General features: G+C 40.5%; 1 protein-coding gene across 1 annotated transcript; it reads right to left on the bottom strand.

Annotated features, from left to right (window-relative positions):
* Nucleotides 1-49,582: 49,582 nt before the first annotated feature.
* On the bottom strand, nucleotides 49,583-267,804 carry LOC126182244 (uncharacterized). Its single transcript, XM_049924834.1, has 10 exons — nucleotides 265,960-267,804; nucleotides 246,094-246,321; nucleotides 209,548-209,742; nucleotides 208,837-208,963; nucleotides 189,660-189,914; nucleotides 154,993-155,146; nucleotides 123,833-123,957; nucleotides 117,418-117,520; nucleotides 88,439-88,647; nucleotides 49,583-54,472 (listed from the first exon to the last, which is right to left on the bottom strand). The coding sequence occupies exons 1-10, from the start codon at nucleotides 267,467-267,469 to the stop codon at nucleotides 54,355-54,357; spliced, it is 3,024 nt and encodes a 1,007-aa protein (XP_049780791.1). The 5' UTR covers nucleotides 267,470-267,804; the 3' UTR covers nucleotides 49,583-54,354.
* Between the last annotated feature and the right edge of the window lie 20,554 nt (nucleotides 267,805-288,358).

Below are 288,358 nucleotides of genomic sequence, written 5' to 3'. Positions count from 1 at the left end.
GCTGCCTTCAGTGCTGCACGCACGTCATGTTGCGTACCGATGCAGTACAGCCACCTCTCTGACAGCCCTACAGTGGACCACACTTTGTGATCGCCCGAGGAGACAAAACGCTGGTCATCGAGTGCAACGGGAAGCCGTCGATAGTGTCAGTCGACCGTGTCAAACCAGCCTACGTCTTGCCCGCTCCATCAGCCACGCATTTCCTTGGCCCGGCAGAAGATCTGATCACGGACGACACTCCCTCTGCCAGCGGTCAGACGGAACCCGCACCTGTAGCCGCCGGTGATGCACAGCTGCAACCTGCTGTCATCGCGCCGCCACGTGCGCCTCCTACCCCATGCGGACTACGTCACGCACGCCGGACGCCGCGTCCGATTCAAACAGCCGTGCTGCGTCGCCAGCGCGCCACGACACCCATACCGGCAATCACGTGCCCTAGCCGCCAAACGCCATCAGAATCCAGCGCCCACGATCCGCCGTTCACTGTAGAGACCCGGCCTCCAGCTGCAATTGCCTTCGGCCGGTAACTGCAGTCGAGCCCCGGACACCGTCTCCTGCATTCGTCACAGCTCCTGGACCCGCGTTCGTGTCGCTTTGCCTCTGCCGCGTCGGGCGTTGAGGCTGGATCGGCATCCGCGCCAGTTTACCGAATTCACTTTGCTGTCGAGCTCCAGACATCATGCTCCACACCGCCCTGCTTGTCGTAGCAGCTGCTGGACCCATGTTCGAGTTCCGATGGTACCGCACTTGCGCAAGTGCCTTCGAGACGTCACCACCAATGACCTGGAATTCCCCCCCTTACGCGCATTGCTACGGACAGTTGCAGCCAGTGCCTGCTGCCGCTGTCACTAGCCGACAGCGCGAGGACACGCCCGCTGCACGCTCGCCGGTCCGGCGCACTGACGTCATGGGCCGCCGCCCTTCCAACGCCGCACTGCCATCACGCAGCGTGCGAACTTTAAACACACGTGCGCCACCGAATGATCGCCGCGTTTTCACAGCTATGGAGCTCCGCTCTCCAAGGGGGTATCTGTGTGGCAGCAGCACCGTCCAACGCACGAAGGGCTGAACTACGGCACTGTACCGTTACGCCGAATTTCGGCAACGGTGCATCGCACACCGGACCGCACAGGGACAAAGCAGGCAGACAGTGCGAGCTAGTCGATGCGACACGAGTCTCTCAGTTCTCCCGCCACGGACCATGTGCGTCGAGTCAACGTGACTCCGCCGTAAATGCATACGCGCGGTTGTAAAAGCAGTTGCCGTTCTGCAGTGTGCACCATACTGTTAAAGTGTCTTTCGCTCCTTCGCGGACATTACGGCGCCTCCAGTTGCGCCAGGAGCAGAACGTTCAGTGACGCGGCCTTTTGTCTCGCTCGGTCCATGCGGTCATGCCACGGCTCATCACTGGAGCGTATACCCTCCGGGATCGTTGATCGAGCCGTGCCGCCAGTGCAATGCACCTGTACGGACAGACATTAGCGACGAATGGTATTTGTCATTTATTGTAATGCTAGGAAGAATAAATGTGTCCTGACCCGAAACTGCTTTAGTCATTTTTTTGTCACCAAGCCTCTCCCTTGAGCATAGTGCGTGGGCGCGGCGATAAAGCTGGTTCACTGCACGTGAGTGACTGTAAGCGGAGATACCATACGTTCCCGCTTCACTCTAACCATCCCTGCTTAGCCATTTTGCACTTCCTGTCGATCTCATTTTTGAGATGTTTCTATTCCTTTTTGCCTGCTTCATTTACTGCATTGTTATATTTTCTCCTTTCATCAATTAAATTCAATATCTCAGTGTTACCCAAGGATTTCTACTAGACCTCATCTTTTTACCTACTTGATCCTCTGCTGCCTTCACTATTTCATCTCTGAAAGCTACCCATTCTTCTTCTATGATTTTTCTTCCCCCCCCCCCCCCCCCCCCCCCTCCCCTTTCTTGTCAGTCATTCCTTAATGGTGTCTCTGAAACTCTCTACAACCTCTGCTTCTTTCAGTCTGACCAGGTCCCATCTCCATAAATTCTCTTCTTTTTATGGTTTCTTCAGTTTTAATCTACAGTTCATAACCAGTAGATTGTCGTTAGAGTCCACATCTGCCCCTGGAAATGTCTTACAATTTAAAACCTGGTTCCTAAATCTTTGTCTTACCATTATATAATCTATCTGAAACCTTCCAGTGTCTCCAGGCCTTTTCCATGTATACAACCTTCTTTCATGATTCTTGAACCAAGTGTTAGCTATGATTAAGTTATGCTCTGTGCAAAATTCTACCAGGCAGCTTCCTCTTTCATTCCTTACCCCCATTCCATATTCACCTAGCCTACTACTTTTCCTTCTCTTCTTTTCCTACTATCGAATTCCAGTCACCGACGATTAAATTTTCGTCTCCCTTTACTATCTGAATAATTTCTTGTAGCTCATCATACATTTCTTCAATCTCTTCATCTGCAGAGCTAGTTGGCATATAAATTTTTACTATTGAGGTGGGCATGGACTTTACATCTATCTTTGCTACAATAATACATTCACTATGCTGTTTGTAGTAGCTTAACTGAGCTCCTGTTTTTTTATTCATTATTAAACCTACTCCTGCATTACCCCTATTTTTATTTTGTATTTATAACCCTGTATTCACCTGACCAGAAGTCTTGTTCCTCCTGCCACTGAACGTCACTAATTCCCACTATATCTAGCTTTAACCTATCAATTTCCCATTTTAAATTTTCTAACCTACCTGCCTGATTAAGGGATCTGATATTCCATGCTCTGATCCTTAGAACTCCAGTTTCTTTCTCCTGATAACAACATCTTCCTGAGTAGTCCTCGCCCGGAGATCCGAATGGGGGACTATTTTACCTCTGGAATATTTTACCCAAGAGGACACCATCATCACTTAACCATACAGAAAAGCTGCATGCCCTCCGAAAAAATTATGGCTGTAATTTCCCCTTGCTTTCAGCTGTTCACATTACCAGCACAGCAAGGCCATTTTGGTTAATGTTACAAGACCAGATCAGTCAATCATCCAGACTGTTGCCCCTGCAACTACTGAAAGGCTACTGCCCCTCTTCAGGAACCATGTATTTGTCTGGTCTCTCAACAGACACCCCTCTATTGTGGCTGTGGTTTCACCTACAGTATGGCTATCTGTATCACTGAGGCACACAAGCCTCCCCACCAACAGCAAGGTCCATGGTTCATGGGAGGATCCCATAAACACCTGACTCACCCTTCTTCGGCCCCTGTCCTCCACCTACCTATCTGTCACCTTCCTTGCTCTGACTCTTAACACTACACAGCCTTCTTTTCCACCAATGCAGCCACTAGTCTTTTTTCCCCTTTTCTACTTCTCTCCTCTTTCATTCCCTCTCCCTCACATTTCCATTGTGAGGTCATCACTTGTGTCTCCACAACAAATAAATAATCATAAAATATCATTTGAAAGAAAATTGATGGTCATAAATACTTTTTAGAATGAATCTTTACTGATGCATTAACACAGACAAGTTACGTGGACAACTACAGCCAGACCGACCAAAAAAGTAATAATCATCAGAGTGTGAATCAGCTGTGAGGCATGCCAATACAGTACATACAGTTGCGATAATGCTGTGTACTGGATGGCACAGTGGTTAACACATCTACGTAGTAAGCAGGAGAACCCTGGTTCGAATTCTGATCTGGCACACATTTTCACTCATCACCGCTGATTCAGCATCACATCCCGATGTAGCTGACAGCAGTGATCCCTTCCCTTCCCTTTCCTTTCCTTTCCTTTCTTCCCCACTCCATCTTCAGTTTACATAGAAGTTCATAAAACACTCAGATCTGTACACTTTATTTCTTTTGACATTGAAATGTAGATTGGATGACAGCAAACTGTGAAGTTTTACCTTATGAAATAACAAGAAAATTGCTAATCATGGACTCTGTCATGCAGACTGTCTCAAGGAAGTTCATGGAGATATTAATTCACAACCCAAATGACTACTAATACTACTGAAGTTAATGTCTCTCGCAGCCTGTCAGAAGCTATTGTCTAGTGGTTTACAAATAGACAATTAGGCAAGAGTATGAATATTTAGTGAAATGAGTAAACATATTTTAGTTTGAAACTTCCTGGCAGATTAAAACTGTGTGCCCGACCGAGTTTATAATGATACAAAGGTCAAAATCAGTGCTAATGTCATTCTAGTGAATGAAATAGTAATTTAGTTTAACTATGTGTTAGGTAATTGTAAAATTGAGAAAATTAGATGAACTTTTCAGTCCTACCATGTGCACTACTGAGGGGATCTACCAAACTTCATGTAAATTTTACAGCATTGTAATTTTCATAATTTGCTTAACTTCTCAATTAACATATTATTATGATAACTATATGTATTTTCTAGTCCAAGAAAATCAGGACAACAAAATTATAATATCAGTTCTCAGAATTTAATATGCTTAAATGTCCAAACAAAGAAAGCAATTTTTTGAATGGTGGAACATAAATTACGAATAAAATTTTAGTTAATGACTTTCCAGAAATAGTAAAATTTTTGCTGAAAAGAAAGAAACAGGACTTTCAATTAAGTTATGTTACTTTGGAAATAAACAACTGTTAGCTCACAATATTTTTTTGAGCGCATGGTTAGATTGTGAGGGGGAATGACACTGGAGATCTGTTTGCAGACTAGGTCTGGGTGATAAAGCCTGTCTCTGAAGGCCTTGGTGAGATCCTCATCATATTGACAAAGAGAGTTCTTGTCATTGCAGGTATGCCGTCCCTGGGTAGCCAGGCTATATAGGAGCGATTTTCTGGTGTTAAAGGGATGACAGCTGTCAAAATGCAGGTAATGTTGGTGGTTGGTGTGTTTAATGTGGACAGAGGTGGGAGCTATCAGAGAGGAGGAGGTCAACATCTAGGAAAGTGGCATGCTCAGTTGAGGAAGATCATGTGAAGTGGATGAGAGAGAAGGCGTTGAGGTTGTGAAGGAACAAAGATGGGGTGTCATGAAGATATCATAAATGAACCTGAATCAGACTAGGCATTTGGTGTTTCGGGATCTAGCAGATCTCCTCTAGATGGTCCATAAAAAGGTTGGCATAGGAGGGTCCCATACGAATGCCCATGACTGTTCCACGGATTTGTTTATATACCTTCCCTTCAAATGAGAAGTAGTTGTAGGTTAGGACAAATTTAGTAAGATGTATGAGGAATGAGGTAGTGGGTTTGCAGCCTGAAGGACATTGGGAAAGGTAGCGTTTGATAGAAGTAACACAATGGGCATGAGGGATGTTGGTGTATAGGGAGGTGGCACCAACAGTGATGATCAGGAGGTAAAAGGGAAGGGGGGGGGGGGGGGATGGTGGAGAGTCAGTGAAGGCAGTGGTGGTGTCTTTGATGTGGGAGGCTAGATTATGAGCAATTGATTGGAGGTGTTAGTCAATGAGTGCTGAAATTCTTTCAGTGGGGCAATAACCAGCCACAATGGGGCATCCAAGAGTGTTGAGTTTGTGGATTTTGGGGAGCATGTGGAAGGTGGTTATGTGGTGTGTCATGGGGTGAGGAGTGAAATAGATTCAGGGGAGATGTTCTGGGAAGAGCCTAAGGACATACACAGGGATTAGAATTGTTGTTGGACTTCTGGGATGGGATCACTCTGGGAAAGTTCATAGGTGGAGGAGTCAGACAATTGGTGGAGGCCTTTTGCCAGGTGGTCACTGCAATTCATCACAACAGTGGTGGAACCTTTGTCTGCAGTAGGATGATTAGGTGAGGATTTGTTTTGAGGTTGTGTGTGGCTGTTCTTTCCTCTACTGAAATGATAGTGTTCTGAGGAAAGGACCAGTGGAAGGTAGGATGATTAGGTGAGGATTTGTTTTGAGGTTGTGTGTGGCTGTTCTTTCCTCTACTGAAATGATAGTGTTCTGAGGAAAGGACCAGTGGAAGGATGGTGATACTAAGTTGGAAGTAAGGTATTACTGGAAGGTGACCAGCAAGTGGTTTGGTGGAATGGGGGAGGATCATGGTTGGACAGTGGCATGAACTGGAAGAGGCAGGGTTCAATGGTGGAATTAGGGTAGTTTTGGTTGGTGGGACTGGCAGCGAAGAACTGCTTCCATTGTAGAGATCGGGAGAAGGAGAGTAGGTCTTTGACAAGTCCAGCACTGTTAAATTTGTGTGTAGGGCTAAAGGTGAGGCCTTTGGATAGGAGTGAAACTTCTATGGAGCTGAGGGTTTTGGTGACAGGTTACCTACAATGTTATAAGAATGTTATGACTCTGGATTTGGAGGAGAGTTGGTAGGAACTTTTGGGGGATGTGGCAAGTTAAAAAAGTCAGCTAGGGAGGGTTTAGCTGCTATGAGGGCTGGACAGGGAGGAACACTGTAGGTATGATAAGGGTTAGATAGTGGTGCCCCAAGATGGCAGTAACATGTCAGCAGGTTGGATAATTTATGAAGGTAGTGCCTGGAATGGAATGGAGATTACGGAATTCAATGTCAGAGATGTGATGTGTGAGGTAGGGTTTGCAGTGTAATAGGAGGGAGCAGAGGTGGTTTTGGGATGCCAGTGCCATGGACGTCTGTTTTTGCAGCACCAGGTTTGTGAGGGCCAGGGATCAGTGGAATCTAAGAAGGTGTAGGTCACTGTGAAAGGAGGGGTGGGATCCAGAGAAAGGAATCTTTACAGTTAGGCCATTTGGACGGATTCCATGGTTTGGAGAGCATTTGAGAAAGAGGATGTGGGTCTGGGTTTAGTCAGGGAAATGGATACTTTTCTAAACTGGTACAGAAAGAAGAGCAGAGATCCATTGTGGCATGATGGGTGTAAAGGAAACAGGAATGACGCAGAAATGGGAAAAACAGGTGTTGATGGTTCTGAGAGGAGCTGGATGCACAAAAATAAGCATAACGATGTGTAAAGAATACGTAAAGACAAGCAGAAACACACACAGATACGCAAAAATACGCACAGACACATAAAAATATGACCAAACACTTAAAAATGCACTTGCAACCAGGTTTGGCTTGTCTAAAAGAGGGGGGGGGGGGGGGAACAGACTGATAGGTCATCAATCCCTTGTTCCGAATAAAACAATGCCACAAGGGTGAGAATAAAACAAGTGAGACTCGCAACACAAAATGGAGAGAAAGCAAAAACCACAAGAACGACAGAAGGGCAACAAACACTTAAATGGACAAAAGGGATTAAGAAACTCACAGAAACGTAAGAAGCAGGTAGAAGAGATTAAAACGGCAAAACAGATTACCATGGCTGGCTAATCATGAGGATAAATTTTGTGAAGCCAGGCACTCTGCAACACATTAAAACCTCCACCCTAAAAGCACTAGGGTGGACGACACAAAGGGACAAAGGAAATGCACTAAAACTTAGATCAAATGATAAAACCCACCCTCATAAATAAAACGTAAAATTAAATCAGCTGCTGAGGTCTTGTCAGATAAAACTAGTGGCAATGAGTCCGATAACCAGAGATTTTGTCGCAGGGCAGTCACAGTGGGACAGTGCACCAGAATATGGGCCACTGTCAACTGGGCGCCGTATCGACACTGAGGCAGGTCTTCACGGCACAGCAGGTAGACATGGGTCGCCCAAGTGTGGCCAATGTGGAGCCAGCAGAGAACCACAGAGTCCCTGTGAGAGACCCGCATGGATGACTGCCACACATTCGTAGTCTACTTAATGGCACACAGTTTGTTGCACATACTGAGACTACGCCATTCTGTCTCATAAAGCCGTAAAACCTAGAGGCAAAAAACGAATGCAGGTCAGTTATTGGGATGTTGATCTCCAAAATCAGTTTCCGTGTAGCCTGTTTGGCCAGCCTGTCAGTCAGTTCGTTGCCTGGGATTCCGACGTGTCCTGGGGTCCACTCAAAGACCACTGAACAACCGGACCATTCCAGGGCATAGATGGACTCCTGGATGGTCGCTACCAAAGGATGATGAGAGTAGCACTGGTCGATAGCTTGTAAGCTGCTCAAGGAGTCAGTACACAGAAGAAACAACTCCCAAGGGCATGAACGGATGCACTCAAGAGCAGGAGATATAGCCACCAGCTCGGCAGTGAAAACACAGCAGTCATCAAGCAATGAACGCTGTTAAACATGTCCTCCACAGACATATGCAAAGCCGACGTGACCACCAGCCATCAAGCCATCGGTGTAAATCACTTCATGGCCTCGGTACATGTCAAGAATCGAGATGAAGTGACAGCAGAGAGCTGCGGGGTGAACTGAGTCCTTTGGGCCATGTGAAAGTTCCAGACGAAGCTGTGGCCTAGGTGTACACCATGGAGGCGTACGCGAATGGACCTCAAGTACAGGTGATAAAGGCAAGGACTCCAGTTCAGATAGAAGGGATCGGACATGAACTGCAATTGTAAGCCCTGACCTGGGCTGCCGATGCAGGAGATGAATCGCCATGGGTGGGAAAAAGAGATGGTAATTTAGATACGCAGGGGAACTATGAACATGTGCAACGTAACTGGTGAGTAGTTGCACATGCCTGACCTGACTCATCCTACAAGCTCCTGTTGCTAGTCTAAGTGGGACACTGGATCGAGTAAACACAACACTGAGGGAGCCGCCAAACCATAAACCAGACTCCTGTAGTCAAGGTGGGATTGAACAAGGGCTCTGTAGTGCTGCAGCAGTGTAGAGCGATCTGCACCCTAGTTGGTGTTGCTTGGGCAGCGGAGGGCATTGAGGCGCTGCCAGCACTTCTGCTTAAGCTGACGAAGGTGAGGAAGCCAAGTCGATTGGGCATCAAAAACGAGTCCTAAAAATCGATATGTCTCCACTACAGTGAGGGGTTCATCAGTAAGGTAAAGTTCTGGTTCCGGGTGAATGGTACAACGCTGACAGAAGTGCATAGCACACGACTTTGTGGACAAAAACTGGAAGCCATGGGCTAGAGCCCAGCACTGCACCTTGTGGATGGGCCACTTAACAACACCAGTACTGATGGAGCAGTACGAAATGCAGCAGTCATCTGCATACAGAGAGGGTGAGACCGACGGCCCTACAGCTGCTGCTAGACCATTAATGGCCACTAAAAATAGAGATACACTCAATACAGAGCCCTGCGGGACCCCATTCTCCTTGATATGGGGGGAACTATGGGAGGCACCAACTTGGACATGGAAAGTATGAAGCGACAGGAAATTCTGGATAAAAATCGGGAGCGGGCCTTGGAGACCACACTCGTATAATGTGGCAAGGATATGATATCGCCAGGTGGTGGCATACACTTTTCATAAATAAAAAAAGGTGGCAAGAAGGTTTTGGCATCTTGGAAACGCTGTTAGGATGGCAGACTCAAGGGGCACAAGATTATCAGAAGTAGAGCGAGCCAGGCAGAAACCACCCTGGCACGGAGCCAGTAGGCCATGTGACTCCAGGACCCAACCCAAATGCCGACACACCATATGTCCCAGCAGCTTACAAAGAACTTTGGTGGGGCGGATGGGCTGTTAGTTATCCACATCAAGTGGGCTTTTGCCGGGTTTGAGCACTGGTATGATGGCGCTCTCCCACCAGTGCATTGGAAAGATGCCATTGCACCAGATCCAGTTGAAGAAGACAAGGAGATGTCGCTTGTAGTCAGACGAGAGATGTTTAATGATCTGACTGTGGATCTGATCTGGCCCAGGAGCTGTGTCGGGGCAATGTGCAGGGGCACTGAGGATCTCCTACTCTGTAAATGGGGCATTATAGGGTTCACCGTGACGTGTAGTGAACGAGACAACTTTCCTTTCCATGTGCCATTTGAGAGTGCAAAAGGCTGCGGGATAATTCTCCGATGAAGAGGCGTGAGCACAGTGCTCAGCAAAGTACTTGGCAATAGCGTTTGTGTCGATGGATAACACGCCATTTATGTTAGCACCGAGAACATCTGGTGGGGTCTGGTACCCAAAGAACTCGTTTGATCTTTGCCAAGACTTGGGAAGGTGACATATGGCATCCAATAAGCGAGACGTATCTCTCACAACACTCCTGTTTCTGTCTTTCGATAAGCTGCCGAACCTCGACACGGAGTCATTTAAAGGCTGAGGTGTTCCAAGTAAGGGTGCCACTTATACCACTCTAGAGCTCGCCAACGCTCCTTAATTGCCTCAGTGACTTCTGGCGACCACCAAAGGACTGTCTTTTACCGGGGGCACCCTAAAGAACGAGGGATCGCGTTTTCCGCTGCCGAAATGATCGTTGTAGTTACCTGCTCAACCACTACATCGATGTTACCATGTGGGGGAGATTCAACGGTGACATCAGAGGTGAAAGCGTCCCAGTCTGTCTGGTTTAAAGCCCATCTGTGCAAGTGTCTGTGCACCTGACGCCAGGGCAATGACAGGAAGATGGGGAAGTGGTCACTATCACACAGGTTGTCATGTGCTCTCCAGTGGATAGATGGGAGGAGGCCAGGACTGCAAACTGAGAGATCAATGGCCGAACGTGTGCCATGTGCCATACTGAAATGTGTGGGGGGCATCTGTATTTAAGAGGCAGAGGTCGAGTTGTGACAGTAAATTTCTGACATCTCTGCCTTGGCCAGTAAGCACAGTGTCACCGCACAAGGGGTTAAGAGCGTTAAAATCTCCCAAAAGTAGGAATGGTTTAGGGAGTTCATCAATCAGTGCAGCCAATGTGTTCAGGAGTACTGCACCATCTGGAGGAAGGTATACATTGCAGACAGTTATTTCCTGTGTCGTCCTTATCCTGAGAGCCACAGCTTCAAGAGGGTTTGAATGGGCACAGGTTCATTGCATACTGAGTTCAGGACATAGACACAAACTCCACCTGACACTCTATTATAGTCACTATGGTTCTTGTAATATCCCCTATAGCCGAGAAGGCAGGGGTCCACATTTACGGGAACCAGGTTTCTTAAAGGGCAATGCAGAAAGCAGGTGTAAACTTTAAGAGTTGCTGTAGTTCAGCCAGGTGGTGGAAAAAACCGCTGCAATTCCACAGGAGTATGACGTTATCATGAGGCTGGGAAGGCATGAAGCGTGCAAGGAGGCAGGTTGTGCCTCAGGGTCACCTGCTGCCACTGATTGAGTATTTGTAGCCATTTCTATGGTGGATGAGGCATCAGTGAGATCCAGATCTGCAGGGGACACTAAGATATCCACCGCATCCTGCAATGCAGAATTAATAGGGAGTGGTTGTGTTGGGGCCACCAGAGGGTCCTGTTTCTTAGGAAACTTCTTCTTAGTTTGCTTGCTCTCTCGCTTCTATTTAGGGGCTGGCTGGGAAGATTTCTCTGAAGCAGCTTCAGACACAGAGGAAGACAGTGAAGCTCTTAGTCCAGCAGCTCTGGCTCCTTAACCCACTGGTGAGTGTCCACCATGGCATTAGTGGAGACCTTGGGAGAGAGAGCCCCAAGGGACCCCTTCCACATGAGGGGAGCTTGTCTGGCAGGGGGGAGGGGACTGATGTCCCCTGCATTTGGGGGGGGGGGGGTCTTGCTCCTGAAGTAGGTGCTTTGGGAGCAATGGAGGAAGATTTGCCCCCTACTATCAAGGGGGCGGATGTATTCTGGTGAGGAACCACTGGCCCTTGGGATGGCGATGGCGGTGTTAGCTGCAGCGTATGTTGACATCAACTGAAGGGGTGTAATCTTTCAAATTTATGTTTAGCCTCTGTGTAAATCAACCGGTCCAGGGTCTCGTACTGCATGATTTTTCGCTACTTTTGGATTACTGGGCAGTCTGGTGAGCAGGGGGAGTTGCTGCTCTCCACAGTTGACGCAAGTGGGAGGAGGCACACATGCAGTATCTGGGTGCAGTGGACATCCTCAGTCTTGACATATGGCGCTGGAAGTGCAGTGGGAAGACATGTGCCCAAACTTCCAGCACTTAAAGCACCGCATAGGGGGAGGGACGTATGGTTTAACATCACAGTGGTAAACCGTCACCTTGGCCTTTTCAGGCAATGAATCATGCTCAAAGGCCAAGACGAAGGTACCAGTAGCAATCCTGTTGTCTTTGGGTACACTGTAAACACGCTGCATTAAATGAACAGCCTGCCATTCTAAATTGGTGCGGAGCTCATTGTCGGACTGCATGAGGAGGTCGTGATGGAAAATGATCCCTTGGACCATATTGAGGCTTTTATGGGGAGTGACAGAAACAGGAATATCACCCAGCTTGTCACAGATGAGTAACGCTCGTGATTGGGCTTAATCAAGACTGTGCTGTTTCACATCCTGGACAGCACTGTCACTTCTCCAAACTTATCCTTAAGGTGTTCAATGAAAAATTGAGGCTTCATAGGTAGAAAGGAGTCCCCATCAGTTCTGCTACAGACTAAAAACCGAGGCAAATATGGCTCTCTCCATTCTGTAGCCCTACGTTCCTCCCATGGTGTAGCGAGGGAGGGAAACGATTTAGGGTCATATCTGTCAGCATTGTATTTTATCTTGCCCTTCTTAGAGACTGCTGGTGCCATACGGTCACCAGCAAGAGATGACTTAGTCTGCTTCATTGCGGGTCATCTGCCCTGACGCCACCCACTTCAATCAGGGGCTCTCCCCATGGGCGCCACCCAGCCACAGCAAAGGCCAACTGGCATGATGGCCATTGCCGGGAGTCCTGATGCCCGATGAAGACAGGCATATACTCCTTGGCATACGTGGGGAGTTTACAGCTCAGGTATCAGCAGTGTGATCCGTGTGTTGTCAGCGGGCTACCACGAAATGGGTACATGAGAGAGTCCCACCATAACGGACTGGCTACCTTGCTGGATATTAGGTGCAGAGAAATCAAATATTGTCATAGGAGCGAAAGAGGACAGGAGATAACAGAAGAAGCTGACATACACCAGAAAGTGTCCTTGCCCAAATAGTTGAATCGCAGGTGGAGATGCAAAGCCATGACAAGTGATTCAGGAGATCGAATCTAAGGGCACTATGGATAACTTGTGCACCACATAATGTGTCCTTCCCCACATGGCCTGCACTTCTGTAGAATTTTGAAAGTGGCAGGTCAAACCATAGAAAGGGACCTGAACTCACAGGGCCAAAAAGTGTGAGACTTCTTTTAGTCATCTCTTACGACAGGCAGGAATACCTTGGGCCTGTTCTAACCCTTGGACCCGCAGGGGGTGCAACCACATAAAACTATGCACAAATACGTTAAAAATGTACAGAAACACGGGTGAAAAGGAATGATAAGCTACAGGGAGTGTGTGTGTGTTGCGATAATAGAAGAGAGAGGGAGGCGTGATGGGTTAGGTCGAGGATCAAAAGTTCATGTGGCATGGGCAAATGTGGAAAACAAAACTCTAAAGTATATCAAGATGACGGATGAAGTGGGATCAATAGGACTAAATGTAACCATTGGAGGAAAGAATCTAGGTTCTTAGATGTTGCATCAACAATCCGCGTGGTCACAAAGTCTGTGTTGTGCGCGAATGGTTGTTGATGCAGTGTGGCTCGGAAGTAGATGCAATTTGGAAGGTGGTGAATAAACACAGGAAAGAAGAGACAGAATGGACACTAAGAAGAGTAATGCTATAAAGAAGAGTAACAAAGGAAAATGTCACAGGATTGTAGGGTGAAAGGAAGCTGTTCGGCAAAAATCAAACAATCGAAACTCCAGGTATGAATGTCAACAACGTAGGAAACTTTTTATGGGCCATCCAGAGGAGAGCTTCCTAGCCTCCTAAAACACCAAACGCCTAGTCTGGTTCAGGTTCATTGATGATATCTCTGTGATCTGGACCCAGGACCAAGACACCCTACCTGCGCTCGTTCACAACCTCAACATCTGCTCTCCCATCTCCTTCACGTGGTCCACCTCACCCTAAGAGTGTCAACTTCCAGATGTTGATCTCTTCCTCTCTGATGGATTCATCTACAACTCTGTCCACATTAAACCCACCAATCACCAACAGTATCTGCATTTTGTCATCTGTCGTCCCTTTCACACCAAAAAATCCTTTCCATATATCGGGACGGCATATCTGCAGTGACAAAAACTCTCTTGCTCAGTATGCTAAGGGTCTCACCAAGGCCCCCACAGACAGGCACTATCCTGCAGACCAGATCTCCCATGCCATTTCCTCTGACAACCCCAATCCTCCCACCAGCCCCAAGAAACAGCCACAAAGGAGTGTCCCCTTCATCAGCCAGTACCATCCTGTACTGGAACAACTGAACCACATCCTTCACCAGAGCTTTCATTAGCTATCATCATGCCCTGAAATGAGGGACATCCTACCCAAGATACTTCCCACCCATCCTAAAGTGGTGCTCCATCACCCATCCAACATCCACAACATCCTAGTCCATCCCTATGCCACTCCCAGTCTCAACCCCTTGCCAGAAGATCATATCCCTGTGGAAGACCCAGATGCAAAACCTGCCAAATCCTCCCCCCCCCCCCCCTCCCCCCGCACTTCTTATTCCAGTCCTGTCACAGGTTTATCCTACCCCATCAGGGGACAGGCCACCTGTGAAAGCAGCCCTGTCATTTACCAGCTCTGCTGCAATCATTGCACAGCTTTTTATATTGCTAAGAGTATCAAGCAGCTGTCAACCAGAATGAAAGGCCACCGCCAAACTGTGACCTAAAACAAAGTAGACCACCCTGTGGCACAACATGCAGCTGAACATACCACACTTGATTTCAGTGGTTGCTTCACTACCCAAGCCATCTGGACCCTGCCCTTCACCATCAGCTTCTCTGAACTGTGCAGATGGGAGATATCCTTACAACACAAACTCTGTCAACGCATCCATCTGCCTTCCCCTGCTCCTCTCATTTTTTGTTCCTTTTTTCCCCACCTCCCTACCCCATAACCTCCTGACACTAAACCTGTTGGAGTCTAGTCCTTGCAGAGTTCACCAGACAGCGTTCGTCTCTCCCCACCTGTACATTACTATCCCTTCCTGCTCCATATCCCCTCCAGATTGCTGCTTGCAGCCCACATGATGTTGTATTCCGGCGCAAGATTCTGGAGTTGGCAGTCGTGTGTGTGTGTGTGTGTGTGTGTAGGATGCACTTGTTTGCTTGATTGCATGCGCTTTTTTTTTTGTGTGGGGGGGGGGGGGGGGCTGGGCTTTTTACTGACAAAGACTGTGGCCAAAAGCTACATGTGAGTGTCTTTTAATCATACCTATCTGCAACTTGACGTGTCTTCTTTACAGTAAGTAGCACTCTATCTTTTCCTACATTGTTGATATTCATACCTGGAGTTTCCATTGTTTGTTTCTTGCCGAATGATTACAGCTGACTTCCATCCTACAAACCTCTAAAGTTTTCCTTTGTTACTCTTCTCTAGAGCATTACTCTTCTCGGTGTCCATTCTTTCTCTCCTTTCCTGTGTTTATTCACTGCCTTCCAGACTGCATCTATTTCTGAGCCACACTGTATCAACGACCTTCCGTGCACATCCCAGACTTCGTGACCGCGTGGATTGTTGATGCAGCCTCTGATGACCCACATTCTTTCCTCTGATAGTTAATTACATTTATTCCTATTGATCCCACTTCATCTCTCATCCTGACGTACTTTAGAGTTTTGTTATCCTCACCTGCCCACGTCACTTTTGATCCTTGGCCTAACCAATCCCACCTCCCTCTCTCTTTGCTTATCGCAACACACACACTTCTTCCGTAGCTCATCGTACCCTTTTCACCCATGTTTCTGTACGTTTTTAACGTACTTGTGCGTAGTTTTATGTGGTTGCACGTGGTTTCATGTAGCTTTGCATATTTTTATGTATGTGTTTCCGTTGGTTAATTTTGTGACTGGAATTAAGGAAAAATTTTGCTAAAATCAATTTTATTTAAAAGAGGTCGATTGTAGTAACGTCACTTGCTTCTAATAATTAATTTTGTTCAAAAATAATTTTTTCACAAAAATAAATAAGGCGAAATAAGCATTGTATCATTTACGAGATACAGAGGCAAGCAAGTGTGGCGGGACTTACCCGAGTTCACTTAGCCACTCCACCATAATGCCCGTGTGCGTAGCATACAAAGTATTGCACCGTAATTTAAAGATAATATTAGACTCAGAAAGATGAAAATTCGTGTGAAGCATCAGTCTGATATAAAAACATTAACTATGTGACCCGATTAATCTACCCCTAATAGTTTTCAAGTAATTTTCTAAAAACTAAATTTGGAACAAAAACGTCCTTATTTGTAATAGATTAAGTATCATTTATACTAATGATAGAAAGTTCTGATTACAGTACTTGATTACAAGCATTACATAATAAAGCTGTAACAAGTTTCAAGACTTTAATGCAAAAAACAATCAATACAATGTCTCTTAAGATGTAGTTCAGAGGTCATACTCTACTGTCAGTTCCATTCTAAAAAGTCTAGCCGGCAAAGTTTAAATGCAGTTGAGCTAAAACTTTTTTTGTAATTAAAGCGAACTTATACAGAGTTATTAAATACGTGTCTGAGAAAGTGGCGTTAAAAGTTGTGTTACTCCCGTGGTCATATATTTCGGCAAAGTTCAAGATGGCTGACAACAACAACTTGTTCGACGACACGATAGAAGCATTCAAAAAAACTTGTTACGTGAGCTTATTGTGAAGGACGTCAAGTCGTACATCAGTTACTTACGAATGGATGAGCATACATTTCAGTATGTGCTCAGTGAAGTGTATCCTCTTATCACAACACACATTACTCACTTAAGAACTGCTGCATCTGCAGAAGACAGGCTCACCCTGTAACACTCCGATTCCTTGCTACAGGAGAGTTAGTTTAGGTTAGGTTATGATAGGTCTCGAATCTTCTTAATCTATTTTTGTATTCAGGGTTCCTCACGTTGTAAAGCGCCTCATCAGCTTCATACATCTCTATTAATTTTGTAGTTGTCGGTACACACCAATTGTGTTTACTGGCAATGTTCATAAAAACACTACAGATGAAAGAACGCTCCAGCGATGCTAGCGCTCCACGTGGTAGCATAACACATTGCTGATTGCAGAGTGAACAGAAGACAAGCGACTTCTTTGATCAAATCTACAGCGAGGCCCTAGATTTGATCAAATTGATTTGACGGCAGACGAGATTTGACAAAGTTCCCTATTACACCAACTTTTATTTACTTGTGGGAAAAAATATTTTTTCGTGTATTTGCCTACATAATAATTGGAATGATATATATTCATAAGAAATTTTGTTATTTTTTTGTTTTTGGAGGGAAATTTGGGATGGCTCCATATGGAATCATTGGGCAGGATTTGTTTACTTCAGTCAGGTGGTTGGGATGTCACAGTGCTTTGTAACGGAACATGAATGAATATTTTAATTACACAATTTGATGCAGTTTATTAAAGAAAAATTAGTACATACTATAATGCAACTTGCATTTCAGGACAATTTTATGTTTTTTTACAGCATGATTGTTACTTTACATCAAAATTTAAGAAACAGTTCCAGTCTTTGGTAAAGCAAAGAGGTTTATTACATTTGATGCATTTCATTCAAGAATATGCTGTAATGCACAATTTACATCTCTGTTTATTTTCTACTTGCTGTGGCCAGTGTCCAGTGTTGTCATACCTTATGTCATCAACTGGGTTGGGAACCAATGGGGCTCGTTTCTTCACAACTGTAGGCGATGGACTGTCATCTGATGGCCGTCCTCATCTTCTTACCAAAATGTCTCCTCCTTTTAGTAGTCCATGAAAAATCAACAGAGACATGTGTTTGGTAATTCCTCTTTGTCTGCAATGTCGGCGGTATAGGAGCCACGCATTCACAACACACATGTCAAGGAGGTGGAATACGATCCTTAGATAAAATCTTTTCACACCAATGTTACTCCTATACAAAGCAACCAGCATGTCATGCAGATCTACTCCTCCCATCGAACGGTTATATTCTCTAACAATGTCTGGCCTTGGAACATCAATATATTTTCGTTCTCCCACTGACCAACGTTTCACTGGTTCTATTGGACTTATTCCTTTGTATGATGATGCAAGAACGACAGACTTGTTACCATACCACTTCAGCGCTATGATGTTCCTTTGTGTTTCAGTTCGATAATCGTATGATCCTCGTCCCTGCTTTTTCAGCTCACTGTCTGCTTTTAGATTGCAGCCTCGAAGTCTTGTGGGTCTAACAATTCCATCAGCCAAAATGCTTTAGTTTTTCAGGGCAGAAATAAGATTGTAAGAGGTGAACCAATTGTCTGTAAACACTTTAAAATTTTTATATTTTGGCAGTCCTTCCACAAGCCTTATCACAATATCACCACTTATACCAAGACCAGTATCATTATGTACAGTTCCTTTCCCTCGGTATATTTCAAAATCGTACACAATTCCACTAGAACCAGCACGGGCAAAAACTTTTATACTCCACTTGTGTGGTTTGCTTTTTACATACTGTTTCAGGGGATGAATGACCTTTGAAAGGAATGATTAATTCATCCACTAAATGATATTCCTCAGGTTCAATAATTGAAAAACCTTGTTTGATTTTTCCAACAAATGGTCTCACCTTGAACAGCTTGTCATAATCAGGGCCCTCTCTTTGTTTCATTTTAGTGTTGTCATTCACATGTAAATAATTTCTTAGCTTATCAAACCTATTTCTAGGCATTGAGTCAGCTATTGGAGAACATATTGTAGCCTCTGCCCAGTACATTCTGTAACTAGGCATTTTCACAACACTTGCTAGGATGTTTATCCCTATGTACTTTTCTATTTCACGAACATTTGTATCTAAAAATGCACCTGTTTTCTGTGTGCAGTATAGATTAGATTGCTCGACTAGGTTCTGGATAATGTCATCACTACACATTGTTCTGAAATACTGCAAAGGTGTCAGTTCATCTCCTGGAGGGTCAGAAAAAACTGCATTACATGATGTGTCCACTTCTTCAATGTCCTTCATTCTCCACCGAAGATCCCGGTGTGTATCACACTGAATTTTGTGAGCAGAATGACTTGGTGCAAGGTTTGGCTCAGCAAGTAATCTTGAAGCTAAGGGAACATCATCTTCATCATTGGTTTGAGGGTCCAGAATTTCAACCATATCAAGGTCCATTTCTTGAAGAAACTGTATATCCAGTGTAGTAGGGTCCTGCTGCCGAGCATTTTCAATCTCTTCCTCCACATCAGACTATTGAGGTCCAAATCAGATAAATCACCTTCGATAAGCAGCAATATTTTTTCTTCTCACAATGATTTATGATTGCGAATCATCTGGTAAACAAACCAGGAATTTTTTACTAAAGCAGCAAAAAAAAAAAAAAACTGGTAAATTACATCAATAAAAATTTTAACATATTAATATTAGTTAGTATAACAAAGTTTCAAAAGAAACTTGAAAATAATAGAGTTATACATTATGGTAAACTTCAGTCGAAGTTATTGCATGTGCTACATTTGGTAACATAGCAAATGCCCAATGATGCCAAATGGAATCACACATATTTGTGACTTCCAAGCAGAAAATTGCCGTAACTAGCATTATTTTCAAAGTGTTAGTTAATGTACATTTTCAACAATAATTTATTACTGCAACTTTTATATTAGTTTGCTTCCTTTACCTTGATATAATATTTTGAAAGTCCAGCTGGGTGCACTGTACCGTAGACACCATGCAACAATACTTTTGTCAAGGCATTGTAGCCAGGTTCTCTCTGTTTTAGCGAATTCACGGTAGTCAACCTAAGAACAATGAACTTTAGAACGGCCTGCACACTTGTTTATAATCTTTGGACAAATAGTTTGGCATCACATGATGATGCCATATGGCATCACTGGGCTGGAAAGGGTTAATGCGGTTGACAGCAGATGTTTCGTTTAGCCATCCGTTGCACCCATACTTCGCACCTAGCTATCAATTGGCCCGTATCAGTCATATGCCGGCTTCTAGCACTGTCAATCTGTGCATGCGCAGTAGGCAGCGATAACTCGCGCGTGTGCTTTCTGCTAATTCCAAATTTTCGAGTTGGGGATTTTTCGCGTTGGGGATCTTCTTCATTTTTTGTTCATTAAGCAGGTTTCATAAATGCAGAAAAGAAACTTTTTTTTTTGTAGTAGACTCTTTTATACTAGCTGTTTTGTGAAAGGATTTTTTTCTGTAGATAGCTTCGTATTCTAGAAATGAAATGGAGCAAAAAGGCGTAAAGCGTCTTAATTCAGGCATACAGCGAGGAAATGTGTACATGTGACGGTAATCGTTTCTTTCTGAGTAACATGCCTATAACTCCACGTGGTGATTTTTGATTTGTATCGTAATGCCTTAGATTATGGAAGTTCATGTTTGTTTTGATTGCATCTCTTGTTTATTTCAGCATGCCAGAAAAGAAAAACTGGCAGCAAAGTCCGTGCAGTTTCACACAGTGCGTTAGACGAGGACTGAAAAACTCTGAGTAGCATTTATATACAGTGTATTCAAAACTTGTAAAAATAACACAAGTACACCTTTAAGTATTGGTCTTTTCAAGTGCTGCAAATTTCAGTGCATACGTCCACAACAACTTTTGAAATGGTGGGCTGTGCTATTCTGTGGCTAAAAGCCCATCTCTTACAAGATTCCCCATTCGCCAGGAAACGTAATGTTAGAACCAGCCTGCAACATAACAGGGCGTTTACCGGTATTTTATCAGTGACCTTGGCTGATATGCTCACAAAACGTATAAACATATAATTCTTACCTTCTAGAAGGTGTCACACTTTCTGATTCCAACTTCTATCACAGACAGCATCTTCTCGAAACAGCCCATGTCCATCCTAACAAAGTTCCGAAAGTCTTGCGGATCTTCAGGCCTCAGTTCTTTCATTAACAGTGAATATATTTCCCTGCCTTCGTCCCTTCTTCCCAGTCAGGGTCGAACCCAACAATGTCTGACTTTTCGTTTTCATCTCCGTTCTGCCCTAATCCCGAAGATTTAGTCACTACCGAGGCAATAGCTCCAAAAATAAGTGGATCCTTCATGCGCAATATGCTGTATGTATGTGTCGTAATATAAAACTGTTGAGTCTGTAATTTAGAACAGTATTAATCTACATAAGAGAAAAACAATTACTTAATAAATAATGGTAAAAAACAATTTCTTATTAAATAGGAACCTTGAGCTCACAGAAATAATTTGAACGTATGAGGTTCCAGTATATCATGTAGTCGCCCTTGAGTTGTGCGCGGTAGAACGAACGACTTTACAAGACATCAGACAGCGCTATTTTCTTTTTGCACGTATTGTCTGCTGCTCGCGCGTATCACTTGCTGATCCCACTGAGTAAATGAGAAGTAGAAGCGCTTCTTTCTGTGAGTACAAGAAAAATATGTACTTGCACCCACTGGAAACTGTGGTCAATATGTTCTCCATCGCTTTATGACTGACCGCAAAAATAGTTTTTCAGGCTCTTGTAAAAAGAAGGCAAATAAATAAACTACATTAATTATCCACCCATCGTCCAATGAAAAGTATTTACAGTTTTACATCTCCTTGGATCAAATTTGTCACAGAATGAGATACCGCCTATATTTTCATTACATGCTATAATCATCATTAATTCTGGAGGTGTCTCAAGTTTTCTTCGAATTCCAGAATGTTGTAGGTTGTATTCAGAATCAGCCAATTTTTTAGTTTCTTCCCTAGTTGCTGTACTGGCATTAAGTCTTGCCCAAACAATGTCACATGCAGCTTAAACTTCTGTCTCAATGGATTTGAATTACTTTTGTACTGTAACAAATACACTACTCCCATTTCCGTAACCAGTTTCTATGTGCTTAAATTTTCCTCAAAGATTTCACTACTGTTAGCTTCAGGTTTTAACCAATCCTCAGTGTGTAATATAATACGAGCTTCAGCACTTTTTAGGAGCACTTTGAACTCTGGCACTGTTTTTACGAATATTTCGGCAGCTATCCACTAGGATTTTGATTCCCTCATCTGCAGGAGGCATCTCTTTGGATCTTACACTGACACTTCTGGGTTTCCCATAGACATTGTTATCTGGACTGGAGAGTAAATTAATCTAAAAAACTCTTGTGTCCACTCCACACAGAGTCAGCTACTTGGGTACCTCTGAGCTGCAGTGCATACCTGACCTACTTAAGGGAACCCTAAAACTCTCAACCCTAATATGCAAGTCTATAAGATCCCAGCCTAGCTTGTCACAGAACCCCCAGAGTCTTTGGTTCAAGTGTTCCACTCGGCTAAGAAACAGGAGGCCACAATCTGTTGTGGGGACAATCCTGCAAACTGTGAGCTTCAAATCAAATCAAATTTTATTGTCATTAAACAACTCAGTGTTGTAATAGACAACGTCAAAAAATATAAGGAAAGGTACCAAAACACAATACAATACATACATACAGGTTTTTTTAAAGGTACCAATTAGTTTTTAAAAAATATACAGAAAAGAAAAGTATTTACAGTTATACATCTCCTTGGATCAAATTTGTCACAGAATGAGATACCACCTATATTTTCACTACATGCTACAATCATCATTAATTCTGGAGGCATATCAAGTTTTCTTCGAATTCCAGAATGTTGTAGGTTGTATTCAGAATCAGCCAATTTTTTAGTTTCATCCCTAGATGCTGTACTGGCATTTCCCTCAGTGTTATAGGCAGTTTGCTGAATAGCAAGTCCTAAGTTTGCGCAATAAAAAAATTACTCTGGACAGTTTCTTGCATAGTTGTTGCGTATGTTCGCCCCAGTTCAAATTCGGGTCTAAATAAATTCCTAGCAGTTTTGACAGAGGTGTTTACCGTCCCTTCTGGTTTCAACTTACTCAAATGAAAATATATTGTCTCTGTTTCATTGCCATTTAAGACCAATTTATTGCTTTGCAACCATGTGGTGGAGTTTTCTACCATGTCTGTATTTTTGTCCTGTGAAGTTTCCAGATTTCCGTCTGATGTTATTAAGGTGATGTCGTCAGCATATAGAACTGATTTGTATGGGAAGTTATGTGGGAGGTCATTGATATACAACAGAAAGAGAAATGGGCCAGTTACTGATCCTTGAATAACTCCGGTTTCAATTTAGAGTATGTCTAATAGTTGGTTCTCAATTACGACCATTTGTTGTCTGTTATCAAGGTACGATTCTATTAGCGATACCTGTGAGCCCTTTATTCCGTGTAGTTTTAACTTAGAACTGAAACTATGAGCAAGGCTGGTATTCTCAATCCTCTCTGTTTGTCACAGGAACGATCCAAGTATGATCTTCAATCCTAGATGACAAGCATTGTTTATTCCAAAGTTTACCACCATCTGTTGTCGGTTGCAACTTGTTCTCTCCATGGCTGCTGGAATAGCCTCTTCAACATGTTGAATGAGGCCACCAGGCATACACAATGAGTGTAGCTTATGTTCCTTCCCATTGCTGTAACTACCAATTTTCTGTGTGTGCTACTTTACAGTTCGCGCTGGAAGTTCATTCTCGATTCGGCCGCTGGCGTGCTAATATGACAGCAGAGGTATGCACAGCCTGCCAGCTGCACCCCCTATTGGAATTAATGAATACGTAGGTTGGAGCGCAAGGCTCCGCCAACCACTTGGGTATTGCCAAGTGTATTCTACCTTGCCTTCCACATGTGTGTACTCTTGTGTTATAACACTTTTTGGTGATGAGTACAGTGTTGAACTCTACATGTTCCACTTCAGTGATTAAATCTCTTCTCGAGCAACAGCAAGTACTGGCAGTTGCTCTTTGCAGTTTAACGTCTACATTGGCACAACTTGTGGCCCCGCCAACAACATACCCCTATTCCCTGAGTAGGACAATGCAGGAATCTCGGATGCTTACAAAAAATGCCTGCGGCATAATTTCCATGCATTTCAGGTAACAGATGTAAACTTGTGCAAGGCATTTTTTCCCAATGGATTTTACATTGCAGGTATCAGTTGTTGTGTCAGATCACACGGACGGTAAACACATCTGTCAAACTGCTAGGAATTTATTTAGACCCGAATTTGAACTGGGGCGAACATACGCAACAACTATGCAAGAAACTGTCCAGAGTAATTTTTTTATTGCGCAAACTTAGGATATGTGAGTTACTTTCTACCCATCTGTAAATGTAGTCACATTATTGCTGCTCATATGTAGTTCTACCCCTGCCAAAACAATCATACAATGCATGGGCAGCAGAGCTACATGGAATTAGCAGCTGTTGTAATTTTGTGACAAATATCCTTAAGGAGTCCCATACAGATCAAATGTTTTATGATGCAATCATACATTTTACTCCACTAGGGAAGTACAAAAAGCTTCACAGTGTGCAGGTTAGATAGGAGTGTGGTCTGAAGTTTCAGAAATCAGTTCCTCTCGACACTCCCAGCCTCCAGTTAGTTCACAAGGGAATGTTGATGCTATTGCAGCAGTCTGGGTCATCTCAGCATTGTACAGGTAACTGTCATTCGCAACAACAGCCTGTGTCACAACAGTGACAGCCTTGCGCTTCGCTGCCTTCATGCCCACACTGGTTCATTCAACACGAGTCGGCCACATACCGCAACCACTGTGCAATGTGTAATAGGTCACATTAGAAAGGACATGTTGCTTCAGTATGTAACTCCTTTCCAAACCTGAGTGAGGGTGAAACAAACGTGGATGTGAATAGTGTGTCAACAATGAAGTGTCTTAAAGCAAGTTATACATTGAAGAGTGTGTGTGTGTTTAACAAATCATTGAGAATGCAGGTGGTCATGGGTGCAGCAGCAATGTTGTGAATTCTCGATCTCATGTGAGTCTGGCTTCTCCTCCTCTGACTCCAGTGCCACACACGCCTGTTAATTATAACAACAACACATTCCCATTCATGGGCAATTTTCTGTGCCTGTGACTTATGAGGCAGCAGTTCGCTCATTAACATTCCTAGTTGTGGACAATACTTACTCTGAAAATCTGTTTGGTTTGGATGCTTTTAACCTGTTCAGATTCCCAATCAGTGATGAAGTACATTTGGTTTCTGATCAAGTTCCATATCAACTGTTACATGCTCCCTGTGCCAAATTTTTGTCTCTATTTACTCCAGAACCGGGTTGTGCGACAGAATATCAGGCCCACAGTACAATGAAGCAGTCTGACTGACCCCATTTTTTCAGGGCCCATCCGATACCACTGACCTTATGTGATCAAGTAAAAGCACAGTTAGATCATCTTCAGGCCATTGATGCTATTCAGCCCCTTTCTTCCAGTGAATGGTCAGCACCGGGCTGGTGATAGTAAAAAAATCTATATGCCTTCTGGGGTTTATCTACACTCCTGGAAATGGAAAAAAGAACACATTGACACCGGTGTGTCAGACCCACCATACTTGCTCCGGACACTGCTTGAGGGCTGTACAAGCAATGATCACACGCACGGCACAGCGGACACACCAGGAACAGCGGTGTTGGCAGTCGAATGGCGCTAGCTGCGCAGCATTTGTGCACCGCCGCCGTCAGTGTCAGCCAGTTTGCCGTGGCATACGGAGCTCCATCGCAGTCTTTAACACTGGTAGCATGCCGCGACAGCGTGGACGTGAACCGTATGTGCAGTTGACGGACTTTGAGCGAGGGCGTATAGTGGGCATGCGGGAGGCCGGGTGGACGTACCGCCGAATTGCTCAACACGTGGGGCGTGAGGTCTCCACAGTACATCGATGTAGTCGCCAGTGGTCGGCGGAAGGTGCACGTGCCCGTCGACCTGGGACCGGACCGCAGCAACGCACGGATGCACGCCAAGACCGTAGGATCCTACGCAGTGCCATAGGGGACCGCACCGCCACTTCCCAGCAAATTAGGGACACTGTTGCTCCTGGGGTATCGGCGAGGACCATTCGCAACCGTCTCCATGAAGCTGGGCTACGGTCCCGCACACCGTTAGGCCGTCTTCCGCTCATGCCCCAACATCGTGCAGCCCGCCTCCAGTGGTGTCGCGACAGGCGTGAATGGAGGGACGAATGGAGACGTGTCGTCTTCAGCGATGAGAGTCGCTTCTGCCTTGGTGCCAATGATGGTCGTATGCGTGTTTGGCGCCGTGCAGGTGAGCGCCACAATCAGGACTGCCTACGACCGAGGCACACAGGGCCAACACCCGGCATCATGGTGTGGGGAGCGATCTCGTACACTGGCCGTACACCACTGGTGATCGTCGAGGGGACACTGAATAGTGCACGGTACATCCAAACCGTCATCGAACCCATCGTTCTACCATTCCTAGACCGGCAAGGGAACTTGCTGTTCCAACAGGACAATGCACGTCCGCATGTATCCCGTGCCACCCAACGTGCTCTAGAAGGTGTAAGTCAACTACCCTGGCCAGCAAGATCTCCGGATCTGTCCCCCATTGAGCATGTTTGGGACTGGATGAAGCGTCGTCTCACGCGGTCTGCACGTCCAGCACGAACGCTGGTCCAACTGAGGCGCCAGGTGGAAATGGCATGGCAAGCCGTTCCACAGGACTACATCCAGCATCTCTACGATCGTCTCCATGGGAGAATAGCAGCCTGCATTGCTGCGAAAGGTGGATATACACTGTACTAGTGCTGACATTGTGCATGCTCTGTTGCCTGTGTCTATGTGCCTGTGGTTCTGTCAGTGTGATCATGTGATGTATCTGACCCCAGGAATGTGTCAATAAAGTTTCCCCTTCCTGGGACAATGAATTCACGGTGTTCTTATTTCAATTTCCAGGAGTGTATATCAGTATTTGCCTTTTCGTATGCACCAGCTATTTTTCAATGCTTTTTAGAGCAACTTCTTGCATCGATTCCATGTTGCATCAGCTATTAAGATGACAAAGTTGTGTCTGGTGCCTCTACAGAGAAACATTTGCAGAACCTACATGCTCTCTTTTTTATTTTGCAGTTGTAGACGTAAACTGCAAATTGGAGAAGACACAGGTTTTTCAAACATCCATTATTTATTTGGATTTTGAAGTGTCACATGCTGGTTTTAAACCAGCGTACTAGCATATTGATGCTGTTGCTGTGTTGGCCATACTCCCACATCTGTCAAGGAACAACAAGCATTTTTAGGCAAAATCATGCACTACCACAGATTCATATAGTCTGTCTGTAACACTTTTGTTGGGGGAAATGGCCTTTCCCGGAAGAACGCCGGCATACAGGGGCACCCAAAATCTGTTGCCCATTACCTGTCTGGCGGTGTAGATCGGCGTGCAGTGATTACGTCGTTTCTGTTCGTGGGATCTTAGTTGCCAGTGTCAGTTAAACTTTGTATACTGTCTGATATGCTTCGATATCCGGAGGTGATGGATATCATCTAGCATTGCAAGAAAATGAGTAGAATACGAAGCAGAGGAGGTATTTGCAGAGTAACGAGCGTTCAATCGTCTCTAATGTTATTACAGCGTGTATTAAAGAGGCGACCGAAAAAGAACTATAATAATATTACCAGTCCCAATCAAAGGGCAGCAGTTTATGCTAACATCAGCCTCACGCAATAGCACGCATAAGGAAGGAACATGAAAATAAGCCGCATGGTTTACTGGAATCGCCACGAAGGAAAACTAATAATTTTGGGAGAAAACCCATCGTTATAGACAGTTTCAAAATCATGTGAAAGCTTTGATGCTTATAGAACACTAAATCTCTATCTCGTTCACTATTCACCTGATTCTAAGGCAAATTGCTTAAAACATGTGCCTAATAGCTATTCCAAACACTGCTGAAATTTTCTTCGAAATATGTACACTGATTCTGGACTTCTGAGCAAAAATCTTGACCTATGAGGTGCGTTCACATATTAATTTTTATTTTTTCGTAAGAACTTTATTTGTTAATCTACAGCAATGTTATCCTCTTCAAAATATTCCTCATCACATACTGTACACTTACACCAGTGCTTTTTCCAATCCCCGAAACACTCTACGAACTGTTTCTTTGGGATAGTTTATAGGTCTCTTAACTGTGCATTTTTAATCTCATTCATGCTTGTAAAACCGCTGACCTTTAAGGCCTGCTTTGAAATTTTTGTACCACTTGTATGCCCTTGGTTTACTCGTAACAGTTTCACCAAAAGCAATATTTAACATTTCTAAAAATTTCATACACTTTATTCCATTCTTATAACAAAATTTAATGCAGGTTCTCTAATCTATTTTTATACATAACAAATATTCGTTGTTGCTACCACGACACATGTAACCTTTTTGACAGCTGACAACAGAGTAAATACCCAATACGCATAACACTATACACATACTTTTGAGATATGTTCACAAAGACAGTGATAAAAAAGTAGTGCAAATCGGACTAATACAACACACAAAATTATAAATTTCTGCTTACTTTTTAAACATTCTTCGTGTTAGAATTGTTAAGTTTTAATGCAGTTGGGTTGGGGTTGGGGTTGGGTTGTTTGGGGGAGGAGGCCAGACAGCGAGGTCATTGGTCTCATCTGATTAGGGAAGGACGGGGAAGGAAGTCAGCCGTGCCCTGTCAAAGGAACCATTCCGGCATTTGCCTGGAGAGATTTAGGGAAATCCTGGAAAACCTAAATCAGGATGGCCGGACACGGGATTGAACCGTCGTCCTCCCGAATGCGAGTCCACTATGCTAGCCACTGCGCCACCTCGCTCCGTTTCAATGCAGTCCTTCAAAGAAAACTTCTACCTTTTAGTAGAAACACAAAGTAGGAACAAGCCTTAAATTCTACATATTGATTGCATTATATGGGATTCATTTTACGAATAGCAATAGAGGAACATACATTCACATGAACAGCCATTCGGTCCTATGTTTGTAGTAGAATCCTGACTTCTGTTTTTATGTTACTATTATTTACTCTATAATGTTGTGTTACGGAAGAAGCTATAGTTTTTTTGTATTCCTTATGGTCTTAATGCATTTGTCTAAAAATAAATGCAGCCGCGATGTATCTGTACACGGCTTCGCCACAGATTTAAGTGCTTGCCGCGGCAGCGCCAGTACTACATTGTGAAACAGCGTGTAGAAGCGCCTTGTGACATAGCTGGGTTGGCAGAGTGGGGACTCGCTCGCTCGCTCTTCAGTTTACCGACAGATTATATCGGACATTCTGTGGCACAACCACGCCATGCATTATTATTTAAAGATATTCCTTTCCACTGGTCCCCTTCATGTGACTGGGCATTCAAGTTGTTGAAATCTAAGCTGCAGTCAGCTCGTTGTTTGGTCACTTTTCAGACCAGCACCTTGTGTTAGTGACGGACGCATTGCAGTTTGGCCTTGGTGCCATCCTTGCTCATAAGAATGTGGCAGAGTGTGAACGCCTTATTCACATGCCTCCAAATCCCCAAATTCAGTGTAGTGTCGTTGTTCTCAGATAGAGAAAGTCTTTAGTGATGGTGTATGCCCTAAAAAAATGTCATGTTTTTCTATACAGGTCTAAGTTTCACGTTATTAACCTTCTGGCGTCTTTGCCAGACAGAGGAGCACATATTGCTTACAGTGGTGGACTCTTTTTTCCTGTCACAATATAATCGTGAAATACATTTTTTACCTACGGTGCAACATGTCAATGCTAAAGCTTCATTGTGTTTGCCAATTGGTATGGATCCAGGGTTTGATAAAGAGGAATTACTTTGTTTTCATTTAGACGTGGAAGCCCAAAATGTTGTTGATGGTTTTCCTATTAGTAGCACTAAAATTGCAGCCGCCTTAGCTCTGGATCCTGTTTTATGTAAAGTTATTAGTTTTGTGCAACACAGCTGGCCAGACAAACCTCCTGGTCATGCTTCTGACCCTTTGAGAAATTAATTTGCATTACAAAATCGTCTTTCTGTTTGAGACGGAGTGCTGTCATTAGCTACAGAGGACACCACTCCTTGAGTTGTAAGTCTGTCCGCCCTTTGGCATGAGGTTATGTGTTTATTACAGGTCGACCACTGGAGTGTGCTACATACAAAAGCGTTAGCACACACACATATTTTCTGGCCAGGCATTGATGGGGAAATAGCACGAGTTGTTGCAGACTGCCCACTGTGTGCCACCTATCAAGTGCCTCCCCATGCTTCTTTGTCACCATGACTGGACCAATACAAGCCTTGGCAACGAATTCATGTAGATTTTGCAGGACCTTTTTTGAATTTCTACTGGCTTGTTGCAATCGATGCTTCTTCTAAGTTTCCATGTGAGATGCGTGGTCTATCTACTTCAGTGGCAGGTACAATGTCCACTTTGTCAAACTTTTTGCAATGTAAGGTCATCTGTATATGTTAATTACTGACAATGGCCCCCAGTCCATACCTCAGAAAATTGAAGATTTTGGCAAAAAAAAAGTGTTATCCATGTCAGTGTTCCTCCTTTCCACCCTCAACCAAACGGGGAAACATAACAACTAGTACAAACATTTAATATTCAGATGAAGAAATACGTTTTGGATGTGTCACAAGAAGTGGCTCTTGACAGTTTCCTCAGTTATTACAGTTCACTCCTGTTGGCGATAAAGAATCTGGCAAAGTTGCTGCACGGTCATCAGCCCTGGTCTCTGCTACACAAGCTTTGGTGGATGCTAGGCCATCCGTCGGCACCAGCGCCACAATGCTTCTGGCACAACTGTTTGGGCTCTTGGGTTTGGCCGCCAGTAGAAATGGGTGACGCTGGTACTCAAAAGTACCCCTGGTCAACACATCTGCTTTATCCACAGAACTGAGGAGAGAGTGTCATGACACACTGACCAGCTACCCACCGTGTGCGCCTCCGCCTGGCTGGTTGTCTCCTACATTACAGCTGGTGCCTTCTCCGCTGCCAATGTTTTCATAACTGTCTCCACTGCTATGGGTGTCTCCTTCATTTGTTGGGAGCCATGGAGCTCCCACACTGTCACCACCGATGCCGCCATCACAGTTGGTGCCACTTGTTCTGCAGCAACCTCATTGCCTGGTGTTAGACTTGGATGTGGAAATGGAACTGCACTAGCATCACCTGTCCTACTATATGGCCTCTCACAAGGGGACGAGCACAGCTCCTGTCCACGCTCACGCCACTTTCGACCCCACTTGCCAGTGGTACCACATTGCGTCACTCAACAACCTATGTTGACCACAGAAGAAATGGACATGAGCACAGTGCTCACTTCTTTGCAAGGTAAGTGAAGTGCTGTAATTAGCAATTTTGTGTTTGTGGCATTTCACAGTTCACACTTGAAGTTTGTGCTTGATTTGGCCACTAGAGGCCACCCAGCCTCCTAATATGACAGCTGATATAAGTGCAGCCTGCCGGTTGTGGCCCCTCTGGGGGTTAATGAAGCCAGAGTGCAATGCTCTGCTGGCCACTTGTATACTGCTAATTGTGTTGTACCTTTTCTTCCATGTGTATGTACTATTCGAGCAATACATTACAGTGTTCTTGGGTTAGAACACAAGTGTTCATAATAGCTGGGTTCAGTCAGTATGCTTTGGAGAAACTTTAGCAGGTAAAGTTATAAGAATTAGAGCATTAAGCAGTGCATACAGTTTCAAAGATTTAAGATGGGGTGGACCTAATTTCATATATAAAGGATACGCAAATCCGCAGAAAGGCGATGGTCTAATCCGTGGTGAGGTGCATCCATGGAAGGAATGCCCTATACTGTATTAAAATTGTGGGGGAGTGAAAGGATATGTGAACCTAGAGGAATACATGACCTACACTGAGGTCTGGTGCATCCAAGTATCTACATCTACACTCTGCAAACCACTGTGAGGTGCATGACAGAGGGTACTAGGATTTCTTCCTGTTCCATTCACGTATGGAGTGTGGGAAGAGTGGTTGTCTGAATGCCTCTATGGGTGCAGTAAACATTCCAATCTTATCCTCACGATTCTTATGTAACTGATACATCTATCTTCAAGTATCTCTCTGATACTCTCCCATGGGGTAACCAAACCTGTGACCATTTGTACTGCCCTTCTCTGTAGATGTTAATCCTAGCAGGTACAGGCCCAACATACTTGAGCAATATTCTAGGATGGGTAACACGAGTGATTTGTGAGTAATCTCCTTTGTAGACTGAGTGCACATCCTCAGTATTCTACCAACGAACTGAAGTCTACCACCTACTTTACCTGCGGCTGAGTCCATGTGATCATTCCATTTCATGAGCATGACGTCACAACTGTTAACATTAGAATTGTTTTAACAGTTACGAGTGGGATCATGTGCATGTGCAGTTGAGTAGTATCTTCTTCCGCTTCTGCGTACACAAACGTGGCTGTTGGCTGTGTAAGCAGTCACAGTAAAAAAAAAGCAGCTAGGTGCTACCTGGAAAAATTCTGCTGGCGCACTCAAGCTGCCAGATTGGGCAGCAGCCCTGGATCTAGGAGTGCGGGAAGAGGGGGGGGTGGCAAATTCATATAAAACTTGTTTCACAAAGCTCCTAGCATCCAGCGCGCGTTGGTCTATCGATTATTCATATGACTTTGAAACGTGTCCCTGTCGGTTTTTGAACATTGTTGAACACATTCTAAGTTGATTTCTGAATGAATCATAAGTTGATTTGTGAATGCGTGCATAGTGTACGTGATGTCTCTGTCAGTGGAATCCTCGTCACATCTAGAAATAAACTTTCCTGCAGGCAAAAGGGGCTATATGAGCTGAGCAGAGTATAACCGAACGAAAGAAAGCCAACCACTGTCTGATTATGTGGTTGATAGGGTTTGCGAATGATGAGCGTTGTTATGATTACCAGCAAAATCCATAGATTCAGACTGCCAGAGTGCGAATAAATGACTAACAGGAATAACAGGTAAGAAAGATTATGTATTATCTTCTCGGTGTATCCAAGAAAATGAAATTTTGAGAGAAAATTTTTGGCCAGATCGCTATACTAGCAAGGGTCAGTTGTACATTCTCCGGCTAGCAGCCGCTTTAAGGTCTATTCTGGAAGTAGCACGGAAAACATGTTGTACAAACACGTAACAATGCCTAACCGGAGAATAATCGCGGTATAACTAAATTGGTGATTCTAGCAGAGTCAGTGAACTTACCGACGAATAACCTTGGCAGGAATAGATACAGAATTAGTGATGACAACATTGTTTGTTAGTATGAGGAAGGAGAAGAAACGGGGACATCACACAAATTATGGAAGAATAAGACGATTCCAAATTTCTATAAAAATTTCGCACTACTACTAATCGATCTCATGCTTGAGAAACCGGAGCGTATGAATGATGTGTAAAACTATTTCCTAACGTAAAGCTTTTTGCTTGTAGTAGGCCTAATAGGCATTTGATATTGGTACTTCATGAATTATATTCTGCCGTGTTATAAAAATGACAATTTCTACCAAAACAGTCTCGATTATTTGGCGTGTGTTACAATTGCTGCAGTATTATAAAGGCCTATTTTGTTTTATCTCGCAGACATTGACAAAATATAGGTAATCAGGTCGAGAAACCACACCAGTCTTGGGCCTATTTGTGATTACAGCTTCAGTATTAGACAACGACATTTCGATTTTTCAAGTAGCAAAACGTTTGACGAACTTTGATGAGGTAACAGATCCTTTCGCAGAAAGGAAAGCACGCCATGTAAGGCTGTAGCAAGGTTAGAGAGAAAAAAATTATAGGAGCTAAGGATTGAAGAAATGTGTACTATCTTGCTTCACTCTTCTCTTTACTGGCTTTATGTATCCTTAATTTTATGTCACGCAAATCAGCAAGTTGTTAGCTAATAGGGAATAAAGAGTGTAAATTTTCTGAAGAGAGTTTTTTCTTTTTTTTTTAAAAAAAAAACAAAAAAAAAAAAAGAAAGAAAGAAAGAAGAGGGGCAGGATGTCACACCGGCCGACTGGAAGCAGGAGAGGCACCATAGGACATTTTAGTTTCCGCTGTCCTGAATATAGTTTGATGGCATCCAGTACAAAATATGCACGTTTCAATTCCACAGACCGAAATACAGTGACGTGCGATAGAAGAATGCTGTGTGAAGAGGTGTGGCGCTGCACTTTGGCACACTTAAGATCAGATAACATGTCTTACAACTCCTCAGACACGTATGTTGTATGTATCAGAGTCTTCAGAAAGATGTGTGCTACAAAATGAACGTATTTTTGAAAATTCGATTTTTCTAAATTTTTGACGTCCTATCTCAAATGCTCGAGGGATACCACTATCTACTATTGCCCCAGTTCGGAAATATCGTAGATACGGGTCTGATGCGCAGATCAGTCTGAGTTATAATAGGAAAGCGGGTAGTCTCCATGTGACCCGTGTTTACATTTAGTGATTTTGCTGTTTCCTCTTTGTCTACTGCACTTACGTCAAATGAAAACAAAATTGATTTCTTTGGCCGGGAGCTATCATGTGAATTGAAATACATTTACATAATTACGGAAGGCTAAAATACGTTATTAGTTTCAGATTTTATTTTATTTCCACCTTTCTGACAGTCAAGCATTAATTGCCATGCAGAACAATGAAGTTATTTTTATCGGTTTGCTGAAGAAATTTTCTTTTATTAACCTTTTCCGCTGAGGCAGTCCATGGATTTGAAACAAAGGGTTTAATTTCAAACTATTGGCTAGTTTCAACTGTTCGGTGCATTTCAAGTGTACGTTTTCATCTTCTAGCACGTACGGCATTATGCCATGACAAAGAACCAGACATGAGATAACAAAGTACTGGTACCCAAGGAAATTTACATCCCGAAACGACATTGAAAAGCTTAATATCAGGTCGATGCGTACTTCACTGAGAATCTGGGACTCATTTAAAAATCAGCTCTTTGATGACGAGCCACTTGGAAGAATTTATATCCCAGAAGATTATGTCGTTATTAAAAAAAATTTACTGGCACATTTGTGTGATATATCTTAAAATGTAATACATGCATAAAAGACCAACATTATATGTGAAAGCTTAGCTTCTCTTGCAGTGTATTGCCCTTGGAAACCAATATTATATGTGAAAGCTTTGTTTTTCTTGTAGTAACATTATATATATTAATTTAAACCATTAACTTTTCCTGTTCGTGTGTTCGCATTACTTAACAGTGATGTTGCTATTGCCTGACTACACCACGTATCCAAAGCTCTGAATATCCGCTGTCATTGGCTGGCGAGATCATGTGACATGAGCTATGACTGGCCTACAAATATGCATCGCAATCTCGATTTCAATGCTTCGGAAAGTAACATGTGGTGTTTGGTGGAATTCGAATTTATACTTTCGTAATACGAAAATATGCACCGTACATGTTACTGCACATCAAAGTTGTACAGTTCCGGGAGAAAATATACTGTCAATTAACAGGGAAAAACTATGTTTCCACCCGGGAGAAAGTGTATGTTTAACCGGGAAATCCGGGAGAAATCCAGGTTTTTTTTTTCCTTGTCCATGTATACACCCTGGAACAGCAAGAGTCCCAACACACTTCCCTGGGGTACACCCGAAATTACTTCTATATCCGATGATGACTCTCTGTCCAAGATAACATGCTGTGTCCTCCGCGTCAAAAAGTCCTCAATCCAGTCACAAAGTTCACTTGATACCTACACTATGTGATCAGAAGTATCCAGACACCACCAAAAACATACATTTATCATATTAGGTGCATTGTGCTGCCTCCTACTGCCAGGTACTCTGTATCAGCGACATCAGCAGTCATTAGACATCATGAGAGAGCAGAATGTGGTGTTCTGCAGATCTCACGGACTTCGAACATGGTCAGGTGACTGGATGTCATTTGCGTAATACATCTGTATGCGAGATTTCCACACTCCTAAACATCCCTAGGTCCACTGTTTTCGATGTGATAGTGAAGTGGAAACGTGAAGGGACACATATAGCACTAAAGCATACAGGCCGACCTTGTCTATTGCTGACAGAGACCACCGACAGTTGAAGAGGGTCGTAATGTGTAATAGGCAGACATCTATCCACATCATCACATGGGATTTCCAAACTGCATCAGGATCCACTGCAAGTACTATAAAAGTTAGGCGGTATGTGAGAAAACTTGGGTTTCCATGGCCAAGTGGCTGCTCATAAGCCACATATCACGCTGGTAAATGCCAAATGATGCCTCGCATGGGGTAAGGAGTGTAAACATTGGACGACTGAACAGTGGAAAAATGTACAAATCATGTTACACTATGTGGCGATCGGATGGCAGGGTTTGTGTATGGCGAATGGCCAGTGAATGTCATCTGCCAGTGTGTGTAGTGTCACAGAAAAATTTCGAGGCAGTGGTGTTATGGTGTGGTCATGGGTTTCTTGGAGGGGACTGCACCCCTTGTTGTTTTGTGTGGCACTATCACAGCACAGGCCTCCATTGATGTTTTAAGCACCTCCTTGCTTCCCACTGTTTAAGAGCAATTCGGGGATGGTGGTTGTATCTTTGAACACAATCAAGCACCTGTTCATAATGCAGGGCCTGTGCCGACGTGGTTACATGACAATAAAATTCCTGTAATGGACTAACCTGCACAGAGTCCTGACCTGAATCCTACAGAACACCTTTGGGATGTTTCGGAATGCCTACTTCATGCTAGGCCTCACCGACCAGCATTGATACATCTCCTCAATGCAGCACTCTGTGAAGAATGGGCTGCCATTCCCCAAGAAACCTTCCAGCACCTGAATGAACATATGCCTGCAAGAGTGGAAGCTGTCAGCAAGGCTAAGGGTGGGCCAACACCATATTGAATCCCAGAACTTCTGATGGAGGGCGCCACGAACTTGTAAGTCATTTTCAGCCAGGTGTTCGGATACTTTTGATCACACAGTGTATGATCAAACTTTTATCAATAAGCATAGATGTGATACTGAGACAAATGCTTATTGGAAATCAAGAAATAATTCATCTACCAGATTGCCTTGATCTAGAGCTTTCAGTATGATGCGTGAGAATAGTGCAAGTTGGATTTCACATGATCAGTGTTTTTGGAATCCATGCTGATGGCACTGAGGAGGTCATTCTTCTCAAGATATCTCACTGTGTTTGAGCTCAGAAAATGTTCAAAGACTCTACAACAAACTGATGTCAAGGAGATTGGATGGTAGTTTTGTGGATCACTTCTATTACTCTTCTTGTAGACGCATGTGACCTGTCCTTTTTTTCCCAAGAATTGGGAATTTATATATATATATATATATATATATATATATATATATATATATATATATATATATATATATATTCCAAAGGATCTACTATAGATTATGGTTAGACTAGGGGCTAACTCAGCCACAAATTCAGTATAGAATCTGACACGGATTCCATCAGGCCTAAGGACTTTCTTCAACTTTAATGATTTCACATGTTTCACACCACCACTGACACTAATACTTATTTTACCTATCTATTCAGTGGTATAAGGATTAAACTGGGGCAATTCTCTTGGGTTTTCCTTTGCAAAGGAACATTTTAAAACAGAGTTAAACATTTCAACTTCTGCTTTGCTACCCACAATTTCAATCTCTGTCTGATTTGCTAAGGACTGGACACTAACTTTGGTGCCACTAACAGTCTTTATATACACCCACAATTTTTTTTAGGTTCTGTGAAAGATCATTTGACAATATTCTACTATGGTAGTCATTGAAGACGTCACACATTGCCCTCTTGCCAGCCAAATGTGTTTCAGTCAGCATCTCTTTATCTCTAGCTCTACACTTTCTTTTACACCTGTTATGCAGTAATCTCCATTTTACAGTGGCTGTATACCATCCAGGTTCCCTCCAACTGTGGACTGTTCTACTGGGTACATATCGATCCAGTGCATGAACAACTATGCTTTTTAACTTCAGCTACAGTTCCTCTATATGCTCCTGCACTATGCTGAAAGTTTCAAGCTCCTCATCGAGATATGGTACTACTGATTCTGTATCTAGTTTACTGAACATATATCGCTCTCTGTCTGTTGTAGTTGTACTATATGCTTTGGTAATCATTGTTGCCACAACCACATCATGGTCACCGATACCAGTGTCGATGTGGACATCCTCAAAGAGGTCGGTCTGTTCACTGCCATTACAGCCAATATGTTTACATCACGGGTGGGGTTCCCAACTGTCTATTCTAGGTAGTCTTCAGGGAAGCCACTCAGTACTGTTTCACAGAATGTCTTACCACACCCACTATTAAAAAAAGCTGTAATTTTCCCAGTTGATTGTTGAATAATGAAGTCTCCGCTGATGATTACAGAATGATTGGGGAACTTATGTACAACTGAACTGACGTTATCCCTAAAGTTTTTGGTTACATCAGGAGACGAGTCTGGTGGGTGATACGAGGATACAATTATTTCATACCCATCCGATAGTCTTGCCTAAACAATCTCACACAGCTTCACTTTATATCTCAGTGGATTAAGTTTCTTGTCTACTACACCAAGATACATTACCTTCATTTCCCATTTGCCTACCCTTTTTGGTATACATTTAAATTTTCCCCCAAAATCTCGCTACTATCAATTTCAGGTTTCAACCAGCTTTCTGTATCTAGTATCACGTGAGCTTCACTGTTTTTCATGAGTGCTTCAAGCTCTGGGACTTTGTTGCAAATGCTTCAGCAGTTTATCATTAGGATACGCTCACCTGTGGTAGGCATTTGTATTGATCTCACACAGATTCTTCTGGGTTTCCTACAGCTGTCATTATCTAAATTGGATGGACAGTTGCCTAATTAAAAAAAAATAATAATAAAAAAAACCTCTTGTGTGCACCTCCCACACAGTCAGCTAACTGAGTAGCAGCCACTGATGTGTAGTGAATACCTGACCTATTTAGGGAGACCCTACAATTCTCAAATGTATGGTGCAAGTCCGGGAAGTCACTGCCTAGCTTGTCACAGAATCTTCAAAGTCTCTGGTTCAGTCCTCCCACTCAACTCAGAACCAAAGGGACACAATCATTTCTGGGGACAATGCTGCACAATTGTGAGCTTCGTTGAAACTCAACGCACAAGGCTGGTCTTCTCAACTTTCTCCAAAAGTCACTCACTGGAATATCCAACAATGACCTTGGAGTCCAGACAACAAGTCATCATTTGTTCCAACATGCACCAAAATCTGCAGTTGGTTGCACCCTGTTCCCTCAACGGCTGCCAGAACGGGCTCTTCAGCATACTGAATTAGGCCCCCAAGCATACATGCTAACTACATCTGGTTATCCTTTCCTGTCCCTTGCTGCCATTTCCCTAAGGAGTACCATAATTTGCTGTATGTTTGAACTGGCGGTGATTAATAGACGCCTACCCTTGTGTGTTTGCCTCCAGTCGACATTGGACAAAATTGATGAAGTGAGTCCCACTGGCTCACTTTCTAGACCTGGACCGTTTATTTCATGTAAAGGAGAATTCAAGGAACAGCTGCATTGCAAAGACGGCAATGCACATGTGCAGTATTTGTCCAAATATAAGGTGTAAGCATGGCTACTACAAGGATAGTACACTGCAATATGACAATGAGTTACAAAAAACAATTGCTCTTCAAAATAGTTGAAAGCAGATAGACTTACCTTGGCTACTCATCGATCCTTGAATCTTGTTTCTGTACCAGTTGGAATAACCACATCTATGAAAATGAAACTATAATGTAATTGGATAGATAAAAAATCTACTCACCAAGTGGCGGCAGAACACACACACATAAGAGAAGGTTATAACCAGGAGAGCTTTCAGAGCCAGTGGCTCCTTCAGCCAGAAGTGTTGAAGGGGAAGGAAGAGGGGAGAATGAAAGGGACTGGAGAAGTCTAGGAAAACGAATTGATTTGGGAAACGTCACCCAGAACCTTGGGACATGGAAGGCTTACCAAATGGGATGTGAAGGGAGGATTGATTGTTGGTCTTTCCTTCTCATCCTGTCTGGTAAGTCTCACTCGATCTGTGGTCCTGGGTGACTTTTCCAAAATCCACCCCTTTTACTAGACCTCGGCAGTCCTTTTCCTTCACCCCTCTTCCTTCCCTTCAAACCTTCGGTCTGAAGAAGGAACCACTGGCTCTGAAAGCTCACCTGATTATAATCTTCTTTTATGTGTGTGTCCTGCTGCCTCTTGGTGAGTAGATTTTTTATCTATCCAGTTACATTATATTATCAAAAATTGTTTTTGTTATTGTAAACAATAAACTATGATACACTTGATATATTAAAAGACTAAGGATTGAAGTCAGCTGACTTTTTTTGCTGAGTGGGAGAAAAAAAAAAAAAAGTGCTAGTCTCACGAGGTTAGTAAGGATAATATTTTATCAGAGCTAGTAGTTTATAAAAGAACTGTTATTAGTTGTGTAAGTTGAGTTTCATGGTGTCTTACGTCTAAGCAGGGGAACCTGCAGCAAAACGTGAGATTTTCTGGAATAACATGTTCCACTATTATCATCTTAGGCTGACAAAAGATGATCATGGAAGTCGAAAATAAATTTTTGTAGCTACTAAGAAGAGGACTGCATATTGTGTATGCATTTTGTGGATTTATGTGCAGAAATGAAGGGGAAAATGTCAGCACAGTGGATTACCGAGATGTGATGATGAGAAAGTGGTTTTATTTGAAACGCATGGCTTGGGGATACTGTGGACTTCAGAGAAGAAGGGGTGCGGATGACAAAGATTTCACAATGGAAAAAAATAAGATTGTTAAGTAAACTCTGACTGACTAATTTACTCACCATCTATATGCCATGCAAAGAAGTACTATGGAGAGACTAGCTACAAGCACATTGTAATAAGTGATCAGTTCACTCTATATTGTACAGAGTTTTGAGAATAGTTCTTTAAATCGTGGTCATGTGATTTCATAGCAAGTTACTAGGAAGTATGAAGGCTCTTACAGCCCTCAACCTTCTGCAGATCAATATGAAGTTCAGCAGTCAAATTATTGGCACTGCTTAGCAGGACCACAGCATTAAGAAAATACATGAAGACAACTATCAAGACTGAATATGATAACTCTTATTGCATACAGTATCAAGGTGATCGATCAGTACATGTTGTTTGGAGCAGTTCTACTAGTAGAATCCTCTATTAAAACACTTCATTCGGCATCCAAAGTGAAAGACATGTATGAGAGGTACTAAAATAAGACCGCTTCAACAGAAAATTTTATAAAATAATGGAAAAATATACAACATTGCCTGTGGCAGCTGATATAAACAACAGAGAAGATAAAGGCAAACACATGCCTTAGTGTCATCTAATATAAGTATTATACTCGAGAAGAAGTTATTTGGTGATTTAATGAAAACCACGTAAATTTGAATTATCACAACATCCTAAATGAAGAAAATTAGTTGGCCATTGCAACCCCATCAACAACCAGGATTATTTACATTCCTGAATAACTTCTCAGCTTCTAAGTTAGAAGAAACATTACAGCAACAAAATGAAAGATTGCTGCATGCTGTTTTCGAGCCTATAAGTGCAGCCACTGCTTCGGACAGGAGTCAAGCTATGCAACGGCAGTGCAGTTATGCATTGCGATGCTGCAGCTGGTTATCTGACTACACAATGGCTACACAGCATGTCATTGAGACATCGTTGCAAACAATGACGATATTGGCAGAGCTTTGCAGCTGCTGGTACAACAAATCAGGTGAGCTGTACTATGCACTGCCTCTAGAACTTGTCTAGTGAATCATTTTAAAATGATTTGTCAAAACTCTTTTGAAGAGTCTGTCGAGGAGTTAATATATTTGTACTAGCAGGGAAGAGCTATCAAGTGAAATTATTGTAAATTAGATTGTATACCAGTCCCTACCCACAGCATGAATTGTGATATGTCAGAAATCTTAAAGCAGATAGAATAAATGTTCAACAGTTTGAAGCCCCAAGAAGAATTGTCTAACAGAATTAAAACACAAGGGGAAGAATTAAAATGTAGTATCAGGATCCAGGAACAGATGTTATAAGAGGTATACACAGAAGCAGATTAGATTTATGGTTGGGAAGCTACTTTAGAAGTTACCAAAGGATTTACAGATGGAAATAAATAACCAGTGTCAACTAGTTAGAATAGAAATGATTGAACAATTTAGTGAAGTAGAGAATAAAGTACGAAATACCAAGGTGGTAGTCACGAAGAATTGGAAGATATATACAACCAAATCTCAGAAATACAAGGCTCAGTAACTGCACTAGGACAAAATAGAGACCTGATTAACATTAGTAGTGATACAAAGGCTTAGATCAGTTTGGAGGAAAGACCATAGGAATTTGTACAAGTAAAAGTACAAGAGAAGCTAGAATCTGCTGGCACTACACCTAATTCCAAGGGTGATAAAACAGATAGCTAAATGGAAATCCATAAGCTGAGAGAAGATTTTTTTTTTAAAAAAAGAAAAGACTCAAATCAAACTAGGAAAAAGGTCAAAAAGAAGTAATATGGGGAGAGCACATGACTGGTAAGAAGATTTTCAATTAGGAGCAGGAATGAAGTCACCGTAACAGTTACCTAAGTTCAAGCCTGACAGGGAACTGCATCCTACATATTTTATAAGGGTGTTCTCCAGATCATTACCAAAGAAATGGGATGACTTTAAGAAAATATATTTTGCACTCATTTATATGGTAGGGGTCTGCCCCGACAGCTGAGTAGTCAGCGTGGCGGTCGGTCACGCAAAGGGGCCATTGTTCGATTCCCAGCTGGGTTGGAGATTTTCTCCACTCAGGGACTGTGTGTTGTATTGTCCACATTATTACTTCATCATCAGCAGTGAAAGACAATGGGAAACCACCACTGGAATCACTTCCATAGACGCTCATGCGGTGGACCTCTCTGACGAGGCTTCCCCCACGACAAGACCTGGGGAAGCCAGAACACGAAGTTCAGTTATACGGTAGGGGTTTCTGCAACATAGGAACAGCCCATTCACAAGAATTCATGTATTGGGATGATTTAAGAAAAACTTAAAAGGAAATACTGATCAACTGGTATGCGAGAGAAACTAATGTTACAATAATTATATCCTATACATTATAATAGCTTGTGGGGTCATTATAAGATAGATACTGAAGGGCATTTAACTAGATTTAAATATTTAGACAATACCAAGCTGTGGAAAATCCAGGATGGTATGTAACAGTACTATGAAAAGGATGGTAGTTACTCACCATACACAGAAGATGCTAAGTCACAGATAGGCACAACAAAAAGACTGTCAGAAAGTGAGCTTTTGGCCAACAAGGCCTTCGTTAGAAATAGTCCCCCCCCCTCCCCCCCCCCCCCCCCCCCCCCCCCCACACACACACATACACGCAAATGCAATTCACACACATGACCACAGTCTCTTGCTGCTGAGGAAGGTGAAGAGAGGGTAGGGCAGGTAGGTGCAGTCAGGACGTTAGACAGAGGGCAGGGGGGTAAAGGAGAGAAGACCAAGGGTGCATTGGTGGAATAGAGGGTTGTATAGTGCTAGAATTGAAAAAGAAAGGGAGCTAGATGGTTAAGATCAATGACTAACCAAGGTTGAGGCCAGGAGGGTTACGGAAATGTATGATGTATTGCGAGTAGAGTTCCCACCTGCGCAATCAAGAAAAGCTGATTTTAATGGGAAGGATCCATATGGCACAGGCTGTGAAGCACTCAATGAAATGAAGAACGTCATGTTGGGCAGCGTGCTCAGCAACGGGGTGGTCCAGTTGTTTCTTGGCCAAAGTTTGTCGGTGGCCATTCATTCATGTGTATAGACAGCTTGTTGGCTGTCATGCCCACATAGAATGCAGCACAGTGGTTGCAGCTCAGCTTCTAGATCACACGAATGGTTTCACAGGTAGCCGTGCCTTTGATGGGATAGGTGATGCTTGTGACCGAACTGGAGTAGGTGGCTGTGGGAAGATGTATGGGACAGGTCTTGCATCTATGTATACTTTAGGGATATGAACCATGAGACAAGGGGTTGAGAGCAGGGGTTGTATAGGGATGGACAAGGATACTGTGTAGGTTCGATGGGCGGTGGAAACCACTGTGGGAGGTTGGTTGGTTGGTTTGGGGAAGGAGACCAGACAGCGTGGTCATCGGTCTCATCGGATTATGGAAGGATGGGGAAGGAAGTCGGCCGTGCCCTTTCAGAGGAACCATCCCGGCATTTGCCTGGAGTGATTTAGGGAAATCACGGAAAACCTAAGCCAGGATGGCCGGACGCGGGATTGAACCGTCGTCCTTCCGAATGACTGTGGGAGGGATGGGTAGGATAGTGGGTAGGAGATTTCCCATTTCAGTGCAAGACGAGAGGCATCTGGAACTCCCATAAGCAGCACTTTATCATCTCCCCCCCCCCCCCCCTCCTTGTATCCTTCCCCTTCCCACCCCACCACTGGTTGCCTCTTCCATCATGCACTGCTACTCGCAGTCTGGCCTCAGCTGCCATAGACTGTGTTTTGTGTGTGTGTAATTCCGAAGAAGGCCCTGTTGGCCAAAAGCTCATTTTCTTATAGTCTTTATGTTGTACTTATCTGCGACTCAGTATCTCCGCTATATGGTGAGTAGCGACTATTCTTTTCAGAATATTTAGAATTTTGCCTTGCTAAGATATCAGTGCCAGTACATATGTTGCCACATAATACAAGAAAGGAAATCTAGTGCAGCAGAGGATGGATGACAGTTAGTGATGTATTGGCCTGCATGGAAGCATTAGACACTTTTTATAAGGAATGTAATGGAGACATTCAGGAGATAATCGTGGAAATACAAATTCACAAAATAAATGTTTCCCCAATAATTTTGCAAGAAAGCAGAAAACTAATTCATTTTGAGTAAGGAACTGAGGTAACAACCAAAATAACTGATATAGGAGAAAATGAAGTAATACATAGTATCAAGAGTAGATAATAATAACACTAATAATGCAATACCTGTAGATACACTCATGGCTAATAATGTGGTAAGAAATGGAAACTATTCTGCTACATAATGCAAAACATAGAATGCCTTGGGACAGGGGACAGGATCAAGGACATGACAATATAGTAGTATGCCCATATATAGAAAGATTCATAACCTTTATTCATAAAATACCTACACAGGAATGACTGTTAGATGATGAGGAAAGTGTTGGACACAAACCAAAACTTATAATAGTTGGGGGAATTACACTCCTGGAAATTGAAATAAGAACACCGTGAATTCATTGTCCCAGGAAGGGGAAACTTTATTGACACATTCCTGGGGTCAGATACATCACATGATCACACTGACAGAACCACAGGCACATAGACACAGGCAACAGAGCATGCACAATGTCGGCACTAGTACAGTGTATATCCACCTTTCGCAGCAATGCAGGCTGCTATTCTCCCATGGAGACGATCGTAGAGATGCTGGATGTAGTCCTGTGGAACGGCTTGCCATGCCATTTCCACCTGGCGCCTCAGTTGGACCAGCGTTCGTGCTGGACGTGCAGACCGCGTGAGACGACGCTTCATCCAGTCCCAAACATGCTCAATGGGGGACAGATCTGGAGATCTTGCTGGCCAGGGTAGTTGACTTACACCTTCTAGAGCACGTTGGGTGGCACAGGATACATGCGGACGTGCATTGTCCTGTTGGAACAGCAAGTTCCCTTGCCGGTCTAGGAATGGTAGAATGATGGGTTCGATGACGGTTTGGATGTACCGTGCACTATTCAGTGTCCCCTCGACGATCACCAGTGGTGTGCGGCCAGTGTAGGAGATCGCTCCCCACACCATGATGCCGGGTGTTGGCCCTGTGTGCCTCGGTCGTAGGCAGTCCTGATTGTGGCGCTCACCTGCACGGCGCCAAACACGCATACGACCATCATTAGCACCAAGGCAGAAGCGACTCTCATCGCTGAAGACGACACGTCTCCATTCGTCCCTCCATTCACGCCTGTCGCGACACCACTGGAGGCGGGCAGCACGATGTTGGGGCGTGAGCGGAAGACGGCCTAACGGTGTGCGGGACCGTAGCCCAGCTTCATGGATAAGGTTGCGAATGGTCCTCGCCGATACCCCAGGAGCAACAGTGTCCCTAATTTGCTGGGAAGTGGCGGTGCGGTCCCCTACGGCACTGCGTAGGATCCTACGGTCTTGGCGTGCATCCGTGCGTCGCTGCGGTCCGGTCCCAGGTCGACGGGCACGTGCACCTTCCGCCGACCACTGGCGACAACATCGATGTACTGTGGAGACTTCACGCCCCACGTGTTGAGCAATTCGGCGGTACGTCCACCCGGCCTCCCGCATGCCCACTATACGCCCTTGCTCAAAGTCCGTCAACTGCACATACGGTTCACGTCCACGCTGTCGCGGCATGCTACCAGTGTTAAAGACTGCGATGGAGCTCCGTATGCCACGGCAAACTGGCTGACACTGACAGCGGCGGTGCACAAATGCTGCGCAGCTAGCGCCATTCGACGGCCAACACCGCGGTTCCTGGTGTGTCCGCTGTGCCGTGCGTGTGATCATTGCTTGAACAGCCCTCTCGCAGTGTCCGGAGCAAGTATGGTGGGTCTGACACACCGGTGTCAATGTGTTCTTTTTTCCATTTCCAGGAGTGTATATGGAAAGAAAGTAGATATTTATATAGACTCTGGCAGTGACATTTCCCTGATATCAACACATACACGCTACAGAAAGACCTGTGCCCTATACTAGCAGTTATTGGTGTGTATATTGTGGGTATTATTGGCAATACAAGTACATTAATTAAACAGGAAACAAGTGTTCCAATAAGTATCAGATATTTTCAGTTTATGCAAACTATTCTCACAGCGCCTAATACTAATCTACAGGTATTATTTGGTGTAGTACAGGTATTATTTGGTGTAGACAGGTTAGTGAGATATAAGGTAACTTTATATTTTGACACAGAATTATTGGTTTTTAAAATTAATAATAATGGAACAATAGTACAAGGTGTAAAAATTTGCTTCTGCCACTTTTTCCCCAACATTTGAGGCTCTAATGAAACAAATTGGTTACACTAGTTTCATTCACAGTATTTTCCATCGCTGGCCACTACTTTCTCCCACCTTTCGGGCATTGTATGAATCCCGTGTCGAAAAAATTGTTCATCTTTTGAAGCAACCCATGACTTGATCCAATTTGTAACTTCTTCATGAGATCGGAAGTGTTGGTCTGCCAAGCCATGCGCCATTGATCTAAACAGGTGATAGTCAGAGGGAGAAATGTCTGGAGAATACGGTGAGTGGGGTAGGACTTACAATTTTAATGTTTCCAAGTATGTTTTGACCTATTTTGCAATGTGGAGTCAAGTGCTGTCATGCTGCAAATTCATTTTATCGTGGCTCTCACTGTATTGCGGATGCTTGTCTCTTAATACTCTCTCAAATGCATTAATTGCATTCGATAACGGGCACCTGTGATTGCTTTACTTGGTTTTAACACCTCATAGTACATGACACTGAGCTGGTCCCACCAAATGCAGAGCATGATCTTGGAGCTGTGAATATTTGGTTTGGCCATCGACGTGGAAGCATGGCTGGGATATTCCCATGATTTTTTACGTTTAGGGTTATCGTAATGAGCCCATTTTTTGTCCCTGGTCATAATGCGATGCAGAAATCCCTTCCGTTTTTGCCCCTAAATAAATGTTCATAAACACACAAATGCCGTTTAACGTCCCTTGATTTCAGCTCACATGGGACTCAAGTTCTTTCTTTCTGAATCATGCCCATAGCCTTGAGACGTTTTGAAATGGCTTGCTGTGTCACTCCCACTAATCATGCCAGTTCTTCTTGAGTTTGACGTGAGTCTTCACTCAGCAGAGTATCCAATTCTGCATCGTTGAAAACATTCTCTCTTTCACCACTATGCCTGTCTATGATGTTAAAATCACTATTCTTGAAGCGTAGAAACCACTCAGGACACGTTCTTTCACTAGCAGCATCCTTACCATATGTACGTGAGAGCATTCAACGAGACTCAGCTGCTGTTTTCTTCATACTGAAACAAAACTGTAACACTTCCCGAAAATGAAGAGAATTAGGCTCGTAAACTTACATTTTCAATCAAGAACAAGATTGGGGCTGTACGGAGGATGATCTAGAGTTTCCCATCGAACAGATGTGATGAGATCTTTGGTCTGTGCACATCCGTCAACATTTTTGGTACCCAACGAGTACACAATTTTCGGTAATTCAAGTGTTAGGTCACAATGCCATACAAAACACTACGAGAAACATTAGGAAAGTCATACTGCAAGGAGTAAATTGTTAAGCGTCTGTTTTCTCTCACCTTATTGCCCACTTCCTGCACCAAAATTTCATTAACGATCGAAGGACACCCACTCTTTTGTTCATCATGCACATTTGTGCGGCCATCTTTAAATGCTCTCACCCACTTTCTTACCATTTGACCACTCATAATGTTTCCTCCGTTAACTGCACAGATCTTACAATGAATATCTATCGCTTTTAGGGCTTTAGCACTAATAAATCTTATAACAGCTTGTACTTCACAGTCGGCGGGACTCACAATTATCGGAGGCATCTTAAATACTCGGTACACAACATAAACAAGGAAGAATCAGACAGTAATGGCGTCAGTGTGTAGACAACAGATGTAGGTACCCAGTCGAGCATGCGCAGAACGCCGACCACAGCACTGCGGCCGCGGTGTGGCAAAATGGTACTTACTTAAAAAACACGCCTCATACATGAAAACAGTCATCAAGATTGAATAAGATAACTTTTATTACCGACAGCAGCAGAATGATGGATCCATACATGAAGTTGGAGGAGTTCTATCACAAGAACCCACTATTAACACACCTCAGCAACCATAAGAATAACACCTTTTTCTGCCAGTTTGTGTACTGGATGGTATGAAGCGCACTCAGATAGTAAATACATATGAAGCAAAGCCAACAAATATCTCCAAACAAATTTGTAGTATTTGGTAAGTTTGATCTTAATCGAGTCACTTGATTTAGCAATAATTTTACTATAATATTCTGCAGATTTAAACTTCATTAATTGTCTGTGCTACAATGGAATCAGTTTTAAGTTCACTTGTCGTTTCACCCATCAAAAACGAACAACTGATATCATGAACACTGCATTACACTTGGTGGTACACTATTGTTGACGCAGAATGAGACACGACATTGTATACTCTCACATTGTGTTCCATTCCTAAGACAGGAAGCTATTTCCACAATTGTCTGTTTAGACTACAGCAATTTCCCTACATAAATTGATTAGTATTAATTATCACTATTTAAAGTTTAAGCAATTTCTGAATGCTGCTGCCAAAGCCAAGAATAAGGTAACGTATGCCAATTATATGAATATAAAAAAAGTAATTAAAGGTCTTGGGTATGTCGTGTAATGATACTGGTATTTATGCGTTCAATGACTTAGTGTCCACAGAGTTGAGATACATATTGCATACAATTATATCCCCTGCATTTATTCCTAGTTGAAACACAGTGTTCATGTCATAGCAAGAAAATTCAATTACATTGCAATTATTTAATTAAGTAAGAGCAGTGCTTTTTTTCTAAAAAAAAGTTTGAGGGTACTCCGACATTGGATATAATGCAGCAAAAATTACTTATAACTGAAGCATGGGATACCACCCGTCTGCTTTTAACCATAACGTCATCAGCATGTCGAGCTAAAAAAAAAAAAGGTATCGGACCCTTCAGTTGACTTACAGCTCAAATGAAGCAGGCCACACCAAGAAACACCCGGTGGTATCGAACACTTCAGTTTACATCACCTCGAATGAAGCATGCGATTCCCATCAACCCCTGAACAATAAAAGAAAATGGTATCGTGCACTTCAATTGACCTATAATACACCTCAAATGAAACAGGTGAGTCCAATCAACCCTCAACAGTCAATGACATCGCTTTTTCCACCAAAAACTGCACTGGTATCGTTCGTATTGCAATTACCAACACTAAAAGATGAAATACAAAATTTACGTCTGTGAAAAAAATCTTTGGCACTCTTCCAAGTTCTCAACATCATAAAAAAATTACTTTGTCGATGAAAAAGTTTAGAGGTGTGCATCCCCCAGTGTTCCCCCAGAAAAACAGCACCGAGTAAGAGTATGACAACACCATTGCAGTGGTAGACATACTGTAATTAACTTGAAAGGCAGCTTCCATTCAAAAAATTATCAACAGGAAAACATTTTTAAGATTATATGTCACTCACTTTTTCCATCTTGCACAGACTGCAAAGGAAAACACTGTAGGTGGAATTCAATTTGCTCAGCAGAAAAGGAAGGGGTAGTGGGGATATTTCTCTGCATTACTTTAATGTTATATTTATTAATATTAAATTAACACAGTCTGTATTACAAAATAAAAATTGCTGAACAGATAGAGGAACTAATCACATACATCCTTGCTGCTTATGTGTGTTTTGGTTCTCATTGTGGGCTGTAACAAACTACATACTGGAGTTATTGTAACAAAACAGTTACCAAATGAATTACTTACAGCTTACAACTGTATTATTATTGTTTGCATCCAGGGAGTTGCATGTAAATGCTTGTAAAATGTTTTTACCTGTCTCCCATAGTTCTGTTCTTGAGCTGATTGTGGAAGAAACATTGATGACATTTGCTTTTTCAAGCACACTAAAATAAACTAAATAAGAGTCTTATTACAGTTAACTGCAGTCCTATAAGTTTTGCTTTCTCATTCCACAATTGTGTATAAGAATAAATGTTTACCAGCTTTTTTTTTACATGTCATTTCTTTACATATTAAAACTATTCTCATCACTTGACAAATCAGCAGTACTATAAACAAACAAAAAAATATAACTGTTCCAATGGTACAATTTGTAGTGATGTTTGGAGAGTATTTCAATAATATTATTCAACTGAATATCTATCTACCATTAACAAGCTGTCATGAAAGTGAAAAAAAAAAAGCAGTGTACAACTTGAATCCGCAAAGGACTGAGTACATAAAACTTATGACACTTGAAGAATTAATACTGTAATAAAGTTGCATTATGAATTTATAAGAACTCTTGACATGTAAGTTTTGTTATATCTTGATTGTCACAATTCTATGTTCACTGATATCACAATTAGCTTCAGTCCACAGAATAAGGTAAATAAAAAAAGTAGTTATTTAAAAATTATCATTCCCCTATGGGAGATGAACTGCACAAAAATAATTTTTTTTACATGCGTCTCACTAATTTAACAACTAATTCCATGCAATTTTGTAAGGTTTTATGTAAGAATAATTCACAGCCATTGCATAAAATAATACTACAATGTAGATGTGTTTCTGAACAAATATGAGATTACAAACCTTTAAATCAGACACAAGCTGTGCCGGCACGCAAGCAAGAGCACGCATGATCTCTCTCTCTCTCTCTCTCTCTCTCTCTCTCTCTCTCTCTCACACACACACACACACAAACACACACACACACAAAATCAATTTATAAGTTAATTTGTAACAAAGAACATGAAGGCAGTATTTACTATATATGATATAGCAATGTTGACAACAAAGCATGCTCCTCACATGTGACCAGTCCACACATTCACAGGCCAATGGGTGTACAAATTATCAAACAGTATTTTGAAAAATAAGTTTCAGATAAAATGTGTGCATGGACTGCATGTGTTCCCATGAGTCACACAGATGCACAGTAGAAAATAAAATATTTTAAAACAAGTAATTACAAAGTAAAGCAGTCAAAATCTAAAAAATAAATGAGCAAGCCACTTCTGGCTGCAATTCCAGTCATGAAGTTGACAGAGGAAAGTGTACCAATGGAGTAAGACAAAAGGAGTATGTGAAACGACAGACCCCTTTTTTGTTACTTCATTTGGTGTAAAAGAATCATTTAGTGCAACAAATTTCATTTGGGTTGATTATAGTTTCATTTTCTGATAGCTGATGCATTGAATATTCTACTCCAGTAGGTGTTGATTGATTTAAAAATATCTGACATGATACTGAGCAATGTAACCAAACTTGCTCCAAAGCAACCAAGTCAGGAAAATTTTTCTTATCTCTGTTCATCCAGCCATACTTCATCGAAAACAATACTTGCTGCTTGGATACGCCCTTGAAGAAAGAGATACCATATGTTCTTAACTTCTCTGCATAATGATCCTGAGGCAGCAGTTTAATAAATCTAATACCAAGAAGTGTGGTGATTTCGACTCTATAATTTTCTTGGAAAACACCAAAAAATTATTTATTGTAGAACTCTGTTATATGATGTCCAATTAAACTGAATGATTAGTAACACATAACTTTAGGATTAAAAAGTAAGCAGTGTGTTTAGTTGTTAATTTAGACACGTGTGATTTAAGGTATACCTCTGTCCATTTCCCTACTAATTCGTAGGTACAAAAGAGAAAAAATATCTGTAAAAGTGCGAAACTCACTTATACACAGGCGATATTCCTCCATTCTGTTACAAAAACTTCTAAGTAATACCACTAATTTTTCGATGTAACACTGAAATATAACTGTCTGGATACTTTTTTTTTTATCAAAGAAATGAAACAAATAGGATTTTTAAGGAATGAAATACATTAGTCACCACCACAGAAACACAGCCCGTCCTCAGTACTCAAGGTTTTACTCCTTGCTGGGTGCCAGGGATTACAATATGTGAACATACAAACTAAACCACTTTCGTTACACCTAATCTTCACAACCTCAAAAGTGCACAACATTGCAAATTTCAGCACTAGGGCTGTATGGTACTTAAAACTCACTCTCATCTACTTCAGGAGAGTAAATAAAGTTAAATACTGTTAAATAATTCATTCATTTCACAAATTTGTATGATAAAACTCAGCAAGGGTCAGGCTAGACTAGAGAAAGAATCCCTCAATCTCCTTTCAATAAGATAAATGGCACCACACACAACTAAGCAGAATGTCTTTATTAAATAAAGGATGCTCCTATAAAATTCTGCTTTATTGGGTAAATATATAGCTTTACAAAGGCAATTATATCTGCTTCACATGTGTAAGCCTCTTGATTTTTCACCATATTACACTGCTGATGCAGGATTTAAGAACAGAAAACGTACACTTAAATGTAATGAGGAAATGGTAAATTGCCTGCCATTACATCAGTTATGTGGATATCTTTCATAGCTCCTCAGCTAGGTATGGCGATGAACTTAATATGTCGATTGATAGAAGTGATACTTTTCATTACTAAAACAAGAGAAAATAAGCTAAATACCTTGGGCTCTAAGTCATGCCAAAATCTACAATACTGCAAAAATTGTTTGGTTTCTTGTAAAAATTTTCTGCTCCTTTAATATCAGTGTATCCACTTTTTGAAAAAATTGCATCACAAATATAACCAACACAAAAACAAATTTAAACTGACTTTTTTAGAAAAGTTTGTATCACCAACTCCTCTTTCTTAACATAATATAACCGAAAGATTAAATTTGCATCTGAAATCCTGAAGTACAAGCCAAAGCTAGTGAATGTACAAGAAAGCAAAATAAGAGTGTACAAAATCATACAATATCCAAGTTGAAGAGGAAATCTCATTATGCCACAGAAAAATGAACATTTCCACTCTTAATTATGTTACTTGGCAAATATAGTTTAATTAAGAAGAACTAGCAGATAGACTGAAAGTGTTTGTTGTTCCCTCCTGTTGATGGATCTTTTACAGTAATAAAACTCCTTATGACAAAATGTTAATGTAACACACGTCTAGGAAGCTTTAAAATCATTATTAGCAAGAAATGAAACTTCTGCAGTCATATACAAACATGATAAATTATCAGGAACACACAAACATTATCTCATATCTCTCAGTTTCATTTCAATAAAGAAAATTATTACTGTCACTACATAAGTGAGAAAAATATACACTTAAACACAGGTATGTTGACTCAGATGTTGGAAAACAAAAGAAAAAAAGACCCTTACAAGATTTTGAATAGAGATATGGGTATTCAATACCAAGGCACATGAAAGACAGACTGAGTCAAAAGGAAAATGGATTAGGTACACAGTTGCAAATGCAACATCAGTATCTGAAGTATGTTATCCCCTACATAAAACAAGCGGGAACAAAGGAACAAAATAAACCGCTTACAAAGAATGAAAAAAATATTTTCTACAGCATGTTTCATTGTGCTAAAGGTAGGGTAGTGTGTATGTTCTTGCACTTTTACCCTTCATAGTAAAGCTATTGTCACTGTTCCTTATTTCTCATCAGGGAGGATGCTTAAGCTGTAGAACCTTGAACAAATATCAAATTTAGGCTTTTGAATGTTTTTGTTAGCTACAGTGCTTCAGTCAGAGCGCAAGTGGAATTTATTTTCAATTCCTATTTATATAAAAACAAGAACACTGTCTGAAGTCATTCATGTGAGGCGTATGCAATGGCAAATAGTGAAACTATTATCACTACTTTAGTGTGTGTTATTTTTCTAATAAATTCAAAGCTGAATAAATCCACATTAAAGTGGTCTCACAATTGTAAAGCACATAAGTCATACACAATAAAAAAATCACATTTTGTTAGCTAAAGATTCACTTCTTTTTTCTTCCTTTGCGACGGCTGCGACCTTGATCAGAACGGTTGCCACCTACTTCGCCATTGCTTGAATGACTGTAAAGATTGTTCAGAAAATTCTCCAAGTCAGCTTCACTGAAAAATTTTAAGATGAACACAACTGAAAAGTTTATTCACTTTTTAATTTTTGTGTACATTAACAAATTGAAAATACAGTTACAAATAGACAAATTTTTTCCCCATGCATTAAGATAAAGCTATCATCAACCCAAAGATTGGTCTGTACACCACAATGCTTTACTAGTCATGACCCTATTGCAGGTGGTGTGTTTATGACCTATGAACCAACACAGCCAGCCAGTTATAGGCAGGCCCACAGTTTAATGTGGACTCCAAACCACAGCGCAACTTGGCATTTTTTACTTTAATCAGTCACTGACAGATGTGAAATAAATGATAAATGATGAATAAAAAGCCTTGAACCTTCATATTTGCAGTCTGGCATGTATCAACTGAGTAACATCCCCAGGCACTACAAGTAAGATTCTCAACACTGAGATAAAATGACAAGCTATTTTTTGTCAACAGACCAGTGATACAAAAGCACAGTTCCATTCTTTAACACTAGCAGCACTTTACAGTTGTCTATTATGTACTCCAGAGTCTGGTGTCTATCCACATGTGTAAAAATTATTTCTTTAAACCAAATATAGAAAAAATGGAGTTGGCACGATAGTTCACCAACTGTTGAAAAGACAGATATCTACAAAATCTATAAACTTTAGCAATACATAGATACATTATGAGAACAAGGTGAAATTTCTCAATTTGTTTATGAGAAAGGGTGTTCTTTTAGTTTAAAAACTCACTGATTATTTTATGTAATCCTTTTATGTCAAGGTACTTTTTCTACAGTTTATCCCTGAAGTGCAATTCTGAAAGAGCACAAAAATGCCTTCACTGAAATCAAAACTTTTTGTAGCCATAAATTTCTTCACATGTGACAGTATCTGGAAGTAAGAGGACACAAATCTGCAGCATAGAGTGGATGTTCCAACAATTTGCACTTCTAATTTCTCAGTATTTTCCCCCAATGTCAAGGGCTTTTGTAGGAGATGCAAATGGAAGGGACTAGTAATTTGTGGTGATTTTAATGTAAATTTTTTGAAGAAATCTGACAGAAAAAGTGATCTAAAGGTGCTTTTAGCCACTTATAATTTAATATCACACACAAATTTCCCTACAAGAGTTCCTCAAGACAATTCACACAATAAGCAGAAGTTAAACCTATTCATGCCTACCCTACAGTAAATGGATTTCAGATCCTGATGCACTATAACATCATGTAACTTAGATCCATATATAGTTTAGAAACACTCTAAGAAAATAATGAGGCTGAGTAATGACAGAACTAAGTATACTTTATTAAAGTTTAAAAATGCTCACTGAGGTGGAGTTTAATCAATAGGTTTGTATCCATTGTTAAAATAGTTTTCCTAAAAATATAATTAAATGTCATAGTGGGAAGCCTTTAAAGAAACTTTGGATCACGTATCAGCTTCTCATAAGGAAAAAAAGGACTTATACAAAAGAACAAGTAAAAAGCCAGAAATACTCATATTATAAATAATGTAGTACTTTGACATATCAAGAAATGTAAAAAAGCCACAATTATATCCAACTTGTCAGAAACTGACAGATCAGACAGTAAAATCAATCAAAATGGAATGATTTTAAGAGAGATACAGAAAGAAGTCATAGAAGATGATTTTATTGTTACTAAAGAAAACAGAAGAATTGTAAAAGACAGTTCATGTGTAGCAGATATTTTTTATGATTTAGTTTTTAACAGTATACTGAAGGAGCAATGCAGAGGACATTTAGTGAAACAAAAATTAATCTCACACCCATATCCAAAATACTTAAGTTCATATAGGGTGGATAATGTGTCTAATAAGGTACTAAATAGTTGTGGCCCCGTGATATACAACATTCTTTGTCACTTATGTGTTTTCCAAGATAAATTACTATATGGCATTGTTAGGCTTCCCTACAAGAAGGTTGACATCCAATATGTCAATCAGTACCGCCCAGTGTCTCTCCTTACATTATTTTCCAAATTTTTTAAAAAGATAACATACTCCAGAGTTGTCGCCCACCTACGTATTAATATGATTCTTAGACAGTCACATTTCAAATTTCAAAGTGGCCACTCTAGTGAGTTGGCTGTTTATACATTTACTGAGCACATAATAAAATCCAAATCACAAATCTGGGATCTTCTGTGACTTACTGAAGGCATCTGATTGTATCAATCATAATATCTTATAAAAGAAATTAAGTTTTTTAATGAAATATGTAGTTCCACATATGCCTGGTTTTGTTCTTATGGAAAAAAAGAAAACAGACTGTGAGAAGTTAACCTATGCTTTTCTAGTAATACAAAAGAGGATGCCATATCACCTGCTTGGGGAGAAATTACAATGGCAGTCCTCCACATTTGCTCATTGGGCCACTACTGCTGCTTTAGGTTAATAATCTGCCATCTTTATTTGAATCAGGAGCCACAATTATTCCAGTTTGCAGATGACACAAGCACCGTTCTGAATCCAAGAAAAGGCATATCAACAGAGAAAATAGAAAAATAAGTTCTTGTAAAAGTTACTGAATGGTTTTTGCATAAATGGGGGGCGGGGGGAGTAAAAGCTTAAGTTCCACATTCTGCATTCTGGCCCTAGACAGACTGCTGTGTCATCCTCTGCCAATGGTGTCATCAGAAGCAGTATAGAGGGGACTGTGGTCAGCACACTGCTCCATTTCTTGATCTGGGAACCACTACTAATTGATCGAGCAGGTCCTCAGTTGACCTCACAGTCCTCTCACCAAGGAAAAACTTACGACAGTACCCCCAATGGATGTCAGCCATGCTGGCCACTTAGCTACAGAGGCAGACATTATGCTACACATCAACAATATGTAATAAACAGGGTAGAAAATAGTTAGTCATTCGACTGCATATTGATGAAAACTTAAAGAGGAAAAATCATATACTAAACCTGCTAAAATATTTGTTCTGCTACTTTTGTCATAAGTATGAGGTGTGTTTTTTAAGTAAGGTCTGTTTTGTTGTAGACACTAGTAGTTTGCATGCATACTGCAATGAGTGTGTGTGTCGTATACTGGCATGCCTCGGGAACAACTGTGCTCAGTTTCAGCTCTGTAGCCAACCTATACAGTTCTGTTCTGTGCTTTCAAAATGTCTAAGACTATCAACTCGCCCGCCGTGTGTGAAGTTCGCTTAGCGATATGGTTTTTGTCAGCAAAGAAACTGCCTGCATCAGAAATTCATCGACAGATTTGCAAAGTATATTGTGATACTGTTATGAGTGAAAGCAAAGTGTGTAAGTGGGTACGAGAATTCAAAGATGGCTGTGACAACAGCCATGATAAGGACTGCTCCAGTCGCCCTTCTTTGATTACAGACGATTTGGTGGCTTCAGTTGAAGCGAGGATTCGTGAGAACAGGCGCTTCACAATAACAGGTCTCTCAAACAAGTTTCCTGACGTGTCAAGATCACTGCTTTACAACATTGTTTCTGAACACCTAAAGTTTAGGAAACTGTGCTCCTGTTGGGTCCTGAAACTCCTAACAGAGGACCACAAAAACCAAAGATTTGAGTGTGCAATGAAGTTCTTGACTTGCTATCATGAAGAAGGTGACGGCTTCTTGAGTCAGATCGTAACTGGAGACGAAACAGGGGTTTCGCATATCACGCCCCAATCGAAGCAACAGAGCATGGAATGGAGACACACACACACTCTTGTAAAGGTGAAGGCCAAACAGATTCTGTCCCAGTGCAAGTTCATGGCATCGGTGTTTTGGGATAGGCATGATTTTTTGTTGGTCGACTTCATGCAACGAGGAACCACTATCAATGCAGAAGCATACTGCCAAACTCTGAGAAAGCTACTCAGGGCGATTCAAAACAAAAGACACGGCATGCTGACAAAGGGAATAGTCCTTATCCGTGACAATGCAAGACTTCACACTGCAGGTCAGGTCCACGATTTATTGGACAGTTTTGGCTGGGAAGTTTTAGACCACCCACACTACAGTCCTCATCTTGCGCTGACCAATTGCCATGTGTTCCTCCATCTCAAACAACACCTCAGTGGCAACCATTACAATGACGACGACATGAAAACGGCAGTGAACTCTTGGTTACTGGAGCAGGCGGCAAGTTTTTATGAAGAGGGCATTTTAAAATTAGTTGAGAGGTATGATACGTGTTTGAACAAACTTGGCAACTATGTCAAAAATAGTGTGAAATATGTACTTCTGAAAATAAATTTACTTTTTTGAATAACCTTTTATTGTGACTTATGTTCAAAAGGACCTTACTTAAAAAACACGCCTCATATAATTGCCAACTTTGGGGATTCAGAAGTCAGGAAGTTAATACACTTTGCACATTCTCATTCACTGAAGCCTCATAGGATAGTATTCTGGAGAAACCACTAACTTAGCTAAAAAGTATTCATTGTACAACAGAAATTAATTAGACAGTGGCAAATCCAGGATGGAATGTAACAATATTTAGAAAAGGATAGTTGCTACTCACCATATAGTGGACATTCTGAGTCACAGGTAGATACAACAAAAATACTGATGGAAACGAGCTTTTGGTCAACAACGCCTTCTTTGAAATTAGACCGACCACACACACACACACACACACACACACACACACACACAAAAGACCACGGTCTCCGTCAGCTGAAGCCAGATTGTGACCAGCAGTGCATGATGAGAGGCAACCGGGTGGGGGGGGATAAGGAGTAGCATGGGGGGGGGGGGGGGTAGCAGGAATGGGAACAGGGAGGCCTAGATGGGTAAGGACAATGATTAATGAAGGTTGAGGCCAGGAGGGTTATGGGAACGTATGATACATTGCAGGGAGAGTTCCCACGTGCACAAATCACAAAAGGTGGTGTTGTTGAGAAGGATCCAGAAGGCACAGGCTGTGAAGCACTCACTGAAATAAAGAACATCACGTCTGGTGATGAGCTCAGCAACAGGTTAATCTAACTGTTTCTTGGCCACAGTTTGTTGGTGGCCATTCATGGGGACAGACAGCTTGGTTGTCATGCCCATGTAGAATGCAGCACTGTATTTACAGCTTAGCTTGCAGATCTCATGACTGGTTTCACACGTAGCCTTGCCTTAGATGGGATAGGTGACGGTTGGTTAGTTGGTTGATTTGGGGGAGGGGACCAAACAGTGAGGTCAACAGTCCAATCAGAATATGTAAGGATGAGGAAGGAAGTCGGCTGTGCCCTTTCAAAGGAACCATCTCAGCATTTGCCTGGAGTGATTTAGGGAAATCATGGAAAACCTAAATCGGATGGCCAGATGCGGATTTGAACCGTCATCCTCTTGAATGTTAGTCCTGTGTGCTAATTGCTGTGCCACCTCGCTTGGTTCATCAGGTGTTGGGAAAGGTAGTGTTCAATACCCATAAGACCATGGGCATTAGGGATGTTTGTGTAACAGGAGGTGTCGTCAGTAATGACGAGCAGGTCACCATGTGGTAAAGGAAGAGAAACTGTGGAGAGTCGGTGGAGGAAATGGTTGGTATGTTTTATATAGGAGGATGGGTTGCAGGTAATAGGCTGAAGGTGCTGGTCTACAACAGCAGACATTCTCTCATTGGGGGCCAGTAACTGCCAGAAAGGGGCAGCTGGGTGGTTGAGTTTATGGACTTTAAGAAGCATATAGAAGTGTGGGGAGTAGCAGGGATGAGGAGAGAGATGGACACCAGGGAGAGGTTCTGGGATGGGCTTAAGGATTTGAGGAGACACTGGAGATCCTGCTGGATTTTTGGAATAGGGTCATTGTGGCAGGATTTGTAGGTGGATGAGTCTGACGGCTGGTGGAGTCATCCTACCGGTTAATTCTGGTGGTTCAAAACAGCAGTGGTGGAGCCTTTGTCAGCAGATAGGATTATAAGGTCAGAATCAGTTTTTAGATGGTGGATTGTGGTTCTTTCTGTGGAAGTAAGGTTAGTTTGCATGTTGAGGGATTTAGGGAATGATGAAGAGGCAAGGTCTGAAGTTAAGAAATTCTGGAACATTAACAGGGATGGTTTGGTGACAGTGGGGGTGGATCATGGTGTTGGATGGAGAACTGAACTGAGTCAGGCAAGGTTCAACACTGATATGTGTGTATGTGTGTGTAATTTTTTAGAAGGCTTTGGTGGCTTAAAGCTTAGTTTCCTACAGTCTTTTTGTTGTGCCTATCTGTGACTCTGCAACTATGGTACGTAGCAACTAATATTGTTACTTTTTATATAGGATTTTCCATTGTTTGTTTTTGTCTGGCAGCTTTTCTTCCATCCTAACCCAATGCTGTTTTCCTTTGTTGCTACTTTCTAATGCGTTACTATACTCAGTGTCCATCCTGCTTTCTCTTCTTTCCTGTGTTTCTCTTGTCACCTTACAAATTGAACTGCACTCTTTAATTATGAGGCAAACTTATAAACTACCTCGGCAGTGCACAACAGACGGCTGTAAGACCATGCTAATTGTTGGTACAGCATCTCAAGTCCCACATTATTCCCACAGATAGCATTAATCCTATATCTGCAAACTGATCACGCTTCCTGTGTCACTCTCACATATTTCTGCATGTTATTTCCCGTACCCTTCCTGAGCTACATGAATTTGTATCTCATCCTACCAACCCCGCCCCATCCCCCCACTCCTTCTCTTCTCTATTCCAGTTCTCACCTACTAACTTCACCCAATGTAGTCACATTTGCCATCCCTCTTCTTCACTTATTCACCCACAGACCTGCAGCCCACATTAAAATCTTTGTATTTATTTTTGTCTCACTGTACCTTTGCGCCAATTTTATTTGATTTTTGCCTTACACTATCGGCCTAATCCCTTGATTTAATCTAGTGTTCGGGTGTATTTTTATAGGTCTTTTTTAAAAAAAAATTTCGCACATAATTTTATGTTATTTATGTTTTCTTATACCTTTTTATCCACCACCATGGATCCCTGCTCCTTCCATCTGCGACAATACACAAAAGTTTTGTTATTCCTGGCCAGAACCCAACCCCACATACGGTTTGTAAGTCATTACTCGGTTTATGGAATCTCTTACCATCTCCGGCTGCCACCCTTCCTTCCAAGATGACTTCATCTGTTCAGATTCTGCTGATTCTTAATCCTCACCAACATAGTCCTGCAAAACCACATCAGTCAGTCCCAAACCTCCATGCAATACCTTCTCTCCACCCACAAAATTCTTCTGCTGTGCAATTTCAAGTTCCTGGAACCCAAACAGACAAACTCTTGTCCTCCAGGAACTAGAGCAACATGCACAGCACCACCTCAAAAAACCCTCCACCCTGTTCACTTCCTACTCCCACCTTGGACTACCTATATTCACCACCTTTACAATGACCGCTAAACCTCTCTCACTTTCCCTCATAGCTGACAAATACCGTCTCACAGACCTACTACATTTACCCCACCCTCAAAAACTCCCTCCCACCACCACACAGAAACCAGAACCTAAACAGACCTTGAAACACAGTCATGAACCTTTCTTCCAAGTGCCGTAGCCCCACAGAAGTATCAGTCCTTTCCAAAGGGTTCACCTTTTGCCTCACTTCCGAATTGTATCATGCAGGAATTCTTAAAGACCTTCTCTCCTTCTCCCGGTTCCTACAGTGCAAAACATTCGCCACAAACCCTACCAATCAGACTCAATCAGAAACCAATATTAAACCCTATCTGACTCATTTCACTCCTCCATACAAGTGTGATCACTCCCACTGCCCCCTAATCAACTCCTGTTAACTTCCCAGAATTTTCTTAACCTTCTTCCTTGCCTCACCATCATTCTCCAAATCCCTCAACATGAAAACTAACCTTACATCTGCAAAAACTGATCCTGACCTTATAATCCTACCTGCTAACAAAGACATCACTGCTGTTGCTGTTTTGAAGTATGAGGATTACCTGACAGAAGGATTCTGCCAAATGTCAGATTCGTCCACCTATGAACCCTTCCACAGAGAACCCATTACAGAAATCCAGAAGGATCTCTAGTCTCTCATCAAATCCTTAGGCCCGTCTCAGAACTTCTCTGAGTAATCCATTTCTCTCCTCACCCCTGCCACTACCCACACTCATACCTCCTACATGCTTCCTAAAGTCCACAAACTCAACCACCCAGGATGCCCCATTGTGGCAGTTACTGGGCTTCCACTGAGTGGATCTCCGCTCTTGTAGACCAACACCTTTAGCCTATTACCCACAACCTATCCTCCTATATAAAAGATACCAACCATTTCCTCCACAGACTCTCCACAATTCCTGTTACTTTATCACATGGTGCCCTGCTTGTGACTCTTGATGAAATCTCCCACTGCACTAACATCCCTAATGCTCATGGTCTTACTGTTATTGACCACTACCTTTCCCTATGCCTAACGATTTCAAAACCAACCACCTCCTTCCCAGTCAGCATGACAAACTATATCCTCCCCCACAAGTACTTCTCCTTTGAAGGAATTACCTACAAACAAAGCTGGGATACGGCTATGGCCACCATCCTGTACCAACCTAGTCATGGGCCATCTAGAGGAATCCTTCCTGAACACCCCTCACCTGGTTCTGATTCACTGATGACATCTCTGTGATCTGGATCGAGGGTGAGGACACCCTATCCAAATTCCTCCAGAACCTCAACACCTTCTCTCTCATTTGCTTCACCTGGTTCTACTCATGCCAGCATGCCACTTTCCTTGATGTTGACCTCCACCTCAAGTACCTCTGTCCATATCAAACCTACCAACCACCAGCAATACCTCCACTTTGACAGGTACCACCCATTCCATACCAAGAAGTCCCTTTCATACAGCCTAGCCACCTGCTGTCGTCACATCTGCAGTGAAGAGCAGTCCCTCTCACTGAGGTCTTCACAGATTAATAGATCTACCATGCCTTATCGTTCCAATCACCCACTACCTCCCAAAGTCCCACTGTCTGGCCACAGAGGAGCATTTCCCTCACGAGTCAGTACCACCCAGGACTGGAGCAACTGAATTACATTCTCCACCTGGGTTTCAGCTACCTTTAATCTTGCCCTCAAATGAGAAATGTCCTACCCAAGACACTTCCCACCCATTCCCCAGCGGTATTCGGCCACCCACCAAACCTACACAATATCCTTGTCCATCCTTAAACAATCCATGCTTACAACTCCTTGCCTCATGGTTCATATCCCTATAATAGATCCAGATGCAAGACCTGTTCCGAACATCCTACCACCATTACCTACACCAGTCTGATTACAAACATCACCTACCCCATCAAAGGCAAGGCTACCTGTGAAACCAGTCATGTGGTCTACAAGCTAAGCTACAACCAATGTGCTGCTTTCTATGTGGACATGACAAACAACAGGTTATCTGTCTGCATCAATGGCCACTAACAAGGTGTGGCCAAGAAACAGCTGGATCACACCGTTGCTGAGCAAGCCACCGAGCACGACATTCTTCATTTCAATGAGTGCTTTACAGCCTATGTCATCAGTTTCCTCCCCACCAACACCAGCTTTTCTTAATTGAGCAGGTGGGAACTCTCCTTGCAATATGCTGTAAATTCCCATACCAGTCATGGGATGCACACCTGCTTGTTTGTGCGTGTATGCTGCCAAATTTCAAAGTAGCCTTTGTTGGCCGAAAGCTCACTTTCTGACAGTATTTTTGCTGTACCTATCTGCGACTCAGCATCTCTGATATGTGGCGAGTAACAACTATCCTTTTGACAGGAAAGGGATTACATTTGTGTGTGTGATTCACACACACGTCTTGCAGGTAGCTCTATAAGCACATAGAACATTAACCCAAGCCGTACAGAACATTAACTCACTTATGAAATTTGTTTTCAAGAATCCATCTGAGTTTCAGAGTAACAGATATATTCACAAGCACAACAATAGAAGGAGAAGTGATCTGCATTACCCTTTAATGAATCTCAATTTGGAATTGCTTTATATCCAATAGTACCAAAGACATTTCGGATCTTGTGACTGTGAATTTGTTTGGTCCACTGCCTCACAGCCGCAGAGGAAAGGCATACATTTTTGTGATGGTTGAACGTTTAGTTGGCATTGGTGAAACTATTATAGCATTATTTTAGAATGCAGGGAAAACCAACAAGTTGTATTTCAGTTTTAGACCTAAGCTCACTGCACAGATATTCACACCATTCCAGCTTGGCAAAATGTACACCATATATTGATTTCTTCATACAATCTGCAAGAAAATCCAGAGGAATTATGCATGAACTAGGTTGACTTTGCAGAACCTATTCTGCAAAAAGGCTTTCAAAGTGCATGAAGTTAATTGAGAAATATGAAATTGGCCCCCTCAGAGGTAGTAGGACATAAACCCAAAGGAAAACCACTCCCAAAATGGGTAAGCTGGCCTCCGTATTGACCTGACACACAAATACAAACAACAAATACAAAAGAATGTTTGGTCAAGGAAGGAGCAAAATGGAAGAAATGATGGGAACACGGGAACAGCCATAGGAATAGCATTAAAAGTCAGGAAGTAGTAGAACAATTATGTCCACTATATGAAGGACCCTTTGCAGTTATCTACACGCTACACTCCAAAGCAATGGTGCTAGCCAATCCCACTACTGGAAAGATCAAAGGAATGTTTAGCACACAACATGCACAATTATTTGTAGGTCAGAAAACAAAAGTAGAAGGACTACAAAAACAATACCAAAATGTTGGGCACTGAAGCATCCTTGTGATCTTCAAACCACAGTTGCACACTTGGGAATTTACTTTTGGTGATGTAATAATTTGAAAGGATATTTTTCAAGCAAGTCTCGCAAATACCCACATTAATTTTATTTATTGAGAGGTACAATATTTTCCTTGATTTTGTAAGTAATAATTCTGATGGCTGTAGTGGACTGGTGGGAAATCATGTACTGTAGTAGCATATAAATGAACAAGCATAATGAATTTCACTTTAGTGTGAAGAGTGATATCACTACCTTCTTGAGAATTGAAGTCATGCCTGGCTGGGATCCTAGTTTCTTTACCTTATATTTTGTTGTGATTTGTCTGTCATAGATATTCCTTTTGAAGTTTGTAGGGCATCAAGTTTGATCAACCTGTGCTTAACGTCATCCCAAAGTGCAGCAGACACCTGTGCCGTATACTGCTCCAAGGAATAACAATGACTCAAATGTCCTGCAGACAAGTATGTCAATGACATTAAGGCTTCTCTGTAAGTAGTGGACTGGTGGGAAAAATCACGTGCTGTAGTAGCATATAAATGAACAAGCATGATGAATGTGTGTTAATGAGAAGTTAAATACTTATATGTAAAACACAATGAGAGTGGAGTAGTTGTACGAAGAGTGAAGATTAAATAGAGTTTTGTTCACAAGTGATTTGAGTTACTCCTTCAGTAGGCTTGCTAATAATTAGCTCAACAAATACCTGAGGAGAATCTGTCATGAGTCCATCAACTTTTACTGCATCAGAAGAGTTTGACAGAAATGGATTATTGCGCTAATAATATAAGAGGGTGTTAGAGAAAGGAAATGGAAAATGTAATTATAGAGTGAAGAACAGTAAAGCTGATTAGTGGATAGTGAAGTTGAGTTTAGTGTGCGCGTGCATATGTGTGTGTATGTGTGTGTGTGTGTGTGTGTGTGTGTGTGTATGTGTGTGTGTGTGTGTGAGAGAGAGAGAGAGAGAGAGAGAGAGAGAGAGAGAGAGAGAGAGAGTTGTAGCATTATTTAATGTTGTGGTTGTTCACTATACTATACCCTTTAATGTGTGAACAGCAATAGTGGTGCATACTGGTGAAGTGTAAAGGAGTGGAGACCTGTGGAAAGTCTGCAAATAATTACTGACGGCTTAATACCCGTTTCTTTCTTTGCAGAAAAGTGCACTTTTTCTTTGTACCAATTTACTGGTTGAAATGCAGCTCATATAGAACAGTTTACCAGAAAAGGTAATGCTAATATTAGCGGTGTTGGAGGAAGGAGGACATCCTATGAGAGTCTTTTGCTATGAGAGATATGTTCTAAATTAAAGATTGCGTCAATCCTCTGACAAGTTTCTATATTATGATTACTAGTATATAATTTTATTCATATTTATGGTTGGATTTCATAGGTTTAATTTATTGAGCAGTGACAACTGATAAGAGTTTGTGCTGTTTTCTACGGAGTGGTAACATCAAAATAGTACAGGTTTTGTGCACATGGAATATGTACTGTTTGGAATTTTCTCAACGACAATATGGTTGGTATTTTTCTAAGGATGGTTAGGTTAGTTGTAGTATGAGTACTCAAGCTTATTCTCATTTTTTCAATACCTAACAAATTTAAGAAAGGGCTGCATATGTAGTTAGTCAGTCAGTCCACTTTGTAGTCTAGTCAAGACATTTTAAATGATATTGCACCAGAAAGAACTTAACATTAACATTTTCCTAAATAGAAAATAACACTAATATTTATAATGAAACATGCGGTATCTCATGAATGTGAAGGGAATTTTCTTTGTATAACAGCGTAAAAGAAGTGGGTTACCAAAATAAGACTACGGGAATTAATCAAAGAAAGGGCAACAGAACCTTTGTTGTAGTAAGTGGAAGATTTGGTATTGTCACTGTAAGACCAAGAGTACATCTCCATTGTAGTAAATGGAAGACCACGGTAGGTTAGAAGTGACAGGTTCCTTAAAGTAGAACTTAACTGCACATGGTGACTCAGTTTCAGTTTAAAATACAGGCTGTACATAAAGTCTGGGAACACTTTCAATTACTATTGCACAAGAATTGAACACTGTACAGATGTCATACATATTGCATTTTGAAGAGAAACTCTGGAAGTTTTTTTCACAAACATTCAATATGCAAACCATGAGTGACCTGACAGACATCAATAAGGTAATCGAATTCTTGCCATACCCGTCCCAGCATGGCATCATCGACTGTGGCAGTCGCTTCCCATATTCTCTCTCGGAGCTCTGCTACATCACGTGGTAGAGGCGATACATACACCATATCTTTAATGTGTCCCCACAGAAAAAAGTCACACAGAGTGAGATTTGGTGATAGGGGAGGCCATTTCATGAAACATGCTGTCCCCTTCTATAGCATGGCTGATCCATCGATGCAGCACCTCCATGTTCAGGTACCCACGAACTTCACGATGAAAATGGGACGGCGCCCTATCCTGCTGAAGGAGTCCAATTGCATTTGAGGCATCAGCCATTGCTGCAACATGTCCAAGTAAGAATATCCAGTGAAAGTGTTCTTGGTGAAGAAGAATGGCCCATACAGTTTCCGATGTGACAAGGCACAAAAAACATTTACCTTTGCGGAATCATGTTCAAATTTAATGCATTCATGTGGATGCTTTGTACCCCAGATTCAACAATTATGCCTGTTCACTTTCCCATTAGTGTGAAAAGTGGCTTCGTCGCTAAAAATTAAGCAATCAACGATGCCATCCCCACCCTCATTCAGTTGTTGCAAACTGTGAACAAAACTCAAAACGCTTGTCTTTGTTGTCATCTAAGAGCTTTTGCACTAGCTCCAATCTGAATGGTTTCACAGACAGCTTCTGCCGCAGGACTTTCCATACTGTCACTGGAGTCATTTCGAGTTCACAGGATGCACAACACACCGATTTCTTTGGACTCTTTATGAATGTCTCTCGTATGCGCTCCACATTCACTTCACTCACACTGGGTCGTCCGCTTCTCTTTGCCAGGCACAAGCAACCTGTCATAACAAATTTGTTGTGCCAGTAGTAAATGGCTTTCCTTATTGGTGGTTTCTTGCCATACTTGGTTCTAAACATCCGTTGAATAGCTGTAGCACACTTGTTTTTGTCCAACTCCAACACACAGAAAGCTCGCTCTGCACCTGAACTCACCACATTTGTGACTAGCTCCGACTATCGGCAAATTACCAGACATATACATAAAGAAGGGGGGGGGGGGGGGGGGGGGAACTTTCAGGGTTTCTCTTCAAAATAACATATGTATGATATCTGTACAATGTTTGGTTCTTGTGCAATAAATAACTGAAAGTGTTCCCAGACTTTACGTACACCCTGTATGTATTACGGCATTAGTGTAACTGATAGCATTGGCTAAAAAATAGCCAGACAGATTTTTTAACAGAAGGAAAAACACTACACTGCTGAATCATGTGACACCTCTCTCTCCACTCCTGCTATTCATCCACACGCCAACCCATCAGTCGAGCTGTGTGCCTGTGTGTGTCCATAGCCTGGCAAAAATTTTGAAAGAGCATCAGATTAATGTGAAATTTTGAGTGAAACTTGGAAAGACAGACAGAGACATCCATTCTTTATTGAAACAATGGTTTGGTGATGACAATCTTTCACACACTCAGATTTCTGAGTGGTTTAAGTAGTTGAAAAAGGGATGAGAAGAGATTGAAAATGATTCGCATTTAGGGCATTAGGGAAATCATCAACAATAAAAATGGGTGAAAACATTGAAAGGAATGGAGATTTAATCTGAAAAGACTAGCAGTTGAGTATTCATGTGATTGCTGGTACTATAAGAATTGACAAAGAAACAATCCTACAGATTTTCACATAAGAAAAGTTTGTTCAGAAATGGTTCCGAAGAACCTGTTGTCTGTCAAGTCGTTTCTCGCTAAGCATGGGATCTCTGTGTTGTAACATCCATTCTACTCACCAAATTTGCTCCATGTGATAGTCTTCTGTTTTTGAAAGTGAAATCTGCATTGAGAGGAACCAAATTTGAGACAGCTGAAGCCATGGAATAAAAATCGAACATGTTTTCAGATAACTTCAAACATTGCTTTGAGCACCAGAAAATTCATGTGGAGCAATGTAAAGATTATGGAGGGGAATATTTTGAAGAAGATACAATAAAAGTTTTGAAGAAGTAAAAATAAAGAATGTTACATCCCAAATCCGGTATTTTTTTAAGCCAAACCTCGTAGATACTTACCTGATATAATTCACAAGCTAATAGCTTGCAAAAGCAAACCCGGAATGGTACAGATATTTTGAATGTATTAATAGTTAATAAATGAGAAAGTAAGGTAAACATAATTAATATTCAAGGATTTGTTGTTTAACTAAAATAAATGATTCTTATTATAATATTTCATATTTGAATTAGATGGTTTAGAAAACAAACACAAATTTACTAATATGGGGCTGCATGTGGGAGGATACAGAATTACGCTGAATTAAATTTGCAAATTTTCTCATAGGCATTAAAGGTGCAAATATTTCTGTACCATTGTTTTCTATGAACGAGTAAGCATGTGTGAAACTTATTTTATTAGAATGACAACGATATGGAAAGGATAGATTGCTACTCACTATAGAGGAGATGTTAAGTCACAGACAGGCACAACAAAAAGACTGCTATACATGACAGCTTTCAGCCAAATGTTCTTCTTTTAATGATGGAGAAACACACGTTCATATAAGCAGAACTCACACACACATGACCACTGAGTTTGTGGCGGGAGAAATGTTATGTCGTAAGAATCCAATGAAAGTGTTAGCACACAGGTCACTACCTTATAGGGAACAGCTTCCTAACTCCTCCACTGAGCGTCTCAAAGATATCTGAATATAATTGCACCGAGCACCCAATAAGGCGATGTGAAGCCTCTGACACTGGTGGGGGTTGAAGGATAAGCGAACAAAACAACCGGACTAGGTGTCCACAGGGGAGTCAGAAACATGTAGCCAGTCATCGGTGAAACAAGTAGAAGAGCTGTATGGAAATACAGTCAGTCAGAGTTCTTGCAGAGTAGAAAGTACAGGTTAGACAAGAAGCAGTCACAGATGGAGGCAACCATTGTTTGGCTGAAGTCGCTGAGAACAAGTTGGATAGTTGCAAGGGTTCTTGTGGTCTCAAAATTCATATCAGAGTTTCAGTGAATGTTTTTTGTTTGCTTTAATGTGGAGGCACTTCAGCAAGGGAAGTCATTCTGTAACTTGAGATTCGGAAATAAACTTAGAGGTAAATTGTATTCTGAGTTGCTTATCAACCCCATCATCTATCCACCTAAGTGCATTTCCATCAGACGACCAAGTCTCCCTCTTCTCTCACTTTCATCAACCAACTGAATTCCCTGTGGCTAGAGCCCCTATTGCTCAATCCCTTGCCATACCCACCTTGGGATGTGACAATCCCATCCTGGATCCGTGCTTCACACATGTCTGTTCAGAAAAGAATCCCTATGTACCTAAAACTTAGCTCTACATCATGTTCTTTAAATGTTGTGTAATTCAGGTTTGTGAGCAACTGACCAGCTAACAACAATTAATGGCAGGTGAATGGGCGGGGAGGGGAAGGAGGAATCAGAGCAAGGTGGCTCCACTACTAGTGTTAGTTCTGATGTGCTTCGCAGTGTCTAACTAATACCTTTTGTGACACATTTATTTTCTTAGATTGTTACATTGACAAGAATTGACAATGAAATGAAACTTACATTTCTGTAATTGTTTAAGCAAAGAACACGGTGTACTTAAGCATGGAACCTGATATTTCTTATGATTCATAGTGTCTTATGACGAATGCCATTATCAGATTACGTTTAAATTGATGTACACTTGTATTTCACTACTATTTTATTCAAATGTCAGACATAAAAACACTGGATGTCAATGAATAGTACTTATTCTGCTTTTCACCAAAGCATCAACGTCTGATACCATTTCTGAACACTGCTAATTTGAAGGCAAGATTTTAAACTGAAGTCTGCATGTAAGTTTCTGAGGGTAGATTTCATTTTCCAAATTGTAGAGAAAAGTTGCTCACATAAGTACGTAGGCCAAACGTCAACGTAATTGTAGCTGAAAACCTGTAAAGCCATGGATAGGCATGCTGAGTAAAATTTTTATACAAGTCTACTACAATTATTTTATTACAAAACTTATCATGCAACTACCTGTCATGCCTTAGGTCTATAAGTTCTAACTATAGGTAGGCATCCTACACTGAAGTGTTGTAAATTGATGTTGGTGTGCTTGAACTCCATTTTAAAGTTCCGAGCCAGGCCATCTTGCTGCTTTCGACTGAATTAAAATGAGCTACTTCCACTTTAAGCACTGCACTGCTTGTATATACACTCATGTCAAGGCTATGGGGAACCTAATACATAGTTATTCCTCTGAAGACAGCACACAGTTTCCACTTCCCCTGCACTACATGATGACATCTGATCGTCCCATTTTACCATTAGTGCAATTCTCTGGGGGCGAGCAACTACAACTACTCATACAGACATAGCTGCTCTGTGAACATGTCTGCTCTAATCCATGGAAAACCCTTTTTAAAGGACCATACATACAAATCCTTCTCTCTGGAAGTCATACCACCTTCCATAATGACCTTCGAATCTTCAGAATCTATCAATGTCTAACCCTCTTTAAACCAATAATAGAAAAGCAGAAAATCTCTGTCACAGGCATCCCTGAACCATCTCTGCTCCCTCTGTAAGATACAGCTACTCTGAAACCACAAGCATTTAAATGTCATCAAGTTACTGGAAACCCTTGATTTCCAATATGAGGAAGAGCACTTCAGACACCACTTCGTGAAGTCTTTCAATTTTTTAACATCCTACTCCCACATTGGAGTACCAATGCCCACCGATATCTACCAGACATACCCCCCCCCCCCCGTGAATGCCATAATCAATATTACACAGTGGCCACAACCTGTCTAGATGACATTCCACATGTGAAACATTCACCAAAACTTCCTCCTGACATTCCAAAAAACCCAGAACACCATCAATGTTGACAATCTGTTGTCAAAATTTCTATGATCCCTAGAATGGAAACGCTTTTCTGCTGTCAACCCCTCCAAGCAATTCCTTAGCTTCAAATTAGCCTCTTCTTCCTTTCGTAAGTCCCTTCCCAATTCCCGCAAACCTCTTGAAATAGAAAAGAACAGGCTTTCATGACCTTAAAACATACCCCAGTTTAATTATTCTCTTTGCAAACAAATGTTTCAACATTATCACAATGAAACACTGTGATTACCTGACATAATTATCCATTAGTCGCCTGACTCTTCTACCCACAAGCCCTGTCACTGTGATCCCATCCCAGAGGTCCAACATAACTTTAAATCCCTAATGATATATTTGGAGCCATATTGTAATCTCTCCCCTGAATCAATTACTGTCCTCACTCCAACTATCCAATGCCCATCCACCTTCTACACTCTTCCCAAAATCTCTTATCATGGACTGTAGCTGGTTACTGTGCTCTCATGGAAAGAATTTTGGCTCTTGTTGATAACATCTCCAGCCTGTTGCTCATAGCCTATCTTCCCAGACCAAAGATGCACATCACTTCATTCTCCATCTCTCAGCTAACCTATCCCATTATTACCTGGACCTTTACGTGCCACTGTTTCATCACCTCTCTCTATATAAACACTACTCATGTCCATGGCCTCACCACTACCTCTCCCAATTTCCCACCAACTTCAAGCTCACTACTTCATTTCCTTTACACCCGACAAATGACAAACATGAGCACAGGTGCTATTCTTCTGAGGGGGAGAAATATACAAACAAACCCAGGCACGGCCATGGTCACCCACAAGGAACCCTCCACTTCAAATCTGTTGCAAAAGACTTGCTGTAGCTGTAAGTGAACTCTTGGCTGTGGAAAAATAAACCATGAAGAACATTAATAAATGTTTGTATGTAATGTGAGGTAATGGTGAAGTTCAGAGGAGTACTTTTGGATTATAGACAAAGAGAGTTCAAGCACCAAGAAGCACAGAAACCGAGCTCCATGATTCGTCACGTCTCATCACAGCCTCTGCTCGCAACATTGTGGATTACATAGATGCCATTAATCATGCAGACTGGCACATTACAACTCGACAACTGGCTCTACAGCTATTAGTGAGCATTGGAAGTGCAGCTACAATGATTGAGACTCTTCAGTATTCAAAGCTCTCCTAAAAATTGGTTCCACAAATGCTTACGAAGGACCACAAGATTAGAAGAAAAGTCATTTCATCTGAATTGCTCGAGCAGCTTGAAGCCAATGGAGAGGTCTTTCAGTCAAGGACCATTACAGGTAGCGAAAGCAGGGAGTATCACTTTGAGCAGGAAACGGAAAAGCAGTTACTGGAGTGGCACCGCCTGCAACCATCGAAAAAGAGAAAATTCAAGGCAGCTCCCTCAGTGGGCAAAGTTTTGATGACAACACTATGTTGTCACTGTCATGGATGTATTGCCAAAATGGTCAACCATTAATGCAAATCCACATCTGATGACTGAACAAACTCAAGATCTGTTTCCGAAGTGTCCAGGCAGACAAGAATTCAAAACAACTATTGCTCCCAACACAACACTGCACACTTACACACTTGTCTCAGCATCCACAAACACATCGCTTTATTAGGCTGGACACTACTGCCTCAGCCCAGACCGGGTACCCTCGGACTTCCATCTGTTTGAACCGCTTAAGGGTTGTCTACATGAAAAACAATTTGAAGGTGATGAAAACGTAATTGATTCAGTGAAAACAAACCTATGAAAACAGGAAAAAGGCATTTACCAACAGGGAATATGTGCTGTTGCATGAAACACCACAGAATGTGATGGGCACCATGTAGAAAAATAGTACATGTAAAATTAATGTTGAGTGATACTGTGAGTAAATTCTAACTCTTAAGAATAAACATGTTCTCAGCAAAAAACTGTGTGGCATTGTTTACTGAATGACACTCAAACATCTACAACCTCAACATCTCCTCTCCCAGCCATTTCATGTGACCCCCATCAGCCCAATGTTCCACCTTCTTGGACACCGAGCTCCACTTCTCGAATTGCTCCACTGGAACCACTGTCCATATTATGCCAATTAATTATCAACAATACCTCCATTTTGAAAGCTGTCATCCCTCCCGCACTCTAAAGTCTCCTCTATGTGGTCTGGCACAAGATGTTGAGGTTCTTACTAAGGCCTTCACAAGCAACCATTACCCGTCTAACACAACCGACAAACATATTTTCTGTTCCATATCGACACATGCCCCTAATCTTCCACTCACCCCCAGAAACCAACTGCAAATGAGTTCCCCCCTCATCGCTCAATATCATCCCGGACTTAAACTACCTAATCATCTCCTTTGCCAAGGCTGTGACAACTTATTGTCATGCCTGGAAATGAGAAAAACCCAATCCACAATCCTTCCCACACTTCCCAAAGTAGTATCCCACTGCCCTCCTAATCTCTGTAATATCCTAATCTCTCCTTATGCCGTACCTACTCCAAACTCCTTGCTATATGGGTCATACCTCTGTGGAAGTCAAAGGTCCAGACCGTGCTCTATTGCCCACCCAGCACATTCACCTTCGGTCCCATTATATGCATATCCTATCCCAGGCCTGTTCAGGAAGTGGCAAGGTGAGCACGAATGCTCATGCTTGCTCGCCACCTGGGTACTGAGTGCTCTTGGTAAAATGCATCTGAAAGATGTGATTATGCAGCACAGAGGAAGTGCAAACTTTGTTTTGTCTTCAGATGAATGACAATATGTTAAGTTTGCTGCAGTTTTAAAAGCAAACATTTATACTTAAAGACACAGTGCTTAAAGTGGAGAGTAGCTCTCTTTAAATTGATGAAAAGCAGCACTATGGCCAGGTCAGCAACTTCAAAGTGAAGGTCAGACACAACAGTCAGTATCAATTTATAACATGTCAGTACAGGATGCCTAGCTACAGTCAGAAATGTAGACAGTTAGACAGGCAGCTGAGTGATACGTTTCATAATAAAATAAGTCTTGTAGACTCGCATAAAAATTTTCTTAAACATAATTTTCCAAAACTTCAAATGTTTCAGCTATGATTATGTCGATATTTGGATCTGCCTATTGGAGTGAGCAATTCTGTTCCACAATGAAGAGAATGAAATCTACACACATGAGCTCACTGACAGACTTCAATTTAAAAGCTTGTCTTCGAATTATCACTGCTCAGAAAGTGTTACCAGACATTGATGCATTAGCAAAATCAATAGTATTCATTGATATGCAGTGTTTTAATGTGCGAATAAAATAATCACAAAATACATGTTGATATTAGTTTAAACTTCATCCAAAAACAACATTATCACAAGGCTGCATCAATTGTAACAAATATCATGTTTCATACTTAGCTGCACCACATTGTTTGCCTCACCAATTAAAACAAATGTAAGTTTCATTTCATTGACATTTTTTATCAATGCAACATTTTTAGGAAATAAATTTGCCACCATGAGGCAATACATGTCTGTAGAACTATTAGCAGCTGTAAAATAGATTTGTTAATAATAGTTTATCATGCTGAGCTGCCTTGTTCTGATTCCTCCTTCCCTTCCTTCCTCTTCCCTTTCCATTACTCATCGTGACCTGGCCAGATGTTCACTACTGAGGCTTGAGTGCAAGCCAGCTTACACAAGTAGATAGTAGACCAGTCATGTCCTGTCCTATCACAGCAAGGCCACTTGTGGAAGCAGCCGTGTCTCATACCATCTCTTTTGTAATTTCTACACAGCAGTTTATGTGGGCATGAAAACCATCCAGATGTCGAATAGAATGAATGGCCTCTGCCAAACCAGTAAAAACAACCTTCGGTGAAATTAAAAGAAAGGGTTGTAACATCAAGAATGCAATGGAAAGCTATCTAGATCCTTCTCCCAACACAAGCTTATTTGAATTATGTAGACAGTAATTTTCCTCGTAACACATCCTTTGATCTTGTAATCCTCCTGGCCTCAATCTCTGCTAATCCCTGCCCACAACTACCTCCATCTCTGCTCCTTGACCCATCCTGCACTCACACTTACCTTTCTGCATCCTCCCTCTTCCTCTGTTTTTATTCCCCACCCCCATCCAATCCATTCCCCCACATTCCATTCGACACAACCCCTCACCCCAGTTGTGCCACAGGGCCAGCATAATTTAGTTGGCTGCAGCTATAGAGGCCAATTTGTCCAAAAGATAGCAACATTCTCATCTCCTTTACATGACTATCTATAAGGCGCCACCTCAACTATTTGATTAATGTCACCTTTACTGCTAAAATTGTTTACACTCCACCAAGACTTTCCATTACCACAAGAATTGTTCAAGTCAGTATAGTTTAACTCCTGAAATACATGGGAATGCACGGAAAAAATACACTACAATCACATTTGAAAACACCAAAAGTAATTTTCTGTCCCTACAAGAAAAATTATGGCAATTCGCAGACCTGTCAACATTGATTTACTGTTGTGTGAAGCTGAAGTTCCACAGTAAATTGACACATCTCAATTACATGTTCCATCCAAAATCATTGCACAAAACATCACCAGTATAACATCTTGTGCAACACAGATATTTAGTGAAAGCAACTTACCAACTATTCACACATCACATCACAAAATTGACATGGTATCATAAAAACTGATCCCCGCTTTCTGTAAAATAATCACAGATGAAGTACAGCAAATTTTTCTCATATAATACAGAGATCGTTGCTAACTATTCGATAAAATGAAATAGTTGATACGCTTAATAAATACTGCAATGAGTATCTGATGATGCAAGTGACTGGGATTTAGTTATCACTCAATTCAATCCATTTCAGGTTGAGAGAGAATATGTGCAGTCTATGTATTCAGAGAGAAAAGAAAAGTTTGAAGTACAAATATCATCCTTTATTGCATTCATTTTACTATTAATTGCTATTATAAGCCATTTTCAAGCGGCATATGTAAAGGAAGCATTTAGCATATACATTGTACCTGCTGCATCTGTCAGCAATGGCGACAAGGATTCTCATTATCACACCACCAGCAACACACTGTTTTGCTAGCTTAGACTTGTAGTACTTGTGGCAAAGAACATTCTCCCTGCCGCCACGTAGGGTAACGTGGTTGGAACTAGTGGCATATAGGGTCATGTGGCGAGAACCAGTGGTCTCCAGAGCAGTGTAAGTGTAAATAGGCCTGTATAGTGAACGACAGGCAGACTCCTGTGTTTGCTTGCTCGATATTATCAAGTTATATTCTGACTGCACCAGCTACAACTATGGATCTGAAAATGTAGCATCTCCTTTTGGTAAAAATCTGCAAAAATTTTTTGGCAAAATTGCATCTTTTTTTTAAATGATCAGACAGACCAATTAAAAGATCACACTAAGTGCTTGTATATGGAGCCTTAGTGCTTTAGAACTGACCGTAAAAAGAAAAAGAAAAGTGGTGATATACAATCTTTTTCACTGGAATGCACAGTTTTGCAGTAACTTCAACAGTTTCTTTTTCTGAAATGGCCTATGTTCGTTTTCTTTTTCTGAGTCTATACAAACTTTCAACAAATGATTGTTTTTGTTCTGAAGCTGTAGCATTTTCCCAACAGTGAACAGAGTGCTTCTCTAATTTGAAGTGTTCCTCAATATTAAGTTTTCTAATCCCACTTAATCTTCACCTAAATTTGATGATTACAAAACTTGCAGAATATTGTTTTCAATTCTTTGTGGGCATTTGTAGCCATGTTAGCCATGGACCCACTGTCGACAATGCTAAAAATAAAACTGACAAGGTATTTAGCACAGAAATTGAACCAAAAACAATGCATTTCCAGATCAATGGAAGACTTTTGATGTGAATTCATACCTCAGCATTCCTCCACAATTTCTACTCCCGCATCTTCCTCCAATACCAAAATGACAATTCCTTGATGCTTCATCATGTGTTCAACCAATTGATCTCTTCTTTTAGTCAAGTTATGCATAAATTTCTTTTCTCTCCAATCTGATTCAGTACCTCTTCAACAGTCATACGAGCTACCCATCTAATCTTCAGCATTCTCCTTTAGCACCAAATTTCAAAACCTACTATTCTTTTCTTGTCTAAACTGCTTATCATCCATGCTACAAACTAGATGGAAAATTCAGAAAAAGTCTTCCTAATACTTAAATTTATAATCGATGCTAGTAAATTCTTCTTTTTCATATTGCTTTCCTTGCTATAGCCAGACCACATTTCATATCCCCTCTAATACCAGCAGTTCTTTTGCTGCCCACCCAAAAAGCAAAAGACTTCTTATATCTTAATCTAATTCCCTCACTGTCCCCGATTTAATTCGGCTACATTCCATCACCCTTGTTTCACTTCTGTTGATGATCATCTTAAAACCTCTTTTTAATAAGCTACCCATTCCATTCAACTGCTCTTCCAAGTCCTTTGCCGATTCTGAAAATTACAATCACTGCCATTATACCTTGGATTTTTTATTTCTTCTCCTTGAACTTTAATTCTGTCTCCACTTTTTACTTTCATTTCCTTTACTGCTCATTTAATGCACAGATTGAATAAGCTTGAGGATGAGCTATAACCCTTTCTCACTCTCTGCTCTATTACTACTTCACTTTCATGTGCTTTTTACTCTTATAGCTGCAGTGGTTTCTGTACTAGACTTATACCAACTTCTGCTTCTTGTATTTTATCCCTGCTTTCTTCAGAATTTCAGGGAATGTATTTAAGTCAGTACTGCCAAAACCTTTCTCTAAGTCTACAAATTCTACAAACATAAGTAAAGACTCTCTATAAGGTCAGTGTCTACCACTTTTTTCATTCTTCTGCAAATAATTTGTACCAGCGTTTTCCAGCCATGACTTATTAAACTGATAGTTTGGTAATATTCACATGCGCTGTCTACAGAATTGGTATTACTACATTTTCTTGAAGTCTAAGGGTATTTTGCCTGTCTCACATATCTTGCACACCTCGTAAAACAGTTCTGTCGTAGCTGGCTCTCCCAAGGATCTCGATAATTCTGAGGGAAACTAGTCAACTCCAGGGGCTTTGTTTTCAGTTAGATCTTTCAGTACTCTATCAAATCCTTCTCACAGTCATCATATCTTCCATCTCTTCTTCATCTACTTCCTTTTCCCTTCCTATGATATTCTCTTCAAGTTCATTTCCCTTGCAGGGCCCATGTATATTGCCGTGAGCTATTGTGCATGCAGCTTACTGTAATGGGTGTAGTGGTAAGTATCGCTGCCTGGAGTGCTGCGGGCCACCATTCGTACACGACAACCAGCAGTTATTTGTTATTTAGTACCAATCATCTCTGTATCAATCTTGAAATTTCCTATGTTTGTATATTCTAGAATATTTGATGTTTGTATGAAGAGCTGCACACTCTGTCCAGGAGATCAGTCCTGCTCTGGCTGTAGGTTGGTGTCAGTAATAAATGTGCTTTAATGCTAAGTGCTATCTTTCATCGATGACCCCGCTTTTGGATTTTGACACCTTTCAGCTATCAACTCCTTGCTTAGTATTGGCTTGCTGTTGAACTCTTAGCATTCACACAGCTGCTTCTCTTCTGTTTAATCTCCCTGCAGGTGGTATCTATCTATCTACCCTTGTTACACATACTTCAACAACCTTGCATTTGTCCTCTGGCCATTTCTGATAAGCCATTTTGCACTTTCCGCTAACATTATTTCTTAGACATCTTTATTCCATTTCAGCTGCTTTACTTGCTGTATGTTTATGTTTTCTCCTTTTGTCAATGAAATTCAAACTCTCTTGTGTTATCCAAGGATTTCTACTGGACCTTGCATTTTTATCTATCTGCTATCTTAACTTTTCATCCCTCAAAGCTACCCATTTGTCTTCTACTGTAATCCCTTCCCCTGTTTCAGCTGTAAGTTGTCTAATGTTCCCTCTGAAACTCTCAAAAATATCTGGTTCTTTTAAGTTATTCAGGTCCCATGTCTTTAATTTATTTCCTTTTGGCTATTTCTTAAGTTTTAAGTTACAACAACAATTCATAACCAACAAATTATAGTCATAGTCCACATCTGCCCCTGGAGAAGTTTCTCAGTTTACAACCTGTTTAACCATTATACAATCAAGATGAAACCTTCCAGTGCTCTTGGGTCTTCTCCATGTACACAACCTTCTTTCATAATTCTTAAACCAGGTGTTAGCCATGACTAAACTATGCTCTGTGGAAAATTCTGCCGGACAGCTTCCTCTTTTGTCCCTTTCTCCCAGTCTTAAGTATCCTATTATTTTTCCTTCTCTTCCTTAATTATGTGAACCATTTCTTTCATCTCAATCATCATATATTCTTTCAATTGTTCATAATCTGCAGAGCTAGTTGGCATGAAAATTTGTACTACTGTGGTCGGTACTTGATTTGTGTTTATTCTGTTATGATAACGCAGTCAATACGCTGTTCATAGTAACATATACACAGTCATATGTTCTTCTTCATTATTAACTTACTGCTGAATTATCACTATGTGGTTTTGTATTTATATCCTATACTTTCTCAACCAGAAATCCTATTCTTCCTGCAACTGCACTTCACTAATTCCCATTACATCTAATCTCAACCGATTCATTTTCTTTTTCACATTCTCTACCTTCTGTACCTAATTACAGGACCTAACATTCCACCTTCTGAGCCACAGAATGACAGTTTTGTTGTCCTGCTGACAATTTCGTCCTGCGCAGCCCCCGCTCACAGATCCAGTCGTGAGACTTCCTTACCTCTGTAATATTTTACCCAAGAGGTTGCCATCATCATTTAACCGGACAGAAGAGCTGTACGCTCTCGGGAACAATCAAGGCTGTAGTTTCCCATAGCTTTTAGTCGTTCACATTACCTGTACAGCAAGCCCATGTTGGCTATAGCAACAAGGGAAGATCGGTCACCACCTATACTGTTGCCCCTGCATCAACTGAAAAGGCTGCCACCTCTCTTCAGGAACCGTATGTTTGTCTGACCTCTCCACAGATACCTTTCCATCGTGGTTGCACTTATGGTTGACTATCTGCATTGTTGAGGCACTCAAGATACCCCACCATGGCAAGGTCCATGGAGGGCGAATGAAAGTACTACATCTCAATGGTTGCAATGAGGCTATATGGAATCCACAGTGTTATGAGATGAATGCAACAATACAAGAACTTCTGAAATCCTAAGAGGAGTGACCGAAATCACAAAAGCAATACCACTACTAGCAGATAGCCATGAAGCATCTAAAAATGGCCTTGCTGCAACAACAATGAGCAGCTATATTCACAGTGACACTTACAGTTTCACCACAACTATCATTTTAGAATGGTACTGGTGACTAGGACCTGTAGTGCATCATATGTATCACCAATCTGCCACTTCTGATCTTCAAAAATATTTTGGTCCCCTTGGTAATCTCAGGAAACAGTATGCCATCTTAGAAAATTAACCTCCTTCACAACCCTGATAGATAAATTGTCCTCCAGTGTCTGAGAAGGGCTTTCAGAATGTTATAGTTGCAGAATGTTTTCCAAATTAGAATTCCACCACCATCAGATATTACAGTCTGAATTGACTGTGGCTGGGTATCAAAACTTATAAGGATTGAGTCATCAATGTAATTTTGCGTGTGAAAATTAACTATGTAAACAACTGGACATTGCTTCTCTAATCAGAGACTGGTTTCTTTGCTAAGCATCTGGTAAAGAAGTGCATACTCAGATGTTAATTCTTACAAATCCATCTTTGGAAAAAGTCCTCAGGTTTCTGAATTGTGCACAAGTATAAGGGCCAAACCAACAGGCAGCAGGTACAGCTAAGGACAGAAATAGCAAAAAATTGAGTGAAAATTATCAAACAACATACTCACAGCATTGTTTGGATTTCGAGTCTTCTTCCTCAGGTGACACTAATCATAGTTTAGCCTCAAATACTCATCGAGCGAATGTTATCTTCTTGTCCTGAGTGTTTGGTGTGGCACTCATGTCATCACTGTCTTAGGTAGCGTGTAATATGCTTCTATTATGAGATATCTACATCTACATCTACACTCTGCAAACCACCAAGAGGTGCATGGCAGAGGGTATGTACCATTGAATCAGTTATTAGTGTTTCTTCCTGTTCCATTCACTTATGAAGCACGGGAAGAATGATTCTTTGAATGCCTCTGCATGTGTGTGCAGTAATTATTGTAATCTTATCCTCACGATCCCTATGTGAGCAATATTTAGGGGCTTGTAGAATATTCCTAGAGTAATTGCTTAAAGTAGTTTATTGAAACTTTGTTAGCAGACTTTCTGGGGATAGTTTACTTCTATCTTCAAGAGGCTTCCAGTTCAGTTCCTTCAGTATTTCTGAGACACTCTCCCATGGATTAAACAAACCTGTGACCATTCGTGCTACCCTTCTTTGTATACGTTCAATATCCTCTGTTAGTCCTATTTACCTCACACTTAAGCAATATTCTAGAACCGGTTGCACGAGTGATTTGTAAGCAATTTCTTTTGTAGGTTGATTGCACTTCCTCAGTATTCTACCAGTAAACCAAAGTCTACCACTGCTTTACCCATGACTGGTCCTATGAGAGCATTCCATTTCATATACCTACAAACCATTACAACCAGGTATTTGTATCAGTTGGCCAATTCCAACAGTGACTCATTGATATTATAGTCAGAGGATACTACACTTTTTTGTTTTGTGAAGTGCAAAATTGTACATTTCTGAGCATATAGAGCAAGTTGCCAATCTCTGCACTATGTTGAAATCTTATCAAGATATGACTGAATAGTTACGCAGCTTCTTTCAGATAGTACTTATTTATACAGAACTGCATGATCTGCTAAAAGCCTGATTTTACTATTAATATTGACTGCAGTGTCATTAATGTACAATACAAACAGCAAGGGTCCCATCACATTTCCCTGGGGCACATTCAAAGTTAATTCTACATCTGATGATCACCCTCCATCCAAGATAACATACTGTGTTCTCCCTATCAAAAAGTCTTCAAGCTAGTCACAAATTTCACTTGATACCCCATATGACTGTACTTTTGATAATATGTGTAGATCCACTACTGAGTCAAATGCTTTTCGAAAATCAAGAAATACTGCATCTACCTGGCTGCCTTGATCCAAAGCTGTCAGTATGTCATGTAAGAAAAGTGCAAGTTGGGTTTCACATGATCTATGTTTTCAAAATTCATGCTGGCTGGTATTGAGGAGGTCATTCTGTTCAAGATACCTCATTATGTCTGAACTCAGAATATGTTCTAAGACTCAACAAAAAATCGATATCAAGGATACTGTTTGGGAGTTTTGTGGATCATTTCTACTACCCTTCTTGTACACGGGTATGAATATTGCTTTTTCCAAGAACTAGGCACAGGTTTGGCTTTGACGAATCTATGATATAGTTAGAAGAGGGGCCAACACAGCTGCAAATTCAGTATAGAATCTGACAGGGATTCCATTGGGCCATGGAATTGTTCAATTTTAATGATTTCAGCTGTTTCTCAACACCGCTGACATTAATACTTGTTTCATTCATCTTTTCAGTAGTATGAGGATTAAATTGGAGCATTTCACCTGGGTTTTCCATTGTAAAGGAACATTTGAAAACAGAGTTAAGCATTTTAGCATTTGCTTGGCTACCCTCAATTTCAGTTCCTGTCTCATTCAGTAGGGAGACTAATAGCCTTTACATATGACCAGAAATTCTCTGGGTTCTGTGAAACATCATTTGATAATATTCTGCTACAGTAGTCACTGAACGCTTCAAACAATGCTCTCTTGACAGCCAAACACGTTTCATTCATCATCTCTCTATCTATAGCTCTACATCTTGTTTTACACACATTATGCAGTAATCGCCAAAATGGCTCTGAGCACTATGGGACTTAACTCCTGAGGTCATCAGTCCCCTAGAACTTAGAACTACTTAAACCTAACTAACCTAAGGACATCACACACATCCATGCCCGAGGCAGGCTTCGAACCTGCGACCGTAGCAGTCGCGCCGTTCCGGACTGTAGCGTCTAGAACCGCTCGTCCACTCCGGCTGGCCAGTAATCTCCATTTCTTTACAGTGACTGCATACCATGGAGGTTCCCTACCATTATGAACTGTTCTACTGGATACATATCTATCCACTGTGTGGTCACCTATTCTTTGAAACTTGAGCCAGAGTTCCTCCACATGCTCCTGCCCTCTGATGAATGTTTCAAGTCCCTAAATGAGATATGACACTACTGGTTTTTTATGTAGTTTACTGAACATATGTATCTTTCTGCTTGTTTTAATTGTCCTTTGTACTTGGGTAATCATTGCTGCAACAACTGTGTCATGGTCACTGATACGAGTTTCAATATAGACATCCGCAAAGAGGACAGGTCTATTTGTTGCCATTAGATCCAATATATTTATATCATGAGTGAGGTTCCTAACTATCTGTTCTAGGTAGTTTTCACGGAAGGCATTCGGTAAAGTTTCACAGGATGTCTTATCACCACTAACAAAGCTGTAATTTTTCCAATTAATTGTTGGATGATTATAATCTCCACCAATAATGATTGGGGAACTTACGTATAAGCGAACTAATGTTTTCTCTAAAGTTTTCAGTTAAATTGGTGATGAAGATGATATGTGGTCATATTAGCAGTGCTTCCAATTATTGTGCTCCATGTAAGGCCAAAAAGCAATCAGTGAATAAAATTCAAACTTACTAAATATGGAAACAGGCAATCCACAAAAATTGTTAATAGACTTACAAATCTCAGGTAAAACAAAACGGATAAAGAAGCTTCTGTGTCACTTAACAACTGAGATGCATATATAGTTCCTGGATCTCCTCCATTACAGTATCATGTAAGTGTGTAGCCAGAAAAATTTACTTTTTGATTACTATTTCATTGAATACTGACATAATTTTTTTGCTTAGACACTTTCAATCAGTTTGGATTCTTAAGTAAAGTGAAAATCCACTGAGTATCCACTGAGCTTCTGTTCCAAGTTCACAGGCCTTTTTTTCTTTTGGGTCACTCTGTGCAGCTCACACACACATCAAGCCACCTGCATGTACTTGGTTTGCCCAAGTCCAACCTACACCAAATCCTCCATGATGGAGTTAAGCCTACAGCCTACATAAATGAAACACATTATGCCCATCTCATCTACCTGCTGGGCATGTCTGATGTTAGTAGTTGTCTGGAATGCAAATGGCACCCAGACTGGGGGGAGGGAGGGGCTTAAGGGCACTAAATTCTCAAGTTGTAGCACACACATTTCTGATGCCTTACACAGAAGATTTATTCTCCAAACTACAAGTAGGCGAGTGCTACACCAAAGACAATCTGACTGATGCATGTTTACAATTTCCACTTGGAATTTTCCATGCCCCCGTCATCTTTCAATGCTGTTGAAAATGGCTGATAATCAATTTTCCTGCGTGTTGCAATTATCCTGGTTCACAATTGTCAAGGGGCTAATACATGTGAAGATATGGGGAACATTTACACAATAGTAACTATATTGTAGAATGTGAACCAGAGAAGCAATCTAAAGAAATGTCACTTTTCCAACAATCTATGGAATACCTAAATGGCAATAATCACCAAAAAGGATATTCTTCCCATCTGATAGAATGTAAAAGCCATCAAGAGTATGCTTCCACCCCGCAACATGACTACAATCCTTGATGGAAAAAGTAAAATATTAGAACAGATTCACTGCCAATTTATCAATGGAAAACTGACCAGACTATCAACTTGAAACCATTTTCTTGAGGGTGGGGGTGGGGGTGAGGGGGGGGGGGGAGAGAAAAAAGAAAAAGACTGAAGCAGGAAGTTCATATAAAATGAAAACAGTGTGCAAGGCACTTTGAGAGAGGACGGGAAATGAAATGATTGGAAAATGAGTCAAAAGGACACAAGCTACCAGTGTAATGAGCATTAAGTCACAATGAGTAAACAACAATGCTTCAAAATATGAAAGGCCCCTAAATATGATTTCTGTGCATAAAATAAACACTACATTTCATTGTTAAATATTTTTGTGTAAAAGTCCATCTTTGCTTCTAAAAATTCTGTGCATGCACCATGGGCCAGTTTTTTTTTCCCTCAAAAACAATGGTAATAAGAGTAGAACATAGCACACCACTTTCAACTAGAAAGTATGACTTTATGATTAATGTAAATGTCACTTCCATACTATGAACTTTCTAAGACTTACTGTAGCTTAAGATACGGTAAAAAATGGTAAGGCTTTTCAGCACAGCTTTGCAGGACCTAATATTTTAAGCAAAGAAAAATGGTTTCATAACTCTAGAATGGAAGAAACAATAGAAAGTACATGAAATAATTCTAAACTGACAACAGGTGACTAGAAAACACAAACTCCTGACAACTGCTGATAATTAATTGTTTGAAATTTTTACAGCAAGGATGATAACTGAACCCAAGGAGAAAAAGGTGTAATTAAAAAAGAAATACGAAAAGCTACAATGGAGAAACAAATTGTGCAAATGGAGGGAAAAGATAGAAATTATTGAAAAATGAGATCACACAGCGAAAGAATACAACATGAATACAACTGTCAAAACAATCAGAGGCTCACACAAGGTCTCATAAATGGTATGGTATACTGTCAGTCTGTCAACACTTACAAATGTAGAGGTGACCCTTTACATAAAAGTTTCCAGACATTTTATCTTGCATATTTAATATCTTATCACTTTGTCAAGGTCAGATGCAATCAATTTGCATTCTGCCATCATTATGATGGAGTGTGAACTAAAGCAAATCCCGATCTTTGGCAGTTGTTAGTTGCCACAGATGACATGCCCCTGGCTCATTTGAACAATCCTATTGTATGAGGGTATGGTTACATTCACAAAACTGCAGTTTGAAACATACCAATGACATCTACTGTTTTATTTTGTGACTGAGGACATTGCTATTCCCCTTACAGTTTATCATTCCACAGATTCGCTAAATCAATTGCCAAGGTATCGTATATAAATTATTACACCACTTTAAACTCAAACGTATGATACCTGCAACTCCTGGAACCCAATATTCGAATTGTGTTGCAGTTAAAAGTCATGTATATAGAAGAGTGGAATGGGCATCATTAACTGCCTGTGGCAATCTCATGTGGTTGTACATCAAGTTTTCCTGGACACAACATATTAACCTTTCTCCCTGGAAGTGTCACAAATATTAAATGATGCCCTAATTGTTTCAGTCACTGTGGAAAAGGGGAACAAGGGAAGACTATGAATGAGAATGTAGATCAAAACTGAAGATTCTTACATAAAATTGCTATTATGGGAGATGCAACAATAGCAGACTTTCAATTTTAGTACTGCTGGTGCAAGCTACCACTGCCGCCCCTCCCCCTTCCCCCTCCCACACACACACCATTCAAACATACAAGAAAAACTACATAACTTTTGGAATTGTTACTTCCCTTCTCAGGAAAGAAAGAGGAACAAATTGGAGAATTTTGAAAAAGGAGGGGCAGGTCATTAAGAGGGTTCCCTCTGTTCTGAAGACAAGGATAAAGGAGGAGGTGTTCAGAGACACAAGGATGAAGGAAGAGGTGTTAGAGAGAGAAGGTAGTCCCTCTCATTCTCAGGTTTTAGGGATCTGCTCCTCCTCTTGAAGTTTCCCTAATGTATCCCTCCTTCCTCCTGTGGAAGGAACTAACATTTCCACAAGCTAGACTGTTTCTTGTACAGTTAGGTTTGTGTATAGTTAATACTAAAAATTTCGACTCCTAAATGTTAGTGCTGGCCAGCCTTTCCGTCTTGTAATTTTATAGTTTCCTCAAGTTAACTTTCCTTCTGATACAGTATTACTTTTTCTTTACTTTTGGAACATTAAATGTGTTCCACATAATGATCTGCACAACAGATCATCCTAGTTAGTTACCCTAGCATCCATCCTAAAATGCTCTCTTACATATAGTCTCTCTCATTAATCTCTGGATTCTTGTTTTTAATCAAAGAAAGGTTTGTCAGATACAGCTACAAGTTCGATAGATGGCTCTGCCGCGAAGTGGAAGGGATACAGAAAGGAGAGTTTGAAGGCAAGTGGTACAGCAAATGCAATCAAGTCCCATCTGTAGAGAGTTTACAATGTTGATATTGCACTAATAATCTACGAGGCAGGAGCCTGAAAATAAAAGAAGTTTACCTGTGTGGTTCTGGCCCACGATGTCGAGGTGGAGGCTGATGGCGGCCCAGCACTATACGGTATTGGACCGTATGTGTATTGGCACGTAAATGACGCAAATTATCAGCTTGACAGGCAGCCCACTCTGTTATGTCATATATTGCACCATCCATGCATGCATAGTAATGCCACAGGAAACCAAGCATAGAACTCTCTGCCCAAATGTCTCCCTAAAATCAAGAATGAAGTACGGTTATCATAGAAAGCGATTTCTCAACATCACATCAGCTTACATTTTTACAAACATGCCTGTGACAACTTGGAAACACAGTCCATTAAACAAATGGATTTGATGATTTCACTTCAAATATCTGGCTGGTCTTCATGCATTATGTTACAATAATGAGGCCAGGAAAAAAATGATTTTTGAGTATCAAACAACAGAAAATCCAGAATGAGATAACAACATTATGAAAAGGATCCATTGCTACTTATTAAACACACACATACACGGTTGTCTCGGTGTGCTAAGGTCTGACTGTAACTGCGTCCAAAGTGAGCAGCAGTCTATGGCGGGGTGGGCAGTGGGGCTAAAGGAGATGCTTGGGTTGGGAAGGGGAAGGGATAGCAGGTTAGGGGTGGGGGAAGATGCTAGTGCTGCCTGTGGAAGGGTGCACAGACATGGTGGGGACAGGATAGTGGGTTGCTAAATGTGGCATCACGAAGCTACACTTGGGAGGGTGGTGACAAATGGGAGGGAATAGAAGTAGAGAAGGGCAACGACCACACACGTGGGCTGGCGGGATAGAAGGGTTGATGAATTTAAAACATTTGGGTGCTAACCAGTGCGTACATCAACGTCCTTTCTCAAGATCATTGTACTGGTGTATGAGTAGTTACCCTTGTTAAAACAAAAGGCAAAGGCCAAAAAATTACAGCTATTCATATACAATCTGCGGTGTTTCTATTCATACTGCTTCATACATTAACAACATAAATAAAACAGTGAATGCCTTTAAAGTGGCTGGTTGAACATGGATATGACAGAATGAGCCATTCATTCAAAAAAACATTATAGCCATTATCCAATTAAACTGGGTCGGAATCCTGATGCAATACAAAATGTCAACAATTTCCTTATTATTATTTTCCTCCTCATCCTTTCATCATCATCACCGACATGGAAGTCACCCAATGTGGCGTCACCTGAAATAAGACTAGCAACCCGGCAACCGAACTTCTCTGGATGGTCCTTTCGGTCAACAATGCCACAGAATCATTTTTCAGTTTTGTCAATGTGTGAGTTTCGCATCAAAATTCAGACCAATGTACTTCCCCACCACACTGCTTCCCAGGTATTGTTTCATGTAACTTTTTCCTGTTCCCAAAATTAGAATCAATGATGAAAGAATATATTTTGATGACGTCAAGGAGAACTCGTCAATGGTACTGAAGGATATTCCAACAAAAGCTTTCTGAGATTACATCTCAAAATGTAACCACAACTATTGCAACTGAGTGAATAGAGGAGGTATATACTTTGAAATAAGAAGGGACTTAACACCTGTAATAAACTAAAAATATAATTAACAATAAATTTGGTTATTGTTTAACAGATCAGTTACAATATTTATAAATGATCTGAAGGATAATGTCAAAAGTTCCAAGAGGTTGTTCGCAGACAAAGCTCTTCCTAAAGTCAAAATGCTAGAAAATTACAGTGAAATTATGGATGATACAGCACTCTCATAAACTGATAGCTCATAAAAGATCATAGCACGTGTTGCTATACTGATTTGACATTCAAGAGAGACCAAGCGAGAATGACAGTTCTCATTTATTCTTCATGTATTCTTACATTTACATTATTGCTAGCACCCTTTCATTCACGACTTCCAAGGCACTGCCAAGCCACAACATCAAACTATAAGAGAGTCTCACAGCAGATGGAGGCATGCATTCACCATCGTGCCTTGTCGATATGCTGAGGTGACTTAGTTTTCATCAGTTTGACTTCCTTTTCATCAGTCTGCACATACAGCAAACCAGAGCACACAGTGGGATGTCCCACACTTAATATCAACCTAAACAACATTTTCGTTTTCCATGAACATCTTTTGTTGGCCTAAGTGGTTAGAAGTGGAATATGTTATTTGGCAGAATCACCATGTAACACCACACAACACACAACTGAAACTGTAAATGCACAATGGCAAGTTGTAACAACACAAGTCACAGCACCACTTAATGATAACAGATAGTTACAGAGACGTTCCAAGATATATTCTACACCGTATTTGTGTAGTGAACGTGCCCTCTGTGGATGGTGGATGTGACATCAGGCGAGTGCTGCAGGAACAGGCTCTGAAAGCAAGAAGCAGGCATTCTGTTGCTGGCAGCCACGAGGACAACACATTTGTACAATGTGGAACTAGACAATGTGTTTTAACAAAAGTGTTCAATGTACGTGAAACTTTTATTTCAATCCATCATCACTTAAATTCAAATATTTAAGTTATTATTTTAAAAATCTGAATAGAACTTTGTAACATGTGGGTTTGATGTGGACATGTCTGAAAAAATCACAGGCAAACCCTGAGTCGTGATTAAGGTAATATGAGTGAAACCAGAACAGTATGCAGGCAAAGAGAAATTTGAGACAAATGATATGATTTCTAAAAGACATCATATATCTACAAAGACAGCACAAGCAATGGCAGGTTTGGCGACAATAAGCTGCCAATGTAACCTCATGGCACTACTGATCACCATCATCATCATCATCATCAGCAGCAGCAGCAGCAGCAGCAGCAGCTACAGGACAGTGGGGAGTCCAGCAAGCAAGTGCTGCAGCCACACAGCAGCTGCAACTGCAACAGCAACCTACCAGCTTTGTGTGTGTTGTGGGAAACAGAAGGACACCTAAAGACAAGTATAAATGGTGAAAAGTGAACTATCTAGCATAGAGATGTTTTTTCAAAACTTGTACTGCGATTAGTGAGAATATAAAAGTTAATAAATCAACTGGAAATTGTGTTAACAAAGTCCCCAGTGTCTGTAAATCTTCAGAGAACGAAAGCAGTGTAGAGACCCTAAACAGCATTGAAATGAAAGTAGATCCTGTAAATTTAACACTGTAATCTCTAGCAAATACCATTTAGGTGAAATTAAACAGAGTATAAAAGATCAAGCAGCTGATTTTAAGAAAAGCATCCAGTCCATGGGAAATATTTTGTGGAAGGGAGAAACTGACACTAAGAACAAGCTGAAGTCTGAGATAAAAAGTAGCTCAAGCAATTACATAAGATTTAACGGCAAGGTATGGGGGTGCGATAGATAGGGTAGATGATAAGACAGAAGCTGAATGTTCCCTATTAGAGCTGGATAAAGGAGAACATTTGCAGCAGCGAAATAAATTAAATGTATTTGTGAGAGTGACTACAACAGAGAGTAACATGTACATTGACGTAGATCAAAACTCTGTAGTTTCACCCGTAAAAACTATTTATTTTAAGTGCAATGCTGATTATGGCAGAGCTGATAGTGATTCAGATAAAGATGTATCTGTTTTTTTTTTTAATCATGTCAGAAAATGTTGATGTTGCAGAAATGTTTCTAGTAGTGAAATTTGATACAACAGCTGCAGAAATTTTTCTAGTAGTGAAACTCAATACAGCAGCCGAGATAAAAGTAGATGATACTGTGGAACCAAAGGTGTTAATATCAAATGTGGGGGCACCATTGGAAACTGTTACACAATGTCAAATAGGGAAAGCTATTAATGCTACTGAATTGACGGGAACGAATGATTTTTATGAACTGATTAAGAGGTTGCAGGGAGGAAATGATATTGAAAAGCTAATGAATTCAAGTTTTCCAATGATTTGTTGTGTAAAGTAAATCAGAAAAGGTCACAGAAGGAGACATAAGAAATATATGGAAGTGAATTGGAAATAGGGCTTTTGGAAACGTGATGCGGACAAATTATTGTTGTTCTTGAAAAGACAGCTTGGATGGATGCAATTTAGTCCATCAAAATGCAGAAGATTCAGAATCAAATTTTACGAACTCTGTGAAAGCAGCAGTGGGTATGCACGGGACTTTGTTGTTTACACTGGAAAGGACACTAATCAGGGTAACCACAACTCAGAAGAAACAATAATGATTCAAATTGTTTTGGAGCTTGCAGAATATCTACTTAAAAAAGGCACTGCATTTATCTTGACAACCGACATGCAAGTCCAGATTTGATGGACAAACTAATTGCCAATAATACTGCTGTTGTTGTTGTTGACACAATGTGGCAAGACAGGAAGGGATCCCCTGGCTTCGTACAAAAGGAAAAACTGAAGAAAAGACAGTACATAACAGGGTACAAAGGCAGGCAGATGGTACTGAAATGGAAAGACAAAAGAGATATTGTAATGTCAGCATCTTCCATGACGCCACATTTTTTAAATGTACACTTGAAGAAGGGAAACATTCACAGGCCACATGTTGTTGCTGATTATGACAAGAATATGGAAGGCACGGATAGGTGCAATTCTCACACCCAAACCTCCAGACGTCAGACACTCAGATCGGTACCAGATGTTGTATGCCGATAGAAGTACCAACCAAAACTCTGATTCAGTTTGTACTGTGTGCTGTCGTCCAGCATAATGGGCATAAACATTAGTTAAAAGGAACACCAGAACTACAAAGCACAGGAAAAGCATAACTGTGAGTAACCAATATGTGTAGTTTCCATGGGGAAATTTGTAGAGCATTAGAGCCTCATACCAAGGGTTCTGGTTTCTAATCCCAATGATGACAATTTTTTACTGTATTATGCTTGAAAGTGTTACATATGTCTATTAATACTTCCACAAGTGTGATGCAGTTGTTTCTTTATTCTACTGTTCCAACTCTTTATGTTTCTTCTGTGAAACTACAAATGCACTATCTGCTTCATCATGAGTGGTGTCTGTTCTGTTGCACATGCCTGGCAGAACACCACACTTATCTATACAAATGGAATCCATAGGTTTGCTACTTTCAACAAATGGGGTGAAAGCAGACTGCCAAAAGAACATTGCTGCAAATTCCAAAAAGTGCTTTCATGCTTTCACATGTCAAGAAAATGTTCTCCCTTATAACAGTTTCACATGTAAAAAAAGTGGGGTTCAAATGCAAGACCTTCGGTATGACAACCTCATGCTCTACCAACTCACCCATCTGAGATCTACAGTACAATCATTCTCAGATATGCTTTTCCTGTATATAGTTCTGTGTTACTTTTAATTAACATTTACGCATGTTCTACTGGACAACAGCACATAGCACGAACTAAATGGGTGTTTTGATTGACACTTTATCAGTGTACAACATTTGGTACCAATCTGACTGTCAGGCATCTGGAGGTTTGCATGTCAGTTGCAGAAGAAATTTTTTAATCATTGTTTTAAATAGAACTTTTCTTGTAAAACTTATGTTTTTGGGATAGAATATTTATCCCACATTAAACTGTTTTGAAGACTAAACAGTAAGTTACACATACTTAAATGCAAATGTACAGGAAAAACAAACAATGGAAACTTCAGCTTGCAATAACAACAATATAAGGAATGTGACAGATTGCCAATCACTGTAAAGATGACCCGCACTGAGTTACAGACAGGCACAATGAAAAGACTGTTACACGTGCAGCTACTGGCAAAGCCTTCCTCAGCAAACACACATTCACACAAGCAAGCACACCTCACACACACTTGGCCGCCACCAATGGTAGCTCCAACTGGAATGTGAATGTCACATGAATAGCCATCTGGAGTGTGGTGGGGAAGGGGAAGAGATAGCAGGATACAGATGGGGGGAGAGAAGAACTCTGTCTGGCATGGTATGCAGGGACTAGACATTGCCAGATACAGTGTCAGGAAGTCCCTGATGGGTGGGGGAGGGGGGGGGGGGGTTGGCTGGTTGGTTGGTTTGTGGGATTAAAGGGACCAGACTGCTACGGTCATCGGTCCCTTTTTCCAAAACTTAAAAACACCTACACAGAATAAAAATGAACAACAGAAAAGATGAATGATGACACAGGACAAGAAAGACTTAGACAGAGACCAGACAAAAGGAATTAAAATCACACTGAGTGTGACAGTGGTTGGCCGACCATAGACACAAAAAAGGAAAAGCCAACCATCGAGAAACACACTAAAAACTCAGACTAAAATCGTAGGCCAAAGGCCAGAATCAATACAAAAAGGACAAACACTTAGATTAAGTGATAAAAGCCCCTGCCCAAATAAAACGCAAAACTAAGCCTGCCATAGCAATGTCATCTTTTAAAAGGGCAGGGAACATATCAGGCAGCGCAAATGTCTGCCTGAGCACAGTTAAAAGGGGACAGGGCAACAAAATGTGGACCACTGTCAAAGCCAACCCGCAGAGACATAGAGGCGGGTCCTCATGGCGCAGTAAATGGCTGTGTGTCAAGCGGGTGTGGCCAATGCAGAGCCGACAAAGGACTACGGAGTCCCTGCGAGTGGCTTGCATGGATGACCGCCACACATCCATCATCTCCTCGATAGGACGGAGTATTTTTGGTCTGGTCAGGTTGCGCCATTCAGTGTCCCAAAGTTCAAATACTTTACGACGTAAGATCACTCGCAAATCAGTCTCCGAGAGGCCAATGTCCATAGATGGATTATTGGTGGCCTGTTTGGCCAGGTGGTCAACATGTTCATTGGCGGGTATCCCAATATGGCCTGCGGTCCACACAAAGACCACAGAGTGGCCGCAACGGGCAAGAGTATGGAGGGACTCCTGGGTAGCCATCACCAGACGAGAGCGAGGGAAACACTGGTCGATAGCTCGTAAACCGCTCAGGGAGTCGCTACAGATAATGGACTCACCTGAGCAGAAGCGGATATACTCTAGCGCACGAGAGATGGCGACCAGCTCAGCAGTGAAAACGCTGCACCCAGCTGGCAATGAATATTGTTCGTAAAGGTCCCCTAGTCAGAGCATAACCGACACGACCATCGAACCGTCAGTGTAAACAACGCCAGAGCCCTGATACGTGGCAAGCATGGAAAGAAAGCAGTGGTGGAAGGCCTTCGGAGGGACTGAGTCCTTCGGGCCCTGTGCCAATTCAAGCTGAAGGCAAGGGCGGGGCACGCACCACGCGGATGTATGCGGAGGGGCCCGGAGGAAGAGGGAAAACCCCAAGCCCGGAGAGAAGCTCTCTGATGTGGACCGCGATCGAACAACCCGAGCGGGGCCAACGGTCTGGGAGATGGACGACCGACTGAGGGAACAGGAGACGATAATTAGAATGCCCGGGCGAGCTACACACATGCGTAGCATAAGCAGCCAGTAAACGTTGGCGCCGTAACCGCAGTGGAGGGACACCTGCCTCCACAAGTGTGCTGTCCACAGGGCTGGTCCGGAAAGCACCAGTGGCAAGTCGGATTCTGCTGTGAAGGATTGGGTCCAGCACCTGCAACGCAGAAGGGGATGCTGAACCATAAGCCAGGCTCCCATAATCAAGACGGGACTGGATTAATGCCTGGTAGAGCTGTAAAAGGGTAGATCGGTTCGCGCCCCAGCTGGTGTGGCTCAAGCATCACAGAGCTTTAAGATGCCGCCAACACATCTGTTTAAGCTGCCGAATATGTGGGAGCCAAGTCAACCGGGAATCAAAAACCACACCCAGAAATCGATGTGTCTCCACCACAGCAAGAGGTTCACCATCAAGATAAAGCTGCGGCTCAGGGTGAACAGTGCGTCGCTGCAGAAATGCATAACACAGGTCTTGGCAGCCGAAAATTGGAAGCCATGCGCTACAGCCCAAGACTGCGTGTTGCGGATAGCGCCCTGCAGCTGACGTTCAGCAGTTGCAATGCCAATGGAGCTATAGTAGAGGCAGAAGTTGTCAGCATACAAGGAAGCCGAGACAGACATTCCCATCACCGCAGAGAGCCCGTTAATTGCAATTAAAAACAGGCAGACACTCAGGGGGGGGCATTGCGACGGAAACTCACCCTCAACCCAGATACGGTTGTAAAGGTCGAGGAGGCATCGCTGGCAGTCCCACCGAGAGGTGTTTCAGCATCTGCAGTGGATGTGATTTTGCCCGGGAGCTGTATCAGGGCAAGCAGCTAGGGCACTGGGGAGTTTCCACTCAGTGAATGGGACATTGTAGGATTCAGGATGGCGGGTGTGAAATGAAAGGTTCTGATGTCCCAACCACTCTTTAATGGAGCGGAAGGCCAGTGGGTAATTCACAGATGCGGAACTGAGAGCAAAATGGTCTGCTAAGCGGTTTGCGATTATGTCGGAGTCAGTACAAATTGCCCCATTCAGTGACAGTGCAGGGATGCTGACAGGGGTCCGATAACCATAGAGGTATCTAATCTTGGCCCAGACCTGCGATGGAGAGATATGGGGTCCAATGGCAGAGACATACCATTCCCAGCACTCCTGCTTGTGTTGGCGAATGATGCAGCGGGCCCGCGCACGGAGCCGTTTAAAAGCGATGAGGTTTTCTAAGGACGGATGCCGCTTGTGACGCTGGAGCGCCCGCCTGCGATCTTTAATTGGCTCGGAGATCACAGGCAACCACCAAGGCACAGTCCTCCGCCGAGGAGACCCAGAAGAACAGGGAATGGCAGATTCTGCGGCAGTAACGATGCCGGTGGTGACCGAGTGAACCACCGCATCAATGGCTTCATTAGAAAGAGGCGCAATAGCGGCCATGGAGGAGAACAAGTCCCAGTCAGCCTTATTCATAGCCCATCTGCAAGGGCGCCCAAAACAGTGATGCTGTGGCAGTGACAGAAAGATCGGAAAGCGGTCACTACCACACAAGTCGTCATGCACCCTCCTTTGGACAGATGGTAAGAGGCTAGGGCTGCAGATCGAAAGGTCGATGGCTGAGTACGTGCCATGCGCCACACTGAAATGTGTGAAGGTACCATCATTTAAAAGGGAAAGGTCGAGCTGTGTCAATACATGCTCAATGGTGGCGCCTCGACCTGTTGCCACTGACCCACCCCACAGAGGGTGATGGGCGTTGAAGTTGCCCAATAACAGGAAAGGTGGTGGCAATTGGGTTAGCAGCGCAGCCAAGACATGCTGTGGGACATCACCATCTGGTGGAAGATAGAGACTGCAGACAGTAACAGCCTGTGGTGTCCACACCCGAACAGCGGCAGCCTCTAAAGGTGTTTGTAGAGGGACAGACTCGCTGTGAAGGGAGTGAAGGACGTAGATGCAGACGCCACCAGATACCATTTCATAAGCCGCCCGGTTCCTATAATAATCCCGATAGCCACTGAGGGCGGAGGTTCGCATTGCCGGAAACCAAGTTTCTTGAAGAGCAATGCAGAGGAAAGGGTGAAGGCTGATAAGTTGTTGGAGCTCAGCATTGTGGTGGAAGAAACCACTGCAGCTCCACTGGAGGATAATATTGTCCATGGTTGAGAAAGGCGTGAAGGGACTGGGGAGGCAAATTACGCCACTGGGTCACCTGCTGCTTCCAATGGAGCACCTGTGCAAGTGCTATCCATCGCGTCCGAGGGACCAGTGAGATCGAGGTCCTCAGTGGACGCAAGGATCTCCACCTCATCCTCAGACGAGGAGTTCGAAGGGTGCGGTGGGGTGGGTGCCACCGCAAGTTCTTTGGCCTTAGAGGTCTTTCTCTTGGACTTCTCTTGCTGAACTTGGGTTTCACCGGCTGGGAGGGCTTCACCAATTCAGTCTCCGGGATGGAGGAGGATCGCGAAGCCCTACGACCTTCCATTGATGGGAACTTATGAAACTGTTGGGCATCATCCTTTCCGCTGGTGGAAACTTGGGAAGGGAGGGACCCAATGGACCCCTTCCGAGTGAGAGTAGCCGCAGAAGTTGGATGCTTCTCCGGCTGAGAAGCGGGGATGGACTTCCCTGATGGGTGGGAGGGTGTGGCTCCCGAGGTAGGTGGCGCAGGAGCAACGGTGTTGGGAGAGCCCTCTACGGGCAAGGGGGCATGGGGCGTTGTATGGCTCTGTGATTTTGCTGGAATATGCTGAACTGATGGGGCTAACACGGTTGTCATTGCAGCAGCATAGGAGGAAGTCATTTGCACAGGATGGAGGCGCTCATGTTTCCTCTTAGCCTCAGTATAAGTCAGTCGGTCCAGGGTCTTATATTCCATGATTTTGCGCTCTTTCTGTAAGATCCTGCAGTCTGGCGAGCAAGGTGAATAAGGCTCCCCACAGTTGACACAGATGGGAGGCGGGGCACATGGAGCATTGGGATGTGATGGGTGTCCGCAATCTTGACATGTGAGGCTGGAAGTACAGCGGGAGGACATATGGCCGAACTTCCAGCACTAAAAGCACCACATTGGGTGAGGTACATAGGGCTTCACGTCACAATGGTAGACCATCACCTTGACCTTCTCCGGTAAGGTATCACCCTTGAAGGCCAAGATGAAGGCACCGATAGCAACCTGATTGTCCCTCGGACCCCGATGAACACGCCGAACGAAATGAACACCTCGACGCTCTAAGTTGGCACACAGCTCGTCATCAGACTGCAAAAGTAGGTCCCAATGGAAAATAATACCCTGGACCATATTTAAACTCTTGTGTGGTGTGATGGTAACGTTAACATCCCCCAACTTGTCACAAGGAAGTAACCTGCATGACTGGGTAGAGGATGCCATTTTTATCAAAACTGACCCAGAGCGCATTTTGGACAAGCCCTCCACCTCCCCGAACTTGTCCTCTAAATGCTCTACAAAGAACTGAGGCTTCACGGATACAAAGGATTCCCCATCAGCTCTGGTACAGACGAGATACCGGGGCGAGTACGTTTCACTGTCATTCATAGCCTTTCGTTCCTCGCATGGTGTGGCCAGGGAGGGGAACGATTTGGGGACATACACATTAGCTTTAAAATGAGCCCTCGAACACTTAGAGACTGCTGGCAAGAGATGATATACCACGCTTCATTGCCCTGACGCCACCCACTCCGACCAAGGGGCCTCCCCACGGGCACCACCCAGCCTCAGCAAGGGCCACCTGGCAGGATGGCCATTGCCGGGAGTCCCGATGCTCCAGGAAAATAGGCCTCTACCCCTTGGCATACGTGGGGAGTTAACGGCGCAGGCATCAGCAGAGCGATCCCTGTGTTGTCAGGGGGCTACAACCAACAGGGTACATGGCAGCCCCACCACAACGGACTGGCTACCGTGCTGGATCTGAGGTGCAAAAATGTCCAAGGTCGTCGTCGCAGCAAAAAGCAACACTGCAAAGTGCAGCGTGGTAATCGCACCCAGGGACGTATCCTCGCCCAAGAGATGGAAAATGAGCGGCACAGCATTGCAACGACGAGAAAGCCGGCTAAAGGTCTCAACGCACAACGGATATAGTGCACCATGTAAGGCGTCCCTCCCCAATTGGCTCGATCTTCAGAAGAATTTGGAAAGAGAAACATGTGAGACTTCTTTTAGTCGCCTCTTACGTCATGTAGGAATATCGCAGGCCTGGGGCGAGGGGGGGGGGGGGGGGGTTGATAATGGGGAGTGAAAAAGCATGAGGGAAGAGAAAGAGGAGAGCAGAAAAGGAATGGAGGGGAAAAGGAGGAGAGTGGAAAAGGAGGGGAGCAGGGAAGGGGAAAGGATGGACAGAGGGTGGCACACAACAAGGATGTGGGAACACGAGAGGGGAAGCACGAGGGGGCAGAAACTGTTTGGTGGAGTGTTTGCGGGCAGCAGGTTACCGTAGGGTAAGGCTGGGATGATTTACTGACAATACTAGTTTGACAAACCTTCCATGTTCTCTAGCGAACTCTCACTATCAGTAACACTGACAAAAATTGTGAGTTGACACAGGGTGTATACGGGGACAAGGAAAAAAAATTCCCGGATTTCTCCTGGATATCCCGTTTAAAAAAATATGCCTTTTCCCGGGCGAAAATACACCTTTTCCGTGCTAAATGACAGTACGTTTTCCGTAGATTTTCCCTCGGAACTGTAAAACTTATCAATCCTTGGAATGGTTAATGTTTTATACAATCGCGTAGAACTTCCCGGAAAAAAAAGAAAAGACAGGGCAGAGAAGTTTTGGAAAGACCTTTGTTTTGCAGCAACATATACGCTGCATATTTTCGTATTACAAAGTATAAATTCGAATTACACTAAACACAGCGCGTTAGTTTCCGGAGCGTTGAAACCGAGGTTGCGATGTCCTTTTGTAAGCGAGTCATGTCTCAAGCCACGAGATCTCGCCAGACGACGACAGCAGCTATTCAGAGCACAGGACACGTGTTTTAGTCAGCCAATAGCACCATCACTTGTTACATAGCGCGAACACACAAGAGGAAAAGTTAATGGTTTACATTAATGTATACAGTACCGTATATCTACAAGAAAAGCTAAGCTTTCACATACAATATTGGTCTCTAAGATTAACACGCTACAACAGAAGCTAAGCTTTCACATGTAATATTGATATTTTTTTGCGTGTGTTATACTTTAAGATACATCACACAAATATGCCAGTAAATTTAAAAGCATGACATAAACGTCTCGCGGCTCGAAATTTTTGTAAGTGGCTGGTCCTCAAACTGTTCAGTTTGGAACGCTCTGTGATTTAGATATCCATCCCTCTTTCTCACACGTAACATAATTCATCTTGGGTAAAAAGAAATTTACTTTGAAAGTAACGCTTTTCTAACCACCGTTCGCAATATTACCCGGAGACTGTTAGAAATAGGTTTATTTTACCAGTTGCCAGAGAGCGCCAGAAAACAGACATTATTGTGCGTGTGCAACTGCAGTGGTGTAGGAAGTCCGCATGTTCGTGTGTATAAAGCACTAAGAGAGCTTAGATTACACCATCAAAGAAACAGGGCATCAGACGGTACTCCAAAGAGCATCGGAATTTTGTAAACCATACTAAAATGCATAATTCAGCTCGAAGTGCAAATTGGCTTTTTCCAGATTCACGATGAAGCAGGTCCCATCTGATATTAAGCTTTTCATTGTGGTTTTTGGGATGTAAATTTTCTTGGAGTACCAGTACTATGCGATCTCATTTTTGGTTCTTTATTATGGCATAATGCCATACATGGCAAAAGATGATAACGTGCACTTGAAATTCAGCGAACAGTTGGAACTAGCCAATACTGTAGAATGAAACACTTCGTTTCAAATAAAATGATCGCTTCAGCGGAAAGATTAATCAAGCCAAATTTCTTTAGCGAACTTGCAAAAATATTGTTCTGCAAGGCCATTAATGCTTGACTGCTACTAACTTGGAAATAAAATAATAATATATTTTTGCCCTCCGTAATCATGTGAATGTATTTTAATTCACTTGATAGCTCACGGCCACAGAAATCCGTTTTGTTTTCATGTGACGTGGGAGCTGTAAACGAAAAGAAGCAGCGAAATCACTTAACGTAAACATGGGTCACGTGCAGGTTAACCCCCTCCCCACTACACCTCAAACAGCCAAACTACAAGTAGCGCCGTAGCGTGGAGCGGGAGAAGGTACTGCTTATACGCGAGTCAAATGCGCATGCGCAACACACCGCTGGCAATTGGTCAAACGAACCTAATGTAAACAGTTGTGACGTCATGCTCATAGGAAGCAGTTCATTGTTACGAAGAATTACAGTCTGCGCCCTACGGCCTTTTTCATATTTTTGCTATTTGCAGACGCTTGTGCGTGCACGGGGTTTCGTTGTAAATTGCACATTTCCTTGCCACTAAAATTTTTTTCCCTCTCGTTTATATTTTATTGCTGCAGTATCATTCTCCAGTAGCAGGATACAATAACGATCTTTGCTAGAAAATCAACTCTGCAGTCAAAATTACAAAAATTTAACCGAAAGTTAAAACAATGAAAAATTCCCAGAATTCCGAAAAATTCCCGGGTTTTTCCCGGTTTTCTCCCGGATGAAAAAATTCCCGGGTTTTTCCCGGATTTCCCGGTTGTCCCGGGTCGTATACACCCTGTGACAATGAGTTTTTACATGGTTAAGACATTGAACAACCAAAAAGAAAGCTTGCATAGCAATTATATTAGCTACAGCCTGCAAGCAACAGAAAACAATAAGAAACAGAAATGGGTCCAAGACTGGTTGAAAAAAGCAGCAACTGGTCACATGTTAATTTACTAATAATTTACTAACTGAAATCAGAATTATGGATCCAAAAGATTTCATAAATTATTTTCCAATGAGTTCTGTATCATACGACAAGTTATTAGTGTTGATATGAGATATAAAGGAGAAGCAAAATGTGTTAATGAAAAAGGTAATCACATTCAGCAAGAAATTAGGAGTAACTTTTCAGATGTCTGGCAACAGACAGGTCATTCCAATGTTCAAAATTTAGTTCTCTAATATCAGCAAGCACAATTAGTAAAATTCTATGGAAACCTGTGAAACAATTATATCTGCCTGGCACTGACAAGTTCAAGCAATTAAAGTAAATCTTTTTTATGCAAGCGCTGTGATAGTTTGGTGAAACTGACTTGTATTTTGCATATCTCTTACTAGTCATTACAGATATATGATGTATTTCTCAAAATGGGATCATTTTGCAAAACTGCTATGTAACACACACAATCTATACTATATGTTCAAATTAATGAAGTAAGCAACGTCATAGAGAATCCTCCGTCAACCACCCTAAAGTGGCATATACAATAATTACCTTTGCAAAGGCCTACTAATATTTTTCTCTGTTAAAGGCTCCTTAATAATCGAATCTGTGATATGATATACACTATGGTAAATTGAAAATAAATAAACAGAGCACAATAACACCACGTGGCTGATTCCTGAAGCTCTGTCAACATCTGAATGGAGAATACTGTCAAATTGTCAATATTTGAGCTTTCTCACAAATTCAGTATGTATTGATAATACTGAGAATATTTTGATTTCCATCAATATTGCTCATCAATACATTTAATATTGACAATATGTCAGTAAGTGCCCCCAGATGGTCAATATTTTTACAGTTTTATAATATTATTGAATGTATGAGAGTCCCTTGAGGATAACTTCCATTTTCGCCGTTCAAAAAAATTGGTGGTGGAGGGGAGGATCCAGATGGTCTGGGTTGTGAGCCAGTCGCTGAAATCAAGCATTTATGTTCTGCAGTATGTTGTGCCACAGGGCTGTCTACTTTGCTTTCGTCCACAGTTTGGCAGTGGCTGCTCAGCCTTGTTGGTTTTGGTTTTGCTTTGCTTTAGGGTGCAAAAAACAGCTAGGGTCATACAGGCCCAAGTGAAAACTACAGAACACAAAGACAGAGAGGAGTTAAAAAACAACTATATGTCAGTCCCAACTGGCATAAGAGAAGACAGCTAAACACACGCATGTGGAGAAATTTATAAAAGAAACACCATACAGGAACTGAGGTCCAAAACTAAAAGTTAAATCACCTTTGCCATATTGCTTTGGTGGATACAAAGTAAAATGCAGTCGACAGCCCACACATCGTTTGCTAAAAAAGCCGATAACACAGACAGCAAATCCAAGCGGGAATGCAAATGGTTAAAAAAACTGGCATTCCGTCAAGAAATGCCGGACAGTTAAAACTTGGCCGCAATGTCTACAAAGTGGTGGGGTAGCGCCACTTACCAAATGACGATGGCTAAAAAGCCAGTGCCCAATATGCAGCCAAGTTAAAATTACCTCCACACAGTGGGAGGGCCCAGAGGAGGTTGTCCGAGCCGCTGGGAGAGGCTTAATAAGCTGGAGATTATTCCCATGAAGGGAGGAGCATTGACGATGCCAAAGGGACACCACTTCCTGACAGACGGCAACACAGAGATTGTCGGAGGGAATATAGGAACTGGCAGGCTGAGGTACGAGGACTGAAGCCTTGACAGCAGTCTTGTTTCCTGGCAGACCGTCATGACCAGGAACCCACAAAAACATCACACTGGCTGCACCAAGACTGAGCAAGTGATAGTTGTCCTGGACCCACTGCACTAAGGGATGGGAGGAGTACAGCGCACATAGACTTTGAAGGGTGCTGAGTGAGTCTGAGCAGAGGACACAACTGAAAAGGCCGTGTCACCGGATGTACTCCGTGGACCGATACAGGGCAAAGAGCTCAGCTGTAAATGCTGAGCAGTGTGCAGGAAGCTGATATCAAAAGAAACAGGTGCCAATGACAAAGGCACAGCCAATCCCATCATCCGTCCGAGAGCCATCAGTGTATACAAAGGTACTATTGAAAGGTTCCATGCGAAGATCGTGAAACTTAAGGTGATAGAGCGAGGCTGGAGTAGTGTCCTTGGGAAGTGAATGAAGGCCATGGTTAACATGGGCTGCTACACGAAGCCAAGGTGGTGAAGGATTCACACCCACCGCGAAAGTTGCAGTTAGTGTGAAGTTAAGCTGCCATAGCAAGTGCCCAAAGCGGACTCCAGGAGGTAACAGGGAAGAGGGACGTAACCCATACTGGCGATCAAAGGAATCATTGAAGAAGGAGGCATAGGATGGGTGACCACGCATGGCAGACAAACGGCATGCATACCTGCTGTGGAGAAAGTCACGGCGGTAGGACAGTGGTAATTCAGAAGCTTCAGCATACAGACTCTCAATTGGGCTAGTGTAAAAGGCACCAACGGCCAAATGGGTGCCCCGATAGTGGACAGTGTTGAGATGTCGTAAGAGGGATGGATGGGCAGATGCATAAACAAAGCACCCATAGTCGAGTTTCGAACAGACACGGGACCGGTACAAATAGAGGCGGGTGGTTCAATCGGCACCCCACGAAGTACCACTGAGGAACCATGTACAGCGGGCTGCCAGGTAAGACACATGGGAGGACCAAGAGAGTTTCCTATCGAGCATGAGCCCAAGGAATTTCGTAGTTTCAACAAATGGAAGGGCAACAGGCCCAAGATGTAAAGATTGTGGGAGAAACCATATGTGCCGCCAGAAATTCATACAGACAGTTTTGTCAGTGGAAAAACCAAAGCCATTGTCAATGCTCCAGAGTAAAGACAATCAAGACATTGCTGAAGACGCTGCTCACTGAGACAGGTCCATGGAGAACTGCAATAGATGGCAAAATCATCAACAAAAAGGGAGCCGGAGATGCCTGGCAGGAGACAGGCCATTATAGGGTTAATGGCGATAGCAAAGAGGACGACTTTCAGGACAGAACCCTGAGGCACACCATTTTCCTGGATAAAAGTATCCAACGAGGCAGGACCCACACGCACATTGAAAACTTGGTCTTTTAAAAATTCCTGATGGAAACAGGGCAGGTGGCCACGGAAGCCCCATGTGTAAAGAGTACGGAGGATACCAGTTCTCCAGCAAGTGTCATAGGCTTCCACAAATCGAAAAACACGGCCAGTCTGGGATTTCTGCAGAAAACCATTCATGACATGGGTGGACAAAGTAATGAGATGGTCAGCTGCAGAACGGGCACTCGAAATCCACGCTGTACATTCGTCAGTAAACTGCGAGACTCGAGCCACCATACCAGCCGGGCATGAATCATACGTTCCATCACCTTGCAAATGCAGCTGGTAAGAGAGATGGGGTGGTAGCTAGAAGGAAGGTTTTTGTCCTTACTGGTCTTAGGTATGGTTATGATGGTGGCTTCATGATAATGTCCAGGAAATGTGCCCTCTGCCCAGATGCGGTTGTACGTGTTAGGCAGAAAGTGCTTGCCTGCAAGAGAAAGGTGCTGCAACATCTGAATGTGGACAGCATCTGGCCCTGGCGTGGAGGATCAGGATGAATTAAAGAGCATGATCTAGCTCTCTTACAGTAAAGGCAGCATTGTGGCACTCATGATTCGGACTAGAGAAGGGTATCGCCCAGACATCCTCCACTCATTTCTGATGGACGAAGGCAGGGTGACAGTGGGAAGAGCTCAAAAATTCTGCAAAATGGTGGCCCAAGATGTTGGAGATAACAATAGTGCCAGATTTCGTCTGCTACTGTCAGGCTGGAAATTGGGGAATGGATCTTGGTCCCAGAGAGCCGTCGGAGGTTGGCCCACACAACAGAGGAAGGGGCACAACTGTTAAAAGAACTAGTGAATGAAATCCAGTTAGCTCTTTTGCTATCCAGAAGAACAAGATGACACCTTGCACGCATCTGTTTGTAATTAATGCAGTTTGCCATTGTAGGACGATGTTTAAACCATGGAGAGCTCGTCTCTGTGCACGAATTGCGTTGCGGCATGCCTCAGTCCATCAAAAGACTGGGACACGACGTGGTGGGGAATGGAACGTTCTGCAGCAGAAAGGATAACGCTTGTGAGATATTCCACCTGGTCATCACAACTGGGTAAATCTTGTGCTTCGAAGTTCGCCAGGGAGGAGTAAAGCTACCAGTCTGCCTTCGTAAGCTACCATTTTGGCGAGCATGCAGATAGGATAGGAGTCAGCAAACGGATAACACACAGGAAATGGTCGCTTGAATATGTGTAAGAAAGAATGGACCACTCAACACGATGGGCGAGCTGAGCAGTGCAGAAGGATAGGTCCAAATGGGAATAGGTGTGTGAGGAGTCGGTAAAGAAAGTGGGTGCTCCAGTATTAAGGCAGTAGAGGTTAAGTTGGTTAAGGTCAGCCAAGAGGGCACCTCTCCGACAGGTCCTGGTAGAACCCCAAAGGGGAAGACGCACATTTAAGTCACCAAGTAGCAAAAATTGGGGAGGTAGCTGTCCAATATGCTGAAGGAAGTCTGCCCTGGTGACATTGAATGATGGAGGGACACAAATGGTACAGACGGTACAAGTCAGATGGGGAAGAAAAAGGCAAACTGCAACAGCTTGAAGATGGATACTCAGGGAGATGGGTTGACTATAAATCTCATCCCATATGAGCAGCACGACGCCCACATGAGATGGAACGCCAACCTCAGTGGGAAGGTCAAAACAAACCAGCAAGAAATGTGAAAGCTCAAAGCGGTCGTGAGGTCGCAATTTCGTTTCCTGAAGGCAGAGTACAAGGGGACACTGCAATGCTTAAAGCAGCCATGAATCCTCTTTGTGGGACTGAAGGCCATGAATGTTCCATTGGAGGAGAGTCATGATGAGGAAGAGATGTAGGGGTGTCATCTCATCGTGGGAAAATCCCCCGATTGCCAGTGTCTCCGATGGCACGCTCTTTCCAACAGGGGGCCCCTTCACAAGAACATCTACATCTACATCTACATCCATACTCCGCAAGCCACCTGACGGTGTGTGGCGGAGGGTACCTTCAGTACCTCTATCGGTTCTCCCTTCTATTCCAGTCTCGTATTGTTCGTGGAAAGAAGGATTGTCGGTATGCCTCTGTGTGGGCTCTAATCTCTCTGATTTTATACTCATGGTCTCTTCGCGAGATATACGTAGGAGGGAGCAATATACTGCTTGACTCTTCGGTGAAGGTATGTTCTCGAAACTTTGACAAAAGCCCGTACCGAGCTACTGAGCGTCTCTCCTGCAGAGTCTTCCACTGGAGTTTATCTATCATCTCCGTAACGCTTTCGCGATTACTAAATGATCCTGTAACGAAGCACGCTGCTCTTCGAACAAGCGTACTGTAACCTACTTCCTTTGTTTTCGGATTGCATTTCCTTAGGATTCTTCCAATGAATCTCAGTCTGGCATCTGCTTTACCGACAATCAACATTATATGATCATTCCATTTTAAATCACTCCTAATGCGTACTCCCAGATAATTTATGGTATTACCTGCTTCCAGTTGCTGACCTGCTATTTTGTAGCTAAATGATAAAGGATCTATCTTTCTGTGTATTCGCAGCACATTACACTTGTCTACATTGAGATTCAATTGCCATTCCCTGCACCATGCGTCAATTCGCTGCAGATCCTCCTGCATTTCAGTACAATTTTCCATTGTTACAACCTCTCGATACACCACAGCATCATCTGCAAAAAGCCTCAGTGAACTTCCGATTTCATCCACCAGGTCATTTATGTATATTGTGAATAGCAACGGTCCTATGACACTCCCCTGCGGCACACCTGAAATCACTCTTACTTCGTAAGACTTCTCTCCATTGAGAATAACATGCTGCGTCCTGTTATCTAGGAACTCTTCAATCCAATCACACAATTGGTCTGATAGTCCATATGCTCTTACTTTGTTCATTAAACGACTGTGGGGAACTGTATCGGACGCCTTGCAGAAGTCAAGAAACACGGCATCTACCTGTGAACCCGTGTCTATGGCCCTCTGAGTCTCGTGGACGGATAGCGCGAGCTGGGTTTCACATGACCGTCTTTTTCGAAACCCATGCTGATTCCTACAGAGTAGATTTCTCGTCTCCAGAAAAGTCATTATATTCGAACACAATACGTGTTCCATAATTCTACATCTGATCGACGTTAGAGATATAGGTCTATAGTTCTGCACATCTGTTCGACGTCCCTTCTTGAAAACAGGGATGACCTGTGCCCTTTTCCAATCTTTTGGAACGCTACGCTCTTCTAGAGACCTACGGTACACCGCTGCAAGAAGGGGGGCAAGTTCCTTCGCGTACTCTGTGTAAAATTGAACTGGTATCCCATCAGGCCCAGAGGCCTTTCCTCTTTTGAGCGATTTTAATTGTTTCTCTATCCCTCTGTCGTCTATTTCGATATCTACCATTTTGTCATTTGTGCGACAATCTAGAGAAGGAACTACAGTGCAATCTTCCTCTGTGAAACAACTTTGGAAAAAGACATTTAGTATTTCGGCCTTTAGTCTGTCATCCTCTGTTTCAGTACCATTTTGGTCACAGAGTGTCTGGACATTTTGTTTTGCTCCACCTACCACTTTGACATAAGACCAAAATTTCTTAGGATTTTCTGCCAAGTCAGTACATAGAAGAAGGTGCATTCGCCTTACGTGATTGTTCACATCTCAGGTCACACTTCCCAAACACCTGACAGAGGAACCAATGGGCAATTTGGGAAGGTTGCAGCTCAGGCAATCACTCTCCCCCCCTCGAGCCTGTCCTGTACCAGGGGATACGTGCAATCCCTACCTGTTGATCAGGGGCTGGAAATTATGCTTTACCCAGTCACCTGTTAAATGTCAGACACGTGGGCCAGCCTTCAGGAGTGAGGAGCACACAGGGAAGGAGAAAAAGAGGAACCTCAAACTCCAAAGCAGAGAAATGACAGGAGAAGGGAAACAAAGAAAGGAAACGGGAGCAAAAAAACAAAGTTGAGACTGTTCTTATGTCAGGGAAAGACATTACAGAACATTCCCAAGAACACCCAGACATGTTCCCGAAGGGAGGGGAAAAAGAATAGCAAGAGGATAGACATGCAACATCGAAGAGTACAAATGCTGCAAAGGCTGGGGCCTCATGGTAGCCAAGCACGAACCCACCAAAAGGTGGCGAGCCCCCTGGGGCTCAGCCTTGTGGACAGCTGGTTGGTAGTCATACCAATATAAAAAGCTGTGCAATAGTTGCAACAGAACAGGTACACAACACGGCTCCTTTCACAGGCGGCCCAGTCTTTGATGGGGTAAGAAAAGCCTGTGACAGGACTGAAATAGAAAGCGGTGGGTGGGTGGATTGGACATGTCTTGCACCCATGTCTTCCACAGGGATACGATCTGTGTGGCAAGGGGTTGGGAGTGCGAGTGACACATGGATGTCCTAGGATGTTGTGGAGGTTGGGTGGATGACAGAACACCACTTAAGGAGGGGTGGGTAGGATCTTGGGTAGGCTGTCCTTCATTTCAGTTCATGAAGAAAGATAATCAAGGCCCTGACAAACGATATGGTTCAGTTGTTCCAATTCTGGGTGGTACTAGCTGATGAAGGGCACACTCCTTTGTAGCTGGCTATTGGAGGTGGTGAGAGGATTTGGGATTTGTGGGGAAATAGCATGGGAAATCTGATTGCGGACTTGATCTGAGGGGTGGTGCCTCTCTGTGAAGGCCCTAGTGAGACCTTCAGTATACTGGGAAAGTGAGTTCTTGTCACCATAGATATGCTGTCCCTGGGTAGCAAGCCTGTATGGGAGGGACTTTTTGATGTCGAAGGAATGGCAGATGTCAATATGTAGGTACTGTTATTTGTTGATGGCTTTAATGTTGGCAGGGGTGTGGATGTAGCCATCAGAGAGGAGGAGACGAACATCTAGGAAGGTGGCATGTTGGGTAGAGGGGGACCAGACGAAGTGTATGGGAGAGAAGGTGTTGAGGTTGTGAAGGAATGAAGATAGGGTGTCTTGGCCTTGAGTCCTGATCGTGAACATATCATCAATGAACCTGAACCAGGCCAGAGATTTGGGGTTGTGGGAAACTAGGATGATTTTCTCTAGATAGCCCATAAACAGGTTGCCATAGGAGGGTGCCATGAGGCTGTGCTGTGGATTTGGTTGTATACCTTCCCTTCAAATGAGAAGTAGTTGCATGTTAGGCTTAAGTTAATTAGGTGAATGAGAAATGAGGTGGTGGATTTAGAGTCTGAAGGACGTTGGGAGAGGTAGTGTTCAATTTGGCAGGACAATGAGCATGAGGACTGTTGGTGTAAAGGGAAGTGGTGTGAACAGTGACCAGTAGAGGACCAGGAGGTATAGGGGTGGGGAAGGCGGAGAGCTGGTGAAGGAAAGGGCTGATATCTTTGTCGCGGGAAGCTAGATTGCTGGCAAATGATTGGAGGTGTTAGTCAATGATGGACGAAAACCAGCTACAAAGGGGCGTCCAGGGTTGTTGGGTTTGTGAATTTTGGGGAGCATGTAGAACACAGGTGTGCAGGGTGTCGCAAAGGTGATGAGGACAATGGATTCAGGGGAGAGGTTCTCGGAAGGGCATAAAGCTTTAAGCAGGTGTTGGAGGTTATGCTGGACTTGTAGAATGGGATCACTCTGGCAGAACTCATAGGTGGCCAAGTCAGACAATTGGTGGAGCCTTTGTTAGCAGGGAGGATGATTTACTTCAGGATCTGTTTTGAAACTGTGTAGGGCTGTCCTTTAATCTGCTGAAAGGCTGGTGTTCTTAGGAAGGGATCTGGGGAAGGATGGTGAGGCAGGGTTCACTATTGGAATTAGGTTGGCTTTGGTTGGAGGTTGGAGTGTATCCACAGGAGAAGGAGAGTAGGTCTTTGACTAGTCCAACATGGTGAGATTTGGTTGTAGGGCTAAAGGTGAGGCCTTTGGATAGGACTGAAACTTCTGTGGGGCTGAGGATTTTGGTAGAAAGTTTGACAACAGTATTCCGAGATTTTTTGGGCTCTGGATTTGGAGTGCTGATAGGGAGTTTCAGAGGATGTGGCAAGTTAAATAGGTCCAGATGCTATGAGGGAGAATAGGCATTGGATAGTGGTGCCCCATGATAGCAGTAGGATGCCAGCAAGTTGGATAACTAATGAAGGTGGTGTCTGGAATGCTCTTTCACGTGCTGGAGAGCAAGGGAGAAGCACTTTGTATAGGACAGGCATTGGATAGTGGTGCCCCAGAGAGTGGCACCCCATAGAAGCAGTAGGATGGCAGCAAGTTGGATAACTAATGAAGGTGGTGTCTAGAATGGTCTTCCACGTGCTGGAGAGCAAGGGATTCAGTTTCAGAAATGTGATGTATGTAGTAGGGATTGCACAGTAGCAGTTTCTTGTGGAGGGGTCAATGATGGTTCTGTGATGCTTGTGCCATGGAATGAATTTTTGCAGTACCAGGTTTGTGAAGGATAGGGACTGTTGGAATGTGGAAAGGTGGAGGTCATTGTGAAAGGAAGGCTGGGATTCGGTGAAAGGATTCCCCATATGTTTTTGTTTTGTTTTGTTTTGTTTTTTTTTTTCTGAGGGAGACTTTGGTTGGTAACTGCATGTGTAACAGTCTTTTCATTGTGTCTGTCTGCAACTCAATGGGTCATCTTAACAGTGAGTAGCAATCTATACAATTCCTTGTATTGTTATCTATGTATAGGAAAAATGTGACTTATTTTATATTCTATAGAAACCATACATACTTTTCATTAAAATTGATTTTAGGTGATTTTCACTAACAAGAGTCTTTAAGTGTTAAGCTTTATTGGACAGCATACTTCAGGCACATATTACTGACATGATAACAGGCTGACTGCTGCACGAGGAGTGTTTTGGTGTCACTATGAGGTCCCGTCCTGCAGTTTAATTCTTCTTCATATGTATCCAAATATGAGTTCATAACTTTAAAGAAAATTGTTTGGCTCATATTGTGCACATATTGTGTAAGGTGCAGTGATAAGGTGTCATGATCATTCAGAGCGAAAAGCTGCCTCATCATTGGAGCTCAAATATCAATGCGTGCAAAGAATACCCCATCGTTTTCAATTCCATTGTTACAAGTTTCAGATTATTCAAGGACTGAAACTTAATGATTCTGTGTTTCACACACAGGTTTGTGAAAACCTGTTAGCTATAATCAATGACGATGCTAATTTCACTGAAAATTTTTGGATGACAGATGAAGCCCAGTTTTCACCAACGTGAATACTCAAATAAAAACAACTTGCGTTATTGGCTACATACGAATCCTGCTACACTTCACCAGCATCAGTTCCACAGGGCTCAAGTTATCGTATGAGTATTGTTGTGTTGGGGCATCATACAACTTCATTGAAAATGAAGGTGACTCCAGTGTCAGATGACTTCTCAATGTCGTGTCAACATGACAGAGACATTGTCACTTCAAGATTCTGTTCCCAATCTTCGCATTAAGCACACTTGTTTTAAATAGGATAGAGCTACTTCACACACTGCCTGTCTGTCTATGGTTACAGTAAAGTATCTGTTTTGGAAGTGAATAATTTCAAGGAAAGTTGACATTGCTTGGCTGCCACTATGTCCAGACCTCTCAGTCTGTGACTACTTTTTGTGGGTACATCTGAAGAGTGTTAGTTACCTGATAAACCTTGCCAAGCACAAGATTCAGACTGAAGAACATAAACTGTGTTGCACTGTGCAAAATCTTCAGAATCGTCTAACTGAATGTGCACAGCAAAATGGACAGCACTTAAATGACATAATTCTTAATAAGTTACACCTTGCAAAATTTCCACTCAGCACCAAATAAAATTATATAATATTATAAACAGGAGAGGCTGCTGCTTACCACATACAGGAGATGTTGAGTCACAGATAGACACAACAAAATGACGGCTTCCCAACCTTGTACAGAAACATGTATCTCGTGCCTTGTCTCTCCAGTCACCTACCTTTTCCCACATCCCCACAGTCTGGCCAGAAAGGAGCACACCCCTCATGACTCAGTACCACACAGGACTAGAGGAACTGAATCACATTCTACAACAGGGTTTGAGCTATCTCTCATCATGGCCATAAACGAGGAATATCCTGCCCACTATCCTTCACACATCATCAACAGTGGTATTCTGCTACACTGCAACTACTGTAATTGTTCTACGTGGGCACGACAACCAGTAAGCTATCTGTCTGCATGAATGGCCACTGACAAACTGCGGCCAAGAGACAGCTGGACCAGTCAGTTGCTGAACATCCCGCCAAACACTATGTTTTTCACCACAATTAGTGCTTCACAGCATGTGCCATCTGGATCCTTCCTACCAACACCAGTTTTTATGAACTACACAGGTATGAACTATCCCTGCAATATATTGTACATTCCCGTAACCTTCCTGGCCTCAACCTTCAGTAGGCTGTCCTTCACTCACATATCCCCTTTCCTGCTACCACTCCAGCACTACACAGTCTTCTATTCCACCACTGTATCCACTAGTGTCTTTCTCTCTGTACCTAGAAGCCCTACCATGTACCCACTACATGCCTGCATGTACCCCCCTCCCCCTCCCGCTACACCTCCCCCTACTCACCCCAGCCTCTTCCTTCCTTCACAATACAGATTGCTTCTCCTATCATGTGCAGCTGCTCAAAGTTGGGCCTTAGTGGCCACAGGCAATGATCATGTGTGTATGTATGTGAGTTGTGCTTGATTGAATATGTGTGTGTGTGTTTTTTCTACTCTAAGAAGAACTTTTGGCTGAAAGCTCATATGCGTAGCAGTCTTTTATCTGTGACTCACCATTTCCTCCATATGGTGAATAGCAAACTATCCTTTTCATAATATTAAACAACCAGGATGGAATGTAACAATATTATGAAGAAGATAGCTGCTACTCACCATATAGCGGAGATGCTGAACAACAACAAAAAGACTGCTGGGAAGTGAGCTTTTGGACAACAAGGCTTTTGTCAAAAATAGACAACAGCTGTCGGAGACTGTGGTCACATGTATGAGAGTTGCGTTTGGGTGTGTGTGTGTGTGTGTGTGTGTGTGTGTGTGTGTGTGTGTGTAATTTTTCAACAAAGGCCTTCCTTGTTGGCCGAAAGCTCACTTTCCAACAGTCTGTCTGTTGTGCCTGTCTGCAACTCAGCATCTCCTCTATGTTGTTAGTAGCCACTATCCTTTTCATAATGTTGTTCTTTTTTTATAATATTATTGATATTCCATCCTGGATCTTTCAAATACAAGTTATGTCAGTTTACTTAAATTTTTTCTAATTATTCAAATATTCTTGTTTCTCTACACTTCACTGTATAATAAATAGTTACATACGTGTCTGCCAATAGATATTTTATATTGTATTCATGTAGCGAATGCACCCCATATCACTGGCAGATGTGGTGACAGGCACGAGATGCGGGAGGGGGCTCTGAGAGTAAAGAGCAGGCATTCTGTTGCAAGCAGCCATGAGGGCAACATGTTTGTATTGTGTGGTACTACCAGTATGTTTTAATAAATGTGTTTAGTGCAAGCGAAACATTTACCTTAATCTGTCATGACTTAAATTCAAAAATTTTACAGTTATTTCTTTAAAAACTGAAGCAGAATATCATAAAGTAAGGAACACATCCAGTATAATTCTGTTGTCAATGGAAAACACACATCATCATATAACTTAGAAAAAATACCCCTACTGGCTCTGGAAAAAAAGCAAAGAAAAAGAATCAAGTTCAATAGCTACGATATATTCATCTTGTTTGTGTTCTGTGTTCATGCATGCTTCCCATACTGAAGGGCTGTCTTTAGACAAACCATTGTTTGGATTCCAATGGATTTGTTATTGTTATATGTTTTTAAATACTAATGTTACATTAATATATCGGAAAACACTATTTTGTTTTATGTAAACAGATAACAATATGATAAATAATAATAACCAATTATTACTGACATAACAATTTTATAAATATTGCAACCTATACGACAAAGTACAAACGCTTTATAGCTATAAATTTCTCATATGCAGGGTGAAGAAGAAAGTGCTGCATGTGGTTGTTGGTGTGTGATTCCTCATCCCAATTCAAGACAAAAATGTATCTAGCAAAACCTAGTCCCACCAACTGTTTTAACAGAAACGTGATTAGAAAAAATTCGATTCTGGCAACTTCGTATTCATGGGTGACATGTGGGCAATAATGGTTGTTGTGGAGGTTGAAAATACTTTCATGAGTGAAGCCAAATTCATCAGTCCATATCACTTTATTTATAAAATGTTTGTTATCTTCCACTTGGGGCAAAAGCCATTTATAAAACTGTACTTCTTGAATGAAGTCTTCTGGCTGCTGGTGTTGAGTTAATGTGTAATGATATGGGTACAGTTCTTCACCAATCTTTCAGATATCGGGAACTGCCTTGCAATATCCTGGGTACTTCACCGAGGTGATTGATGAGAGGTTTCAAGAATCAGTTTTTCTGTTTGAGGAGTACATCTAGTCCTTGGAGAACTTGAGTCCATTTCTTGTGGACGAAGTTTATTGGTTTCTCGAAGGCCTTGCTCCAGGCAATGAAAAACATTTTCATCAGTAAGGCACTTTTGAGGATACCAGGCAGCATATGCACGAGCAGCAGCTCGGTTATTGGATGTACCCGGCCCCAAAAGCAAATCGACATATTCATTGCCTGTGTACTACTTTGGGAAGTGAACCTACATGAACTTGACACAACCAGTTATGGTAGTGTACTATGGGGTTGGTAGATACTTGCATGAAGTTTAATGGATCCCACTGTCAAATGACAATATGATGTTCTGCTTATGAACAACAAGAACAATGGATGGAAGTCTAAAAAATAAAAAAAGGATCCCAATGAAGATTCGAACCATTGCTCCATGTGGCAGAAGTGGGTTTGATGTCCCAGCAGGCTACCCAGTGACTATGATGGTTGGTATGGTATTGTGGGATGACATGTGTTCCTCTGTAGACTCCAACACACTGCATGGTATGACAATGGTGCCAGCTCCTAATTTTCAGACATGTGTTTTCAAAATGCATCCAATCTGATTTTGCTAGATAAACTTTAGTCCTGAATTTGGATGAGGAATCGAATGCTGACCTCCAAGTGCTGCATTTTTTCTTCACCGTATAAAGCAAGCATGTTTACATTGTTTCTCTGAAGGTATCTGATACTGGCGTAATTTGTTTCACAATGTATCTCAAGTAACTGACTTTCCACCAAACTTTACATGGCCATACATGTAAGAAGAAATACAACCAAATGCATACAGAAAATTTAGTCTGTAACATGAGGATAAATTTTATGCTGGGTAGTAAATGCTTCCTCTATTATTTAGACATTTATTTCTTGGGGTGAAATATGAAAATTAATAAGAAATCCTAACAGATTACTTTAACAGTACCCATCATCCAGGATGACTCTTGCTCTTTGAGAAAAGCAATTTTGAGATTAGGTGATTTCGAAACAAAATGACATTGTTTTACTAAATTTCAAGAGTTTTTACAACTTTTAAGAGCAACAGCACAGTTATGGCAGCATTAACAGTACTCAGTAGAACAAATGCTACTGTTGGGAAGAGTTCCTCTTTGTGCCTGCTTTTCATTTCTTGACTTTTTGCCACCCCTCTCCCCTGTATTGTCATACCTTCTAAGTACAGTATAATAAATATAGGGGAACAGTACTGGTGATCAGAGACAACATTGGGAAATGGTCAACACTCATTTTCATGAATAATCCTGAGAACATTCATTTAGGTCAGTGAATGCAGATTAAATCTTACCTCCCTGGCTGCATGATGTATCTTGCACTGTGCACATAAACGAGCTGCATAACATGGCCGGTCAACACTTATTCTGCGGTGCCTCTTCCCACAGTTTGTACATCTGTGAACGTATGTACAGCCATGAGTAAATTTTCTCACTTCATAACCCCCCCCCCCCCCCCCTTTCCCCCATTTTTCTTTACAAAAGACCAACATGTATCAATTTACTATGTAAAATTTAACAGTTCATCCATGCACTGAAGAATGCACTGCCATTCTACAGCTAATTTCCTCCTCCTCCTTCTTCTTCTTCTTTTTCTTCTTCTTCTTCTTCTTCTTCAGTTTTCAATTAATTAATATAGAGAAATTTTGTGTAAATTTTAAAAATGTGAAGACTTCTACACAAAGGACCATGCATGTGACCTGCAAATTAACTTTCCTAATTTCCTGGACGTGTATGCAACGAAAAGCAGCTATGATTCAAAACTGTTTTCTTCACTTTTGTGCTCATAAGCAATGGTTCCAATTTTAATGAAGTCCTCCTTTCCAAGTGTCGGTTGTAAGTAGAGAGCTCAAATGTCAAAGTATGTAACGAGATAAAAGGCATCAGTGAGTTAACAGAAAAAGATAGAGTAGCATGTATGGAAAAGGTGTGACTTTGTAGGACATTTCATTGTTCCTCATGTAGTCATGAAAGTACAGGGGCTTATATGCTGTGATTAAATCTTTCAGTGTACTTTTGTTATGTAAATTTATATGTGGTGGCTGTGTTTGGATTATGTAACTACATTTTATTGCAGCAGGTGTACAGTTCATAAAAACGTTTGTTTGTCAAACAACAGAAGCTCCAGGTTGGAATACCAACAATATAAGGAAAAGATAAGAGTGCTATTTACCATAAAGGCCACACCTAAAGGTGCAGACAGGCACAATGAAAATACACTTACACATAAGCTTCAGCCAAAGCCTTTGTCAGAAAAGGAAACACACACACACACACACACACACACACACACACACATTCACTCGAGCAAGCACATTTATTCATACAAGCAAGCACATCTCATGCTCACATGACCACAGTCTCCAGCAGCCGGACTGGAACACATTACAGTCTGAGCTGCTGGAGACAGCAGTTATGTGTGCGTGAGGTGTGCTTGCTTGTTTGAATGAATATGTGTGTTTCCTTTTCTGATGAAGGCTTTGGCTGAAAGCTAATGTGTAAGCATCTTTTCATTGTGCCTGTCTGCAACTTAATGGATTCACTGCTTAGTTTTGCTTGCACTGATGTGGTGACGTAGCTCAAATTTAGAGCAACTGACTGATCACAGAGATAACTAGCAGATTTTCATTTCATGGCATAGGAATTCATTTTCATTTTTCTATGTTTTAAAATGCAGAAAAAAGAAAATCTGTTCCTAAACCATAAAATTAAATCCCATTTTACATCCACGTAATCACAGGTAGTCAATTACACTTAATATAAAAACATGTAAGGTTGGTAATATAAATAACACTAACTGGATATCAATTGTAATCTTAGTTCAGAAATTGAAACCAGTTCAAGAATCTGCTAAATTTGGATCGGATGAATGAGTTTCAGTGTTGTTCTAAATTAGCACGATACAAATTCTGCAACACCACTAAATCAGCTATTGACACAGTTATTCTAATATGATAGCAGATATAAATCGTACCTCACAGCTACACAGTATTTACTACTGAAGGTTTTGTGTTGTAGAGATGGAAGAAAATACGTGGAAAAAATTTCTCAAATTTCTTTACAAAACTCTTCACAGCTGAGTTGTATTCAGTAAATTACAATATGTAGATTAGTAATGAGGTTAACAAAGACTGGCAAAAAAAGGTGCTTCTTTCTAAATTTTTATTATAAATTTAAGTCTGGATTTTTTTCTGTTTAAAGTAAAACTGATTGATATTGGAAAGGGTGGAATACAAGTGAAGGTATTTAAGAGCCAGAACAGCAGCCCTCTGGATCTTTCATTCATAGCCTTTTGCTTGTGGTCTTGGGCTTAGTATCTGAGTACTGACTTGGCTGCTGCTGTGAATGACACATAGTAATTTTTCAGTGAGAGTTTTAGCAATAATCTAACAGCAGTTTTGTTCTGTGGCTGTGTATGTTTCCTGAATCTAATATTAAAATTTCTATTCCTCTGCCCAATATAAAATTTGTCACAATCATCCTACTCCGTACTTTGAAGACACTTGAATTTGAAACCTATTACATATGTTACCTATCTTGTGTGAAAGCCAAAGTTTTAGAGTGTTCTTTATCTGAAAAATAGATGTGATGGTTGTGTTCTTAATTTTTTTCTCTAGCTGTTGAGAAACTTTTCCATAGTGTGTCATCTGGACAAAAATTTTCTTATTCTTTGTCTAACAATAGGGGCACACAATATTCTGAAACTTCAGCTCAGACACAAGACAGGTAACAAACATATTAACTTTTCGAATTCAGGCATCTATAAAATACAGTATGATGGGCTGTTGTAGTTCTTGCACAGCCTGTTTTCTGACCCCATCTACTGATTGTTTCGCAACCTCCATTTAAACCACCCTTATAGTCAGTCAGTCAGTCAGTTAGTTAGTTAGTTAGTTGCGTGTTCCATTGATCAATCACACAGTACGGTAGCCATTATGATGTGTAACATGTCAAGTGCACAAGAAATGCACATACGAAACAAAATTTTTTAACATATATATTACAATACAAAGTTAAAGATCAATATTTCTATTATTTACCCCATTCCCTTAAATTGCACAAAATCCATATACTATATTTATAGATTTATTTATTCCTATTTAAGAATTCATCTATTGTATAGAAGGAATTGTCAAGGAGATATGATTTCAATTTACTTTTGAAGCTATTACAGCTGTCTGTCAGACACCTTATTTCATCTGGTAATTTGCCGAAAAATTTTTATAGCACCATATTTTACCCCTTTCTGTGCCAAAGATAGGTTGGGCAAAGGATAGTGTAAGTCCTTTTTTTTCTGGTATTATAATCATGAATGTCACTGTTGTTTATAAACTGATTCATGTCGTCAAGAACAAATTTAATTTGTGAGTAGATGTACTGTGAGGCTGTTGTAAGAATTCCCAATCTTTTAAAAAGATGCCTACAAGATGTGTAACTATGAACCCCACACATTATTCTAACCACTTTCTTTTGAGCAGTGAATACTTTTTGTCCAAATGTTGAGTTACCCCCAAATATTATTCCGTGTGACTTCAGAGAGTGAAAGTATGTTAGCTTGCTAACATATATCTATATCATCAAAATTGGCAATTATTCGGATCGCAAAAGTTGCTGAACCTAGTTGCTTTAGGAGATCCAAAATATGAATTTTCCAATTAAGATTCTCATCTATATGTACACCCAATAACTTGGTATGCTCTACCCTGTCTACTGACTTCCGTTGATGTTATATTTACTGAAGGAACTGTACTTTTTGAAACAGAAAATTGGATGTACTGTGTTTTTTCAAAGTTTAGAGCAAACCCATTTTCAGAAAACCAATTAATGACTTTTCCAAAGACCTTATTTGTACCATTTTCAATTGGACTTTCTTTTACTGGATTAATAATGATGCTTGTATCATCAGCAAACAGTGTCAGTTCAACTTCCTGTTTCAGATAGGAAGGGAGGTCGTTCACATATATCAAGAACAGAAGGGGAGCCATGATTGAACCCTGTGGAACATGTAATGTAATTTCACCCCAGTTAGATGAAGAGGCAAACTTATTTAAATCACTTGACCCATACAAGGACACTTTTTGTTTCATGTTCTGTAGTAAGACCCAAATAGAGAAGTAGGCTGAATCTCCAGGAGCGAGTTACAAGCACATTCTATGCATCATCTTATTCTTTGACACTCCTTTAAACAATTTTTCGGTTTCATGGAGGTATGTTCCATCAATGCAACTAATTGAAGGCAGTTTTTTTTATTGCCATGCCCGTTAAATGTAAATAACAATCAATACAAGATCTCTTACAGGTGTAGTTCAGAGGTCATATTCTACTGTCAGTTCCATTCTAAAAATTCGAGACGACAAAGTTTATAAGTACTTTTTCTGTGATTAAAGCCTACTTAATTCCATACATACAAAAATGACAAAGATTGTAAATTGATACACAAGAGTGGTAAAAACTATGTGTATCCGAGAAAGTGGCCATTTAGGTGCTGCTACTTGGGGATGGAGCAGGTGTTCCCTTCAGTTGTCCGCTGTGCCCATTTATAAATAGAGCCTAACAGGCAGTGTCCCAACTTGACTTTACTTCACACCCAACTACCATACGGTCCACGTCAGTCAAATGTCGGCTTAGCACCGTCTTGAGTGACGTCACAGCCAGGCCGCAACTAAATGCATGTTCTGAGTATGAATAGGAAGTGAACTTGCGAGGACTGTAAACCATCCTGGATTGCTTAGATCTCACGAAGTAACTGTTTGAGTGTCACCTGTAATGTTAAGAAAACTGCATGGCAACTGATGAAATTATTTTCCACTTTTTTGGTGGGCAATTAACTTTGATTATCAGAAGTCATGGCAAAAGACCATTTAATGGCAACTTACCATAGAGGTCGCCTCTGGACTGCTCATAATGCTGTTTATGATAGAGATATCATTATTATTGTTATTGTTATTGTTATTATTATTATTATTATTATTATTATCAGGAATATTCCTATGTTGTGCATATGAAATTTTCTTAAATATAACTGAATCAGTTAGAATTCGAAACTTTTATTTATAATTACAGTTCCTGATCCCGCTGAGTAAACAGAGTAGAAATGTTTCTTTCAGTGAACAAAGAAGAATGTGGACTTCCAGACTGTAAACTATGGTCATTGCTTTCTGGCTGACCACAAAAGTAGTTTTCAGGTTCTCGTTTCAACATATACTGAGGGGTTAGTTCAGCGTGAATTTGTGAGACGGGGACAAACTGTTAATTGATGGTACTATTGGGATGTGTTGTGAAGCCTGCGAGAACATGTGTTAAGGAAATGGCCTGAAATGTGGTGAGACAATTTGTGGCTCTTGCATCACAATAACACACCTGCACATTCATTCCTCTTGGTACGCGGCTCTTGCACACAAAACGAAATCACTGTGCTGCCTCAACCTCTGTACTCTCCAGACCTGGCTCCTGAGGACTTTATTTAATTCCAAAGTTGAAAACCATGTCAGAATGATGAAGATTTGCAATGTTAGGCAAGATAAAAAAAATTCACAAACAGCACTTCGAGCAACCCAGCAAGAAGTGTACCTAGACTGCTTCCGGAAGTGGAAACGGCTTTATGAGCGGTGTATCAATTGTGGAGGAGAGTATTTCAGAGGAGACCATGCACAATAATTAAAAGGTAAGCATAGAAACATTTTGTGGACAATGTTTTGAAGAGAGCTTGTATGCTATGCATAAGCTAACTTTCGTACACTCTTTTCGTTACGCATTTCTGTGACCCAGCATCCCCGCTATATGGTGAGTAGCAACTATCCTTTTCATAATATTATTAATTTCCATCCTGTATTTTCCATTGTTTGACTCTGTCACATAATTTTTATATTCATATAAAGTTAATAAACTGTGAAATAATTATTTTTATCATATTGTACAAAGCTAGTTATGTTACTTTGATTAGAGGTAAAATGTTTAAATACCAAGTAGGATCTGATGACAACCAAAGACCTCTGTCTCCTATAAAATAAAAAGTATATTTCCATGTCCCATACATGGTAACAGATTTGCAGTCATACCTCATAAAAGAAAGTAAGTGTTTCAGCTCTCTAGTTCTCATTTGATGGAATCAGATCAGACAAAGTTTTCAATACTTCTGTACGGATCAAGAAACAAACTGCAATTAACTGAGATTCACACCACTGCTTATTTGCACTCTAATGATCTTACGTAATGTTTTTGATAGTTTTATTTTTCAGGCAGTCTGTGAGTCTGTAAATAGTATGAATTTTGCTTGAAACAAAATTCCATAATTTCTTGCTGCAAATGATTGAATACTGGTAGATACTTGTTGTCGTCAATTACAAAATAAATAAACTAAGCAACATAGATAAGAAGAATATTTTAAAAATTCATTCACTGCTTCATTTCTTAAGAAGTTTGTTGCACGATTCAACACCGAGTTACTTACACATAAAAAAAAAATCTTGCTATAGTATACAAATTTTCTAGACCACACATGACGCAAAATGTCATTAAGTTCAAAAGATTTTCAAGAGTAACTAAAAGATTATGGTGTATTAAGATACTGTACAATGCACAATTCAAAATAAATTTTTATATCCAGATGCATCAGTAAGGCCAACTAAACAATATGACTGTAGTACCTACTCAAAGGAAAGTAACCCTCAAATGTTACATTTAAAGTATGAAAGCTCAAATACTTTTTACCTTATTGTGTTGGCCGCATACTCCATCTTCTGATGCAGCTGAGACAGCAAGTCATTTAATTCACTCCATGCTTGTTCCACCTGTTGTGTTTCAGCTACTCTCCGATCATATGCTTTACGACGTTCCTTTATAGATTGAAACAAGATGATCAGTATCTCATTGTCTTCATGTTAATGGTGCCTACGACTACACAAAAAAATATAGTAGAAATTACATGTCAGAACTTCTAATTAAGTAACACTGTTCAAATAATAATAAAGTTTTCCTTTGTTTTGAATTTTTTTCTGACATCTTTATACAACTGGAAAACAATATTTCCTATTCCATTATTAAATGAAGGTACATTCTCTTCATTTGTTATGCACTTCTTGTAATTAATAATCTTAAAGTAGTTAAAGAAATATAACAACACTGGAACCAATTAGGGAATGGTCCAACCTGACACGTCAAAATTTGCTCTGTGATTTTTTATACAAGAAGAATATGCTCGATGGGGCTGGACGTTTTAGCTGTTAGTGACATTCGGGTAAGGGGCGAGAAAGAAGAGGAAGTGGGAGAATACAAGGTCTACCTGTCAGGAGTCAAAGCAGGAATAGCACAATGGGGTGTAGGGCTTTACATCAGGAAAGAAATGGAACCCAGCGTAGTTGCAATAAGGTATGTAAACGAACGACTGATGTGGATAGATTTGACAGTGTCTAGCAAGAAAATTAGGATTGTGTCAGTATATTCGCATTGTGAAGGGACAGATCAAGATAAGATGGATAGTTTTTATGACGCACTCAGTGATGTAGTTGTTAGAGTAAAGGACAAGGACAGTGTTCTGCTCATGGGTGATTTTAATGCCAGGATTGGAAATCGAACAGAAGGGTATGAAAAGGTTATGGGTAAATTTGGAGAGGATATGGAGGCCAACAGGAACGGGAAACAACTCTTGGATTTCTGTGCCAGTATGGGCTTAGTAATCACAAACTCCTTTTTTAAACATAAGAAAATTCACCGGTATACTTGGGAAGGCAGGGGAACCAGATCTGTCATTGACTATATAATAACAGATCAGGAATTCAGGAAGGCTGTGAGGGACACATGTGCATTCAGGGGATTCTTTGATGACACTGATCATTATTTAATCTGCAGTGAAATTGGGATTGTGAGGCCGAAAGTGCAGGAGGTCAGGTCCATATGTAGGAGGATAAGAGTGGAGAAACTTCAGAATAAGGAAATCAGGCACAAGTACATAACAGCGATCTCAGAAAGGTACCAGTTAGTTGAATGTAGTCAATTACAGTCATTGGAAAAGGAATGGACAAGGTACAGGGACACAGTACTAGAAGTGGCTAAAGAATGTCTTGGAACAGTAGTGTGTAAAAGTAGGATGAAGCAAACAGCTTGGTGGAATGATACAGTCAAGGCAGCCTGTAAAAGGAAAAAGAAGGCGTATCAAAAATGGCTACATACCAGAACCCTGGTAGACAGAGAAAGTTATGTTGAAGAAAGAAACAAAGCCAAACAGATAATTGCAGCATCCAAGAAGAAATCATGGGAAGACTTTGGAAACAGGTTGGAGACTATGGGTCAAGCTGCTGGAAAACCATTCTGGAGTGTAATTAGCAATCTTCGAAAGGGAGGTAAGAAGGAAATGACAAGTATTTTGGACAGGTCAGGAAAACTGCTGGTGAATCCTGTGGATGCCTTGGCCAGATGGAGGGAATATTTTGAAGAGTTGCTCAATGTAGGTGAAAATGCGATGAGTAATGTTTCAGATTTCGAGGTAGAATGGGATAGGAATGATGATGGAAATAGGATCACATTTGAGGAAGTGGAAAAAATGGTCAATAGATTGCAGTGCAATAAAGCGGCTGGGGTGGATGAAATTAAGTCGGAATTCATCAAATACAGTGGAATGTCAGGTCTTAAATGGCTACACAGGATAATTGAAATGGCCTGGAAGTTGGGACAGGTTCCATCAGACTGGACAAAAGCAGTAATCACACCAATCTTTAAACATGGAAACAGAAAAGATTGTAACAACTACAGAGGTATCTCTTTAATCAGCATTGTGGGTAAAATCTTCTCAGGTATTGTTGAAAGGAAAGTGTGAGTATTAGTTGAGGACCAACTGGATGAAAATCAGTGTGGCTTTAGGCCTCTTAGAGGTTGTCAGGACCAGATCTTTAGCTTACGGCAAATAATGGAGAAGTGTTATGACCGGGTTCCTAGGACGAAGTTATTGTCTGTTCTACAAGATTATGGAATAGGAGGCAAACTTTTGCAAGCAATTAGAGGTCTTTACATGGATAGTCAGGCAGCAGTTAGAGTTGACGGTAAATTGAGTTCATGGTTCAGAGTAGTTTCAGGGGTAAGACAAGGCTGCAACCTGTCTCCACTGTTGTTCATATTATTTATGGATCATATGTTGAAAACAATAGACTGGCTGGGTGAGATTAAGATATGTGAACACAAAATAAGCAGTCTTGCATATGCGGATGACTTAGTTGTGATGGCATATTCGATTGAAAGTTTGCAAAGTAATATTTCAGAGCTAGATCAGAAATGTAAGGACTATGGTATGAAGATTAGCATCTCCAAAACGAAAGTAATGTCAGTGGGAAAGAAATATAAACGGATTGAGTGCCAAATAGGAGGAACAAAGTTAGAACAGGTAGACGGTTTCAAGTACTTAGGATGCATATTCTCACAGGATGGCAACATAGTGAAAGAACTGGAAGCGAGGTGTAGCAAAGCTAATGCAGTGAGCACTCAGCTACGATCTACTCTCTTCTGCAAGAAGGAAGACAGTACCAAGACTAAGTTATCTGTGTACCGTTCAATCTTTCAACCAACTTTGTTGTATGGGAGCGAAAGCTGGGTGGATTCAGGTTACCTTATCAACAAGGTTGAGGTTACGGATATGAAAGTAGCTAGGATGATTGCAGGTACTAGTAGAGGGGAACAATGGCAGGAGGGTGTCCACAATGAGGAAATCAAAGAAAAACTGGGAATGAACTCTATAGATGTAGCAGTCAGGGCGAACAGGCTTAGATGGTGGGGTCATGTTACACGCATGGGAGAAGCAAGGTTACCCAAGAGATTCATGGATTCAGCAGTAGAGGGTAGGAGGAGTCGGGGCAGACCGAGGAGAAGATACCTGGATTCGGTTAAGAATGATTTTGAAGTAATAGGTTTAATATCAGAAGAGGCACCAATGTTAGCACTGAATAGGGGATCATGGAGGAACTTTATAAGGGGGGCTATGCTCCAGACTGAACGCTGAAAGGCATAATCAGTCTTAAATGATGATGATGATGAAGAATATGCTTCAAGAAAGACACTGTCAAAATGTTAGCAACTATGATGCACTGCAAATATTTAAAAAAAAAAAAAAAAAAAAGTTGAAAGTTGATAAATTCACAGCTCATCAGGTGGCTGGCGAATTGTACATCCCTACCGGAGCTGTAGCAAACTGCACATGCACAACATGACAAGTGTGTACCTTTGGTTGATGGCACATTGATAAACAAATAACATAACTCTGAGAGACTGTAATTTGTAAAGCCAATTTTGTTTTCAACTCATTTAATACCCTAAGTAATTACCTGTTGCTTTTGCGGCAGATGGAGATTAAACTGAATTAATACACACTATGTGTAAGGCTTAATGTTAAGGAGCATGCAAACCCAGTTTTGTTTCGTAAAATATGACCATGAACCATATAAATGGGAAAAAGTATTTACCCAAAGTAATAAATACATGCCAAAATAAAACTCACAAAACTGTGGAGAAAAAGAAAAAATATCCACAAGATATAATGTAAGGGTAGTCACAAAATCCCATTACCCCCATTAATAACTGGCATAAACCACTAACTTGAGTTTTCTTGAGGTATGAGAGCTGTTTGTGAGAAGCAATGCACTGTTAATGATAGTGATCTACAAGACTGTATCCTCCGAAATACATTTGAGATGAACATTGTTGATTTAAAGCCTTCTACGACCTAGTTAAACAGATTCAAGAAATCATACAGTATATGAAGTTGCAGAGCAACAAGGTTTATTTCAAGTAAAAGTGTAGAGGAGATGCCGTTAATTCCTAGCTGACATGAAGATGAAGTTTGCTGTGTCTAATGCTGATAAGCCAAGTTTTATGAAGGAACTGCGAGCAACGCACACTAGATCATCTCCAGGCGAAAAAAGACAGAGTGTGCCGTGCAATCCATTCACTCTTAACCTGTGAGTTACTTGTATTGTGCACAATTTGTGAGTTGAGGTCTACCAAAAAGAACACATACTTTTGCGACAATGAAAACTGCTTGTGCTTCACAGTTGTGCAGCAAATTGTTTACAACATTTTTATGCATTTAAGATACACTGTATTTTTACACAGAAAACAAATATGTCTTCCTCTTCTTATGAGGTTTGCACAAGGAGTAGGTTCTCCTCTTTTCAAGCTTTTCTTTTAGTGTGTAAGAAATCATCTCTTCTGATACCCCCAGGACTTTTTGAATACACACCTGGAGTTCACGATTTATTTTCATGTCATTCAATCTTCTTTTCTAGTTGAGGACTGACAACAGCTTTGGCCAGGTTCTTCATGAAGTCAAGCTTGGTTGTCTGTGAGTTATGTTTGAAGGAGCTATGTACTATACATGGATAGAGAGCTCTAATGTCCAGAATCTGGTAAAATATTGCCATCATCTAGTAAGTCAACCACTACAGTAATTGGTGAACTTCTCATTCAGAGAATTTACTCCTTCTTTGGTTAGGTCATAAAATGCTATCAGGTCTGGTGTCAAAAGACACCTCATGACGCATAGATGATAAAACAATCACTACCTTGTTCTTTTTTGGCATGTAAGAGGCTACAGACTAGTTGTTGTTCTTGTTTTTTAATACAAATTGACAGGAACCTACTTCTCCCGATTTACTGAGGAGGAATTCAATTGGTATCTCTCTTTTTTGCCTCATTGTCCCAACATAATTCAGTCTTGGTCTTCATGATATCCATACGCTCTATAGAAGAAAACCAATTGTCCCTGGTGATGCTCCTATTTGTTCCTTGTATAGGCTTCAATAGGCTTTTTACTGACTCTGTTCGTTTTGAGAATTTTAGTTCTTCTTCTGAAAGGGTATCTCCATCAGAATTTTTACCACCGCAGATATATCCACCCAGAAAATACCCATTTCCAACACCTGAACGACACATCAGTTTTATGCCATACTTGGCAGGTTTCTTAGGCACAAGTAATTTGAACTTCGAAAATAGTTCTGAAATTGGAGCTGTAGAATCTGTTTTCTTCTTCTCTTCTCTGGTAGCGGCACTGTCAAAGCACAGCACTGAAAGAAGTATCGCTCACGGCACACCGAAAAATATCTCTACCATAACCACTGTTGCAAAAACTGCCCTACCACTATTGTGATTCGACTTCAGTGCGGCAGAATACATTAAAGGTCACAACAAAGTGCAGAACTCTAATGCCTAAGTCATGCATATCAGTGCAGTGCGGAATTTTATATTTTTGCCTTTCAACTCCAGTTTTCATGTTGGTCAAAGCTACTATTTCTTGTAGCATTTCTTCTGTGGGGGGGAACAGATTTCAAACCACCTCAGGTTCAGCTGAATTTACTACTATACATGCTTGACTCTTTATGCCTGGCAGCTGAAGAATGATATTGTGCTTTGTGTCCTGCATCTTGTGATAAAAGGTTCACAAGACCACTTAAACCTGTTTTTCCATAATAAACCTTACCACAAACACTGCTTATTGCAATATCCGTCCTTTCATCGGCGGAAATTTTGGGATCTTAATTATCATACATAACTCCACATAGAAGTCTTCCTCATACTCGTCAACATCGCTTACGTCATTTAGGCATGACTGTATTACAGAACCGTACTGTGGATCACTTAGACGAATGCTACTATGCGTGGGCTTACCTCCACTCAACATAACATAGCTTGTGAGGTGCATCACACATACCGCACATGTTAATAATAATGGAACACTTCTCACTCAGTAACAGCTGGAGATAAACTGAAACCTCAACAATTCTCATGGACATTAGTGCATAAGGTAGACACAGGTTGGGACAGAAATCACAAAACAATATATCAACGTAAAACTTTAGAATTACTGATTGGTAGGGGAGACCGCACTTCAAAAGGTAAGGGTTAATGCTGTGACACAATCAAATACAACAATGACAGTGATAAGTATTAGTGGATCACCATTTCTGCAGCTTTATATCCGTCTACACATATCTCGAGTCATATTAGGACAAAAAAGAAGAAGAAGAAGAAGACTGTTTAGTGGCAGACATCTTATAATCAATCTATCAAAATCTGGAAAAACAGGAAAAAATAATTTTTAACATTTCATTCAAAATGATTTCTAACCAGTTACAAAAATTAACTCATTTTGTTAGACTCTTGGTCGGGACATAACAATACCTCCGTCTCTAAAGAAGACAGCAGAAAGACTGTTGACATAATTCACATTTCACCCTGAACAACCAATGTGACTCTCCATAAAGAATTTTTTGACTGTGTTAAGTATTTTTAAGGAAATTATGGGAGAGTGTAATTTCCAACAGCTAAGTGTCATTTGACATCTATCAGGAGAGCAGTATTCTAAAATTCCAGCCTTTTGTGCATTATAAGTTCACATTGGCACGTTTTACGAATTGCTTAAAGTAGGCTTGGTATGCAGCATAATAAATACAGCAACAACCAGGACCACTTCTTAGTCCACCACAATTCTGCTAAATAAAACTAGTAATTACCTCAATGTGCCTGAAAGCATACATTTATCTTTTTTCAAGTGTGCCTAGTGTAAGGAAAATGGTTGTTTTCATCATTCAAATCACACTTTGCTTTATTGTGATGCCTATGGGGAACAAACAAGGAGCTGTTACACTGCTAACAAAATTTATATTATCATACATAATCATAAGTGTACATTGTCATAAGAACTATTCTACATGAATTGTTATAAAATGATGTATGTGTAAGAAATACTTAATTTCAATAACATAAAGTCACGACTGATGGAAGTCATCTATAATGTAACAGCAAACACCGCACTGATTTATTTTCCCAGCAAACACCGCCTTGATTTATTTTCCCCTGCTATCACCTTTATAAGAATTACGTATTCTACAGTTTAACTGGTGATGCAAACTGTCTCTCTTTCAAAACATTTACGATACATGATGTTTTTAGATGGTTTAGGTGTTTCAAATACCTTTTGCGTCACTACACATCGCTATGCTCTCGTCACAGCGAATCGGGTGCTAAGCAGGAAGGTCTGTACAAACTGCTGTCATAAGCAGCTCTTTGAGCGACATAAATGGGCAACTTCAACAATTTTTAAAAAATACTTGCAGTAAGTCTTAGCAGCTAAAATTTTGACAGTGCATTTCTTTCATTGCATTGTTGTTGTTGTTGTGGTCTTCAGTCCTGAGACTGGTTTGATGCAGCTCTCCATGCTACTCTATCCTGTGCAAGCTTCTTCATCTCCCAGTATCTACTGTAACCTACATCCTTCTGAATCTGCTTAGTGTATTCATCTCTTGGTCTCCCTCTACGATTTTTACCCTCCACACTGCCCTCCAATGCTAAATTTGTGATCCCTTGATGCCTCAAAACATGTCCTACCAACCGATCCCTTCTTCTAGTCAAGTTGTGCCACAAACTTCTCTTCTCCCCAATCCTATTCAATACCTCCTCATTAGTTACATGATCCACCCACCTTATCTTCAGCATTCTTCTGTAGCACCACATTTCGAAAGCTTCTATTCTCTTCTTGTCCAAACTAGTTATCGTCCATGTTTCACTTCCATACATGGCTACACTCCATACAAATACTTTCAGAAACGACTTCCTTACACTTAAATCTATACTCGATGTTAACAAATTCCTCTTCTTGAGAAACGCTTTCCTTGCCATTGCCAGTCTACATTTTATATCCTCTCTACTTCGACCATCATCGGTTATTTTACTCCCTAAATAGCAAAACTCCTTTACTACTTTAAGTGTCTCATTTCCTAATCTAATTCCCTCAGCATCACCCGACTTAATTTGACTACATTCCATTATCCTCGTTTTGCTTTTGTTGATGTTCATCTTATATCCTCCTTTCAAGACACTGTCCATTCCGTTCAACTGCTCTTCCACGTCCTTTGCTGTCTCTGACAGAATTACAATGTCATCGGCGAATCTCAAAGTTTTTATTTCTTCTCCATGGATTTTAATACCTACTCCAAATTTTTCTTTTGTTTCCTTTACTGCTTGCTCAATATACAGATTGAGTAACATCGGGGAGAGGCTACAACCCTGTCTCACTCCCTTCCCAACCACTGCTTCCCTTTCATGTCCCTCGACTCTTATAACTGCCATCTGGTTTCTGTACAAATTGTAAATAGCCTTTCGCTCCCTGTATTTTACCCCTGCCACCTTTAGAATTTCAAAGAGAGTATTCCAGTCAACATTGTCAAAAGCTTTCTCTAAGTCTACAAATGCTAGAAACGTAGGTTTGCCTTTTCTTAATCTTTCTTCTAAGATAAGTCGTAAGGTCAGTATTGCCTCACGTGTTCCAACATTTCTACGGAATCCAAACTGATCTTCCCAGAGGTCGGCTTCTACCAGTTTTTCCATTCGTCTGTAAAGAATTCGCGTTAGTATTTTGCAGCTGTGACTTATTAAACTGATAGTTCGGTAATTTTCACATCTGTCAACACCTGCTTTCTTTGGGATTGGAATTATTATATTCTTCTTGAAGTCTGAGGGTATTTCGCCTGTCTCATACATCGTGCTCACCAGATGGTAGAGTTTTGTCATGACTGGCTCTCCCGAGGCCATCAGTAGTTCAAATGGAATGTTGTCTACTCCCGGGGCCTTGTTTCGACTCAGGTCTTTCAGTGCTCTGTCAAACTCTTCACGCACTATCTTATCTCCCATTTCGTCTTCATCTACATCCTCTTCCATTTCCATAATATTGTCCTCAAGTACATCGCCCTTGTATAAACCCTCTATATACTCCTTCCACCTTTCTGCCTTCCCTTCTTTGCTTAGAACTGGGTTTCCATCTGAGCTCTTGATATTCATACAAGTGGTTCTCTTCTCTCCAAAGGTCTCTTTAATTTTCCTGTAGGCAGTATCTATCTTACCCCTAGTGAGACAAGCCTCTACATCCTTACATTTGTCCTCTAGCCATCCCCGCTTAGCCATTTTGCACTTCCTGTCGATATCATTTTTGAGACGTCTGTATTCCTTTTTGCCTGCTTCATTTACTGCATTTTTGTATTTTCTCCTTTCATCAATTAAATTCAATATTTCTTCTGTTACCCAAGGATTTCTATTAGCCCTAGTCTTTTTACCTAGTTGATCCTCTGCTGCCTTCACTACTTCATCCCTCAGAGCTACCCATTCTTCTTCTACTGTATTTCTTTCCCCCATTCCTGTCAATTGTTCCCTTATGCTCTACCTGAAACTCTGTGCAACCTCTGGTTCTTTCAGTTTATCCAGGTCCCATCTCCTTAAATTCCCACCTTTTTGCAGTTTCTTCAGTTTCAATCTGCAGTTCATAACCAATAGATTGTGGTCAGAATCCACATCTGCCCCAGGAAATGTCTTACAATTTAAAACCTGGTTCCTAAATCTCTGTCTTACCATTATATAATCTATCTGATACCTACTAGTATCTCCAGGATTGTTCCAGGTATACAGCCTTCTTTTATGATTCTTGAACCAAGTGTTGGCTATGATTAAGTTATGCTCTGTGCAAAATTCTACAAGGCGGCTTCCTCTTTCATTCCTTCCCCCCAATCCATATTCACCTACTATGTTTCCTTCTCTCCCTTTTCCTACTGACGAATTCCAGTCACCCATGACTATTAAATTTTCGTCTCCTTTCACTACCTGAATAATTTCTTTTATCTCGTCATACATTTCATCTATTTCTTCATCATCTGCAGAGCTAGTTGGCATATAAACTTGTACTACTGTAGTAGGCATGGGCTTTGTGTCTATCTTGGCCACAATAATGCGTTCACTATGCTGTTTGTAGTTGCTAACCCGCACTCCTATTTTTTTATTCATTATTAAACCTACTCCTGCATTACCCCTATTTGATTTTGTATTTATAACCCTGTAATCACCTGAGCAAAAGTCTTGTTCCTCCTGCCACCGAACTTCACTAATTCCCACTATATCTAACTTTAACCTATCCATTTCCCTTTTTAAATTTTCTAACCTACCTGCCCGATTAAGGGATCTGACATTCCACGCTCCGATCCGTAAGACGCCAGTTTTCTTTCTCCTGATTATTATTATTATTATTATTATTATTATTCCTGCATAAAAATTTCAGGGTGGGTTTTGACATGTCGGATTTGACCACTCCCTTGTAAGTTACAATCGTGTAACTTTGTTTTCGTGTATGCAGTATGGAATGCCATGAATAAGTTCTGTAATTGTTGATTTTAGACTTGTGGTTTCATGGTTTATTTTTATTATAACTGATAAAGTGTCAAAATTACTTAAACTGGAAAGCATTGCTTGCTTTTGTATTACACCATTCTTAGATTTTTCAATAAATTTAAGTGAAGGCTGAACACTTCCACAATACTTTCTATCTTTTGTTAATGGCATCACAGAAGATTAAGTATTCTTAATTTCACTTATACCTGCAGTTCTTTTCAGTGTGTTATGAAATTCTCAGAGTGTTTTTAAATGATTGACATTTTCTGTAACCAATAACTTCTTTTGTGCTTGCTATTTTCAAACATATTCTTTTCAGTGTGTTATGAAATTCTCAGAGTGTTTTTAAATGGTTGACATGCTCAGTAGCCAATAACTTCTTTTGTGCTAGCTTTTTCCAAACATATTCAAGAGATTAGGAAGCAAGGATGTCTCCCACAAAAGACTGGAGATTACAAAAATTACAATGCAATTGAATATTAACTACTTTGTGGCAACAGATGTTAATTTCTGAAAACATTCTGATAATAAGGAATCAGGGGCAACCTTAATCCCACGAGTTCTGTACATACAATTAAAATTGTAGAGTATTCACCATATTACTTCACTTATTTTTGTTTCATTCACTTATGACTTACAATGACGTACAAAATAATATGCACAGGCATATTTAAGTGTGTATGAATACAAAGCAACATAAGTTATTTACATACGCAAATTAGTGTCATATCATTCACAACCCTGAGACAACACTGTATGATATTATATCTTACAATTTCTATTCCAAGCAATAGCTGAGGCATATAGCTGCACCCTTTCAAACATCATTACGGAGTTTCAAATTTCATCTCAAATGGCTTTTAAATCTGGCATCTAATTTCAAGGTTTATAATGTGTTAATGGAGTGAGAGAGTGCTTCCTCAGGGCAGAAAGGCATTTCTTCATAAAGACCACACATTAATACTTCAACAATTCAATTACAAAATTTTTGCATTACTTGCAAGTACAGAATGATAGGTGGTCAGCACAAAGACTGAGTTAAGAGTCCAGTACAGTGAATATTTCACAATGCTAACATACAAGAGGAAGTCACAAAGATCACTTCGTAGTTAACCTTCTGTTTGTTTACAGGTACATGTCTACATCCCTGGCACATACTGACTGCAGACATATACCTGCAAACCAACAAAAGAATAATTATGTACTTTTTTTGAGGTTATAATTAAAACTTTATGACTACTTCTTGTACATGTTTACCTTCACGTATGTGACTAACTTCACAATCTCCTAGAGATCAACAGTTTTCAAACTCATGGAAACAAAAGAGGGTGAAAAGTGGTTAATTGTATACAAATGAAGAACAGTAAGGAGGGACTTCAGGGACATGTAGAATGTTCTTTGAAATGGAAATAAGAGAATGACCAAACAAAAATCTTGACAAAACAGTTCATGGGTGAGCAACAAGAAGGCAGTGTCCAATGGGCACAATTTTTTGGCACAGGTTCATGTTGCCATTATAAAGTGTGCTGATGAACTCAATGCCTAGGAGCTGGCAACAGGCTTATATACGTCGCCTCGTACTTCGTGCTCTGTACGAGGTTCACACGCAGGTGCAGGCTCCTGTCCAGCATCTCTCCTACTCCCCCCCCCCCCCCCCCCTCCTGCCGCCAAGTCGTTCCGCCCAAGGAACATGTGCTGGTGGTTTCTTTGATGTTGCTCTGCCTGCCTCTGAGTCAGTTTGTCATTTGATGTCTCCTCCTTTTTCTTAATCAGGCTCAATGCAGCTTTCCAAGCCTTATTAAAGACGTAGTAACTAGCACGATTGAACTTACTCGAATCTTGATAGATTCTTTAGTTGCAAAGTCCCAGACGTTAGACATCTCTGTCAGAATTTTAAATGGTCATAATCCAATCTATGTAATTCTGTAGGCGATGTGACCTCCCCTTCTCTCTTTGCTCCATTTCTTTTGCTGACCTTTTCTCTTCTTTCTTCCTTCTTCGTACCGTGGCTATATCTCAGGGTTTCCAATGCTGAAAGGTAGTGAGAAGGGGGCACATGTGTGTGGTGGTTCACGATATCGTAGTGCTGTGAGGGAGCGTCACTTGTAGCCTCTGGTTTGAGAAGACTGATGACTGAAGTACGAACATTTCTCAAAAGAAAAACAGGTATGTGCTCTCTTTTCTTTTAAAACTATAAATAGTAGCATAGCCAGTACTATCTATAGTTCTACTAAACTGAATGAGCGTGACACCATCGAAGTTTCAACCTCGGAAGAAGTTTACTAATACCAACTAGCTGAAATAAAAAAAAAAAAGACCTCATCCAATCCAGAAGTCACTCACAGTTAGAGTAATTAGTTTCTGATTTGTGTAGAGGTCATTGATACTTAAAAGATCGTTTCAGTAATTCTATCACTGTCTGTTTATGAGTTTGCTAAGCAATGTATCAACAAGTTGACTACGCAATGATTAATATTTGTCATATCCCGGCAGTAAATCGCTTCTCGCTTGCTTTAAGCATCAAGATGATTACTATGCCACTCATATAAGTCTTTCATAGTTATTATCAAGTTAATGTCCGTAAATTGCGGTTAATGTTACTGAATCATACACATGACAATAATGCCCAATATCCAGCCACGTATCTTAAACTCCGCACAGATATTTGAGAATAAGCGCGCGATTTGTTTGCACCAAAGTCAGGCTGTGGTTTCCTAGAATAATTTTTAAATCAACTCCAGGTTGTAAATTAACAATTCTATGCTCATTCATGAAAGTTACACAAGATCCACACTCGACAACTACTTGATCACGCACTCGAGCAACACATAAGTTTTTTTCTTACAAAGAGAAAACATATCATGCATAATGCGACAAGGTGATTTGCTAGGTCGAAACAGATTTATATCTATCTCATTAAAACTCATAACCTATTAAATGTTGTACATAATTAAATTCTCACTGTCTCTACCCAACATACTGCATCCCACATTTACACTAAATACTGTAAATGCCTGACGTATGCAGTCCTAACTGGTCTTTGGAGGAGCCAAGCATGTTCTTAATTTTCTGTGTTGCATGGAAAATGGTCATTATTTGATGTTTCGCTGTTATTGTCGTGACCTTGGCTGTTGGAAGACCTGCATATGGCAGAAACACTACATGTTTGGCTACTTCTTCCTTCTGATTTGTCCTCCCTCTTCTTATCTGCCTTTAAGGCACGTCTCATATTAGTCTCATTGTAACCATTTTTGCGGAAAGTGTCCTACAGATGTCTTAACTTATTTAAAAAGCTCTTCTTATTGTCGATCGATCTTGCAGCACGTACTAAGGTGGTTAATACTGAGTTGTGTTGTGTCTGATGGTGGCAACTCCAAGCATTAAGGCAGCGCTTAACAACTGGCCGGTTTTGAGCGCGAGTACCCGCGTCTGCTCAGGCATGTGCTCGCGAGCAGGTGCAAGGTCGCGGAGTAGGGAGGGAGGGGAAATGCGCGCGCACGTATGAATAGGACCGCAGCGTGCCTATTGAATTCGCACCGACTGTGTAACGTTAAAAGTACTACGATCAGCTCTAACAGTCACTCCACTGGTTAATAATCATGTCAAGTCGCCGTTGTGTAACCCCACCATGCTTTCGCAGTTCAACCCCCATTGGGAGGAATTGTATCTATTTACAGAAAAAGATGGTGTTGCAAAATGTTTAGTATGTCACAAAACGCTGAATTCTTTTAGGAAATTTAATTTGCAGCGACATTATATGTCTTACCACGTGAAAGACTACAGAAGTGGAAAATGTGATGGACCAGATCGTGCACAGGAAGTTATTAAACTTAAAAGGAAGCTATCCGAAGATGATCTGGATGACGAAGAAAAATCAACTGAGGCAGCTCTCAGTATGAGCTACAAAATTGCTTTGTTTTTAGCAAAATCCCTGCACCCCTTCACTGATGGCGATTTAATAAAAGATGTTTGGTAGTTGCAGCGGAACATTTGTGTCCATCTCAAGTTGAACAGTTTCGGATTGTGCCATTATCTGACATGACCATTATGTGTCGCGTACAGGACATGGCAGACGACGTCCAGAGCCAACTTGCAAATATCTATAAAGATTTTATGGCGTATTCTCTAGCTTTGGATGAAAGTGTTGATATCACTGGAACAGCGCAGCTTTCCATATTTATTAGAGGTGTTAATAGAGATCTTCAGGTGAGGAAGGAGCTCCTCGATGTAGTAGCCATGAAGAACACTACAACTGGAGGTGATATTTTAAGTAGTGTTGAAGAAAGTGTTGAAAATATAGAATTGTCGTGGAATTCTTTAGTTTCAGTGTCTACAGACGGTGCACCAGCGATGACAGGGAAAAAATTAGGTTTCGTTGCGCTGTTGAAGGAGAAAATCCAAAAACTGACCGTGCCGAATGAAATAAGGGGCGTTCACTGTGTGATCCACCAGGAAAACTTATGTGCAAAGAGTATCACTCTAAAAAATGTGATGAGTGGTGTTGTTCGCACAACCAATTATATAAGGAAGCATGGGCTACAACACAGACAATTTAAAAGCTTTCTTGAGGATGTAGAAAGCCAGTATGGTTACGTGCCTTATTACAGCGAGGTCCGCTGGCTTAGCCGTGGCGAATTATTAAATCGAATTTTTGCCTATTAGATGAGATAAATATGTTCATGGAAATAAATAACATGTGTGTTCCTGAATTGAAAGAGCCTTCATGGAAATGTGATCTCGCGTTCTTAGCAGATTTAACTAGCCATCTGAATGCTTTGAACATTTCACTACAAGGTAAAGATCTGCTAATTACTCATTCCATAGATCGAATACGAGCTTTTAAAATGAAATTGACACTTTGGGTGAGTCAGCTGGAAACATGAAATCTAGCTCATTTTCCTAAATTATCATCCATGCAAGATGTTCACAAAGACTGTGAACGTTATTCACATAGTTTAGTTGCCCTTAAGGAAGAATTTGATCAACGCTTTCAAGATCTGACAGCACTAGACAGTGATTCTGATCTGTTCTCCTCTCCATATTCAGCGAATATTGAACAGATTCGTCCTGAGCTGCAACTAGAAATTATTGACCTGCAGTGTGACAGAGAATACAGAGACAAATTTCAGAACAAGAAAAACATTTTGGAATTTTACAGACACTTCCCTCAGGATAGATTTCCTCATTTGCACAAACTGGTGGCTACAATAATATTAATGTTCGGTTCCATGTATGTTTGTGAATAACTGTTCTCTGCAATGAAATTTAACAAGACGCGCCTGAGAAACGCATTGTCTGATCGAAATTTAAACTGCACGCTGCGCCTACGATGCACAAGAACAATTACTCCGAACATAGACGCAATTGTAAAGGGCAAAAAGTACCAGATAACAGAGAATCCCACACTTCAGTGACACCTTTTATTGTGCAACAGTTCACAAATTAATACGAATGTAGAGGCATACACTAAGCTAATAAAATTATGTGCCACGTGTACATTCTCCTATATTTGTTTCATTTGTCACAGTAATAATTCTTGAGTGATATCCCTGCAGGTGGCCGCGGATTTACATTGACTGGCGGCAACCGTTGTGTGCCCCACATGACTCTCCCCAAACTCCGCTCTGGTCCGGTAGTGGGGGTAGCGTGCTCGCGCTGCTCTGTGCTCGCACCTTGCTGCTCACAGCTTGCTCCGCGAGCACGTATGTTGTGAAGCCCTGCATTAAGGTAATGGGCCACATGTGTCTTCTTCCTGTAAACCCAGTATTGCAAAGTCTGGCCTTCTCTTGATCAAAAATGTCCAAGAAGGATATGCTTCCAATCTCTTCTATCTTCATGATGAACTTGATGCTGTTGTAAACGGCACTGAGATGATGTAGAAACCTCTGTAGGTTTCTTCTGCCATATGGCCATACCACATATGTATTATCTTCATACCTGTAAAATGTCTTGAGTTTTAGATTGGTGGTATTCAGCACTATGTTTTTGAAATGCTCCATGTATATATTAGCCATACCCAGGGCTAACGGGAAGACCACGGCAAACTTACCTATTTACTCATAGAATTTCCCAACAATTTGAAATAAGTGGTTGTTAGTAAACATCAAAAAAATTTGTCTGTGTCCTCCTCAAAGTATCCCTCAGTTAGAGCTAAGGAATCTTCCAGTGACACCCAGGTGAAAAGCTGAATAGTAGGTCCTTCTCATCTAAGTTTCGCCCACACGGGCTGCGCCACATTTCCCATCACTGGCATGGCACCCGCTCCCAGAAGCACATTACTGGCCTGCCCACAGGAGAGGACAGCAGTTCAGCGGCTATACAGATATGCAGAACACAGCAACCCAACATTTTGCCTGAAGATGATACGTACGAAACTCACTGAAACGTTGCGACAGGATGACGCCACCTCTCAGCTGATCACCCAAGAAGATTTTGTTATTGGAACACAGTGGGAAAGCCTCCAATCACACACATTCTAAGATTGGTCACACTAGCATCTTTTATGCAATTTCCTTTACAGATGCACTGCACTTTCCTCGAACTCTACCAGCAAATCTAAATCTTCCATTTGCTTTCCCTAGTAATGGTTTTGTGTCCACTGCATTACACACTGCTTCTTAGTATTATTCCTATATACTCATACAATTTGATGTGCTTGTGATGATCACCACTAATCTTGTAATCTGATACTATCTGGTTTGTTCTCTTTTGTACAGGCATTATCTTACATTTGCTAACACTTACACAGCACTGTCATTCATTAGATAAGTGCAAATTTTGTCCAAGTCTCGCTGTAATTTCTTATGATCCTCCAACAACAAAATTTTCCTGTACACAACAGCACTGTCAGCAAACACTCTTATAGGAAAGACAAGAACCCCTCATGTCTAAAATTACTTCTGCACTTCATGCAGCAATGTTTCAGTATTTTGATTAAGTGATGCTAATGACTCTGGCCGTCATGGTAACTGCTGCTACACACAGTACAGAGTGCACTGTGTCAGTTTGTATCCTGTTTGCTTTTAAATGGGAAATCTCAACAAAAGTAACTTCAATAACTAATATCCAATTTTCTCAAACAGATATTTCCAAATTAATGTGCCTAATTAGGCTGGCGACAGTTCATTTTCTTTCCATTCACTTATAATTTTATCACTTCTGTTAACTCCAAAGGTTAAGCCCCATTTGGTTTTACTGTCAACTTCACAAAATTCGAAATTATTGTCCGATACCCTTTCCCATTACACACACACACAGTCGAACTTTGAAATCCTCTCAGAGGGTAATATTAGTGTGTTTCACGGCAAGTTAGTGTTATACGTGGCAACTGTGACAGGACATTCCTCAAAGTTTTTCTTGCAAAAATATAGATTGTTACATAAATATTGGGCTTAAAATAACTGTAAGATGAGCACTGAATGTTCAGCGGAGCGAACATGCAATGTATCAGGTGCAAAATGTTTAATAGAAAGCTTTACAGGTCTTTAAAAGGTAAGATATAAAGTATTTAGAATGGATACGAAAATGGCAGTGGTTATGTTAATGACTCGATGGATACATTTGATTCATCAAAATTCGAAAGTGAGCCGAGTGAAACATGAGAAGTAGAATGAGGACACCTTATAACAAAGTAGCGAAAAATGACTGACCATGAATGATTTGTTAAAAATTGCAGCACAAGGTAGTAATATTAACACCCAGCTTAAAACACAGACAGATGTAATCAAAACACAAGGTGTTAAAATCAGTAAACTAATTGAAAATGTAGACTCAAAAATAGGTGTGTTGTGAGTAACGCAATAAAGGATTTAGAAACTGAAATAGGTACTATCAATAACAATGTCGCTACTATGCAGGGACAGATTAATGACATCAAAGATAGGTTCAATACCAAAATAATGAAGATTCAAAACAATGTAGAACCTCTGGTTGTAACAAAAGTTGATGAAAATGTTTTCGGCCTCAAAACCCAAATAGTAAACAAACTGAAAACCGAAATTTCTCAACTGGGACAAACAGTGAATGATTCTGAAAATGAACTGAATAAACAAGTGACAACATGTGAAAAATAGAGTGAACAGAACACTTCCCAAATTCAAGGTAAAGTGAGTGACCTCGAACGACAAATAAGAGAAAAGCCGAATTATGTCACTGACAGAATAACATGTAGCAAATTGCTAGGGGGCGAAGAATGATTCAATCTGGCAAAAAGGCATAACAGATGGCACCCGTTAGATTTTTTGAAAAACAGTGAAAGGAATTGTTCTGATTATATAACAGACCACGGAAAGGTCAATGTGGTCATTAGCAAATTAGCTGGCGATGCAAAAAGATGGGGCCTAAATTTGGATACAGAATGAATGTCATTTGGTGAATTTAAATAGAAATTTATAGAGGAATACTGGTAGGTGCAAAAACAGGACTGCCTATGGTGGGAGTTTATCATGGCCAGGTTATATGACAACAGAGGCTCAATGAAAGAATTTTGGGAAATGTGGTATCAGAAACTGACACACTTGAGTAACAGACAAACGGAATCCTAAATAGTGTGGGAACTATGGAGAAAACTCCCGGAGTGTTCAAAATGTTATGTGGGAAGTAATCACAAAAGCTTCTCATCATTTTAGGAAAGGGTCAAAGACAAGGATCACTGGAGAGGGAACCGTGATTATCAGCAAAATAATAACAACCGGAATCGGGATAATCATGATAATAATGAACAGAATGAGAACAAACATTACTGTGTAAATATGATGCAAAGAGGTAGAGGCAGAGGTCGCGGTAATATGTCATTTTGTGGTAGAGGATTTGCACTGTGAAACTGTCAAAACTAAAATTATGCAGAAAGCTAAGGCCCGCATGTTTTATGGGCCAGATTCGAACAGACAAATATTACCGGCCCAAACTAAAGAAATCATTCCGGCCAAAACAAAGTGTTTAAGACATGATTAAGCGGCAGCACAGCGCCACAGGACAGTGCTCACAGAACAACAGGTGCATGCATCAGTGAGTCACAGGCAACAGGCTATGCTACAGAGGTGAGGGTGTGAACTTAGCAACCGCGTCAATGAACTTGACAGAGTGATCAGCTGTCCGTAGCGTGGCTGCAGTAGTGGCAGCAGGGAGAGATGACGTCACAAGGGAATTCAGTGGACCTGTTTCGGTGGGAAATATCAGCGAAGTGAGAATGGAATTGGACATGTTGTTAAGTAAAAGATCAAGCATCAACAACCAAGCAAAGACAGACAATTTAAAGCAATATGAGTGGGAAGATTTTAAAAGGGGTTATATGGATAGTGAATTAATAAAAAGGAGAAATGAAAGTGGAAACGTCAAAAAGAGGGTGTTGTCTGAAAATGAAAAGGAGATGAAAGTAGTTAGCGCCATGCAAGGTGCATGAGCAGTGATTTCAGATGAAGTTGGTAAGGGAGAGGAAGGTGTTGAGCAAAGCATGTGAGTTGCCGAAGTTAAAGAAATTGGTGCTAGAAACAGAAAAATGGTCGGTACAAATAGGAATCTGGAGAAGGATGAAATTCTCGATATTGCAGATGAGGTGATCCTGGCTGACGAAAGACTCATACAATTAGCTGTTGTTGACAGTCAAGAGAACATAGATTCAGATGAGTATAAGCGAACCACTGAAATCCATGACGATTATACTAAATATGAAGTTAAGGTTGATGTCATCAGAAGTGATACTGAAGATAGTTTAGATGAAGAACCAACTGTGACTGAAAATGAATAGAAATGTTAGGAAAGAGTCGAAATTTTGAAAATACGAAAACTGACGGAAGGTAAAAAGAGGAGCTTGCTCGTTGTCTAAGAGTAGCGTTCATGTTAGAATCAGACAGTGAATATGAAATATAGTTCATATGAAGAATATGTAGAAATGTAGGACAAGGAAAGAAGTACAACGGAAGATGACTCTGAAAAGCAAAATGAAGAACAAAATACGGCAGTAAATACCAAACCAAAAAAGAAAGAGCAACCAGATGATACGATACCAGAGCAAGAAATGATTAGAGTCATGAAAGACATCGAAATCAGAGAACCGAGGAAGCCCCCAGACATATGTGATTTGCCAGAAAATAACATATCTTGGAGAGATCTGATGGTCGAACACGATTTGTTATTGGAGGAACAAGAAAATTCAGAAAATAGTACAATCAAACAAACTACCATCTCAGCTGAAATTTACAGTATTACACTGAAAGTACTTTTAGACACTGGATCCCAAATTAGAGCCTTTTCACAATCTTTCTTTGAACACATTTCCAATAGACCTGGGTTAGTTAGGAAGTCAGTAAATGGTGTGAAAAATGTAGGGGCAATTGGCAAATCCAGCAAGCCTATTCGAAGACAAGTGTTGGTAGAATTTGAAATTAATGAACAAAAATTTGAACACAGCTTCCTGGTCATGCCTGAAGTGAATATTGGTATCAATTGGTTAGATAAGAAAAAAGAATTCATTCATTGTGATAGCGGGACTGTCAAAATTAGTAATAAATCTGTTATTTTGGAAGTTGGATTTGAGGAGAACGAAATTTCACAGAACACCAAAGTTGATTCATTGCTATTAGAATTAGAACCTGGGAATGATGGTTTGTTCAATTTATATGAAATATACCACATGAAGAACATAATGATTGATGACCAAAAAGTAGAAAATTTTAAATAAATTATTAAAGAGGTACAGGAACTTTCAGAACAGTAGCCGATCTGTTTAACATTCTGACTACTAATCAGGAAGTGTTTTCAAAGAAACCAGGAGTAGTAAAGAAATTTGAATACCATATTGAAGCAATAGAACATGAGCCATTTTTCGTGAAATCTTATCCAGTACCTCTAGCTAAGAGAGAAGCCACACAGGCAGAAATCGACAAAATGATTGAATGGGGAATTATCAAAAGGAGCAATAGTGAGCACAATAGCACTCTCATTATTGTGAACAAGAAAGAAGGAGGTATGCAAGTAGTAATCGATGCACGAACACTAAACAAGATTGTAAAAAGAGAATCAGACCATCCAGGAAATTTAGACGAACTGTTACAAAAGTTCCTCAATGTGCGATATTCGACTACCTTAGATCTCATGGCGGCATATCAGCAAATTCCATTGCATAACGAGTCTCGAAAGTATACCACATTTCTATTTGTGGGAAAATGTTATCAATACAAAGTTGTTCCTCTTGGTCTTAATACTTCCTTCTCAGTCTTTATTAGGGCTTTAGATTCCGTGTTAGGAAGGGAACTAAGTGCCAGATTGACTACATACATGGACAACTTGTTGATTGCCACGGGAAATTGGAAAGAACACTGCGAATTATTAGACAAAACCTTTTCTGCTCTTCAAGCAGGAGGGATGACACTAAAACTGAAGAAATGCGAATTCATAAAACAGGAAATAAAATTATTGGGAGATATTATTAACACTTCTGGGATTGGAAAAGACCCAGACAAGTTAAATGCCATTGGAAAATGACCACCATATAAGAAGTTAAAGCAAGTAAAAGCATATCTCAGTCTCTGCAAATTTTACAGCAAATTCGTGAAGGGGCAAGCATTTAATAGTCCTAATTTAAATGGGATATTTAAGAAAAATAATGCAATCATTTGGACAGAGGAATGCCAAAAAGACTTCGAAAATTTTAAAAATGAATTAACAAGAAACAATATCTTGCATAACCATTCTGAGTGAACCATTTCATATGAGTACTGATAGCAGTGTGTATGGAATCGGCATAGAAATTTTCCAAGAAAACATAGATACAGTAGAATCAAAACATAGGACAATAGCTTTCACTAGTTGAAACCTGATTAAGTACGAAAGAAATTACATCATTCTGAAAAGGAAGCTCTAGCCATCATATGGAGTTTGAAAAGGTTTTGAAATTATTTGTGGAGGCATAAAACAATTATACATTCTTATCGCAAAGTGTTGACATTTCTTAAAGACTGGCGCTTATTTACTGACAGATTAAGCTGTTGGGCACTGTACCTCCAGCAGTTTGACTATAAAATTTTTTATGTTAAAGGAACTGACAATCATGTGGCATACTACCTGAAAGGATAGACAGTGTACCGAAGGAAAATAATGAAGATGGCACTTTCCATATGAGGTTCATCAAAGACATGCAGGGGAAAAGGAAAATCGAACAGATTTGCAAAAACATGCAGTACTACCAAAATGAATACGAAGTCTAGAAACCAGTTAAAGTAAATTTTAATAATACAAAATATCCTCAAATTATTAAGTATTATAAGATCTTCAAGGGTATTCTATACAAATGAAAAGATGTGAGTAGAGGGGAGTGGAAAGTGTGCTGGCCATCTCAATTTGAGACCGAAGTACTCAACTATTTTCACCTCACCTTAAGACACTGTGGTCCGAAAAAGTGTACCTAATAACTTTCTGATGTAATAACAATAAATATCAGTTCTACAAAGAAAGTAACAGATCCAATTAAGTCATGTGATATTTGCCAGAGGCCAAAGGTCACAAGTCGAACCAATCAAGGTAACATGCAAACAATGTACTGGAAGATACTCTTGACTTAATGTCGGTGAATTTATACCAGTCTCTCCTGAAAACTTCCGGAAATTGTACCTACATTTTAGTTGTATTAGAAGTATTTTCGAAGTTTATCAAACTTTTCCCATTAGGAAAGCTACCGTAAAGGCAGTATTTAATAGAACGACTGAATATTTCAATGTGATAGGAATGCCAAAGGCAGTACTATCAGAAAATAAATACCAATTCATTAAAAAACTCTGGAAGGAAGGGATGGAACAGAATGGCATTCAACTGAAATATATTTTGGCATACCATCCTGCAAGCAATCGAGTGGAGCACTGTATGCATGAACTAGGTAGATTGTGTCTAACCTACTGCCACCACGATCGTAAGGCATGGGGCAAGTTTACTGCAGGCTTTGAAATTATAATGAATACCCTCCACCACGAAACAACAGGATTTACACGTGAGGAACTAGATCTGAGGGAGAAAAAAGACTTAGGAAGAAAAAGAATGAAACAAAAAGTGGAAGCCAGATCTAAAAGGCATGATAAGCACCTTACGGTGATCAAATTCGAAATTGGGGATTTTGTTCTCGTAAAAACTCACAAAAAAATCAAGTGAAATAAACCACGAATTTCTAAGTTCAAATATATTTATAATGCCCCCCTATGAATTGCAAGGAGCTGCGCACACTAACACTTATTATCTTGTTTACGCTAAGTCAAAGAAGCCATTAGGTGTTTGTAACATTGTCAATTTAAAACCATACGTCCACAGAAATGAGTAATAAGGGGCAACATTAAAAAGTGTATACGGAATTAATGAAATAGTATTTTATTCTGTAGATTCTTGTTCATATGTTGTGTTATCAAGTGTTCTGTTGGAAAACTTTTCTGTTATGAGACTACTGATACATGTCTGTCAGTTTCAGATCCTGTGTAATATAATTGGACATACAAATTATATGTAAATTCCAGGCTATGACACACATAAGGACTGCACTGACTGAATACTTGCAGCATAATCAGGAGGACTGCCAAATTTGTCAATTGGCGGACAAGTGTTGAAGTTGAAAATAAAAGTTGACTGCCTAGAGTATTGAAGGGTCAGTGATGAAAAGTTTGTTAGTGCAGTAAGTGTTATATTTTTCATGATGAACTGCATGAATATTTAAAGCAGACAAAATATAGTTTCTTTATGATAACACAGTAAAAAATAGGGATGAACTAATCATGTGAAAGGAAAGCATTAAAATCTACATCTACATCCATACTCCGCAAGCCACCTGACGGTGTGTGGCGGAGGGTACATTGAGTACCTCTATCGGTTCTCCATTCTATTCCAGTCTCGTATTGTTCGTGGAAAGAAGGATTGTCGGTATGCTTCTGTGTGGACTCTAATCTCTCTGATTTTATCCTCATGGTCTCTTCACGAGATATACGTAGCAGGGAGCAATATACTGCTTGACTCTTCGGTGAAGTTATGTTCTCGAAACTTCAACAAAAGCCCGTATCGAGCTACTGAGCATCTCTCCTGCAGAGTCTTCCACTGGAGTTTATCTATCATCTCCGTAACGCTTTTGCGATTACTAAATGATCCTGTAACGAAGCGCGCTGCTCTCCGTTGGATCTTCTCTATCTCTTCTGAGCAGTACTCAAGCAGTGGGGGAACAAGCGTACTGTAACCTACTTCCTTTGTTGTCGGATTGCATTTCCTTAGGATTCTTCCAATGAATCTCAGTCTGGCATCTGCTTTACCGACGATCAACTTTATATGATCATTCCATTTTAAATCATTCCTAATGAGTACTCCCAGATAATTTATGGAATTAACTGCTTCCAGTTGCTGACCTGCTATTTTGTAGCTAAATGATAAGGGATCTATCTTTCTATGTATTCGCAGCACATTACATTTGTCTACATTGAGATTCAATTGCCATTCCCTGCACCATGCGTCAATTTGCTGCAGATCCTCCTGCATTTCAGTACAATTTTCCATTGTTACAACCTCTCGATATACCACAGCATCATCTGCAAAAAGCCTCAGTGAACTTCCGATGTCATCCACAAGATCATTTATGTATATTGTGAATAGCAACGGTCCTACGACACTCCCCTGCGGCATACCTGAAATCACTCTTACTTCGGAAGACTTCTCTCCATTGAGAATGACATGCTGTGTTCTGTTATCTAGGAACTCTTCAATCCAATCACACAATTTGTCTGATAGTCCATATGCTCTTACTTTGTTCATTAAACGACTGTGGGGAACTGTATCGAACGCCTTGCAGAAGTCAAGAAACACGGCATCTACCTGTGAACCCGTGTCTATGGCCCTCTGAGTCTCGTGGACGAATAGCGCAAGCTGGGTTTCACATGACCGTCTTTTTTGAAACCCATGCTGATTCCTACAGAGTAAATTTCTAGTCTCCAGAAAAGTCATTATACTTGAACATAATACATGTTCCAAAATTCTACAACTGATTGACATTAGAGATATAGGTCTATAGTTCTGCACATCTGTTCGACGTCCCTTCTTGAAAACAGGGATGACCTGTGCCCTTTTCCAATCCTTTGGAACGCTACGCTCTTCTAGAGACCTACGGTACACCGCTGCAAGAAGGAGGGCAAGTTCCTTCGCGTACTCAGTGTAAAATCGAACTGGTATCCCATCAGGCCCAGAGGCCTTTCCTCTTTTGAGCGATTTTAATTGTTTCTCTATCCCTCTGTCGTCTATTTCAATATCTACCATTTTGTCATCTGTGCGACAATCTAGAGAAGGAACTACAGTGCAGTCTTCCTCTGTGAAACAGCTTTGGAAAAAGACATTTAGTATTTTGGCCTTTAGTCTGTCATCCTCTGTTTCAGTACCATTTTGGTCACAGAGTGTCTGGACATTTTGTTTTGATCCACCTACCGCTTTGACATAAGATCAAAATTTCTTAGGATTTTCTGCCAAGTCAGTACATAGAACTTTACTGTCAAATTCATTGAACGCCTCTCGCATAGCCCTCCTCACACTACATTTCGCTTCGCGTAATTTTTGTTTGTCTGCAAGGCTTTGGCTATGTTTATGTTTGCTGTGAAGTTCCCTTTGCTTCCGCAGCAGTTTTCTAACTCGGTTGTTGTACCACGGTGGCTCTTTTTCATCTCTTACGACCTTGCTTGGCACATACTCATCTAACGCATATTGTACGATGGTTTTGAACTTTGTCGACTGATCCTCAACACTGACACATCTTATCACCCAAACAAAAATATTATGTAATGTAAGCTGTGTATGTAAGCAATATGTAAATCCCTATGTATGTTTTCACAGCATGGACACATGAATAGAATAGTATACATTTTCTGAATATGACAAAAATTTATGTTTGGGTACTTGACGAAACAGTGTTTTATGTAAACATTTATGTAAAGTGATTGTTGTGCAATGCACTTGCAATTTTTTTTCTAGTTGCCCAACAATGTTTTGAAGTGTTATTGATATTTCATTGATGTATCCCTGTCGGGAAATCCCAGTGACATATGGAGCATGTGTAAAACTTATATTGATTATGAGTAGGTTTATTTTAAGTACCTGAGTATCTGTAATTTATGAAGTGTACATTCTGTGTTGTTTGAACTCCTTGATGTATGGCAAGAAAATTACAGTTTTGTAATGTATATATGAAGAAAGCAAAAGAATATCTTGAAATTTTAAATTATTATAATATGAATATGTATGTTAAAAGCTGGTTCATGCTTAGGGCACTTGTATCTGTAACATGTAAACACTGTTGGAAATTCCCTCCACAACAAAAGTGGCATGGCATGATGAAAAAGGTGTGTTTGGCAGTCGAACTGAGTAGCTACTTTGTGTGAGCAGCACGCAGTGTGTGGCTAGCCTTAGCTTGGTAGACCTCGACGGTGCTAAGAGAGGCAATTGGAAGCTGCATTAGTAAGGATTTGCCTCAGATGTGCATCTTGCTGTTATTTGGTAATCACGGAATAATGGAATGGCTCTAATATGTTGAAAATCTGATGCCAAGAACATTTTATAGAGCATTCTCACATCAAGAGTTGTGAGTACAGTTCGCTGCCATTTCGCCTGCCACCAATCTTCGCCACTGCTTCACAGACTTCATACATTCAGTTACATAATGTATACTGGTATGGACAGTTAATTTGTGTGATGTTTCAATAATATAATAATCACATAAAATGTCAATTCATGTTCGAAACCATAACTTCAATCCTGATGACAAACCTATGCAGGGTCCTCACCTAAGTGCTACTAAAACCAGTATTCTGATTTAAATCAACAATTTTGGCATTTATGTGTTTAAAAGTGATTTTTTGTCTAAAATAAAAGCAGTAACAGAAGTTAAAGTGAGAGTAAAATTTGGATGCTTCGTTTATGGACTACTAATAGTGAAATTGTTAAGGTAGAAAGTTTAAGTACAAAAATTTAAAGATCATGAATAGGAAAGTCAAAGCCTTAATTATTTAAAAGCTAAAACCATAAAAGCAAAGTTTGATAAGCTTTTGCTGAAGTATCCTTAGTTTATTATAAAATATAGCTTTGTAGGATTACAGTGCAAGGTTGTGTATACATTATTGCCAAGAATACCTGCTTCACAGGTGATTAAAGTACAAGTACATACAGAGTGAGGCAGTGAAATGGCACAATTCCGACTATGGCTAACAGGTGCGGTCGGGGGTTATGGGAGTGGGGGAAACGACCTTGAGCGTCTAGACAGGTGGAAATTTCAGTAGTCATGGAGCGTTGGTCAAGTGCGCAAAGTGTGTTTGCTGTAAAAGCATATTATAAAAACACAGATAGTGTGATTGGTGTCGAACATGCTCTCCGTCTTGAGTTTAATCTACCACCATGGGCTCCTGTGCCATCAAGAAAAGCTATCCTCCTGCGGGTGAAAAACTTTGAGGCCACTGCAAGCATGACGACGAAAATAGGTGGTAGTGAAAAAACAATCCGGACCCCAGAGAGCATTGATCGCGTGCGCAGTGCATTGTCACGAATTCCCCGAAAATCAGCAAGGCTACACACTGCGAACTTGGTCTCAGCAATCGATCAGTGAGATGGATTCTGGAGAATGACCTACACTATCATCCATACAAAATGGAGATAGTGCAAGCCCTACAACCTAATGATGAAAATCAACGCATATGCTTTTGCCAAGCAATGCCTAATGTTATTGGAAGATATGGAGAAAGAGTGCATAACTTATGGATGAATGATGAAGCCCACTTTCACCTTAGTGACTACGACAACAAGCAGAACTTCCAGAATCGGTCTGCAAATAACCCACATGATCTTCATGAAAACCCTCTCCATTCTGAATTTTTTTTTTTTTTTTTTTTTAAGTAAGTTGAACGTAGTAACACAGTAACAGTGAACTCTGAACATTATGTTGACATGTTGGCAACTTTTGGTGTGCCTGAAATCGATCAGCATGATCCAGATGAAGAAACACTCTTCCAGCAAGGTGGTGCAATAAGCCACACCACTAATGTCTCAATGGATTTGCTTAAACTCACATTTCCAGGGCGGCTAATCAGCAAGAATGATGATATCACTTAGCCAGCCCGTTCGCCAGATTTGACCACCCCAAACTTCTTTCTTTGAGGCTATCTTAAATCCATCAAGAACAAAAGAAGACCTGAAGGAGTGAACCCGGGAGGAAATTAACAACATTCCGTTGCAGATGCTACAGAACGCCATGGCCGGACTTCACCTTAGACTCTGACAATGCGCGCAAAACCAGACGCCACCTTACTGACACCATATTCAAAAAATGATTGTTTTTAAGGTAAAACATTAATTTCCACACATGCATTTAAGATTCATGTTGAAATAATTATACTATTTTGTAAATATATTATTGGTGATTTTTCAAAATCGTGCTGTTTCACTGCCTCACCCTGTATAAATCTTTAATGAACCGATTTGCGGTAGTACTATTAGAAGTGAAGAAGTGCACATTTTCAAAGATAGTGTAGTTTTGGTCCCTTTTGAAGTTAATTAAGCCCAGTGTTGCATTTATTACCTTGCACAGTAATTTAAGTGAATGATCAGCTATTAGAGATATTTTTTGCTTTTGGAATAATCAAAGATCCTTGGCTAGTGAAACTAAACCAGTTTGGGTCCCCATCATATTGTCCTCCTATTAAGGAAAAATATGAACTATTACTGTTACTAAAGAAAACTGCTATATCTAGAAGAGCTTAAACAATGTATTTAAGATGCTATTCATATTTATTTTTGTTATTCATGACAGTCAAGATAAGAACCCCTCATGTCTAAAATTACTTCTGCACTTCATGCAGCAATTTTTCAGTATTTTGATTAAGTAATGCTAATGACTGTGGCCGTCATTAATATGAGCTGGGTGCAATTTTCCTCCCCATACTTTACTGGTGTGTGTGTGTGTGTGTGTGTGTGTGTGTGTGTGTGTGTGTGTGTGTGTTTTATTGGTAACTGTTGCTACACACAGTACAGAGTGCACTGTGTCAGTTTGTATCTTGTTTGCTATTAAATGGGAAATCTCAACAAAAGCAACTTCAATAACTAATATCCAATTTTCTCAAATAGATATTTCCAAATTAATGTGCCTAATTAGGCTGGCGACCGTTCATTTTTTTTCCATTCACTTATAATTTTACCACTTCTGTTAACTCCCAAGGTTAAGCCCCGTTTGGTTTTACTGTCAACTTCACAAAATTCGAAATTATAGTCCGATACCCTTTTCCATTACACACAAGCACAGTCGAACTTTGAAATCCTGTCAGAGGGTAATATTAGCATGTTTCACGGCAAGTTAGTGTTATACGTGGCAACCGTGACAGGACATTCCTCAAAGTTTTTCTTGCTAAAATATAGATTGTTACATAAATATTGGGCTTAAAATAACTGTAAGATGAGCATTGAATGTTCAGCAGAGCGAACATGCAATATATCAGGTGCAAAATGATTAACAGAAAGCTTTACAGGTCTTTAAAAGGTAAGATATAAAGTATTTAGAATGGATACGAAAATGGCAGTAGGTCAGAATGAGCGAAACAAAAAAGTACCTAGTGTACTAGGTGGCAGTAGTTCACTAGGCGAGAGCACAGATGATGCCATGGGATGGCTACAGGCTTACGTTGAGTACCATACACACGTCAATGTTCAAATGCAGATGACGAGCCTGGCACAAATAAAACAAGGTATGAAGGATGACACGAATGAAGACAGTGGTTATGTTAATGACTCGATGGATACGTTCGATTCGTTAAAATTCGAAAGTGAGCCGAGTGAAACATGAGAAGTAGAATCTAAGTATGAGGACACCTTAGAACAAAGTAGCGAAAAATGACTGACGATGAATGATTTGTTAAAAAATGCAGCACATGGTAGTAATATTAACACTCAGCTTAAAACACAGACAGATGTAATTAAAACACAAGGTGTTAAAATCAGTAAACAAATCGAAAATGTAGACTCAAAAGTAGGTGTCGTGAGTAATGCTATCAAGGATTTAGAAACTGAAATAGATATTATCAATAACAATGTTGCCACTATGCAGGGGCAGATTAATGACATCAAAGCTAGGTTCGACACCGAAATAATGAAGATTCAGGGCACTGTAGAACCTTTGGTTGAAAATAAAATTCGATGAAAAGGTTTTGGGCCTCAAAACTGAAATAGTAAACAAATGTAAAACTGAAATTTCTCAACTAAGACAAACGGTGGATGATTCCCATAAACAATGTGCAGTGGAATACTATAGCTATGAATGAATTGCTCACAAGATTAAATGAGAAAGACACAGTATTTCATGTATATTATTTAAAGCATGCACGAGGTATGCAAGTTATGTTTATTTATGGTCTTGCATATATGTTCTTGTGTGTGTGTGTGTGTGTGTGTGTGTGTGGAGTAGTTACTTGAGTACACTGTTACATCACTGTGAAGCCGTTACTGCTGTTGGCAATAATAGTCAATTGAGAGACTGATAAAATGATTCATCTGTCTATTATCTGTCTTCCCAGCATGTTGTGAGCACGCGCTTGTCCACACCCACCCACACACCCACCCACCCACACACACACACACACACACACACACACACACACAATTTCCAGTTTACACATTTTTTCCAGACAACAGGCAAAAAATACACTTACAGGTTCCCCAATGAGCTCGAAAGCATGCACAAGTATCTTGAACGCCTCTTCTGCCCCAGGTTGATTGTTTTTGTCTGGATGAACAAGAAATGCCTGTCGTTTATAATATTTCTTTATGTCATCATCAGAGCTATGAGGAGTGACACCCAAAATGCTGAAAGGAGAAATAATTTATGTTAAATATTCACTGTAGAAAATAAATGCTGATAACAAACATGAAACTCACAAAATAAGACAAATGCTCACCCTAAAAAAATGTTGATTATGAAATTGAGCTGATCATTAATTGTTCAAATAATGATCAAATCTGTGAAGGAAGTAAAGGTATGATAATGAAAATCAGATACAGTGACCATACAATGCATACCCTGCCTTATCATAGGCATTGCAACAATGTTTATAATAAACAAACAAAAATAGTGGATGCAAATAGCACTCGGACTCTATGGCTCACATGTTGGCAAGGTAGTTTCAATTATCCCGCAGAAGTTACCCTGGAAAGCCCTTCACATCCTCCATACAGTCCTGATCTTTCCCCGTGCAATTTCCATGTGTCTGGAGCCCTGAAGGAAGACGTTAATGGCTGACAATTTGCTTCAGATGAGGGAGTGCATGCAAGGGTACAATCATGGTTCCATAGGCAACTGCAACCATTTTTCCATGAAGACACCAGCCGACATGTCTTACAGTGGGATAAATGTATACCATGATTACTATCAAAATAATAAAGAGTTTACTTAGTTTTTATGGTTCATTACCATAGTCGGTAAAAATGGAATCCTTATAAGATCACTTTGTTGTCTATCAGTCTGTCCATCCAAATATTCAAAACCCTTTCTCTGAGGAACAGGTATACGTATCTAGTTGAAATTTATGTCACACATTAAGGTCTACAGTCCCTTGGCGATGTAAAGAAGTGAAGCTTCTAAGTTCGTGCAATCAAAAGATAGGCCACATATTCTGATACTTGCAAACTCACTCATCAAAACCTGGTACTTCCCATCGACCTAGAATAATGAAATCTGCCAAGAAGCACAGATTCACCTTACAAATAAGAGGAAAAAATCCAAAAATTGTTAATTTGTAATTACATCACATGAAAAATTTTTTTCTGTTATTTGTTACCTGACTTCGACCTTGAAATTAAAACATTCTCGACAGTGTTGGAATCCCTGGGACCGATATCTTGCCATTATCAATGTCAATAACAGGCAAAAATCGCCCGAAATCCTCTATTCCCCGAATGGATGAACTGTCTGTATACATAATTAGTTTTGTACAGAACCCACAGTGCACAAGTCCTACTCGCTTCTGGCCAATTTTTTGTCCTTTGTTAACAGACTGACTGTCTATCCGAACCTTCCTGGCAGATTAAAACTGTGTGCCGGACCAAGACTTGAACTCGGGACCTTTGCCTTTCGTGGGCAAGTGCTCTACCAACTGAGCTACCCAAGCACGACTCACGCCCCGTCCTCACAAGCTTTACTTCTGCCAGTACCTCGTCCTCGTCCTTTCTTTCAGGAGTGCTAGTTTTGCAAGGTTTGCAGGAGAGCTTCTGTAAAGTTTGGAAGGTAGGAGACAATGTACTGGCAGAAGTAAAGCTGTGAGGACGGGGCATGAGTTGTGCTTGGGTAGCTCAGTTGGTAGAGCACTTGCCCGCGAAAAGCAAAGGTCCCGAGTTTGAGTCTCGGTCCGGCACACAGTTTTAATCTGCCAGGAAGTTTCTTATCAGTGCACACTCTGCTGCAGAGTGAAAATCTCATTCTGACTGTCTATCCATTTGTTAAGACCTCCTTCCGTCCATCTCTTGAAACCCCTTCTTCTCAGGAACAGGTAGATGTATCATGCTGAAATTTACATCACATGCTGAGGTCTACAGTCCCTGGGAAGTATAATAAATACTAGCATCTAACTCAATGTAATCAAAAGACACGGTCATTTGTGTCACATATTTGATACTTGCAAACTGACTCATTAAAACCTACAGGTTACTTCCCCTTGATGTGTGATCATGTAATTTGGCAAGAAGAAAGTTTCACAGTAAAAAAAAAAAAAAAACTCTTAGTTTGTAATTGCATCGTTCAAGAAAAGTATTTCTTTCATCAGTTGTTGTTGAGTTCAAACTTGAAATTAAAACATTCCTGATACTCATGAGTCTCTGGGACCAATATCTTCCTGCTATCAATGTTGATAAAAGGCAGAAAAACAACCATGCAATGTTCCCCACTCACAGTGTGGCAGTTCAGTCACCACACACATACACACACACATCAAAGGGAAGCACTGCACCTTCTAGCAGAATCTTGTACCATTTTGAAGGCCATCTGTCATCTATATACCTCAAAAATTGGAAACTGTTTGGTGGACAAGGCTTGGCAAATCAGATCGACCCAACTGAAACAATTACACGCTAAGAAAAATCTGGAGCCATATGAACCACATCAGAACCAGACACACAAAATGTGAAGCATCCATTTATGAACAGGGGATGGTAGAGGGACAGTAGACAGTCCTGAATGTAGTTGTGGAGGAATGGAGCAAATAAAAGACCACATTACTTGTGAACATCAAATAAGGAATTCAAAGAGGCTGGAGCAACTTCATAAATGCTTCTCCAAAGGTTACTGCGTGGTTAAGTTCATTAGATATAGAGCTCTGATGGAAAATTAATAACATCCTTAAATGTTCACCTGCTATACTTCAATACTTTGTTAATATTTTAATATTTATTTCATGTCTTCTCTTCCTCTTCTACGTATGGCATATATTTCTATAGTCCACCGTAATCTAAATACAAAAATAAATAAAATAATAGTAATCACTCCTGTGGGCCTCTGGCACATTCATGTCAAAATCTCTTGAACTTTAACAATATTATGAAAAGGATAGTTGCCACTCATTGTATATCGATTTATCGGAGATCCCCCCCACAAACGCAACCTGCACACTACTGACCACAATCTGGGCAGCTGAAGCAACATTGTTATATTGTTACGTCCCATCCTTGATTTCTCTTGAACTTTAGGTGCACACCTTGGCATTAGGTGATTAAAGTCATTTCCGGACATACAACTATTTTAAATGTGGTACATCTGATGTTCTCAACTCAAGAAGCTACCTACATGTAATTTTTCGCCATCCCTCTGATGGCTCCCAAAAATATATTTCCACACCAAATGTATGAACTACCAAAAATATCTCTACATAAATAAGTCCCTTCCCACTGGTCATCACAATCATCACATCTCCTGTGGGAGGCAGGAGACAACCAAATATACTGACGTCTTGCTAAAGCCTTTATGGACAAAGTTCTGCCCATTAAGTTCAGAAAAACATATGTTGTTGTTGTTGTTGTTGTTGTTGTTTGTGTTGTGGTCATCAGTCCAAAGACTGGTTTGATGGAGCTCTCCATGCTACTCTATCCTGTGCAAGCCTCTTCATTTCCGAGTAACTACTGCAACCTACATCCTTCTGATCTGCTTACTTTATTCCTCTCTTGATCTCCCTCTACAATTTTACCCTTCACATTTCCCTGCAATACTAAGTTGGTACTCCCCCGACACCTCAGAACATGTCCTATCAACTGATCCCATCTCCTAATCAAGTTGTGCCACAAATTTCTCATCTCCGCAATTCTATTCAGCACCTCGTTAGCTGTTAGTCTGTAGCACCATATTTCAAACGCTTCTATTCTCTTCTTGTCAACGCTTTTTATCATCCATGTTTCACTTCCATACATGGCTACACTCCATACAAACACTTTCAGAAAAGACTACCTGACACTTAAATCTATACTCAATGTTAACAAATTTCTCTTCATCAGAAATGCTTTCCTTGTCATTGCTAGTCTACATTTTATATCCTCTCTACTTCAACCATCATCATTTATTTAGCTGCCCAAATAGCAAAACTCATCTACTACTTTAATTGCCTCATTTCCAGTTTTAATACCCTCAGTATCACCTGATTTAATTTGGCTACATTCCATTATCCTTGTTTAGCTTTTGTTGGTGTCCATCTTATACCTTTCTTTCAAGACATTGTCCATTCCATTCCATTGCTCTTCCAAGAACTTTGTTGCCTCTTACAGTATTACAATGTCATTGGGAAACCTCAAGGTTTTCATTTCTTCTCCATGGATTTTAATTCCCACTCCAAATTTTTCTTTTGTTTCCTTTACTGCTTGCTCAATATGCAGATTAAATAAAATTGTGGACATGGCTACAAGCCTGTCTTACTCCCTTTCCAACAACAGCTTCCCTTTTGTGCTCTTCGACTATTATAACTGCCATCTGGTTTCTGTACAAATTGTAAATAGCCTTTTGCTCCCTGTATTTTACCCCTGCCACCTTCAGAATTTGAAAGAGAGTATTCCAGTCAACACTGCCAAAAGCTTTCTCTAAGTCTACAAATGCTTAAAAACTCTAGGTTTGTCTTTCCCTAATCTCTCAAGTCGTAGGGTCAGTATTGCCTTCCGTGTTTCTACATTTCTCCGGAATCCAATCTGATCTTCCCTGAGGTTGGCTTCTACCAGTTTTTTCATTCGTCTGTATAGAATTCGTGTTAGTATTTTGCAACCGTGACTTATTAAACTGATAGTTCAATAACTCTCACACCTGTCAGCATCTGCTTCTTTAGAATTGGAATTATTATATTCTTTTTGAAGTCTGGCGGTATTTCGCCTGTCTCATACATCTTGCTCACCCGATGGAAGAATTTTGTCATGGCCGGCCCTCCCAAGGCTACCAGTAGTTCTAATGGAATGTTGTCTACTCCCAGGGCCTTGTTTTGACTTGGGTATTTCAGTGCTCTGTCAAATTCTTCACACAGTATCATATCTCCCATTTCATCTTCATCTACATCCTCTTCCATTTCCATAATATTGCCCTCATTTACATTTCCCTTGTATAGACCCTCTATATACTCCTTCCACCTTTCTGCTTTCCCTTCTTTGCTTAGGACCAGTTTTCCCTCCGAGCTCTTTATATTCATACAGGTGGTTCTCTTTCCTCCAAAGGTCTCTCTAATTTTCCTGTAGGCAGTATCTATCTTACCCCTAGTGATACATGCTTCTACATCCTTACATTTGTCCTCTAGCCATTCTTGCTTAGCCATTTTGCACTTACTGTCAATCTCATTTTTGAGACATTTACATTCCTTTTCACAGACTTCATTTACTGCATTTTTGTATTTTCTCCTTCCATCAATTAAATTCAGTATCTCTTCCGTTACCCAAGGATTTCTTCGAGCCCTCGTGTTTTTATCTCCCGGATCCTCTGCTGCCTTCACTATTTCATTCTCAGAGCTATCCATTCTTCTTCTTCTTCTTCTTCTTCTTCTTCTGTATTTCTTTTCCCCGCTCTTGTCAATCGTTCCCTAACACTCCTTACGAAACTCTCTACAACCTCTGGTTCTTTCTGCTTATCCAGGTCCCATATACTTAAACTCCCACCTTATTGCAGTTTCTTCTGTTTTAGTTTACAGTTCATAACCAATAAATTGTGGTTCAGAGTCCTCACCTGCACCTGGAAATGTCTTACAATTTAAAACCTGGTTCCTCAATAACTTTCTTACCATTATGTAATCAATAAGAAAACTTCCAGTGTCTCCAGTTCTCTTCTGCATGCACAGCCTTCTTTCACGATTCTTAAACCAAGTGTTAGCTAAAGACTAAGTTATGCTCTGTGCAAAATTCTACCAGGTGGCTTCCTCTTTCATTCCTTACCCTCAGTCCATATTCACCTACTACTTTTCCTTCGCTTCCTTTTCCTACTACTGAATTCCCGCCCCCCATGATTATTAAATTTTCATCTCCCTTAAGTATCTGAATAATTTCTTTTGCATCATCATACATTTCTTCAATCTCTTCATCATCTGCAGAGCTAGTTGGCATATAAACTTGTACTACTGTGGTAGGCATGGGGTTTGTGTCTATCTTGGCTACAATAATGCATTTACTATTCTGTTCATAGTAGCTTATACACATTTCCATTTTTTTTATTCATTATTAAACCTACTCCTGCATTACCACTACCTGATTTTGTATTTATAACCCTGTACTCACCTGACCAAAAGTCTTGTTCCTCCTGCTACTCAACTTCACTAATCCCACTATATCTAGCTTTAACCTATCCATTTAAATTTTCTAATCTACCTGCTCGATTAAGGGGTCTGATATTCCACGCTCTAATCCATAGAATGCCAGTTGTTTTCTCCTGATAAAGATGTCGTAAGTAGTTCTGCCTGGTGATATGAATGGGGCGACTATTTTACATCCAGAATATTTTACCCAAGAGGATGCCATCATCATTTAACCATACAGTAAAGCTGCAGGCCATCTGTAAAAATTACGGCTGTAGTTTTCCCTTGCTTTCAGCCACTCACAGTACCATCACAGCAATGCTGTTTTGGTTGATGTTCCAGGCGAGTATAATCAATCATCCAGACTGTTGCCCCTGCAACTACTGAAAAGGAAGAGGCTGCTGCCTCTCTTCAGGAAGCATGCATTTGTCTGGCACCTCAACAGATACCCCTCCGTTGTGGTTGCACTTACAGTATGGCTGTCTCTATGGCTGAGGCATGCAAGCCTCCCCACCAATGGTCCATGGTTCAAGGGGGAGAGGGGGGTGAGGAGGAGGAGGAGGCGGAGGAGGAGGAGGAGGAGGAGAGACTTCTACTCACCATTTACTTCCATCATCATCATCATCATTATCATCATCATTTAAGACTGATTATGCATTTCAGCGTTCAGCCTGGAGCATAGTCCCCCTTATAAAATTCCTCCATGATCCCCTATTCAGTGCTAACATTGATGCCTCTTCTGATGTTAAGCCTTTTACTTCAAAATCATTCTCAACCGAATCCAGGTACCTTCTCCTTGGTCTACCCCAACTCCTCCTACCCTCTGCTGCTGAACCCCATGAGTCTCTTGGGTAACCTTGCTTCTCCCATGTGTTTAACATGCCCCCACCATCTAAGCCTGTTCACCCTGACTGCTACATCTATAGAGTTCATTCCCAGTTTTTCTTTGATTTCCTCATTGTGGACACCCTCCTGCCATTGTTCCCATCTACTAGTACCTGCAATCATCCTAGCTACTTTCATATCCGTAACCTCAACCTTATTGATAAGGTAACCTGAATCCACCCAGCTTTCGCTCCCATACAACAAAGTTGGTCGAAAGACTGAACGGTGCACAGATAACTTAGTCTTGGTACTGACTTCCTTCTTGCAGAAGAGAGTAGATCGTAGCTGTGCACTCACTGCATTAGCTTTGCTACACCTCGCTTCCAGTTCTTTCACTATGTTGCCATCCTGTGAGAATATGCATCCTAAGTACTTGAAACCGTCCACTTGTTCTAACTTTGTTCCTCCTATTTGGCACTCAATCCGTTTATATCTCTTTCCCACTGCCATTACTTTTGTTTTGGAGATATTAATCTTCATACCACAGTCCTTATGTTTCTGATCTAGCTCTGAAATATGACTTTGCAAACTTTCAATCGAATCTGTCATCACAACTAAGTCATCCGCATATGCGAGACTGCTTATTTTGTGTTCACATATCTTAATCTCACCCAGCCAGTTTACTGTTTTCAACATATGATCCATAAATAATATGAACAACAGTGGAGACAGGTTGCAGCCTTGTCTTACCCCTGAAACTACTCTGAACCATGAACTCAATTTACCGTCAACTCTAACTGCTGCCTGACTATCTATGTAAAGACCTTTAATTGCTTGCAAAAGTTTGCCTCCTATTCCATAATCTCATAGAACAGACAATAACTTCCTTCTAGGTACCTGGTCATACGCATTTTCTAGATCTATAAAGCATAGATACAATTCCCTGTTCCACTCGTAACACTTCTCCATTATTTGCCGTAAGCTAAAGATCTGGTCCTGACAACCTCTAAGAGGCCTAAACCCACACTGATTTTCATCCAATTTGTCCTCAACTAATACTCGCACTTTCCTTTCAACAATACCTGAGAAGATTTTACCCACAACACTGATTAAAGAAATACATCTGTAGTTGTTTCAATCTTTTCTGTTTCCATGTTTAAAGATTGGTGTGATTACTGCTTTCGTCCAGTCTGATGGAACCTGTCCCAACTCCCACGCCATTTCAATTATCCTGTGCAGCCATTTAAGACCTGACGTTCCACTGTATTTGATGAGTTCCGACTTAATTTCATCCACCCCAGCCGCTTTATTACACTGCAATCTATTGACCATTTTCTCCACTTCCTCAAATGTGATCCTATTTCCATCATCATTCCTATCCCATTCTACCTCGAAATCTGAAACATTATTATTTCCAGGAAACCAAAAAATCTGTCTCCAGTACAAATGAGCGACATCAGTGATCACTTGATCCCCATGCCTTCAAAATCTCTTATTGTATCTTATGCCAGAGCTTCTTATCTCTCATTATGACCCAAAGTACTATCTTCATCCTCCTACCTGGTATTCTCTTAAGTCACCCAAACTGTGTAATAACCTAGTCTCTCTCATTATGACCCAAAATACTATCTTCACCCTCCTACCTGGTATTCTCTTAGTCACCCAAACTGTGTAATAACCTAATCTGTACATATAGGTATAGGATGATTGATTGAAGCTCCTGTTCCCTATTTCTACCATTATACTGCTTTTAGCTCTAGTTCTTACACTTCTTAAGCTAATATACACCATTTTCTTCCCTTTTAGAAACAAGCACTTATCTTTAATTTATCTTCCTTACTGGCATGAGATTTGATCAATTACATAAAAACACTGAATTATGACAGAACCTTATGATATGCAGTAACTAATTTTCTTGTAAGTTGAGAGACATTCTCTATTCTCATTATACACTTTAACCATCCATTGATAGATAAAAAGGTCTGCCTTAAACTAGTGGAATGCAACTATGAAGACAGGTCAAGATCAAATGTGCAGAAGTATATGGAAGTGTACTACGTGACTCAACAGCCAATCGTGTATCTGCGACATTCTTGTCTTCGATCTGTGTGTGTTGTGCTGTGTTTGTAAAGCTTACTGCTTATTCCAGCCACAGTGTTCTGTACTGAGTGATTACTTTTTCCCTCATAGCGTTCATCATGAGCAATGGTAAGCAATCATCACAACATGCAAGAGGAATAATGTTTCATTTGTAGCTATACTTTACAAGACAGTCTTCTGCTGAATCCATGCCGGCACAAGTCACATTTCACACTACTGGCAAATACCCAGAGGAGACAGCTGAAACACATGGTATTGGTTTCAGGTCCATTCAAAGAATATCCATCAAATCTAAGGTGTCTATACAAGCCTGTGGTTCGGCTGTTTTCAAGTCACAAAGCAAGCAAAACAATCGCAAAACAGAAGAGAGTGAGCAATATGATTTTGTGAAAAACTTTTGCAGAACCTAGTGTTCTACATGTATGCTAAAGGCGAATACATCTGACAGTAGAAAAATTAGTTTCATGTATGAAAGAAGCAAAAATTTTAACAGAAGCAAATGGAGCATGTTGAGAGCACTGAAAGGCATGGGGCTCAGATATCAGAAAATGAACAACTAGAGGAAATCACTCATGGAACGAAGCAATATTGTAGCTGCAAGGATTGTGTTGTTGAGAACAATGCAGGAGGTCGGGTAACTTGGCATGTCTTGAATTTATAATGTAGATGGAACTCCATGCAAGGGCTACAAGCTGGAAGAAGAGCTATGGGTATAGTGGGTTAAAAGTTCCAGTTGGCAAGGATAAGAGAATTGTAGTGATTCGCGTCATATAAGTAAAAACTGGCTTTATTTCCCAGAGGAAGCTGATTTTTAAGGCATCAAAGGGTAAGAATTCTGAAGATTAGGATTCTGAAATGATGTGCAGTGTCTTCAAATGGTGGTTTAAAGAACAACTGTTGTTGTATATCCCTGAGTGTTCAGCTATTGTCATGGATAATGTGAGCATCCAACCTGTGCAGCTGAACAAAGCTTCAAATACCAATTCCAAACAGGCTGACATCATTGCACAGTTGTCACCTAATGGCATGCTTTATAGTTCGTTACATACCAGAGCATAATTACTGGTTCTTGTCAATGCCCTCAAGCCTGCATACAGAGTTTATGAGATAGACGAAACTGCAAAGCAGCATGGACACTGTATTGTTAGATTACCCCCATATCATCATCATTATAATCCAGCTAAGCTGGTACGGGATCAGGTGAAAGTACATATTGCAGAAAAGAACAATAATTTAAAATTGCAGATTTTGATAAACTTACACTTGAGGTAATAGACAGCATCTCGAATATTTGCATGAGCGCCTTGTGTAAGACACGAAGAAAAACTGCAGAATGAAGATTACCACAGAGAAACTGGCAGGGGCACTATGAAACCTTTCATTGTGAATCTCACTGAAAGTGAGACATCTACGTCGGACTGCGAAGACAATGGTGTGGATTTCTTAATGTGACATATGTAAGTAATAATTACTGCTACTTATGACTTCCTTTGTATGACTGTATCTGCAGTTGCACTAAAAATTATTAATTGCTGAAGTATTCATCTTTGGCTTCATAATAATGCAGTTTTCGTCATAGCAGGTTCCACAATGAAATAAATTTTTAGTAACCCTTTAAATGATTTATTTCTGATATCCTTTTAAGGCGACACATTTTTAAAGCTTGATGCCTAATGTAAGCAAAATATACTATTATTGTTCAAAAGATGAAACATTAAACATCAATAGCATTTAAAGGAAGACGCTAATCATTACTACTAAAAAAAATTGTGTGTGTGTGTGTGTGTGTGTGTGTGTGTGTGTGTGTGTGTGTGTGTTACAAAGAGTGTAGTTCACTGTGGTACAATGTGTATGCTAGTGTCTCATCAGCTGTTACAGTGCTTGAACTGATGGAAGAATATCGCAGCAGCGCAACAGATCTTCCCTTTCTATTTGCGCAAAACGTGTGCCATACCTGCCTTTATAGCTGCTCTCACACTAGTTGTAAGCAACTTTATGAACAGAAAATTTATAAAAGTTTATGATGGCCAGATCAGGATTGCTGAGGTCAAGTACTAACAGTTCACATTTCAATTATAATCACTGACTTCTAAAACTTGTTTCAGAAACTCAAAGATACATGTTCCACTTGACTGTTGCCCTTGATATAATTTGGTTCCTTACAGATTAATTTGTTCCTCTTCCAGTAATTTTTGGGTTTGCAGCTGGATCCCATCAACATTCTGTCTAGGTATTTCGGCCCAGAGACATCCAGCCATCCTCACGTGAGTACACGAAGTACTGAAGAGACCTGATGCAGTCAAGGTATTTATAACGAATTCTGCATATGCGAATCGTACTGGCAGTTTAGGGTGCATGCATTAAGAGGTGACATGCACGAGGCAGACAATTTGTGTGTGCTGCCCTCAGCGGTGAAGTAAGAATAATCTAATCGCTGAGTATCGACTGAGCATGTCGATTCCGTTGTGACCGCATAATTTTAATTACTGGATTCCAAATTTTATCCAGCTTACAGCCATTGTCACAATTCATTAAATTATCAGCAAGACGTTTTTCCATGGATTCTTTAATTACAGAGTCCCAGAAGCTGGAAACTGGTGCTAAAATTTTGGTATTATTGTATTCCATTGAATGTCTCATGGAAATGCAATGTTCTGCTACTGCTGATTTTAAAGGTTGCCGCAGATGAGTTATGTCTTTCATGTTCTACACAGCGTTCCTGGACCGTTCGTGTTATCTGACCTATATATGCAGAGCCACACGCACAGGGAATTTTATAGAAACCCGACTTCCCCAAATGTAAATTGTCTTTAAAAGATCCGACTAAGGCCCTGCTCTTTGCTGGTGGATAGAAGATGACATCGTATCACCACCTACTGCATGCGCCATAAACTGCCAGTACGATTCACATGCGCAGAATTCATTATAAATACCTTGACTGCATCAGGTCTCTTCAGTACTTCACCTACTCACCTGAGAATGGCCGGACGCTTCTGGGTCGAAATATCTTGGCAGAATGTTGATGGGATCCGGCTGCAAACCCAAAAATAATTAGAAGAAGAAATACGCCGGGAAAATTTCAGAAGTCACATAATTTATTCTTATTCAAAATGTTAAGATACTTTCCTTGAATGCTTTAAAAAAGCTGGATAATAATGACATGAGACTGTAATTCTTACTATTAATGTGTCATCTTTCCTACAGAATAACTGCATTGTTGAGTGTTCAAATATTTGTTGAGAATATTTACTGACTACAGAAATTTTGCTTATTATTTGTTAACTAATAGTACAGTTTAATGAAATTTTTTTGAACTTCCAGCTATATCAAGTGACTAAAGGAGCTTTAGGACAAATGCTTCTTGGCCACTGTCATGCAGTAACTACCTGCCATTTCACTAATGGTCTCATCCCTATAGCCATACACACACTATTTAATGCTGAGAAATCAACTATGGTACAACACAAATTATAAATTGGCATCTTATGAAACTTGATGCCGCTCTCAGATAGTGTGACACAATAAGTGACAAAATTAAAACCTCAGTAAACACCCACATTAATATGGCAGTCTCCAACTCAGCACAGCCTGAAATTTGGCCACTGAGATTCTGCAGTGAATACGGTGAACACATCACGTAAATGCATATCTGAGTCATTGGCTGTACAAATACACCTTCACTCTCTACCGGTTTTGATTCAATAACCATCTTCACTGGAAGAAAAGCTGTACAATGATGAGTCAAGACAGCTTTTCCTCCTGTGAAGATGGTTATCTAACTGAAACTGGTAGACAATAATGGTATATTTGTACAGCTGATGGATTAGAAATGCATTTCTTCATATATCTGACAACTGTAAACAATTATAAAATATCTAATCACATTATGTAAACTTTGTCTAATTTGACAATGGACTGAGCATCAGTGGCATCGCGGTCAGCAGTGAAGCTATATAAGGATGAGGCCAATGATGAAACAGCTGTCAGTTATTGCTTGACAATGCCTCATAAGTATTCAGCCAGTAGTTCATGCAAATTTGGCTAGGAGCTCATGACCACATTATTTCATATTGTCATGAGATTATAATTAGATATGCGTATTTTGTTTCAACTTCATCAGACAATCTTATATGGGATACTTTAAGGCCATTTTTCCAATACCATTCCTGCTTTTTCTACTTTGTGATTATATCACACACCTTCACTAAACATAATTTGAATAATATTTTATAATTTCCACATGTAAACTATAAAATATTATTCGAATTATGTTTAGTGAAAGTGTGTGCTATATTCATATAATGTGCATGAACTGTTTTGGCAACCTGTAGGGATTTCTGTTTTCTGTTTCCGCCCATTAACTGCAGTTATTGTAATACAAGAGTACAGTATTTTTTAAGAAAGCTTAGTCTATATCCTATATGGATGGATGCAAGATGGCAGCCAGTGTAAAAGTAGCTCATGTATCTCCTTGAAAAAATGTGAATACTGCAAGTAAAAAGAAAGCATATGTATATTCTAAGAATGAGATTTCAAAAGTAAACGCATATGTATCCAGCCTAAAATTTATTAACAGTGCATTAAAAATGGATATTAATAAATTTCAAACACCAAAATGCAAACCACCTGCGACACAACATACATCGAAATTTCTGTGAGAAATGTTGGCCTGTTTCTGACAAGTGGTCAAAAATGGTATACAAGAACAAAAGTATAAAAGAGGTGCAGCAAAGAAGTGCCACATTGCATAAAGTAAGGGGGATGGGTGTGCAAGTAGGTCACTTTGAACAATCTGTAGTGGAAAATTCAATTCATAATGCATGTCACACATGCAATCTGTTAGATCTAAAACAACTACTAGTAACGAAAATGGAAAACAAGTTTCAACTCACAATAAATTTACAATGCTAAAAAATTTATGTGATGCTCCTGAAATGAATCATTCACTGAATATTGGAAAACAAAAGTACAGTGGACCGGCAACAAATAACCAACAAGACAGGAAAACTACAGGGGAAACTTGGAGAATATTTCATGAAAATTTCCTGGTCACGTTGTATTAACTACAGACTGGGAGATCAAATACTGACACAGGGAATCATGTGAAACTGTTTTAAGTGCCTTATCTGACAATCACCTTGAGCAATTAATAAGGAAAGCAACTCATTAAGGTAATATCTAAAATCTACTGGTGCCAAACATATCAGAACTTTCCGACTCAGTGTAGAATAGGGAGTCACTGCTCAGAAGGCCATTACAAAGCATTATCTTAGCAACAAAGGCAAGGAATGGATTTCAGATTACCTGAGCAATCAGCATGAAAATTTAATCTCCAGCACTAGTAATGCTGAGTATCACTGAACAAAGTTGAAGAGCACTGTACAATACACTTTAGACAGGTACATGTTGAGCAAATTTATGAGGGATGGAAAAGATCCTCCTGTGATTTCACAGCCACGTTAGAAAGTAGAAAGCTGCTATGAAATCAAAGAGTGCTGCACTGCAAATGTAAATATAGCTGAAGCCTCAAAATAAATAAATTGCACAAGGAGGGCCATACGTGAAGTGTTCAATGAATTTAGAAGTAAAATTCTGTCTACCAGACTTGACAGATAATCCCAAGAAATTTTGGACTTAATAAGTAAATGGATCAAAGGGATCTGTACTGACACACTTTGACTGTAACAGCATTGAAACTGAGGACAATACACAAAGATACAAAATAATAAATGTTTTTTTCCAGAACTTATTTTCTGAGGAAGATCACACTGCAGTACCTCCTTCAAATCATCGCAGAAATGGCAAAATGGTCAATACTGAAAAAAGCGACCATGGGATAGAAAAGCAGCTTAAATTGATAACAACAGAGGGAAGGCGACTGTAATTAACAAGATACCAACATGACTGTACAGAGTGTGTGCAAAAGAACTTGTCCTCTTCTAACTCTTCTAATAACAGTGTCCCGTAGGTCTCTGAAGGAGCAAAGTGTTCCTTATGATCAGAAAAAGCACACGTCATTCCCATTTTCAATGAGGGTCATTGAAAAGGTGCACATAACTATAAGCGTGTACCTCTGAATTAGCCTGTTGTAGAATTGTGGTAAACAGTTTATGATCTAATATTATGATCTTTCTGGAAGCCAAAAATTCTCCAGCTCACTCTGTTTGTCCAAGAGACCCAGAAGGTGACAGATACTGATGCACAAGTAGATCCTGTGTTCCTCGACTTCATTCAATACAGTTCTGCACTGTCATCTAATGAACAAAATATATGAGTTTATATGAAATAAAAAAACTGTGCGATTTGACTGAACAATTTCTAGCAAATAGAATACAGCATGTTGTTCTCAATGGAGAGAAGTCTTCAGATGTAAAGTGTGTGCAGACATATCCCAATCGAGTGTTATAGGCCGTCACTTTTCAGATTATATATACGTGATGTATATGATTCCTCCACTGGGGTAATTCCTGCCTGGCGCGTCCACGTTGCGGGGGTGGGCATCCTACACTTCAGTAGGCCGGAGTGCTAGGATGGCTGAGTTCAGGCAGGGACCCAATCCCGTGGGGTATAACATGGAACCCATGCCCAGGGTTACGGGTGAAGACCTTAATGGCAGCGACGGCGGAGAAGGAAGACTTCGGAACGGCATAGCTGGCAGATGAGGCAACCCTCCTTTCTGGGGATTAAATGAGAAGGGAACCGCTGCCTTGTGGTGGAGGAGAAACTCCAAAGGCTAAGGGAGACAACCCCAACAGAAAATCCTTCCTTGCGTTAGGCCTAGCAAGCCAGTAGGAAAGTGTTCATATATTGCTTTCAAAACACAGACTAGCCTCGGAACGAACCACTCAGGATTTGACCCCACTGCTTCTTCAAGTACTGGTGCAAATGACGGGAGACCTGATGTTACTCATCAGTACAAGAAGAAGAAACCAACTGGACTAAAAAATAACCTAAATATTGGCACCCTTAATATATTAACCCTCAATGGAAAAATGGAAGAAATGACAGATGTACTGACAGAGAGGAAGTTAGATATATTGGGATTAAGCGAAACAAAGTGGAAGGGAAAAGGTGAGAAGAATTTGAGAGGAGGAGGAAAACTGTACTGGAGTGGGAATAACAGGTCTGGAAGAAATGGTGTGGCAGTGATGGTGAATAAGAATGTACAAAGCTGTATTGAAAATGTGAGATATATATCAGACAGGATCATAATCTTAAACCTGAGATTCCAAAAAGAAACACTAAAAGTAATCCAGATTTATGCACCTCAAGTGGGATGTAGCGAAGAAGAGAAGATGGACTTTGAAAACGTGTTAGAAAACCATATAGAGAGTGCTAATATAGTGATGGGAGATTTTAATGCACAGGTAGGCAAAGACAGAATGGGATTTGAGCAAGTATTGGGATGTTTTGGATATGGAGGTAGAAATGAAGAAGGGGAAAGACTCCTGGATTTGTGCCAGAGAAATGGAATGAAAATAGCAAACAGCTGGTTTATGAAGAGAGAAAGTCATGTTATCACCAGATACAGTTGGGATGGAAGAACGAAGAGTATAATTGATTATATTCTAGTAGATAGGGAATGGGGAGAGAAAGTAACAAATGTGAAGGTAATTCCAAGTGTGAGTGCTGATGGAGACCATAGATTACTGGTGGGACAATGGAAAATGAATCAGTGTGTGAAAAATAGAAAACAGAAGAAAGTGACGAGGATACGGGATTGGAAATTGAAGGAAAGTGAATGTGCTGAGAAGTACAGAGAATTAATAACACAAAAATTTCCAAAAGAAGTTTTCTGCGATGTAGAAAAAGAACGGAGTTTATTCAAAGACACTTTAGTCGAAGCAGCACAAAAAGTATGTGGCAGAACATCTGGAAAGGAAAAAATAAGACAGACAAGTTGGTGGGATGATACCACAATCCAAGCAGTTAGAAGAAAAAATGGAGCATGGAGAAAATGGTGGAAAATTAAAAATGACGAAGACCATAAAAGATATATAGAGGAAAAGAAGAAGTGCAAAGAAATAGTGGAAACAGCAAAGAAAAAGGCATGGGAAGAGTTTACAAAAAAACTTGAAGAAGATGTGAAGAGCAATAAGAAAATGTTTTATAAAATGATGAAAAATAAAAGGAAGGCTTCTGAAGTACCAGTAAAGATGGAAACAGAGGACGGTACCATTATTGAAGATCCAGGGAATATAAAAGATCTCTGGAAAGAACATTTTAAGAAGCTGTTAAACGCTGAGGACCAGGTACATGAGGAAACAACAAATAATGGAGAAATTGAGAGAAGTTGGGAAGCAGAATTAGGACAAATTACACAGGAAGAAATGGAAAAAGCTGTGAAGAAGATGAATGGGGGGAAAGCCCCAGGACCTGATGAAGTATCAGTGGACATGATAAGAGCAGCAGGTCCAGTGGGAATGCAGTGGCTGTATAGAGTACTATCAAGCGTGTGGAGAAATAGTAAAATACCTGGCGACTGGAGAACAGGAGACATTGTTCCCATCTTCAAGAAAGGCAATAAAAGACTTTGTAAAAACTACAGAGGAATAACCCTCATGAGTCATACAGCCAAGATTTTTGAAAGAATTTTACTAAATCGAATAAGTGAAAAGATAGAAAAGGAGCTGAGTGAAGAACAGCATGGGTTTAGGAAAGGAAGGAGCACAATCAACCTGATATTTTCTATCCGTCAACTGATGGAAAAAAGTTGGGAGTATAACAAAAGGGTGATAATGGTTTTTATAGACATAGAAAAGGCATTTGACTCAGTTGACAGGGAAAGACTCTGGGAAGAACTGAAGAAGATAGATATAGAAGATGGATACATTAATGTTATAAAGACAATGTACAGAGGCCACAATTGTAGAATTAGAACACCATTGGGGAACTCTGAATACTTCGAAATAAGACAAGGACTTAAGCAAGGAAGTATTCTATCTCCTGCGCTTTTTAATGTTGTGATGGAGGGAATGAATAGGGCAGTTAAAGATATAGTAAAAGAAAAAGACAAAAAGATGATTTTTGCAGATGATATGGTAATATGGGGTGATAAAGAGGTAGATGTACAGTTACAGCTTGATGCGTGGAAGGAAATAATGAAAAGGTATGGATTAAGAATAAATAAAGATAAGAGTGAAGTAATGGTATTTGGAAGAGAGAAAGGAATCAATGGAAATATTACCTTGAATGGAGAACCCCTCAAAGTGGTAGAAAGTTTCACTTATTTAGGGAGTGAAATATCTAGGGATGGAAGAATAACTAACGAAATTAATAGGAGGTTACAGAAGGGAGGCAATTTCTACCAAACAATAAAACATCTGATTTGGAATAATGAAGTTTCAGAAAGAGCAAAACTCCTGATGTATAAGAATTATTACTTCCCTATTGTCACCTATGGTGGAGAAACATGGACAATGAAAGAAAGGGACTGGAGCAGACTGCAAGCAGGGGAAATGAAATTTCTCAGAGCAGTTAAGGGAAAAACAAGAATGGACAGAGTAAGGAATGTAGAGATTAGAAAGGACCTCAAACAAGAAAGTATGAGAGAAGAAATTGAAAGAAAGAGATTAAGATGGTATGGGCATGTTAAGAGGATGCATGGGCAGAGACTCCCCAAAATTATGGAAGAACTAAAGATGGTTGGGAAACGACCTAGAGGGCGCCCAAGAACACGGTGGAAAATGGGAGTGAGAATATTTGTTGAAAGGAGAGGTGTGACCTGGCAGCAAGTGGAGGAAGAAAAGTGGTGGGAGGACCGAGCCAAAAGGAGAGGACTCGTCAGCACCCAGACCCGGCAGTAGCTGGAGCGGGATTCGGATATAGATAGATAGTAGACAACATCAGAAGTTGCATAAGGCTTTTTGTAGATGATGCTGCCGTATTCACAGAAGCTGCAATGCTAGAAGATTGTAGCAGAATGCAGGAGGACATGCATAGGATCGACACTTGGTGCAGGGAGTAGCAATTGACCTACAACATAAATAAACATAATGTATTGTGTATATATAGACAGACAGACCCAGTATTGTATGACTAAGCGATTGCAGAACGATCAGTAGAAGCTGTTACTTTCATGAAATACCTAGGAGTATGAGTATGGAGCAATTTGATGTGGAATGACCACGTAAAACTAACTGTGGGAAAGGCGGATGCTACACTGAGATTTATCAGAAGAATACTCAGGAAATGTAGACTGTCTACTAAGGAGGTAGTTTACAAATCCTCATTCGACCAATAGCTGAATACTGCTCATCAGTATGGGACCTGTACAGATAAGACTGATAGAAGAAACAGAGAAGTTCCAACGAAGAACAGCACATTTCATTAGAGGTTCATTTAGTATTCATGGAAGCGTCATGGAGATGATCAACCAACTCGAGTGGCAGATGCTGCAAGAGATGCATTCTGCATCACAATGTGGTTTACTGTTGAAGTTCTGTGAGTGTATGTTCCAAAGAAAAATATTGCTTCCTTCTTCGTATGTCTTGCAAAACAATCACAAAGATAAAATCAGAGAGATTCCAGCCCACGTGGAGGCTTACTGGCAATCTTCTTCCTTTTTTTTTTTTTTTTTTTAAGTGTGTGACAAGGGCCTCCCATCGGGTAGACTGCTCGCCTGGTGCAAGTCTTTCGATTTGACGCCACTTCGGCGACTTCCTCGTCAATGGGGATGAAATGATGATGATTAGGACAACACAACACCCAGTCCCTGAGCGGAGAAAATCTCTGAGCCAGCCGGGAATCGAACTCGGGCCCGTAGGATTGACAGTCCGTCGCGCTGAGCACTCAGCTACCGGTGGCGGACAATCTTCTTCTTGTGAACCATTCACAACTAGAACAGGAAAGGGAGGGGGGGATGTGTACAGAAAGTGGCCTGTGCCACACACCGCAAGGTGGCTTGCAGAGCATAAATATAGATGTAGATAGAGAAAATTCAAGTGATAGTCAAGGAAGAAATTGTAGCTAATTACTACAGTAAAAGACTGACAATCAATTCATTGTGAAAAGTATTAAAAACTCTGGTGCACAAATCATAGCTCAAATGACACAGATACATAAGCCACTGAAAGTGTTTCGAAGGAACACAACAGATTTTCTGGAACAAATATTGAAACTAACACACAAAATGAATGTATTAATTCATCTGGTATCTATTAGACATGATGCATAAGACCTGAACAGAATAATGAAGTCTATGAATTCACAATAGGAAAAAAAAATCATTACTACTATGAATGTGTGTATGAAGAGACTGACTGTGAATTTCAAAATTGCACTATTGGAAATAAATGTATACTCACCATTTCCAGCTGGACAAACAAGGAAAGATGAAAGATGTACATTTTGCAATAAATTGCCTCTTTCATACTACGAATAAAAAAAAAAAAATAAAAAAAAGTACCAGTAAGAAAGCATACACAAACAGAGAAACACATAAAACATGACCAAAGAACTGACATACAATTACGGACCAGTATGTGAGTAGAAACAAGCAAAAAATTAAGAAACAACACTCTTGGCGAGCTGAATTTCAAACCTACACATACAGTAACAATGCAGCTACTAATGGATGGATGAGTAAAAATGGAATGTAATAAATAATTACGTTAAAGTGGCAAAATAAAGCAAAACTATAGGCCCAAAAACAACTATGGGCAGGTATGCGAATAGAAAATACATAAGAAAATGCAACACTACTGCTACTTTGAATTTACACTAAAGGTATGTCTTCTTCTTCTTCTTCTTCTTCTTCTTTCTTGGCTTTTCCTATTTCTTTACGGTGTTGGCATTGTTATACGGTTGTATGGGTTTTGGCAGTGTTGGTGACAGCTGGTGACTGGATGCCCTTCCTGACACTGTCACTACCTCTGGAACAGAATTTATGTACTCTATCTGCCTGTGTAGATGTCATGTCCAAGAATGAGAATGTTTTCTAAATGTTTATGCACCGTGTATCTGAGTGGAATGTGGGTACCCGCCTGGCATTTACCTATTTGGGTGTGGGAGACCACCTAAAAATAACATCCAGGCTAGCTGGCTCACCAGCCCTCATCATTAATCCATGAGGCCAACTTGGTCAGGGGAAGGCTCCCCTCCCCGAATCCCAGAAGGGAAAATATGGTACATAATTGTCAAACCACAAATGCACCTGATCTAAAAATTTATCATCACAATGTACAATCTATGAATAATAAAACAGACAAAATTTACATTTCTGAGGACTGGCTGAATTAATTCAACGTACAAAAATAACTAAATTCATTTTGTCTACCTATTACTGCAAAAACAATAGCAAGCAGGGTACAGGAGCAATTATGGTAAAGGAAGATACAGGTTTCACTTCAATACTGATTTCCTTATAAAATGTAGAAACAGAGGCCCTTTTGAACTTTGCTTCATTCTACAGTTTATATGGTGATGTGAATGCTGCTACCCGAGTAACAGACACTTTCAAAACACTTTATATTAGTTCCTATTAAAGAAAAGTTTATACCGCACTTCATTCAGATTTCCAATTGAGCTTTAGCTCAAATACTAAGCTACAAAGTAAAATCAGTATTGGGAATAACATGTCTTTAAGAACCACATGTAGATGCTATAGTCAGAATAACATGAACTGCCTCAACAGCTTATTAAACACACAATAGTGGTCACAGGTTTACAAAATTAATGGGTTAAGTGAATAATTTGACACCTTCACTGATATACAGGGTGTACCTGGAGGAATCGCTAATATTCTGGGGTACGACAGCAATGATCATTTGAAGCAAAAAACATCGTATGGACATACGGCCTATTCCAAACAGTTTCCGAGATAGAACACATTTACTGTGCATTGTTATTTATTTTCTGTATTTTTCAATATGTTGTCATATTTACAATTGTACAACAGTTAGTAAACTTTACAACATACATTTTACAAATATCAATCACATATTCACCTTTAAGCATTATACACATCTCATTACAGCTATTGTGCAGTTTGCAACAGATGTTCAAATATCCCACGGTCAGCTTCAGTGCGTTTATGCACTCTTGGAAGCACATATTATGTTGCTTGTCAATGTTGTTTTTTTTTTTTTTTTTTTGGTTGGGTTTAAGGGCGCTCAACTGCTGAGGTCATTAGCGCCCAGTCACTGTTGTTAGAGCACATGGAATCTGGTAAAACTCAAGGGGATGGAGGGGACACCAGAAGGACCCAACAAAGATGCAGACAAAATAAGTAAAAAGATTAAATGTCTTTGGACAAGCCAGTTAAAGTTATAAAACGCAGAATACGAGCAGCTGCTCGAGCGTCATCAGCTAAAACATCCGGTAAAGTAGATGGCAGGGACAGGACAACACGAAATTGACTAAAACGGGGACACGACAATAAAACATGGCGCACTGTTAATGCCTGACCACAAGGGCACTGCGGGGCTGGGTCACCGGAGAGCAGGTAGCGGTGGCTAAACCGGCAATGCCCAATCCACAACCTGGTCAGAAGGACCTCCTCGCGCCGAGATGGTCGGGAGGATGTTGTCCAAGCAGTTGGTAGCGGTTTTACTGCCCGGAGCTTGTTTCCTTGGAGGGATGACCAAGCATCCCACCACAACGACACAAGCCTCTTACAGACATCCCCACGAACGTCGGATGACGGGACACAATGGGAGGCTGGCCGAGGCAGGAGGACTGCAGCCTTGGCTGCAGCATCCGCAGCCTCATTCCCAGGCACTCCCACATGTCCGGGAACCTACAGAAAGCTGACAGAACCACCGTTATCAGCGAAAGAATGGAGGGACTGCTGTATCCGTTGAATCAAGGGATGAACCGGATAGGGAGCTCCAAGGCTCTGAAGAGCACTGAGTGAGTCAGAGCAGAGTACATATGATGAATGGTGGTGGCGGCGGGCATACTGAACGGCCTGATGGAGAGCAAAAAGCTCGGCCGTAAAGCTGGAACATTGGTCGAGGAGCCGGTATTTAAATGTGGCGGCCCCGACGACAAAGGCACAGCCGACACCATCGTCAGTTTTGGAGCCATCGGTGTAAATAAAGGTGTGACCGGCAAGTCGAGCACGAAGTTCGGCAAACCATGAGCAATACATTGCAGCCGGAGTACCATCCTTCGGGAGTGAGCTGAGGTCGAGATAAATATGAACCGGAGCCTGGAGCCAAGGTGGTGTCGGGCTCTCACCCTCTCTGAAGGTGGTAGGGAGGGCAAAATCCAATTGTCGAAGCAGGCGACGGAAGCGGACTCTGGGGGGCAGCAGGGCAGACACATACAACCCGTACTGACGGTCGAGAGAATCGGCGAAGAAGGACTTGTAAGAGGGGTGGTCGGGCATAGACGACAGCCGGCAGGCATACCGACACAGCAGTACGTCGCGCCGGTAGGTCAACGGTAACTCGGCAGCTTCAGCATAAAGACTCTCGACAGGACTAGTGTAGAAGGCTCCGGTCGCAAGACGTATCCCCCCGATGGTGGATGGAGTTGAGCCGGCGTAAGAGGGACGGCCGAGCGGACGAGTAGACGAAGCTCCCATAATCCAGCTTCGATCGGACTATGGACCAATACAAGCGAAGCAGGACAGTGCGATCCGCTCCCCAAGATGAACCGCTAAGAACTCTGAGGACATTAAGGGAACGTGTACAACGGGCTGCCAAATAAGAGACATGTGGAGACCAACACAGTTTCCTGTCCAACGTGAGCCCTAGAAACTTAGTTGTGTCCACGAATGGGAGAACAACGGGACTGAGATGTAAGGATGGCGGAAGGAACGCTTTATATCGCCAAAAGTTGATACAAACCGTCTTTTCTTCAGAGAACCGGAAGCCATTTGCCACGCTCCATGAGTAGAGGCTGTCTAGACAACGCTGAAGGCAGCGCTCCAGGAGGCATGTTCTCTAGGCACTGCAGTAGATCGCGAAGTCATCGACAAAGAGAGAGCCTGAGACATTAGGTGGAATGCAATCCATAATTGGATTGATCGCGATGGCAAAAAGGGCTACGCTCAAGACGGAGCCCTGAGGCACTCCGTTCTCCTGGAGGAAGACGTCGGACAATACGGAGCCCACACGTACCCTAAACTTTCGATCCGTTAAAAAGGAATCAATAAAAAGGGGCAGGCGACCGCGTAGGCCCCACCTGTGCATAGTGCGGAGAATACCTCCCCTCCAACAGGTGTCATAAGCCTTCTCCAAGTCGAAGAACACGGCTACCGTTTGGCGCCTTCGCAAAAAGTTGTTCATGATGAATGTCGACAAGGTCACGAGGTGGTCAACAGCGGAGCGGCGGCGACGAAAGCCGCATTGGACATTAGTAAGTAGCCGTCGAGATTCAAGAATCCAGACTAACCGAGCATTAACCATGCGCTCCATCACCTTACAGACACAGCTTGTAAGAGAAATGGGGCGGTAACTAGAAGGAAGGTGTCTATCCTTCCCGGGTTTGGGTATAGGAACAACAACGGCGTCACGCCAACGCATGGGGACTTGACCTTCGGTCCAGACGCGATTGTAGGTACGGAGAAGGAAGCTTTTGCCCGCCGGAGAAAGGTGTGCCAGCATCTGAACGTGAATGTCATCCGGCCCCGGAGCAGAGGACCGGGACAGTGCAAGCGCACGTTCGAGTTCCCGCATAGTAAAGGGGGCATTATAGGTTTCCAGATTCAGCGAGTGGAAGGAAGGTCGCCGAGCCTCTTCTGCCTCTTTCCTGGGAAGGAAGGCAGGATGGTAATGGGCGGAGCTTGAAACCTCCTCGAAAAAGCGGCCAAAGGCGTTGGAGACAGCCACCGGATCAACAAGGACCGCATTACCTGAGGTCAGGCCAGGTACCGAGGAGTGGGCCTTAATGCCCGACAGCCGGCGCAGGCTACCCCAAACGACGGAAGAGGGAATAAAACTGTTAAAGGAGCCGGTGAAAGAGGCCCAACAAGCTTTTTTGCTGTCTTTGATGACTCTACGGCATTGCGCTCGGAGTCGTTTGTATTCAATACAATTCGCCAACGTAGGATGGCGGCGAAAGGTGCGTAAAGCACATCGTCGAGCACGGATAGCGTCCCTACAAGCCTCGTTCCACCAGGGGACGGAAACGCGACGTGAAGAAGTAGTACGAGGAATGGAACGTTCGGCAGCATGGATGATAACAGCCGTGAGGTATTCGACCTGACTGTCACAACTGGGAAAATCGTGGAAAGGTCGCCAGGGATGAGTAAAGTCCCCAGTCAGCTTTCAGTATGTTCCAGCTCGAAGGACGTGGGGATGGGGTGTGGTGCAGGAGACGAACGACACAGGGGAAGTGGTCGCTCGAATAGGTGTCAGAAAGGACATACCACTCGAACCAACGGGCAAGAGTGGTAGAACATATCGAGAGGTCCAAGTGGGAGTAGGTATGAGTGGAGTCCGAGAGGAAAGTCGGGGCGCCGGTATTGAGGCAGACAAGATTGAGATGGTTGAAGACATCTGCCAAGAGTGAGCCTCTTGGACAGGATGCAGGAGAGCCCCAAAGGGGATGATGGGCATTGAAGTCGCCAAACAATAAAAACGGCGGGGGAAGCTGAACGATCAGGTGCATCATGTCAGCCCGACTAACAGCAGACGACGGTGGAGTGTAGATGGTACAAACTGAAAAAGTAAAAGCAGAAAGAGTAATGCGGACAGCTATTGCTTGGAGTGGGGTGGTCAATGGGATGGGATGGTAATAGACGTCGTCCTGAATGAGCAACATGACCCCACCATGAGCTGGGACACCGTCCACAGGGGTGAGGTCATACCGCTCCGAGGTATAGTGGGTAAAGGCAATACGGTCAGTCGGGCGCAACTTGGTTTCCTGGAGTCCAAGGACGAGCGGACAGTGCAGGCGGAGGAGCAGTTGTAATTCCTCCCGATGAGATCGAATACCTCTTATGTTCCAATGAAACAACGCCATCGCTAGTCAAAAAGTTGGGGGAACGAGACGGGGGAAGAGCTGGTCACCTTGACGGCCGCGGAGGGCCAGGTTGCGAGGGAACAACGCTACAACCGACGGGAGGCGGATCCGGTTCCATCGACTGGTCGCCAGCTGCGGCCGCTGTCCCTGGTTGTGTAGGAGGGGCAGCATCATTTGCCGACGAAAGGCCAGCTGAGCGCCTGGCAGCAGAGCGTCCCGGCGAAACTGAGGACGGCCGGGAGCGGCGACTCACGGATGGAGCGTCAGTCGAAATGCGCCGGGGTGGAGAGGGGGATAGAGACTTCTTCTTGGAGGCCTTCTTGGAAGGCCGAGGAGGCACAGGGATGGTGGGCTGGACCCGAAGAAGGTCCTCACGCGCGGGGTCCGTTTTGGAACGCCAGACCTCGGAAGCCGGGGTCCGGAACGTTTCCCCGATGGACGCCTGAGAAGAGGATCGCTTCTCAGGTGGCGTGTGGGGAGAAGGAGGAGGAACGGTGGCCCCTGGGGCAGAGGGGGTGGGGGCCACGGGGGAGGAGGATTTGGAAGGGAGGGATTTGGGAGGCAGAGGCAGAGCCCCCTGATGGGCGGAGGAGGCGGAGGGGGGACAGGAGAGGGGTGAGGATACCGCGGAAGGAGTGGACACAACTGAGGCAAACGAAGTGGTCAATGGCACGGGATGGAGGCGGTCGTACTTCTTCCTGGCCTCAGAATAAGACAGCCGATCCAAAGTTTTGATTTCTCGTATCTTCTTCTCCTTCTGATATGCGGGGCAGTCTGAGGATCTAGGCGAGTGGACGCCAGGACAATTAACGCACCGAGGTGGTGGGGTGCATGTATGTTCCTCACGAAGAGGACGTCCACAATCGCCACAGAGGGGCTCAGTCTCACACCGTGACGACATGTGCCCAAAGCGCAAACACCTAAAACAGCGCATAGGAGGCGGAACGTAGGGTCGCACGTCACACCGGTAGCACATTACCTTTACCTTCTCTGGGAGAACGTCCCCCTCGAAGGCGAGGATAAAGGCCCCAGTGTCGATGCGACGGTCTTTGGGGCCGCGCTGGACTCGCCGGACGAAATGCACGCCTCGGCGCTCCAGGTTAGCCCTGAGCTCCTCATCAGATTGTAGCAGGAGGTCACGATGAAAAATAACCCCCTGCGTCCTATTGAGTGCCAGATGTGGGACAATGGAGACTGGGATGTCCCCTAGGCGGTCGCACGCCTGGAGCGCCGCCGACTGTGTGGCGGACGTGGTCTTGATAAGAACGGACCCTGAACGCATCTTGCTGAGAGCCTCGATTTCCCCGAAGATGTCCTCAATGTGCTGAACAAAGAACATGGGCTTGGAGGTGGCGAATGTCCCCCCATCGGTTCGAGAACAGACCAAATAGCGGGGGAAGTACTTCGCTCCAAGCCGGCGGGCCTGTCCCTCCTCCCATGGAGTGGCCAAGGGGGAAGGGGCAGGAGAACCAGAACTAGAAACGGTACCTTTTCTTTTGAAAGACTCGGCCGCAGAGCGACCCAATACGTGGTGACGTTTCATCTGCGAAACGTCCGCCCCGATACCACCCACTCCGACCAGGGGCTCTCCCCACTGGCGCCACCCAGCCGCAGCAAGGGCCACCTGGCAGGATGACCATTGCCGGGAGTCCTGATGCCCCAAGGAGACGGGCATCTACTCCTTGGCCGACGTGGGGAGGGTGCAGCTCAGGTATCGGCAGTACGATCCCTGTGTTGTCAGGGGGCTACAACCTAGAGGGTACATGACGACCCCACCACAACGGGCTGGCTACCGTGCTGGATTTCTAGTGCCATGGAAAGTCCATCATGATCGCTGGTGCAGATGGAGACGCACTATGGGCGTAACTGGGACAACCCAAAAGGCGTTTGGGCCAATTTGAGTAATAGTGGGTACGGTTACAACGCCGGTGCAATGCTGAGTGCCAAGGTCTGAGTGCACTTAGGACCAGTGGTACACCACGTAAGGTGTCCTTCCCCAAAAGGCTCGTACTTCTGTAGAAATTTAGAAAAATGGAGGTCAAACCCCAAGGGGGACCATCACATGGAAGGCCGAAACGGTTGAAACTCCTTTTAGTCGCCTCGTACGACAGGCAGGAATACCTCGGGCCTATTCTTACCCCGGACCCACAGGGGGGGGGGGCTTGTCAATGTGCCTCTACACATTCTCTAATGAGGACAGCAGTGCCCATGGTGTGCCCAAGAAGTTCATCTGGCGTATTCACCTTGGTGGCCAGTTAACTGCATTATCATGACCAATTAGTGTAAGTGAGGTTATGACTTTCCCCCAGGTCTGGTGAAAGGAGGAGGGGCTCCACCATGATGGAATTATGTTGAGGTGCACATGGCCAAAGGAATGTCCTCAAGGTGTTCAACAAATATATTTTTCAAAATGCAAGTAATTCTGTACTGTCAGTTGCTCGTCTAAGATGACTGGCCCTATCAATATGTTACTGATCATGCTGCACCAAACATTGATCGAAAAATGAACTTGGAAATTGGTTTCCACTGTAGCATTTATAATCGCTGTGACCTTCAATGATTATTACATGTGTTGTGATTCCATTTTATATAAATGTGGCATCATTAGTGAATAATATTAATGGAAGCAAATGATGACTGTCATTTAACCAGTGACAAAGTTCAAGTCATGTGCCACTGTTGCCAATGTGAAGATTGTGGACACACTGCAAATGAAATGGGTACAAGTTTTCCACATGTAATATTCACCATACACATGTTCATAGGACATTGATGCATGCAACAAGGCAAGTTGGGCTAGAGCAAAACATCAGGTTGGTGAGAGAGAGACAGCCATGCATGTCAGTACCAAAACAAACGTGCACTAAATGTGTTCCATTTGGAAACCATTTGAAATAAGGTATATGTCCATACAAAGATTTTTGCTTCAGATGATTGTTCCTGTCATATCCCTGAAAATCAACCATTTCTGTTGTATTAGCCCATTATTTTCAAATTGCATTTCCACAGAAAACTCTAACCATAACAGGCAACTCTAGAACAAACAACAGGGTCACAAGGGGAATATGGGCTTCATGCCAGAAGAAGAGGCTACTACATGAAATGTCTAACTTGAATAACTCATCAGCTGATTAAGTGTATGGTATTTAAAAAAACTCCAAAATTCTAAGAAAAGTAAAACGACTAGCAAAGAATAATTTATACTGACAAATACATAATATAATTCAACAAATAAAACTAAGGCCATGTGGACTGTTTAAAAAACCCACACAAAACCCAAAAACACACACAAAACTGAGCATCATGTAAAATTATAACTCTCTTACAAGAAAAGAAAAAAGTAATAAACCCTTTAGATGTTGCCAACACATTGTATAACAACTTCTACAGGTGTTGCACATAATACGATAAGATAAAACATAAATGAGAATACTCAATTGAATAAACATAAAAGAAGTACATGCAGGTCTACGTACATCATCACTGTCAAACAAATGAAGTGGCAAAAGCAATACAGGCAATAAACGAACTAAAAAACTATTACTCTGCAGACACTGATGGTGTCCCTGCAACAATCTCAAACAAGAGTGCTCTAAAGCTAGTCGAACTATTTACACACTTATGTGACCATTTAATTCAAGTGCACATTTTCCTCAATTTATTGGAAATGTCTAAGGTAATCCCAATCTATTAAAAAAATGGTCGTAGAGATAATGCATATAACTAAAGGACTATCACACTTCACTCTTGCATTTCAAAAATACTAGAAAGAGTTGTGGATGACAGACGTATAGAATTTGTAAATAAAAACAAAATCATGTGCAATGAAATGAAATGTCGTGTGGCGAAGGTCCTCCTGTCAGTTAGATCAGTCACCTAGTGCAAGTCTTTTTAGTTGACACCACTTCAGTAACTTGCGTGTCAATAGGGATTAGATGATGATGATGATGATGATGAAGACAACATAACACCCAGTTCCTGAGTGGAGAAAATCTCGGACCCAGCTGAGAATCGAACCTGGGCCTCTTTGCACAGCATTCTGCCACACTGACCACAGAGCTACTGAGGTGGACATCATGTACAAAGAACAGCAAAGATTCAAAAATAAACAATCAATAATTACTGCCACTTATGAGTGCTTTAATTGTATGCTAAGCCTGATGAACAAGAGACAAGAATCAACAGCAGCATTTGCCTGATGAACAAGAAACAGTAATCAATAGGAGTACTTATTCACTTATAAAAAGATTTTGATGTGATAGATGATAAGATTGATAAGTATGGTATTCAAAGTCTGTCTAACAGTTGGGTTCTTCTTGAGCAATGGTAAGCAAGCAGTGATCATCAAACACACTACTGTCAATCTTAAAATTATTCCTGAACACCTGTCAGAGTAGAGTCTAATTAAATCTGATGCACCCCGAGGTCAGTAATGGAACCATTTCTGTTTCTTTTGTACAGTAACAATTAAATTTAAATGACGGTTCTCATACATTTGCCTCCCCCAAAAAATTAAGAAAGGAAAAAGTTTATCGCTTATCACATTTTTGCTGTTCGTGTAGTGAAGCTGTCACATCAAACATGATGTTTAAATTTACTACTTCTTTACACTAACTCTGTTTGCATCACATTTTGCATATATAATCCACATACACCACTAAATGTGCCCGCAAAATTATACCATTTTACAACACACAGTTCCGGAAATATAACACCATAAACATTGAAATGTGTGAAAACTGCCACATCAAGCATGATGATTTAATGTATTACTCATTTAGTAGCAAATCTATTCGTAATACGTTTTGCATGCTGTAGCCACAAACACCACAAAATTATATCATTGTATGACATATGGTTCAGGAGATATTATGTCATAAACACTAAGATGTGTGAAAAACTAGCTGTTCTTAAAACAGAGAGCAAATGACCCAGTCTATACTCACCTAGTGTTTGATAATGAGAGCACTTGGCAACTTTCAACAAACTTTAATATAATTTCAAATTTTTTCAAAACTTTTTCTCATCTGCACACTTAAAGTCAAATATTTAATACAATAACTCATTTGCAAAGTAATCAAAAGTTAGAGTTGTTTTATATAGGCAAGTTTGATTCTTTAACGATTCCATCTGGAAAGGAGCTCTAAGGTGTTTATGAACTATCTACATCCCAGAGGCATGGCACTGAAAAGGGGGTGACAGACAACAAAGACAACAAAGCATAACTCGGAACACCAAATTTGTTAGGTAGATGACTTATTTATGGTATAAAAATAATATGCGAATGAGATTCCCCTCTACCACTAGGGGCAGGGTTGTGGATGAGAATGCATGACATGAAAACATTTGAAAAGGATCTGATGGTTTTTATTTCCATTATTGAATTGATTTCAAATAGTTTTAAAAGTGTGGAGTAACATCTGTCTCTTATTTCTGCTGTTAAGTGTGTCAATCAGTTTGCAGGAATGAGCATGGCAGCAAGCAAATAATTTTGTTAGCATATTTCGGGAGCTAAGATCAGACCACACGGCTGAATATCACTGAAAAATTTAATATACTCCTTGGAGTAGTATAGTGTAAAACAGCAGAGAATCAGACATATGGTTGTGCAACATACATTACATATGCATATGTTCAACATCATTTCATAAGTCCCTGGATCAATTTCAACCACACTTGGTACATACATTACTTACTATCTGGAAAAAATACTATGGGGGTAAAAATCACCAATCTCTCTTTGAAGTAGGGGTCAGAGTGGTGGACAAACAGAGGGGGAGGAGGAGATGAAAAGACGGAAGGGGGGTGGGGAGAGGAGGAGATGGACAGAGAGACGGGGGAGGCAGAGATGGACAAGAGGAAGGGGAGAGGAGGAGATGGACAAAGAGGGGGGAGATGAGAAGATGGACTAATAGAAGGCTGGAATAAATACGTAACTGTGCAATGCTGGTTTGTCAGCTAATATTTAAATGTGTGAAGCATAGTATTTGTAATTTTAAATGAGTATTACGCACAGAAATCACCTTCACCTGTATGCACATAAATTGACTTTTCCAATTTCTTATGCATAAACTGCTTTTGTAGATAACAGGACCAATAAAAATACAATACATAAGCTACAGAAGCCACCAACAGTGTGCAACACTTTCAGGAAATAAAATGTCAGTGATGTTAAAAGCATTGCCTGCCACCTTCTACAACACATAGTGTTTGAATTCTGTGAGTTTGAATCTTATCACTGTAATAAGTGCAATAAAGTTAAGCAGGAAAGTTGGTTAAGTCCTGAAATTTTTTTAAAGTAAGTCTAAAGATGTTGCACAAATTTTTGTATCAAAATTGTTGAAGAGACGCTAAATGTGCAACATGAAACAGAAAAATTACCATAACTCAGTTATGTCTGATCAAGAAAGGATAGTCGTGGCCAAAGCAATGAGCAACAAGTAAATATTGTTTCTATTTACTTAAAAAAAAAAAAAAAGCTGCAGGAGAAGTTATTCCTGCAGGTGATGGAGGTCAGGTTATATTTTTTAAATACACTTGTCTTTCAATTCTCTATGAAGTATATGTTGCATATAGCATTCCTTTTTTCCCCTGATTTTTCCTAATACAGGCTATTTATGCTGTTTTACTCCCAAGAAACAACATTCATCCATTTCTTAGCAAAATTACAGTCAGCTGATTGGTTCAATTTGTAGCAGGAATTTGTCACTTACATATAGGACACGTAACCATGTCAACTGATGCTGCTGCTTGTAGCCATTATGTTGCACATCTAGAGCTCACAAACTGTAACTTGATTTTGTTACTCATATAGGATGCAGCCTTAGGGACTATAGCTATACTGAAAGCGGTTCTCTATACCTACAGGGTGTTTCAAAAAGTACTTTACAACTTTGAAAAGCCATATAAATTAATTCACAGTACCTACAGAGGTGATTGTAGCATCGATTTGTAGTGAAATACATCAAGTTTTGTCTCGCGTAGTTCAATAATACTGAATCTCACCGTAAGGAGTGCTAGTGGCAGTTGTGTTAAAGATGGCTGTCTTCACTGGACCAGAGCGTGCTAGCGGTGTGTTTTGGTTTGAAGAATTGAAGTCGGCTACAGCAGTGCAGCATAATTTCTGTACTAAGTTCACTAAAGATCCTCCTAGTAGGCCTACAATTTATGAGTGGCATAAATGTTTTGCAGAAAGAGGGTGCTCGGTAAGACATGGGAAATCATCAGGTCGTCCAAGCACATCTGACGATGTCACTAAGCAAGTGAGACAAAGTTTTGTCAACAACTCTACAAAATCAACCCTGCACGCGTCTCACAAACTGCAAATCCCACATACGATTGTTTGGCGTGTGTTGTGAAACCATTTGCATTTGAAACTGTACAAACAGCTGATCACAGAAGCAATAAAAGACACTGATAAAATTGCTTGCAAGTACTTCTGTGTGGATATGTTAAATCGATTACATGAGGATGAACATTTCTTGGACAAAATAATCTTCTCTGACGAGTCGACTTTTCAATTAAGTGGCAGGATTTGAGGCAGTAAAAGTCTGCACTAAACATTGCAACATGTTTGTGATAGTCCTAAATTGAATGTTTTTTGTGCACTGAGCAAGACCAAAGTGTACGGCCCCTTTTTTTCTCTGAGAGAACCATCAACGGGATAGTGTACCTAGACATGTTACAACAATTAGTGATACTACAGATCAATTAGGATGACCAAGAACAAAATGTTTACTTCATGCAAGATGATGAACCACCCACCACCTGACTGATGTCTGGGATTTTCTCAGTGACCGCTTTCCAGGTCAATGAATTTGCCGTCATGCACCAATTGCATGGCCCCCACATTCCCCAGTCACGAAACCACTCAATTTTTTTTATGGGGATTCATCAAGTATAGTGTGTTTGTACCTCCTGTGCCGGCTTCTCTACCTGAACTTAATAAAAAAACTTGATGTGTTTTCCCACAAAATAACTCTAATCCCAGCTTTATATCTTATTTCAATAAATTTATATGGATTTTTAAAGTTGTAAAGTCCTTTTTGAAACACCCTGTATTTAAAATAATTTTTAGTGTATTATTAAGAATAAAATTATAACAAAAAGTGTACTTTTAAGTAAGAAGTTAGAGACATATTGATTGCTGTAGAATACTTGGCAATATAGCTCTCTGTATCATATGGACCAGAGCATCAAGAGTCAATTTCTACCATTGTTTCAAACGCATGTAATTCTTAATTAATTGTTTATTAATGCTTTCTTTCACTCGCACAGCAGTTGATCACATCATTTTTGGGAGGTCAACTACCATTTAATTAATAACCTCCACTGGGCACTGTAACTATAATACTTCAAAATGTTCCAGTGTCAATACCTAATCAGATCAATTATTTCCAGGTATTCAACTTTGCACAGGTATAATGATAAACATAAATATACTTATGCACATATTAAATTTAGAGATAGTGTATAATCTTCAGTGTGCATGTTGACAAACTCTAAGCCTAAATTATATCCTTCTTTGTATGTTATTTGTACGTATCGTAAATGTGTGCAGTACTTGTTCTTTGTTCCTTACTTTCACACAAATCATAAATTCTATATCATTAACTGAGAAGAAGAGAAAGTAAGGTAATCACTAACACAAACAGTGAATCAGAGAGGCTGAGCAAAAACAACAGCACAAGATAGCTATGGCTGTTAATATGTTAATTGCAAATCAATAATATTGTTTCAGAACGTACCTGTATGGATCTTTACCCTTACATGCCAATAATCTTTTCATTGCTTCTTCTCCAGTGCATGGTAGTGAAATATTGTTCTCTAAACTGGCTGGAATACCACCGTGGGATTTATCTTTTGTTGTATTATTAGAATTTGATTTTGTACTACCTTTCCACCAGTTTCTTGGCCATATACTTATTTGGTAAATCACTGCAGTTAGCTTGAAGTATCCCTTTAATGACCAACTGTGCACCTGTGCACATACCAGCACACACCTGTGAACAATTTGCACATAGTTTTTAACAATTAAGATACATACTGCAGACAGAAGAAATATACATGCAATGAAACAGAAGACCAACCATGGGTGCAAGCAACATGCTCCATTCATTAAATGGTAAAAAAATGGAGATAGACACTGAACACATTACTCTTTTAACTGTCTCACTTCACTTGTAACACCAGAAGTACTGGGTGTTCCTCTAAATTTTCACATATTTTACATTTATTCACTGTGTAAAAATCATTTAACTGTATTATAAAGTTCTGACATATGTATATCATGAGATGAATAAAACACAATTCACATTTCTATTAAAAGATTACACATGCACATGCAACTTGAATCACAAAATATCACTTTGGGCTGGATGGTCCCTCTTTACATTATTAGGCTACATTACACTCAATTATCAAAAATGGAAAAAATTAAGATATACACAAGTTTTACATATTTTATTTTTCCCTGTATGATCATGAATATCTTGGGGAAAACTAATTAAATCTGTGACACCAGTAATAAAATATCTCTTACGGGGTTGGAATGTCTGAATAATTCGAAGTAATAATTTAAAGTCACATAAAAGTCTAAAAACCAAATGTGGCTCATCTTAACAAAATTCCTAAACATGTAACCCTATCACCATTTTTGTTTGCACTTTTTTAAAATCAAACCATCTCCTGCATATTAACAAGTCAGCTACATGGGACCTAAAATTTAATGTGAAATCTAAACAACAATACAGCTCAATATTCTTAAAACACAAAAAGGACTATGAAACGGGAAAGTTATGTTGATTAAGTTGTGCGAGGGGGAAAAGAGAATAAAAAGGAAGAAGACTTGGACTTTCTGCTGCCGAAGTTAAACCTTTAGATTTGTAGTTTCATGTGTATCCATGGTACCATCAAGCCAATAACCTTTACCATATTTTGATTTTGAAGACCATGTCAACGCACAGTATTTAATTAACCACAGTACCTATTTTCAAAATTCAAGAAACCAGAGAATGGTACACTCTAACCTTTAGATACTGAAAACCAATTATAAAGTATTTCTTATGTTTCAGACATTAATGTTAGAGGATGCAGTGAAGAGCACTTCTTATCTCACTTCTTGCAAACAACAATTCTCACAGTTTCAACTGTGCTTTTCCCCAAGCAATGATACAACTACAATCATATTTCAGCCTCACAACTCACATGTTATACATGTAACTGCGCACCGCAAAGTAAGGGGATACACACAGTTTTAGGGAATTTAAGATGGTTACAGCAAATAAGTATTGAACATGAGTAATATAATGCTGTACTGTGACATTCATGAAGTTCAGCGAAGAAACGAAGGTTTGAGTTTATCACCTTGTCGACAATGAGATCATTAGAGAAGGAATGCAATTTATGATGGGGAGAGGAAATCTACCGTCATCTCCAAAGGAACTATCCCAACATTTGCCATAATCAATATAGTGAAATCACAAGAAAAACTAAGTCTTAATGGCCAGATAGTGGATAGAGCCCCTTTCATTCCAAATATGAGTGCAGTGCTTGGATCATTGAGCCACCTCCCTTGGTAAGACGTAATGACAAAATTGGCCAATCGCAGCAACATTTTGTCAAATTACATTTGCAGAGAAAATTCCTTAATTAGGAATAGCTATTTAAATATTTTGTCCCCCTGTGCAAAGCAGTAACCTGGTTACTGACATCTTTAAAAATTATGGCACTTTTCCTCCTATACCATGCCACTGTCACAGTTTACATACGAATGAGTTTACACATAAATTTAAAGAAATACTTGTGAATTGTGACAGTCGTATTTCATTAAGATTATTATTCTAGTATTTACCGAGAGCAACAAACTAAAAATCTTTTAAACGGAACTAAATAAGCACATTACTTGTATGTGGTAGTTACTTTTATATCTCATTAGCACTTGAAACTGTATCTTATTAGTCACAAATGGCATTTACAGGAAAACTTCCTGACAAGTTACCACAAGAATGACTATGTTCCTGAAAAGGTGTCTGCTTGATGTAACATGCAATATATTCATTGACAGCACTAGCAAAATACTTTATTTCTACCTAATTTCAACTTGAACATCTCATTATCAATTTCCAACATAAAATTATTTTCGCATTGCTTCATTTTCATGCTTCTATTTAAAAAAATTGATTGACATTTTTGAATAAAATAATTCGCATAATAAAAAAAGAACAATCATCATCAGCCATTTGAAATACACTTGCTGAGAAAGGCATCCTCAAGACTTCTCCATGCCTGTGCAGTCTTGGTCAAATTACTGACACCATTTCATTATATCTGAATCCAACATTGCATCTGATTCATACAAAATCAGAATTTCAAAATGAATCAGGGTGCAATTTAGATGTCTGGCCCACAAGAATTGTTCTGTTCTGCATACTTCAACTTTAGAGTAAATTTCAAGTTGCCACACCGTCTCACTCATAGAAAGAGAAGCACCTTTTACCCATACTGCAACAGAATGAGTCTGCAGGAAATACGGAATATTTACTCTCTTCTGACAATGCACCACTCTTGTGCAATAGTCATATTGTGGGACAAGACGTGTAACATTTACTTTCTGAGGTTCTCTTTGTATTACTATTTCTCCAGTTGTAATCATTTCTGAGATCTCCAGGCAGCTTCCCTTTATTCATACAATGAATGGCATTACAAATCTCATCTGGTATTACTTGTGGAACACCATTATTAAGTATTTCATTCAGCTTTTGAATTATACAAACCTGGAAAGAGATTTTTAATTCTTGTAAAACTTCTACTTCATTGTTGGTTACTGTACCATCTGTTGTCTTAATCAATGAAATGTTATGTACTAGACAAAATAATTGTCTATTCTATTTTCTTCATATTTCTGTTGATTTCAATGGTTTGACAAGTCGATAATTTTCATTGTATTTCCTGAAATGCCCCAGAATACACGGCTTGATCTCTTCGTTCCATTCACCGTGTTCTGTCGTGTTCCTACCTTAGTCTGCTTGAAACTTCATTTTTTAATAACTATTTTATTTTATTTGGGACTTTCATTACATATGACTTCTTTATAGCTGCAATATCTCTTGATGTTTGTCTAATTACCATTTTGGAAATAATTATCACATTTATGTTTGCCTATATAATACTCATCATCTACAACGCTTAACTTGCTTAGTTTAATCTGGTGTAATTACTTATCCTGAAACAAATTCTCATTAGCTACATTTCTAATTTCCTGTCTGACGAGTTTCTTCCAATATAAATTCATTTTTTTTTTTTTTTTTTTTTTCTTTTCTTTTCTTTCTTTCTACTGTGAACCTCACTTGTCTATGGTGACCTGAAATTAACGGCTTAGGATTACAAGAGCCTGTATAATTTCTTTATTATCTGATATAATGTTGTCAAGTTTCATTTTTTGTTCCATTTTGTCCTCACCTGGTCTATTTCCTACACATTTTCTTCTGGAAGGAAGTGGTAACAAATATGTTGTTCATCTTGGCAAATTCTATTACTTTTGCATTAAAATCCCTCATCATCATGATCACGTTCAGATTCAAATTCTTTATTCAGCTTTGCCCACATAAAGTAGAATAGTATTTTCCCACTGTTAGCAAGTTACAGTTGCAATCTAAGTATTAAAATTTAATGTTCATATTACATGTACAAATGAAGTATCTTATAAACAGCTACAATCTTAAATATTAAAATTTATTGTCCAGGTCATAGAATGCTTTTATACTGTAACACTGATTTTTTGCAAGCCAGTCATATAATTTTATTTTTTTAAATGACAAGGATTGAGCAGCAAGAGGAAACTTGTTAAAAATTTTAAGGTCATTAACTTCGTGGGAGTTTCCTGTTATTGCTAGCCTGTGTCTTGGGATATCAATTTTTACCTTATTTCTAGTGTCATGTCCATGAATTGTTTCCCTGATAACACATTCTTTAATGCTGTTCTTGACAAAGAGTTCAGACAAATACATATACAGCTCCACCATTGTTAGTCTCCTAAGCCTGGTAAAAAGAGGGGGGGGGGGGAGGGGGGGGGGTAACAGTGCCCTTTAGGACAAATCTTTCATATTACACAAGCCTTTTTTTTTTTTTTTTTTATATGTTACTGATATGAGGAGAACATCCCCATATGAGTAGGCCATATGAAATACGCCATACAGAGATAATTATTGCCAAGCATAGTACCCAGTTTGCACATGAGGTAGGGCACTCATGAGATCTTTTACAGACCTGGCTAATATGCTTTACTCAATTGATTTTGGCATCAATATGTATTCCTAAGAGTTTGACACATTTATTATTCATGGTATTATGAGAAGGAAAGTTGCTACTCACCGTATAGCGGGGATAATGAGTCGCAGATAGGCAGAACAAAAAGACTCTCACAATTAAAGCTTTCGGTCATTGGCCTCCGTCAACAATACACACACATATGCACACCACACACACATGCATACCACACACTCACGCAAATGCAGCTCACACTCATAACTGCAGTCTTGTGAACTGAAACCAGACAGTGGTTGTGCGAGTGTGTGGTGTGCGTATGTGTGTCTATTGTTGATGAAGGCCAAAGGCCAAAAACTTTAATTGTGAATGTCTTTTTGTTGCGCCTCTGCGACTCAGCATCTTCACTGTATGGTGAGTAGCAACTTTCCTTCTCATAATATTGCTTTATGTTCACAGTCTTAAGACAGTCCTAACATAAGCTTTTGGTCTTGTCGGGATAACAGATAAGTTTATTGGCTGCAAACTAATTTAATGCAAAGTCAAATGACTTAAAAGTTTGTGGAGCCCTCAATTGGTAATGCTGGAATTCAATATGGTATTGGCCCACCCTTAGCCTTGATGACAGCTTCCACTCTCTGAGGCATATGTTCAATTAGGTTCTGGAAGGTTTCTTGGGGAATGGCAGCCCATTCTTCAAAGAGTGCTCCACTGAAGAGAGGTATCGATGTTGGTCAGTGAGGCCTGGCATGAAGTCGGTGTTCCAAAACATCCCAAAGGTGTTCTATAGGATTCAGGTCAGGACTCTGTGCAGGCCAGTCCCATTACAGGGATGTTATCGTCATATAACCACTCTGCCACAGGCCAGACATTATGAAAAAGTGTGAAAGATGATCGTGTTGAAAGATGCAATCGTCATCCACAAATTGCTTTTTAACAGTGGGAAGCAAGAAGGTGCTTAAAACATCAATACAGGCCTGTGCTGTGACAGTGCCACGCAAAACAACAATTGGCCAAGCCCCCTCCAGGAAAAACATGACCACACCAGAACACCACCACCTCTGAATTTTACTGTTGGCACTACACAAAACGGCAGATGACTTTCACCAGGCATTTACCATACTCACATCCTGCCATCGGATTGCCACATTGTGTACTGTGATTTGTCATTCCACACAACAATTTTCCACTGTTCAATCATCCAATGTTGATGCTCCTTACATCAAGCGAGGTGTAGTTTGGCATTTACCGGCATGCTGTGCGGCTTATTAGCAGCCGCTCGACCACGAAATCCACGTTTTCTCATCCCCACCGACTGTCATAGTGCTTGCAGTGGATCCTGATGCTGTTCATAATTCCTATGTGATGGTCTGGATGGATGTCTGCCTATTACACATTACGACCCTCTTCAACTGTCGGCGGTCTCTGTCAGCCAACACATTTGTGAAAGTGGCAAAATTGGACTGAGCAAAGGTTGGGAATATGTATGGGTGTTGATAACCGTGCATTTGAATGCCCCACAAACCCACAAACCAGACATCATCATCATCATCATCATCATCTTGTGTGCTTTTGTACTGTACATGTCCCTTCAAGTTTCCACTTCACTATCACACTGGAAACAGTGGAACTAGGGATGTTTAAGAGTGTGGAAACCTCACATACAGACATATCAGAAAGTGACACCCAATCACCTGACTACGTTTGAAGTCCATGAGTTCCGCGGAGCGCCCCATTCCACTCTCTCACGATGTCTAATGACTACTGATGTCGCTAATATGGAGTACCTGTCAGTAGGTGGCAGCACAATGCTCCTAATATAAAAAACATATGTTTTTGGAAGTGTCCGGATACTTTTGATCACATAGTGTATGTTTGAATTACTTCTATAGCTGAGGCATTGAGTGCTAGACAGGCAAATAAGCAAGACTAAATGAAAGAACCAGAGGTTGTACAGAGTTTCAGGGAGAGCATAAGGGAACAATTGACAGAAATGGGGGTAAGACGTACAGTAGAAGAAGAATGGGTAGCTCTGAGGGATGAAGTAGTGAAGGCAGCAGAGGATGAAGTAGGTAAAAAGACGAGGACTAGTAGAACTCCTTGGGTAACAGAAGAAATATTGAATTTAATTGATGAAAGGAGAAAATATAAAAATGCAGTAAATGAAGCAGGCAAAAAGGAATACAAACGTCTCAAAAATGAGATCGACAGGAAGTGCAAAATGGCTAAGCAGGCATGGCTAGAAGACAAATGTAAGGATGTAGAGGCTTACCTCACTAGGGGTAAGACAGATACTGCCTACAGGAAAATTAAAGGGACCTTTGGAGAAAAGAGAACCACTTGTGTGAATATCAAGAGCTCAGAGGGAAACCCAGTTCTAAGCAAAGAAGGGAAAGCAGAAAGGTGGAAGGAGTATATAGAGGGTCTATACAAGGGCGATGTACTTGAGGACAATATTATGGAAATGGAAGAGGATGTAAATGAAGATGAAATGGGAGATACGATACGGCGTGAAGAGTTTGACAGAGCACTGAAATACCCAAGTCAAAACAAGGCCCTGGGAGTAGACAACATTCCATTAGAACTACTGACGGCCTTGGGAGAGTCAGTCCTGACAAAACTCTACCATCTGGTGAGCAAGATGTATGAGACAGGCAAAACACCCTCAGACTTCAAGAAGAGTATAATAATTACAACCCCAAAGAAAGCAGGTGTTGACAGATGTGAAAATTACCGAACTATCAGTTTAATAAGTCACAGCTGCAAAATATAACATGAATTCTTTACAGACGAATGGAAAAACTGGTAGAAGCCTACCTCGGGAAACATCAGTTTGGATTCCGTAGAAATATTGGAACACGTGAGGCAATACTGACCTTACGACTTATCTTAGAAGAAAGATTAAGGAAAGGCACACCTACGTTTCTAGCATTTGTAGACTTAGAGAAAGCTTTTGACAATGTTGATTGGAATACTCTCTTTCAAATTCTAAAGGTGGCAGGGGTAAAATACATGGAGCAAAAGGCTATTTACAATTTGTACAGAAACCAGATGGCAGTTATAAGAGTCGAGGGACATGAAAGTGAAGCAGTGGTTGGGAAGGGAGTGAGACAGGGTTGTAGCCTCTCCCCGATGTTATTCAATCTGTATATTGAGCAAGCAGTAAAGGAAACAAAAGAAAAATTCGGAGTAGGTATTAAAATCCATGGAGAAGAAATAAAAACTTTGAGGTTCGCCAATGACATTGTAATTCTATCAGAGACAGCAAAGGACTTGGAAGAGCAGTTGAATGGAATGGACAGTGTCTTGAAAGGAGGATATAAGATGAACATCAACAAAAGCAAAACGAGGATAATGGAATGTAGTCGAATTAAGTCGGGTGATGCTGAGGGAATTAGATTAGGAAATGAGACACTTAAAGTAGTAAAGGAGTTTTGCTATTTGGGGAGCAAAATAACTGATGATGGTCGAAGTAGAGAAGATATAAAATGTAGACTGGCAATGGCAAGGAAAGCGTTTCTGAAGAAGAGAAATTTGTTAACATTGAGTATAGATTTAAGTGTCAGGAAGTCGTTTCTGAAAGTATTTGTATGGAGTGTAGCCATGTATGGAAGTGAAACATGGACGATAAATAGTTTGGACAAGAAGAGGATAGAAGCTTTCAAAATGTGGTGCTACAGAAGAATGCTGAAGATTAGATGGGTAGATCACATAACTAATGATGAAGTATTGAATAGAATTGGAGAGAAGAGGAGTATGTGGCACAACTTGACAAAAAGAAGGGACCGGTTAGTAGGACATGTTCTGAGGCATCAAGGGATCACAAATTTAGCATTGGAGGGCAGCGTGGAGGGTAAAAATCGTAGAGGGAGACCAAGAGATGAATACACTAAGCAGATTCAGAAGGATGTGGGTTGCATGGGTTGCAGCAAGTACTGGGAGATGAAGAAGCTTGCACAGGATAGGGTATCATGGAGAGCTGCATCAAACCAGTCTCAGGACTGAAGACCACAACAACAACAACAACATTGTTCCCACATTCTGCCTGATAACATCGGCTGACAGCTTGGTCACAGTGCTTCCTGATCTCCTTATTTTTCGGTGGGATCAAGGAGGTTAGAATCTATTATAACTTAAATATGTCTTCAAAAGAACTTGTTGACTACTGTACACTATTTTCTCAGTTAGCTATACAAGTTTTATGAAAATATGAGATGAAGAGAGAAACATTTTATTGCATACTCAAGATGATTTGTGATGACACTGAAGAGCACGATTACGGACACACTGCACAAATTCGATGACTGTTACTGAGCATAAGTGTGAAAATCTAACAATGGAAAGACCAGAATGAAATAACAACAATATGGAAAAGGCAGATTGCTACTTGCCACACAGAAGAAGCACTGAGGTGCAGAGAGGCATAATTAAAAAAAAGAGAGAGAAGGCTAGAAACATTATAAATAGAAATATTACCTCTGAAGAAGGACTCTGTCTAAAAGCTAAAATATTTCTAGCATTCTTTTTAATTCTTCCTGTCTGCAGCTCAATGTGCCCTCCTATATAATGAGTAGTGATCTACTCTTTCCATATTCTTGTTAGACAAACATAAATTTTAGAATAAGATACTCTGAACAGCTAAAAAGCACTAAGCAGTGGAAACATATACACATTTGCAAACCACCTCATCTAACAGGATCAGCACCCTATTTGCGTAACACAACCAGTATGCAATAATTATAATAATTTGAAGACATCTAACGTCCACCTACAACAACCTAAAAACAATCCACTACAATAACTTGAAGCTAAAAATTGACATATACCACTTCTCTCTTTTGAGCAAACATTTTGAGGTTCAAATCTAGGCTTAAAATGTCTGACGCATATTATGCCTTTATTGCAGATCACATGCAGTGAAGTATTGAGATGAGGCTAAAGTTGGGCCTGGTGGACTACTGGTAAAGCAAGTGCCTGGAAACTGAAAGGTTGTGGGATCAAATCCTGGTCAAATCATGGATTTTACAGTCTGTGTTTTAACCTAGACTTCACCTCTCAACAATTTGAGGGGTCACCAGAAACCACAAGTGGTTCAGATTCCACATTGAACTGTAGGTCCCCTTTTTCCCAGTTGGACAACTGGTGTCAGTTAGGGACACCCATGCTGCCGAAGTGGCGTCCAATAGAAAGACTGCCACCGGGCCACTGAATCACCTGAAATTATTATTATGAGGCTGAAATGGCTAAAGAGCCACAGAATATACATAGTATAAGGTAATGTTCAATTAATTATTATTAAATTTTCAAGCTGTTAGCAACTTGTGGTTCCCAGTAAAGTAGAAATCTCAGACCACATATTCTGAAATATATCCCTGTTATTATATTTCTCATCCTCAGGATGCCACCAACTCCTTCTTTTTAGCACTAGACCAGTTCAACCCAAGAATACAAACTGATTTGAATTACGCTGACCATCGCCTGAAGTCTGTATCTTTCAGCATTGAGACTGGTGCACCGAGAACACCAGTGGGACCCTTAATAGTCTTAACTGTGGTATATCAGAGTAGTAGGGACCAAAGAGTTTGGAGAGACACATGGACAATTCTAAACATTGGTAGAAATATAGTCATAGCAGACCAGACTACTTCTAAAGCTCAGATTCTGAGTACAAAATGACAAGTTAATATGCTGATCATGTGCCAGCAGAGCCCTCAAGTCAATATTATCATTTGCCATTCAGCTACTTTGTGTGTGTGTGACTTGCAATGAATTCAGGCATAGTAGGTTGTAGACATTGTTTGCAGTATAAGTTTGTGAGTAGCTCACCCACAACAAACCACACTGGTAGCTGAAACAGCTTTCGTTATTGTCCGTTTAGAATACTATACTTCACAACACTACGTAAAAATTTCTGTGAATAGTTACAGATTTAGAGGAGTTAAATATTTGCATGTTTACATTATGATTAATTCCTGTGCTGTTCGGAAGACCATTTTGCTAGTTATTCTCTCCTTCATAGCAATGACATGAAGATCTACGGTTCCTTCAGTTAAATTAATGGTTCACAGCTGCTAAATTTAAGACTGTTGAAGATACATTCATTTTGAGTTTAGTTTATGCAAAAAAACATTGAAACTATAGTGTTTTATATTGTAGTAAAGACTGTTGCGCCCCACAACAGAAACTAAAAACAACTGAACATCTATGTTTCTCCTTCCGGATGGGACTTTCCATTTCCTCTTCATCATGGAAGTATCATCCAAACAAGAATCAATTTGAGAAGGCACAAGGAAGTGAAAAACAATGGAAACCATATCAGTTGTGCAGGGGAGAGTATGGGAACTATTCCCTGCAGGGACCTAGAGTAGCTATAATTCAATACTGAAAACTTCACTAGCTTTTGGATGAAACCTTTTTCAAGCTGGAGCTCACGGACTCTCTCTCTCTCTCTCTCTCTCTCTCTCTCTCTCTCTCTTTCTGCAGTGTAACACGTGATTATCCGCTTTAACATGTTCCACTATTATCCTCTTTGGTCAATGAAAGATGCTTACGAAAATAAAAAATGTATTTTGGTAGTTCGTAGGTAGCAAACATGCAACTGTGTGCACTTTATATTGATATGTACAGAGATGATGAATGAAGCATGCACACAAGACACTGGCAAAGCATGAGAGCGACTAAGTGTCTTCATATGCCTTCAAGGTGTCGCGGCTTGGCAGTGCTTCGGATGGCAGATCCCTTGTCTACAATGAAAAAGTGCACGAAAACAATTTTAAAATGTTTAAAGTCTGTTATGTCACTTGAATCGATGTACTCTTTGTGGTGATATCATAAGATTCACACCAAATATGTTGCTCCAGTTAATGTCAGATCTGTTCACCCAACTGTGCAATGGTTTGATTTGAGCAACAAAAAACAGAAGAGTTCTTTCAAAAGCGGTTATATCACTTCACTGCAAGCTCTCTTACAGCCCTCAAGCCTCTGCAGACAGCAAAGAAGTCTGCATATTATAATTAGTGGAACTGAACAGGTCCACGTCTTCAAATAGGTGATGCAAAAGATGAGCATGGAAAAGCAGCAGAGTGACAGACCAATCGAGAAGTGAGAACTTAGTTACAACCCATAACAAAGGAATTGTTTAACTTCAAGATACACCCACCTGTACCACTACAATGTACCAGCCAGATACACAATTGGTGGTTTTACACGCAACAAGCTTGAACCATAATTAACAAACAGATTAAAAAAGGTTATAATTAGTAAAATCCTAGTGGTAGCAGAGTATTATGTGCTAATGTTCTACAGCACACTCCAAACATCACTTGCCATCTCACTTTGAATGAGAGCCACAAATCAAACTAAAATTGCACCATTTCTCTTCAAATGATAGCCGTAAATCATTTCTCTTTGAATGTGTGCCGGCATCAAAATAAAACCGATGAAAACATGTTTTGTAGTGCTCTCTTCACAATAACTAGAAATCAGTGTCGAGTGCTGAAACGACCGTCAGGCACACTACAATCCACTCAGAGAAGTGACACAGCTTTCTGTTTTCTACTGCATATGTTTTGTTGTGACGTCATCCCTTCTGGCACTATGACTGCTATGTTGCACATAGCACCATGTCATTATTTTTATGTGAATTTTTTTTTACTGTATCATGCAAGTGTAGAATATGATGACTTTTTAAAGAACCATTGTCATGATGGTACTGAAGGCAAGTGGTGTAAAGCACAGATTGGTAATTTATGGACCCAGGTTTGATTCCTGCTGATAGCAACATTTCTTTTTTTCATTTAATTTTTGATACAATCTTTGTAAGTCAAAAGCCTATAGGCTAGATGATGGTAAAACAAGCGAGTATATGAGGAAATGTAGTATGAACATATTTCTGTAGATAATTTACTAAAGAGGCACTTTTCCAGTAGACCTTTCAGGGAAGTGAGATTTAAAGAGTTAGACAGATGTACTTCAAACGTAAATCTAATTACAGGGCTCATGTATAGCAACCTCGGTTGCACAAAATTATTGTCAAATTGACCATGGTTTCAACTGAACTAAGGTGGCCTTCATCAGGATAAAAAAAATTACAAAGCATTACCTAGAAAATATAATGACATGGCTTGAAATACTATATACTTAATAGAATTGCGTCCATAAATTGTACAGACAGAGAGTAATTACATGTAATCACACCATGGGTGAAAAACATCTGAGCAAAAATGCTCTCGTCAAATAGTAATTGTCACAAGATTAAAAACTAAAATTTAAAAATGTAACATGTTTGTCAACTGGATAAAATATTCCATGGTAATACAATGACAGCCGCAAGGTCATTTAGGGCCAAGAACTGCATCAACACAGCCGCTACTGTTGGACTAAAACAGCTAACAGGCCAAGGCAGCCACGAGGTGGACACAAAAACAAATTCGCACCATCTAGCAAGAAGTAATCAAACTACAGACAAGAGCAAATGAGGCACTGCAAAGACAAATTTAAATATTACAGGTAACACACAGGAGCCAGTGTATGAAAGTTACAACATAACAGGCTTTTTTTTATATAAGAAAATACAGTTCAAGTAATGTACAAAGAAAACATGAAAAAGGAAGGGAAAACAATGTTTAAGAGAGCACATTGAGGAGAGTAGCCCCATTCAGACCATTTTTAATTAGTGGCTCTATAACTTGAAAACGTTTTTGTTGCATAATTGCAACTGTTTGTTAAGAATGAGACTGTCCTTGATAGATAGGTGATTAAAAATTTCTAGCTCTTCTAAGATGTTAAGCCTAAAGTCTTTTTCTCCGAGTGCAAGATCTGGATGTCTTTTACATCTTAAGGATTATGTCCTGTGATTAACAAAAGATCAGTGAAAGTTGAATTGTGAACATTGGTGCCTTTTTTGCCTAGAAGGCATTCCTTGAATCTTATCGAAATAGCTAGGCCTGTTTGCCCTATGTAATAGGCGGGACAATTGCTGCAAATAATTTTATAAATACCAGAATTTTGCAAAGGGGAAAGCATAGGTTTCAAGTTATGTGTGATGTTACTTTTTAAAGAATTATTGGTGGAGAAGACTACTTTACAGTTATATTTACTTTGAAGCAGACACTGATTCCTGTAAGAAATTGGACCCAGAAATGGTATAGACAAAATTGTTTTCTTTTAATTAGATTCATTATTAGAAAGGCCTAGGATGGTGATTCTCTTATTGGTTTTCCTACTAAAAATATTATCTGCTGTAGAAGGGTTGTAGCCATTATTGACAACAATAGTTTTAATCAGACTGATTCCACAATTGAGATTTTCACTAAAAAAGGGAGGTGGATGTGGCTCTATGATTAGCTGAATGAAAAAAGGCCTTCTTATGAGAATGCGAGTGTACTGAAGTGAATGGTATAATTTGATCAGAACTGGTTACTTTATGGAAGATACTGAAGCTAATTTTGGCATCTACTATCATGAGATCTAGAAAGTTTAACTGCCGGAACTTATTTTCACGATCACAAGTGAAAGAAATATTTTCACGAAATGCTTACAACATATTAAAAAGCACTTGCTCGCGAAAGGCAAAGGTACCGAGTTCGAGTCTCGGTCCAGCACACAGTTTTAATCTGCCAGGAAGTTTTATTTGGTTCCTGTTTGCACTGCTTAAAGTTCAGATAACACTTCACATAATTAGGTACAAGTCCCCTCGCTTCACATTGTTTATTGAAAGTAATTGCCATACCTGTATTCAGAATTTTCATATTCAAGTCTTTGTATTTTGTAACAACCTTAGATGCCTCGGCAGGTAGGAATCTCGAAATTTTAAACATTTTTGTTGGCTAAGACCAAGCAACCGTACATTATGTTCTAACATTCATACACTGGCTTCTGTTTGTTACCTGTAATGTTTAAAATTGTCTTTGCAATGTCTCATTTGCTCTTGTCTGTAATTCGATTACTTCTTGCTATATGGCATGAATTTGTTTTCGTGTCCACCTACTGGCTCTCTTGTCCTGTTAACCATTTTAGTTTGTATTACCATGGAATATTTTATCCAGCAGTCAAACACGTTACATTTTTATATTTTAGTTTTTGTTCTTGTGACAACTTCTATATGACAAGAGCACTTTTGCTCAGACATTTTCCACCCGTGGTATTATTACATGTAATTACACTCTGTTTGTACAATTTATGGAAGCAATTCTATTATGTATATTGTATTTCAAGCCATGTCATTATATTTTCTAGGTGATGCTATGTATTTTTTTTTTTTTTTTTAAATAGTGCAGTCGAAACCATGGTCAATTTGACAATAATTGTGTGCAGAGGAGATGTCTATACATACATCCTGTAATTAAATAACGTACGGTTGCTAGATGTCAGTCAATAAAAATGTTGTAAGCTACAAGATTCCTACCTGCCGAGGTATCTAAGGCTGTTACGAAATACAAAGACTTGAATATGAAAATTCTGAATACAGGTATGGCAATTACTTTCAATAAACAATGTGAAGCAAGGGGACTTGTGCCTAATTATGTGAAGTGTTATCTGAACTTTAAGCAGTCCAGAAAAGAACCAAATACTTTCAAATTTTTTAGTGCAAAAAAATCATGTTCGAAAAAAGAAGTCAGAGCTGCAATTAACAATGACAAATCTCTTCTTACACCTTTTCAAAAAAAGAAGGTGATCGACATGAATCTGCTGATGCCTAAGTTACGAGTTCAATTTAAAAGTCCATAAAAAAGACAATCCGATCCGACAAAATTCCAACAGTATTAACAGTGCCTATCACGACTTAGCCAAATTCTTGCAAGATATAATGAAAAAATCTTTTGTTTTCCACAACAATTATTTTGTTTCCAACAGTAAAGATTTAGTTAATAAAATTAAAGACCTCCACTGTGTTGGAGATATGAAATTGCTTTCTTTTGAGATTAAAAATCTGCGGACAATGTCCATACATACTACACCAGAGGAAAAAATAACCTTTATTACCCATTATTAAAGCTGTCAGTGACTCAGGAAGGAGTTCCATATGTAACAACAACAAAATTTTGATGACTTCCCAACAATGTAAAAAGTCTGACAAGTAGGATAGCGAGTTTTAAATTTAACCTAAAATCATTTCTCCTGGACAATGCCTTATATTCCGTAGATGAATTTTTATTTAAAAACTGGTAGCCTGGAGAAGAGAGGGAAAAATCCTAGTTTTTTAAAGTGTAGTTGCTTGGATAGGACTAAACATACATTTAGTAATATTAACACTACTCACCTATACATAGCCTGTAAACTGACTTGTTCCACATCATTTTGATAAAAGAAATAATCGTTCAAATTATCTACAGAGAATGTAACTTAACTAAGCGACTGTATGCATGTGTGTGTGTGTGTGTGTGTGTGTGTGTGTGTGTGTGTGTGTGTGTGTGTGTATTTTTGTGCACTCTAGCGCAGAAAAGGATTTCTCAGAAATTTAGTGAAGTTTTCAGTTTCATTTTGTTGTCTGTTGACAACTCAATACCTCTAGTATTTGAGGAGCCAATAAATCTTAGTTGTTCTTGTGGTCTTCAGTCCACAGACATTTTATGCAGCCCCCTATGCTAGTCTATCCTGTGCAAGCCTCAACTGCTGCAACTACATCCATTTGAACCTGCTTACCCTATCTAGGCTTCATCTCCCTCTTTTTTTTATCCCTCACCCCACCCCCTCAGACACACACACACACACACACACACACACACACACACTCTTTCTTTTAATATCAAATTGACAATTCCTTAACACCTCAGAATGTATCCTATCAATTGATCCCTTCTTTCAGTGAAGTTGTTTCTTTTCTCTCTAATTCGATACTTCCTCAGCAGCATTCGAGAGCTCCTATCATAAGCATCCTTTATGAATAATTGTGAATTCACTAATTCAGGGCTTGTAAAATATCCTGATATAGTTCACTTTGTGCCATGAACCTCACTTAGCAACACTCCTTACCTCTCCCAAAATAATGTGTATGTGATCTTTGATGTGACAAGGAGATGCCTCAGTTTAGTATATTTCTGTGATGGCCTTTTATTGTATAGATCATAGAAGTCTGCTGGGGCAAACTAAAATGGCATGGCTTAAAGGCCCTCCTCTTGCATGGGTGGAGTCCTAATTTAAAATAGAAAAGGATCACTTTAGGGGATTATATATCAGGAATTGGAGTAAGTTTCAAGTGGGGGAACATAATATAATGCATCACAGCATTAAGTGTTTGGCTTGCTACTGTTCTTGGTCTACATAAATAATTTACTTGGGACAGCCAATGCCTTCACCCTTAATAACATGATAACTAATATCGTGCACTTCCAAACAAATCAAATTGACTTCCAGCTGGTGCAGTAGAGATCAATGAACATACACTGGATGAGGCTTCTTGAATGAAGTTTCTGGGCATCCAGATGGATAATAAACTAAGGTGGCACAGTATGTAGGTAAGTTAAAAATCTCTATTCCGTTTGATTTGCACATAAAAATGTCTCTCATGGTGTTCACCTGCAGACAGCATTAAGCATACTTTGCGCACTTTTCACTCAATACTGTCCTTTGACCATCGTTAGGGCACTACGGGTACCACCAAAAAAGGATTTATTCTACAGAAGCGTGCAGCAGAATGCTGTGAGTAGTTGATACCCGCACATCTTGCAGAAATCTCTTAAACACCTAAGGATTCTTACCCTTATGTCTCGATAAATGTTAGTCCAAAATGGTATTTGTAGTTAATAAGAAGGGTGAACTTAAGGTGAATTTTTTAATTCCCAACCATAATATGAAAAGAAAAAATAATTTTTCCTATAGACTATGCAGCCTTCTCTGGGGTTCAAAAACGTTTTATACTATAGTGCAAAAGTCTATAACAGGTTGGCAGTGGACATCAGGCAGGAAACTGAACATCCCCAAATACCCAAAAAGATAGTAAAGAATACTTCTTAGGCACACCTCCTACAATTTATCAGAATATATGGATTCCAGAATGTAAATTCCACAAGACTCTGATATTTGTATTCTCCTAAAGTATATATGTACAGCATCGAGAAGCAATTACCATAATAGTCAGTAGGTGTAAAAAAATTATTCGTAATTTGTCGTTAGTACACTTTACAGAAGTAGCCAGCAGCGGTTTCTTTTCCCTGCTAATCTCTAACTTGATGTGTTCCACATCCCTGAATGCTCTCCTTCATGATGGGATTTACAGAATGTGATGTGTGAATGAATGAATAAATAACAAGGTGCGTATACTTCATCAACTTGTGTTTGGTTTCAGAACTGAAGTATCATTCCTCCTCGTACCTCATTTATTCATCACCTTCTGCAGTGCATTGGGACTGAAAATACAAAGCTGACCCTGGTATTCATTTTTCTGTTGCTCTATCAGTATAACTTGCATCCACCGAGTACACATTTTCCACACCTCAAAAAGCAGTTACAGACTTGAAAAAGCTCACCAAGCCTAGCTGTTAATATGTTTCCATGCAATGATTGGTTCGTGACATCATTATATCTAATCATTAATATGTTGTGAATATAATAGAGGGAAACATTCCACGTGGGAAAAATATATCTAAAAAGAAAGATGATGAAACTTACCAAACAAAAGTGCTGGCAGGTCGATAGACACACAAACAAACACAAACATACACACAAAATTCTAGCTTTCGCAACCCATGGTTGCCTTGTCAGGAAAGAGGGAAGGAGAAGGAAAGACAAAAGGATATGGGTTTTAAGGGAGAGGGTAAGGAGTCATTCCAATCCCGGGAGCGGAAAGACTTACCTTAGGGGGAAAAAAGGACAGGTATACACTCGCACACACACACATATCCATCCACACATACACAGACACAAGCAGACATTTCCTGTCCTTTTTTCCCCCTAAGGTAAGTCTTTCCGCTCCCGGGATTGGAATGACTCCTTACCCTCTCCCTTTTTTCCCCCTAAGGTAAGTCTTTCCGCTCCCGGGATTGGAATGACTCCTTACCCTCTCCCTTAAAACCCATATCCTTTTGTCTTTCCTTCTCCTTCCCTCTTTCCTGACGAGGCAACCATGGGTTGCGAAAGCTAGAATTTTGTGTGTATGTTTGTGTTTGTTTGTGTGTCTATCGACCTGCCAGCGCTTTTGTTTGGTAAGTTTCATCATCTTTCTTTTTAGATACATTAATATGTTGTGATGCACAAGGGGCCATAAATATTCAAATGCACATTAACAATTTTAAAAGAAATGAAGAAGGATTGAAATCAAACAAGTTGTGGGTCTTAGTGTTAAATAGAACAAACAGCACCAACTCTTCCTCACTGTAAGCTCTATAACACATGTTACCATGTCTCTGTGATCTTTGTCAGTGGCCTGATGTCACGAACAGACCTCTCAAATACAATAACTGTTTAAAACAATTCATCTCTCCAAGTAATTATCTCCACATGTACACAGCACCCCCCACCCCAAAAAGGGAAAGATCTATATTTCTCATGAAATCAACAACATATGCAGAATGCAAAGGGCAAATGGCAACTGCATTCATCACATCCAGAAATCATTAACAGATCTTATTTTCTGGGAAAAAAAAATTTACTTCACTGGAGATAAAATGTGTAATGCATAAATAGTCAGAATGTTTCAAGGCAGATTAAATTGTGAAGTCTTACAGATGTGCCAATAACTGTGTGCTCATGTCCAAGACATCAGACAGCAGAAGCATGAACCACAACAGAAAACTAAACACCATCTGACCCCAACGCCATATCTGTTGCCTTATTGGCTGGCACACCATAGCTGAAAAAAGAAAAACGTTTTAATTCAGATTACTGTGTGTTGCCCAAAAGAAGCAGAATTCTAGATTTTAAAAAGAATTATTGGCTCTGAGCACTAAGGGACGTAACATCTGAGGTCATCAGTCCCCTAGAACTTAGAACTACTTAAACCTAACTAACCTAAGGACATCACATACATCCATGCCTGAGGCAGGATTCGAACCTGTGACCATATTGGTCACGCAGTTCCAGACTGAAGCGCCTAGAACTGCTCGGCCACACCGGCCAGCAAAAGAATTATTCAACATGTGAAAAATGAACACTGTAAAAGAATTATAATTACACAGAGTACTGCCCGAAGGCAATGAAGGTAATGGTTCTAAACATTGTGCTTTGGATAAAGTAGGAACTGCATACTGCACATGAAATATTAAGCTCATAATTGAGCATTATACTGGGTTAGCAAACACAGTTCACATTCCTAAGCAGTGTCTACAAAATGCTTACAACTTTTTCTGATAATTATCTTTAAGAATGCAATTCATTCAAAATGAAAATTACAATGTAATTATAAAATAGGTAAGAAATTCAGAATGAATTTATAACCGATTGGCGAATGCAAGGTGCGCTTTCTTCCACGTTGGTTTCTTTTGGCTTGTGCTGTTTTTTCCGGTCCTCCAAATCCATTCTGTGACACAGGCAATGGACTTGCACTACTAGCTCCAGCACCCCTGCAAGATGCATTCCTCCCAGAGCTCTGTGATCCAGCTTTGGCTTCCCCTTTCAAGATTGTTGAATTCCCTGTAACAGCATCATAATAAATAACAACTTAACAACAAACATTCTCAATACTGTAAATCTTTGTTACCATGACACATTTATAGCATAAATAAATGGCTTTTGAAGAGAACAATATGAGAACACATTGTTTACCTCTAGTAGTAGTAGTAGTAGCGGCATAGGAGAACTTTATAAGCTAATGTGAACACTCATTCACATTTTTCACGGTGCTTTTTGCCAGGAAAATAATAGTGTTAGTGTGTTCATGACCCCCTCTGCACACGCACGCACGCACGCACGCACACACACACACACACACACACACACACACACACACAATTCTAAATACAGCATAAGCTGGCCAATTTGCAGGCTGCTGTTGTCTGTAGATGAAGTGTTGTCCTCCGCTCAAGCTGTCCATTAGTATATATGCTTATAGTGTACTGTAAATGATTTTCAGAGCAGATGCTGTGCTCACTATTCAAGGCCAATCACTGGATTCTTTTTTTACTAAATTTTGAGTATATGGTAAAGGTATGCATCTAATGGAATGAGGATTTACTTTACTTTCTGACTTGCTAATAACAATAGATCTATTGAAGGACACTTCTGTGACATAAATGTCTGGTTATCTTCGACAGCACACTTCACTCTTTCAAGTTGGCCTATTGCACATAATGCAGCAACTGCTACCTGACAGCCACTGCCTAGGAGTTCACATAAATGCATTCACCTAAGATCTACAGCATCTGCTATTGCTCTCACTTTGGCAAGGATTAGGCTATTTATTGTTGTTGTGCATACTTCAACCAAGAAGTTCTTTGACAAACTGAGTTAATATCCTGTTGTGCACACTCAATGAAAACACAGACACAGAGCCCAATTCTGATTTTCCTGTTGTGAGAGTCACAAAGGGCATTTGCTCATCAAAAGTAATACAATGGCTATTCAACTACATTTTTTCCAAAACTAGTTCTTTTTAATGCTTCCTTTTGTAAAAGGGTGCAAGAACTTAGTTGCTGCTGATGTCAATATCAGAAAATTTCAGACATAATGATAGTAAAGTTAGACATGTGACAATTGTTAATGCAGGCTACAGAATGAGGAATACTGAAGTACACTACTGGCTGCCAAAAATGCAACTCCATGAAGACAGTATGTAACAAACATGAAAATGAAAAGAAGTGTGAAAGGTGGTTGGATCTGCAAATGATTAGCATTTCAGTCCAACTGTAAAAGGCAAGTACGGGTAATGCCATTCTGTGAATAAGGAAAAGATTACACAGAGTGTTGCTTATTAAGAAATTGTATTTTAAGGTTTGTTTTTTGTGAGAATATTGTACTACATCTCATATTAAAAGGAGAAACATCAAGAAGCACCTGTCAGAATTCAACAGTGGTAGGATTGCGGTCTACCGAGACTGCATTTTATCGTCCTGTGATATTGCTGCTAGCATCGTTCAGGATCCCAAGACTGCCGTGCCAATATGGAATAGAACTGTTCACCAGAACCACACTCAGCACTATGCAGATCTCAATGATCCAACACGACTAGAACCTCAGAGGTCTGATCGTGTTCTCTCAGCTGTACAGGATTGCATAACCCTGCCAGGTACCTCAAAACAGAAAATGGGTTCGTTTGCTGCAACGCAAGGATCCCCATTGGCAGTCATGTGAAGAGCACCACAGACTGTTAGCATGACAACCATTGTTACGGTTTCCACTGATGTGACAGTGGAGAGAAATGAGCAGGCAGTGATACCTTCAATGATAATACTGGAGATAGGAGTGGCACCACATCACATTTTCAGATATTTCACATACAGCACCGTGGTAGGTTTATCTGTGTGTGGTATTTACACAGAGAATGCTGTCAAATTACATTTGTCATAATCATACGGACGTCACCTGGCACAACACTACGAGCTGCCGTAGGATACACGAGACAATACCTTCTGGTTCCTATTCCTGACAATTTGTACAGTAGGCATTTCATTTCCAATGTATTAAGTCTAGTGGCTAAGCCTCGTATTCAATGTCTCTGTGACATTATCTTTTGAAAATTTAATGCGAGACAGCGCATTGTCCACGCTGTCACAACCTACTTCAACTACTGCCCTGACTGGCATATTCTCCCGATCCATCATCCACTGAAAATATCCGGCACTGAGTTGCCGAGAGATTGGCACACCACTGATCACCAGCCACTGCGACTGATGAACTCTGGCACAGAACTGAAGCAGAATGGGATGAAGTACAAATATCTGCCCTCGAAGCTCAGTTCACTCAATGCTCAGCTGGGTTAGAGCCATTGTTTCTATCAGAGGTGGCAGCTCTGTGTACTACATACATCCCAAATGACCAAGAAATTTCACTGTGCATGTTTCTCACTGTTTGTACATGTACATGACAGAAAAAGTAACATCAAAATTAATTTCCCAAAAGAGCATAAAACAGTGAAAGGAGGAGGTACTTTTGTCTTAACTGACAGTCTATGTGCAGTCTTGTATGATACACAAGTAACATTCAGGACTACCTCAAAGGTGTGGAAATGTAGTTTTGAGAGTACAGGAGTAAAGAAGCCCAACGGAAAAAAAAAAAAAAAAAAAAAAAAAAAAAAAAAAAAAAAAAAAAAAAAAACAAAAAAACAAATTAGTGTCACACAGTAGTCAATCATCTTTAGTATTCACAGTAAAGTGAAAATTATAAAAGTCAATGAAGAAACAAAAGTGCAGAATGAAGAACTTGTTTTACAACGAAGCAACACTAATTAGTCTATCCATTCCTTCCATAATGTTCCCCAAGAGGATTAGTGCCTAATTTACAACCAAAATCTGAATTTGTGTCATTAATATTTCCCTCACAGTTTTTAACAAACTCCTGTTGTGAAGTAAATAGGTGTTACCAGATCAGATACTTATGACTACTCCTCCAACAAGATACTAAATCAAATTTCAAAGGAGAAGATTTATGGAGCATGGGGTTTCTTAAGATTTAATAATTGAGTTTAGTTTTAGTTGTTTGCAATTTGATTGAAGAAGAAGGAAAACTTCTGACAAAGTATATTATTCATCCAGTGTGATTTGAGTCATTAGATAAATCAGCATTTTCTGCAGAAAACTAGTGCATTCGCCTTGAAGCTAATGAGACATTACTGTGTTTAAGAGTCTTATTGGCACAATGGAAGTCAAGAAGTCAAGGTAGGTAGTTCACACGGTTAATGATGCAAGTAGTTGCGGCTCATGCATGCAATTAAAAATTAAATTTACTTGCTGTAACATTTCAAATGAGAATTTTTCAGAATACTTCATCAAGGTGATACAAAAAGTTAAGTGACTTTAGCTAGGTAACTCAATGCCACATCTAGAAGTAAGTGACCAATCATTAAGCTTCCAAATACTTCTTGCAATATTTTTGAAGATAACACCTTGCCTGCATATGCGATAATTTTTATTCATAAGAATGCATCGGTAATTCCAAACTGTAATAACAAAAAAAGAATACAGACTATTAGAAACTATGGCACCTTTCAAGAAAATCTGCACAAACCAATCAATTTCATGTGTAGTCTCAACTACAGTTGTAACCTGAAGAATTCGTTTTTGTAGACAAGCTTGAACACATCCAGACATCTTATGCTACTAGAAGGACTTCTTATACACAGAATAGGTAACGCGCTAAAGCACCGGTAGGAATACTACATATGTGACAAAGTCACACAGGAAGCAGATGACAATTCTTACAATAATCACTAGTTCTGAATTCAGGATGACAGGGTCCCAATGGTAAAAGTCAAATATCAGGTAAAGAATGACTTTATTGCTGATATCGTGTGTTTCAGAATTATCCATCATCAGATATCTACCAAAAAATCAGATACAAAAATATTTTATAAAATGTAAAAATGGATGGCTGTAGCACTCCACTTTGATTGAAAACACCTGGCACAAACTACAATACACCTATCCAGGAGCGATTGTTGCACATAGATATAGCATTTCCAGTTGTATGTGTAACAAATATTCTCAGACTGCTGACATAATTTTGCAGTGTGTGGACCAAGTAGACATTTTTGCCGGCAGGTGGCGATACAGAATGTATAGTTGCACCACATTGCATCAACTACTATACATTTATTATATTGTGACCTGATGGCTGTGAATCAAATAATCATAAAGAAATATTTTCTATTTACAACTGGTAACGACTTTACAGTGATAAAAGGTTACACAAAATATTTGTTAAATTCAGGAGTATTACGTGGGACCACACATCGTCAGAAGTTACAGTCACAACAGGTGTCCAATATGACATGAGACATAAAATTAAAAATACAACATCAGTACCAACATACACTGCAAACTGAAATACAGGTAGTAAAATGGGGGAAGGGAAATACAACAGTCATATTGCAATTAGGATTGTCTGTCAGATTCAATTCCGATTCCAGAATTTACCCAATATGTGCTGTTGTACTTACATCAAACAGAAGAACACTTTTCTGATAATGAGCACAACCAGCTTTTTAATGACAAACAGAAAGTATTTTAGTACAAACAAAAATCAATCATGAGGGAAGGGGGGGAGAGGGACGACACATCATATCTATACAACTAAGAAATATTATTTGGTTCTACATATCGTCAAATGTTAAAAATTGTAGTGTCAGGTGATGCTTCTCAAAAGTTATAAACTCACAAGTATAAAATACATAGTGTAATTATGTGTGAACCATACAACATAAGACACACACAGTAGAAATTTGGGGATGGAGGGGGAGGGGGGGAAAAGGGGGGGGGGGAGAGAAAATCAGTATTTTATGAAACATAAGAATTATTATTTTAGTAAAGACACAATTCAGTCATCGGATATTACAGATCAGCCACATAAAACTAAGAAACATAACTTGGTGCTGCACACTGTCAAATGTCAAAAAGCAAAATGTCTTGCGACACTTTACAAAAGTTGTAAACCAAAAATATAAAATACATAGTGTAATGGTTCATTACAAGCCATAAAATATGAACTATAGGCAGTAGAAGTTAGAGGGGGGAGAGGGAGAGTTCGTTTGACTCTATGTGCAAGATTGTTAGAGACTTTTCAATCGTATCTCAATAATTCTTCTGATCACTGAGATGACAACCCACAGCAGTAGTGTTTTTATAACAATGTTTCCTGAATCTAGTTAAAAAGTCATGTCCTGTCTGCCTAACATAAACACTGTAACAGGATCCACACGTAATTTCATATACTTCTGACTTTGTATACTTATTCTGCTTATTGTCAAAAGATGTATGAAAAACTATTTAAAGTTCCTTGTGTGCCTGGAAGCCAATATGTATTTTGGCTTTCTTAAATGCACTCGAAATGCGTTCATGGAAATGTCCTGTACAGGATACAATACAAATTTATGTGGATTCTCAGGAGGACCCAGAATAACATTTTTCCTTGTTTTTGAAAAACGATTCACAGATGTTAAGTATGATACATTCAGTATAAATGTTTTTCAGACCTATTTGTGTGATACATAAATTTCTTTTCTAACACTTGCTGGGCTTAAGTCAAGTTTAGCTAACCTGTTTAACACTGACAGAAAGAAAGCAAACTTATGTATGTGTGAATTAATAGTTACAACTCTAGTGGATAGTTTTCTGAAAATATCTAAACAAAAAAATCTGCAGGTTGCCTAGTAATATTCAAAACTAAGTAGTTAAGACTCTACAGTGACAAAATTCAAGAAGGGTAGCTACCCACCATATAGTGGAAAACATACACGACCATTGTCTCTGGCTGTTGAGGCCTCCCTCCCTCCCCTCCCCTACCCCAATCACAAAATTAAATTTCTTCTTTGTCATATATTATATGGTTGAGATGTAATTACACTATGTACTTTATACTTTGAGTTCATAACTTTTGTAAAGGATCACAAGACGCTATGATTTTCACATTTAACAACACACTAAAACAAATACCATTTCTTAGTTATATGGACACGACATGTAATCTCCCATACAACTGACTTTTGTTTATACTAAAATACTACTATTTTTCATAAAAAAACTCGTTGTGCTCATTAGCAGAAAATTATTCTTCTATTTGATGTAAATACAACAGGACATATTGGACACTTTTCTGGTACCAAAACTGAGACTGACAGATGTACTGTCCTACTTGTAACAAAAATACTGTATTCCTCTTCCCCTATTTTACTGCCTGTATTTCAATGTGTGGCATATATTTGTATTGCTATTGTATATTTTAGTTTTAAGCTATTTGTCAAATTGCACAGTGGTGATTGTAGCTTCTGACGATGTGTCATGTAATACTCTAAAATTTAACAAATATTTCTTATAATGCTTTAACATTGTAAAATCATTACCAGTTGTATAATGAGAATATTTCTTTTATAATAAGTTAATTCACAGCCATCAGACACACAGTATAATAAATGTACAGTAGTTGATGCACCTTGGCATCACTACACATCTTGTAATGCCACCTGGTGGTAAAAAATCTATGTGCAGCAATTGCTACTGGGTAGATGTATTCTAGTTTGTGCCAGATGTTTTCAATCAAAAGGGAATGCTACAGCCATCCATTACTACATTTTATAAAATATTCATGTATCTGATTTTTTGAAGATATCTGATGATGGGTAAATTCTTAAATGCATCATAAGAGCAATAAAATCATTCCTTACCTGATGTTTGACTTTTACCATTGCATCTCAGTCAGCCTGAATGCAGAACTACTGATTATGGTAGGAATAATGTCCAGATGCACAGAAGACAATCTTCCCTGTAACATGAGCACATTACGATTATGTGAGTGATCCTTCTCTGCAGCAGCTGCCAACATTATTTTGATTTTTTCTATAATTTGAAAAACTCACTCTATTTTTTTTCTAAATGACATATTTTAATGTTTTTTTTTTCCCCATGACACCTGCTTTTCTTTTCACTGTCAGAAAGACTGGAATCAAACTCTCTCTGTAGAAATTCATCAGTTTCACTTACTCAGGCTTCTTGAAGTGGGTCCTAGAACTTAGGGAATGAATTAGTGCTGTTTGCTTTCTTTAATATCCAGTTCTAATGTCACTCTTCTTTTTAAGTTGGCCTCCTGTTAATGGTCAATAAATAACACATTCCAAATAGACATCCTTTCCTGCACTTGCAATGATATCAGTTACAAGCTACTGAAATAATTTTTTTAACGAATATTAATGTTGATTTTCATTTTCTTGTGTAATAAGATGAATAGTTTGCCATCAACGTCAATGGCTTGCAAAGTGAAAAAGCACAGAACAACAGTTTTTTTTTTAAATGAAAGAAAAGAAATCCCCCCCCCCCCACAAACACACACACAAACACACACACACACACACACACACACACACACACACACACACACACACACACCAATGCATGCATGTGCACACAGAGTCTATACAAACAAAATTTTATTGTCACTCCTAAACACCTTATATATTCCTCTAATTCAAGTGGACATTAATTTTCTGATAGTTTTCAATTAGTACCTGCTATTCACAGGTACCCCCCCAATGAACCACGGACCTTGCCGTTGGTGGGGAGGCTTGCGTGCCTCAGTTATACAGATGGCCGTACCGTAGGTGGAACCACAACGGAGGGGTATCTGTTGAGGGGCCAGACAAACGTGTGGTTCCTGAAGAGGGGCAGCAGCCTTTTCAGTAGTTGCAGGGGCAACAGTCTGGATGATTGACTGATCTGGCCTTGCAACAATAACCAAAATGGCCTTGCTGTGCTGGTACTGCGAACAGCTAAAAGCAAGGGGAAACTACAGCCGTAATTTTTCCCGAGGGCATGCAGCATTACTGTATGGTTAAATGATGATGGCGTCCTCTTGGATAAAATATTCCGGAGGTTAAATAGTCCCCCATTTGGATCTCCGGGTGGGGACTACTCAAGAGGACGTTGTTCTCAGGAAAAAGAAAACTGGCGTTCCACGGATCGGAGCGTGGAATGTCAGATCCCTTAACCGAGCAGGTAGGTTAGAAAATTTAAAAAGGGAAATGGATAGGTTAAAGTTAGATATAGTGGGAATTAGTGAAATTCGGTGGCAGGAGGAACAAGACTTTTGGCCAGGTCAATACAGGGTTATAAATACAAAATCAAATAGTGGTAATGCAGGAGTAGGTTCAATAATGAATAAAAAAATAGGCGTGCGGGTAAGCTACTACAAACAGCATAGTGAACGCATTATTGTGGCCAAGATAGACACAAAGCCCACGCCTGCTACAGTAGTACAAGTTTATATGCCAACTAGCTCTGCAGAGGATGAAGAAATTGATGAAATGTATGATGAGATAAAAGAAATTGTTCAGATAGTGAAGGGAGACGAAAATTTAATAGTCATGGGTGACTGGAATTCGAGTGTAGGAGAAGGGAGAGAAGGAAACATAGTAGGTGAATATGGATTGGGGGTAAGAAATGAAAGAGGAAGCCGTCTGGTAGAATTTTGCACAGAGCATAACTTAATCATAGCTAATACTTGGTTCAAGAATCATAAAAGAAGGTTGTATACATGGAAGAATCCCGGAGATACTAAAAGGTATCAGATAGATTATATAATGGTAAGAGAGAGATTTAGGAACCAGGTTTTAAATTGTAAGACATTTCCAGGGGCAGATGTGGACTCCGACCACAATCTACTGGTTATGAACTGCAGATTAAAATTGAAGAAACTGCAAAAAGGTGGGAATTTAAGGAGATGGGACCTGGATAAACTGAAAGAACCAGAGGTTGTACAGAGTTTCAGGGAGAGCATAAGGGAACAATTGACAGCAGTGGGGGAAAGAAGTACAGTAGAAGAAGAATGGGTAACTCTGAGGGATGAAGTAGTGAAGGCAGCAGAGGATCAAGTAGGTAAAAAGACAAGGGCTAGTAGAAATCCTTGGGTAACAGAAGAAATATTGAATTTAATTGATGAAAGGAGAAAATATAAAAATGCAGTAAATGAAGCAGGCAAAAAGGAATACAAACGTCTCAAAAATGAGATTGACATGAAGTGCAAAATGGCTAAGAAGGCATGGCTAGAGGACAAATGTAAGGATGTAGAGGCTTATCTCACTAGGGGTAAGATAGATATTGCCTACAGGAAAATTAAAGAGACCTTTGGAGAAAAGAGAACCACTTGTATGAATATCAAGAGCTCAGATGGAAACCCAGTTCTAACCAAAGAAGGGAAAGCAGAAAGATGGAAGGAGTATATAGAGGGTCTATACAAGGGCGATGTACTTGAGGACAATATTATGGAAATGGAAGAGAACGTAGACAAAGAGGAAATGGGAGATACGATACCGCGTGAAGAGTTTGACAGAGCACTGAAAGACTTGACTCGAAACAAGGCCCCGGGAGTACACAACATTCCATTAGAACTACTGACAGCCTTGGGAGAGCCAGTCCTGACAAAACTCTACCATCTGGTGAGCAAGATGTATGAGACAGGCGAAGTACCCTCAGACTTCAAGAAGAATATAATAATTACAATCCCAAAGAAAGCAGGTGTTGACAGATGTGAAAATTACCGAATTATCAATTTAATAAGTCACAGCTGCAAAATACTAACACAAATTCTTTACAGATGAATGGAAAAACTGGTAGAAGCCTACCTCGGGGAACATCAGTTTGGATTCCGTAGAAATATTGGAACACGTGAGGCAATACTGACCTTACGACTTATCTTAGAAGAAAGATTAAGGAAAGGCACACCTACGTTTCTAGCATTTGTAGACTTGGAGAAAGCTTTTGACAATGTTGACTGGAACACTCTCTTTCAAATTCTGAAGGTGACAGGGGTAAAATATAGGGAGCGAAAGGCTATTTACAATTTGTACAGAAACCAGATGGCAATTATAAGAGTCGAGGGGTATGAAAGGGAAGCAGTGGTTGGGAAGGGAGTGAGACAGGGTTGTAGCCTCTCCCCGATGTTATTCAATCTGTATATTGAGCAAGCAGTAAAGGAAACAAAAGAAAAATTCGAAGCAGGTATTAAAATCCATGGAGAAGAAATAAAAACTTTAAGGTTTGCCGATGACATTTTAATACTGTCAGAGACAGCAAAGGACTTGGAAAAGCAGTTGAACGGAATGGACAGTGTCTTGAAAAGAGGATATAAGATGAACATAAACAAAAGCAAAACGAGGATAATGGAATGTAGTCGAATTAAGTCAGGTGACGTTGGGGATATTAGATTAGGAAATGAGACACTTAAAGTAGTAAAGGAGGTTTGCTATTTGGGGAGCAAAATAACTGATGATGGTCGAAGTAGAGAAGATATAAAATGTAGACTGGCAATGGCAAGGAAAGCGTTTCTGAAGCAGAGAAATTTGTTAACATCGAGTATAGATTTAAGTGTCAGGAAGTCGTTTCTGAAAGTGTTTGTATGGAGTGTAGCCATGTATGGAAGTGAAACATGGACGATAAATAGTTTGGACAGGAAGAGAATAGAAGCTTTCGAAATGTGGTGCTACAGAAGAATGCTGAAGATTAGATGGGTAGATCACATAACTAATGAGGAGGTATTGAATAGAATTGGGGAGACGAGGAGTCTATGGCACAACTTGACGAGAAGAAGAGATCGGTTGGTAGGACATGTTCTGAGGCATCAAGGGATCACAAATTTAGCATTGGAGGGCAGCGTGGAGGGTAAAAATTGTAGAGGGGGACCAAGAGTTGAATACACTAAGCAGATTCAGAAGGATGTAGGTTGTATTAGGTACTGGGAGATGAAGAAATTTGCACAGGATAGGGTAACATGGAGAGCTGCATCAAACCAGTCTCAGGACTGAAGACCTCAACAACAATAACAACATTCACAGGTAAATTCAGTTTATCTCACAACTTATATTATGAATAAAGCTTATTATTGGAAATATGTTGTCTTGATTCTAATTACAATATACTATCAATAACAAAATTCAGCCAGCTCAACTGTAGCTGGAACAATTTCCATCCAGCTTCAGGTCGGTGATATACATGCTGCAAATCAGGTTTCTGAAGGAAAGATGGTATTGCAGTAAGAATGAAGCTATAACTTTTTATAGCTAAATATAAAATGAAAGGACACAGTGATACCAACTACATCCCAAGCATAGGTTGATCGTCAGTGGAGTTGGCATGTTTATAGGCGTAAATAATATGGTCATTTCTAGTAGGGTTAGTACAAATTTGTAATGCAAAATAGTTTGGATGAAGTGGATCAAACGTGATAACTAGATTTTTCTATAGAACCCCTTCCTCAGTAACACTATTGGCAGAAAATGTTAGGGAAAACTTGGAGAAGATTTGCATAAATTTCCTGGTCACGTTACAGTGTCAGATGGAGATTTCCACTTCAAGCTATAGACTTAAAAGAGTCTCACGAGATTTGGGTGCGTAGTGGGGACAGGGAATCATTTCTAAATACCTTATCCCAAAACTGTCTTGAGCAGTTGATCAGAGAACTGACTTGTGAAGGTAATGTCTTAGATCTTCTGATCACCAACAAGCCTGAACTTTTATTAGGCTCGGTTAACATGAAACAGAGAATCATGATCATAAAGCTGTTACACCATTGCAAATATTGTTGTAAATAGGCATATAAAGTAAGGTAGGAAGATATTTCGGCTTAGTATGTGCAACGAAAAACAGACTTCAAATTTCCAGAGTGGTTACGACGTAAGATTCATATCGAGGACTGAAAATATGGAGCATAAATGGACAGGTTCAAGAGTACTGCCCAATGCATCTAACACAGGTATGTGCCAAACAAAGTTGTGAGCGATGGGAAAGACCCTTCGTGGTCTGACAGAAATGTTTGAAGGCTGCTCCAAAAGCAAACTGGAAATTTATACGTAGGCAAATCCCACAGAAAAACTAAAACTGAACACAGCCAAAATTAATGTAAGGAGAGTCTTATGTGAAGCATTCAACAAATTCTATCTACAGCAAACCCTAAGAAGTTCTCTTCTCACATTGAAACAGTAAACAGATCAAAGCCATTTGTTCAGACACACTGTGACATTGAAAGGGAAGAAAGAATGCTGAAATACTAAACTTTAGTTTCCAAAACTGTTTAATGAAGAAGACTGAACCACAGTTCCTGCATTAAATCATTGGACAAACATCAGAGTGAAATATGAAAATCATTAAGCATGGGATAAAAAATCAACTAAAATTGCTCAACAGAGGAAAGCCACTACATCTGTGGGACACCAATACAATTATACACACACAGATTATGTGAAAGAACTGGCTCCTCTTCTAGCAGCAGTGTGTGGTAGGTTCTGCAGTAGCAAAACATTCCTGGTGATTGAAGAAAAGCATAGGTCATTCTTATTTTCAACAAAGGCTGTCGAACAAAAGTTCAAAATTATTTGCCTATATTGCCAACGCTGGCCTACTGTAGAATTTTGGAACATGTTTTATGACATTACTGAAGACTGAAAATCTGCTCTGTAGGAACCAACATGAATTTTGCAAACAATGTCGTGTGAAATCCAGCTCACTCCATTCGTTCATGAGACGAGACACAGTATACACCAGTGAAAATGCTGATGCTATGTTCCTTGACTTCTGGAAGCAGCTAGATACAGTTCTGCACTGCCACCTAAGGAACAAAATACAAAATGTCACATCAGTCACGTGGTTGGACTGAAGAGTTCCTAGCAAACAGAGCACAACATGCCATTTTCAACAGAGAGGAATCTTCAGATGTGTAAGCAACTTTGGGTCTAACCTGAGGTACTGCTATAGGTCTGTTACTATTCACACTATATACATTGAAGCGCCAAAGAAAGTGGTATAGGAATGCGTATTCAAATACTGAGATATGTAAACAGCCATAGTACAGCAATGCAGTCGCCAATGTCTATATAAGACTACAAGTGTCTGGCACAGTTGTTAGATCAGTTACTGCTGCTAAAATGGCAGGTTATCAAGATTAAAGTTAGTTTGAACATGGTGTTATAGTTGGCACATGAGCGATGGGACACAGCATCTCCAAGGCAGCAATGAATTGGGGATTTTCCCATATGACCATTTCACAAGTGTACCGTGAATATCAGCAATCTGGTAAAACATCAAATCTCGGACATCTCTGCGGTCAGAAAAAGATCCTGCAAAAATGGGACCAACTAGGACTGAAAAGTATCATTCGACGTGATAGAATTGCAACTCCTCTGCAAACTGCTGTAGATTTAAATGCTGGGCCATCAACGAATGTCAGCATGCGAACCATTCAACGAAACATCATCGATATGGGCTTTTGGAGCTGAAGGCCCAGTCCTGTACCCTCGATGCCTGCACAACACAATGCTTTACACCTCGCCTGGACCCGTCAACACTGAAATTGGACTGTTGATGACTGGAAACATGTTGCATGGTCAGATGAGTCTCGTTTCAAATTGTATCAAGTGGATGGACGTGTACGGGTATGGAGAAAACCTCATGAATCCGTGGACCCTGCATGTCAGCAGGGGACTGATCAAGCTGGTGGAGGCTCTGTCATGGTGGGGGCCGCATGCAGTTGGAGTAATATAGGACCCCTGATATGTCTAAATACAACTCTGACAGGTGACACATACGCATGCATCCTGTCTGATCACCTGCATCCATTCATGTCCATTGTGCATTCCAACCGACTTGGCTAATTCCAGCAGGACAATGCGACACTCCACAGTCCAGAATTGCTACAGAGTGGCTCCAGGAACACTATTCTGAGTTTAAACACTTCCACTGCCCACCAAACTCTCCAGACATGAACATTACGAAGCATACCTGGGATGCCTTGCAATATGCTGTTTAGAAGAAATATCCATGCTCTCGTACTCGCACAGATTTACGAACAGTCCTGCAGGAATCATGGCGTCAGTTCCTTCCAGCACTATTTCAGACATTAGTGGAGTCCACGCCACATTGTGTTGCGGCACTTCTGCTTGCTTGCGAGGGCCCTAAACGATATTAGGCTGGTGTACTAGTTTCTTTGGCTCTTCCATGTATAAATGGCCTAGTGGTATCATCAGAAGTCCCATAAGACTTTTTGCAGATGATGCCGTTACATAGTCACAATACTAGAAAACTGTAGAAAATTGCAGGGAGATCTACAGATGATCGATGCTTGCTGCAGAGATTTGCAGTTGACTCTAGACATAAAGGAACATAATGTATAGCGCATACCTAGGGAGAAAGGTACGTTATGGTATGATTATATGATTGCAGAACAATCACTAAAACAAACATAATATTCTATTACAGACACCATGTTTTTATGGAATACATAGTTCAGTACATTCCTGGTTTATTTCTTATTTATGGAAGAGAATGCAGAAAGTGATTCATTATGTGACATGGTCAAATTTGGAGACAAAACAATGTGAAAACAGTGGATTCAGAAAAACCCTTAATAGTCAAGACAGCAAATGTAATTTTACTGATTACTAGTTTTGGCTTATCTAAAAGCTATCTTCAGATCTGTGATATAGAATATAGCATCTAAGGAGTACAGAAATGTTAAATTGTTAACATAAAAGTTCCAGCTCACAATACATACCATAACAAATGTTAGCAAACAGAAGTATATCTAACTCTTTTGTTCTGTATAATTAATTATTCATGTTGTCATTATATTAACTGTTCATTGGTTCTGCTAAGAGAAGACTTAGTTATTAGCGCCATCTGGCAGAACTTGGCTTCCTGTAAGCCTTGACGCACAGCATCTGTTAGTCTTATGCCTGCCACAGCATGAGACTGACTTGTCTACCGAGGCTTGTGTCATGAGCAACACATGATGTTTATGTTTGCATATGGACTTTACATACTTCCTGATGTAAAACAGGACCTCATTCTACAGAGTTCACAACAGTCCCTGCTTATCAAGTTACTTTAGAATAATGTAATGTGGCAAGCACGCTCTCAAGTGTTCACAGACAAAAACTATGTGATTCTGTCAGTGCGCATTACATATGACAACGTTTTGTTGTGGGTAAGAGTTGTAGCTGGGGTAAGCCAATCAAGTGTACAATGAATTCTGAAGGCTGCTAAGTGGAAAGTGTACATGCACCACAAGGAAGAATGGTTTGCAAGGATGGTTAACTGGTCTGACGAGGCGCAATTCAAAATGAACGGTACTGTAAACTGACATAACTGCATGTACTGGGCTCTTGAAAATTCTCACGTTCATGTGGACAAACATGTTAATCTATGAGGTGTTAATCTTCGGTGTGGTCTGTCATCAGGGGCATGGTGGATTGGCTCATTCTTTTTTGAAGGCACTGCAACTGATTGGGTGTATCTTCATACACTGCAAACATCAATTTTACCTGCCACCCGAGAGGCATTAGCAAATGAAAATTTTATCTACAACAATATGGTGCTCTGCCTCACTACCACAGAGTTGTCAGAGCCTACTTGGATGAAAATCACCCTGAATGATGACTAGGTCGAAGAGGAGCTGTTGGGTATCCACCACAGTCTCCAAACCTTACACCTCTTCACGTCTACCTATGGGTAACCTTTTTGTTAGTCAGCAACTGAAAATTGTCTCAGCACTGAAAATTGTAAGTCATTTAAAAAAGAGAACTTCTGAGCTAGCACAGGCAGCCATTAACAGGCGAGAGTGAAACGAATACAAAAATCAACAAATCAGTCAATTATGTATTGATGTTTTCAAACAATAAATTTTACATAAAAAAGAATTTGAAAATAAAATGAAAGGAAAATAGACTACTTATTCAATGCTGTTAATTGTAAGCACTGAATGGCTTTTCTGGTAAATCATTAGTCTCTGTCACAACTGCACAAAATATGACCCCTTTTAGAGGTCCTTACTTTTGGTTGAAAATATTTTGAAAAAATGAATTAATGTACTTACCTTGCAGGTGCAAGTTTGGTTGGTGGGTTTGTTTGTTTGTTTGGGGTATAAAGATACCAAACTACAGGTCATCAGTACCCTTTTCATCATGCAAACAAGGCCCAAGTTAAAACAATTCCCAAAAGTAGTTGGGGAAAGGAAAAGGGCAGAAAAGTAATGGGGAACCACACGAAAAGAGAAAAGGAAAGAATCTAACCAAAAGGATAAAACGTACAATAAAAGGAAAAGTAGTGGAATGTATTAAAATAATATAGTAGATGGCCAAGGCTGGCTGATCACAGGAATCAACAATGACAAGCCAGCCACTCTGCAACATACCAAAATCTCCAGCCCAAAAGAGAAGGCGAGATGAACACACATAAGGACAAGAAGAACACCAAGGCAAACAAATAGCCACGAAAGAGTGAGAAAGAGGTAAAATGGAGGCAGAGAGGGAGGCCTGGGAGAGAAGGCCAGATGCCCAACCTTACACTGTGTGATAAAAACCCCGCCTCACGAATAAAACGTAAAATAACAACAGCCACTGAGGCATTGTGACTCAACACCAGAGACAGGGTGGGTGCTGGAAAGGTTAATAGTCCGCTGCAGAGCAGCTAAAATTGGGCAGTCCAACAAGATGTGGACGATAGTCATGTGGGAGCCACAGCAACACCGAGGTGGGTCCTTGCGACGGAGGTGGTGACCATGTGTTAGCCAAGAATGGCCCATGTAAGACCAGCAAAGGGCAATGGAGTTCCTGCGAGGGGCTTGCATGGATGACCGCCACACATTCATTGTTTCCTTGATAACATATAGTTTATTTGGTGTACTGACGGTGCACCATTCAGTATCCCAGATCATGAAAACTTTGCGGCGGAAGACCAATTGAAGATCAGTCTCCGGCAAGCCAATCTCCATAGTTAGTTTACTGGTAGCCTGTTTGGCCAGGCAGTCAGCAAGTTCATTGCCCGGGATCCCAACATGTTGTGGCGTCCAAATGAAGGTCATTGAGTGTCCATTGTTACCAAGGCCATAAAGTGACTCCTGGAGAGCCAGCACGAACGGATGGTAAGGGAAGCACGGGACGAGAGTTTGTAGTCTGCTTAAGGAGTCACTACAGATGGCAAAGGACTCCCCAGCGCAGGAGTGGATATGCTCGAAGAGTGCGATAGATGGCTACCGCCTCTGCAGTGAAAACACCGCAGCCAGCCGGCAAGGAGTGCTGTTCAGTATGTCCAAAATGAGTGTAAGCGAAACCAACATGATTTTTGACCAGTGATCCATCAGCGTAGCCTATTTCTGAGCCCTTGAATTTACCGAGAATAGAGAAAAATTGGCAGTGGAGGGCCTCAGGTGGAACTGAGCTTTTTGTGTCTTGCGATGGGTTCAGGCGGAGCAGTGGCTGAGGCACAGACAATGGAGGTGTACGTAAGTGGAACTGCAGGAAAGGTGGAAGAAGGAAAGTGGCGAGTTCAGTAAGAAGCGACCAGACATGGACTGCAAGGGGATGCCCCATTCTGGGCCATCATTGCGGGAGATGGATCACTGTGTTAGGAAAACAGAGACAGTAATCAGGATGGTGAGGCAAACGATGAATGCGAGCAGTAGTTCCACTGGAGCCACAATAGAGGAATGTAAGGTTCCACAAGGAGGATGTTCACTGGGCTCATTCGGAAAGCTCCCATTGCAAGCTTAACTCCACAGTGGTGGATAGGGTCTAGCAGCTGCACTGCAGAGAGTGATGCTGAACCATACACCAGGCTCCCATGGTCCAGACGGCACTCCACAGTACAGCTGCAGCAATGTAGAATGATCAGCACCCCAGTAGGTGTGGCTCAGGCATCAAATAATATTAAGATGCCACCAGCACTTTACCTTAAGCTGACAAAGATGGAGAAGCCAAGTTAAGTGGGCATCGAAGACCAGTCTGAAAAATGCGGTAAGTCTCCACTACATCAAGTAGATGGTTATCAAGATAAAGTTCTGGATGGGGCTGGACAGTATGACAATGACAGACATGCATGACACAAGTCACGGTGGCCAAAAACTGAAAGCCATGAGAGAGGGCCCACAACTGCACCTTTTGTATGGCTCCCTGCAACCAGCATTCAGACACACCAACAGAAGAGTAGCAGTAGGAAATACAAAAAGTCATCAGTGTATAGGAAGGGAGATACTGAGAACCCTCTGCTAGTGCAATACCATTAATGGCAATTAAAAAGAGTGGGAAACTCAGGACAGAGCCCTGTGGGACCCCATTCTCTTTGATATGGGGTGCACTGTGGGAAGCACAGACACGAACTCTGAAAGTCCGAAGAGACCAAAAGTTCCGTATAAAAATCGGCATTGGACTCAGAAAACCCCACTCATGCACAGCAGGTGTCACAGGCCTTTGTCAGGTCAAAAAAGACGGCAATAAGACCAATCGAATGGCAGACTCCAGGTGGACCAAATTGGTGGTGATGAGCACCCTTGTCGAAAACCGCCCTGGAACAGAGCCAGTAGGCCCCCGAGACTCTAGGAGCCAACACAACCATCGGCTCACCATATGTTCAAGCAGCTGGCGCAGAACATTGATGAGATCAATAGGACAACAGCTATCTACATCGAGCAGGTTCTTATCAGGCTTTAGCATTGGAATGATGATACTTTCCCACCACTGCAATGGGAATTCGTCATCGCTCTAGATACCATTGAAGATGGCAAGGAGGTGGCACTGGTTATCTGCTGACAGATGTTTAGTCATTTGGGAATAGATGCAGTCTGTGCCAGGGGATGTGTCAGGACAGTCAGAAATTCCCACTCACCGAAGGGGGCATTATATGGCTTAAGGTGGTGTGGAGCAAAAGACAGTTGTGTTCCACCTGCTATCTGCAGAGACAAAAGGAGAGGTGGTAATTCTCAGATGCAGAGGTGCAAACATAGTGCTTGGCAAGGCACTCTGCAGTTACATCTGGACTGGCAGAAACAGATACATGTGTGGAAATTCATAGTACAGCTGCAGGGCTCAGATAGCCGTAAAGTCATTGGAGCTTGGTCCAAACCTGGGAAGAAGACGTTCATGTTCCAATGGTGGAGACATATCATTCCCAACATACCTGCTTCTGTCATTAGGTGAGTAGGTGGACCTGGGCACAGAGAAGTTTGAAGGCAATGAGGTTCTGTTGGCGATGAGTGGTGCTTATGATGTTGGAGGGCCCGCCTACAGTCTGGCCACAGCGATTTCCGGCAACCTCCAAGGCAATGACTTCCCCCGCGGGCAACAGGAGGAACAAGGGATTGCCAATTCAGCTGTGGCAACAATGGTAGTAGTGATGATGTGGATCACCTCACTGATGTTAACATGCAACGAGATTCAGTGGTGGTAGTGGAGTGAAAACATACCAGTCACCCTTGGTAAGAGCCCATCTGGGCAATCGCCCATCTGGGCAATCGCCCAGATGAGTGAAGCTGGGGTAGGGAGACAAAGAATGGAAAGTGGTCACTACCACACAAGTCATCATGAACTCTGCAGTGGATAGACAGCAGAAGGCCAGGACTGTAAACCGAGAGATCAATGGCCAAGTATGTGCCATGCTATAAACTGAAATGAGTGGGGGTACCTGTATTTAGAAGGCAAAGGTCAAGATGAGTTAAGTTAAGAGGTCCTCAATGTCTTTACCACAGCCAGTAACCTTGGTGCCACCCCACACAGGGTTATGGGCGTTAAAATCACCCAAAAGCAGAAACGGTGGGGAGAGTTGGGAAATTAGTGCAACCAATAATGAGGCAGCATTCACCATCTGGATGGAGGTAGATTTTACATACGGTAACTTCCAGAGTTGTTCTCACCCTGACAGGTTTTTGAATGGCCCCAGGTTCGCTACAGACGGAAGTAAGGACATAGATACAAACCCCACCTGACAGTCAGTCACAGTTAGCATGGTTTTTGTAGTATCACCAATAGCCACGAAGGGCAGGGGTGCACAATGCGGGAAACCAGGTTTCCTGAAGGGCAATACAAAAAGCAGGTGTAACACTTAAAGACTTGACATAACTCAGTGAGGTGGGAGAAAAAACTGCCGCAGTTCCACTAGAGGATGACACTTCTGTAGTCGAGGATGGCATGAAGAGAACAAGGAGGCAGTTTACGCCTCAGCATCACTTGCTGCCACCAGTTGAGTATTTGTACCAATTTCCATTGCGGGTGAGACATTGGCGAGATCCAGGTCCTCAAGTGATACTAAAACCTCCACCTCATTCTCAGACGTAGAACTTGTAGGGAATGGTGGTGCTGAGTCCACCAGAGTCTTCCATTTCCTAACAGACTTCGTCTTTGTTTGTTTGCACTCTCACCACTTCTTAGGGGCTTGCTGGGAGGACTTCTCATGAGTAGCTTCAGGGACAGAGGGAGACCGTGAAGCCCTTCGGCCAGCAGCTAGCGGCTCTTTCAGCCACTAGCTAGTGTCCACTTGACCACGAGGGGGACTTTGGAAGGTAGAGCCCCAAGGGACGCCTTCCGCATGAGTGGAGTCTGAGGAGGGGACCAATGTCCCTGACATTTGACGGGGCAATGCTCCCAAAGCCCAAAGCAGAAGCTTTGGGGGCAACAGAAGTAGTGTCCCCAGCCAGGAGGGGGGTGGGGAGGGATGAAGATGAGCAGCCCTGAGGGCCCAGTGGAGTAAGCTTAGATGAGGAGCGTAATGGGATCACAGTGAGCAATGCCGCCATAGCGGCAACATAAGAAGATAGCATTCGAACAGGGGTCAACCTTTCATATTTTAGTTCAGCCTCGCGGTGAGAAAGCATGTCTTTCTGCTCCTTTTGGAGTACCAGGCAGTCCAGCGAGCAGGATGAGTAGTGCTCTCCACAGTTGACACAGGTGGGAGGAAGCACACAGAGTATTCGGATGCCGTGAACGTCCACAGTCTCTACATGTGGTACTGGAATCGCGCTGGAAGGACATGTGCCCAAATTTCCAGTATTTAAAGCACCGCATATGGGGAGGCACATAAGGTTTAAAGTGACATCAGTATACTATCACCCTGACCTCTTCAGGTAACGAATCACCCTCAAAGGCCAAGATGAAGGCACCAGTTGCAACTCTATTGTCTTTCAGCCCCCTACAGAAGTGCGTGACAAAGCCAATGCCCCTTCGTTCTGGATTGGCAACTAGCTCATTGTTTGACTGCACCAGAAGGTTGCGAAAACAATTAATTCCCTGGACCCTGTTGAGGCTTTTATGGGGACTGACTGAAACAGGATTACCACCCAGCTTGTCACAGGTCAGTAACGCCTGGGTTTGAGCTGGGGATGCCATCTGAATGAGGACCAACCCATTGCGCATTTTGGACAGCACTGTCACTTCCCCAAACTTATCCTCCAGGTGCTCAACAAAGAACAGAGACTTCATATCCAGAAAGGAGTTCCCATTGGTTCTGCTGCACACTTTGTTCCGTAGCCCTACGTTCTTTCCACAGTGTTGCTAGGGAGGAGAACGACTTGGGGTCATATGCTGCTGCATTGTATTCTACCATCTCTTTCTTAAAAATTGCTGGGGCTATTCAGTACCCAGCAACAGATGGCTTTGCCAACTTCACTGTGGGTCATCCACACTGATGCCGCCCACGCCAATCAGTGGCTCTCCCAATGGGGCCACCCAGCCACAGCAAGAGCCACCTGGCAAGATGGTCATTGCCGGGAGTCCTGACGCCCCAAGAAAATGGGCATCTACTCCTTGGCATACGTGGGCATCTACTACTTGCAAACATGGGGAGTTTGCAGCTCAGGCATCAGCAGAGTAATCACTGTGCTGTTGGGGCTACCACCAAATCGGTACATGGCACCACAACAGACTGGCTACCATGCTGGATATTGGGCACGGAGAAATCCAATATCGTCATGGGGTGAAAGAGGACAGTAGACAACGGAAGATGAAGACATACCTCAGAAAGTGTCCTCGTGCAAATAGCTGAAATGCAGGTGGAAATGCAGAGCCACGACAATAAGAGGTGCAGGAGATCTAATGTAACTGCCATGTGGATAACTGAGGCACCCCGTAAGGTGTCATTCACCAAATGATTGGCACTTCTGTAGAACTTTGAAAGTGGGAGGTCCAACCATGATATGGGACCTGAATGTACTGAGCCAAAAAATGGGAGACTACTATTAGTCACCTCGTGCAACAAGCAGAAATACCTTGGGCCTATTCTAACCCCTGAATCCACAGGGGGTAGCAGGTACAAGATAAATTAAATGATTATATTGATAGTTTTTGAATTAATGGTGAATTCTCTTCTCGAAGAACCATCTCACGAAGTATCTTTCCGTGCTCCTGAGGGATCTAAACTGTGGATGGTTAGACATTTACATACTGAAAAAGTTTATGTTTCTCAATGAAGCTAAACTGCGACCACAAGAACAAATTGCAATTCATTCTGCTCATATCTTCCTTACCGCTATGTATGTCAAAGCATGATCTTGTGCTACTTCACAAGCAAAAACTCCGTAGTTGGATTTCAGAATTCTTTCAAAACTTCATATTTATAAATTAGGTTGTTAATAGTGACAGCCTGCGAGTGGCTTTACAAAAACTGAAATATCAGTTACGGTTCCTGTCTCTTGCTGTTGCTTTAGTCTCCTGAATCAAAATTTATAACTATCATTGTACTAAGTCATGAAGCAGAACTACAAGACAAATATACATAATAATTCAAATGCAAATCAATCAAATCCCAAAACTTATCACTAATAGAAGTGAACGGCTAGTTTCTAATAAATAGTATAGTTAAACAATTTAGTTTGAATGACAAGTTCCTTAAGAAAGATTCCCCACAGTGTCATGTACACTGAAGTGACAAAAGTTATGGAATACCTTCTAATATAATGTCGGACCTCCTTTTTCCTGGCATAGTGCAGCAATTATGTCCCACAAATGTTGAATGCAATTCATGTTGGGTGATTTGTGTGGCAAACTCCTTTGCTCAAATTGTCCAGAATGTTCATCAAACCAATGGCGAACAACTGTAGTCCAATGACATGGCGCATTGTCATCTATAAAAATGAAGTCCATGAATGGCTGCAAATGGTCTCCAAGCGGCCAAACATAACCATTTCCAATCAATGATAAGTTCAATTGCCCCAGACGACCCAGTCCATTCCATGTAAACACAGTCCATTGTGGAGCCACCACCACCTTGCACAGTGCCCTGTTGACAACTTGGGTCCATGGCGTCTGTGCCAAACTCCAAACCTACCATCAGCTCTTATCGACTGAAATTGCAACTCATCTGACCAGCCCATGGTTTTCCAGTCGTCTAGGTTCCAACCCATATAGTCACAAGCCCAGGAGAGGCACTGCTGATGATTCTGTGCTGTTAACAAAGGCACTGTCAGTTGTCTGCTGTCATAGCCCATTAACGCCAAATGTCGCCATGTTGCCCTAAGATACGTTTGTTGTACATCCCAAAATGATTTTTGCAATTATTTCCAGCAGTGTTGCTTGTTTGTTAGCTCCAACAACTCGATTTAAATGTGCTGCTCTCGGTTGTTAAGTGAAGGCCATTGGCCAATGTGTTATCCATAGTGAGAGGTAACGTCTGAAATTTGGTGTTCTCAGCACACTCTTGACACTGTATAGCCCAGATTGTTGAATTCCCTAATGATTTCCAAAATGTAATGTACCACACATCTAACTGCAAATAGTATTCCGCGTACAAAGTCCATTAATTCCCATTGTGCAGCCATAATCACATCAGAAATCTTTTCATATGAATCACCTAGCCCCTTGCTTGTTCCCACTCCACAGCTTTTTATTCCACAAGTGCACCCAGAGGCTTTTTACTTCGCTCCTTTTCGTCACCCCCCCCCCCCCCACTCCACGGTCTAACCTTCTGACTGTCTCTAGCTGCCCTACCCTCTGACCATCTCATCCCTGTAAGCTCTCATACACAGCACCACACATTCCCCAACCTATACCCTGCTCTTCCTCCCTTTCTCCATCGCAGCCACCCCCACCATCCAGTCTGCTTCTCCAACCATACGCAGTTGCTCACAGTCTGGCCCCAGCAGCTATATACAGTGCTGTGTGCGTGAGCTGCATTTTCGTGAATGTGTGTATGTGTATGTTGTCTATTTCGGAAGAATGTCTTCTGGCCGAATGCTTGTGTGTTTAGTAGTCTTTTTGTTCTACTTGTCTTCAACTCAACATCTTCACTATTATGGCACGCAGCAATCTTTCCATTTCATAATATTGTCATTATGTTTAAAATAAAATGTAATTTTGTCACCATATTTGTCTCACATCGCTTAGTAAATAGTAGGTTTATAGGTTGTATTATTAAAGTTATTGCAACAATACAGAATAATAATTAAATTGCAAGGAATAAAGTTTCTTGCTGAAAAGGTACTTCTGAACAATACTTCTTCGAGATAAAAAGGAAATACAATTTTATGCCATTCTACAATTTTTCACATGGAGAGCCACCCCTTCTCCCTCTTCTATGGAACCAAAATCATAAACAACTCACTTTTTGTGCAAAGAAAATAAACTAGGTGGCAGCACAATAAAAAAAACAAATTTGAAAAATAAGAGGATACCTAAGTGTCACATTTTATTTTTTATGTGCAATGGTTACAAGAAATGCAAAAATCAAAAGTTTTATGTAAACCAAAAATACATGCCTTGTGATAAACGTGTGTTCTACAGTTGATCAAAACGACAAAGAGATAAGTAGGTTTCTTTGTCTGCTGTGTGAAAATATGTGTACATCACATACAACTTAATTTTTATAAAATTACACAATTACAAAAATGTTGAACTGGAACTTGGAATAAGTGACTACCCAAAAAAGTACAAGTCACAGGTGAGAACGAGACAGGTCGCAACCATTCGGAGAATGAGGACTATCTGCTACTGTTCCTGGAATGACCAAAGTGAACAGTGAATGATCCTTCCTTAGAAATTGTTCCTCAGTCTTTCTGTTCTCTTTAATGAATCACTCATTTGGACCCATGCACTTGTGACCTACCTATCTCTAATCTCAACTGTTAATTGTTTCCCTGAAACTACAGTTTTAATCCTAAACTATTCAGGTAATACAAAGAAGGATGCCATAGCACAGTAGAAATTACAGTGGGAGTCACACAGGGTCTGATCACTGGCCCACTACTGTTCTGCTATAGCTTGATGACCTGTTGTTTTATTTGAATCTGGAGGCTGAATTAGTCCTGTCTGTAGGTGATACAAGCACTGTTGTGAAGCCAAGCATAGAAGCATCGACAGAGAAAGAGTTAATTAAGTTTAAAGTTACTGACTGGTTTTGTACAAATAGGTTAGCTTTAAACTTTGAAAAACACAGTTCATCGAGTTTCGTACTATCAAAAGTATAAAATCATCTATAAACTTAGTACATCAACAAGAAATAATAAACAGGCAAAAGGTATTCATAGTATAGAAAAAGTAATTTTAATTATGTGTGGGTTTTACAAATGTACACCTTGCAGGCATCTCTCTAAGCAACTGGGAATATTAACCACACTATCAGAACATTTATTTACATATGATTTTTCTTATCAGTAATCCACCTGAATTTGAAAGACACATGTACAACACTAAACGATGACCAACATTACCCTTTAATGACTACCTTTGGCACTGAAAGGGGTGAAATATATAACAATACAACTCTTTGATAATCTACTCCTGATAATAAAATGATGGGCGGAAGTATTTCCAAAAAAAGATTAGAGATGTTTCTGCTTAAAACAACTCGTTCTATTCTATAGAGCAATTCTTGAATTGAAATAATCAATCATTTTTACAGAACAAGACCTGTAAATCACCAGCATATAGGCATATAAACATTTTTTTCACTTAGTGTTGTGGGGGAAGACCCCCTCCCCCACCCAAACACACACACACACACACACACACACACACACACACACACACACACCATTGTGTTTACTGTGAATATGATCTAGGGAACAAAAGCCTAAATACCTAAAACATTAATTAAACATCTAGAAGTATGTGTACAGAGTATTTTAAAGTGGAATGGGCACATAAAACTAATTGTAGGCACGGCAAATGTCAAACTGAGATTCAATAGAAGAATTCCCATGAAGAGGGTAGCTTAACCACTGGGGTAATTAGTATTACGACTATAGGGAATGAGACCACCTTAACCAACAGTACACAAGTAGTTAATGTACTTAAAAACCATTTCTGAAGTGTAGGTGAAAAACTGATGAGAATAGTTCAGAAGAAAAAGCCAAGCAGTACATGGAAGAGTCAGTTTTGAGAAATCTTAGTCAGATTAATTTTCACTTAATGACCACTTGTGAAATAAGGAAAATCACTAAATCTTCAAAAAATAAATGTTCTGCTGGAGTAGATGACATCTCTACCAAGATATTAAAACAATGTGGAGCAGTTACACCCAATGTTCTGAGTCACATACGTAATCCATCACTAGCTCAAGGTATTTTCCCAGATAAGTTAAAATGTGCCATTTTCAAGCCTCTCTACAAAAGAGGGACATCACAGATGTCAATAATTACTAGCCAGTATCCTTGCTTACAGTATTTTCAAAAAAGTAATGAACTCTCTCCATCTCAACAGCAACAGGATACTTAGTAAACCACAGCTCGGATTTCAAAAATGCCGTTCCCCTGAGACAGCAATATACAATTTCATTGCCCACATAACAGAGTCTTTAATAGTAAAATGTCGTCAATAGGAATTTTCTGCAGCTTATCTAAAGTATTTGATTGCGTGCACAATGACATGTTACAGAAATAACAATTCTGTGATATAAATGGAACAGCATATGAGTGGTTCAAGTCATATCTGCAGAATAGGAAGCAAAAAGTTTCTTTATGTGGTTTACGTGATTTAAAGAAGTTTGCCACTTCGTCTAAGTGGGGTGAAATTACATTAGGTTTTCCACAGGGTTTGATCATGGGTCCCCTTCTGTTCTTGATATATTATGTGAATGATCTTTCTTCTTATCTGAAACAAGAAGCTAACTGACCCCGTTTGCTGATGATACAGGCATCATTACTAATCCTGTAAAAGAAACTCCAACAGAAAATCATACAAATAATGTCTTTAGAAAAATTATTAATTGGTCTGCTGCAACTGGGCTTTCCCTGAACTTCGGTGGTGGTGGGGGGCGGGGGGAGGGTTTGGGGGGGGGGGGGGGGGGGACGACACACTATCCATTTTTCTGCTGCAAGGAGTACAGTCCCATCAATGAATATAACACATCAACAGAATTCAGTAGCCAGAGCAGAATATACCAAGTTTTTGAGTGTACTTATACATGAGAATCTTAATTGGAAAATTCATATTTTGGATCTCCTATAGCAACTAGGTTCACCAACTTTTGCAATCAGAATAATTGCCAATTTTCAGGACACAGAAATTAATAACCTAACATACTTTGCACCCTTTCCTCTCTGATGTCATACGGAATAATATCTTGGGGTAACTCAACACTTGGTGAAAAGTATTCACTGCTCAAAAGAAAGTGGTTAGAATAATGTGTGGGGCTCTTAGTAGCACATCTTGTAGGCATAGTTTAGAAGGTTAGGAATACTTACAAAAGCCGCACAGTACATTCACTCAGAATGAAATTTGTTATCAACAACATGGGCCAGTAGTGACATTCATGATTATAATAATAGAAGATAGAGACTTACAATATCATTTACTTGACTTATCTTTGGCACAGAAAGGGATAAAATATGCTGCTGTAAACTTTTCGATAAATTACCAGATGAAATAAAATGTCTGACAGACAGCAGTAATAGTTTCAAAAATTATATCTCCTTGACAACTTCTTCTATGTCATAGACAAATTCTTGAATAGGAATAAATAAATCTAGAGGTCTAATATATGCATTTTGTGCCATTTAAGGGAATGAGGTAGATAATAAAAATTTTAAGCTGTAAAAAAAAAATAAAAAATAAAGTTGTGTGCATTTCCTATACACTTGACATGTTCCACATCATAACGGTTACCATGAGATTAATCAATGGAACAGTTAACTAACTATAAAACCCTCATTGTTGTGGTCTTCAGTCCTGAGACTGGTTTGATGCAACTCTCCATGCTACTCTATCCTGTGCAAGCTTCTTCATCTCCCAGTACCTACTGCAACCTACATCCTTCTGAACCTGCTTAGTGTACTCATCTCTTGGTCTCCATCTAGAATTTTTACCCTCCACGTAGCCCTCCAATACTAAATTGGTGATCCCTTGATGCCTCAGAACATGTCCTACCAACCGATCCCTTCTTCTAGTCAAGTTGTGGCACAAACTCCTCTTCTCCCCAATTCTATTCAATACCTCCTCATTAGTTATGTGATCTACCCATCTAATCTTCAGCATTCTTCTGTAGCAACACATTTCGAAAGCTTCTATTCTCCTCTTGTCCAAACTATTTATCATCCATGTTTCACTTCCATACATGGCTACACTCCATACAAATACTTCCATAAACGACTTTCTGACACTTAAATCTATACTCGATGTTAACAAATTTCTCTTCTTCAGAAACGCTTTCCTTGCCATTGCCAGTCTACATTTTATATCCTCTCTACTTCGACCATCATCAGTTATTTTGCTCCCCAAATAGCAAAACTCCTTTACTACTTTAAGCGTCTCATTTCCTAACTAATTCCCTCAGCATCACCTGACTTAATTTGACTACATTTCATTATCCTTGTTTTGCTTTTGTTGATGTTCATCTTATACCCTCCTTTAAAGACACTGTCCATTCCGTTCAACTGCTCTTCCAAGTCCTTTGCTGTTTCTGGCAGAATTACCATGTCATTGGCAAACCTCAAAGTTTTTATTTCTTCTCCATGGATTTTAATACCTACTCTGAACTTTTCTTTCATTTACTTTACTGCTTGCTCAATATACATATTGAATAGGATCGGGGAGAGGCTACAACCCTGTCTCACTCCCTTCCCAACCACTGCTTCACTTTCATGTCCCTCGACTCTTATAACTGCCATCTGGTTTCTGTACAAATTGTAAATAGCCTTTCGCTCCCTATATTTTACCCCTGCCACCAGAATTTGAAAGAGAGTATTCCAGTCAACATTGTCAAAAGCTTTCTCTAAGTCTACAAATGCTAGAAACGTAGGTTTGCCTTTCCTTAATCTTTCTTCTAAGGTAAGTCGTAGTGTCAGTATTGCCTCACGTGTTCCAACATTTCTACGGAATCCAAACTGATCTTCCCCGAGGTAGGCTTCTACCAGTTTTTCCATTCATCTGTAAAGAATTTGTGTTAGTATTTTGCAGCTGTGACTTATTAAATTGATAATTCGGTAATTTTCACATCTGTCAACACCTGCTTTCTTTGGGATTGTAATTATTATATTCTTCTTGAAGTCTGAGGGTACTTCGCCTGTCTCATACATCTTGCTCACCAGATGGTAGAGTTTTGTCAGGACTGACTCTCCCAAGGCTGTCAGTAGTTCTAATGGAATGTTGTCTACTCCTGGGGCCTTGTTTCGACTCAGGTCTTTCAGTGCTCTGTCAAACTCTTCACGCAGTATCATATTTCCCATTTCATCTTCATCTACATCCTCTTCCATTTCCATAATATTGTCCTCAAGAACATCGCCCCTGTATAGACGCTCTAAATACTCCTTCCACCTTTCTGCTTTCCCTTCTTTGCTTAGAGCTGGGTTTCCATCTGAGCTCTTGATATTCCTGCAAGTCGTTCTCTTTTCTCCAAAGGTCTCTTTAATTTTCCTGTAGGCAGTATCTATCTTACCCATAGTGAGATAAGCCTCTACATCCTTACATTTGTCCTCTAGCCATCCCTCCTTAGCCATTTTGCACTTCCTGTCAATCTCATTTTTGAGACGTTTGTATTCCTTTTTGCCTGCTTCACTTACTGCATTTTTGTATTTTCTCCTTTCATCAATTAAATTCAGTATCTCTTCTGTTACCCAAGGATTTCTACTAGCCCTCATCTTTTTACCTACTTGATCCCCTGTTTCCTTCATTGGAGGGGGGGGGGGGGGGGGGGGGGGGCAACCAGTATATTGCATCCTTTTATGTATAACACACAAAAAGACCACCAGATTTGAACTCACGTGGAGGTTTAGCATAAATGCTCTTCCTATGACCTGCTCTCGAGTGGAACGGGATACAGGTAAAGCAACAGTGGTACAAAGCTACACTTCTCACACCATAAGGTTACTTCTGGAGCACACATGTAGATATAGATAACATTAAATTTAAAGAAAACGATAATTTTAACCAACATGCTAAGAAGATAACAGTGATCTGTTCTGGATCAATTAGTAAAAACAGCCAATATCACAGAATATCTCATTTAACCAACATAGGAGATCACCAACTGGATATTCTACAATCTTTAATGTTTTTACTAACTGATTAAAGAAACTCAGTTACTACTTTATGAAAGTAGTCAAGACATCCATTTCTTCAGATACCGTTACTTACATGCCAACTTGCATAAATTGTGGTTAAATTCTGCTTTGCTGCTGCCCATTATCTCTGTTGCAAATAAATTTGGTGTTGGACACATATAAAGATGAACTGTAGAAATGATAGGATAGGCAATTCCTCAGCTCTGCTAAAGCCTTTGGCTGGGTATCATGCCACTCATGTGTTTCTTTGCATAAATGTACTTAGAGCTACAGTAGCAATAAAGTCACACTGCTCCTTATTTGTCTACAGTAAACATTCAAAACATGCTATGTATTTAAAAATCTGCCGATGCGTAATCTGTTAAGTGAAACAGTACTTAGTGAGAGACAAAATCTCAAAGCTGATATGTAGTTTATACAAACTCAAAGTGGTAAGTGAAGGTGTGTGTCAATGGTGTGGCTTGTTTAAAAGTGGAAGGGTGAATATTCATGATGATAGAAATTAGCAATGAATGGTACAGAAAACAGAGGTAAAATTCCAAAAAATCGAAGCTTCACAATAACTCAGTTAGTGGAGGACTTTCTGTAGGTTTCACCTTATTTTTGAGTCCAATTGTTGCTGTACATTTATAGTACCACAGGTTCTATGCCTGTAGGGTAGCAAAATTCCTTTCTGAAAGCCACAAAACTTGATGGGTGTAAGAATTTTCTTTTTTCATTATAATGTGAAGGAGATAGCCTAAACATAAGTAAAGCGGTCATCAACACAAAGATTGTTTTGAACACAATAGTCTAACATGGATTCCAAATCATGGTGTAGCTTGGCGTTTTTCACATCAACAAATATTGCCAGAGGTGACAGAAGTGATAAGTGGCAGATAAAAGTTTAACAATTGACCTGAGAATGAGCCTGAGACTACAAATCAATAGTCTGGCATAATGATCAAAGCAGACGAAATGAATTAAAATTCGTGGTGTGGCCGGGACTCAAACCCGGGTCTTCTTGCTTGCTAGGCAGAAATGCTAACCATTAAACTACCGCAGCATGATAGTCAACATTGCTGCATGAACTACCTAAGCTGAGTGCCCTTTCCAACAAAAACTTCAATTCACTTTTCCCTTATACAGGGTGGTCCATTGACAGTGACCGGGCCAAATATATCACAAAGTAAGCATCAAACAAAAAACTACAAAGAACGAAACTCGTCTAGCTTGAAGGGGGAAACCAGATGGTGCTGTGGTTGGCCCGCTAGACGGCACTGCCATAGGTCAAACGGATATCAACTGTGTTTTTTTTTAAAATAGGAACCCCCATTTTAAAATTACATATTCGTGTAGTACGTAAAGAAATATGAATGTTTTAGTTGGACAACTTTCTTTGCTTTGTGATAGATGGCGTTGTAATAGTCACAAACGTATAAGTACGTGGTATCATGTAACATTCCGCCAGTGCAGACGGTATTTGCTTCGTGATACATTACCCGTGTTAAAATGGACCGTTTACCAATTGCGGAAAAGGTCGATATCGTGTTGATGTATGGCTATTGTGATCAAAATGCCCAACGAGCATGTGCTACATATGCTGCTCGGTATCCTGGATGACATCATCCAAGTGTCCGGACCGTTCACTGGATAGTTATGTTATTTAAGGAAACAGGAAGTGTTCAGCCACATTTGAAATGTCAACCATGACCTGCAACAAATGATGATGCCCAAGTAGGTGTTTTAGCTGCTGCCATGGCTAATCCGCACATCAGTAGCAGACAAATTGTGTGAGAATCGGGAATCTCGAAAACGTCGGTGTTGAGAATGCTACATCAACATCGATTGCACCCGTACCATATTTCTATGCACCAGGAATTGCATGGCGATGACTTTGAATGTCGTGTACAGTTCTGCCACTGGGCACAAAAGAAATTACAGGACAATGACAGATTTTTTGCATGTGTTCTATTTAGCGACAAAGCGTCATTCACCAACAGCGGTAATTTAAACCGTCATCATTTGCGCTATTGGGCAACGGAAAATCCACGATGGCTGCAACAAGTGGAACATCAGCAACCTTGCCGAGTTAATGTATGGTGCGGCATTATGGGAGGAAGGATAATTGGCCCCCATTTAATCAATGGCAATCTAAATGGTGCAATGTATGCTGATTTCCTACGTAATGTTCTACCGATGTTAATATAAGATGTTTTACTGCATGACAGAATGGAAATGTACTTCCAACATGATGGATGTCCGGCACATAGCTCATGTGCAGTTGAAGCGGTATTGAATAGCATATTTCATGATAGGTGGATTGGTCGTCATAGCACCATACCACGGCCCACACATTCACCGGATCTGATGTCCCCGGATTTCTTTCTGTGGGGGAAGTTGAAGGACATTTGCTATCGTGATCCACCGACAACGCCTGACAACATGCGTAAGCGCAATGTCAATGCATGTGCGAACATTAGGGAAGGTGAACTACACGCTGTTGAGAGGAATGTCGTTACACGTATTGCCAAATGCATTGAGGTTAACGGACATCATTTTGAGCATTTATTGCATTAATGTGGTATTTACAGGTAATCACACTGTATCAGCATGCGTTCTCAGAAATGGTAAGTTCACAAAGGTACATGTATCATATTGGAACAACCGAAATAAAATATTCAAACGTACCCACAGTCTGTATTTTAATTTAAAAAAACCTACCTGTTACCAAATGTTAGTCTAAAATTGTGAGCCATCTATTTGTGTCTATTACAGCGGCATCTATCACAAGGCGAAAAGAGTGGTCCAACTAAAACATTCATATTTCTTTACGTACTACAAGAATATGTAATAAAAATGGGGTTCCTATTTAAAAAACTGAGATGATATCCGTTTGACTTATGGCAGCACCATCTAGCGGGCCAACCACAGCGCCATATGGTTTCCCCCTTCAAGCAAGACAAGTTTCATTCTTTGTAGTTTTTTCGTATGATGCTTATTTCGTGAGATATTTGGCCCTGTCACAATCAATGGACCACCCTGTATATTGTCACTACTGCCAGGGCTCTCCAATATTGGATACAGGGAAGTTATACATATGTGTACTTTTAAGGTTTTTCTATTACATTTGCTGTAACTATTTCATTGGCTTATTAACAACCTAACGGAGGTTATTTTCTGGTTACCCTAATATTAAGTAATATTTAGCATTAATGTTAGCCTTAATGGGGGAAAACAGAACAGTATGAAACAAACACAATTTACTCACTACCATTCATGAGATTGTACTAACAAAGATATTAATACAAAATTGTTGAGGCTTTCATGGCCACTTGTTGACAAATTGCCTATTGGCTTCTGTCTCTGGTTATTCGGCCGACTTTCATCTAATGATTTTTCTGACGTTTTGCCAGCATCAGTCGCTGGCATTGTCAAAGCTTCACCCTCCACTGCCGGTGGTGAACTGAAGCCGAGCTCGCGGGCGCAGACTATATGTACCTGGCGCGCCAATGTCCGAGGGCTTCTCCGCGGTCATTTCCGGTGCGGTTCTCCTCTTGCTACCTGCAACGGTCGTTCGCTGCAGTACGGGAAGCCAGGATCCATTTACCTTGAGGCTTTCCTCTTTCTTGTTCAAACTGTTCGCGTGTTTTTGTATTTCTACAGCTTCTCTGAACAACCGCGTGTGATAGTGGTTCTCTACAGCCAGAAGTTCCGTGTCGGCGAATTTTATTACGTGGTCGGTCTCATTCAGTGCGTGCTCTGCCACGGCCGATTTCTCCACCTGCCCCAACCTGCAATGTCGCTTATGCTATTTGATCCTGGTGTTAATGGATCGTCCAGTCATTCCGACATAAACGTTTCCGCATGTGCATGGTATGCGGTATATTCCCGACACTGCAAGTGGGTCTCTTTTCCCCTTCGCCGATCTAAGACACTCTTTGATCTTCCTTGTCGGTTTGAAAATCGTCTTTATGCCATGTTTGCGCAATATATGGCCGATTCTGTCTGTCACTCTGGGAATGTATGGCAGAAACGCCGTACCCGACACTTCTTTTTCTGGTTCCTTACTTCGCCGAGTGTTTGGTTCTGTTACACTTCTAATATAATTTGTGGAGTACCCATTGCTCCTCAGGACAGTTCCCAGGTGTTGCATTTCTCGTTTGAGGTGTTGCGGCTCACATATTCGTCCTGCTCTCGTTACGAGCGTACTAATCATGCCTCTTTTCTGGCTCGGGTGGTGGTTTGACAGTTTGAGCAGGTACTGCCTGTCGATAAGGGGAATGCGACCGTTGTAATGAAGACTGAAGATTATGTGCAAAAGATCCAAGACCTATTAGATCCGACGACGTACCGAAAACTAAGCACAGATCCGACGCAATGTATCACACGGAATACGAATTGATTAATCAAGGCGTCTTATCTGCTGGCAGACATACAGAGAAACCTGCGCAACACAGAAGCCCTACCACCTTGGCTGTATGGATTACCCAAGATCCATAAGAACAACGTTCCACTGAGACCGATCTTTAGCGCTCCTGGATCACCAACATATAAACTGGCAAAACACTTGGCCTCTCTGCTCCAGTCACACGTGGGGAAGACCGACACATACATTAAGGACTCAGGACATTTCATTGAGAAGCTGAAGAAACTGAAACTTGCACCAAACGACATCCTGGTCAGCTTTGATGTTGTTTCGTTATTTACAAAAGTGCCACTCAGTGACGCTCTGGAGCACATCGGTTCCACTTTCCCGCTAGACATCAGAAAGCTCTTCCATGCATGTCTCACCACGAGCTATTTCACGTGGAATGGCGATTTCTATGAACAGCTGGAAGGCGTCGCCATGGGTAGTCCTCTCAGTCCAGTGGTGGCCAACTTTTCCATGGAACAATTCGAAGCACAGGCACTGGACTCGGCGACTTGCAAACCTAAGGTGTGGTACAGGTACGTCGATGATACTTTCATGGTGTGGAGCCATGGTGAAGAACAGCTCGGTGACTTCCTAAGACACTTGAACAGCCTCCATGCCAACATAACATTTACCATGGAAGTAGAAAAGAACAAGAAACTGCCATTTCTAGATGTGCTGGTCACAAGGGACGGCGAAAACCTGGGACACAGCGTGTATTGAAAACCGACTCACACGGACCGATACCTGCTCAAACTGTCAAACCACCACCCGAGCCAGAAAAGAGGCATGATTAGTACGCTCGTAACGAGAGCAGGACGAATATGTGAGCCGCAACACCTCAAACGAGAAATGTAACACCTGGAAACTGTCCTGAGGAGCAATGGGTACTCCACAAATTATATTAGAAGTGTAACAGAGCCAAACACTCGGCGAAGTAAGGAACCAGAAAAAGAAATGTCGGGTACGGCGTTTCTGCCATACATTCCCAGAGTGACGGACAGAATCGGCCATATATTGCGCAAACATGACATAAAGATGATTTTCAAACCGACAAGGAAGATCAAAGAGTGTCTTAGATCGGCGAAGGGGAAAAGAGACCCACTTGCAGTGTCGGGAATATACCACATACCATGCGCATGCGGAAACGTTTATGTCGGAATGACTGGACGATCCATTAACACCAGGACCAAAGAGCATAAGCGACATTGCAGGTTGGGGCAGGTGGAGAAATCAGCCGTGGCAGAGCACACACTGAATGAGACCGACCACGTAATAAAATTCGCAGACACAGAACTTCTGGCTGTAGAGAACCACTATCACACGCGGTTGTTCAGAGAAGCTGTAGAAATACAAAAACACGCGAACAGTTTGAACAAGAAAGAGGAAAGCCTCAAGGGAAACGGATCCTGGCTTCCCGTACTGCAGCGAACGACCGTTGCAGGTAGCAAGAGGAGAACCGCACCGGAAATGACCGCGGAGCAGCCCTCGGACGTTGGCGCGCCAGGTACATATAGTCTGCACCCGCGAGCTCGGCTCCAGTTCACCACCGGCAATGGAGGGTGAAGCTTTGTCAATGCCAGCGACTCATGCTGGCGAAACGTCAGAAAAATCATTAGATGAACGTCGGCCAAAGAACCCGAGACAGAAGCCAATAGGCAATTTGTCAAAGATATTAATGTAAGGAAAGAGACTTTAACTGAACTTGATACCTTTCCTCTCTTCTGAATTAGGCTTGTTGTTTCTCGTACACCCAACTCTATTCTGACTCCAAACAGGTGTGCCCAAATTATTGTTTATTTGGATAGGACGTTTGTTTCCTGTTCCTGCATTTCCAACTCCACTGCTAGCTTTGCTAGTAGTTGCAGATGTAGCTGTTGTTGCTGTTGGACAAGCAGACACTTTATGATTGTTGAGTGTTCCTCCTTCCCATCTGTCTTCTGCATTCAACATGAAACAAACAAAACAAAATTTAAGCTTAAAACGAGAGAGAGAGACAAAGAGAGTGAGAATACTGTTTTGCTGAAACCTGTTGAACATAACTATATCCCTAAAACTGGAATGGCAATTTGCAAAGAACAAAGTGCTAATGGAAGAAACACAAAGTATACGTAGAAATGTGGAATATTTAACAATACAATATGTAATGAAGAAGGAGGAGAAGGAAGAAGAAGAAGAAGAAGAAGAAGAAGAAGAAGAAGAACACAGAAAAAAATAAAGGACGAAAGCTTTTGTTTTAACTGTACCCAATCTGTCAATAACATAAAAATGTGATCTGACTGTTTTTTCACAAAAGAAAGAGCGAAAAATTTATGATTTCAGTACTCTAAGTGAAGGTAAAACTAAGAATCTGATCATATTGAATGTCTCTTCTATTTTTCTTGCTAATATACCTTACACAACAAATACATAATTACAATTGCTGTTGTTACTGTTCGCAGCAGGTAAATTTTTTTTCATGATCTCTATTTATCCATTTCAGCTAATTTCCTAGCACCTCCAGAAAATAAACTAGGGCTTCAGGCAAATCAATATTAGGAAGTAGTGGCCTAACAGAATTGATGAGCGATATCGCAGTTCTTAAATTTTTATCTGAAATCTGTGGCTGGTTGCTTGAAATTTTTATGGTTTTTATTAGACTAAATTGATATCACAAAATAACACACCTGTCCACACACTAGTTATGGTAAGGTATTATATGACCTTATACTGGCTTGTTGTATATTGTTTCTGAGTGAATGCTGTTCATAATTATGACAAGTTGGCACTGAAGCTACTTAACAAGTGGAGGACTGATACATAAATTTCAGAACACCACTAAATCTCTAACTTTGGAGTTTTCACATATTTCCACATGTAACCTTCATCCCCTTCTAAGTTGTTTTTCCTCATTCTCTGCTCTTGTAAATTTTAATGTTTCTTTTTACCAGCCACATTTTTCTTGAAGAAAGCATCTGAAAACAATTTAATAGCTGTAGATTCAACACTATTTTTAAATTTTTTTATTTCTGTTGACTCTGTTGCAACTGCTTCTGCGCCAGTTGCTGGTTACCACATGTTCTACTTGTATCAATATAAAGTCGTTCTCAAGAACTGTAACTCACGTTAATTTATATAGTCAAACCGATGCACACAAATTCTTACAATATTAATACTGTCTCTGTTTAAACATACCATTGTAATACAACAAAATCCATATAACATTCACCAGATTGAAACATACTACTGTAATACATCAAAACCCATTTAACATTTACCTCAACATTGATTAAAAAGGGGCAGATTGATCAGTAAATCTAATCAAACTAATACATCCACTCACTGGAGAATGCAGTGTCAGAAAGAAGAGTTTTGACAGATGACAGTGCTGTTGCCAGTTTTCAGCTGTGAAGTGCAAAAAGCTACTGGTGGTTGCAATGTCTATAGAGCTGCAGAATGCTGAGGTAGTGTCACAGAGACATGTAAAAAATCGTGTTCTGTGATTGGTTGTGGTAGATGTGCCAAGCCATTTCAACTGTCACCGCTCTTCTTAAACAGTATGGACTGTGGTTTAATGATTAAAACCAAATTACATTTATAAAACAGTTGGTCAGGGTAGAATATTAGGTCCAATACTGTCCCTGCTAAACAACTACAAGTTACCCCCTGGCGATACTCATGGGAGAAAAATTATCTTTACTGATAGAAATTTTATACTCAATGAAAAAACAAAAGGATTCATCACAGAGAAAGCAAATGAAAACCTCAATGAAGTTTACAACTGGTCAACATGCAATAACGTTACATTGAACGTAAAGAAAACAAATGTCATGAATTTCAGTTTTAAGAGGAGAAAATGATGCTGTTAAATTAAATGTACATGGCACCTCTGCAGATTGTGTAAAACACACAAAACTTCTAGTAATGAACTGATTTTCAAATAAACTGAAGGAGGCTGAGGATCAGACAGACATACCGTCATTTGACCATCGGTCAGACTCCCTTATGGTGGACACAGTAATACCTCCAGTGTAGTGATGCAACTGAAAGAGTTGAAAACAAATAAGTGCTGGGTCTTGGTGGAATCCCAATTCCCCTTACTTATCTTGCATGTATCATGAATATCTCACCCAGTGCAAAATCCCAAGCAACTGGAGAAAAGTGCAGGTGACTCTTGTAAGTAACAGGGTAAAAGAATGAACCAACAAAATTATAGACCAATATCTTTACCATCGGTTTGCTGCAGAATTCTTGAACACATTTTCAGTTCAAATACAATAAATTTCCTTGAGAAAAAATAGCTCCTGTTCACGATCAGCAAGAATTTAGAAAGTGTCAGCCATGTGAAACTCAGCTTGCCCTTTTCTGATATAATATCTTGCAAACCACAGATGGAGGACAAGAGATAGAGTCCATATTCCTAGATTTCCAGAAAGTGTTTGACATGGTGCCCCAGTGCAAACTGTTAACGAAGGTCCGAGCATACAGATTAGGTTCCAAGGTACGTGAGTGGCTCAAAGACTCCTACAGTAAAAGAACGAAGTATGTTGCCCTGGATAGTGAGTGCCCCAGGGAAGTGTGATAGGACTGCTCTTTTCCCTGTATACATAAATGATCTGATTAATGGGGTGAGCAGTTTGCTGAAGAACTGTAGTTTATGGGAAGGTGGTGTTGCTGAGTGACTGTAGGATGGTACAATATGACTGACAAAATTTGTAGTTGCTGTGAAAATGGCAGTTTATGCTAACTGTAGAAAAATGTAAATTGATGCAGATGAGTATAAAATATAATTCTGTAATGTTTGAATACAGCATTAGTAGTGTGTTGCTTGACACAGTCATGTCAACTGAATATCTACATGTAATTTTGCAACGAGAGATGAAATGGAATGAGCACATGACGGTGGTACTAGGGAAGACAAATGGTCGACTTCAGTTTATTTGGAGAATTTTAGTAAAGTGCAGCTTTTCTATGATGGAGACTGCATATAAAACATCAATGTGACCTATTCTCGAATACTGTTCAAGTGTGTGGGATCCCCACCAGGTCAGATTAAAGGATTTGTTATCAGTAGGTTCGATCAACACACAAAGTGATTCAAATTAAAACCTTATAAGTGCTATAATATTTTTAATTGTGAAAATGAATAAAAAAATATTTACATGTCATTTTCCAACATAGTCTCCTGACACTGAATGCACATGAATCGAGTTTTTTTAAAGGGGGATAACTCATCATTTCACCGATTTTCAGTTTTTTGTTGTTTCAGAAACCCGATATGCCTACTGATTAGTTCTAAAAGGGGGTTTCTAATGCTCCACATTGAGCAAGAATCCTAGACCGAAGATCGCAGTTTTTTTTTTGAATGAGCGTATGTCACTGACTCCCGCCTCTTAAAAAAAACTGTTGGCTGCATTGTAAACAGCTGTTTCAGTTTGCCATAACCTGTGATATACAGCCTTTGTTCCACTGCTGTTCAGTTGACAATTAGTTCACATCAAACGATAAAACGAGTGACATTGATAGCGTGTGTAGTGGTGATTACGCTGACAAATCTTGAAAAAGAAAATGAGGTGCCAATCCGTTATTATATAAGGTAAACAAAGTAAAAGCAGCCTGACTCAAGGGTGAAGGTTATGTTAACCATGTGAGGCTAAAAAACCTGAGGCTAAAAAACCTGAATTTTCCTGCAGGTACGCCACTTTGCTTCCATTATTTTGTACCGTTTTTGTGTTAATGATTTATCAATACATTACTGTTTCAAAGCTATACTTTATGTTTATCATTAAAACAATTAATAACAATATTACTGATAGGTAACCAAAGCTGTTTTAACTAGTAGCCTCCATCATCTTCAGAATGACCATGTACTACTTGTATTTACAGCAACAATTACTCATTTGTTTCTTTCTTCTGTTAGATGCACAAGAAAGTGTTTAGACAATCTGGGGGGAGACAACCCTTTGGATGTGTTTTCAAAATTTTACAATATTCTTAGTAAGAATGCCCAGGATTTGTATCTACAAGGTTTGACTGATGTAGGTGAAGTTAAACAGAGAAGACCAGAGGGTAGAACTAATCCCAAGGTTGTGAAAATTGCTACTTTCTCTTACCACATTCTTGTAGGAAGTGATCGAAGGAAGGTGTGCATGAAAGCTTTTCTTTCAGTTTTTTCTGTGAGTGACAAGCGAGTCAGAAGAATCAGAGATTCAAAAATGGCTGGATGTACTCCAGAAGATAAAAAGAGATAGAGGTATTACCAGATGTCTCGCACCTGAAATGCATGAGGCGATTCACGATCATATTAGATCTTTCCCACTGTATGAATCGCATTATTCTCAGGACAAAATATGCTATCTGAGCTCTCAGCTATCAATAAAAACAATGTGGAAACTGCTCAGAATGAAATATCCTGAATTCAGAACTGTCTCATACTACACATACTGAAACGATTTTAACAAGAGTTTTGGCTACAGATTTGGTAGCCTTCAAGTAGATGTATGTTGTACCTGTGAAGAACTTAACAGAAAATTAAAGCCCCTGATCTTAAAGAGGTTGCTAAAAGGACAGCTACAGCCGAACTATTAATACATAAACGCAAGAGTAGGAAGGTTTATTCTGCTCTCAAGCATGAATTATCTATAGAGGGGCAAAAAGAAAGCCATGTTTTGTCCATCACAATTGCCCAAATGCAGAAGATTCCAGTTCAGGAGCTTTTCTATTTAAGACAGCTTACTGTTAGTATATTCTGCATCAGTAACATTAAAGAAAAGAAGAGTACATTGTATGTTTACCATGAAGGGAATGGCAGAAAATCCCCAGATGAGGTCTGTTCTTTTTTCTCTGATTTAGAGGTGCCTCAAAATAAAACAGAGCTCCATTTATTTTCAGATAACTGCACAAGCCACAACAAAAATCAGACACTTTCTCGATATCTTCTCTCACTCACAGACACAGGTCGATTTAAGAAAAGACAACAATTTTTCCCTGTGTGAGGCCACAGTTTTTTACCTTGTGACCGTGAATTTTGGAATCATCGCAAAACATCTAAAAAAACTGATAGAATCTATTCAGTGCACGAGGTTGCTTGTCATATTATAGAGAGTTCTGTACCAGGAAAGTTTGTGGTGAAAGAAGTGGCAACCACAGAAATTCTAGATTTCAAAAGCTGGTGGCCATTGCACTACAAAAAGTATGCTATCTCTGAGGAGACTAAAAGCAGACCCGGAAATGAAAGAATTAAGTTTTCAATTAGTATTCTTTATCACTTTGTCTATTCCCATGAAAGACAGGGTTACATTAAGGGGTATTCAACAATAGATGATCTGGTCTGCCACACTTTCTTCATGGCTCTCAGTTCAATGACACCTGCTCTGCCATCATCACCATCATACTCTTCTGGGAAAGAGCAAAGATTGAAGACCTGAAGAAAATCGAACTCTACGTTCCTCAAGAGTACATGTATTTCTACACAGAACTATTTTCTTGGCCAACTGAACCTGAAAATGCCACAGAATAAGAAGAATGCATTTTATGTACTCTAGTTGATGGCAGTACTGGTGTTATATTTTTTTAGTAATTATCGTGATTTGTATCATAAACCATTGCTCTTAATAGTATTTTGTTTACCTTTGAAAAATAATTAAACGAAACTAAAAAAAACAAAGTTTTCTTAATTCTGACATGAGGTTTTTTTAATTTAGGATGTATTTTTTTAAAAGAGCGTAAATCAATGAAATTTATAGTTCAATTACACATAGCATAATTACTTAAGGAGAAAATCCTTCTCACATAAACTCAGATATTACTGTACTAATCACATAAAACCAAGAAAAAGCATCTATGTTTTGTAGTTTGGAGTTGATAGTTTTTTGTGTGTCCTGAAAAATTTACTCAGCATGAGATACGCCCTTTTTAAAAAAAACTCGATTCACATATTCCACAGCTTCAGAAGTGGATAGAAACCATGATGAAATTCTTTTGGTTACGGGTTCAGACAGTCATGCCACACATTTTTCACCTCTTCATCACTTCTGAAATGCCTGCCTGCCATTGCTTCTTTGAGTGCACCAAATAGATGAAAATCGCTACGAGTGACATTTGAAGAATTAGGGGGATGTACTACACAATAAAATTCAATTTACTGGACAGTCTCAACAGTCTTACAGGCCATATGCAATCAGGTATTGTCATGCTGTGGCAATACTTCTGAAGTCAGAAATCCTCATTGTTTACTCCTGATTGCAGGGCAAAGTTGATTTTTCATCATGTCTGAATAAGATAGGTAAATATGACTCCCCTATACATGTAAAGCTCCAAAGTCACTCCATTTGTATGCCAGAACAGAATGAGCACAACTTTTTCATAGATGGTTGAGTGTGGAATTTTTTCTGGTTTTGGTGATGAGCTATGACACCATTCATTGCTCGATGTTTTTATTTCTGGTTGGTGACAGTGAATCTACGTCTCATTGCCTATAACAGTTTTCTCCAGAACTGCATCACCTTCGACACAGAAATGATACAAAAGTTCTTCACAGGCATCGGTGCAAGAGTCTTTCAGTTCGGCAGGCAACTGATGTGGTGTCCATCTTGCTGACACCTTACTGAAATGTAGTGCATTGTGAGCAATATTTTGTGCTGAAACAATATTAATCTTCAAACCTGTGCTCAACTGTAGTGGTCATCTTGTTGTGGATGCTGCTGCCTTCTCCTGCATTGTACCATCACTCTGCCATCTGTTGCTCACTTTCTGAATCTCAAGGAAACTACTGCCACCTACCAACTCCACCACAAAACATTTCAATATTTTACAGAATTTTAAGGTTTTCAATTGAATCGCCGTTGTATTACAGAGATGCTTCGTGAACTCAAATGGAAATCCCCTGGAAGGAAGACGACATCCCTTTCATGAGGCACTACTAAGAAAATTTAGAGATCTGGCATTTGAGACTGACTGCACAACGATTCTACAGCTGCCAAAGGACATTTCGTGTAAGGATCATAAAGATAAGATAAGAGAAATTAGGGCATGTATGGAAGCACACAGACCGTTATTTTTTCCTCACTTCACATACGAGTGGAATAGGAAAGGGAATGTCTAGTAGTGGTAAAAGGTATCCCCCACCATGTACCATGTGGTGGCTGTGGAGTGTTGTGTAGATGGAGATACTGATTTCCATACAAACTGTTACACCCAGATATTTGTATGAGCTGATTGATTACAACCGTGACTCATTGTTACTGTAGTCATAGGGCACTTCATTTCCTCAATTTGTGAAACTGGAGTGACATCGTTGAGTTAAGAGAGGAAAGGTCTCAGTTGAGAAAAGACATCAGACACATCAGTGAGGTACTTGAAATGTTAACACTACAGCTTACAGAAGGTATTTATCAAAATAATAACTGAAAGAAAATACACATCTAGTGCATTTAAAGATACTGGAACCAGTAAAACAAGTAGCATTGAATTCTGTAAAAAAATAAATCCATACAGAATGAATACTTCCTAGGTGTACAAACCAAAATAAGGTAGCCCATATCAAGAACTGTTGAAAATACAGCAGGTGGTGGAAAGTTTTGTCTAGAAATCGAAATCCACCAATCAAACAGATTTTCAAGTTACCAACATGTAGGAGATGTGTACCTTTTAGTCTCCCTAATAATTCTTCATGCTATCTAAGCGCTATTCTGGGATATAAAAGTTAGAATTAAACTTGTCACAAGTTATCTTGAAACTGAAGCACTGGAATGGCGTGAACTTCTTGTTAAAGACTTTAAAAAACAGAAATTCCATGGCAATCATATTTACATATATATCATTACTTGTGAAGTGCATGGCAGGGAGTACTTTCCGTAGTACCACATAATAGGTTTTCTTCCCACTCCAACATAGTATGAGGCACAAGAAGAATGATTGCTCAAATACCTGTGTGCACGTTGGAATTAGTCTGACCTTGTCTTTGCAGACCCTATGAGAGTGACAGATGAGCAAGTGTAGTACATTCTTAAATACCTTACTCAGCAGTGGTCTTTGAAACTTTGTAAGTAGGCTTTTGTAAGATAGCTGATGTCCATCTTCAAGCGTACGCCAGTTCATGTTTTTCAGTATTGTCATGATGCTATCTCATGAGTCAATCAAATCTTTGGCCATTCATGCTGTCCTTCTTTGCATATGTTTAATATTTCCTTTTAGTCCCCCAGCATCATCACAAACAGCATTACCCATCCCTGTATTGACTGACAAAGTGCAACAGGCATGGAACTCCACCCCACAATGTACCACTATTTCACATTTACAATGGCTTACCTTGTGCTTACATTAAACTGTAATCTTGCAACATTAATCACTTACATATGTTACCTAGACAAATGTATCCTATAGGTTACATAGACAAATGTATCCTCAAAAATTCATTACCCTACATAAATTATTTTTTGGAGACACTGAGTCACAGATAGGCACACCAAAAAGACAGTCACAAATAAGCTTTTGGCCAGCAAGGCCTTCATCAAAAATAGATGACAGACGCATGCGCACACACTCACGCAAATGCAACTCACACACATGACTGCAGTCTCTGGCAACTGAAGCCACACTCAACTGTACTGAGTGTAGCTTCAGTTGCCAGAGACTGCAGTCGTGTGTGTGTGTTTTATTTCTGATGAAGGCCCTGCTGGCAGAAACCTTATTTGTAACAGTCTTTTTATTGTGCCTATATGCGACTCAGCATCTCCACTATATGGTGAGTAGCAACTTTCCTTTTCATAATATTGTTACATTCCAGCCTGGATTTTCCATTGTTTAATTATTTTTTAGTGTTTCAATTTTTTCCATCAGTGTATTATGAAAAGAATATTAACAGAAATCATAGAACACAAAAAAACACTGATGTAGTATCATTCCATACAATACATTTCATTCACAGTTTATACAACCACAACTGGTGACAACTAAATGGCAAGAATCAAAAATTAAATCAACTAGCAGGCAGCAAGATTTCTTTTCTCTAGTCACTAAAAAACTCTGCAGAATTTCTTTGAAGAACTGAAGAGATTACGTAAAACTTAATCATTTACAATGAGAAGTAACCTGTGTCACACGACAGTGCCCTGTAGGAGGAAGATAAAGTTATTTTCACCTCTGTGGTAATGAATAGAAATGTCACAATTGAATCATTGGCTTCAATGGTTGCAGACTGTTGTCCATCAAGCCAAGCCACACTTACTCCCACTGAAATTCAGTTCTGTAATTCAACTGTGAAGTAACAACCTACATAGGGATAGCATGCTGTGTCTTATTTTGTACCATTGCTTCATTCGAAGCCTCATTTCACTGATTCCTGAGTGATACAGAAGGTACTCATTACAGATTGTTTGTTTGAACAGCCAAGGTATCTGCTCAGATTTTTGGAATCCTAGTAATCTGAATGATTAAACCATTGGCTGCTCTCTCTAACATGCAATGTTTCATAGAGTGCAATCCATTGGTTGTTAGAGCAAGCACAGAAAAAAGCATTACATTGTGTCCTGAATATTCTACATGTAAGCAAGTTAAAATGAATGAAATAAGATGGAGGGGGGTGGGGGAGAAAATTATAGATTTAAATATGGTTATGCATGAAAATACTGGTAAAAACTGAACAAGATTTGCAAAATAATGGGAAACAATCTGAATAATGCCTCATCTCTGGTTTCATTACAGTTCCCATCACTATAAGGTCATTTAGACAGGAACAGATGATGGAAAATTAAAAAGTAAGGGCCCCAGGACGAGTAGAGCCATCCATTGTGAGGACAAGGGGACACAAAGAAAGTTGGTTTCCCAAGCAAGAAACTAATAGTTCCAAAATGTAGAATAATCTCTTATACTTTCATATGTGTCTATCAGCAGAAGCCTACTAAAAATTTCACTTCCTGGAGTCTCAATTTTGCAGTTTTTCAACTGAATTTAGCATTTTATACAATTAAGTTTATATAAATCTTTGTCCCTTGCTTTTATCTTTATTTAAGCACCTTGAAGATGAGTATAGTCAAATTAGGGCATAAAAACATTTCACGAGGCAATAATACCCTTCACATGTAAATATTTTTTAGGCAGCTACCAGATTCTTCATACAGCAGTATATTCCAGTAATCCTGTAATTAAGATGTATTCTGACTATAAATGGGTAGGAACAACAGGCAGACATTATTATCCATTGCTGTAAGCGCAAATGTGACAATTTCTCATATAAAAGTTACCGGTTGCACACAAGGAGTGTGGAAATAAGTTAGTTAGTTAGTTAGTTTCATGTCCAATGGATCATTTTACAATGCTGTGGAATGAGTCATTTTACATTCACCTTTTTTAAATATACAGATGAATTCCTATCTATCACCTTTTACACATTACAATAATAGAAGTTCTTCTATAGTATAGAAGGAGTTGTCAGGAAGAAAGTTTTACACTTTTTTTTTCGAATTTTAGTTTGCTGTCTGTCCAAACATTTTATATCACTTGGTAAGTGATAAAAATTTTTAACTGTGGCACTATCCCCCTTTTCGTGCCAAAGATAACCTTAATGTGGAGCAGTGAATGTCATTTTTCCTTCTGGTATTGTAATTATATGCATTTCCGTTTCTTTTGAACTGCAGTGTATTATTTACGACAAACTTCATGAGGGAATAAATACACTGTGAAGCAATAGTCAAAATGCCCAGCTCCTAAAGCAGATTTCTACAAGATGATAGTGGTTGCGCACCACATATTATAATATTCTTACAGCATGTTTTTGAGCAATGAAGAGTTACTTTCTTAACAATGAGTTTATTTCATTGACATTATTGAATGAAAATATGCAAAATGTGACAGCTTACTTATTTGTCTCTCCCCTGGGTCTAAGAGTAAATGTGGCTGAATGAAGTTGGTTTCGGACTTCCAAAATGTGCATTTTCCAGTTTAAGTTCCCATCAATATGTACACCTGAGAATTCTGAAGTTTCTGCCCTATTTATTACTTCCCCACAATATGTTATACTTGTTGCAGGCTAAAAGAAATCTAATTTATTGCAACATTTAACTATACCAGACATTACAGACCAAGCAACTTCGTACAAATAACAATGGCATACTAATAAAAGCAAAGAAAAAATGTGTGTCAGAGATTACATTATTCAGTTTTATGTTTGGCTCACACTTGTCACTACATTGCACAAACACTTCACCACTCCCCACTTAGTGTAATGGTCACTTTTGTTAAAATGTGCGTGATACTCAGATCTTGTAACCACAGGCTAGGTGCAAGCTGCCATCAAATCATTAGTGTGAACATCCAACGTCCGTTGTAGCTGGTACGTGATGCATGGTGGAATGGCGGGCGAATCAGTCCTGTCCGTGGGAAGTCTATCTGGTGATGTGTTTGTACCGACGCAGCAGGTGCTGAAGGCAGGTTTGATTCAGTCAATGGAGATGGTGGTTGGCAGTCAAATAATGTCACCCATAAATGTCTTAAGCTCCCTGCTGATAACTGGATATGGTCTATCACCACGGTGCATGCAGTGGCTTGCTACACCTCTGGCAGCTCTGTACTTTAAGCACCCTCTGCCATTGCAATATAGAATGGCTGGCAGCACCTGCTCAGCCCACCTGTGCACAGAGCCACATTGCTACATAAAGCTACACAGATGCCGCCTAGCTGCAGTGCCATCATCATTGTTGTTGCTGCTGTAATAGCTGGACTTCATTTGTTGCTACATTATTTGTAACACATCTTTGTACATTTGGAGAAATACATGTTAAGTAAATCTTCTGTTTGTTAAGTTACTTTTTTTGTTGATTATTTCTCCTCCTATGCTTTCCTATGACGATAGTTGCCACATCACTCCGTAGCCCACCTCTCCTTACTGTTGTGTACAAAGTTATACAATGGAAGCAATACTTTTAATTGTATGTGCATGCATTATATTAACCCATTCGCTGCTGTATGGAATGCTGTAGTCCTAATATGCTTCATTCCCAATAGGACTGCAAGTGATTTGAATAGGTATCACTTGAGTTGTCTGCCTTGGTCAGTTGTAACACACATAAAAATTCCAAAATGGGCCATTAATCCATGGAAGAATGTGGTCGCAACTGTTTTGCCAGATATGTCAACCACGGAGGACACTTCAGGCCAATGAGTGAAGTGGTCAATAGCTATTAGGTAATTTGTATAGCCTCTGGACGGTGGGGCAGTGTCCAGATGTGCAATGTCGCACAATCGGTTCGGGGGAACAAAAGTGCCAAAGGACACATTGATATGACTGATGATCTTATTCCATTGACATGTCACACACTGGGGCATAAATGTCTTGCAGTAATTGTCCATGTTTGGTCACTGAAAAGCACGCTTCACATGTTGCACCACGTACCCCAGGACGACAAAAGTCACTGGCCACAAATAGTCTTGGTTTTATCATGGTAGGGCCATGGTGTTACTTGGATGTGATGGAGTTGCAGACCTGATAGTCATCTCAGCAAACCCTCACTTATTGATAGCAGTGTATGCTGCATACAATTCATGATTGTAGGTTACCAGCTCTGTTGTGATGGGGATAACGTTTTGCTGAGAGCTGCCAGTGTTTGACTACTCATTGTTGCAGTATGGCAACAACTGCCGTGGCAGATGTGTCGACCATTAGAGCGAGGGGCAACTGCAGAACTGGGTGGACTAACAGAATAGTCTCCATGTGGCAGTCTTCACATCGGTAAATGCCAACTCAGATTCACTCATCCACAGCAATTGTATCGTTTGGTTTTGGTGAATCTCATAGCAAGTAGTTCAATGGGGCAGCTTCCAGCGCATGGTGATACACAAAATGGTGATAAAAGTTGATTATAGCCTCAGCTCTTTCCTGTGGACGTTGTGTTTCTTGGGTACTGATAGTGTAATCCAAGAATTGGATCTCAGTTGCTCCAAATACACACTTCGATAGACTGTTTAGTAATCCATGTGAATGGAAGTGAGTAAAGACTTGGCACACGTGTGTAAGGTGTTCTGTCACTGAGCTTCACAACACCAAGAATCATCATTGCCAATACAGCAAAACTCAAGGTTGCACATGACACTGCCCATGAACTGTTGAAAGATTTGTGCAGCACTGCATAGACCAAAAGGCATCCTGGTAAATACTAATAGCCCAAAAGGGGTGTAGACATCACGTTCAGCTACATCATCCTGAAAAACAGATATCTGATGGAATGCATGTAACAAGACTAACGTGGAGAAGATGCATTTGCCATGGATATTTGCTATAAAATCTTCATTGTGTAGTACTGGATAATGATCAGGGATAGTACTAGCATTGGGCTGTTTATAACACCCACATGGGCACTACCTTGGGACCATGTGGAGTGGAGATGCCCAACTTCTGCTCAACAGGTGGCAGATTCCTTATGTGAGCATAAAAGAGAACTCCTGCTTGCTACTTTCAACTTCGCTCAGTGTTAAACGGTGAGAATGGGCATGAACTGGCGGTCCTGGTATGAGCAATACATAATGCATTATATAATGCTGAACTGGTGCTACTGTAGGTAGTTGCCAAGTGATTTCCAGGAACTGCTTCAACAGTTCAACATACTTATCATTGGTGTAATACTCTTAGCTGCACAGAATCGAATACGTTGTGTCTTTTTCAAAATTTAGGACTGAACGATTTGCTAAAAATCAATCAATGACACTTTTGAGGACATTATTTTTGTTTCTGTATGTATGTTTGGATTGATTACAATACTAGTGCTATGCGCAGAAAAAAAAGATGATCAAATTAATTGTGCTTGTTGTATGTTAGACAAAAAATTATGTACATATATGAAGAACCATAATGGACAACTGAGCCTTAGGGAACCCCATAAGCGATTTCTCCCCAGTCAGAATAATATCCTCAGACTACAATGCTTGAATTACTAAGTACAACTTCTTCCATTCTTTTTATTAGATATGACATAATCAGCTGGTTGGCTATACCATCAATCCCATAAAACTTCAATTTATCTAGGAGAATACTGTGTTTCGTACAATCAAATGCCTTAGATACACTGCAGAAAATACCAACCAACCCTATTTTATTATTTAATGCTTGTAAAAATTTGGTGAGTGAACATCCTCAGTAGAGCAACTCTTCTGAAATCCAAACTCTGATTTGCTGAACATATTATTGTTGCTCAGTTGAGAAATTATTCTAGAATATATCACCTTCTTAAAAATTTTGGAAAATGGTATAAGCAATGAAACAGGTTGGTAGTTATTTTACAATATGTCTCACATCACGTTTCTCAAAGAGGGGTTTGAAAATGGCACGTTTCAGTATCTCTGGAAAATCCCTGAGTTAGTGATGTATTACATATTTCAGATAAGACCAGGGTTATTATATACGAATAAATCTTCAGCACTATATTGGAAACACCATCAAAACCATGTGAGCTTTTATTTTTGAGGTAATATGTAACCTTTTCAATTTCAAAAGGAGAAGTTGATGATACATTAACAGGACCGAATTTTAAGAGCACTGCTTTTTCAACATACTGCTCCGATTTTCCTCTTGAAGTGTTTGTCCCTCTACTTTCTACTATATTTAAGAAATTATTACTAAATATATTTGCTACATGTGCTTCATCACTTACAGCCCTTCCCTTCTGCTCAGTAGTGATGTTATTCATGTTCTGTGGCTGGTTGTCCTGCCTCATTTCACTACATTCCACATAGCCTTACATCTGTTGTCGGAATTACTGATTTCTGACATTATGTGCATGTTCCTTCATTTTTCAATATCTTTTCTTAGTATTTTTAGAGTGCAAGTACTGCAGGATCTCTACTTTTTCTTGCTAACAGATACATTTCCCTGTTCTTTTCACAAGATACTTTAATCTCCTAGTGATTCATAGTTTAGTACATGGCTGTAAGATATCCTTTATTATTATCTAATGTGGAGCTATTTTAAAATAATGATATGAATTTATTATGGAATAAATTACATTTTATATTAACATTTGGTTCATTATAAATTTCACCCAGGTTATCATTTGTAAACTATTCTTGAAAACATCTGTCCTGGAGTCATTAAATATTATTACTGATTTCCAGTAAGGAATATCCCATACGTAAGGCACTACATTATTTATTCTGACTAACTATGCATCATAGTCAGAAGGAGCATTTATTACTGCGTAAACAGTTATTTTCTTGCTTTGAGCTTCACTAAAAAAAACATTTTCTTATGGGTTACTACTATCTTTATCAATTCATGATGTAAAGTTAATTATTGAGCTCAAATTGTAGGGTCCAAATAAGGTTTCCAGATCATTTTTCTTGTCAGAATCCTTTAGAAAATCTACACTGAAGTCACCACAGACTTGCTGCTGCCTGATAGATAGCATAGTAAAGGATACAGATTCCTCATAAAAAGTTCAAAATTTCCCAGCGGGGATCTATACACAGTTACATTTAAACATGAACTATCAATTCACAAGCACACACTTCTATGTGCTGATCACTACAAAATTTACTTGCCTCAGTGTTTTCAGCTTATGTTCTGTCTTCATATATATAACATCTCCTCCATTTTCCTTATTAGTTCTGCATCAGTAAGCAGCTAGAGTGTAATCTTTAATGTGTAACTTATCTAACCTTGTGGTTATGCGGTGCTCAGATAGGCACAGGACAATGTCTCGCCCCCCCCCCCCCCTCCCTCCCCAGAGCTCTCTAAATTTTCCACACAGACAAGAATCTCTTCTACCTTATTACTCAATCCTCTTAATATTTTAATGAAATATGTTAACTTTACTTTTCTGTGTATTCTTAAGTGTTCCTTGTAACTCTCCTGTTATTTTGACTTCTTTCAAAACAGGGTGGCTAAATGCTGATTCTAACTTAAAAAAAAAAGATACTTCTCTGATGCCATTAACCACAGGGATTTCACTTTGTGTGATGGTGGTCCACGTACATTTTCTGGATACGCTCAGCCAATCTATCTTTCACTCTCCTGTCCAGATGTAGGCCGTGTCTAGTATATCCCTATCTCCCAACTGTAGCAACAGGCATTGCAATCATGTGAGACTTCATTTCTGTCAACAGTAGCCAGCTCAACCCATGTTCACACAGTTCACAGCAGTATTAACTCAGGGTTGGTGATGGCACTCACTGTAGGACCACCACAAAACTCACATTTATGTGTGAAGTTGTTATTCCTATTTCATCCAGGTCACCCTTAATGCTGTAATTCCTGTCTTTAGCCAGGCTATTCCCACTATATCTACTGCAGTAACGTGATCCTCTACGAAAAAAAACTCTGCACAAATTCTCTAAGGTGACCCAGTACCCTGTTCATAATTTGTCATCTACCATATGGCCTACACCCCACTCATAGCTACTACCTAGCAGTTGGACTCCTTTCTTTCCATTACCAACCTACTATGTGCATCACATACCCATTGCACATATTAGTGTATACACTTGATATAAGTGTGAGTGCATACTGCTAACCTTTTTTGAGACTAGTATGGCCAGAATAGGGTGTATAATTTGAAACAATGAGAATGGATGTAAACAGGCAAAAAATTTCTGTGGAGGATCAATCTGATAAGTAATTTACAGTGCAACAACATAAGCCTAGTAGTGCGGAACACAGAACCTAGTGATGTTCATTGGAAGCATTTTATGCAAAAAGAAAGTCACTTACAAAACTATTTAGTATGATAGTAACTTTATACAAATTTGAGATTCATACAAGATGTGCCGCAAGTCAATTTTTTTCTTGAGCATCACTCACAAATAGAGTAGGAAGAGAAGAAATATGAATATCAATAGATTATATACTGATAGACCTCTCACTGACTTATGGAGAACAAATATAGATGGAGACATACAGCCCTCAGCCACTTCAGCTGATCTGTTTGTCATTCAATTATTACTGTTCTGTGATAAACTGGCCAAATAAACAAGGTAGCCTACGTTGATCTTACTGTTCCTCAGATGACAACTCAGTTAGTCTGGTTGAATGACAGCATTTGTTGTTATCAAGAATAATGACATCTTTCTCTGACAATATCAACGTACTTTACTGGAGAATTTGAGTATATATCAATGATTTGCATATTCCAATATAACATTACAACTAAATCTCTGACATTTTGGAATAACATGAATTCTAAGTCTCATTTGCAAATTTTCAAATAGCCAACTACACAAAGCAATTTATTCTCCTGGACAAATCTTCCATTTTCAGCACATACTACCCACCTTACATTTATGATCTTCCCTTCGTCTTTTCCTATATCTTGGTCCACTAACTATTGATTCCCACCCACCTTCAATTCACTAATAATTATGTCTTTCACTTCACTCTGTTCCCTGATCCATTTACTGTTTATTTATTTTGCTTTCAATGTCTTCAAGTACCTAAATACAAAAACTCATCAACTGGTTACATAGATTCAGTGTTAATGTGTACTAGTTTCTTTTCAATCTGTTGGTTATACGTTTAGTCCAATCTTCAGGCCAATTTTCATATTAGCCTTATTAAGTTACCTTTGTCAGTTGTTGAAGTTAATCAGGTAAGAGAGAAACCTCACAATGTCATCATCAAAACAAAGATGGTTCGAATATGTTTCATGAACACACATTCCTCCACCCTTTTTCTTGAATTAAGGAAGCAAAAATTTCCTTTAGGGCCCATAAGGATAAATTTGCCAATATGGAATCTCATTTCCCGCTTCCTCTTTTTCTAAATTTCGCATTATGTAGTCAATATATGTGGTAAAGACAGACTGATATACAGAGAATGTAGCGTAATGACACTGACAAGCTATCAGGGATTTTATAGGATATCTTCAGAAACAAATTGGGATAGGAACTCCTATCCGGAAATGTCATTCAATGACAGTACAGAGATTCGGTGCTACCACATTGCATTAGGCCACTGTTTCAGTAGTAATTATGTGAGTTTGTACAGTGACAGACCACATGCAGAACTCCTTGCAATGGTCCTGACAGTGTTCAGGACTTAAAGATGGTGTTTAATATGTTCAAGGCTTTAATAGCAACACTGCTCTACCAAAGGGTTGTCCTACTGGCAAGGTGATGACTCCTTTAACTTTGATGCTATGTGTAGTGGTTGAATGATGTTTCTGTACAGGGGTTCCTACACCAATTCTCAATTGCCTGCTTGTCTTTCTGCATTTCACTACAAGCTTTCAGCGCAGCGATCTTCTGTAAACTGCCTCACAGAGCTACTGAAGTATCAGACCTACATATCATTATATACTGTAATTTGTAACAGCTCTATTCCACTGTATCATTCTTGACCAGAATTTATTAATAAAGTGCTACATGAAAGATAATGAAATCAACAATATCAAACAACTCCCGGCTTTCTTTGGAATAATCTTACATTTTTCATTCAATCTCCAGAGTAGGCCGATACCTACTAGGACTGTCAATATGAGTAAGTCTCTCTAGTCCATAGTTCATCCCACATGGGTGGCTCTGCTGCACACTATCAATAGGCCTAATACATATTCCAGTTCCATCCTGATAAAACACATATAATCAATGGCGAGATGATCCAACAGAGTGCACAGGTAATTTTATCAGCTAGTTTCACCCAGTGCTTTATATCTGTAACACAACACTCTGACCATTAGTCGGAATGAACGGTTACTGATTAACTGTCATACTAGTAAAACTAAATATGCTATTGCTGCAATCATACTGTCTGACAGGAAAACATGAAGTTGGGTACTTGCTCCATAATTCCTGCCATTAGAACCTCCCTACACACCACAATACTCCCCAGCACTTGAACAGGAAACAGGATCTCTGAAACATCGCTAGCTTTCACCAACCACTTGGTTTTCATACAGTCTCCCAAACATTTAGAATATGAAATATCAATATAACAGAGGATCACAAAGTAACATGAGATAAGAAAATAATGGTCAATAACGAATATTTAGTTTTTTTAAGACCTCATGTGAACTTAAACTGATGGAAAATGTTCAAGGTGCGAATGACCAGTCTCAATGCAAGAATTACAGTGAAGCACAAAATTTTGCGGCAGTCTTTCAAATCTATCCATCGCTGTTGTGCAATGAGACATATGGAAGGCTACCAGACAGTGTCTTTCCAGCTTCTACTTGGGTTTCATACACAAATGACATCATGCAACCCCATAAGGACAAAAAATCTAGAGTAGTTCTGATATTACACTGAGCATGAGACACACCTCTACTTAAAATTCAGCCACAAAGTTTATTGTTGTGCAGGTGCTCATTCACATTAATATCAAAGTGGGGCAGTGTACTGTTGCATTTAACCCACATCCTCTGCACCCATTATGGTAATACAGTTTTTATGATAGATGTGTAATTAAACAAACAATTAACCCTATAAGAACTGTGAATGGTTCAGTCTACATCACTAGCAGAAACATTTTCATAAAGTAAAAAAAGCATGCAAAATGTTATCACATTAAACTAAATTGCGATGTGTGCGGTTCTATGAGTAGGTACTTGTGCCTCCTATAAACTTATTTTAAAATATAAAGATTTATCTCCTTCGTAACACATTAATAATGACTTTATTACCTTGAGATGCATTCTTTGACCGTTGTGATGTGTAACTTTTTCTTGACATCTGGCAATCATTACCACAGCTCTTCATGCTGCTTGTAACTGATCTAGTTCTTGTGTCAATGCTGTGGAAAGGATCACCATTCTCTTCATCACCATCCTCATCATCATCATCATCCTCATCATCTTCTTCATCCTCCTCTTCCAATGAATGATTTTGTTTCTCATTGTCTAAATCATCTAATGAAACCCACTTTCGTGGCAATGAACTAAATCCTACAGAATCAACATGCTTCGTGTCACTCTCTGCTGTCCTGCGCACAACAGATGGACTTTGTACAGTTTTTAATGTACTTGAACTTCCACTAATACTTTGCTCCTCACTACCTGAAGAATGCTGACGCTTCAGCACACTGTTTTTCAATTTCTTTGAATTTGATTTTTGCAAATTGCTGCCCTTCGGCTTTCCAAGAGGGGTAGTTTCAGCCTTCACTGAACTGCCAGAATTAACTGACATGTTGTTTGACGTATGTTTTGTTAAAGACGTGCAGTTATTTGAAGTGGCTGGAGCAGACTTTGCAAGAACATCTGAATACGATGGCCTCATTGGCTTTACTTCTGCTACTATTCTGGTTTTACGAATGCCATGCCCCATATTTTTGGCATCATTTTCAGCATCTGAACCTTCTGGAACAGTTTGTGTAGTCTGCTGATTTGTTGTGGGAGCTGGACAAATTCCTGTGTCTGTGCATCCAAAGGGACTGTATGTTCCACTCTGATTCGGCACCCAATTCCCAACCAGATTTTCAATTAACTGTCCATGGGTACTTCCATGTGCAGGCTGGAAAGGCTGCTGTTGTGGCTGGGCCACTGGTTGTTGATGAGGCTGCTGCAATGTCTGTGCATGCGACTGCTCACTAGCACCAAACAATCCAAATTCATCAATGTGATTCTGTCCACTATTTTCAAGCACATCTTGATACGGAACAAAACTGCTCAATGCATGAGGAACAAGTTCCCTTTGGGTGTCTGAAGGAATCATGTGATAGTGTTGGGTCATTAACCTGCTTGAATTTACAGCAGGAGGCCTACTGCCATACACTACATTTACAACATTACCACCTCCCATGTCTAATACGGTGCCAATTAGTTCATGGTTATCATGCAACATATTTATTGGTTGCCTTGGCGGGGAATAGTAAAACCCAGATTGTTGCAACACTTCAGGCTGTTTTGATACGTGAGATGTGACATCCATCTCGTAAGGAATATGTAAATCCGTATAGTAAACAGTGTTTTCTGCAGTGTTGTGAACGACCGGTGCGTGAGGCATAAAGTGTTGCAACGATGGGCTGTTAACATTAGCTTGAGCATATTCTGGCCAGATATGGTGAGACTGCGGCGTGGATGGCGGCGTGAAGCCCAGCTGAATATACTGTCCGTCACTGTTCTGTACATCTGCAGTCATGTGTTCTATCATTTTGTCTAAAGACCGCTTTCGCGAATTATTTGCGTGGCTATCCATTACTGGTAGTCAGCAAGGTCTTTAAATTTATCTACTTTCACTGAACGTCTATGCAGCTTTTGCACAACAGGCGCCGCGCATACTTCAATATGTTAATATTAGGTTATTGGAGTCAAAACAAAGAACCGATTCACTAAGCATGTTAGCTCAGTAACATCAAATGCTCTGAAATTGACAGGGTGAATCGTGGGAACATGTTACGTAAAATACAGAGTGCGGTGCACATCACACACTTCTACAAACATCTAGTGCGACTGTATGTAAACATTGCTTCACCGACTAACTACACAACACAGCCATTTTGTAAACCGGAACATCCGCCAACGTGCTACGCCAAGAAAAATCAATAACACAACGATAGTATTTCGTTTCAAACTTCACATTAAATTGTAAGACATGCGGAAACTAACAAGATGTTTCTTCCTTAATATGTGTGCCTCTAACGCCAGAAAATGCTTGCAATAATAAACATACTAAGAATATGTATCCGCTAACAAAATGCTCGGATTCACGACTTCTGTTAGAGGCCGTGGATATAATTATTAAACTCAGACGTGTAACAAACTTCATAGCTAAAGTTCTAATTTTGATTTACCAAGGACAAGAATTAAAAGAAAAGAAAATATACTTTTTGGAAATATCGATATTATCCAAGTAAATAGTTTAAATTTCAATTTACAAAATAGATTGAGAATTATCTTCCCCATATTTTGGCCGTTTTGCAGGAAATTGAAATCATGAGCAAAAGATCGATTTACATTTGACGAAACTGATGGGAACGCCGAAATATTCCCAGTACATTAAGCAGCATTTACAGAAGCATCCCACGAGAAGGTAGGGAAGTTAACATAGTCTCACCAAACTTATTCATGCCATAAAAGTGGTTGTTGTGGTTTTGTGACCTATTGGTCTTTATTATTTGCTTTGTTTTCGTGACACATTGGGAAGGTTTCGCAAGGCCTTGTATATTTTGTCTGTGAGCGTTTTTCCACAAATGAGGCTACATATATGTCAGCAAGAAATTTATTTACTAGCCCGTAGAAACTCTCAAGCTTCATTATGCATTGTTCACAGATAAATACATATAATATTTTGTACCTGTTAAAAAAAGTGTTGGACGAAAAAGTTTGTGGGAATATCGATACCTACGACCACGACTAGCGAGCGAGGACTGTATGTGACTTGATCAAAGACAGTAGTGCGTTCTGAGCTGCGCCTGTGAATGGATATGTTTCTTGTATAATGCCTGTCAACAAATTGTGTTTCCATATCGTCATTCCCGTCTCTTTACTGATATAGTCCTACCGCCTCATAGTGAATACAACTAAAGTGATGACCCCAGAACAACCGTGACACGCGATACGTGAATTTTCATCACGGACGGTCTACTACACATAATATTGCAATGATATTTTGTTGTATTCTCAACTTCACCAGCTCCATACAGAGTCGCATCTGGATTGACCTCATGTGAAGTGCACCGACAGTGTAATTACTGTGCACAAAATCACCCACTGGCAAAACGCCAGAGCACCACAACGTTAAATGATACACTGATCACTGAATCTACAACCACCACGCCACGACAATCGCCGACATCAGACATGCTATTGCTAGACTTGGAGCAAGATTACCCTGTGAATTCACATCCCTGTGGAGAGAATCAACATGTGGCAACTGTGTCTAATAACAATTTTTATTCAAACATTCACTTGTTCTGCATCCACATCCCCGAACAATCAATTACCATCCCCATCAGTACATCTAACACGCATCAGGTGGAAAGCGCCACTGACTGGGATATGTTTTGTGAGTCGTCCACGACTCCCAAGTCGTGTAATGTGTCTGAATTCCTGACCCTCTGGTGTGGCCGTGCGGTTCTAGGCGCTTCAGCCTGGAACCGCGTGACCGTTATGGTGGCAGGTTAGAATCTTGCCTCGGGCATGGATGTGTGTGATGTCCTTAGGTTAGTTAGGTTTAAGTAGTTCTAAGTTCTTGGAGACTGATGACCGCAGATGTTAAGTCCCATAGTAATCAGAGCAATTTTTTTTTCCTGCCCCTCTTGTGCCTGCTGTTACAAACTGCTTGGTGTGATGACACACTAAGTTACATGTTTGATACCTCACACAACCTCACATATTTTCAAGACTGACTGTGACCACACCACCTTTCAGACATTTGCATTTTTACAAACCTGTGTTTCAACCAGCTACCACCATTGAGAACAGAATAATGACAAAATAATGTATAATGCAGACAATAAAAGCAAAGCATTCTGGGATGTTGTAAAAAAGGAAATGGGGAGAGGCAAACAAATGCAGAATAACATGCTGCTAAGGGAGGGGTATAAAGTAATAAATGATCCACAGCACTTAGCAAACTATGTAAACGGGCATTTTTCAAGAATTGCAGAGAACTTACAGCAAAAATTCCCTCAAACAGGTATAACACCTGTAAATAATGTTACACTAAATACAATGATGTTACTTACAACAACAGAGAATGAAGTCAGTAAAACAATTCAAAAACTAAAAAATATAAAGTCAGTAGGCTTCGATGAAGTACCAGTGTGTGTACTGAAACAATGCATAGGGATGATACAAGGCCCCTTAACAAATATAATAAATGAATCCATCACATCAGGGACATTTCCAGAGCAGTTAAAACAGGCAAGAGTTGTACCTTTGCTTAAGAAAGGTAGTCCAGAAGATATAGAAAATTACCGGCCCATTTCCCTGCTTGCAGCATTCTCAAAAATAATAGAAGTAATTATGAAAGACAGATTAATGAATTACCTGAATAAATACAATATTTTAAGCGAATCACAGTTTGGTTTCCGAAGTGGCAAAAATGAGGAGTCAGCCATAGCAGAATTCACAAAAGTTGTACTTGATGCTCTTGAAAAAGATGAGTGTGTCACAGTCATAGTTTTGCATCTTTCTAAGGCGTTTGATACAGATGACCACAAGAATTATTAAATAAATTAGAAGCATTAGGAATAAGAGATGTAGCTAATGACTGGTTTAGATCATACATAACAGATAGGGTACAAAGAGTAGAGATAACACATACTTCAAATAGATCTAAACATTTAGTAAAACACTTATCAGAACCAAAATACATTAATATAGGGGTTCCCTAAGGTAGCATATTAGGACCAATACTGTTCCTGATATACATCAATGACTTTCCCAGTAGTGTTAATTATGGTGAAAAAATCCTCCTGATAAAAGCAATATTATAGTCACTGAGAAAACAAGAGAACTCCTTGCCGAGAAAGCAAATGAAACTCTCAAGGAAGTTCATGATTCGTCAATAAGTAATAAAGTGACACTGAACATGAAGAAAACTATTGTCATGAATTTCAGTATGAAGAGGAAAAATGACAATGTTAAAGTAAATGTAGACGACACTTCTATAGACTGTGTAACAAATGCAAAATTTCTAGGAATGAATAATGATTCTCAGCTGAAATGGTGTGAACACACAAAGGTACTTACAAACAGTATGTCATCAGCATGTTATGAACTTAGAATCCTATCATCAGTGTGTAGCATACAGTGTCTTTTAGTTACATATTATTCATATGTACACTCAATTATTAGCTATGGCATTCTTTTTTGGGGAACAAGTGCACAAAATATGAACACAATTTTCAAACTCCAGAAAAGAGCCAAAAGAATAATAACCAAAAATACTAGTCGAGCTCATTGTAAAGATCTGTTCAGAACAGTGGGGAATTTAATTGCTCCATGTGAATACATTTACCAGTCAGTTCTATACATCAAAAACAACATTTGTAATTACTGCACAAACTGCTTTGTCCATGACCATGCAACAAGAGATAGACTCAACTTACATTTACCAAAAAAAATAAACATAAAACTCAAAACAGCATTTTCTACCAAGAAATAAAACTGTACAATAAATTACCAAAGGAGATTAAAGAAATTGGAAAAATACACTTATTTAAAAAGGCAGCTAAAAAGTACCTGTTATGCAATACATTTTATACATTGAAGGATTACTTATCTAAAACAGAGTATGGGTTTGATTAAAATGTTATACAAATAAATAATAATACTAATGATTATAAAATATCCAACATTCCACGTAACACCTTCACTTTATGTATTTTTCCTCCTTTTTTTCCTTTCTAGAAATACTTACCCCCAAGCTATGCACTGCACAATACTAAAACCTCTTCCTCTTTCTGAGCTCAACATCTCACTCAATATGGAGGGATGCTGACTCAGTTTTTCAGGACAGCAAATGATAATTTGTGGCACAGAAAATGGCTCAGAGATCACCAGTGTGTCTGTGAGTGTGTGTGTGTGTGTGTGTGTGTGTGTGTGTGTGTGTGTGAGTGTGTGTGTGTGTGTGTGTGTGAGTGTGTGTGAGTGTGTGTGTGTGTGTGTGTGTGTGTGTGTGTGTGTGAGTGTGTGTGTGTGTGTGTGTGTGTGTGTGGGTGGTGAATAAAGTGTTATGAAACAATGTGTGTATAGTGTGTGCAGTGACTGATAGTGAGATATGAGTGAACAATGTGGCATTACATTATTTAATAAGTTATTTGTAAAAAAGTAGCGTATACCAGGAGTAAGTCTAATGATTGTCTCTAACAAGAAATATGTAAATATATGTGTATAGCCGGCCAAAGTGGCCGTGCGGTTAAAGGTGCTGCAGTCTGGAACCGCAAGACCGCTACGGTCGCAGGTTCGAATCCTGCCTCGGGCATGGATGTTTGTGATGTCCTTAGGTTAGTTAGGTTTAACTAGTTCTAAGTTCTAGGGGACTAATGACCTCAGCAGTTGAGTCCTATAGTGCTCAGAGCCATTTGAACCATTTTTATGTGTATACGAATTAGCTTATTTTAAATTGATCTAAATTTGTAAATACTTTGACATGTCCTATATCCTTGTAAAAAGATATCTACGGATTAATACTACTACTACTACTACTACTACTACTACTACTACTACTAATAGCTGGCACTACTGTTCGTCACAATTGAGTGTGTGTTCAGTTTGCTAAATATCTTTGATGACAACACCAATACGACACAGTCATCACTAATCTCACTGAATGTACCAACGTAAACATTAATGTCATCTTGTTGCCACATGCCTAAAATAAATACAACACAGGTAAGACAGGGCTGTTTCAAAGACAATCGAAAACACTGGAGAAACAATTTCAATGAGTCCTGTATGGCGAACAGTTCGAACACAATATTTTGCCGCAACTCTGGCATCTTCTACATTTCCTAGTTGACATGAATCTCATGACGGAAGCCTTTTCGTGGACATTCTGGATCGTGAAACAATCACAGCAATTACAACTAATGCTGATACTACCACATGAAAGAGAACTACTGGAGGGACGCTTGACCCTTGCAGATAGGATGTTAAGGCTAATGCCACAATAGGAGATTTTCTCCACTAAAGGTCAACGATTTTTGTGGCGCCGAAAATGAATCTCTATGTTGCAAACGGAAGGTGCCATACCGGGCTGTAATTGTCGCTCCGTTAAGTTTCCGCTCTGGACTGTCGCTGTCGAATGAGCCCGGGCCTATTTTTGGCTCGGGAATAATGGTCAACATCCCTCCACACTAAACTGTTATTATCGCCAGTTGCGCAGCAGCCACAACAATACTGCTCTCATTTTTGTGCCGTCTGTGGGTGGCAATGTCCGAAAACTCCGTAAATGTCGTTCCAGTGGATCATTTGGACAGTGTAATGATAATAATTCAATGTGTGATTTGAAAAACGTACACATTCCAAAAACATAAACGTTCGACAAATTAAAAAAAAAACTATTTTGTGAGAAAACTGGTTGTTATACAAAAAAATTTACTATTGTGAATGTGTACAATTAAGTGTAGCAAACACATTGCACATGGTACCAATGTATAAATATTTGTTATATACCATGTAACTGTGTAAATATGTTCAGGATTATGTATCTTTTTCAGCTCAAAGTTTTTAAATGCACAAACTTTATCCGAATTTGTGGATTATGCTAAAAAGGTTCCAGGAATAAGCAAGCCAAATTGTTCAATTTTTGTAAAGAGGCAAAAAAATTATTTGAAAACTGTTGCCCACATATATTTACAAAAAAATAATGTTTACCGATTAAACATTTTTCATTGTTGGACTTTTCATTGTAGACAGTCGTCAATCTTCTTGTTCTAGTCGATCAGCAGCTGAAAAAAAGCCTTGTTTGAAAAAACTTTATAAAAATGTTCTTTTTTGTTTTTACTATCATTATTATTTTTAGTTTTATTTAGTAGTATGCGATACATAGCCCATAAATGTTGCTTTAAAATATGTTTTTATTATTCTTACCTTGTAGGTGACTCAGTTAGTCTTCAACATCATCTTCATTAACGCCTCTTGTATCTCTGGTTGGCCAAGAGAGTCTTTCATCAAAAAAAGGTCGATGCTCATCTGGGATGTAGTGTTCAATTTTCTGGAGATCCTGAAGTTTCTCTTTCTTTATGGGAACCTTTCCCATTAGATATGCCTTGGTGTCAGGACTTTCAACAATGTTTGTTTTCTTCAGCTTGAAGGTCCATTTTACAGGGTTGTCAATATAGGCAAATGTTTCAACAAACCCTTTTGCATCATTTTTGAAGACAAAGTGTCTGTTTGTGCTTATTTTGAAAGTAACTGCACTGCTTTCTACACTTCTAACTGTTTCACAAAGTACTGTGGCCACCAGTTCTTGATTTCCAAAAATAAATCACATTGCATAGTAGTCACTTCGAAAGTAGGCTGTTTTTTCTTCACACTACCAATCATTGAATTGTGCTGTTCAGGTGAGTAGACACGATCATGTCGCCAGACTTCACACTTCACTGTGCCAAACATACGATCACGTGGCATAAAGGTATGCCCTCTAATGAGGCAATACTGATGTATAACTTTGAGTCTACTGTTCATGGTCAAGGAGCACAGAAGTTTGCACAGAGCATGATTTCTATTTTAGCCTCCAAATGCATCGCTAAATACATGGAGGTACTGCACTTCTTCGGAAATGTGATGCGTGATCAAATCCAAAACCATTGAATGTACGTCATTTGGCCTTTGTTTCTCTCACCTTTTGCGTAGGTATAAAAATAGGCCTTGTCATTTTTTATGTCATACACATTGAAGACATAGAACCGTAGTTTTCTAAGGTAAAATACTTCTTGTACAGGCAGCAAAGGTAGTGGCAGGTTTTGCATATAATCTGAAGCAATTCCCATGACATCAGGCCTGGATTTTGATAGTTCTTTTATTTCCTGCATCTTGTTATAAAAACGCTTAGCATGTCTGTTATGCACCATTAATTCAGCAAATGCTACACATTTTGGATTGTCATTAAGTATGTTTGATTTAATTTTGATCTTCAGATCTTCACAAGTACTGCAGACATCGACCTGAGGTCTGCCAAACCGGTAACTAAAGTTTTTCTTGAAATAATCCAACTAAAACTCATACTTAATTGCATTCTTCATGTCAGGAAATTTGTATATGAAAAGTTCATGCATTTTTGCCACATTAAGTTAAGCATCGAGATATGTGACTGGTGTAGACGTATAGTGAGCAACATATTTTGGAAATTAATCAATATGTTCATGTACTTTAACTAGATGTGAGGCTGGAACAGCATTAGAACAGTTTTCATGTTTACCTCTCATGTCAATAGGGGATTTCCCAGAGGCCAAAATATGTGTCAACCTAATGACAACTTTGTGTGACACCGCATGTAGGCTTATGTAAGCATTATGACATACTTCAACTCTGCTTGTCCCTTTCATGGCAGAGTACTTGAAAGAGGACTCATGTGATTTGGAGTTTTCATTTGATGGCCTGTGCCTTGCAACCTCATACCTCTCAGTTAGGCTCATTAACAATGTGTCCTGCTCGTTCTTAGGTCTGCCACTATATAGGGTTTTAATAATGTTCTCCTTTCCCTCAACACAGAAACTATCCATACATTTCTTCCTACACTTACAGTTAGGTCCGGTTGTTCTGCCTGGAACATGAACGCCTGCTGAAGTTACAAACTCCTCACCACGACACCTTGCTAACTTTTTCCATCTCCTGTACATTTTTTTCTTTGTGATGTCTTCCCTTTTTACGTCTTGGTTCCCCACTGTCACTGTCTGTTGCTGACATTGTTACTTGGTTAAAGTAAACCAAAAACTAACAAAATTCACTAAACTAATTTTGGCACTGATGTTATCACTTTACACTGCAAACATAACCAACATAACCTTAAACAGCTCGCTCATCTGCTACATTAAGCGCCAAACACATGATTGAGCAGCGAGCACTAGCGCTATGGTGAGTGTTGACGACACTAGCGCGGCTTTGAGTTGAAGAAGGAACATATTCCAGGAATATGTCCCTTCTTCAACCCACTCGTATCTAACTACTGTTGGCAAACGCATTTGAAGTAGAGGAAGATGTTCTTTTTTATGCTCAATGGATGTCGATATATCCAAAGAAGAAATGGCTATCTCAGTTTAATTTGTGAAATTTGTGGAATATGTACCTTTTTCAACTCAACTATTCAATTGAGGTAGAGAAATATCCCTGTCTCTACAACAAAAAACCACAAGATATAAAGATCGTCTGCTGAAGACAGAAGCATTGAAGAAGGTGTGTGCAGATGTTGTTAGGGCTGAGAAGTGGAACTCGTTATCACTGGATGCACAAAACGCAATAGGGAAGATGATATATGTACATACTTATATATAGGTGCATGCAAAGTTTCATGACAATCGGCATTAACTTTCTCCCGACAACTACTAAAAAAGTAATTTAATTTTCATTTTTCCTTCTCCCTCTAATAGTTTCACATGCATCCATTTTAATTAATTATGTTGAAACTTCACATGATTTAATATGATGTTTTAGAGGTATTTACAGACTATTTTCCATATTATAAGAAAGTCAGAAAAATAAATAATCAGAATTTGTACAAACTTTTCTTATTAATATCTTAATCCAATATTAACAAAGGTAAAAAATAACACTTTTGAGGATACAGTTGAAAAAATCAAAAACTTAAGGTTTTATGGAATAAGTTATTTCAAAAGTTAAAGGGAAAACTGCAAAGGGCTTCTGAAAGAACGGTACTCTTTTGAACTATTTGTAGCATTATGTATTTGTCATAAACCAAATAGTGTAACATGACAATATGAACATGAAATGTATCAACTATCAGTACAACTAAGTAGAGCTTTTTACAACAATGACATCCTCATCTGCAGACATGTAGTTATCTTAGCTGATAATGTACGCATTTTTCCAAGGAACTGATCCATCCACACAGCTGAAGTAGTAGTCCTACGTTTTCAATACATTCCAGAGAACAGGTTTAAGCATCTTCAAACCTATAGCGATCATGCTTTCATACAAAGTTATGCAGCATGCAACGAGTTTTTACAATACTTTCAGCCAAATTAATATTAATATCTATGGCCCTGTGGGAAATTCGCCACTTGTTAGCAAGGATGCCAAACGAACATTCTACTACATGCCTTGCTCTACTCAGCCTATAATTAAGCACTCTCCTCGAGAATGTGAGTGTTTTCCTTGCAAAAGGCCGCATCAAGTGTTTATCAAGAGGAAAACTTTCATCACCTATAAATACGAAAGGCACATTTTCATTGTTTGGCCCATTAGTCAGAGGTTTGGCTTCTGAAGAAGGTAACCTTTCATTATAAATTGCGCTTCCAAAGTTAGTTCCTTTTAAAATATTTGAATCATCATCGTGTCCATATCCTTCCATATCAATATATTGGAAGCAATAGTCACTATCCGTAACTGCCATAAGCTCTATGTAATGAAACTGTTTATGTTCACTTCCACTATTCCAGGGCTACACAAACTGCACATGCTTATGTCAATGGCACCTATGCAGTGAGGAAAACTTGTAGTTTTCTGAAAATTCAGAGCTATTTCTTGTAAGTCCTTTTTTGTTGGCATTGGCATGTACTTTGGTTGTAAGCAGTTCGAAATTTCTCTGTATGTGTCGTCAATAATAGATGCACTTGATGAGCATCCTAGTAAAAACTCTTAATGCAGAGACATCATGGAGCATCCCATTCCAAGATAGCTGTTATAAATAAGTAGAGTACAAAACACAATATCAGGTTGATGGAAATTAATTAATTTCAATGAGCAGGTGTAAGAATAATTATTTTTAACGTTCCTACAGGAAAAGAAGTGCAAAAACTGTGGTTAAATTTGTGTGATGCATTCAGTTACAAAAAAATAAAAAGAGTAGCAACACAACGACTACAAAAAACCATATGTCTACTGTAGACAGATGTCTTTCCTGCAAAAAGCCATGGAACTGAGGCTGTATGTAAAAACTTTCTTCTGCAATTTTGCGGCATTAAATGTGTTTCCAATTGGTATGGTGTTAATTACCTACTCAGTACCGACCTACTAAATACTTATCACATCACATACCTTTCCACAGTACAAAGTGGCATGTGTGTTTTTCCAAAAATGTTTCTTTTAATTTCAGGAACTCCAGAAATATGAATGATGACTCTATTCTTGAGGATGATGAAGCAGAAAAGCCTCATGAAGACAGTGCACCGCCACCTAACACTGCTAGTATGTCTTCCACTGCTAAAGCAAATAAAAGGAAACTTCAGGACCCATCTGAAAGAGAGTTGATAAAAGTTTTGACACATGGTTCAACTTGAGCTGTACCACAAAAGGATCCTGATGAGCTGATTTTGACATCTCTTTTGTCTTACTTAAAAGAAATGATTACTGACGATAAACTAGACTTTCAAATAAAAACATTGCAATTAATAAAATCTTACAGCCGAAAGACTGTAGAGAGCTACACTACTACGGACTCCTTCACAAATACTGTGCTGTCAGGTACGTCGGCATCGCCATGCGCGCAAAGCCCTACACCTGAGAGTCCAATGACTTATTTTCCACCAATTACTGGACTGCCAGATGAAGACTTGATCTTGTCTTTTGAAGAATATTACAAGTGATGAGGTAGATGACATGAACTTGTAATATAAACTCTTTCATTATAACCTAGTTTATGTTAACGTTATGTTAAGTGTATGTTCATGTCCATAAATTACTTAATCTATTTAATTAAAAAATTTACCTCAATGTTATTGCAAGTTTTTTTTCTGCAGCAACACAGTCACATAGCTTTGTATCTTTCTTTTGTGAGTTAGTTTCTATATTCGAGAGCAGTAAGTCAGACATGCGATAATAATCAAATAATTTCTCCAGATAACTCACAAGTATCTTGAGTAATAACACAATCTTTCCTTCACTTGGACAATTCATAATAATTGGATGAATCCACCACTTTCATTGGCAGTTACACCTTCTGTGACTTCGAACTACATATAATGCTACTGCAGCTAAATATTTCAGTTTTGAACGACAGGTCGTCATGCATGGTGTCTATTGTGGTTGGTTGCAACACAACTGTAGAAGTCCATTGGCACAACTTCATCCTCTGTGATTATAATCGTTTGAAGTGTGGTACACTAGGAGACTATTTCAGCTGCAAATATTATTGGGGGGAGGAGAAAATCGGCTAGTGTGGCATTGGCCTTATGCTATTACAGCGCACTCATCATATCAGCCAAAAAGTCATCCACCGGCACTCTACAAATCATCAGCAACTTGCCTTACATGCTGGACAGTGTCGAGCACAACCGAATTCCATCGACAGTGACATCACCACCAATGCACAGTGGTGGACTACACACTGCACAAACCCAGCACTAGACAACATGATAAAGGTCACAGAGGCAATTCAAAGTTACTAGACTGCTAGTACCACAACTGGTTTGGTGACACTGCACACAACTGCTGTGCCCCCTGCAGTTTTCCAAACTGCAAGCAAAGCCGTTGTAGGCACACCACCTTACACAACTTTACCAAGTCACTCCCATCTTCCATGTGTGTTGCAGACACACACTCATCATGGAGGCAGTTTATACATCCCCTACCTCAACTCTGGCGAGTACTTCCTCATCGACACCGGTTCCAATATCAGCTCTGTACAACAGAAGCCTACAGCATGGAGTCACTCTTAACTGCGTGCAGCCAACATCACCACAATTGGAGTGTACACACTCACAACATGCAATTTACATCTCTCAAGTCACCACCAATTGACATGGACATTCTACATCACCAATTTCACCGAATGTGTGTTGAGCATCTATTTTCCTCGTCATTTCCGATTCTCAGTCGACATCCAACTGCCTCGCCTGTGCAGCATGGTACCTGAAAACTTAATGCCAAGACCTTTCGAACTGACCGTACCTCCACTGCTCAGTCCAGTATCTGCCCTACCTGAAGCTCAATAACAGTTCTATATAAGACAAGGTTCTCCAAGTGTGTAATGACGGCATACGAATTTCTTATTTCCCATCAGCATTACGACAATTGACGCACTGATAACGACATGCTCCATGCAGAAAATGCTTCGCTACTCCAATGTATCAATGACAATTCAACTGCCTTTGAATTAGCTCCTGAACAGCTGTGACAACTATGCTCCCACATGGCAGTGACGATCGTGCAGACACACCCAAGTACATACCATGCGATCTGATTGCACGCCCCTGGTGCCCCCACACAACATGAAAGTTAGTATCACACTGTATGTTTCACCTCACTCTGCCTCATGTGCTGCCTCTAATCCATTCTCCAAATCCCACATAATCAAGGCTAGAGCATGCACAATCTTAATACCAGCAATCTACCCATATGGCATAAAGCACACAAAGAGCACCAGCTAAATCGCGCGCTGCTAAAGGAGTGATTGGCAAGACGCTGCAGGATGGTATTGTTCACCTATCTGATAGCCTGTGGGTGTCGGCTATCAAATTAGTACCAAAAATAGACAGCACCCTTTACCCCTGTGGTGATTACAGAGCTCTCAACACCAGTACATCCCACAACAGTTACCCAATATCAAATATACAAGACTTTACTCATGCACTGGCAGGTGCCTTCACCTTTAGTGTACTCTATTATAAAAAGGCCTATTCAAGTCCCTGTAAACACTGTCGAAATGGTAAGAACAGCAATTATCGCATCCTTTGGCATTTATAATATTTTTATATGCCTTGGGGGTTGAAAAACGTCGCACAGAGATGGTAACGATCTATTGACAATATTATCTTCTACCTCGATAATTGCTATGGATACACTGACGACATCCTTATTTTTTGCGCCATCTCTGAAGAACATAAGATACGCCCCAAACAAGTTCTCAGAACCTTACGAGATCAGTCGTAATAAATCTTAACTACATCGAAAAGAAGTCACTTTCCTTCGCACCCTTAATCAGTGGCACAGACATTGAACCAGCACCAGACAGTGCACACGTCGTGCGAGAGCTACCACTACCATTAACTTACCACAAACTCCGACGTTTGCTCAGAATTTCGAATTTCTACGGAAGCAACATGCTATAAGCTGATGCCTTACAAACACAGCTCACAGACACTTTACCAGGTCACAATGTGGACAGAAAAAGGAAGGGCGAGTCAACTGAAGACATGTTAAATGCTTTCGATCTCACAAAAGGATCTCTCAGTAACGCAATCATCCTCAAACATCCAATTCCAGATGCTTAACTGACTGCTGCCACTAACGTGACTTACACTGCCATAGGCACAGTGCTACAAGAGTTGGCGAGCAGAGAAGCCCAACCTCTCTGATATTTCTCTCGCAAACTGACAGCTTCCCATCCAAATGGTCAGCATTCGACAGGGAATTCCTCGTGCTTTAGGAGACAGTTAAGTACTTAAGTGATGATACTGAAGGTTGTACGTTATTCTACTCATGGCCCACAAGCCATTTGTTGACGCTATGAAATAACTATCGAAGAAAGCCGCCCCACAGCGTTTATGACACCTGGATTTCATCTCACAGTACTCAAAAGACGTAAATCACATCGACAGTGCAGTCAACATCATTATCAATTACCTATCAAGGATTAATATCATCTCCGTCCAATCTCACCACGAACAGCTTGATGCTGTTCAACGAACTTACACTAGCACTGCCAAGTTACTACACAGAAATGAAATCAGCATCAAAATTGAAAGACGCAACGTCCCAAGTAGTGGAACATCGATCCTGTGCGATGTCTCTCTCAGCAAAATTCGACTGCTTGTACCACTAGCAATGCGATGTGAAATCTTTAACCAACTGCATGGCTTTTCGCGTCTTGGCATCATCCCACAGTCCACCAGACCACTGTACATTTAGTGTGGCCAACCATTAAGAGAGACAGCCACACCTGCGTACAGACATGTGAATCTTATCAACATAGCTAGGAAGGATGATATGCTCAACCACAATTTGGTCAATACGAGATATACACAGCTGGCTTTCCCCACCAACCAAATGGTTCTCATGGGCCCCCTTCCTAAATAAGAAGGTTGCAAGTTTCTTCTCTGCATCACAGAACAGAGCATCCAAGATGCTACTCCAGGTGAGTGTAATAATGAATGTACTCAACAGAAAATACTTATCGCAAAAATGAAGATTTGGCCCTGTCTGACTACCCTCTGAAGCAGATCTTAGGATCTCTTAATTGTGATATTATTTCCTCCTGCTTTCTCTTTAACATATAAATTACAACATAAACATAAACTGAATGGTTAAGGGAACTAGTAAATACAAAATGATAAATGTAGTTTCTGCTTATACATTTATTGTAGATCAAAAACCCTTTTATGTATTACAAATGATTATATAACAATGTCCAATGGACATGAAGAGATACAAATGAATATTCTAACTAATATGATTGATCAAATTGCACAAATCTACCCTTTTTCTTGGCTACACGATCTAATATAAATAATGCGAGATGACTGACATCATCTACATACCAAACACTAGATGACAATACGTTCAAAGATGCTCTACAGTGGTGTCCAACCTCAGTGGAAATAGAACTTACGTGACCACAGCTATTTAGCTTTATATCTCTAATATGCCGAAGTAGTTAGCAGTATCACCATGTGTACTGCGTCTGGTGCGTCAGAGTAATGGTTCTTGTACACGTCTGCGACGATGGAAAGACTCCAGCCACAAAATATAAAACTCTTTCAAACACTAGGACGGCAGACGTCGGTCCTGTGAGTAGTATAATCTAGTACTGTCTTCTCCTCTCTGTGTTCTACAGACAAGAAACGTGAACTCCCAGGCACGAGGGCGGAATTCAGATAACGTCTCATTGTGAGTATAGACAGAAGAAGCGTTCTCAATCACTGAACGCTGTGTACTCAACAACAACTCCCTAACCGGAGATGAAGTCCAGAATAGTATAAGTTCACAACAGTACAGTGCCTGTCGGTCTAACTACAAAATCGTCTGAGAGTAAAGACAGCAAGTCCGTGTGTACCAACAAATCTGATACTGAGTGACTGTCAGACACAGGTGTTCAAAACAGAAGACCCCATTCTCTCCATCGCTGGCTTCCCAGCAAAGTTAGGCTGCCCTCCCTCATAACTGCAGAAGGCGAATCATATTCTTAAAATGACGGAATATTCTCCCTCTCTACGGATTCTTCCAAACGCCGACCAAACATATTTTAGACTTTCGCCGTCCAGCGTGGAAAGTTACCCGTTAATTAGGAATTCATACAATGGTATGAATGACAGCTTTACTGTATGGTTAAATGATGATGGCGTCCTCTTGGGTAAAATATTCCGGAGGTAAAATAGTCCCCCATTCGGATCTCCGGGCGGGGACTACTCAAGAGGACGACGTTATCAGGAGAAAGAAAACTGGCGTTCTACGGATCGGAGTGTGGAATGTCAGATCCCTTAATCGAGCAGGTAGGTTAGAAAATTTAAAAAGGGAAATGGATAGGTTAAAGTTAGATATAGTAGGAATTAGTGAAGTTCGTTGGCAGGAGAAACAAGACTTTTGGTCAGGTGAATACAGGGTTATAAATACAAAATCAAATAGGGGTAATGCAGGAGTAGGTTATATAAAACAACAGGAATGCGGGTAAGCTACTACAAACAGCACAGCGAACGCATTGTTGTGGCTAAGATAGACACGAAGCCCACGCCTACGACAGTAGTACAAGTCTATATACCAACTAGCTCTGCAGAAGACGAAGAAATTGAAGAAATGTACGATGAAATAAAAGAAATTATTCAGATAGTGAAGGGAGACGAAAATTTAATCGTCGTGGGTGACTGGAATTCGGTAGGAGGGAAAGGGAGAGAAGGAAACGTAGTAGGTGAGTATGGATTGGGGCTAAGAAATGAAAGAGGAAGCCGCCTGGTAGAATTTTGCACAGAGCACACCTTAATCATAGCTAACACTTGGTTCAAGAATCATAAAAGATGGTTGTATACATGGAAGAAGGCTGGAGATACTGATAGGTTTCAGATAGATTATATAATGGTAAGACAGAGATTTAGGAACCAGGTTTTAAATTGTAAGACATTTCCAGGGGCAGATGTGGACTCTGACCACAATCTATTGGTTATGAACTGTAGATTAAAACTGGAGAAACTGCAAAAAGGTGGGAATTTAAGGAGATGGGACCTGGATAAACTGACTAAACCGAAGGTTGTACAGAGTTTCAGGGAGAGCATAAGGGAACAATTGACAGGAATGGGGGAAAGAAATACTGTAGAAGAAGAATGGGTAGCTTTGAGAGATGAAATAGTGAAGGCAGCAGAGGATCTAGTAGGTAAAAAGACGAGGGCTAGTAGCAATCCTTGAGTATCAAAAGAAATATTGAATGTAATTGATAAAAGGAGAAAATATAAAAATGCAGTAAATGAAGCAGGCAAAAAGGAATACAAACATCTCAAAAATGAGATCGAAGGGAATGCAAAATGGCTAAGCAGGGATGGCTAGGGGACAAATGTAAGGACGTAGAGGTTTATCTCATTAGGGGTAAGATAGATACTGCCTACAGGAAAATTAAAGAGACCTTTGGAAAAAAGAGAACCACTTGTATGAATATCAAGAGCTCAGACGGAAACCCAGTTCTAAGCAAAGAAGGGAAAGCAGAAAGGTGGGAGGAGTATATAGAGGGTCTATACAAGGGCGATGTACTCGGGGAAGATCAGTTTGGATTTTGTAGAAATGTTGGAACATGTGGGGCAATACTGACCCTACGACTTATCTTAGAAGCTAGATTAAGGAAAGGCAAACCTACGTTTCTAGCATTTGTAGACTTAGAGAAAGCTTTTGACAATGTTGACTGGAATACTCTCTTTCAAATTCTGAAGGTGGCAGGAGTCAAATACAGGGAGCGAAAGGCTATTTACAATTTGTACAGAAACCAGATGGCAATTATAAGAGTCGAGGGCCATGAAAGGGAAGCAGTGGTTGGGAAGGGAGTAAGACAGTGTTGTAACCTCTCCCTGATGTTATTCAATCTGTATATTGAGCAAGCAGTGAAGGAAACAAAAGAAAAATTCGGAGTAGGTATTAAAATCCATGAAGAAGAAATAAAGACTTTGAGGTTTGCTGATGACATCGTAATCCTGCCAGAGGCACCAAAGGACTTAGAAGAGCAGTTGAACGGAGTGGATAGTGTCGTGAAAGGAGGATATAAGATGAACATCAACAAAAGCAAAACGAGGATAATGGAATGTAGTCGAATTAAGTCGGGTGATGCTGAGGGAATTAGATTAGAAAATAAGACACGTAAACCTAGTAAAGGAGTTTTGCTATTTGGGGAGCAAAATAACTGATGATGGTCGAAGTAGAGAGGATATAAAATGTAGACTGGCAATGGCAAGGAAAGCGTTTCTGAAGAAGAGAAATTTGTTAACATCGAGTATAGATTTAAGTGTTAGAAAGTCGTTTCTGAAAGTATTTGTATGGAGTGTAGCCATGTATGGAAGTGAAACATGGACGATACCTAGTTTGGACAAGAAGAGAATAGAAGCTTTCGAAATGTGGTGCTACAGAAGAATGCTGAAGATTAGATGGGTAGATCATATAACTAATGAGGAGGTATTGATTGGATTGGGGAGAAGAGAAGTTTGTGGCACAACTTCACTAGAAGAAGGGATCGGTTGGCAGGACATATTCTAAGGAATCAAGAGGGATCACCAGGGCAGCGTGGAGGGTAAAAATCGTAGAGGGAGACCAAGAGATGAAAACACTAAACAGATTCAGAAGGATGTAGGTAGCAGTAGGTACTGGCAGATGAAAAAGCTTGCACAGAATAGGCATAGAGAGCTGCATCAAACCAGCCTCAGGACTGAAGACCACAACAAGAACAACAACAACAACAACAACAATTGTATGCTTCTCAGAGTAAAAATCCTCAGAAATAACCCAACCTGCGTGATTTCCGAGGTAACACTTGCTCGTTCCTCTCCATGGCGAACAAGATTTTCAGAGTTTCCGCAGTATTATCCGGTTATCCTTCTGGCCCATTAAAACACCGGCCTGCCGCTGCTGTATTGTGCTTGAGCGCTCAGATGCCCCGACTGTCCGTCTTGGGATACTTCCTGTGCTAAGCAGACTGACACACCTATGTGGGCTTTACCATCCAGGGCCTGAGTTACGCCTGCCATTTCATTTCCACTGGCATTCCAATTGGCAATCATTCATTACGCTGTTTTGATAATAAAGACATTCCATCACCTTTCATGCAATAAGCGTTAACAACTATTTACAAGTTGTACATGACAATGTCAGTCTTTATAAATATTCATATATACAATGAACAACCTATCAAATGATACCTAATTCCGACTGTAAATCACGGCAAAGTATGTAGATGAGTGCTTGTAAGGCGCGAAATTATAGCCACCTTACAAGCTACACAGTGGGTAAAACAATACACATTCAAGACATTACAGATTAAATGGCAGCACATGCTTTTGTTGATACTTGGATATCATCTCTTTGCACACCAGAAACCATCACCGCAGGCCAGCGCCGCCAATTTCAATTGGCGCTCGTTATGGCACTTCGCAACTGTGTGGTATTAAAAATACTTTCACACCATCCACCAACTGCAGAGTAACAGCCTGGTCGAGAGATGATACATCGCTGCAGCCAGAAAAGGATCTTATAAGAATTGAACCAACACTGACTGAAGAGAATCATTCAACATGACAGAAGTGGAACCCTTCCTTGCTGCAGATTTCAATGTTAGGCCATCAACAAATATAAGCATGAGAACCATTCAACGAAACATCATCGATATAGACTTTCGGAACGGAAGGCCCACTTGTGTACCCTTGATGACAGCATGACACAAATCTTTACGCCTCGCCTGCGCCCATCAACACTGACATTGGACTGTTGATGGCTAGAAACATGTTGCTTGGTCGGGCGAGTCTTGTTTCAAATTGTATCGAGTGGGTGGATGTGTGTGGGTATGGAACAACCTCATGAATCCATGGACACTGCATGTCAGCAGGGGAATGTTGAAGCTGATGGAGGCTCTGTAATGGTGTGGGGCATGTGCAGTTGGACTGATATGGGACCCCTGATACGTCTAGATACAAATCTGACAAGTGACACATATGTATGCATCCTGTCTGATCACCTGCATCCATTCATTTCCATTGTGCATTCCGCCGACTTTACGCAATTCCAGCAGGACGATGCGACACCCCACACATCCAGAATTGCTACAGAGTGCCCTCAGGAACACTCTTCAGCTGTCCACGAAACTCCCCAGACATGAACATCATTGACCATATCTGGGATGCCTTGCAAAATGCCGTTCAGAAGAGATCTCCACCACCTCGTATTCTTACGGATTTAAGACAGCCCTGCAGGATTTCTGGCGTCAGTTCCCTCCAGCATTACTTCAGACATTAGTTGACTCCATGCCACATCGTGTTCCAGCACTTGTGAGTACTCGCAGGGGCCCTGCATGATGTTAGACAGGTGTACCAGATTTTGGCTCTTCAGTGTAGTACCTCAAACTACCTCCAGACTCCACAAGTGGTCTGTTACCTTAGTAGGTCTAGTAGTGTGACAGCATGGGTTCCCGCCCAGATAACGATATAATTTGCGACTTCACTGTTGACCCTGATAGCAAGCGTTTAATTGGGATCCTATGTAATTACATTCTCTGTCTAATTCCAACCCACACCTTCATTCCCCCTCTCCTACCTCCCCCTCCCCCCTCATTTAATGCTTGGTGACCAATAGCATTTGAGTACTGGGCTATTTTTATGCCGATGGACTGTTCAACTGCGATGGTTCCCAGGTGTCCGTGTGGAGTGCCAGTTCATATTATCGACTTGGCGGGCAGCACCAGCTTCAGTCATCATCCACCACCAGCAGCAGTGGCAGCAACAGGAACCACATAAATTCGCAAATTTCACAAAAAAATATATTTTAAGGAGCAGCAGCAAGCAGCCAGTAAGCACTTGTCAAGCATATTTGTGCTATTGTTGCCGTTTATAGTTTTTTTTCAGCATCCAATAGCATTTATGCTTCCAGCACCGCTAAGTAGCAGCAGCAAGCAGCCAGTAAGCACTTGTCAAGCATATTTGTGCTATTGTTGCCGTTTATAGTTTTTTTTCAGCATCCAATAGCATTTATGCTTCCAGCACCGCAACATTAGAGAGCATGGAGCAGTGAAAAAATAGCTGAGACAGTAACAAGCTGCATTGAATACTCGGCAGCAAGTGTACTTTAGCATCAACACGCAGTGGCAGGGAAAAAAATTAATACTTCCCCACCTGCATAGTGTGACAGTGGCATGGGTAGGTAGCCGACACAAATTACTATTTTTTCATATCGGAGTCTATGGGTCAGGAGCAGTAGTGCCAACACGCAGTGATGTAGGTAAAAAAAAATATAAGTGTGTTCGTATTAATAACACAATGTGGATGCAGTATTATTAGGTGTTCTCCAC

This window comes from Schistocerca cancellata, chromosome 1 (genome assembly GCF_023864275.1).
Source record: "Schistocerca cancellata isolate TAMUIC-IGC-003103 chromosome 1, iqSchCanc2.1, whole genome shotgun sequence".
Classification (NCBI taxonomy): Eukaryota; Metazoa; Arthropoda; class Insecta; order Orthoptera; family Acrididae; genus Schistocerca; species Schistocerca cancellata.
This window is presented reverse-complemented; position numbering and strand designations above follow the sequence as displayed.

Coding starts and splice junctions, on each gene's coding strand:
- LOC126182244 (XM_049924834.1), bottom strand. CDS start 267,469: ATGGATAGCCACGCAAATAATTCGCGAAAGCGGTCTTTAGACAAAATG. Junction 123,958..154,992: donor TCGAGCTCATTGGGGAACCT/GTAAGTGTATTT, acceptor CAATCTATAAAG/GAACGTCGTAAAGCATATGA. Junction 54,473..88,438: donor CGTGGGCCAGAACCACACAG/GTAAACTTCTTT, acceptor AAAATTTTTCAG/TGAAGCTGACTTGGAGAATT.